The sequence below is a fragment of the Mastigoproctus giganteus genome, chromosome 2 (genome assembly GCF_048544385.1).
Source record: "Mastigoproctus giganteus isolate SK-2022 chromosome 2, ASM4854438v1, whole genome shotgun sequence".
NCBI lineage: Eukaryota > Metazoa > Arthropoda > Arachnida > Uropygi > Thelyphonidae > Mastigoproctus > Mastigoproctus giganteus.
The window spans coordinates 56006984-56295341 of NC_143576.1; the positions used below are offsets into that span (position 1 = coordinate 56006984).

The 288358-nt window shown below is 37.9% G+C and overlaps 1 protein-coding gene across 1 annotated transcript; it reads right to left on the minus strand.

Annotated features, from left to right (window-relative positions):
- Positions 1–12703: 12703 nt before the first annotated feature.
- LOC150089312 (ubiquilin-1-like) lies at positions 12704–214661 on the minus strand. The gene is made up of 14 exons (XM_090388991.1): positions 214471–214661; positions 155551–155653; positions 146452–146501; positions 129961–129987; positions 109795–109926; positions 102999–103124; positions 92925–93053; positions 86574–86694; positions 73748–74052; positions 69803–69886; positions 63468–63583; positions 33920–34220; positions 25865–25952; positions 12704–13752 (listed from the first exon to the last, which is right to left on the minus strand). The coding sequence occupies exons 1-14, from the start codon at positions 214567–214569 to the stop codon at positions 13688–13690; spliced, it is 1746 nt and encodes a 581-aa protein (XP_090245117.1). The 5' UTR covers positions 214570–214661; the 3' UTR covers positions 12704–13687.
- Between the last annotated feature and the right edge of the window lie 73697 nt (positions 214662–288358).

Consider the following 288358-nt stretch of genomic DNA (forward strand, 5'->3'; position numbering starts at 1 on the left):
TATGTCCAGTTTACGTACATTATCACGATTACTATAATTATTCCAGTTCTTTTCAGCTTTCCATCATTTAAACAGAAAACGATTTTTTCGTTCATTATTGATGTGAAGGGGGTTATGGAAGCAACTGCCTCCCAGATTTCTGAGGCGATGCTGCAATATATCATTAAATTGTTTCCGGCATGCTGTAGAAGTTATTTAGCAGGTTCATTTATTGGTATTCCTTTGGCAAGTCAACAAGCCATATTCCGGTAGGTATGCACAAATGTTGGACTTTGTAGAAGGTCTTGTATTTTGGTTTAATCAGTTGTTTGAACACTTTGTGTAGTATGGGTGATAATAATTATGTTCCCTCTTTGAATTTCTGTGTGTTGTGGTGGAGGGATGGTGCTTCTTGTCATTTTTTGATAAGTGGTTCTTGGTTTCGTTTCCAATATCTTGTCCAGTTCTGTCCTGTCTTTTACGTATTCGTTTCCTTTTATGATTTCACCATTGGTTCAGAACATTGAGGGAATTCTATTAATCTTTGCTTTTAGGGAATAGACAAATTTATGAGGTAACAGTTTTTGTAGGAATAATAATACATATGAACTCCACCATCCTTTTTCAGACATGTGGGCTTTCTCTGTAATCTACCGCCCATTCTACGGGATGTGGCCGATTGAAAACCAGTTTGGATGTTATGTACTGGTTGCACACTTTCTTTTTCTCTTACCGACAATTGGCTTCCTTTCCACGAATATCATTTTTGAGACTTTCGTACTTAGTGTTTACCACTGGTCAGTGTGGCTGTTTTGGTCACCCAAGAGTAGGAGACCGGCAGAATTACTTAACAAGTACGGGTCACTGTTGAACAAAAGCCGAGAATTAGGGTTGAATTTGAAAGTGTCTGCAATTCTGCCCAGACACGATAGGAGGGAGTATATGATGAGAGCCTTGTCGATTAATTCGGCTCTGGAAAGATTGTGCAAGGCTCAAGGGGTAGAATTTTTTTCAGCCTGGACTGTACTTGTTAACAGGAGAGATTGCTTCTACAGGAATGGGATCCACTTAAATAGAAACGGTGCAAGAATATTTGCTGATGCTATCGAGGCAGTGTTAGGTGGGTCGGAAAACTGCTAGCTTGGGGGGAGACAAAGACCAATAGATTGACAGTAGCCACTGACAGAGGTGAAAGAGATTCTTGCGCTGCTTCTATTAGAATGAGCAGAAGCCTGAAAAACAAGATGCATGATATTTCAGAGACTGCTGGGAGCCATTGCGGTACAAGTAAACACATGGGTTGTGTTAGGGTAGCTAAGAATAGAAACAGGTGCAGGTATACTTGCGTGTACACCAATGCTAGGAGTTTAGTAAATAAATTTGATGAATTTGAGGTATTGCTCAAAACATCAAAGGCAGATATTGTTGAGATATCAGAGACGTGGTGTCACACAGATATAAGGGATGCAGAACTGGAATTTGGGGAGTACAACGTCTACAGAAAGGATAGACAGGATAGGAAGGGGGGAGGGGTTATGCTATTAGTTAAGAAACACATAAAAACCAAGGAAGTGAAGCCAGTCGACATCGCTGGACAGTGCAGTGTTGAGTCAGTTTGGTGTGACATAAGCATTGGGAGATCAAAATTGAGAGTAGGAGTGTGCTATAGGCCTAATGACTCTGATGAGTATAATAAGAAACTGTACAGGGAAATAGAGTGGGCCAGTAAATCAGAGAGTCTTATAATGGGAGATTTTAATTTCCCAGATATTGACTGGAATTTGGGGGCTGGTCACTCACACACTAGCAGGGCTTTTGTGGATTTATTGGATGATTGTTTTCTACATCAGCATGTTCGGGAGGCAATTAGAGGGAGTAATACTCTTGATTTGATTATCAGCAGTGATTCTTCATGCATTAAGAATCTGCAGATAAATGAACCACTAGGTGGCAGTGATCACAGTGTGCTGAAGTGGGATTTACTCAAAGAGGTAACTACCATTAGGGGTAAAGGGAAGGGTTATTGCTTCCGTAAAGGCGACTACGATGGACTGAGACAGTATTTAAATTCTATACAGTGGGACCAACTGATGATGTTACCAACAGCAAATTCAAAATGGGAAGCATTCAAAGAACTTATCTTGGAAGCTACTAGGCTTTACATACCAACTAAGAAATATTGTTCAAGGTTTAGGCCTAAGTGGATGTCAGATGAACTAATGAGGCATATGGCAGAGAAGAAAAATGCATGGGATACTTACAAATTAACACATGACACAGAAGCCTATGATAGATACAAGTTGATATGCAACCAAGTTACAAAGGAGGTTAGGCAGGTGAAGGCAGATTACGAGAAATCCTTGGCAAGGGATGCAAAGAAAAACAGCAAAGAGTTCTTTACTTATGTAAACTCTAGAAGGAAGGGGATGAATCAGATTGGTCCACTTGATACTGATGGGTCAACTGTTGATGATCCTGCTCAGGTAGCTAACAAACTAAATGAATATTTTGCATCGACATTCACACATGAGGAGTTATTCAGCGAGGGGAAAGCCAGAGATGTATTCAACTCTAGCAGTAAGTTACAGAATCTTGAAATAACTGGGAGTAAATTGCAGGAGAAACTGTTGAAGATAAACACAAGAAAGGCACCCGAGGTGGATGGGATCTATCCAGTTATATTAAAGGAGGCAGCAAAGGAAGTAAGCAAACCCTTAGCCATAATTATGAGAGCTTCCTTGGACTCAGGGGAGGTACCCATAGACTGGAAATGTGCAAATGTGACCCCAATTCACAAAGGAGGATCAAAGGCTGACACAAGTAATTATAGACCTGTGAGCTTAACTTCTGTTCCAGGAAAATTAATGGAGGCACTGGTTAAAGAAGCACTGCAGGATCATTTAGACAAGACTTCAGTTATAGCTCGGAAACAGCATGGTTTTGTTAAGGGGAAGTCTTGCCTGACCAATTTGATTGGATACTATGATGCAGTCACAAAAGAACTGGATGCAGGGAATAACTTTGAGATTATATACTTGGATCTTAGAAAGGCTTTTGATACTGTTGCACATGGAAGACTGCTACACAAATTGGAGCAGTGTGACATTGGAGGCAAATTGCTGCTATGGATAAAGGGGTGGTTGAGGGGGAGAAGACAGAGAGTGGTAATCAATGGACACTGCTCATTTTGGACTAATGTTATTAGTGGAGTCCCTCAGGGCTCAGTGTTGGGTCCATTATTGTTTTCTGTATTTATAAATGATATTGATGATGGTATATCAAGCTTAATGTTCAAGTTTGCAGACGATACAAAGTTTGGCAGGGTTGTCAAGGACACTACTGACACTATGCTGCTGCAACAGGATCTGGAAAGGTTGAGCAGATGGGCTGAGAGGTGGCAAATGAAGTTTAACATTGACAAATGTAAAGTACTACACATGGGAAACAGCAACCCCAGAGCAACGTATCAACTCTGTGGTACTACACTGACAGTGGTAGAGAATGAAAGGGACTTGGGGGTGGTTGTGCAGGCAGATATGAAGTTCTCTGAGCAGTGCAGACAGGCTGCAAGAGTAGCTCATGGAGTATTGTCAATGATATACAGGAATTTTTCCAGCAGGGATAAGGAGGTGATTATTCCCTTGTATAAGGCAATGGTCAGGCCACACCTAGAGTACTGTATACAGGTCTGGAGGCCTCATTTCAAGAAGGATGTAGAGCTGCCGGAACGAGTACAGAGAAGGGCAACAAGATTAGTGAATGGAACAAAGGGGTGCTCTTACGAAGAAATGCTTAAGTTTTGCAAATTACAGTGTCTGGAGACTAGGCACCAGCAAGGTGATCTGATAGAGGTGTATAAAGCCCTGAATGGTTTGAGCTTGCACAATGCTGATGGGATTCTTCCTCTAGCTCAGAATAATCACCTGAGAGGACATAAATTCAAATTGAGGAAAGACAGATGTAGGATAGACGTGCGGAAATTTGCCTTTAGCCAGCGGGTGGTTGGTTGGTGGAACAGACTTCCATCCCTTGTAGTGGAGGTTGATAGCCTAAATAAGTTTAAGGCTCAGCTGGACAGGTATTTTGAACGAACAGAGGGGTGAAGTAGAAGTGGTTTTTTTTTTTTTTTTTTTTTTTGGCTGATGCTGCATAAGCTTGCTTTCTTGCATCAAATGCCTCTACTAATGCTAATGCTAATTACCCCTACGATTCTGGATTCATTTTTGATATTTATGCTTCCAGGGAGGTCAGGTGTTTCAGTCCATTTTACAATTAGTGTGACATTCGTTTAAAAAAAAATTACATTTGTTTTTAGGTCACTCGCCTTTTCGAATGTCCTGATGGTTTTCAGTACCCTTTTCACTGATTGTGCCGTAGTCGATGTCACATCGTCGGCATACGCTGGTACTTTTGTGTCTTTCTCGTCTCCTAGTTGCATTCTGCTGATGTTTTTATTAGCTTGGATTGACCTGATCAGTGGCTCAATAACCAGATCAAACAGGATCATTGACAAATTATCGCCTTGCCGAATAGAGTTCTGGATGTTAAGTGGGGCCGACAATTTTTTGTTATTAGCTTTGATTGCGCATTATGGTACATGGGTTTTATTCATGTTTGGAAACAGATTCCGAATCATGCAGCTGCTAACATTGCGTAGGAAGTCACGACTGATTGAGTCAAACAAAGGCTTTCTCTATCTAGCCATATTAGGATGCACGGTTTCTCAGCTGCTTTATAGAATAGAATAGAATCTTTAATTGCAGCATGATATACATACAATTAGTCCTGTCACGGCATAGTAGTGCCAGGGGTTTACAAAACATATTTATAAAAGAGATAGACATGAGAAAAACATATAAGTTACATCAGATTATTGGAAAGCAACAAAGCAGTTTTACATTTTCAGTTCGACGAGGATTCCCTTCCTGTATTTTTTATTGTTGACCACTTCTTGGAGGTCCCCGTCGATGGCTTGCAGTGAGGGCAGCATTTTCTTTGGTAGGAATCTGCCGGTTATGGTTTGCTAGCAGCTGTGCTGAAGACCAGAGATAAGGGGGAAGGAATGCGCCAAGAGCATTGATCCCAGAAGTTCGGCTCTGTAATTTTACCGGTGGCCATCTTGATGGTGAACAGCAGTCTTCTTTCTCCGATGTAGGATCAGAGCCTGTGTAGTTGAAGGGCTTCTGCTAACTGCGTTGATCTGAGAGCTGGGGGAAGGTGGAGTTTGCTGTTGGCCCATTTTAGAAGCCAGAATTCGGCAGAGAATATTCTTTTCATGTTGGATTCGGCAGGCCCATATCTCTGAAGCATACAGTATTGTTGGGTAAAGGATTGATACGATGTATCTTTTTACCAGGTATGGGTTGGTGGTGTGGAGCAGTGTTTGGCGACCCAGTGTAGTGAATTCAGCCTCGACTGTATGAGGTTTACGTGATCGCTGAATGATAGTTTGGAGTCGAAAACAACCCCCAGATCTTTGTGCATTTCAACACTTGGAACTGTGGAGCCATTAAGCACAGGCTCCAACGTTATTGGGCTGCCCTTTTGTGCCGCTTTTAGGGGGTTGAAAGTATTGAGGTAGTCAGCCATGTCCTGCAGTTTGCTATTGATTAGCTGAGTGGTTTCGGCTTCCGAGTTGGATAGCGATATCCTAGTAAAGAGCTCGACATCGTCAGCATGTTATCCAACTGCACTTGTTGGTCACAAACGGCACCATGATTGCTGAGAACGCCAGACAAGACCCCCCCCCCCAGGCACACTGGCAGTTATATGACGTGTGAAGGTCTTAGTAACAAGGGTCCTCTTGGATAGGAGAGATTCTAGGAACCAGAGAACATCGCCTCGAAAATTGAAGTAAAGTTTTCTAAGAGACGCAGATTAGGTATATAGATGGCATCAAATGCGGAATGGATGTCAAGATATATAACTGACAATTCCTGTCTTTCTTCAAAGGCTTCTAAGATTTGCAGTGTGGTTGTTGCAAGGTGTTATAGTTGACCTTCCTGATATTCCATAGTGTATTTGCTATCTAAAATTTCCAAATTCCCAACTATAAGTGTAATATGGTGAGGCGGGAAAGTTTTTTGCTCCACTAATTACTCCACCTCCTTTCGACTACTCAACACCCCCCACGCTTTTGAAATACGGCAATGGAACATGCCTAGGTTATAAAAGGCGACCTCAACACATTCACCCTCCTTTGAAGATGGTATTAACGAAAAGCCCCCACAGGCTTCAGGACATCTCTCTTTAGCATTAGCATTAGTAGAGGCATATGATGCAAGAAAGCAAGCTTATTCAGCATCAGCCAAAAAAAAAAAAAAAAAAAAACCCACTCCCATTTCACCCAAGTGATGGAAGTCGGTTCCACCAACCAACCACCCGCTGGCCAAAGGCAAATTTCCGCACATCTATCCGACATCCGTTCTTCCTCAATTTGAATTTATGCCCTCTGAGGTGATTATTCTGAGCAAGATGAAGAATCCCATTGGCATTGAGCATGCTCAAACCATTCAAAGCCTTATACACCTCTATCAGATCACCTCGCCGGTGCCTAGTCTCCAGACTCTGTAATTTGCAAAAATTAAGCCTTTCTTCGTAAGAGCAACCCTTTGTTCCATTCACTAATCTTGTTGCCCTTCTCTGTACCCATTCCAGCAGTTCTACATCCTTCTTGAAATGAGGCCTCCAGACCTGTATACAGTACTCAAGATGTGGCCTAACCATTGCCTTATACAAGGGAATAATCACCTCCTTATCCCTGCTAGAAAAATTCCTGTATATCATTGACAAGACACCATGAGCTACTCTTGCAGCTCGTCTGCACTGCTCAGAGAACTTCATATCTGCCTGCACAATTACCCCCAGTTCCTTTTCATTCTCCACCACTGTCAGTGTAGTACCGCAGAGTTGATACGTTGCTCTGGGGTTACTGTTTCCCATATGTAGTACTTTACATTTGTCAATGTTAAACTTCATTTGCCACCTCTCAGCCCATCTGTTCAACCTTTCCAGATCCTGTTGCAGCAGCATAGCGTCAGTAGTGTCCTTACGACCCTGCCAACCTTTGTATCATCTGCAAACTTGGACATTAAACTTGATATCCCATCATCAATATCATTCATAAACACCGAAAACAACAACGGACCCAACACTGAACCTTGAGGAACTCCACTAATAACATTAGTCCACATTGAGCAGTGTCCATTGATTACCACTCTCTGTCTTCTGCCACTCAACCAACCCCTTATCCATAGCAGCAATTTGCCTCCAATGCCACACTGCTCCAATTTGTGCAGCAGTCTTCCATGTGCAACAGTATCAAAAGCCTTTCTAAGATCCAAATATATAATATCAAAGTTATTCCCTGCATCCAGTTCTTTTGTGACTACATCATAGTATCCAATCAAATTGGTCAGGCAAGACCTGCCCTTAACAAAACCATGCTGCGTCTGAGCTATAACTGAATTCTTGTCTAGATGATCCTGCAGTGCTTCTTTAACCAGTGCCTCCATTAATTTACCTGGAACAGAAGTTAAACAGGTCTATAATTACTTGTGTCAGCCTTTGATCCTCCTTTGTGAATTGGGGTTACATTTGCACATCTCCAGTCTATGGGTACCTCCCCTGAGTCCAAAGCTCTCATAATTATGGCTAGGGGTTTGCATACTTCCTTTGCTGCCTCCTTTAATATAACTGGATAGATCCCATCCACCCCAGGTGCCTTTTTTATGTTTATCCTCAACAATCTCTCCTCCACTTTCCTCTCAGTTATTACAAAATCATACAGCTCACTGCCAATGTTTACTTTACCTACATCATTCTCCTTCCTGAATAACTCCTCATGCGTGAATGTAGATGCAAAATACTCGTTTAGATTGTTAGCCACCTGAGCAGGATCCTCAACTGTTGAACCATCAATATCCAGTGGACCAATCTGATTCATCCCTTTCCTTCTCGAGTTCAAATATGTAAAGAACTCTTTTCTGTTTTTCTTTGCATCCTTTGCCAAGGATTTTTCGTAGTCTGCCTTTGCCTGCCTAATCTCCTTTGTGACTTGGTTACAGACCAACTTATATCTATCATAGGCTTCCATGTCACCCATTAATTTGTATGTATCCCATGCATTTTTCTTCTCTGCCACATGTATCATTAATTCATCTGACAACCATTTAGGCCTAAACCTTGAACAATATTTCTTAGTTGGTATGTAAAGCCTGGTAGCCTCCAAGATTAGTTCCTTGAATGCTTCCCATTTTGAGTTTGCTGTTGGTAACATCATCAGTTGGTCCCACTGTATAGAATTTAAATACTGTCTCAGACCATCATAGTCACCTTTACGAAAACAAAAACCCTTCCCTTTACCTCTGATGGTAGTTACCTCCTTGAGTAAATCCCACTTCAACACACTGTGATCACTGCCACCTAGTGGTTCATTTATCTGCAGATTCTTAATGCATGAAGAATCACTACTGATAATCAGATCAAGAGTATTGTCATTACCCCTCCCTTTATCTTTCTTTATTCTGTTTCTTGTTACTAGCATTAGCTTTGGGGCATGTGCAATGGAGAAAGGGGTTAGGGAGGAAGAGTTCTTTGTGTTAATACAGGCAGCAATTGCACCTTTTTCCAGAAGGAATCTGTGTATTTGTTAATTTCTAATTTTAAGCATCTTAATTTAAGATGCTTAATTTAAGCATCTCCCTCTTGTTGCCTCACGAACATGCTGATGTAGAAAACAATCATCCAATAAATCCACAAAAGCCTTGCTAGTGTGCGAGTGACCAATCCACAAATTCCAGTCAATATCTGGGAAATTAAAATCCCCCATTATAAGACTCTCTGATTTACTGGCCCACTCTATTTCCCTGTACAATATCTTATTATACTCATCAGAGTCATTAGGCCTATAGCACACTCCTACTCTCAATTTTGATTTCCCTATGCTTATGTCACACCAAACTGACTCGACACTGCCCTGTCCATCGAAGTCGACTGGCTTCACTTCCTTGGACTTTGTGTTTCTTAATTAATAGCATAACTCCTCCTCCTCCCCTCCTGTCCTGTCTATCCTTTCTATACACATTGTATTCCCCAAATTCCAGTTCCGCATTACTTATATCTGTGTGACACCACGTCTCTGATATCCCAACAATATCTGCCTTTGATGTTTTGAGCAATACCTCAAATTCATCAAATTTATTTACCAAACTCCTAGCATTGGTGTACACGCAGGTATACATACACCTGTTTCTATTCTTAGCTACCCTAACACAACCCATGTGTTTACTTGTACCGCAATGACTACCAGCAGTCTCTGAAATATCCTGCATCTTGTTTTCCAGGCTTCTGCTCATTTCAATAGAAGCAGTGCAAGAATCACTTCCACCACATTTATGCCTACAATTACTCCCCATGCAAGGATTTAGACAAAGTTTACTTTTTTTTCTTTGTCCTCCTTCCATATAATTGCAATTTGAACACCTGAATTACACCTCACCTGGATGCAGCCATTCCCAAAGAAAACCCCAGGTAAGAGTATTCTTCTGCCTTAAAAATAAGATATATAATATTTCTTTAAAATTTCCAAAAACAGCCTTTAAAAAAAAAAAAAATTCCACAGTTTATTTTAAATCCATGAGATCACAGATCCTCTACAAGGAAAAATTACAATAAATTATTAGCATTTGTCCGATTTTACTAAAATTAGTTGGTCTCACGAAGATTTGAGCAGGAAGGACCTGAGGGGGGCATAGATTCAAATTGAGGAAAGACAGTCGTAGAATAGATGTGCAGAAGTTTGCCTTTAGCCAGCAGTAGTTGATTGCTGGAACAGACTTCCATCTTTTATTGTGGAAGTTGATAGCTTAAATAAATCTAAACAAACATTTGGAATGACCGAATGGGTGAAATGGGAAGGATTTTTTTGGCTGATGCTGGATAAGCTTGCTTTCTTGCATCGTATGCCTCAACCTTAATGTTAATACCCAGTGTTTTTATATTTTCTGATATTTGTCATTACCCCTCCCAATACCCGGTGAGCATGACTATTTAAACAAAAGACTTTCAATGAAATTCATTCTACAAGTATCCATCCAAATGCTAATACAGACAATTAATCAATAACATGCATGTCTTGTTACACTGACATTTGTTACATTTCCAACATATACTGTATGGTAATTACATGTTGGAGATATAACAAATATTATAGGAATACAGTACATACGTTCGTGGGATTGCGGTTACAACTCGCTTTTCCGACCAGCATATTTGTGTACCAACACAAAAAAGTGCCAAAATTGTTGGGAAGCTGTCAGGGCCAATATTTTCTGCATTATATTTGCTGGAACTATACTGAAGGAACATTTGAAAAAATTTCTCATGAAGTGTCCATAAAAGATAAGATATTTCCTCACACACTAAGTCAGGTGATTAAATTGTATTAATGAGATATGATATTAACAGAATTTAAGTATATATTGAATTTCTGTTTTATTGCATGCTGCATTTGTCATAGCAGTCAATAATGGAAATGCAACCTTTTGGAACTCAACAATGGCAGATGCCTTTCATTAAGGTTCACTTTGTTGTTCCTTTATCTTTCTTTATTCTGTTTCTTGTTACTAGCATTAGCTTTGGGGCATGTGCAATGGAGAAAGGGGTTAGGGAGGAAGAGTTCTTTGTGTTAATACAGGCAGCAATTGCACCTTTTTCCAGAAGGAATCTGTGTATTTGTTAATTTCTAATTTTAAGCATCTTAATTTATTATATTTCATCTATAGGGTACACACAACTTGGCATATAAGCTGCAACAGAAACTTCAAGCATAACCCAGCTGCTATTCATCAAGTCCATTTCACACAACTGAAACTCCCAATACCTTTGAACAAAAATATTTTCTTTGATTTCTCCATTTAAAATTCCACAAATCTCCATTAGTTATTGAGAAAACAGGAAAAATGTTGGATCAAGTATACAATGTTACCAGGCTTTAGTTTATTTCTAGTGTTATGGGAGTGGCCCATGATAAGCTAGCTTTGGAAAGAACTATCCCATTTTCTGGATTTTGAAGAATCTGTGGTTGATGTGCTAATCAAAATGAATCACCTACTGCTAGCACATGTTTAACAGGAAAAGAAACTATACTTTAATAGTTTCTTTGCATGTAAAGAAAAAATAAAAATTATTATACTTCCTTTTTCCAGCGTGTACTGCATCTACTAATAAAATTTCAAAGAAATTCACCTATTTGCAGCCTCATCATAAATTGCAAAAAATGGTAACAAACAAATACCATCACAATGACACTGAAGAAAAAATAATGTTGCTCACATAGATTTGTTTTTTGAAATGATATTACTATAGTGTCTTTCTGGAATGTGTATTAACAAAATTTTAACAAAAAAATCTATTGGCAGACATGTTATAAACATGTCTGCCAATAAATAAACCCCCAAAAGGAGCAGAGTCTAACCTGAAACCTCCACTGTACAACACAGAATGCATTGTTATTCAAAAGCCACACTGTTACAAAATCTTTTTATGATATTTATTTGACAATCACAATATTTCAAGGAAATATTCTCTATTATCACAGAAACACAAAGTAATGTTGCTAACTGTAACTGTTGGGAAGTCTGCATTTTATCTTCTGAGCAGCAAAGAAAGATATAATCAAATGAAAAATAGATTTTTTACTGTGATAACTGGCAGTGTGAGAAAATGTTTTACACAATGATTCCTCTCAAGGTGGTCTTGTACACATTGCACATTAGCTCTTAGATGACCCTGTGAATATTGTATCTCTCAGTTACCCAGCCACCAGTTGCCAAGTAATTCCCATTTATAGAAGTGGAAAACATTCTGTTTCCCAACAATAAGAACCACATTCTTGATTTGTGTACAAGGAAAACCAAAGCAGGTGCTACTCACAAGAAATTGTTTCTGAAAAAAATTGCTCGCATTTTCTTTCTTTGATGGTAGTGCATCTACTAATAGCAACTGATGTCAAACTGAAACATTAGTTTGTAACACTTACATCGTGAGAAAAAATAAATAATTTTGTATGGTTACAAAACCTTTATATTACATATATTTGATTTAATAGTTAGTTAAATTTTTAAGACAAATTTTCATTGGATGCTGCCTTATGAACTTCCAAAAGCTGGTATCAAATTGAAAAAAGAACGAACGAAATTGAATAAACATGTTTTTTAAAAAAAATAACTACTGTGAGCGACTATTAATACAAGAATCTGATTTTATGAACTAGATAGTAGCAGTAACCAGGAAAAAAAAAATTGTTAAATTTTCATAAATGCTGGCATGCTACTGAGTTTCCATCCGAGTCTTCTTTCGGGTCTTTGACCCAGATAATCTGTGTAACAATCACTGGAATGAGTATAAAAGGGTCAATCATTATGATACATCCAGGTATTGTCTTGTGCTGCATTAATTTTGTATTAATTCAGTTCTTGGAAATTTTCCAATTCAAAAAAGTAATGAGCAATGGGTTAAAGAACTCTTGTAAAAGAAACAAGAGATAAACATATTTGATACCTGAAATTGTGTGTGTATGTGTTTATAAAAATTCTACTTCTGATGGGGGTGAACAAACCTTTCACTCAGTACATAACTGCTAAGCAAAACATTTCCCTATTAACGCAAACATAACTAACAATCATTTATTTATACAGCAAATTACATGATACAGGAAATTCAAGCATCAGTATTATTCCCATACACAGTATGCATTATTTTGCATCTCAGTCTCACAATAAGTCCATATATTATATGACTGAAATAGTTCACATTGCTGTGACTTTAATTTAGTTACCTGTAGTGCAGTAAACACTCCACAAGCAGCCATATGTTTGCACTCTTTGGATAATTGTCTAAAAACTATTTTAAAATGTGGACAGCTTCAAATATCTGGATTGGTAATTTGAACAAGAAACAAGATGTATAAAGGATCCCTGTAAATAACCTAGAAGAAAGAATGCAGCAAAGAAGGACAAGGATAAATATCTGAATGAATAAAATATGGCACAACTCTGCAACTATACATATCCATTACTGTTATTTCTAATATACAATGTTACTGCACTACAGAAGAATATTCATTTTGAAACAAACCAGTTGTGAAAATTCAAAGGCATGCAGGAAGAAATGATGAAAGAACAACATTGTTATGCAGTACGGATTGTAGGATATGTCATTCTGTCAATGTACAATTGAAATCTGACCAAAAGGAAATACATTAGCTTTATTAATACATAAGAAGAAAGAGAGAGATGATGTTAGTGGGAGGTAAATAAAAAGTGCATCCCATCTCTACTTTTTCCAAAGTAAGTAACATACCAAAGTTACTTTAAAATAATTGATCAGTTCAGCAGCATTTATAGGAACTGTATAAGTGTGAAAATATATCCTCTTCCTTTAGTAATTTTTTTCTTAGCATCTTTGGAATAAAAAAAAAAAATCTGCCTTAGTAACAAATAGTAAATCCATTTGCTTCAAAGAGGAGAAAAAAGACAGAAAGAGAAAGAGAGTGAAGAAAAACTTAAAATATTCTGATAAGACTAATGCAACATTAGTAGAGAAATAATTTTCATAATAACAAATGTAATCGATTATTACATGAAGATAGGTATTGGTCCAAAATTGATTTCAAGCTGATATATTTATCTTTTATAGTCGAGTAATGTCACTGTTGGGACTGTAGAAGCCTTTCCACTGCTGCATTTATATCACCAAAAGTTGCAATTAAGGCTGGAAGAGAGGGGAAAACAATTAAAATCAAAATGTAAAACATTGTATGCATATAAACTAAAGAATTCAGATGTATATCTTATCACAACGTAAGACATACTTTAACAGATATTATAAAAGTATTTCTATCTCTATCCAACTTCTTTTTATTAAATTATATATGTATTCCTTGCAGATATTTCTATAAATTGTTTTCCACTCCTTTGCTAGGTTCAAAAAATATAAAATTGAGTAATTATTCCAATATTTCACATACTCATGTTCACATGGAAAAATACCACATACATGTTATGGTAAAAGCCTGAAATTAAGTAAATCAGAAACGTATTACCATTTCTGCTAGTAAAAGTTAACACTTTTCACTTATTTCAGACCTTTAAAGCTTTTTATATGGTAAACAGTACTATTTGCTGGTTTATTTTGGTAAAGGATATTGGTTTTTTAAAAACCGACAATTCAAAGTAAATTTTTTTTTTTTTTTTAAAACGAAAAGTTTTTTTTCAAATTTTAGTATATTATAGAAATATAAACCATGAACAGATGTAATTTAATACTTTATATGTTAATACTTTATTTCTTCTTACATAGTAAACTTCTGTGGCATTTTGAATTATATACAAACAAACATTTCTTTCTGAAATATTTTTTGTGAAATTTTATCATTAGAATCCTTGTCCTCTAGACAGACACATGTCTCACAATTCTCTCTTAAGCTGATTACTTTGGATACTACAGCCTCAAAAGATTGTTGGTAACAGCATGAAATGGAAAGCAGTGATAATTTCCGATTTATTCGCTTTTCCAATTTCTTAAAAAGGGCATGGGGAGATATATATATTATCCACCCAAGGTTGTCAATTGTTACATATTCACTATATCTGGAATATAGTGAATATATTATCAACCTTGTAAGTATAGTGATATATTGCCCCTTCCCTTGTTTAAAAATTGGAAAGAAAATGAAGCAGGAAATATCATTGCTTCCCTTTTTGCGCTGTGCAACAATCTTTTTTGATTTTTATATAAACAAGAGCATGGAGAGGGGGGGGGGATATTCACTATATTCGAAACATAGTCAATATGTTAACCAATCAACCTTGTGGGTAGCAGATATATTGGCCCATTCCCTTCTTTAAAAATTGTAAAAGAGATAACAGGACAATGCAGAATGGGAAGCAATGATAATTTCCTGTTTCATTAACACTTTTCTGATTTTTAAACAAGGACAGAGGTGGCTATATCTGCCATAAAAATATCCCCCTCCCCATATCTCACTCTCTCTCTCTGAACAGCTCATGCATATTTACTATACATATGAACCATTTGGGTTACTATCTAGATAACACACTATTTCACAAGAAAAGAAAGCCAATATCTTAACAAATACATCAATAATACATGGCTACAATGCATTAAACAAAAATTGTTTCCATTTTTATTTTCTCCAACATAAATAACACACCAAAGTTACTTTAAAATCATTGATCAGTTCAGATACATATGTATTCAGATATCAGTAGTATCTATGTATACATCCACTGCCCTCCAATTAATACCTGGACATCTGCATATCTACAAATAATCTTTATTTACACAAAAATTAACAACTGCTGAAACCCTTATCCTTTACTACAACCTCTAGTCTCTGTGGAACACTCCACAAGCTTTTTGTAAATATTTCCAATTTGGCCTTCAAAGTTGTTTGTTATTTGGTTTTTAGGAGCATTAGCAACTAAGGCCATATTGCTCCAGGATATGCAGTGGTCATTCCCCGACCTTTCTGCATCCTCTGTGGTGACGGGCTTGAACCCCGGTCTAATCAAGAAGCGTGTACTATGCACTGCTGCTCCTTCCCACCTGGCTACAGAGGCGCCTGGCCTTCAAAGTGGCAACCAGTTCAACTGTTTTTTTGGACATTCTCTCATCACATGTACCCAATAATTCAATTCATCCCAGAAGTTCTCTACAGGATTGAGGTCAGTGCTCAGGCTGGCCAGTCCAACTTTTCAATGAGCAGTATAATATGGGCATTGTCCTGCTGATAGCAGCATGGACATTCCTCAATGTGCTGGTAAAAAACAAGGCATCACTATCCGGGATGATCTGGGAGGTCTTCATGGTTTTCTCCAAAACCAATGGTGCCAGGCCAAACCACAAAAAACATCCCCAGACCATATGGTCTGGGGATGTTTTTTGTAGTTTGGCAGTCCAGCATAATCACCACGATAGTCTGGCAGGTAGTTTTCTCTGGGCATCCGCCACACCCAGCATGACCATCAGATTGGTATACTATGTACTAATGTGACTCATAACTATAAAGCACAGCTTTCTATTGGTCTATGGTCCAAGAATGGCACCAAGCCAGACAGAGTCTGACATTAGTTCAGGGCAATTAGTGGCTTGTAGGGTGTAACATTAGTCTGGGCAATTAGTGACATGTGGATGGCTGCATGACTGTGGTAATCCATATAATGCATTAGCACAATACAGTTTGGCAGGTATCCTTATCCCTGATAGCAAAATTCTTGATATACAGGAATTTTGATATAGAACTTTTGCTAGCAGAGATAAGGAGGCAATTGTCCCCTTGTATAAGGCAATGGTCAGGCCACAACTTGAGTACTGCATACAGGTCTGGAGGATGTAGAGCTGCCGGAATGAGTACAGAGAAGGGCAATGAGATTGGTGAGTGGAACAAAGGGTTGCTGTTACCAAGTAAAGCTTAAGTTCTGCAAACTGCAGCATCTGGAGACTAGGCACCTGCGAGATGATCTAAGTGAGGTGTATAAGGCCTTGAATGGTTTGAGCAAGCTCAATGCTGATGGGTTTCTTCCTTTTTTTTGGCTGATGCTATATAAGCTTGCTTTCTTGCATCATATGCCTCTACTAATGATAACTGTCATTCTGAAAAAACACTGCTTAGCAATGAGATAGCTTTCTTTGGGCATCTGCCACACTAGCATGACCACTAGACTGGTAGTCTATGTACTGCTGTGACTCAAAACTCCAAAGCACAGCTTTCTATTGGTCTACGGTTCAAAAATGGCACCATGTCAGCCAGACAGAGTCTGACATTAATTGGGGCAATTAGTGGCATGTGGATGGCTGCATGCCTCTGGTAATCCATATGATGCAGCATCCTGCACACACACACACACACACACTGTACTGGTGCTGACACATCCTAACTGTCTCATCGAGGGGCTTGTGAGTGTGCTTCTACAATGCTGACCTGCATTCTGAGCAGACAATTTTTACAGGGCTCTCCAGTCACATTCCATCAGCTTCAGTTTTCTGGGTAATTTCGTGGTTTCAGCCTGAGGAGCACCACTTCCATTTGCAGATCACATCACCAGTCATCAATGTAGGGATCTTCAGTGCATTAAAATGTCACATACAGACAGACTGCTTATGTGGCACCCTATTATCATTCCATGCCAGAAGTCTGTTAACTCTGTCGACCACGGCATCTTGCATTCACAATTGTACTACTCTCGCCTTGAAGGCCTATGAGCATATTTATAAGCCATGTCTGACATGATGATTGGGTAGGATGTGACCAACTATCTGGAAGGGGTGTCCCCTCCAGATCACATCACATCAGATATTAATGGTAGGGCAGTGTTCTTTTAAATACATACCTTTTTATTTTTTAATTTTCAAAACATTTGGCAATACAGTGGAACTTCTTTGTATAAACTTAATTTTCCCATGATGTATATCTTTGCATGCAAGTTTTACCTTAAATAAAGAATTGGAACTTGTTCTTCTTGCCTATTTTCTTTTTATAAAAAAGTCCATAATACATATATACAAACACCAAATAATTTCCCAACAACAACAATAATTTCACAAACCAAGAAAATAGAGCTGGCTATTATCTGGTGCTTTACTATTACAACTTTTTTAGAATATAAACTTCTATACATTCATTATCTTCTCTAAGAGAGATATTAATTATGTATCAACAAAATTAAATAGGCTGCATGAATTGCACATGCACTGATCTTATTACCATACTTAACTTTTAGAAATTGAAAAACTAAAGACTTTTAACAGAGATCCAGCTTTAGCTCTGGAAATATGTTCCCAGGCTTTTCTTACAAATTAATAGAATAATTAATGCATTTCTTATGTCAAACTTGTGCATTTCTTATGTAAATTTCATGGCAACATTTATGTTGCCATGAAATGCAATAAACTGTATCTTAAAGTTCTTTACTTTATTTATTTTTATTTTTTTAACTTTTTATTTTGTTCAATTATGCAGTACAGATGCAATATCCGAAATCCAACAACATTGGGACCTGATAACTACCAGTTTTTGGACAATAAACCTAACCAAACATGAGTTGTTAAAATAAATGAAAAAAATACAAGCACAGATAAACAGAGAATGCACCGGAAGCATACTTTTCACCAATTTCTCTATATGATCTATTTACTATTTATTAACTATATTATTTTATTGTTATTTATTCTTTTAGATCCTAATATTATTTATCCCCTTGGGCTAGTGATAAAATTTTGGAAATGGAAAACTCAGGCAGACTGAAGTTACCAAAGTGATTACAAAATCGTCTTGGTAATGCTCCATTTAAAAAAATAAAACAACAAAGAGAAAAAATTAAGCCGAAGCAAAACCAATGCATAGGTTATTTTCAATAACGGTCCAAAAGGATCTGTACACAGGAATAAAGGTGAAATATTTTAGATTTTCTTTTTTCCATGAATGACATTATCAGAACTTTTTTTGCTGTAGTAATCTGTAGTAATTAGAGCATTAATCACCCTAATTCAATGCAAAAAAACAGCCATGACAGAAAACAAAACACATGTCAAACAATTTATCTGGCACGTGCTGGATATGAAACAAGAGTTTTATAAACAATACATATACCTTGTACTGTCAGTCAACTGTGCTCTTGAAAATCAGTTAGAAGTGACAATCAGGAATAAAGTTTTCCTTCTGTTCATGTACCTCTAATGCAGTACATACCTTCCTGTTTTACTTAACAAAATATTAAATAGCTACAAAGCACATAAAAATGCAAAAGTAATGCATACAGCCACAATAAAATACCTGAGAAAAATTGCCCAAATTTTGAAATTAGCCATCAAACAAAATTTGTTCTGTCAATTTTTTTTTGTTACAGCACATACAATATGGCCCAGGGATAATACTCAATTTAGAAAAAAATAAATGTATGGCCAATGCAAACATTAAGAAAAATCTTAATAAAGATTAAAAGTTATATCAATAAATATTTCTTTCATGTATGGGATGGCTAACTGCTCTAGCTTGCATTATCAATAGTTAGAAATCTAGAAATAGTAGCCAAAACAAAACAGCCTTTCCTGTCAGTAAATTATTAAAATACTAACTGGCTCACCTATCAGTCACAGTTATTAAACACCAATGAGAAATGAATACAGAGGCATATCATAAATGTCAACCAAGTTAATGGATGACAAACTGATCAGAAGCATAATGCTGATGGCTTCACTATACAAAGTGTGCAAAGTGTTTATACAAGCTTACACAATCAAAAGTCTGTTGGCTGCAAAAGAGAATTAATAGACTGCAAAAGCTACTAACTGACTGCAAAAACTACTAACTGAGTTATATTTAAGTTAAATAGTATTTAACTTAAAAATATACATACATCTGGAGAACCAATTTGTCATACAAGTGTTACTCAAAAAAAACAAGTTTTGCATAAAACTGAACTATTGGTTTCACACATTCACATAAAAATGAGTGTTTTAATTTGGGATGTTGGACCTGTATAGGCTATTTCAAAAGTCACTCAACATCAGCTTTTAAATGTGTGCTGTTAAATTGGGAAAAAAAAAAAAAAAAAAAAACACAACACAAACTTGACTGAAAATTGAAAGAAAACCAAGGTTACTGGTAAACTAGAAGATACATAATTATTGGAAAACTTACAACTTAATTGGAAGAGTTGGAAGGTTGCATTACAGTTTGTTTGAAATCAGTGCAGCAATAACATGGAAGTTTTAATAGGGGTGGGGAGGAACACTCATCAGCAAAGGATATTTTTACAATTATAGTAAACACTCAATTTTACAGACTAATGGGGGAAGGGGATATACAAGTCTTTTCCCAAGACCATTTGTATCCCACATAATTGACTGTTTACATAAAAAATTACTCTGTATATGATGTATTAGAAGCTTCAAAATAAAGTTAAATAATAAAAAACGAGCTTCTATTTACTTTGACCAATACACATTATACAGTTAGAAGATAATTTACTGTAAATAATCTGTAAATAACTGTAAATTTAAATAATCAGTAATCATAAGTAATGCCTATAAAAATTTTATTCACAGTCAGACTCCTTAAAACTCCTTAATTTTGGCCTGAATTTTTATAACATTTGACATAATTTTATTTTTCACACTGTATTTGGTTGTTTCCCCCATCTATGATGTGAGAAACAAACAATAAAAGTATTAACTTCTCTAACAGCTTTAATTTCTGTGCATTAATTCAGATGAACATGCTTTCTCTTTCTACCAGTTTTCTTAGTGCCATGATAATGCACTCTAAGTGAAGGTATAATAAAAAAAAAGTATAATAATAAAGGCAGAGATACAACCACTTTGGTGCAAGTCAAATTTCTTTTTATATTAAATCTGAAGTACATGAAATTGAGGCTTTATTGTACTTTCTAATTATAAGGTACGAACATTTTTTGGTCTTATGTGTTTTTATAAGGTATTATGGAGGGAATCCAACTGAATGAAAAAAAAAAAAAAAAAAAAAGAAGAAGAAGAAGCACTTTTAACTATGTGTTAGTAATGCTGGTTTATTGCTGAAAAATTACATGGCAATTTAAGGATGTCATTTGGTTCTTCTAATTGCTGCAAAAGAATAACTGCATTAAAATAAATAATCAGACAACTTGTAAACTCAGAAATAATACTGATTTATTTTTAGTGACATGCTGAATTTCTATTTATCTGGTTTCAGTGACTCAAATTGTTTGATTTGATATTAAAACTGGATATAAAATTTCACAAAAATCCATCCACTGGAAGTTGAGTTATTAATAAATAAATAACAATTTCAGAATTTATATTAGTCCAATTTTATTGAAATTTGGAATAGCTTGACAAGTTTTTCTTAAAAAGCCAAATATAAAATTTTATGAAACTTTCCATTATGAGTTCAGTTATTAGAGATGAACAGATATGGCGAAGATGACGGGTACTTTACACACATATGCTACCTCAACAAAAAAATTAATAAAATTTTTATGACTGATAGCACTATACAAATGTTAAATTTGTGTCTCTTTGACGAGCACAACCTGCTTTGTAACTGGGTAATGAGTTAAAGGGAGTTTGGAGTAGATTTATAAATGCTTGTCTTCCTTTGATTACACTATGGATATGAATGTTAGTGTCTAGAATGGTGATCAATTACAGTTACGTGAATTATTTTTTTGAAAAACTTTAAGTGAGAACAACCAACTACAGCTAGCTTAAAATTTCAGAGCTCTTTTGAGGATTTAATTTTTTTTTAAATTTAGACTTCATAAAGTCTGAATAAAAAAAAAAAAAAAAAATCAGACTTAATGAAACGACAATAAGTGCCGATATGTCATTTTACTAAGAAAGAAAGAACCTAATTAAATTCTTGAAGTAAGCTTATACAGCATCAGCAAAAAAAAAAAAAGAAAAAAAAAGCCATTTCACCTATCCATTCTCTACAAAAGTTGATTCCAGCAATCAACCAGCTAAAGGCAAATTTCCAACATCTATTCTATAAATGTCTTTCCTCTATTTGAATTTGTGTCCTCTCAGATGTGTAATCTGAGCAAGAGGAAGAATCCCAGCACCTTGAATGGTCTGAGCAAGCTCAAATCATTCAAGGTCTTATACACATCAATCAGATCACCACGCAAGTGCCTAGTCTCCAGTGGCTGCAATTTCCAGAATTTAACTCTTTCTTGGTAAGGGCAAGCTTTTGTTCCCCCTCACCAATCTCGTTGCACTTCTCTGTACTCATTCCAGCAACTCTACTTCTTTCCTAAAATTCGGCCTCCAGACCTGTATGCAGTACTCAAGGGGTGGCCTGACCATTGCCTTATACACAGGGATAATCACCTCCATATCCCCGCTAGCAAAATTCTTGTATATCATTGACAAGACCCCATGAGTTACTCTAGCAGTCTGTCTGCACTGCTCAGAAAACTGAATGTCTGACTGCACAATTACCCCCAGGTCTTTTTCATTCTACACTACCTTGAGTGTAGTACCACATAGCTGGTACATTATTCTGGGGTTGCTGCTACCCATATGCAGTACTTTGCAATTGTCAATGTTAAACTTCATTTGATACCTCTCAGCCCTTCTGTCCAACGGTTCTAGATCGTGTTACAATAGCGTACTATCGTGTCTGTCATTAACAACCCTGTCGATCTTCATATTGTTTGCAAACTTGGACTTAAGCCTGATAGGCAAATGCCTATCAGGCTTAAGTCTTATATTTATCAATAGCATTGATAAATATAGAAAACAACAATGGGCCAACACGGAACCCTGGAGGACTCCACTAATAACATTAGTCCAAAAAGAGCAGTGTACACTGATTACCAAACTCTGTCTTCTCCCATTCAACCACCCTTTTGTCCATAGCAGAAACTTGCCCTTAATGCCATACTGCTCTAATTTGTACAGCAGTCTTCAAAATGGAACAGTATCAAAAGTTTTCTTGAAATCGAAGTATATAACATTAAAATTATTTTTTTTTGCATCCAGTTCCTTTGTGACCATATTGTAGAATCCAATCAAATTGGTCAGTCAGGACTTCACCCTTAACAGACCCATTCTGTGTCTGAACTATAACTGCAGCCTTGTGGTGATGATCCCACAATGTTATTTTAACCACTGACCATTATTTTCCCCGGAACAGAAGTAAAATTAACAGGTTTGTAATTACTCATGTCACCCTTTGTGAATAGGGGATGCATTTGCACATCTACAGCGCAAGAGAAATTTTCCTTAATCCAAGGATGCTCTCATATGGCTAAGGGTTTGCTTAATTCCTTTGCTTCCTCCTTTAATATAACTGGATAGATCCCATCCACCCCAGGTGCTCTTCTTATGTTTAACTTCAACAATTTATTCTCCACTTTACTCTGTATTACAAAATCATTTAGCTCCCTCTTAGAGTATGATAAACTTTTGGCCTGTAATTCTCCACAGAATTCCCCATGTGTGAATGTAGATGCAAAATACTCATTCGGTCTGTCTGCTACTTGCGAAGGATCATCAATAGTCGAACCATTAATATCAAGTGGACCAATTTGATTCATCCCCTTCCTAGAGTTTACATAAGTAAAGAAGCCTTTGTTGCTTTTCTTTGCATCCTTTGCCAAGGATTTATTTTAATCTGTTTTCAATTGCCTAACCTCCTTTGTGACTTGATTACAGACTAGTTTATATCTACCACAGTTTAGACTTCACACATTTTTATTTTCTGCCACGAGTCTCATTAGTTCATCTGACATCCATTTAGGCCTAAACCTTGAACAGTAATTCATAGTTGGTATGAAAAACCTAGTTGCTTTCAAGATTAATTCCTTGAATGCTACCTATTTAGAATTTGCTGTTGGTAACATTATCAGTTAGTCTAATTGTATAGAATTTAAAAACTGTCTAAGACCACTGTAGTTATCTTCAGCGTTAGCATTAGAAGAGGCATATGATCCAAAAAAGCAAACTTATAGAGCATCAGCAAAAAAAAAAAAAAAAAACTTCTCCATTTCACTCAATCATTTGCTCCAAAAGTTTGTCCACTTCTTCCTTGAATTTATTTAAGCTATCAACTTCCACAATGACAGACGGAAGTTTGTTCCAGCAATCAACTACCTGCTGGCTAAAGGCAAATTTCCATACATCTATTTGACAACTGTCTTTCCTCAATTTCAGTTTATGCCCCATCAGGTTTGTAATCTGAGCAAGAGGAAGAATCCCATCAGCACTGAGCCTGATCAATTCATTCAAGGCCAATGTAAGAGCACCCCATTGTTCCCCTCACCAGTCTTGTTGCCCTTCTCTGTACTTGTTCTAGCAAACTCTACATCTTTCTTAAAACGAGGCTTCCAGACCAGTACGTAGTACTCATGGTGCGGGCTATCTGTTGCCTTATTTGTCTGTGAATCCCCCAAGCTAGCAGTCAGACATGAAGTTTTCTTAGCAATGTCCACACTGCTAAGAAAACTTCATATCTGACTGCACAATTACCCCAGGTCTCTTTCATTCTCTACTACCCTGAGTGTAACACCACCCAGTTGGTACATTTCTCTGGGGTTACTGCTACCCCATATGCAGTACTTTGCATTTGTCAATGTTAAACTTCAGCTGCCACTTCTCAGCCTATTTGCCCAAGTTTTCTAGATCTTGTTGCAAACCACATCAGCACACCTTAACAGAAACAAAAACCCTTCCCTTTACCCCTGATGGTAGTTACATCCTTAAGTAAATCCCACATCAGTACACTGTGATCACTGCCACCATGTAGTTCCTTCATCTGCAGATTCTTAACATATGAATAATCACTGCTGATAATCAAATCAAGAGTATTACTTCTTGTTGCTTCTCGAACATGCTGCTGTAGGGAAAAAATCATCCAATAAATCCACAAAAGTCTTACTAGTGTGGGAGTGACCAACTCAAAATCAATCAATATCTAGGAAGTTAAAATTCCCCATTATAAGACATTCTGATTTACTGGCCCCACTCTATTAATCTGTATAGTCGTTCATTGTACTCATCAGCGTCATTAGGTCTATAACACACTCCTATCCTCATTTTTGCTTTCTCAGGGCTTATGTCACACTAAACTGACATAACATTGCACTGCTCACCAATATCAACTGGTTGTACTGCCTTAGATGTTGCATTTCTTAACTAATAGTATAGCCCCTTCTCCCTTCCTATCCTGTCTTTCCTTTCTGTGCACACCGTACTTCCCAAATTCCAATTCTGCATTCCTTATTTCTCTGTGACACCACATCTCTGATAGCCCAACAATATCTGCCTTTGATGTCTTGACCAGCACTATAAATTCATCAAATTTATTTACTATACTACTAGCATTGGTGTACATTCAAATATACATGCACCCATTCTTACGCTTAGTTACCCTGACAGCCCATGTATTTACCTGTTCCATGGTGACTCCCAGTAGTTCTTGATATCCCTAAAAACTTGCTTTCCAGGCTGCTGCTCATTTCAATAGAAGCAGTGGAAGAAACACTTTCACCTCTGCCTGCGGCTACTGTTAATATATTAGTCTGTGAATCCCCCCCAAGCTAGCAGTTTTCTGACCCACCTAAAAATGCCTCAATAGCATCAGCAAATATTTTTGTACCCCTTCTATTTAAGTTCCATCCCTGTAGAAGCAGTCTCTCCTTTAACGGCCACAGATCGAATTGATTGACAAGGCTGTCATTATATACTCCCTCCTATTGTGTCTGAGCAGAATTGCAGACACTTTCAATTTTGACCCTCATTCACGACTTTTTTTCAACATTGACCTGAACTTGTTAAGTATGTCCACAGATCTCCTACTCTTAATGCCATTAGTGGCAAGGTGTACAACAATATCACCTTTTGTGCATTTAATTGATATCTGCTCTACGATTTACATGACATTATTTATGACATTTGAATTAACTGGGGAAAATGTTTCAGTGATTTACTTTTCGGTAAACAATTTCTTCTCGGCAAACTGGCATACTGTCTCCTCAGTATTTACAGGTGATCCCCACTTAATGCTGATAATTTGTTAGAAAGTTAGTGGCCAAAATTTTATAGTCCATTCACTCATTAAATTGAATATATCTGAATACAAAAATGTACACAAATTTCATGTTAATTTATCCATTATTATATGCTGAATTTTGAAGGATATGTGCTTGTTTACTTATTTACCTCCAAAACACACCATTCCCACAAATTACCAAAAATGGAATTTACAAAAGTGATTCTACTGCAATAAAAAATGTAATCATAAGACAGATTGTATTTGGTGTGTACAAGATAAATCAATTAATTTACTCAATCCACTTACCCTGTAAATTTGCTTCTCTGTTCATAAAACCCATGCCTGCAAGTTGTTCTAGTTGAGTACGATACCTTTCTTCTGGTGGCAATTGCGTCTAAAAATTAAACACAATTTTAAAGTAATGCCAAAATACAATCTGCAGTATAGTACACAGCATGGCACACAAAAATGTATCACATTTAAAAATGAAAATGCCCAAAAAGACCAACTTATTCTCTTGATTTTGAACAGTTTCTGTTTGTGTTTTCAATGACCCTTCCTAAGGTTTCTGATGGTATCGCATCAATCTCCTGAATAATGACCTGCTTAAGATTTTCAAAAAGGCCATACTGGCAACCAAGTATGGCCTTTTTTAAAATGTCTTGTCCTTCAAAAAAACTCTGCAAGACGTAATCATGTGGTAACAGATCAGATGACATGAATTATCAGGAAAGGTCTCACAATCTAACGACACAGAGAAAATATGTCCATACCATGCATATGTTGGCAGAATGTGTTCCAGCCCAACCCTGTTGAAATCATATTTTTACATGACATATTCTCTATACCATGGGAAGGATGAAATATACATAAATTATAAAATACAAGATGATTGATTCAAAACTTGTGCAATCCAAAAATCAGCAATTAATTTCTTCTTTTACTATAAGATTTGAAATTAAACAATTATGAAAAATTATAATAAATGTGAAAATGTCCACCTTGGACACATGCATGGGCTGTGATAGCTTTCGTAATGTACAGATAGGAAATAAGTTAAAAACAAATCAGTATTGAATAAATAAGTATAAAATTACTGCTGTTCTGCAGGTAGAAGTATAATTTTTAAGAAAACAGTTTTACTATGTGGGTTTTCTGAGAATTACAAAATGAAAGGAATTGGCTCTTTCATTTTTACCTATGCAAATTTTGAATAACTCTGTAGTAAATTAAGAACTCATAAAATTAAAAAAAAAAGTGCTACAATTTGCACAAGAAACTTTTGAAGCAAAAAGCTTTTTCTGCTTCGAAAAATTTCAATTTCAAGTTGAAAAAGAAGTTTCTAGCCATAGAAATATGCCCAATCTCTGATGAGCAAATTCCACACCAAATAGTTATTTTTGGTGAATGCAAGAGTACTGTGCAATGTTTTTGTGGTCTTGTGTTCCAGAGAATATAAAGTAGGTATTGAGCAAACCACATATATAAACATGGCATTCATCTGTGAAGAGTACACAAAAGGCTACATCAACAGGAAGGCACCACCCATACTTTTCAGATACTGTTTTCAAAAGTCCATTTTTTTTTTAATCCTCACTGCTTAATGCTCGAAGGTTTGTACAGAGAGCACAAAAGGTAATGGTCAGTATATAGAATACTTTGGCCTGAGTTTCTCTTTATTCCTACTGCCATTATTAACTTCCTGATTGATTTTTCTGGGGTTCCCTGATGGCAATCCTCACTTTTTCAATTATTTCAGGTGTATGGTTTGTTGTTGGATGAAGAGCAACACTATTTCCTTTGTTTAGATTTAAGACAGTTCCCTTTTCTTGAAAATTTTTCGCCACCTTAACTGCTGTGTTATGGGTGGTGTTCTGTCCAGAAACCTACAAAATCATTCACATTGACCAGAGAGTTTCCTTTCTATGTACAATGAACAATCTCTGTTCTTATGTGAAACAGCAAGCCATTCCTCTATTTAGTGTTGATTTGATTTTTTGATTTTTTTGGTAGTTGTTGGCGCATCGGCTTCTGTGGCCATATTGCACCTCCCAAGGTTTTTGCAGTACTTTGATCCAAGCCCGAGGCGTGAATCGAACCCGCGACCATTGGGTTGCCGGGCAGGTACTTTACCCACTCGGCTAGCCCGGTCGGCCTCTATTTAGTGTAAGTAGTGGTAAATGATGCAAGGAAGGAAGCTCATACAGCATTAGCTGGAGGAAGTGGGGCATGGGGGAACTTCCTACATAACCTGTCCATCAGACCCTTCCTTAAATTTATTTTGACCATCCACTTCTACGACACCAAATGGAGATCTGTTCCAATGATCAGTTACTCTCCGGCTGTAAGCAAAGTTTTGCATATCCTGCAGCCACCCTTTCTTAATTTAAATTTATGTTCCCCTTTAGTGTTGTCTGAGAAAGAGCAAGAATGCCATCAGCATTTAGTTTACTCAAGCCAATGTCCTCACACGTGCTTAGTTTTCAGACTGCAATTCACCGAACTAAAGACTTTCTTGGTAAAAGTACCCTTTTGTGCCACTGACTAATCTTGTTGCTTTTCTCTGCACCCATTTCAACAGATCCAGTTCTTCCTAAACTGAGGTTTCAGACAAGAATGAAATACTTGAGATGCAGCCTAACCATGCCCATTTACAATGGGACAATCAACTCCTTGTCCCTGCTGGCACAATTTGTTTATACCAATGACAGAAACCTTGTGTTGTTCTAGCGGCTTTTCTGTGCTGCTCAGAGAAATTCATGTCTCTAGAATAACCGAGGTATGTTTCATTTTCCACTTCCCTGAGAGTGGTACCACAATGTTAATGTTTTTCTGGGATTACTGCTAATTATATGCAGTATCATGATCTACTGATTAGCATTAGCATTAGTAGAGGCATTTGATGCAAGAAAGCAAGCTTATGCAGCATCAGCCAAAAAAAAAAAAAAAAAAACCCCACTTCCACTTCACCCCTCTGTTCGTTCAAAATACCTGTCCAGCTGAGCCTTAAACTTATTTAGGCTATCAACCTCCACCACAAGGGATGGGAGTCTGTTCCACCAACCAACCACCCGCTGGCTAAAGGCAAATTTCCGCACGTCTATCCTACATCTGTTTTTCCTCAATTTGAATTTATGCCCTCTCAGGTGATTTTTCTGAGCTAGAGGAAGAATCCCATCAGCACTGAGCATGCTTAAACCATTCAAGGCTTTATACACCTCTATCAGATCACCTCGCTGGTGCCTAGTCTCCAGACACTGTAATTTGCAAAACTTAAGCCTTTCTTCGTAAGAGCACCCCTTTGTTCACTTCACTAATCTTGTTGCCCTTCTCTGTACTCGTTCCAGCAGCTCTACATCCTTCTTGAAATGAGGCCTCCAGACCTGTATACAGTACTCTAGGTGTGGCCTGACCACTGCCTTATACAATGGAATATCATCATCATCAGCCATTTTCAATCCACTGCAGGATGAAGGCCTCTCCAGCAACTTTCCAGTTCCTTCTGTTTTGAGCACTGGTCATCCATTTACTACTCAAAAACTCATGAATTTCATCTATCCATCTCCGCCTTTGTCTTCCAGGTTTTCTTCTAGCTCCTCTTGGGTACCATTCTGTTATTTTCTTAGTCCATCTGTCATCATGTCTTCGAGCTATGTGTCCTGCCCAAGACCATTTTAGTTCTTTAGTTTTGATAAGAATGTCCTTTACTTGAGTTTGCTGCCTAATCCATGTGTTTCTCTTCTTATCTAACAGTCTGATTCCCAATATAATTCGTTCCATTCTTCGCTGTGTAGTTCTCAGCTTCTCTTCCATTCTTTTGGTGAGTGCCCAAGTTTCAATGGAGTTACAAAGTTACAATGGAATAATCACCTCCTTATCCCTGCTGGAAAAATTCCTGTATATCATTGACAATACTCCATGAGCTACTCTTGCAGCCCGTCTGCACTGCTCAGAGAACTTCATATCTGCCTGCACAACCACCCCCAAGTCCCTTCCATTCTCTACCACTGTCAGTGTAGTACCACAGAGTTGATACGTTGCTCTGGGGTTGCTGTTTCCCATGTGTAGTACTTTACATTTGTCAATGTTAAACTTCATTTGCCACCTCTCAGCCCATCTGCTCAACCTTTCCAGATCCTGTTGCAGCAGCATAGTGTCAGTAGTGTCCTTGACAACCCTGCCAACCTTTGTATCATCTGCAAACTTGGACATTAAGCTTGATATACCATCATCAATATCATTCATAAATACAGAAAACAATAATGGACCCAACGCTGAGCCCTGAGGGACTCCACTAATAACATTAGTCCACGATGAGCAGTGTCCATTGACAGGACACAATGTGTCACAGCAGATTTCCAAAAATGCAGCTACCGTCAAAAGATTTTGGATAAACATATTTGGGAAGTTGAACATGGGTGAAGAGAGGTGCTCTCACCTGCTGCTACTGCATACATTCCCTACTATCCAGTTGTACACAGTCATGTCAAAAGTAAAAGATCACATAGCTTTCAATGGTACAAGTGGAAATATATATGAGGTCAAATGCCTGTATTGTGGAGAATATTATATTGGGGAGCCAGAATGTAGATATAAAGATCGTAAGGGGAAGCATACTAGAGATTATGGGAAATCTACTGTGACTGAGCACTTCTGGGAGGAGAACTATATTTCCCCAAGTAATGCTATCATTGTTGATCTTCTGTATAGATATTGGCACCAGAACTGGCCTGAGAGTTTGTGGATTTGTTCTTCGGAACATAATACCATCAAAATAGGGGGAGTCTGTATTCACCCCCTCTTTGAGACTGCAATTATTGGATGGGATGAACAGTTTTCCATGGCATTCTCTCCAACAATTTGTCTCCATGCACATGTGGTGGATAATTCCTATGCTCCTACAGTAAAAAGTGCCATGACCTGTGATCCTGATGATGTTATTTAAGACCATCTGTGACAGTAAAATTCCACTGTTGATAAAAGAGTTTATGAAACTAGGCAACTCAGGTGGAGATGCCTAGTTTCCAAATATGATTGAGGCAATGGTGGTGGTGTGTGTGTGTGCGTGTCATTTTTTTGTTTTGGTTTTTAGCACATCAGCAATAAAAGCTATTATGTGCCAAGATAAAGTCATTAAGTGTCAAAGTAAGTACAGGTAACCTTTAAAGGTTACCTTGTCAAAACGTTTTCAAGTTTAAAAAAGGGTAAAAATGTAATACACTGAGAAAAATAAATGCTCTATTTTACATATTAGCAGCATTAGTTGAGGCATATGATGCAAGAAAGCAAGCTTATACAGCATCAGCAAAAAAAAAAAAAACCTCATTCATATTTCACCCATCCGGTCAAATGTTTGTCTAGTTCAGCCTTAAATTTATTTAAGCTATCAACTTTCACTCTATGCCCCCTCAGGTTCTTAATCTGAGCAAGCGGAAGTATCCAGTCAGCATTGAGCCTGCTCACCATTCAAAGGCTTATACACTTCAATCAGATCACCTTGCAGGTGCCTAGTATCCAGATGCTGAAACTTGCAGAACTTAAGTCTTTCTTCGTAAGCACACACCCCTTTGTTCCTCTCACCAATCTCATTGCCAGTCTTGTTCCAGCAACTCTGCATCCTTCCTAAAATGAGGCCTCCAGACCTGTATACACAGTACTCAAAGTGTGGCCTGACCATTGCCTTATACAAAGGGATAATCACCTCCTTGTCTCCGCTAGCAAAATTCCTATATATTATTGACAAAACTCCATGACCTGCTCTGGCAGCCCATCTGCATTACTCATATGTGTACACAAGTTAATAATTTAACTTGTATAAAATATATAACACATATAAAAACTTAAAAACTGCTGCTACATTGTCATTGTTAGAAACCTGACTGTGTATATGGCTCAGTCATATGACTAAAAGTGGTAAAATGTGCATCACTAAAATTTGTGCATTTGATTAAAGCATGCCAGACATAAAATGGTGTCATAGAACTTACGGGTAAGAGGCTCAATCAGACCTCAAGTGTGTGTGTGTGTGTGGATAATACAACCTAAGTTTTCAAGGGATAAAACCATACAACCTTCAGCATAGCCAGACTAAACCTGGCCACATTTAAAAAAAAAAAAAAAAAAAGTCAATATAAGTTCTTTTATCCACAAGGGATTTGAGCTCAGGTTTTTTTCTACATGCTGGGGAAGGATGATGATCATAACTATTGTGCTAACTGTGAGGATTATATGTATAAAGCACTGAGGGGAAGAAACAAAATGAGTGAGAATATGATGTTTGTCAGCATGTTGTTGGCCATTAAAATGTCTCCTGGGTGGGTGAGGTTGTTCCAGAAGGTATCAATCCATTTTCCTGTCAAAATTTTAGAGGAAATTGGACTGGTACTTTGTGGTAGAGGGAAGGCTATGATAACAGTAGCTACAGATCAATTGTATAGGGCAGATCAATAAATAGACAGAAAGGAAGATTGATGAAAAACATAAATAAGTATCGCAATAAGCCAAATTATTTCAAATTAAAAGAATAATATAGTTTGAGACATTCGTACTTATGACAGTTTTCACATAATTTTTTTAAGGAAAGGCTTTTAGCTTAAAATTTTGTTTTTACGTATTTGAAATGTATAAAATGTATAACAAATAAAAATAATGAAGCATATGTCATGGTTTCGACGATAACATGATTTATATGACATCACATGGGTCAAGTATTTAACCTGTGTAATGTCATATAATACTTGAATTATTAACAAATCATTATATGAAATGTTTGGTGTTTCCTTAATAATTTAAAGTTTGTTACCTGCATGGTGTCAGAATTTTTTTAATTACCGTATCTACAGAGGCAAGACTGTACATCTTTTGAAGCAGTGGAAACCACAGGTATCAAGTAAATGAAGGTTAATGCTCACTTTGGATTTCTTATCAAATGTAGATAATTGGGAATGAGTTATTCAAACTCATTCCCAAAATGCCTACAAATAAATGATTCACAAGATAGGAGATCTAGGACCATCACTCAACAAATAGAAGTCAAACTCCTCACACAAGTAATTAAATCCTTGATTTCCTTAATAAACATAAATATACTGATTTATTTGAAAGCATGAGAAATATCCTGAGCACTGAATATTAACAAATTTTCCCATAGGTTAAAGACTAATACTTTAAAGTGTAGAGAATAAATAATCTTAATGATAAATTCAACAGAATTCAATAATACTCTGAAATTTCTATAAGCACCAGCCAAATCAGTTCTTCCTGACCATTTTGCAAAACAGGAGATTCCCCCACAATCCCACCAAAGGTAACAACATTCATAGTTGATTAAAACTCAGGTTCTATATGCTCTTTTCCAATGTCCTTAATCTTAGTAACGGAATACCAAGTTCCAATGGATACTAACTACTTGAAAGAGGGTTTAATTCCTCTTCCCAAATCAGTTTTTAATTTATAGATTTCCTACAACAGGTAGGAAAAAAGTGGTATGTTTAGTGTTTCCTTAATAATTCAGATATTTTTTAGTTTTAAGAGAACACCAAATTTTAGATAAACCAAAATGGATGTGTAATGCATGGATACTATATAACAGTTTTTTTTTTTTTTTTTTTTTAACAAGAATTATCACACACCTTTCACTACACTGCTCAGCCACCTGCTCCACATATAGTTTGTGAAAAAAATAAATTCAAATTGAAAATTAAATTGGTTACAAATACTATTCAGCTGTAGGTAAGGTAATATTTCCTAATTTGAGTTATTTTGATGGCCAGAGGTTTCATGAAGTAAACTTCATCTGTACAGGGTGAATGGTGAAAACATTTGCAATGTATGCTTAATTCTGTCCAACATAACCATTTCCAATTACTTAATGCTTGTGTTTGCAAAATTTTCAGAATATGGTGTTTAGATAACATCAGATTTCTTTATGTAAATTTTAAAAAATTACAAGGTAACCAAACTGATATGACCTTTCATAATATAAGTTCACCTGTTTCTCTTCTCTCTATTTTATATTAATATTGAAAATTTTAGCTTACAGTTTCTAATGTAATGTATCTCTGAGATTTAACCCTGATGAATCAGTTATATGCACATTCCTTTGGGAATTTATTTTATCCTAATTTATTTTATCCTAATTTAGGCACACAATTCTTCTGTTATTTTATTATTAATATTAAATCTTAATATTAATATTAATTATTATATTTAATAATTCCTTTCACCCTAAATTGATCAATTTTAACACTATGGGTTCCTAACCATCACAAGCTTTAAATGATATTCTCTAAGACACTCAGAGAGACAAAAATTTTTATCCAAAGAATGCTAAATCACAAAAAATAAAACAGATATACTTACATTATTTCCCCCCTGTGCCATTGCTGCAATCATACTAGCCATAAATTGACTAAAAGAATCTTGGGCATGTTCTGACTGTATACTTGGTATTGTACCAGTTATGCTGCTAGATGGAGTGGTAGTAGTGGCGGTTACAGTAGTGGTTGAAGTAGAACTAGCAGAATTTGCAGTGGTCATATCAGTTGTTGTAGACAGGGTGTTGCTGATATTAGTGTTAGCTATTCTGCTGGAAGAAGATGAAGTAGTTGAAGGAGGAGGTGGAGTGGTGCCTGTTGTAGAAGATAATGGACCTCTTCCTAACCTATAAAAAATATCCTTTGTAACTATGCTACAGATCAAAAGAACTTGGCTAATTCTATGCCATAATAATAATGCAAGCTCACACAAAACAATTTGCCAATATGTTCAGTTTTTAAAAACTAGGCACACAATTCTTCTGTTATTTTATTATTAATATTAAATCTTAATATTAATATTAATTATTATATTTAATAATTGATATTAAATAGATTGACAGTAGCCACTGGCAGAGGTGAAAGAGATTCTTGCACTGCTTCTATTAGAATGAGCAGAAGCCTGAAAAACAAGATGCATGGTATTTCAGAGACTGCTGGGAGCCATTGCGGTACAAGTAAACACATGGGTTGTGTTAGGGTAGCTAAGAATAGAAACAGGTGCAGGTATACTTGCGTGTACACCAATGCTAGGAGTTTAGTAAATAAATTTGATGAATTTGAGGTATTGCTCAAAACATCAAAGGCAGATATTGTTGGGATATCAGAGACGTGGTGTCACACAGATATAAGGGATACAGAACTGTAATTTGGGGAGTACGTCTACAGAAAGGATAGGAAGGAGGGTTGGTTGGTTGGTTGTTGTTGGGTTTTTTTGGCGCAAAAGCAACTTTGGCCATATTGCGCCCATCTATTAATGTTTAGTGACAAGGACGTTTCTATTTCTTAAATATGATTTATATCTGATCAAAATATCCTATTAATTTTAAATATGTAAATATATTTTCAATGTTGGAGTTATCGCCTAGGATTTGTGATAAGGTCAGAGAATCTTGGAAATTTATAGGGAGATGGAAGGCTGATTGTCGCGCCATGTGGTATTGTGGACATTCTATAAGGAAATGTTTTACAGTGAGTTGACAGGAACAGTGAAGGCATTCTGGAGGATTTGCTTTGGTGAGTAAATAATTGTGCGTAAGATGTGTATGTCCAATGCGTAATCTGGATATAATGACTTCTTCATGCCGATTCTTGCGAAGACTCGATTTCCATGGCTGTAGCTCATGTTTTATTTGAAACAGTTTATTGTTTAATTCATTTTGCCACATTTGTGACCACTGATTGTGGAGAGACTGTTTTATGATTGGTCTGTAATCGGTATATGGAACTTTGCAAAACCTTTGGTTTGTGTTTGTAGGATTCTTTGCTGCTTGATCAGCTCTTTCATTACCTTCAATGCCTGTATGTCCTGGGATCCAACAGAATTTTACTTGCCTCATTTTGCTTTTAAGTTTCACAAGGTGAGCTTGTATCTGATAGAGAATGGGATGTGATGGAGTCTGTCTTTGTTGGAGAGCTTGTATTGCACTCAATGAATCTGTGTAGATGAGATGTTTTAGAAGAGGGGGAAGAATCTATGTATTTCAAGGCCATTTCTAGGGCGAATAGTTCAGCGGAATAGCTACTGCATTGGTTTGGAAGTTGTTGTGAGAGAACAGTGTCTGGAGATACCACTGCAGCACCAACTTTGGTGTCTGTTTTAGAGCCGTCTGTGTATATATGAAGGTATTCCGAGAACTGTGATGCGTGGGCTGCATGCATCTGTTTTATGTTGACATTTGCCAGTGTGCTTTTTCCCCATTGTTGAAAATAAGTGTCACAGTTTGGCTTGAAAGTGTGCCATGGTGGAATACTTGTGCTATTTTCCTCATGTACATTTTCAAAGCTTAGGCCCCATTTTGAGATTGTTTCTTTCAGTCGTATTCCGGCTGGTTTGTTTACTGTGGGTTTATTGCTGTAGAGGATTTCCCACTGTGGATTGAAAAGATACTGCCAAGTAGGATGGTGAGGAAGACTTCGGATTTTAATTGCATAGTTTAATAGCAGCATTTGCCTCCGGAGATATAATGAGGGCTCATGAGTCTCTGCATATAAGCTTTGTACTGGTGATGTTCTGTATGCACCTAAAGAGATTCGTAGGGCACTATGATGTATGGAATCGAGCCATTTGATGACACTTGGTCTACACGAACTATACACAGGGGCTCCATAGTCTAGTCTTGATCTGATTATAGCATGGTATAGGTGAAGCAGTGTGAACCGATCGGCTCCCCACTTCATTGCAGAAAGAACTCGGAGAATATTTAGTTTTTTTTGACAGGTTGTTCGGAGGTATTTGATGTGTTCCAAAAAGTTAAGTTTTTTGTCAAGAATCAGGCCAAGGAAACGTATACTATTTGCTAGAGGTATCAGCTGATTTTCTAGTTTTATTTCTGGATCTAGATGCATTTTTCGTTTTCTACAGAAGTGTACAGCTATTGTTTTTTGTTCTGATAATCTGTAGCCATTGTTTTTAGTCCACAGTTCTATTTTGTTCACCGCGCTTTGTAATTGTCTTTCTATCATGTTCATGTTTTGTGAATGGCACGAGACAGTAACATCATCTGCATAAAGGAATGTTTCAACTGTTTTTGGCAGGTCTTTTATAATAGAGTTTATTTTGATGACAAATAAGGTTGCACTCAGCACTGAGCCTTGCGGTACTCCTTCTTCCTGTGTGTATATTTCTGACAGATTGTTTTGGTATTTTACCTGGAAGGTTCTAACTTTCAGAAAATTTTTTACCAAGAGTGGTAAGTTTCCTCGCAACCCGATATTGTGGAGATCTTTAAGAATGCCGTATCGCCAGGTAGTATCAAAGGCCTTTTCTATATCAAGACTGATCATTATTAGATGCTCATTCCTTAGAAAAGCATTGCGAATATTTGCTTCTGCTTTTAACATGGGGTCCAGAGATGATCTGTTTTTACGAAATCCATATTGAGTTATGTTAAGTACGTTATATGTTTCCAGAAACCAGGTTAATCTGTTGTTCACCATTTTCTCGAGGATTTTCCCAAGGCAACTTGTTAGCGCTATTGGTCGATAATTTGTAGGGATCGTGTGATCTTTGCCAGGTTTTGGTAAGGCAATTATAAGGGAGTGAAGCCAGGAATTTGGATAGTAGTTTTCCACATAAATTCTATTGTATAGCATAAGCAATGCCTTTAGAGATTTTTGATTAAGTTGTTGCATCATTTCATAGTGAACTCCATCAAGTCCTGCTGCACTTTTCCCAGACTTAGCCAGAGCTTTTTGTAATTCTTCTATGTTGAAAGGTTGGTTATATGGGAGTTGTTGGTTGGTTTTAAAATTTAGTCTGTATTTTTCAGCTACAGTTTTAGTATTCTGAAAAGATGGAGTATAGGCCGATACTGCTGATATATTTGCAAAAGTAGTTGCCAGTAAGTTTGCGATTTCCTTGGGGTTGGTTATCTCCTGTCCATTCCAGATTATTAGTGGAGTTGGAACTGAAAGAAATTTCCCATTTAGTTTTCTGATTTTGTTCCATATGACACGGGTATCTGTATTTTTGTTAGTTGTGGAGGCGAAACGTATCCATGATTCCTTTCTACTTTTACGCTGGAGATATCTAGCTTTGGCTCTGGCTTTTTTAAAATTTATGAGATTGGTGAAAATGGGATATTTTCGGAAGAGATTCCAAGCTTTGTTCTTCTCTCTTTTGGCCATACTGCATTCTTCAGTCCACCATACTGTGTTATGTTTATGGCATTTTCCAGATGACCGAGGAACTGTAGCTTCAACTGCTATTAAAATTTGGTTTGTGACATGAGCTGTAGCATTGTCTATGGGCTGAGTGGTGATTATTTGTTCATCTATTGCTGCAATTGTTTTATATTTAGTCCAGTCAGCTTTATGGAATCTCCATCTTTTTTGGCCATCGTGATGTGCAACATCATTTGTTAGTATTTTGCAGACCACAGGAAAATGGTCGCTATTCAGTGGATTCTTCAATATTGACCATTCAATTAATGGGTATAGGACAGGTGAACATATGGATATGTCAATTGCAGAGGCTGTTCCAGTGGACAAATGGATGTATGTCTCAGTACCAGTATTAAGGAGAGAGAGATTTTGCTCTTCCAGTAATTTCTCAATCAATTTACCACGTTTGTCTTGATGATGGGATCCCCACATGGGATGGTGACTATTTAAATCTCCCATGATACAGACCGGAGGTGGAAGCTGGGTTACTAACGCTTCCAAATCTGAAAATGAAAATTCTTGATTTGGGGGAAGGTAGAGTGAGACCAGTGAGAAAGTAAAATGTATTGAGACTCGAACTGCAACTGCTTCCAAGAGAGTTTGTAGTTGGAGGCGTTTACACGGAATTTTGGAATCAATTAAGATTGCAACTCCACCATGAGGTCCTCCGGAAAATCTTCGGTCTTGTCTATAGGTACCGTAGTGGTTTACTGCTGCATTTATTTGTGGTGTTAGGTTAGTTTCTTGAAGGCAGACGGCTACCGGGTGATATTTATCAACTAGGTTGCGAATGTCATTCAGGTTGCTGCGGAAACCTCGACAATTCCACTGTATTATTGTGCGCATTATATTGGCTTTGTATTTGTATTTGTCTCTGACTTTTTACGAGTGGGGGCCTGCTTGGATCTCTCAGGCTTTTTCTCTTTTCTGGGGAAGATTGGGCAAACTTCCATCTCTTCCTCAGCATGTATCTCTAAGATTGGTTCTTCTGGGACTTCTTTTTCACATGTATCCATATGATCATGGGCAGGGGGTTTGTCATCTTTATCTATATTTTTAGTATTCATGATTGGCCGTGACATAGACGGCATTGTTGGCGGAATTGTAACAGGTGTATTTATGGCTTGATTAGAAGTTGAGGTTGAAGATGATTTTGCTGATGGAGCTAGGATTGAGCGAGCCCAATCAGAAATAGAGATGTTTGGTGGGACTGTAACGTTGGTTTGAACTGAAGTGGTAGTGGTGGTAACAGCAGTTATTTGTTTATGGTGTTGGACAGTTGCTGCATATGAGCGTGTTATTGTAATTGGTGATATTTGTTTTTTTGCCTCAGGGTAGGAAACTTTGTGCTCGGTTTTATACTTCTGAATCATTTTTTCTTTTTTCCATGTTTCACAGTCTTTGGAGTAAGCGGAATGGTTGCCTCTGCAGTTTGGACACTGCAAGGTTTGTGCAGAACATTCGGTATGGATATGGTCTTTAGATCCACATGAAGCACAAATAGCAGTCCCCCGACATACTGTCTGTGAATGCCCAAATTTTTGACATTTATAACATCTGATTGGGTTCGGTATATACGGTCGGACATGACAGTTCAAGTATCCGGCCTTTACAGTAGTTGGTGGATTTAGCATTAGCATTAGCATTAGCATTAGCATTAGTAGAGGCATTTGATGCAAGAAAGCAAGCTTATGCAGCATCAGCCAAAAAAAAAAAAAAAAAAAAAAAAGTAACATAAATAAATAAAAATAACCACTTCCACTTCACCCCTCTGTTCGTTCGAAATACCTGTCCAGCTGAGCCTTAAACTTATTTAGGCTATCAACTTCCACGACAAGGGATGGAAGTCTGTTCCACCCACCAACCACCCGCTGGCTAAAGGCAAATTTCCGCACATCTATCCTACATCTGTCTTTCCTCAATTTGAATTTATGCCCTCTCAGGTGATTTTTCTGAGCTAGAGGAAGAATCCCATCAGCATTGATCATGCTCAAACCATTCAAGGCTTTGTACACCTCTATCAGATCACCCCGCTGGTGCCTAGTTTCCAGACACTGTAATTTGCAAAACTTAAGCCTTTCTTCGTAAGAGAACCCCTTTGTCCCATTCACCAATCTAGTTGCCCTTCTCTGTACTCGTTCCAGCAGCTCTACATCCTTCCTGAAATGAGGCCTCCAGGCCTGTATACAGTACTCTAGGTGTGGCCTGACCATTGCCTTATACAAGGGAATAATCACCTCCTTATCCCTGCTAGAAAAATTCCTATATATCATTGACAATACACCATGAGCTACTCTTGCAGCTCGTCTGCACTGCTCAGAGAACTTCATATCTGCCTGCACCACCACCCCCAGGTCCCTTTCATTCTCTACCACTGTCAGTGTAGTACCACAGAGTTGATACGTTGCTCTGGGGTTGCTGTTTCCCATGTGTAGTACTTTACATTTGTCAATGTTAAACTTCATTTGCCACCTCTCAGCCCATCTGCTCAACCTTTCCAGATCCTGTTGCAGCAGCATAGTGTCAGTAGTGTCCTTGACAACCCTGCCAACCTTCGTATCGTCTGCAAACTTGGACATTAAGCCTGATATACCATCATCAATATCATTTATAAATACAGAAAACAATAAAGGCCCCAATACTGAACCCTGAGGGACTCCACTAATAACATTAGTCCACGATGAGCAGTGTCCATTGATTACCACTCTCTGTCTTCTCCCCCTCAACCACCCCTTTATCCATAGCAGCAACTTGCCTCCAATGCCACACTGCTCCAATTTGTGCAGCAGTCTTCCATGTGCAACAGTATCAAAAGCCTTTCTAAGATCCAAGTATATAATATCAAAGTTATTCCCTGCATCCAGTTCTTTTGTGACTGCATCATAGTATCCAATCAAATTGGTCAGGCAAGACTTCCCCTTAACAAAACCATGCTGTGTCCTAGCTATAACTGAAGTCTTGTCTAGATGATCCTGCAGTGCTTCTTTCACCAGTGCCTCCATTAATTTTCCGGGAACAGAAGTTAAACTCACAGGTCTATAATTACTTGTGTCAGCCTTTGATCCCCCTTTGTGAATTGGGGTCACATTTGCACATCTCCAGTCAATGGGTACCTCCCCTGAGTCCAAGGAAGCTCTCATAATTATGGCTAAGGGTTTGCTTACCTCCTTTGCTGCCTCCTTTAATATAACTGGATAGATCCCATCCACCCCAGGTGCCTTTCTTGTGTTTATCTTCAACAATTTCTCCTCCACTTTGCTCTCAGTTATTACAAGATTCTCTAGCTTACTGCTAGAGTTGAATACACCTCTGGCATTCCCCTCGCTGAATAACTCCTCATGTGTGAATGTCGATGCAAAATATTCATTTAGTTTGTTAGCTACCCGAGCAGGGTCATCAACAGTTGACCCATCGATCTCAAGTGGACCAATCTGATTCATCCCCTTCCTTCTAGAGTTTACATAAGTAAAGAACTCTTTGCTGTTTTTCTTCGCATCCCTTGCCAAGGATCTCTCGTAATCTGCCTTCGCCTGCCTAACCTCCTTTGTAACTTGGTTACAGATCAACTTGTATCTATCATAGGCGTCCGTGTCACGTGTTAATTTGTATGTATCCCATGCATTTTTCTTCTCTGCCATATGCCTCATTAGTTCATCTGACAACCATTTAGGCCTAAACCTTGAACAATATTTCTTAGTTGGTATGTAAAGCCTAGTAGCTTCCACGATAAGTTCTTTGAATGCTTCCCATTTTGAATTTGCTGTTGGCAATATCATCAGTTGATCCCACTGTATAGAATTTAAATACTGTCTCAGTCCATTGTAGTCGCCTTTACGAAAGCAATACCCCTTCCCTTTACCCCTAATGGTAGTTACCTCTTTGAGTAACTCCCACTTCAGCACACTGTGATCACTGCCACCAAGTGGTTCATTTATCTGCAGATTCTTAATGCATGAAGAATCACTACTGATAATCAAATCAAGAGTATTACTCCCTCTAGTTGCCTCCCGAACATGCTGATGTAGAAAACAATCATCCAATAAATCCACAAAAGCCTTGCTACTGTGTGAGTGACCAGCCCCCAAATTCCAGTCAATATCTGGGAAATTAAAATCCCCCATTATAAGACTCTCTGATTTACTGGCCCACTCTATTTCTCCGAACAGTTTCTTATTATACTCATCAGAGTCATTAGGCCTATAGCACACTCCTACTCTCAATTTTGATCTCCCAATGCTTATGTCACACCAAACTGACTCGACACTGCACTGTCCAGCGATGTCGACTGGCTTCACTTCCTTGGATTTTATGTATTTTTTAACTAACAGCATAACCCCTCCTCCCTTCCTATCCTGTCTATCCTTTCTGTAGACATTGTACTCCCCAAATTCCAGTTCTGCATTTCTTATATCTGTGTGACACCACGTCTCTGAAATCCCCACAATATCTGCCTTTGATGTTTTGAGCAATACCTCAAATTCATCAAATTTATTTACTAAACTCCTAGCATTGGTGTACACACAAGTATACATGCACCTGTTCTTTTTCTTAGCTACCCTAACACCCTACCTTGAATGACATTTTGGTCTGAGAGTTCTTGTTTAATTTCTTCCTCGGATACGTGTAGAAGATCCCATTCTGTTACAACTCTTTTTGAGTAGTTTAGGGTGGCATGAGGTGACACTTCTATGGGAGTTCCTCCAAGTGTTTTCAATTTAAGTAGCTTGTCAGAATGCTTGGATTGTGTTGTTTCAACAAGCAGGTCACCTGATTTTAGTCTGCGAACCATTTTTGGTGAGCCAGCGACATTCTCTAAACTTTTCTGGATCAGAAAAGGAGAAAGCTTGCTGACTGGCTGGTCAGTCAAAGAATGTATTATGAGGAAATGAGGCCAGATATTCTGGTCTGTATCCTTCTTTTGTCTCTTAGCAAAGGAAGGGGTATAATCTTCCTGCTCTCTAGAATGTGATGGGGCATTGAGCCCGCAAGAGTCAGTGTTGGTATAGTCCATGTTTGCTCCTTTTAGCCCTTGGCAGAGAGACTTTTCTGCCAAGGTTTCCGGCCCCGCCACGGGGAGGCAGGAGCAGTGCCTGGTGTGACCAAGCGAAGATTAGTAGGGATTAATAATATACTATGAGAAAAAAGAAAGGTGGCTTTCCTTCCTTGCTCTGTACAGGGACTTTTGTTACGAGAGCTGTTATAAAATGAATAGATTTTTTAACGATAAGAACAAAAAGGAACTGTAAATCGCTTTCTGGAAATCGCACTGGAAGTACTGATAAATCGCTTTCTGGAAATCGCACTGGAAGTACTGATAAATCGCTTAGTCACAATCGCTTGGCACCCGGGGCCAGGAAGGAGGGAGGGGTTATGCTATTAGTTAAGAAACACATAAAAACCAAGGAAGTGAAGCCAGTCGACATCGCTGGACAGTGCAGTGTTGAGTCAGTTTGGTGTGACATAAGCATTGGGAGATTAAAATTGAGAATAGGAGTGTGCTATAGGCCTAATGACTCTGATGAGTATAATAAGAAACTGTACAGGGAAATAGAGTGGGCCAGTAAATCAGAGAGTCTTATAATGGGAGATTTTAATTTCCCAGATATTGACTGGAATTTGGGGGCTGGTCACTCACACACTAGCAGGGCTTTTGTGGAATTATTGGATGATTGTTTTCTACATCAGCATGTTCGGGAGGCAACTAGAGGGAGTAATACTCTTGATTTGATTATCAGCAGTGATTCTTCATGCATTAAGAATCTGCAGATAAATGAACCACTAGGTGGCAGTGATCACACTGTGCTGAAGTGGGATTTACTCAAAGAGGTAACTACCATTAGGGGTAAAGGGAAAAGTTATTGCTTCCGTAAAGGTGACTACGATGGACTGAGACAGTATTTAAATTCTATACAGTGGGACCAACTGATGATGTTACCAACAGCAAATTCAAAATGGGAAGCATTCAAAGAACTTATCTTGGAAGCTACTAGGCTTTACATACCAACTAAGAAATATTGTTCAAGGTTTAGGCCTAAGTGGATGTCAGATGAACTAATGAGACATATGGCAGAGACGAAAAATGCATGGGATACATAAAAATTAACACGTGACACAGAGGCCTAAGATAGATACAAGTTGATATGCAACCAAGTTACAAAGGAGGTTAGGCAGGTGAAGGCAGATTACGAGAAATCCTTGGCAAGGGATGCAAAGAAAAACAGCAAAGAGTTCTTTACTTATGTAAACTCTAGAAGGAAGGGGATGAATCAGATTGGTCCACTTGATATTGATGGGTCAAGTGTTGATGATCCTGCTCAGGTAGCTAACAAACTAAATGAATATTTTGCATCGACATTCACACATGAGGAGTTATTCAGCGAGGGGAATGCCAGAGGTGTGTTCAACTCTAGCAGTAAGCTACAGAATCTTGAAATAACTGGGAGTAAAGTGGAGGAGAAACTGTTGAAGATAAACACAAGAAAGGCACCCGCAGTGGATGGGATCTATCCAGTTATATTAAAGGAGGCAGCAAAAGAAGTAAGCAAACCCTTAGCCATAATTATGAGAGCTTCCTTGGACTCAGGGGAGGTACCCATAGACTGGAAATGTGCAAATGTGACCCCAATTCACAAAGGAGGATCAAAGGCTGACACAAGTAATTATAGACCTGTGAGCTTAACTTCTGTTCCAGGAAAATTAATGGAGGCACTGGTTAAAGAAGCACTGCAGGATCATTTAGACAAGACTTCAGTTATAGCTCGGACACAGCATGGTTTTGTTAAGGGGAAGCCTTGCCTGACCAATTTGATTGGATACTATGATGCAATCACAAAAGAACTGGATGCAGGGAATAGCTTTGATATTATATACTTGGATCTTAGAAAGGCTTTTGATACTGTTGCACATGGAAGACTGCTACACAAATTTGAGCAGTGTGACATTGGAGGCAAATTGCTGCTATGGATAAAGGGGTGGTTGAGGGGGAGAAGACAGAGTGGTAATCAATGGACACTGCTCATCGTGGACTAATGTTATTAGTGGAGTCCCTCAGGGCTCAGTGTTGGGTCCATTATTGTTTTCTGTATATATAAATGATATTGATGATGGTATATCAAGCTTAATGTTCAAGTTTGCAGATGATACAAAGGTTGGCTGGGTTGTCAAGGACACTACTGACACTATGCTGCTGCAACAGGATCTGGAAAGGTTGAGCAGATGGGCTGAGAGGTGGCAAATGAAGTTTAACATTGACAAATGTAAAGTACTACACATGGGAAACAGCAACCCCAGAGCAACGTATCAACTCTGTGGTACTACACTGACAGTGGTAGAGAATGAAAGGGACTTGGGGGTGGTTGTGCAGGCAGATATGAAGTTCTCTGAGCAGTGCAGACGGGTTGCAAGAGTAGCTCATGGAGTATTGTCAATGATATACAGGAATTTTTCCAGCAGGGATAAGGAGGTGATTATTCCCTTGTATAAGGCAATGGTCAGGCCACACCTGGAGTACTGTATACAGGTCTGGAGGCCTCATTTGAAGGATGTAGAGCTGCTGGAACGAGTACAGAGAAGGGCAACAAGATTAGTGAATGGAACAAAGGGGTGCTCTTACGAAGAAAGGCTTAAGTTTTGCAAATTACAGTGTCTGGAGACTAAGCACCAGCGAGGTGATCTGATAGAGGTGTATAAAGCCTTGAATGGTTTAAGCATGCTCAATGCTGATGGGATTCTTCCTCTAGCTCAGAAAAATCACCTGAGAGGGCATAAATTCAAATTGAGGAAAGACAGATGTAGGATAGACGTGCGGAAATTTGCCTTTAGCCAGCGGGTGGTTGGTTGGTGGAACAGACTTCCATCCCTTGTCGTGGAGGTTGATAGCCTAAATAAGTTTAAGGCTCAGCTGGACAGGTATTTTGAACGAACAGAGGGGTGAAGTGGAAGTGGGGGTTTTTTTTTTTTTTTGGCTGATGCTGCATAAGCTTGCTTTCTTGCATCAAATGCCTCTACTAATGTTAATGCTAATGCTAAAAAATCTGTTCACTGAACCCAGCTAGTTTTATCCCTAATATAGCAAATGACTAGTAGGGCACTTCTATCAGTTGCATTTATTACATTAGGATCTGACTTAGTTTAATAATTATATATACAAAAAATACTCTACCCTGGACTAGTTTTTTAATGACTTTCTCACTAATCACATTGTATAGTAACAAAAGTATGAGAGGCACGGAATGAAGATGAAATTTTAAAAAGTGCTATGCATGACGGTAGTGGTAAAGTGACAAAGGAAAACAATTTTATACAGACAGATTTTTTAAACGGAGTAATGATCTTCGACATACATGCACAAAATTATATATTGTACAATTGTGTATATAATTGTATATAACAGAATTATGTTATCCACTTTACTGGGAGAAAGATTTCAAAGGTAAAATTTGGCCATGGGAGATTTGAGTGAAATCCTAAGCAGCATTTTGGTGACATAGTTAAAGGTTTTGCTGTGCTCTATGCTACAAAATGTAGGTGTACAGGGATCATAAGCAGAGGAAGTTAAAAGAGGTGATGTAGTTTACTGAATCTTTATCGACGCAGGGAAGCCTGAGGCAACGGTTATTTCTCAATTTCTGGTTACATTTTTAGGAGAATGGGGAGGCTACAACTATGTTAGATTAATAAAATTAATTTTATACATATTTTCAAGCTTATTTCTCCTACACACAACGTCATTACAGAACCTCTCCAGATCAATGTCCATTTTTTTGATGCAATACAGCTAGGCCTCGCATAACGCGAGTTCGATTAACGCGATATTCAGTTAACGCTATTTGAAAAACGATACCACTTTTCACTTTACACGATGGAAATTTCCAGTTAACGCGATTTTTTTTTTTTTTTTATGCGATAGTTGAAAAAGATTTGAATTGCACGTTAAGCTTACCGCGAGTCGTACGGTCAATAAACAAATGTTTGCCTGCTGCCCGCCTCGGTGTGTTCCATCAACCATCGGAAGAAGACATGTTTGTCTCCTGCTAATAAAGTCAATGCAGACTTGCATTTAAAAATTCAAATTTTTAAATGAGCCAGATGAAAATGTTACTGTGAAGGAGATAATGGTAAAAGAATTAGATGAAATCTTTCGTATCGCAGAGAACCTCAAACAAAAGGTTTGATGTTCTCTGCGATATTTATTTCGCCGGGGGGGGGGCCCAGAGAAGATTGTTGTCAGCTATTGGAAATTGATTGATGAAAAGAGAAAGTCAACACTGTTCAAATATTTCCGCAACAGTAATTTCTTCATTGTGTATTTTATGTTAAGAGGTTCCCAAAGTTTCTCGGTTCACGGCGCCTTTAATGTCTCAGTAATTTTTTCAAGGCGCACCCAGACCAAAAGAAATACCTAACAGTTTCGTTTAGTAGTTAGGTTCAAACAACTTAATAAGAAATGCTTAAACTGTGAACTACCTCGAGCTAGTAGTTTGCGCGGTGTCCGACAGACGTCGAGTATCGCTGTGTTTCCCTTGAAAATTTAAAATATTCCGCGGCGCACAGTTTAAGAACCGCTGTTTTATGCAATATTATGCAATAAACATTTAATTCCATAATTATTTTCATTATCTTTTACATTATATACAGTTAAAAAGTTATTTAAAAGGTATTTTTAAAATTCTTTATGGACATTCCAGAAGGTCAAGGACCAATTATAATTTTTCCTATTGGTTATGATATTCGATTAACGCGGTTCCGTTTTGCACGATGCGCCTGCGGGACGAATTAATCGCGTTAATCGAGGCCCGCCTGTACATTGTTTTTAGGGGAATGTATGTGTAAGGCACTTAAGTTTAATGAGTGCCGCTCAAGAGTCTACAGCCTTAGTCTTCATGCTTAGAATATAGTCTGTCTCATTCTGGAGTTGAAGAGCAGCCATCCATCCGTTTAGTTAGTATTAAAGAGAATATGAAATTTTCTATGATCTGAAGCTTACATGATTTCAAGTGAGCTAATATGAGCTCACAATGCTGAAAGTTGTTTTGCAACCCTGTCAATCCATTTGGAAGCCACTCTATTTCCAAAAAATTATTATTAATTTGGGAAGTAGGAGCTGAGGACCACTTTGCTGCATAGATGGGGGAGATTGGAAAATAGACATCTCTTGATGCACTGGACCACGGTTTTGGTGTCTGATGCTAGTGAGCTTCTGCCTAATTGTCCACATTCCATGTTTTAGTTTTCACATTAGAGAAATGTTGCTAGAATGACAGTTTATCTATCCATTATATGCAGAATGGATGTCAAAGAAGCAGACAGCAATTTCTGATGGGCATTTAGGTGGATTTTTTTCTAATCTCACTGTATATAGGTGTTGAGGCCTGTTGCTGAAACAGTGGTTTATAGTTGAACTACTTTTGAACCACTTTTTGAAAAACTTTTAACATCAAGCAGCCAATGGTGGTGATCAGTTGGAAGTCTTTTCTTTCCTTAGGTCAAATGACCTAAGGAAATAAAATGCATATTTATTTCAATAATTTTTGTTGTAAAAGTTTTATTCTATACATAATTAATTTTTTGTTACTGATTCAGAAATAGAATAAGTTAAAGTTATTACTCATCTAATTAATTAATTGCTATCCTTGTGTTAATATTATGCTTTGATGTATGGTTTAATCCCTTTGTCAACTGACTTTCTCACCAATCACAATGTATAGAAACAAAAGCATGAGAAGCATGGAATGAACACGAAACTTTTAAAAAGTGCCATTGCATGATGGCAGTGGTAGAGTGAAAAAGGAAATTACAAATTTTTAGATAGGCAGATTTTTAATTGGAGTAACAAGGAGTACTTCAAAGTTAACATTAATGAAGAAAAAAAAGTTTGGCTTGTAATTTAACTGGTTTGTATGCATTATATATTTAATGTGAGTAGAATAATAAACTCTTTATAACTACAAATGATAATTCATCTGAGAGTGGATTTGGAGAGGGAAGGCAGGGGAGGAAGAGAAAGAGATAAATAGTCAAATATGGATTTTAAAAAGAATTCAGAATGATGTTAACAGGAAATCACAAATTTCAAAGTAAAGTTTACTGCTGATTCCCAGGCATGTCTGAGTACAAGCTATGTCCAGAATTATTAATACAGAATTATTAATATAATTAATATCCTTATGAATTCAATATTTGAGTATTCAAAATGTGATGTATTTCAAAGTGGCTATCATTTCCTGACATACAATATAGGGTTTCATATGAATTTTATAATGGATTATTCAAAATACATCTACAATGAAATTCAAAGTTTAAGTTGAGTCCTGCACTTGTAAAATTCGAAAATACTGCCAAATCCAAATAAAGGCAAACATTATTAAAAATAAAACTGAATGGATCTATAATGAAATTTTGCTAGAATACTGCAAATATAGTAATAATCCTATTCAGTACATGGCAGCTTTAAATTTTACATTTCTATTCACTTCTCCAAAAACTGTACATGGAATTACAGAGAATTAACCTAATTGTAATTCATGTTATTGGTGCACAAGTAATCCATTTTGTTTAAATCACTGGAATATATACAAAAGAGGTACAAATATTGGTAATTTACTCAATTGGTGTCTGTATGAACTGGTGACTACTTTGGCATTACTTCAGTGCATCTAAGAATGAAGAGTGCTTGGTGCGTGTGGAGAGCTGGAAAATGCTTGATTACATTTGTTTACCTTGACTGGATGGAACTACATCTATTTTTGCATATGAAGTAGGTCACTATTTCTGGAAGAGATCAACCATGATAGCTGCACTTCAGAAACTTATTACTGTTATCATGATTAATATTTTTCCAAGGCAAGTCAAAAGATGAAAAAAGATATAAACATTTTCCTACATATTTCAACGTTTGAATTGGACAGTTCATGTGACATACTGAAAAAGCAGTGTTTTTTTTTTTAAATTTATTTTAAGATATAGTTGCATGTAATTTCCTTGTTTAACTGAATAATTATTTCTGTAAATAGCAATTTAATTTTGAGAGAGAGAGAGAGAGAGAGAGAGAGAGAGAGAGAGAGAGAGAGAGAGAGAGAGAGAGAGAATCAATTTCACACAAGCAATTTAAAATCTGTCAACTGTAATCAAGCATATTTTAATAACCTGGAGGGAAAAAAACAAGACTTCCCCTTAACATACCTATGCAGTGTCCGAACTATAACTGAAGTCTTGTCTAGATGATTCTGCAGTGGTTCTTTAACCAGTGACTCCATTATTTTTCCTGGAACAGAAGTTTGTATTTTTGGGTTACTCATGTCACCTTTTGTGAATTGGGGATGCATTTGCACATCTCCAGTCCATGGGAATTTGTCCTGAGTCCAAGGATGCTCTCATAATTATGGCTAAGGTTTGCTTACTTCCTTTGCTGTCTCCTTTAATATAACTGGATAAATTCCATCCACACTAGGTGCCTTTTTTATGTTTAACTTCAACAACCCATTCAACCCTTGAATGGGTTGAGCACGCTGAATTCTGATGGGATCCTTCCACTTGTTCAGATTACGAACCTAAGGGAGCATAAATTCAAATTAAGAAAGGACAGATGTAGAATAGATGTGCGGAAATTTGCCTTTAGCCAGCGGGTGGTTAATTGTTGGAACAAACTTCCATCTGTCGTGGAAGTTGATAGGTTGAATAAATTTAAGGAGGAGCTAGACAGGCATTTGGAGGGAATGGTGTGATTTTTTTTTTTTTTTTTGGCTGATGCTGCATAAGCTTATACACTTGCTTTCTTGCATCACATGCCACTACTACTATTACTAATTTCTCCTCCACTTTGCTCTGTTATTACAAAATCATTTAGCTCCTTCTTAGAGTTTGATAAGTTTCTGGCCTCAACTTTCCTAGAGAATTCCTCACGTATGAATGTAGATGCAAAATACTCATTCAGTTTGTCAGCTGCCTGAGCAGGATCATCAACAGTAGAACCATCGATATCAAGTGGACCAATCTGATTCATTCCCTTCCTTCTAGAGTTTACATAAAGAAGTTTCCGCTGTTTTTCTTTGCATTTTTTGCCAAGGATTTCTCGTAATCTACCCTTGCTTGCCTAACTGCCTTTGTGACTTGATTACACACTAGCTTATATCTACCATAGGCTTCTGTGTTGCCTGATAATTTATGTGCATCCCATGCATTTTTTTTTTGCTGTGACACAAGTCTCATTAGTCCATCTGCGATTCATTTAGGCCTAAACCTTGAACAGTATTTCTTAGTTAGTATGAAAAGCCTAGTAGCTTCCAAGATTAATTCCTTGAATGCTTCCCATTTAGAATTTGCTGTTGATAACATCATCGGTTGGTCCCAATCTATAGAATTTAAAAATTGTCTGTAGTCACCTTTATGAAAGCAAAAACCCTTCCTTTTACCCCTGATGGTAGTTACATCTTTGAGTAAATCCCACATCAGTACACTGAGATGACTGCCACCTAGTGGAGCCTTTACTTGCTGATTCTTAATGTATGAATAATCACTGCTGATAACCAGTTCAAGGTTACCTGGATGTTAGGATGAAAATCATCTAAATCTTGTGGATGCCCAGGGGTAGTATCGAGAAAAAAGAGGATTTTAAAAGGCAGCTTGTACTGGTTGCAATTTTTTTAACCATGTGAATGAAATGGCGTAAAAAATAATCTTTAAACAAAGCAACTGTAATCCAGGCTTTGGTCATGTTTTTAAGAGCCCTTGGACTTTTTGAATGATAAAACAGGTTTGAGTTTTAAATCTCCTGAAGTATTTACACCAAACAGATTCAATCTCACCAAACAGATTCAAAAAGAGTGATTCAATCTCCTGAAGCCTTAAAACCAGGCATACTCTTCTCCTCCATGGTGTTATTTGTCTTTCAGGCATCTTCTTTCAAAATAAAAGTTTCATCTGCATTAAAAATTTGAGGTAGATAATCCTTTTCCTTGATAATCTCCACTAGTATTGCAGAAATCTCTTTTTCAGCCACAGTATCCACACTAGCTGTCACTCGCTTTGATGTTATTTGAACAAATATTGAATTTATGAAACCAAGTTGCTTGCAATATATATTTCATCATAAACATTTTTGCCTTTCTTGGCCCTCAAGTCTTCAAATGAATTCTTAGCCATCTCTTGAATTAGTAATAGACTAATAGGCATTCAGCGTTTATTCTGATCATCTAACCACATAACCAAAAGCTTTTCCATTTCATCCATGACTTTTGCCCACTTCATGATAATGATTTCTGATTGCATTGGCATAGCACTTTTTACACATTCCAAGATTCATTCTTTGTCCTTCAGAATCATTGACACCATTGATCAATCAAGCCATACATATGCACAACACATCTATCATTTTCTCATTGCCTTCACATTTCTTTATTATTTTTACTTTCTTTTCCATCATGATTGTACAACACTTCTTACTAGCAACTTCAGCATCATTACTCTTGAATTTATCAGACATAATATGGGTTCATACTGTTCAAATAAAAAATAATTGCAAAGAATTCTGATTACATATGTGCATCAAATGTGATATGCACTAACCTAACAAACTGTGATGATTGTGCATGCACTAACACTGATGAACCATCTTTGCAACTACCTAGCTTTTGTTTTAAGAATGGTATTGTACAGGACAAATTCTCATGCTGTGTTCATTTCAAATTACTTGTTTTTCTTGTCCCACTAGTTCAATAAGCACCTACAGTCTTAGCCTAGTTGTTTTTGAAATATTCATTGAAATAAATTTTGAAATTTGTAGTAACTTATATTATTAATACATGTTTTTTAATTTTTTAAATATTTATATGCATAATAACCAGAAAGACAAGCATGTCTGCATATTAGAAATTTCAGGCACTTCAAGGTCTTTTGAAGTGAAAAATGAAGGAAACTAAGGATTGCTATTTCCATTTTATGGGTAAAATATTTTTTAGGTTGCATATATATATATATATGCTAAGGGGTCTATTGTCTTCACCAATGTCTGTCCATCTGTCTGCAAGTAACAGAGGGACTCCCAGCAGATGGATTTTCATCAAATTTTGTATTTGGGTTTAAATGCTTCACACATATCGTTATGAAAGACTCATGAACACGATGTCACTTGTGAAAAGATATATATAGATACAGAGAGAGTAAAGAGGTAAAAAAAAATAATAATAATACGGAGGAGAATAATAAATATTATACAGTTGTAATTACACTAATTTTTTTTTTTTAGATCCCAAGCACAAGAGGTATTACAACCTATAGGAAGTAGTACTGTGCATGGGTTGAAGTGTAAAAGATGAAAAAAGATACTTGTTGACATTAGACTTGAATTTCTGTAGGTTAGGTTGCAATTTTCAGGAAATATGTATGAAGGGAGGGTTCAGAAAACAGAAGTTGAAGGAATGAAGTTAGACAGTAAAAAGACAGCAAAAAAAAAGACAGTAAAAATGAAGTTAGACAGTAAAAGAGCAGGAATTATAGAAGCCAATTCAGAAGAATAACCTATGGAAGTATCTACAGAAAAGGCATGCGACAGAAACAGAACATCTATGAGAGAGAGAGAGAGAGAGAGAGAGAGAGAGAGAGAGAGAGAGAGAGAGAGAGAGAGAGAGAGAGAGAGAGAGAGAGACTATGTTAAAGGTGAGTCATTAATTAACCTAACTGCTCTCCTCTGAATGGAATCCAGAAGCGCCATCCCAATGTGGAAAAAATATTCCATAGGGTGGATTTGCTATTCGTAGAGTGAGCAGATGTTTGGAAGAAAAGTAATGCCGAGAGCAAAACAGAGAATCTAGTTTTTTAGATGCAGGGAAAGCAATACTTGCGATGTGCTTGTACCAAGGCTGATTAGAAGTCAGGGTAAACTAACAGACATGTGACCTTGTCTAAAAATCTGAGTGACATCGAAGATAAGCATAGGAGAGCAGAAGAAACTTTTTTGTGAGATATACGACAGGATTGAGTTTTAGAAAGAGCTAAATCAACAATGTTATTTTTGCCCCACTGTAGAATTAACTCGAGATTAGCATTTAGGGAATTTGTAGTAGATATTCGAAAAGAAGAAGTTCAGGGTAAGGTTTCTCAAACTAGAAGGTAGAATGCAGCATGCTATCACCAGCAAAACTATGGATGGTATTTCTGGTCAATGGAATGAGATCATTAATATACAAGAGGAAAAGAGTGGGAGAGAGAGAAGTGAACCTTGGGGAACACCTGCATTACTGGGGAAGTTAGAACACAGAAAGCCATCTAAGTATTACCTGTAGCAAGTGGTTAGAGAGAAAAACTGGATACCAATTACAAAAAACAGTTGGCAAACCACAAGATGGAAGCTTATTTAGCAGACCTTTATGCCAAACATGATCAAAAACGTTTGAAATATCAAGAGCAATCAATGGCTTGAGTTTCACCAAAATTTTCCATTGAATTTTTACATAGATGGGTAACATGAGCCAGTATATTACCAGTGGATGAACACTGACAGAATCCACACTGGCAATCATTGATCAGATGGAAGGTTTCCAGACAGTTTAGGAGTTAGTGTTAATAGATTTCTCGATTACTTTGGAAAGAGGTGTGCAATGGGAAGATAATTGGATGGGAGGGATGTCACCAATTTTAGAAACTGGTTGGATATGAGCAAATTTCCAGGCAGAAGGGGAAACACTGGTGGAATAAGAAAGTGTAAAAAGGCAAAGCACAATAAGCTCAGGAGCATAGGTTTTGAGAATAAGTGAAGAAATACCATCAGGACCTGGTGCTTTCTTGGTATCATGTCTGTTCAAAATTCTTCTGACATCCTTTTGATGGAAGACCACAGGAGGCATTGAATGGAGTGTACTGGGAATGGTAAGAGGTTGTTTGCCAAGATCATCAATACACGAGTTAGAAGAAAAGTTGGATGCTAGCAGGTCAGCTTTATCTTTAATTGAGGTTGCAATAGAACCTTCCAATTTTGACAAAGGTGGGAAAAGAGATGGGCAAAAGTTGCACCCAACATTTTGGAAAGGGACCAGAATGCCCAACTACCATTTGGACAAGAAGCAAGTTTTCTACTCTTAGCCTATTTGAAATCTAGTTGGACTGATAAATAACTGCTTTGCAATTGTTGTGATCTTTGGTGTAGGCAGAAAATGAATCTTGAGATTTGCATACAAGCTAATTGTGATATGCAACATTCTTATCTTGAACAACATTAGCAAATTTATTGGAAAACCAAAGTTTAGATAAAGAACAAGATTTTAAGGTGGGGTGTGGAATAAAGGATTTCAGCCCTACAAGAATGATTTCAATGACACAATTTGAGAAAACATTGACATCAAAAGATTTGAAACAGTAATCTAACCAAGGATAACTTCAGGTTCGGCATTGCGTGCAGAGCTGACAACCCTGCTCTGTAAAAAATTTAACTGTTACATATAACTTGACGAATGAAACCGGACGGCCCTTAAGAAAACAGACCAGGCCTCAAAATAAGGACATGAGTTTGGTATTGAGATTTGGAACTTGGAATGTGCATACCCTGTTGCAGGCTGGAGCTATGAAAGGCATAGCGGAGGAAGTTAAAAAGTTTTAGATGGATATTGTTGCTCTCCAAGAAGTTAGATGGAAAGGTAAAGGTATGTTTAATAAGTTAAAATTTACAATGTATTACTCTGGAACTGATGACAGACAGGGAAAACAGTGTGTAGGATTTCTACAAGAATGTGCAGATCAGTGCTTGCCTTCACACCAGTGCCTGGGAGAATTTTCAGCCTTAGAATTAAAGGAAAATTCCATAATGTGACTTTTTTTTTTTGTTAGTTGTCGGCGCATCGGCTTCTGTGGCCATAATGCACCCCCCAAAGTTTTTGCATTTACTCTGATCCAAGCCCGAGGCAGGATTCGAACCTGTGACCAGGCAGGCACTTTACCCACCCAGCTAGCCCGGTTGGCGAATGTGACTTTTATTAATGTGTATGCTCCAACTGAAGGTGTGGATGATGATGTTGCAGATGGATTTTACGATGAACTCCATGCTGTGTGTGTGTGTGTGAAAGAATTCAAAGACATGATGCTATCATAACTCTCGGTAACTTGAACACTAAACTAGGCAGGGAAGAAGTTTTCATGGGTCTATTTGGGAGACACAGCTTCCATGAAGAAACAAACAGTAATGGTCTTAGAGTAACACAATTTGCTGCTGCCAACAACTTTAAGGTCATGAGTACCTGGTTTACAAGAAAGAATATTCATAAAGGTACATGGAAATTCCCTGGTACAAATCAGGCTAAGCAAATTAATCATGTATGGTCTCTAAGAGGTGGGCTACTGCAATTGAAAATGTCCATTCTTTGCAGGGTGCCAGCTCTGATTCTGATAATTTTCTATGGGAGCCAGACTGAAGTATAACATAGCCTTAATAGCAAGAGGAAAGGCTGAGAAAACAAAGTGGTGGTGGAATGTAGACAAAGTGAAAGATAGACTTGTTGAAATGAAGTACCAGGCAGAGTTGGCCTGAAGACTGAAGGAACAGGAAAACAGTGACAAGATTTAAGATGAATGGACTTGCATAAAGGAAGCAATTCTGGGTGCAGCACGCGTAACCTTGAGTGAGACGCGAAGAGAAAGGGTATGATGTCAAGTACCGAGTAGCAGTAGAATTGAAGAGATAAGCCAGGGTGAAATGTTTGCGGGTGAAATGGAATAGCTGAGCGAATACTGAATGCTACAAGGAAAAATGGATTGCTGCAGCTAAAATATGTAGAAAGAAAAAGAGAGAAACTTTCAGGAGGACAGTCAACAAAATGGTGGAACACAACAACAAGAAAGAAAGAAAGTTTAATAAGATTAAAGGATGTACACAGGAATTCAGATCAAAAGTTACTGCATGTAGAGATAGTGAAGGAAAGATACTGAGATAAAGGAGGTTCTGAAATGGTGGAAAGAGTATTTTGAGAGCATCTTGACAGAAGATAAGGCAAACAAAACAGCTACGTACTATACTTATTATTTTATTTTAGCTGGTGAGTTATAAATTACTGGAATAAGTTACCTACATGGGTGGTGGAGGCTGACAGTTTGGGGAAATCCAAAGGGCAGCTGGATAATTACCAACGGGAGGAGGGTAATGCATAGGTTGTCTATTTCCATTACTCCTATTAATTTTTTTAATTTTCTTCTACTCATTATTTAATTTTTATTCTTATTTTATTTTATTTTTTGGCTGGTGTAGCATAAGTCATAGGCTTTCTTGCACAACGTGGCCATTGTTAATACTATACAGCAGAACCGTGCATCGAACAGCCTAGCTTCAAAGAAATATGAAAAGTTAAGTGCTTAAATAATTTTAAAGCACCAGGAACTGATGGAATAACTGCAGCTGCTCAAGAACAGAGTGACACTATGAAGAAGAATACATAATCTGATACTATTAATATGGAATACGGACACTTGGAATCATACAGCCAATTCACAAGAAGGGTGATAAACTGCTTTGCTCTAACTATAGAGGTATTACATTGCTGAACATTACCTACAAGGTTTTGTTGAGAGTTATTTTATTTATTTTTTTGGCTGATGCTGTATAAGCTTGCTTTCTTGCATTGTATGCCTCTACTAATGCTAATGCTAATAAGTAGATTTCAAACAAGCTTTTGATTGACTCAACAGAGAGGAAATGATAAATGATCTCCTTCCCTTGGGTGTACCCGCAAAGACTGTTAGGCTCATAAAGGCACCCTGGCTGGCTCTAAAGCAGTGGTGAGAACTGATGAGTTGACGACTCCCTTTGACGTTAACAATAGTGTTAGACTAGGCTGTTTGTTTGTTTTTTTGGTTTTTAGGAGCATTAGCAACTAAGGCCATATTGCTCCGGGATATGCGGTGGTCATTCCTTACCTTTCCGCATCCTCCGTATTTGGTGTTGATGGGCTCGAACCCCAGTCTAATCAAGAAGCGTGTGCTACGCACTGCTGCTCCTTCCCACCTGGCTACGGAGGCACTGTTAGACAAGGCAATGCACTCTCTACTGTGTTATTTAACTTGGTTTTAGAGGTGGCTGTCAAAAAATTAGAAGTGACTGGACACAGGCACAAAGACAGCGCAGGTATATGCATATGCTGATGATGTCGCTATTATCAGTAGCACTGGAAGAAACAGTGGCCAGGCTGGATAGTAAAGCACAAAGAGGACTTAGGATAAATGAAGCAAAGACAAAATATATGGAAGTCCAGGGCAGATAACATGGAAGATTTAAGAACCAGAGGCGTCTCGTTTGAGCATATTCAGAATTTTACCTAACTAGGTTCACAGATAAACAAGTTCAACTCTTAATTTCATTAGTAATAACTAATGAAATTAAGTCCCTTATCCTGAGTGGAAACAGATGTTTCTATGCACATGAAAAACTAATGAAGTCCAGAGTACTGAACAGACATTTAAAATTAAGAATATACAAAAGCCTCATTAGACTAGTTGTGACGCTTGGACATTAACGAGTAAAGATGAGCAGTTCATGAGTGTTTGAGGCGTAGAATTTTAAAAAAAGTTTTTGGGTTCTTACAAGATGTTGATGGATCCTGGAGGATCAGAACGAACCATGAACTTGACAATTTTATTCAGGGTGTAGCCATCGTCAGGTTTGTGAAGAGCCAGAGACTTTCCTGATTAGGACACATTATGAGAATGGATGATATCAGAACAACTAAGAGTATAGTTACCTACAGGGAGAAGGGCGAGAGGAAGACCACGTATAAGGTGGATGCATGACGTAGAAGAGGACTTAAAGATCACTAGAATAAGAAGTTGGAAAAGTTTAACTTCTGGGAAGGCTTATTGATGGAACATCATCGAGAAGGCTAAGATCTACCCTGGGTTATAATGCAAGAAGAGAATCCAACAGAGGAAAAGAAATCTCACAGTTCATCCCACATACACACTACTTGGATGTGTGTATGTGGGATGCCCTCTAGTCACTATCTGGCAGAGTAGAGACAGCAAGATTATACACTAGCTGATTCAGAAGCCTCCTAGGGAGTTAACAATAGATTCAGTTTGGTGGAGTATCTAGTGGCCGGCCTGCAAACACTGTTTTAGAGCTGTACCCTTGAAATGTAAGGAAGTTTTGATCTTGCCATTATGTCCATATAACCTCAAAAGATATCAAATCATACTGTATGATGGAAGAGATGGGGGAGCAGCCGGAGCTTTTCTCTGGAGACTAAACATGAATTCCACCACTTCCAACCTCCAGTAAGCAAAGCGGTGGTATTGCACCAGTTGATGAGAGTCATCTGCCAGATAGCATTGCCTGGTAACACAGAGGGGTGAAAATCTTCCATGTGGTGTGGACGCCCACCTTGATCGCTGCTATTACATTAGTTCGCAATTGGGTTGTTATTTGGTTTTTAGGAGCATTAGCAACTAAGGCCACATTGCTCCGGGATATGCGGTGGTCATTCCCTGACCTTTCCGCATCCTCCGTATTTGGTGGAGACGGGCTCGAACCCCGGTCTAACGCAACTGGGTGGTCACCTCCAGTATACTAAGTGCCGTATTTCCATACTTGCACATAGGGGTTATATCCAGGGTTACTAACAGTCCCATCATCATGAAGGTGCAAGCAGAGAATTTGGTTGTCACAGAACGACTGTACTTCACTGAAATTCGGTCCAGTTGACTTGAGTGTCACCTGAATACCAGTTTTGTCAGCGGTTTAGATTTTTTTTTTTTTTTTTTTTTAAGGAGCATTAGCAACTAAGGCCATGTTGCTCCGGGAATATGCGGTGGTCATTCCCTGACCTTTCCGTATTTGGTGGTCACGGGCTCGAACCCCGGTCTAATCAAGAAGCATGTGCTACGCACTGCTGCTCCTTCCCACCTGGCTACGGAGGCGCCACCTAGCGGTTTAGACTACCCAGTAAGTAAGCTCATCTTGAGATAGCTGAATGTCTGTGACAGCCTCAAGGACAAAATGGCAAAGTAAATTAGAGAATGCACACCTACTGTTCTATAAAGTTAAAATCTCAATAATTAATTGATAAGAATATATCTATATTCTTATCAATTTTAAAATTAAAGTAAAATTAATTATTGAGATTTTAAGGACCACTATTATTCAAGTCTGTTGCAATGTCAGGTTGATTGGTGTATCTGTGAAGTCAGCAATGTTGTTTTTTTTTTTGTTTTTTTTTAACGTTTAACATGCAGATTCCACAACCATTGTTAGCTTTGTGCCCTTCTGACAAAATGGAGCTTTAATTTCTGTTAATCACAGAAAAAAAAAAAAAAAATCTAAAACCCGTGGAATGCAATGCACTGTAAAAGTTAATGTATGCAATGCATACACTAACTTTTTTTGAAATTTTCAGCACTTAATAATATTTTTTGTTTTTTGAAAATAAATGGTTTTAAAATTTTTAATATTTTATTAAAACTAAAAGTAAATACAATAAGTACTGCAACCGATTAAGAGATTCCATGATTCCATTCCAGCAGCTCTACATCCTTCTTTTAGGAAGGGTGTAGAGTTACTGGAATGGGTACAGAGAAGGGGCACAAGATTTGTAAGGGGAACAAAGGGATGCACTTACCAAGAAAGGCTTCAGTTCTGCAAATTGCAGTGTCTGAAGACTAGGCATCTGTGAAGTGAGCTGACTGAGGTGTTTACGGCTTTGAACAGATTGAGTGAACTCAATGCTGATGGGATGCTTCCTCTTGCTCAGACTATGCACATAAGGGGGCATACATTCAAATTGAGGTAGGATGGTTGCAGAACAGAGGTTCGGAAGATTGCCTCCAGTCAGCAAGTAGTTGATTGTTTTAAATGGTTTTAATAATTGTTTTAACAATGTTTTAATAATGATTGTTTTAACAAACTTCTAATTGTTGTTGTGGAAGTGGATAGTTTGAATAAATTCAAGGAAACTAGATAAACTATTGGAGGGGATGGAAAGGTGATGTGGGAAGGGATTTTTTTTTTTTTTTTTTTCTGATTTGCATAAGCTTGCTTTCTTGCACCATTTGCCACTACTAATATTAGTACTGTTCAACAGAATTTGAAAATAATGAAAACATTTTTTAAAAATAAAAAGAAAGTTTAAACCTGTCGGGTAACCCACCATTGGTTTTGTAGCACTTTAGGGTGCCATAATCACTGAGTTAAGAAAGTCACTTGGAACATTTCTGAAATGTTCGAAGTGACTTTCTTAACAATACATGTTGTCTATATTGTTTTATTCAAGTAGCTACATTGAAGGAATAATTAAAAAAAAATTGGATTAGCTTGGGCAAATACAGACAGTGGGAATTTTTGTGTATTTTCACCACAAGTTCAAGGCTAGAACTTGTGGTGAAAGAGGGGAATCCAACTGGATTAGATCTGTTTGTGACAAGTTTCTACTTTGTTTAACAAAAATTACACTACAGTATATACCTACAGTTGCTTTCAAATGTATTTACATTTTGCTGGTTGTAGCTTAAGTTCTAACTGCTTGTCTCATGATAGCCATGATTCCATGAGAAAAATTTCAGTCCTTGACCAATAGTATCATCTGCAGGCGCTGAATTTTGTGAAAAATCATATGTACAATTTTTTTGAAAATATTTTAATGGAGTTATCGTTTTCTAGACTTTGCTTACTCATATTTACTTGCTATTAATTCCTTCTACTTTTTTGTATAAGGAATGGTAAGTATCTCTTGATGAAGGGTTTCAGAAATGTTCCAAGTGGCCAGCTCTGTCAGTCAAGTAGGAAGTCACTAGTTGAACTGGGAAGATAACAATTTACAATATTGCATCTTGGTTTAATATCTCTAATTTCTACATTAAAGAGTGATGTGTAATAGAGAACATGTTCCTTATCTTCTCACTTGCCATGTGATATAAAAGTTTAGAAGGTTAGAAGAAAGATTTCTGGTTATGTCTGTACCATGGTGATGTTAAATTGTTATACAGATTCTGGGTCTGTGGTGATCAGTATCCTTCTATTCTTTGGTGGGACATTTGTTAGCATAGCCTCTGCGGGGGGGTGGGGGGGTGCAGATATGGTGGGTAGTGTGGGTGGTGCTAGTGCATAAATTAGAGTTGTGCCTTGCAATGTAAAAAAAAAAAAAAAAGCAAGACAACCTTGATCAAATGAGAATATCATGCTTATTGTACCTTTTGAGTCACAGGATACTATTTATTATAAATTTGTCTCATGCACTCAAACAATGAATATATGATGATGTAAATGGAGAGACAAAGAAATTAGGCAGATAGGCTGAAAAATGGAAATTGTGGTTTAATATTGATAAATGCAAGATACTGCATTTGGAAAGCAGTAATCTCACAACTACACACCATTTGGGTGGCCGATGATAAAAAAGACACAGGGGGAATTGTACAGTTGAACAAGTTCCCAAGTGGTTCTACTGGCATTGTTAAGTTTGGTATGTCTAACGTCACATAAGACATAAGAGTCGAGATCATTCAGGCAAAAATATATTCAATATTATGTGATCCCTAGGAATCAGATAAAAATTGAAGCTTACCATACCTGAAGCCAGTATTTCTTTAGAGATGTCCTCCACAATAGCTGTGATTTACCTCTAAATTCATTAGTGCATGTGGATTATTCCTGTAGACATTGCCCTTCAGGAATCTCCATAAAAAAGACCAGAAAGAGAAAGATCTGGTGAGCACAGTGAATAATCTGAATAAGCTGAATGATTGTTGATTATTTTCCATATAATGATGAAATGAATCACAAAAGGCAAATCATGTTCTTAATGTCCAATTCAGTCAGGGATTGTTGCATAAGCCTTATCAAACAATGCTTAAAGTGGATGTTTGCTTTAAACCCAGTTGTTGTGCCAATTATTTCGTAGATGATTTCCCTGGGCTATGAATAATACACAAGCAGTATTTTAGTGTGTCCTCGTATCATGAACTTCCTTCTCTAACAAAGCATTCTTATTGTCTATTACAGAACCAGACTCTTCAACTTCTTTACTGACTGTGAAAATTGTTGACCTTATTGAACCCTTTTTTGTAACCAGATCTCACTTTAAAAACTCAAGTTGCGCTATAACAAAAATGCTAGTTTGATAAAAACCATTTTAAATAAAAATCAGACTGCTGAGTATACTCCACCTGGTGTAGAGAATTTTCCTACTGTTTTGCTTAGAGAATTTTTTATTTGTTGGTGCATCACTAACCAATAAAAATAATTTCATGTGTTGTGTTTAATTACACTAAACTCACCATGTCAGCCCAATGAAAACCCAATACAAAAAATATGGATGTTCAAAACTGTTCCACTTTTCGTGACAACCCAATATCACTGAGGCTGATGGAATTTTAAACTAAGGTGAATATTTTAGAAAGGCACTACATACTTTTGTATACCTTATTGATGAAAATGGGATCATTAAAGTTCCTAAAAATTTTTTTTTAAGAATCCTAATTCTTTTCTGTCTTTTGAGATACTAAGGATATGATCACGGAAAGATGTAATATTAGCAAAGATAATGATTAGAACCATATTTGTTCACAATGCAAAAGACAAACAACGGCATGTTTAAAGTTAACAATGGAATTTGAAATTTTAATGTCATCTACAGGCTTTTAATATTTAAATAATATTTTAACATTACATTAAATTAAAAAAAAATAAACAAAATAACCTGAAAATGCCATCAGAGAGAGAGAGAGAGAGAGAGAGAGACTATACTTACGTGCCAAATACACTTGGCGCTATTTGCTGTAACTGCTGCATTCCTTGCTGAATCTGCATAATTGCTTGTATTGCTTGAGGGTTACCAACAAGACTCTGAAATTCTGGATTACGCATCTAGGATAAAAACAAAAAAAAATTAAGTTAAAATATCAACTATGAAAAAATAAGCATCCTTTATTTTTAATGAAGACTTATGGATGAGAATATTTTATTTATTTTCAAATATGTTTAAGTAATTAAACAGTAAATCCAGGAAAATATGGTATGTAAAATTTATGAATTTTTCTGTAATGGAGTTATTGGTACATCGATATGTACTACCCTACAAAAAGTATATGGAAACTCAGTCACAATGCCATCACTGCTCTGCCACTCACTTCAATAGTCAGTTCCTCTTTGGCTGCCATGACATACTCCATACTGGGTAGGCTTTCCACCAATAAATGTTGAAAAGCAACCAGCTGAGCTACCAATGTGGGACGTGTTGGCCTGACTCCTCACGCAATGTTTTGGTTTATCCCATATGTGTTCCATGGGGTTTGAATTGGGACTTTGGAGGCATTCCAACTTTTTATGTTCATGTCTATGAACCACTGTCAACAGCATTAATGGTATGGTATGGGACATCATCCTGTTGAAATAAAGAGGTCTGTACCAATTGTGAGGAGCATGGAATTGTCCAAAATGTTAAGGCAGGCATTGTGGTTCACAGTTCTCCACACAACCACTGAAGGCCCAAGGCCTCACCCCCACCTCATCTCATCTGAACTTTATTATAGGCATAATGCACTCTAGTAGCAAATGTTCTCTAGGGATCCTCCACACACTGATCAGAATAGTGTTGTGAGATTTGTCACTTCTACATAGCAATTATGGCATTTGTTGCATCGAGCAAGTTAAGACCACTGATTGTGATTGGTGATGTTTGGTTAATGCACTGCTGCTCTTCCATGAAAACTGAGACTGCAGAGCTCTATACATAGTGTGTTCATACAAATCTCAACTCCATTTGATGCCTTACACTCCTGGTTTTTGTAACAGCTAGTCGTGCGGCGTGAGCTTCTACAGTCTTCCTGTGCATTACTGGACATTTCCATTTCATGATACATCACTGATGGGTGGCTTTACAGGCTGTCAGCAATTGCACGAATTGACAAGTCAGTTACATGACATCCAGCAATAATACATGTCAAAATCAACTCTATGTGCTGTGATAAGAACAACTAATTTGTGTGGCTGGATAATTTATAAAAACAAAATTATCTATATAATTTCCTAAGACTTATGTAATGAATTTCAAGAAAATGTAAGCATGTATAATCCTTACTACTCAGTTTTTGATGTCACTTGTATTTCTGTAAAATCAAAAGAATTAAATAAACAGCTTTCATTTAGCACAGAGTGGGCGTTTATTCTACTGCACAGCATTTACTTATGTAATGAGTTACAGATAAATCATTTCTTAAACATCTCATAAATTATATCTAATAATAATATTACAATTTTGAACCTCCTAAATTTATCAATCCATTAAATGGCTATGCTTAGAAAAAATGGGTGAATCCAGCAAACCACCTGAGAAATTGCAAATTCAGTCTTTAAATTGACCTTCTGTCAAAGCAACTGAATATGCAGGGTGGATATTTTACTCAAATAACTTTTTTACCAAGTTCCAACAACATTGAGAAATGTGTTTGGTTATGGAATTATCTAATTTCTATTTGTGAACAAAATTAGCAACTCATTAATAATAAGAGATAGAGTACTCAGTTTCAGAGTTTCATAATTCAAGCATCAGACTGACGCAATGATTCACTAAACAAGTTTTCTATTTATTTTGAGATTTGACATTGACCCAGCAACTTTCATCTGTATTCTGCTTAAAAGAAAATTATCCAGCCCACAGGAATGAGGCTGTTCAAAGTGTACACATAAATCATTATTACTGTGGAAAAAGTCTCATTGCCAAAGATATGCAACACTATGACACAGTTGCGCATACCAAATGTTTGCAACTTTTCCACCTTTTCACTTTGTTTTACTCTATTAACCTGGTTCATTAATCATTCACTATCCTTTTTTGTGTTGCATTTCCTTAATGGTAGTGACTACCGATATTCTAGAATTCTTATGTATTCACCCTCCATGTGCTACTACTCCAGTTGATAGAGGCCGTGTGGTACCTTAAGCTGCTGTAAACTATTCTTTAAATTTATATTGCCAACTTTTAGAAATTGAAAAGTGTAAAAATTTTAATAGAGATCCAAATATAAATGGAATGCACTGGGACTGTTTTGGCACAGTATGACCAGCATCTTGATGTAAGGTAAATTATGCATGTAATCATGAAATGCAATAAAATGTATACTATAGTTCTCTGCTCTGCTTAGTTATTTTTATTATTTCTGTTCCGTTCAATTACAGTAGTGGCTACTCCAAAATCCTTGCATTCTATTACCTAGCTGACCATGGCAGACCACGCTAACTTATGCAAATTAATTATCACAGCACCGATTAGTAGTGGCAAATGATGCAAGAAAAAAAATTCATACAGCATCAAAAAAAAAAAAAAAATCATTCAATCCATCCCCTCTGATAATTATTTGTCTAAGTCATTCATAAATTTATTCTAACTTCCCCAACATCATCTAATGTTGTGGAAGTGAGTAATACGAATAAATTTTAAGCTAAATATAAAAGTGATTAGATTAAGCATAGCTTAATCTAATTAAAATTATATTATACAAATTTGTATATCTTAAAATTATATATATAACATTAACTTCCTAAAGCATAGGAGCCATGCTATAGGATGTTCACATTAGATGGCAGAATATGAGTTTGGAGAAGAATTTTTCGTGGTTTGGGCTGATTCTGATGGTTTGGACAGGAGGCTATTTTCTTACTGTTGCACAAAGACCCTTCTACATTAACAATTCAGACAATTCCAGGCTATTTATACTGTGGCAATTCTATGGTAATGAATCTTGCATAGCACTAAGCATGGTTGGGTTGGAAAGCTAGCCCAGGATATGGCCAGCATGCCATCTTCTTCAGATGCATAGTTGCATACAAATTTAAAAAAAGAACTGCAGTAAAATGTAAGCTACTTACCAATGTAAAATTGATGAAAATATACCTAGGAAGATTATAAAATCTGTCATTAATAAAAAAGATGGGCTATATACACTAGTAATGTATTCAATAAACAACCCAACCATTTTCATGAAAGCATTAGTGCCCATATACTTTTGAAAGTATGATATGTTATACAAATTTGGGGTTTATTAGCCAGTGGGGGATTTCTTTGTCATTATTCTATATATTTTCCTAAAATGTTTACTTAATTTAACAATTGTCTGGATCATTCCATCAATACTGATAACAATTCTTTATAATTTAATCAAATAAATTACAGTAAATTACTGTAATCAAATAAATTACAGTAGAACCCAGATAAGAAATTCCCACATAAGAAGTTTTCCCCTCTATTAGATTTGGTTTCTTAAGTCCCAATTTCAACTCTATATATTGCAATGTATTATTATCCAGCATAAGAAGTTTCCCCAGTAAAAAGTTTTCCCGCATAAAAAGTGTGTGATAAAGAATACACAGTGCATTATTATAATAACATTTTCTCACTTAATACATTTTTTACATATACAAATTCTTTATTTTTAATATTAAAAAATATGAACATTTTGGTAATTGAACAAGTTATTGCATAGCATTATGTTAGTTCATAGTAAAGCAATGAAGTAGGTGAAATGGCATCGTTTTTAATATACATGTATCTCATATTGTGAATGCCTTCACAATGTGCCCTGGTATTGAACTACCTCAAATAAGCAACGCTTTGACAGTGGATTCTCGAATGGGCAACACTTCGCCAGCGGATTCTTGGTGGATACCACCACTCAAGGGTGATGGTTTGATTTGATTTGATTTGGGTTTTATTGGCGCATCAGCAACCGAGGCTATAATGCGCCAAATACTGGTCATATATAAAAAGTTAAAACATTCAGTGACCTAAGTAGTTAGGCCACCATGTCGAGATATAAAAGGTGTAAAAGTACATGAAAAAAGGAATGACAGTTCAATTTTAAATATAAGTAAAAAGGTTTACTGATTTTAAAAGGCTAAAAACAGCAGACTCATTGTCAGATAAAATCTGACTGAGTGTATACGGCTCAGCCAGATGACTAAAAGCGGTAAAATAAAAATCACGTTCATGTCTAAAGCGTGGACACTCGGTTAAAATGTGGCGTATACTTAAACAGGTGTCACAGTTCTCATACATAGGACCAAGGGTGATGGTATCCACCAAGAATCCACTGGTGAAGTGTTGCCCATTCGAGAATCCACTGTCAAAGCGTTGCTTATTTGAGGTAGTTCAATACCAGGGCACGTTGTGAAGGTATTCACAATATGCGATATCACAAAAAAGACACCATTTCACCTACTTCAGTGATTTACTACGAATTAAAATGATGCTTGACACAAACTTGTTCGATTAGTGAATTTTCCGTAGTCTGAGGCTTTCAGTGATAAATCCTTTTTAGTATAAACATTTTGATATAATGGAACTGCCATATTGCAATTGTTTTCATCGATATCTATAACTGGATGGTGTTGACTACGTGAAGCACGGCATCTCCGTAGCCAGGTGGGCAGGAGCAGCAGTGTGTAGCACACGCTTCTTGATTAGACCGGGGTTCGAGCCCATGACCAGCAAATATGGAGGATGCGGAAAGGTCAGGGAATGACCACTGACCACAGCAATATGGCCTTAGTTGCTAATTCTCCTAAAAAACCAAATAACAAATAAATCACATGAAGCACGGTGATGCACATGCCATTAAGTTCTAATGTTCAACTGTCCAGTTCTGAATTACTTAGTGGATTGTTGCTCTCCAAATGTTGGAACTCCAAAGGAGCTCATCCTTCCAACTTGGTAATGAGTATTTGGTAAGGAGTTTAATGAACAGAATGTTAAGCAATTAGAAATCCTGAGTTAAAAATGGCTCCCATAGGCAGAAATATTTATAAATTCTGAAATAGTACTTAAAAATGGTCTTTAACTTATGCATGTGTTATCTTTTCATTTTTATTTGTGTATTTGTGTTTTATACCCTTAGGCCATTTTACCTTCTAAGAAGTTTTCCCACTTAAGAAGTTCTAAACTTTCGGTCCCTTGAAAAACTTCTTATCCAGGTTCTACTGTATCTGTTAAATAGCTATCAATAAATTCATCTTTATATGAGCAAAGTTATACTGCCTATTAAAAAGGACAAAATCCTTGATGTAGGATTTGACAAAATTATTGACAACTCAAGTTACAATGCTATTACAACAAACTATCCAGATGCTGCATTAAGCAGTATAAATAAGCAGTATTTCCTTTATGAGAGGTATTTTTGCTATTTATCTGTATATCATTCCACCTTCATTACCATCTCCATCGTCACTTAGATGGCTGCCTGACAGTTATAGCTTCTCAACTGGGTTGCAGTGAAGACCCGGTCAGGAAGGCATCAGACAACCAAGTGATGATTTAACTGAAAATGACATATGCTAAATGGTGTGCAGAAAATTTTGTGGTTCATGTCTCAACTTGTAATTTAAATCTTCACTGAGTTGCTTGGCATTAATGTGGGGCTCTTTGCTTTAAGGCCAGTGAGATTACAATAATCATCAAAAACAGCCAGCCTTTGCACTGTTTTACAAATAAATAGAAATTATACTTTTCATACAAGAGGGCTATTTAATGTAATAGTACCCCAACTAAGTATGGTATACTTCAGAACCCCCCCCCCTTTTTAACAGGCAGTCCCACTTTTATTTTTGTAAGGGCTTGAACTTTGTATTAAGATGAGTTTATGAATCACTATTACTACAGACTAAGAAAGCTTCTCTCCCAGTTTTATATGTGTGCCAATAACATCATCTTCCAACTTCATTTCTTTAAAAATCAGAGAAAACTCTAAATCTGTCATATATTTGTGAAAACTGTTTATTAAATCTGTAATAATGAAAAACTTAATATGGCAGCTATTGGTTATTAGCAACTTGTAACTGATCAACAGCATTTGAATAATAAGAGTGGCTAATTACCGTTTTTAAGAATATTTATACTGATAACAAAGCCACTCTTAATGTGCTATTAAAATCTTTAATTAGGTAAAATTAATTTAATCTCATTGGTTTGAACAGTGCCTATATAATTATATATTTCAATATAGAAATTTGCTTACAAATAAAAAAAAAAGTCATATTTTGAGTGCATGCCACTCAAAATATGAGTTCTCAGCATTCATAAAAACAAAATATTACTTGATTCAATATTGTAGGCATCATTTCTCTCATTTGGGCTTGTAGATTTGGATTTCCAGCAAACAGTGGATTAGAGTAAATAATCTGGAGAGAAGGAGAAAAAAAAAATAATAAAATAAATATATATATATATATATATATTATTTACTATGTAAATAATATATATACAGGGTTATTCAAAATGAAGGCCGGGGTTTCAAACAATTCCTGTACACACATGAGCAGACATAGGAAGAAAGAAATATTTCCAGAATGCAAGTATAATAATGAAGTTTTTTTTACATACCTCATAAATGTTCAATATGAGAGCCTTTAGTGAAATCGCACATTCTGTTTATTCACTTTCCCTGACAGCAAAGTGGCACTGCACAACGGTAACAGATTTACTTACATGAAACTCCAACACAGTAAAAGCTTTCTCATTACATTCCGAAGCCATGTCGCAACAGGGTAGAACTGGCATCACAGGGAAACGAACGACTGCACGGCGGTATGCATCCAATGCCATCTGGTGGTTAGCCGTGCAGCATACCGAACACCATGAGCGTGGGAACGAAACTTGAGATATTATGCGTTCTTTCGAGATGGCTACAAATGATTATGACACATGCGCTTTTCCAAAAAAAAATTCTGAAACCCTGGACTTCATTTTGAATAACCCTGTATATACAGGGTGTCTCAAAAATATCGGTACAAACGTTTAGGGGAGGTAGGTAACATCTAAAGGAATGTGAATCGCATAGGAACCCATAACCGGAAACGTCACCGTAAGTCGGTAGACAGCGTGGTAGCCGCTGCACGAAGAGCATGCATCGATATACGAACTGTGAGCTGGCAGACATGCACCTAGTGTATGGATTAGCAGAGGGCAATGGATGAGCTACTCAACGAATTTATGGAGAACGCTTCCAGGACAGACATGTACCGGACCACGGTTTGTTTGCACATGTACATCAAAATTTGTGTGATTATGGGTCATTTAGAGGTAACAGGAGTAGTGCGGGCAGACCACGTTCGACACGAACTCTCATGGAAGAAAGTGTGTTGAATGCCTTCCAGAATAATCCTACTACCAGCACATGTGCCGTTGCCTCCTCTGCCTTAGGAGTGTCTCGTTGCAGTGTACAGTGTGTCTGGCACAACGATTCCTTACACCCCTTTCATCTCCAAAGGGTTCAGTTACTGCTCACCCAAGATCATCCTGCATGTGTGGCTTTTGCGCAGTGATTTCTCCAAGAAAGTGTTCAAGACTTGAATTTTCCAGCCTATGTTTTGTTCACGGCTGAGGCTTATTTCACTCGGGAAGGCTTATTCAATCAGCACAATGCTCATGTGTGGGCTCACAACAACCCACACAGTGTGCGCCCCCATGCGGCACAACATCGCTTCGCAATAAATGTGTGGGCAGGTATGGTCGGTGACCGCTTAGTCGGCCCATACCTGTTACCATCCCGCATGAACTCCGCTAAATATCAGATCTTTCTTGAACAAGTTCTACCAGGGTTACTTGACGATGTTCCAGCAAATGTGAGATGCAACATTTGGTTTCAACATGATGGGGCACCTGCCCATTATGGAAGGTGTGTTCGTGACCATTTGAACAGAGGTTTTGGGCGTCGATGGATTGGCCATGGTGGACTCGTTGCCTGGCACCTATGTTCACCTGATTTATCGAGCCTTGATTTCTTTCTGTTGGGGGCCCTCAAATCTATCGTGTATGAATTGCCTGTGGAGACGGAAATGGATCTCGTGGCAAGACTCGTCTGCGCTGCTGCTGTCAAAGAAACTCCAGGTGTGTTTGACCATGTCCGCCAATCCATGCTGCATCGGTGTCACTCACGCATCGCTTCTCATGGTGGATCGAGCATCTGTTGTAACATCATGAAATGCATCCATCTCGTACTCCATTGTTAATATTATGTGAAATAAATGTTTGCCGCTAATTACTGTCTTGTGTCATTTCTGCTTCTTGTGCCTCTGCTACTACTTTCCAGTGACGTTTCCGGTTATGGGTTCCTATGCGATTCACATTCCTTTAGACGTTACCTACCTCTCCTAAACGTTTGTACCAATATTTTCGAGACATCCTGTATTATATATATATATATATATAAATGCACTTTTACACACAAGGTTATACACAATAGAAGAGCACAAACAAAAATAAATACCTTATTAAAACTAAATAAAGCTGGATTAAAACTGAAATTTCACCGAATTTCAACTTTCAAAAGCACCAGCAACAATTCAAAAATAAAAAAAACATTAATTATATGGAAACCTGTTAAAAATAATCTTCGAAAATAATAATTATACGTTCAACATGAATACAAAAAGTTTTTTTTTTAATTTCATTAAAATTTTTAATTTAATTAAAAATAACTGATCACGGCATCCATATTACATATGAAATGAGGTAAGTACAACTAAGTTCTGGAGCTTTAAGTAATTGATTTTTGATAATTCAATACAAAATTTATAACTTTATGCATTGCCATAATGTAATTATAATATTAGTTTTTTCAATTCCTGAATTTTATGGCATGGCCTTAAGTGAGCATAAATAAATAGTTGTTTATGCATAAAATATCAGTATTAACTATAAGTCTTCAAGATGTGCTGAGATATTAAAGTCATCAAAAACCTTCTTATTTAATGAAACATGAGGAAATTTCAGAGCAAAAGAAAGAAATTTAAATTTTGTATTGTAATAAGAGATTAAACAACACTACACTTCACAAATTTTTAAAACAAAAAATAACTGAATTTACTGAAACAAGCTGGAAAGAAAATATTCCAATAACTGAACCATTCAGAAGCCAATTCTGATGATATTTCAAAATCCTCTGGATATTGTTTTCAAGTCTAAAATATGGAGCAGACTGCCCATTAGCAGTGCCTGTGGTATCATCATAATTCAAGATATCCCAAGTATCCCAATGCAAAACTGTCCACTCCCAAGAAATAGCAGCTGAGGATTCCACCAGACACCATTACCATTTGTAAGTAACTGAATAAATATCTGCCATGAGCCAAGCATCACTAAAACTGCATGGGGAAGGGAGGGAGGGTGGGAGAGGGAGGGGGAGAGAGAGAGAGAGAGAGATAGAAATTGATTTAATGATTCCTAGTTTTAAATTTGGTAGAGAGCTATTAAGTGCTCGATAATTGCTATATTCTATTATATTATGAAATCAACAGGGATTACCTTTATTTTTGATATAGGATGCTTATTTTTCAACCGATTCTCCTAGTCCAACACATTAACATTTATTTGTAAAGGCAATATAAAATTTATGAAACTAGTTTTAAATGTACCATGCAGACTGCAGAACAGAGTATGAAAAAAAAAAAAAATTTCTTGTTTATATTCCGGCACAACCACCAGGTCAGTGGAGTTCACAATAAATCAATCAATACAAATGTTAATTGTATTTAGCAGTCACGGGCTCCAACCCCAGTCCACTCAAAGAGCGTGTGCTACTGCACTTGCACTCCTGACCACTTGGCTACGTCAGGTGGACCTATCAAGATTTATAAAAATATAAAGGTCTGGTGAGGACATGTTTTGTTGAGACATACTAGGACCACTGATATTCAACGGGACAAGTGTGCTGGTAATGACTACTTCCAGCATAATGTAACTACATTATATGTGGGTGTGGTTCCAGTATATAAATTTTAATTGAAGAGTAGTTCCAGATGCGCAAAACAGTAACTTCTTTCTACTTTGTTGGTCTACACAGCCCCAAGAAGTCAATTTAACAGAGAAACTGCATGATGAAGTGGAGAGGGCTACAGGCATATGGATCAGCTATCCATTCTTCAGGAATTGAAATACGCTCTCTTGTACTCAAGAAATATTTTTGTGAATTAACACTGGTTAGTTACCTACTTTCATATTAAAGATACTAATTATTAAAGTAAAGACACCAAAAAGTCTACCTGAGAAGCCATATCTGGATTTGAAACTAATGACTGAAGCATTGGTTGCATGTAAGGTGCACCCAACATATTTTGCATCAGCTGAGGATTATCACTGAGCTGTTGCATTAAGCTCTGCATTCCAGGTGAATTAAGCATACTGCTTCTTAAAGAACTTGCCATTGTGTTTAATGGAGATGTTGTAGTTGTAGAGGAGCCATTTCTATCGGAGGTGGTAGTAGCAGTTGTGGCTGTATGGGAAGCCCATGGATTAGGCAATGGTTCCCTGTTTTCTGTACCCTGTTGTGGAGAACTGCTACTTCCATCTAGAAACAAAGAAGAAAAATTACTCAATTTAGCAATTTCACTGAAATCAAAATATCACAATTGAACTCTGCAGTCAATCTCTGGTTATAAGCCCATTGTTTATGTTTTAATTCTTTTACACTTCAGCAGAAGGCTAAGAAAAAAAAAAATATATATAAAAAAAAAATACTTTTAATATTTTTGGAGAACAGATTATATCCATCTCTTATTCTTTGAATAGGCTTTTTTTCTTCTGTAATTTAAATTACTTTTCAATTCTCTGACAAAACTATATTTTGATGGTATTCACACCAAGAGAAGTTTTTTTCTTATTCAATTTTAATAAAAACTTTCTAAGTAGCATATAACATAATATTTTAATGTTTTCTGTAGAAAACACTCTGTAATTGACTTCTCTGAACACTAATTTTACATACAATGCAAACTCTGCAATTATATCAAATAAAGATTCACGAGTTGGATGTAATACTAACTGAGAATTTATGATGGAATTTACTAAATCTACTGACAGTAGTTTAATAATTCTGGTATTATATTCAAATCTTGAATCTTTTTCATAGGTTGCAGTGTATGTAAAATTCAAAATAAAGAATTCTGATACAGAATTTCAAAGTTAGTTCATCTTTTGAAGAGGCAAGAGGCTGTTTGTAAGAGAGTAGCCATTTTCTCCATGGCACTTAGCTAATGTTCCAGAGAGCAGGTAGCTTTTATTGCCAGTGCTGCTTCCTTCAGCCATAAGTGAATCTATAGTGAAGAGTGTATGCTCAATGACTGTTGCAGCCAGAAAAGGTATTCAACAGCGAAGAAAAGGATAAGAGCATATTTTCAATTTTGCAACACTGAATTCTTTCAGGGTGGTACCGAAAAATAAAAGACACAGTACCATACCTTATTTATGGATAGAATAACTTAGTTTAATGGCTTAAGTGTGCTTATCCAGCTATTCTAGCCTTTTACTTTGATTCAGTTAGGAAAGGGACATTTGAGAAATGAAGGATTTAACATCTTAGACATATCATATATATATAAAAAAAGCCTAATTAATTTTCACACATACTGGACATTTAAAAAGCATATAGAGAATTCCTATTCAAAAATCCTAGAGGGTTCATATTAAAAAAAAAAAAAAAAAAATCTAATTTTCATGAATACCAGACAATTACAAAGCAATTAAAATGGGTTTTCTCATCAGATAAATTAAGCTTTACTAATTCATTTAATGACATTTGAAGGTTACACCACAGCAAATTCCTCAAACTAAATACAAAGCAAACAGTGACCTCTTGGGTATGTTTTCAAGAAATAAACTAAAAAAAAAGAGTTTGATTAAAATTCCAGTAAGAATGGAATATAAATAAAAAAAGAAAAGAAAAGATTGTAATCAAAAAGTTACATGTAATACTTTAATAAAAAGGGAAAGCTCAAAACTGATTCATTTTAGCATGTGAAATAAAGCAGTTTTTTTTAAATTTTATTTCAGTTTTTACATTTTATTAAAAAGAGAAATTTTTTTAGATATCAGAATTTAAACCAACTTTTTTTTTTAAGTTATACAAATTAAATTATTTAGTTGAAGGAATTTGCCTTGTGTAGCCCTCGAATTTCATTAAATAGTTAATTATGCATAATTTACAACAATGAAAGATATTTATCATACAGGTGTAGAGAGGGCTGGGATTGACTACATCAGTTGGAAAAATCATAATGCAGTGTTTTTTTCTTCTCTTTTAGCTTTGAAAATCAGAGAAGAACACATCTATTGACCTCAGTTGTGTCTGACTGGGATGGCTTACAGAAGCCAAAACTGAAGAATTTCTGTGTTATTGAGATACAGAATTTGATCAAGCCAAATCAAGTGATACATAAACAGATGTAGATATTACTGTATCGAAAACAAGTAACAACAGGTTTTATTTAAATTTTTTTTTCTAAACTGATTTGATTTTTGACAATCTTATTTGTGTTGGACAGTAAAGTTAAAATAAGGACAAATTAATATTCTGGATAATTTTATGTACAAAGTTTAATTTTTACCACTGAGTGCATAACTACATATGCACTCAGTGCATATGTGGTTATTATTCTGTCTTTTGAATTATTTCTCCTGAATTAATTAGTGTTTTCTTAAATGCATGCACTTTGGTCTGTTCTTGGCTGGTCATGAATGTCAGTGACTCACCTCCTTTAAAACGTACAAGCCATCTTCAAACATTGCTTATATCAATAGTACTTGTGTATACTGTAAGATGAGTCCCCACTAGGGGCCTGTGACCAAATTCCAGAAGAACAACAGAACATAACACTACAGATAACCCTCGTATAACATAGAGTTTGGTTCCTACAAAATCTTGTGTAATGTGAAACCATGTTATACGGGACTAAGAACCAGTACAAAAAGGGTGGGTTACATTCCAAAAGCTAACAAAAATACACCATTTTTTTATAACTATCAGAAACTTAATTTTTAAAGTAGTGATAACTTAATATTTTAACTTTATTTTTATAATACAGTCGGTCCTCGTATAACACATGTTTATATTACACGAATTCGATCATACACAATTTATAAATAGGGGAACGATATCTTATATAACACGAACCGAATTCGCTTATGCACGATTCGCCTTTGTGTTTACAAGAAATGGCAGTCAAACGCGGAATCACCCCAACCGAACGCAACACGATGGGAATGAAGGGAAGATTCTGAAAATGTATTTATGTGTTTTATATCAGTGAAGGGGAAACACATTTCACCATAATAACGTAAAAACCAACACAATTCCAGCTATAGATATAATCGCAAACGCAATTAGATCGAGTTTACTACCAGTTTATAACAGATTCCACTAGCAGAAACGAAAGTGGAAATTGTTTTTATTGTTTTATGGTAGTAACCCCCAGAAATGTGCTTTAGTAAAATGTGGGGTGTTAATAGTGTATCTCGGCCTTTACGGTGTTTATTCAGTTACTACACCCAAAGGAACTAGTAGTTGTTGGTGACTCTATTGTCAGGGAAACGGGAAACATGCTTTGTAAAAAGGATAGGTGGAATAGGACCAGGGTATGTCTGCCAGGGGCAAAAGTTGATGACGTTGTAGAGCGGATATCATCTTTTAAGGGCACAAAAGGTGATATAGTTGTACACGTTGGCACTAATGACATTAAGAGTAGGAGACCGGCGGAATTACTTGACAAGTACAGGTCACTGATGAAAAAAAGCCGTGAATTAGGGTTGAAATTGAAAGTGTCTGCAATTCTGCCCAGACACGATAGGAGGGAGTATATGATGAGAGCCCTGTCAATCAATTCGGCCCTGGAAAGATTGTGCAGGGCTCAAGGGGTAGAATTTTTTTCAGCCTGGTCTGTACTTGTTAACAGGAGAGACTGCTTCTACAGGGATGGGATACACTTAAATAGAAAGGGTGCAAGAATGTTTGCTGATGCTATCGAGGCAATGTTAGGTGGGTCGGAAAACTGCTAGATTGGGGGGATACAAGGACAAATAGATTAACAGTAGCCACTGGCAGAGGTGAAAGTGATTCTTGCACTGCTTCTATTGGAATGAGCCGCAGCCTGGAAAATAAGATGCAGGATATTTCAGAGACTGCTGGGAATCATTGGGGTACAAGTAAACACATGGGTTGTGTTAGGGTAGCTAAGAAAAAGAACAGGTGCATGTATACTTGTGTGTACACCAATGCTAGGAGTTTAGTAAATAAATTTGATGAATTTGAGGTATTGCTCAAAACATCAAAGGCAGATATTGTGGGGATTTCAGAGACGTGGTGTCACACAGATATAAGAAATGCAGAACTGGAATTTGGGGAGTACAATGTCTACAGAAAGGATAGACAGGATAGGAAGGGAGGAGGGGTTATGCTATTAGTTAAAAAACACATAAAATCCAAGGAAGTGAAGCCAGTCGACATCGCTGGACAGTGCAGTGTCGAGTCAGTTTGGTGTGACATAAGCATTGGGAGATCAAAATTGAGAGTAGGAGTGTGCTATAGGCCTAATGACTCTGATGAGTATAATAAGAAACTGTTCGGAGAAATAGAGTGGGCCAGTAAATCAGAGAGTCTTATAATGGGGGATTTTAATTTCCCAGATATTGACTGGAATTTGGGGGCTGGTCACTCACACAGTAGCAAGGCTTTTGTGGATTTATTGGATGACTGTTTTCTACATCAGCATGTTCGGGAGGCAACTAGAGGGAGTAATACTCTTGATTTGATTATCAGTAGTGATTCTTCATGCATTAAGAATCTGCAGATAAATGAACCACTTGGTGGCAGTGATCACAGTGTGCTGAAGTGGGAGTTACTCAAAGAGGTAACTACCATTAGGGGTAAAGGGAAGGGGTATTGCTTTCGTAAAGGCGACTACAATGGACTGAGACAGTATTTAAATTCTATACAGTGGGATCAACTGATGATATTGCCAACAGCAAATTCAAAATGGGAAGCATTCAAAGAACTTATCGTGGAAGCTACTAGGCTTTACATACCAACTAAGAAATTTTGTTCAAGGTTTAGGCCTAAATGGTTGTCAGATGAACTAATGAGGCATATGGCAGAGAAGAAAAATGCATGGGATACATACAAATTAACACGTGACACGGACGCCTATGATAGATACAAGTTGATCTGTAACCAAGTTACAAAGGAGGTTAGGCAGGCGAAGGCAGATTACGAGAGATCCTTGGCAAGGGATGCGAAGAAAAACAGCAAAGAGTTCTTTACTTATGTAAACTCTAGAAGGAAGGGGATGAATCAGATTGGTCCACTTGAGATCGATGGGTCAACTGTTGACCCTGCTCGGGTAGCTAACAAACTAAATGAATATTTTGCATCGACATTCACACATGAGGAGTTATTCAGCGAGGGGAATGCCAGAGGTGTATTCAACTCTAGCAGTAAGCAAGAGAATCTTGTAATAACTGAGAGCAAAGTGGAGGAGAAATTGTTGAAGATAAACACAAGAAAGGCACCTGGGGTGGATGGGATCTATCCAGTTATATTAAAGGAGGCAGCAAAGGAGGTAAGCAAACCCTTAGCCATAATTATGAGAGCTTCCTTGGACTCAGGGGAGGTACCCATTGACTGGAGATGTGCAAATGTGACCCCAATTCACAAAGGGGGATCAAAGGCTGACACAAGTAATTATAGACCTGTGAGTTTAACTTCTGTTCCCGGAAAATTAATGGAGGCACTGGTGAAAGAAGCACTGCAGGATCATCTAGACAAGACTTCAGTTATAGCTAGGACACAGCATGGTTTTGTTAAGGGGAAGTCTTGCCTGACCAATTTGATTGGATACTATGATGCAGTCACAAAAGAACTGGATGCAGGGAATAACTTTGATATTATATACTTGGATCTTAGAAAGGCTTTTGATACTGTTGCACATGGAAGACTGCTGCACAAATTGGAGCAGTGTGGCATTGGAGGCAAGTTGCTGCTATGGATAAAGGGGTGGTTGAGGGGGAGAAGACAGAGAGTGGTAATCAATGGACACTGCTCATCGTGGACTAATGTTATTAGTGGAGTCCCTCAGGGTTCAGTATTGGGGCCTTTATTGTTTTCTGTATTTATAAATGATATTGATGATGGTATATCAGGCTTAATGTCCAAGTTTGCAGACGATACGAAGGTTGGCAGGGTTGTCAAGGACACTACTGACACTATGCTGCTGCAACAGGATTTGGAAAGGTTGAGCAGATGGGCTTCGAGGTGGCAAATGAAGTTTAACATTGACAAGTGTAAAGTACTACATATGGGAAACAGCAACCCCAGAGCAACGTATCAACTCTGTGGTACTACACTGACAGTGGTAGAGAATGAAAGGGACCTGGGGGTGGTGGTGCAGGCAGATATGAAGTTCTCTGAGCAGTGCAGACGAGCTGCAAGAGTAGCTCATGGTGTATTGTCAATGATATATAGGAATTTTTCTAGCAGGGATAAGGAGGTGATTATTCCCTTGTATAAGGCAATGGTCAGGCCACACCTGGAGTACTGTATACAGGCCTGGAGGCCTCATTTCAGGAAGGATGTAGAGCTGCTGGAACGAGTACAGAGAAGGGCAACTAGATTGGTGAATGGGACAAAGGGGTTCTCTTACGAAGCAAGGCTTAAGTTTTGCAAATTACAGTGTCTGGAAACTAGGCACCAGCGGGGTGATCTGATAGAGGTGTACAAAGCCTTGAATGGTTTGAGCATGCTCAATGCTGATGGGATTCTTCCTCTAGCTCAGAAAAATCACCTGAGAGGGCATAAATTCAAATTGAGGAAAGACAGATGTAGGATAGATGTGCGGAAATTTGCCTTTAGCCAGCGGGTGGTTGGTGGGTGGAACAGACTTCCATCCCTTGTCGTGGAAGTTGATAGCCTAAATAAGTTTAAGGCTCAGCTGGACAGGTATTTCGAACGAACAGAGGGGTGAAGTGGAAGTGGTTATTTTTATTTATTTATGTTACTTTTTTTTTTTTTTTTTTTTTTTTGGCTGATGCTGCATAAGCTTGCTTTCTTGCATCAAATGCCTCTACTAATGCTAATGCTACACGCGGGCAGCTTTGTTTATGTGTATCAAGCGTGCCTCCTCGTTTTGTAATTGCCCTTTATTCCCTAAAAATAGTAAAATACTTAAAAGGTGTGAAAATGAAGCTGAATCTGTAGTGTCCTGGCGAAGACACTGCAGATTCAGAGAGAGAGAGAGAGAGAGAAAAAAAAAAGCAATATCGATAAACAGAGGCGGACTGGATCAAAAATTCTTACCCGGGAAAATTTATAGTGGCCTCATACTATGGTTTATGGCCAAAATCACATCAGCCTCTGGCCCACCAGGGTTTCCCCGGTAAGGCTTATGGCTAGTCCGCCTCTGTCGATAGAGAAAAAAATAGGAAATTGTGAAACGCTTTGAGCGAAATGAAAGACCATGTGATATTGCACGTGCTATAGACCTAAATGAGGCAACGCCGAGAATTACAAAGAATGCGGAGAAAATAAAAACAACTTTCATAGTGGGAACAACTCAAAGTGTAATTAAAATCCATTACATTAAGATACAAGGAATTGGAAGAGATGGAACGGCTGTCATCTGTTTGGATAGAAAATCAAACAAAAAACAAGTTTGCTTACGATAGAAGCAAAAGCATTAGCAATATTTTATTACATAATAGTCGTAATAAAATACGTAAGCATTTTATTACGACTTACGTATTATAAAATACGTAAGTATTTTATTACCACTATTTTATTTAATATAATAAATTTTTTACGAATAAAATACGTATTTTATTCGTAAAAAATACTTTTTTAGTATTAAAAAATACTAAAAATACTTTATTATAATATAATAAATAATAAAAAATATATATTATATTTTTATTACGTATTTTAATCGTTATAAAATACTTACGTATTTTATAACGATTAAAATTACCCGATTATTTATTGTGTTTGGTAATGTTTTGGTTCCAAATGTGTGTTCAATCTTGGGTGGTCGGCACCTAACCCCACTTTTCCCATAGGGCCTGTTGTTTATATTGCACGAGGGTTTCTAGGAACACAATTATCGTGCTATACGAGGACAGACTGTAGTAGTAACGTAAATTGTAATAACTGAACAAACGTCTTATCTTACAAACTGTGATACTTATATGTCAGATAATGTACGTTCATTTAATCTCCTTCCTCTTCATCGCTGCTAAGTACAATCTCTTCTGCAGCATCTAGATTTCGTGTACCTTCTGCTCTCTTTAAAAGTCACAATTTTTTATGGTCTCAAACAAGCACAGAACCTAACCCAGGTATCTCCCAACAAAATACAGTGGACCCCTTCTTAGATAACAAGCACAAATTTAACTTTATTACATTACCTTACCAATTAATAATTAACAAAGTTAAATGATACGTGAAAATCAGAAGAAAATTTCCCAGTTAGTAAAATAAAAATAAATTTACACTTACGTACGTAGCTCAATTAATACATACTGTAATATGTACATACTAACTAATTGATATTTCTGTTCACTGACTTTTTTGTTGTAAAATTTAAAACAGTAAAAGTTATAAGCAATTAATAACAAAGAACATGGCGCACACAAGTTGCAACAAACAATATGCACAAGTGAGATACAGAATAATGAGTTTCTGAACATTTATTTATGTTTTTTATATGATTGAATATTTCATGGAAGGGGAAACACGTTTCACCATAATAAAGTGAAAATCCACAGGATTCCAGCTATCGGCACTATAGCAAATGCAAGAAGATCAAGTTTACCACCCGTTTACAAATGATTTTACTAGCAGAAGAGACCAATAAACCGGAAAGTGCACATTGTTTTTACTGTTTTATGGTAGTGACCCCCAGAAATGTGTTTTAGAAAAATATCACGAAAGCAATAATGACTATTGGGTCAACAACAGGGATTCACAAAAAGGAATGAAAACATTGAAAATTACATCTAACATAATAGCAGGGTTTTCTCAGCACAAAAGATCAAAAATGCCGTGTTATGCGAGATTTCCTATAATTCTCAAACCATGTTATATAAGTACCGTGTTGTGTGAGGATTGCCGCAATTCTCAAACAGTGTTGGAGCGAAACAGTGTTGTAGAAGTACTGTGTTATACAGAGGTTGCCTGTACTCTAACACAAAACAACATACTACTCACACTTCTGGCATTTACAGAGTTCTGTTTACTTCACATGAGTACAAATGGTTTAGGTGCGGGAAACCACCAGTGGCACCCGTCCCTAAACACTATGCTACTATGCCACTTTGTAAGATGAGTTAATCAGATGAAATTAGGTATCCTCTTAATAAATATATAAAGCTATTCCTTGATGTTACTTTGATATAGTGTTGAGCATAGTTTCAGCATGAAATTGTTAATAGAGTCATTCACTATCTGGTGAGGGTCCAGTAAAATCCAAAAAACAGTAATACTTGTGCCTCAAGTTTTCTTTAATAAATAACAGATTAGCCTTCTTGATGTTATTCAATTAAAATTGACTGGAAGGGGGGGGGAAGGTTTTCCCAAGACAGCAAAACAGAAAATATATAATGCAGTGAAGCATGTTTTTTCTTGAAATTATGTCAAAGAATATTTTTTGTATATACTTTTGATGTAACTCAATACTTAGAACAGGAAGTCCTTATTGTTCGCTGTAGTTGTGTTCCTAGAACTGCAACCAACAATGGGTCTGATCAGTATCTGCATTATTTATTTGCATGATACGTGTTGTATTGAACTATATGTTTCAGAGGAAAAAAAGATAAATTTTGTTTATACAGGGTGTCTCAAAAATATTGGTACAAATGTTTAGGGGAGGTAGATAACATCTAAAGGAATGTGAATCGCATAGGAACCCATAACTGGAAACGTCACGGGAAAGTAGTAGCAGAGGCACAAGGAGCAGAAATGACACAAGACAATAATTATTGGCAAACATTTATTTGACATAATATTAACAATGGAGTATGAGATGGATGCATTTCATGATGTTACAACAGATGCTCGAAGGTTCCACCATGAGATGCGGTGCATGCGTGACACTGACGCAACATGGATTGGCGGACATGGTCAAACACACCTGGAGTTTCTTTGACAGTAGCAGCAGTGCAGATGAGTCTCGCCACGAGATCCATTTTCGTCTCCACAGGTGATTCATACATGATAGATTTGAGGGCCCCTACAGAAAGAAATCAAGGCTCGATAAATCAGGTGAGCACGGGGGGCCAGACAATGGGTCCACCATGGGCAATCCATCGACGCCCGAAACGCCTGTTCAAATGGTCACGAACACACCTTCCATAATGGGCAGGTGCCCAGTCATGTTGAAACAAAATGTTGCATCTCATATTTGCTGGAACATCGTAAGTAACCTTGGTAGAACTTGTTCAAGAAAGATCCGATATTTAGCAGAGTTCATGTGGGATGGTAACAGGTATGGGCCGACTAAGCAGTCACCAACCATACCTGCCCACTTTATTGCAAAGTGATGTTGTGCCACATGGGGGGCGCACACCGTGTGGGCGCTCTGCTAATCCATACACTAGGTGCATGTCTGCCAGCTCACAGTTCGTATATTGATGCATGCTCTTCGTGCGGCAACTACTGCTTGAATGAGTAAATCATAAAATTTCCCTCTCCCGAACTGATGAACAGTGCCGTGTACCGACTTACGGTGACATTTCCGGTTATGGGTTCCTATGCGATTCACATTCCTTTAGATGTTACCTCCCCCCCCTAAATGTTTGTACCAATATTTTTGAGACACCCTGTATACATAAAAAGCAGATGTCCTTTAAGATTATGTTTATCATTTTTAATGAAGTGATAAACATCAGTGATAAACAGAAAAACAATTGGCAGATCAATCCCTTCTCACTCTGCATATGTCTTAACCTTTCTACATAATTTATGTTCTTAAGCAGCAACTGCTTTTCTCCTTGGCATAAATTTTATGTAATGTAAGCCATAAATAAATGAAAATGCCACCAGTTAATTTCTGTAGGGACTCAGATACAGTGGCTTGATATATTTTTTTGGGTGCAGTCTTAAATTGCCTTACATGGTTGGATTATGACCTTATATCTACAAGCAAATGTTCGATAAATCATCAGGACACCACGGGTCATGGGTCTTCACTTCCTGTCTACTTTACTCAGAGAATTTCATGTCCACTCATATTGCGACTCCCAATTCCCTTTCTTCCTCTACTGTTTTTAGTTTTTCACCAACAAGTGTTAAGTTGTTTTGGGGTTAACTATTCTGCAAGTGCATTTTGCAGCATTAAAACACAGTTGCTACTTTCCTGAAGGCTATCCATGTCATCTTGAAGGAGCAATGCCTGGTAATCATTAACCACTCTCTCAATTATTATATCATCTGCAAAATTTAAAATCATGCCCTCTATTTCTTTGTTGGTTACTGAAAATACAAAATAACAATGGTCCAAGAATATAACAATATAACAATGGTCCCCTCCATGATGGAGGGGAGGATACTTCTGACATTAGACCAGAGGTTCCCAAAGAGTGGCAGCATGCCTCAATGGAGCACACTTTTCGGGGGGGGGGGATGCATGAAGTTTGGGAACCTCTGCATTAAAAGAATCTGAAGAGTAACTATTAGTCACAACCTTAGACTTTTACCTATGATCCCAGGATCTTCAGATTTATACAGTAACTTCTCATGAGGAATGAGTCAAATACTTTGCTAAAATACAAATAATGTCAAAATTATTTCCTATATAAAACTCATGAGTAACTAGATCAAAATGGCTGACCAGGTTAGTTAAACAGGATTTTGCAAATAAAACAAAACCATTAAGTAGCTGTCAGAAAATTCAATTTCTATATAAATGACTCTGTATTGCACTCTTTATCAGTGTCACTATGATTTCTCTACCATGAAGTTAGACTGACCAGTCTGTATTTACTGGCATCATTCTTAGAACCATTTTTATTGGCAATACATTGGCTTCTTTAATCCAGAGGAATCTCTAATGAGTTTAATGATGCCCTCATAATTAACTTTAATGTACTCGCTCTCCACCTCCTTCAATATTCATCATCACCAGCCATTTTCAATCCACTGCAGGATGAAGGCCTCCCCTAGGAACTTTCCAGTTCCTTCTGTTTTCTGCAATGGCCATCCATTTACTACCCACAAACTCATGAATTTCATCTATCCATCTCTGCCGTTGTCTTCCAGGTTTTCTTCTAGCTCCTCTTGGGTACCTTCAATATTATTGGCCATCAACTCCAGGAGCTTTACTTGCTTTTAGAGGTATCATTATGCATAATGAAGATACATATGATATGGGTCAAATGTCACTTTGACCCATATCATATGTATCTTTATTATACCCATCTCCCCCTAAATAGCAGTTCCCCTGAACCCTTAGGTATCCTCAATGATACTTAAAATGTTTGCACTACCTTTGTTCAATGTATTGTCTTAAACAAAATACATTCCTTCTCTCTCACTCTCTACAAGTGCGGACCATGGCAGTAAAAAATTTTTCCCAAAAGCTTTGCAGAGTACTTCACATTATGAGTTAATCTACAAGACTTTTGGAATATATAGCACTTCTTATCGTGCCTGGGTAAAATTACAGAACAAGTATATTGTTGACACAATATACATCCAACAAATCACCAGTTTGTGCATTAGCATCATTAGTCCCCACATGAATAATAATGTTCATGTTCTCTCTCTATCTCTACTTCCAGTCCTCCTAAATGTGACAATCTGTTGATGACATCATCAATTGTTGCTCCTGACAGACACACCCTGGTTCCAGTTCACCTATTTTTATTACAAAATAATACAAATACTTTATGCCATCCATGGTTTTAGATAATATATGTGCTAAACCTAATAACCAATTATTTGTTTGTTGAAGATGACTCACACATAAAAATTATTTTTTTTCACAGTTTCTTCAAAAAATTTTATTTAGAGTTGGATTTTTATAATTAATTAACAATTTCATAATTACTTACCATCACTGCTTATTAGAGAAGCAAATGGATTTGCTCCAAACTGTTCTTGGGCAGCATTTAACATAGGTTCCTGTACTTCAGTATACATTCTTCGTAATGCATTATAACCACCAGGAATACTCTGAAACAAAAATGCCAGAGCTAGGAATATGACAAAATCTTTTCACTCAACCTTCAAATACATATTACAAGAAACTCTCAATCTGAGCAAAGATTTATAAGTTCAATAAAATGACACAATGCATTTCACCCCCCCCCCCCCCCACACACACACCTTCTCCAATTTCTAGGAGTATGATCATAGAACACAAGTAAAGCAACCCAATGAGAATCAGAAGAACAGTCCAGAAACAAATAACTGTACTTTAAGTACAAATGGCCTGTTGTACTGGGATCCATGGTGAAATGAAATAATGATAACGTATAAATCCAGTAACGTGCAAGCCTCCTCAACAATTCATGCTGAGGGAAAACAGACCATAATCTGCCACGCTGGTCTAGTGCGGGTTGGCAGATGGACCATATTCAGCAGTCAGGGGCTTGAATCCCGGTCTACTCCAAGAGAGTGTGCTATGGCACTCCCGCTCCTGACCACTCGGTTTACTGGATTTATACGTTATCATTACTGTATTTCATTTCAACTGTACTTCATTTTGTGTGTTTTGATTTTAATTATAAGTCTTTATATAGAGTTCTATTTAGGATCTAGAAAAGTTAGGCTGAGAAGAGGCAACTGAAATTTTAACACTGACATATGCAAAGTACTGCATATGGGTAGCAGTGATCCGAGAGTAATATACCAAATGTGCAGTACTACACTCAGTGTAGAGGAAAAAGGAAAAAGACCTAGGGGTAATTGTGCATTCAGATATGAAGTTTTCTGAGCAGTACAAACAGATTGCCAGATCAGTTCATGTGGTCTTGTCAATGATATACAAGAATTTTGCTAGCAGGGATAAGGAGGTGATTATTCCTTGTATATGGCAATGGTCATGCTACACCTTGAGTACTACGTACAGGTCTGGAGGCCTCATTTTAGGAAGGATGTAGTGCTGCTGGAACATGTACAGAGAATGGAAACAAGATTGGTGAGGAGAAAAAAGGGGTGCTCTTATCAAGTAAGGCTTAAGTTCTGCAATTTGCAGCATCTGGAGACTAGGCACCTGCAAAGTGATCTGTTTGAGGTGTATATGGTTTTGAACAGTGCAAGCTCAATGCTGATGGGATTCTTCCTCTAAGCACTTGAAAGGACATAAATTCAAACTTTTGGAGAGAATGGATAGACGAAATGGGAAGTTTTTTTTTTTTTTTTTTTTTTTTGCTGATGCTCTATAAGCTTGCTTTCTTGCATCACATGCCGTTACTAAAGCTAATGCTAAAGGCCTGTTGTGGTTAGGATCCATGATATATATATATATAATAAAGGAGAATGTGTGCATCAGCACCATAGTTCCGAGACTATAAATCCAAAAGACTTTGCACATATACTGAAGGAGGAATCGCAGCATGGAAAAATCTCATAAACCAAAAAAAAAAAAAAAAAAAAAAATTAGCTAAAATGTTAAATTGATATAATGAAGAATAAACAGAACATAATATTGGTAAAAGGTCACCAGTCACCAAAAATTCATGATCAATGAAAATAACTAGTATTTTATAATACAAATATCTGGCATTTCCGTTCAAGGTGACCTGTGAGGAAAAACACGATTCCACATGAGGGAAAAAAAAAAAAAAAAAAAAAAAAAACCCAAGGCTTCAAAAATTCTTCTTTCCCTTTAAAGAAAATTAAAACCTGTAAAGCCAACAGTGAAAAAGAATTAGCAACTTTTATGAACATGCAGCCTATGCTTAAATAAGAATCACCTGTTCAGGATACTATCAATAACACCCTCACCACATAGTTTGAAGCCATAAATCAAGGCACTCCAAGATTTGTCACAAATTTAAAAACTGAGATTCAATTAGTAGCATTAAAACTGTCATTAATCACAGAGTCATAGCTGACTACTTTGAGCTCTTTAACTCAATGCAAAATAGCAATTAACTAGGATTATGCTTAAGGTATTCATTATAAGGCTTATGCCAAAGTCTTATAATATGATTTCCAGCAAAACAATAAAATTGCTGTTTTCCAGTACACAATACTTCTCAAAGTGAAGTATTAGTTTTCTGCTTTACATTAGTAAGTATGACAAAATCATTTCAAGATTACTACCTTTTTCCAAGATTAATGCAAAAAAAAAAAAAAAAAGTGTTGGAAATCAGAGATTCTATCCCATCACACATGGGCATGCTAAAGGCCTTGCACTAAGCACTAAAGGGCTTGTACCAAAGGTATATAATCACATTCCCAGTGAAGCAATAAAATTGTTAATACTGTTATTAAAGGACACGGTCATATAGTTGGGCATAGTACATTGCAATATGTGGAAAATCTTTTGGCAGTAAACATGTAGTATGGCTTATGTTCATTACTGGGTTGTTATGGTAGGGTGCCTATCAGGCCAATGAGAATAAAATGACTGCATGGGTATTTTTTTTTTTTTTTTTTTTTTTTGTTAGTTTTTGGCGCATCAGCTTCTGTGGCCATAATGCACCTCCCAAAGTTTTTGCTTACTCTGATCCAAGCCCAAGGCGGAATTCGAACCCGAGACCTTTAGGTTGCCAGGCAGGCACTTTACCCACCTGGCTAGCCTGGTCAGTGCATGGGTATTGTGCGCCATACTACTAATCAGGATAGAGGAATTTCTGAAAAGTACTGGTTATTAGAATGCAGCAGAAGAGTCTTGTAATGAAAATAACATAACCATTATAGGATCCTGTCTTTAACAGTAGTATTGGAATTATCGTTGGTATTATTTTTTTTTGGTTCCCTGACAGAAACCCACATGAAAAAAGGCCACATGAAAATTCCGCACAGAAAAAACCCCACTGTCATAAATGCTCTCATTATTTTTAGTTTACAAAAGACAGATTATTTCATATTTCAAAATGCAACAAAATGTTGAATTTATATATTTTATTTCTACTTCTATATGATGTATTTTAATATAACTTTTGATTTTAATATAAAGTAGAATATTTGGATATATATGTTTGTAAGGGAAATTCCCGGAAATAAAATGCTCTGGGTTCATTGCAACTAAAGCCTTCTATTTTATTTACAACAATAAATAATTTTTTCACTGTCTTACAAAGTGAACAGGCAAAACGTTTTGGTTTTTTTTTTATCAACAAACAACTAATTCAGACATATTTCAGTGATTTATTTATTTGTCAAGGATTTGAATAGAATTTTCATTACTGTAAGTTAGCCAATTACTGCAAATATTTCAGTTTGTCTTCTACCTGCTCATGTTCCTACACAAAAGTGGCAACCAAGTCATGCAGCACTTCATATCTTCTCTTTTTCACCTCTAGATGGACCTGCCTGTGCATTAGCCAGTATCATTCTGTGGCAAGCCAGGTCCCTCTTCAGCCCATCAAAGAAAAACCCCATGCTGGGATGACTGCAGTGGAATAGGGAATTAAGTGCATTGTGAAATCTCTCACAGCAGTTTGTAGTTTTTAGGTGACCATTCAAGAACTGGGTCATGATGATCCATATTCTTATTGGAAACTGGGGATCTCTACCTGCTGCACCCTCAATGTATGTGGAAAGGGAAATACGTGAGCACTTCATTATAGCTATCTTCGTTTGGAAATGTGGCGGCAAGCTCATAAGAGACTCCTCACGTCACAAACCGTTCAAGAGCTGCAACATGATGATTCCATATTCTTATTGGAAACTGGGGATCTCTACCTGCTGCACCCTCAATTGTGATTCAGTTATGAAGACAAAAGATGGCAACATAGTACAACAACCAACTGTCATGATTCCTGTCCTCAAAAAGCAGAAGCCAATGTTACTAAAAGCAAAATGAGGCAATACATGAGAGTAGTTAGTTCTACTCCTCGCAATGTGATGGGGAATGTGTTGTCAGAGTTGAGTAAATATGCACTGGCCCATATGCCCAAACAATCAACCCTTGCGAGAAATCTTCTCAATCACAGAAAAGACGGTCATTTGCCTAATCCAACAACAACAAATTTTTACTTTACTGAGAAGTACCGTCAACTGATAATTCATGATTCAGGTATGGATGATCCAGATAGAATTCAGGTTTTAGGTGTTAAAGAACTCTTGGTTAAATTGAACAAAGATACAATTTATGGAGATGGCACCTTTCATAAAGTTCCGAACATGCTTTACCAACTGTATATGTGGCATTGCCAAGGTAGGTAACTCATATCCACCATGTATTTACATTTTGTTACAGAAAAAGAACTTGGATACTTATAATAGAATGTTTGAAATCATGAAGCTGTTGGTTCCAAATCTGGTGCTTCAAAAGGTTTTAGTGGATTTTGAGAAGGGCTTGCATGAATGCAGTGAGGATTACCTTTCCACACGCTGAGGTCAAAGGGTGCTATTTCCATCTGTGTCAGAGTCTCATCAGGAAACTCAGCAATGTTGGCTTGAAAACTGAATTTGAAACTGATAATAAATATAAAACTCAATCTGAAATCTTTTACTGCATTAACCTTTGTTCCAGCCCATGATGCAAGGTGTGTCTTTGATGAGCTTGCCGCCACATTTCCAGACGAAGATAGCTATAATGAGGTGCTCACATATTTCTTTTCCATATACATTGAGGGTGCAGTAGGTAGAGATCCCCAGTTTCCAATAAGAATATGGAATCGTCATGATGCAGCTCTTGAACGGTCGCCTAAAACTACAAACTGCTGTGAGGGATTTCACAATGCACTTAATTCCCTATTCCACTTCAGTCATCCTAACGTGTGGTTTTTGTTTAATGGACTGAAGAGGGACCTGGCTTGCCACAGATTGAGACTGGCTAATGCACAGGCAGGTCGTCGAGAAGTGAAAAAGAGAAGATATGATGCACTGCATGACTTGGTTGCCACTTTTGTGCAGGAATATGAGCAGGTAGAAGATTGAAATACTTGCAGAGTTTGGCTAACTTACAGTAATGAAAATTCTATTCAAATCCTTGAAAAATAAATAAATCACTGAATTAGTTGTTTGTTGATAAGAAACCAAAAACTGCTGACTGGTCACTTTGTAAGATGGAGAAAAAAATAATTTATTTTTATAAATAAAATAAAAGGCTTTAGTTGCAATAAAATCAGAGCATTTTATTTCCTGTAATTTCTCTTACAAACATTTACATCCAATTATTTTTTATATTAAAATCAAAAGTTTTATATCAAATGTTATATTAAAATACATCATATAGAAGCAGAAATAAAATATATAAATTCAACATTTTGCTGCATTTTGAAATATGAAATAATTTGTTTTTTGTAAACCAAAAATAATATGAGCATTCTTCTGTGTGAGAATTTTTCTATGTAATAGTAATCATGGCATGTGATGCAAGAAAGCAAGCGCATGAGAATACGTAACATCAGCCAAAAAAAAAAAAAAAAAAATTCGCACAACCATTCCCTCTAAATGTTTGTCCAGTTCCTTCTTAAATTTATTTAACCTATCAACTTCCACAATGACAGATGGAAGTTTGTTCCAGCAATTAAACACCTGCTGGTTAAAGGCAAATTCCCACACATCTATTCTACAGCTGTCTTTCCTCAATTTGAATTTATGCCCCCTTAGGTTCGTAACCTGAACAAGTGGAAGAATCCCATCAGAATTCAGCGTGCTCCCATTCAAGGCCTTATACACCTCAATCAGATCACCTCGCAGGTGCCTAGTCTGCAGCCGCTGCAATTTGCAGAACTTAAGCCTCTCTTGGTAAGAGGATTCCTTCATTCCCTTCACCAATCTTTTTGCCCTTCTCTGTGCATGCTCAAGCAAATCTACATCCTTCCTAAAATGAGGCCTCCAGACCTGTACGAGTACTCAAGGTATGGTCTTACCATTGCCTTATACAGAGGGTCAATCACCTCCTTTTCCCTGCTAGCAAAATTCCTGTATATCATTGACAAAACTCCATGACCTGCTCTTGCAGCCTGTTTGCATTGCTCAGAAAACTTCATATCTGACTACAAAATTACTCCCAGGTCTTTTTAATTTTCTACCACCCTAGGTGTAGTACCACACAGTTGGTACGTTCCTCTGGGGTTACTTCTACCCATATGCAGTACTTTGTCATTGTTAAACTTGAGTTGCATTTATCCGTGTGGGTATTTTTCTGTGCGGAATTTTTGTGTGGGCTTTTTTCATGTGTGCATTTATCTGGTTACCATTTTTTTATACTCTAAAAACAGGAAATAATTGAAGAATACTTGGGAGGTTAAAGCAAGATTCATTTAACCTTTACTTACCTCCAAGTTACTCAGAGCTCTGTCCTGAGTTCTCATCAATTCTTGAAGCATTGCAGGATTTCTTATAATTTCCATTGTCTGCCGTAGCACATCAGGATTGTTCAGTATGTGACCAACTTCTGGGCTTCTCTGGATTTAAAAATGAATACTATTGATGATTTTTAATTTTAATTTATATTTTATGAATTAAGAAAAACAAAAAAAAACAAAAACAAAACACTACTGTTCTGACTATTTCTACTTGCTAATGAAAGTGACATTTTTAAAAGGCAAGAAGAGAGATTGAATTACTACAGCTTCAAAGATTGAAACTACAAAGTAAAACAGTCGCAATATTTTCAAAACACTGAATTATAAGTAATAGAAAGCTATATTTTGTGGTGAATAGAAAACAAATAAATATAGTTATATTTGCTCATATTATGGACATAACAGATAATTTATGTTAAAATGATGATGATGCAGAAATGCATTTCTTTGGTAATCCAAAGAAATTTAAGAAATTAAAGAAATTTAAGCTTTTCAAGATCAACTGCTAAAATTTATTGTTGGGAAAAAGTTACAGCACTTTTTCAGAAAAAATAAAAATTATTTGTTTTATACAAATGCATGAGAGATGTTCACAAAAGAATAATGAAATAGATTTCAAATTTACATAAATTTCCTCATGGAATCCAGAGTGGTATTGGGTTTTACATACATGTTAAGACCTGATATAGCCGAGTGGTTTGAGGTGGGAGTGCAGTAACACGCACACACACGTTTGAGTTGGCTCTGGTTCAAGCTTTCAGGACTGCTAAAATACAGTAATTCTTGCTAAGATAGGTGGTTGTAAATAGACTTATATGGTGGCATAAGCAGAACTTTTGTTTTCCCCCCAGATGTCACTATTTTCTATCTAAAGGAAAGATAGCTACTATAATTGAGAAGGTTCAGTGTGATTGACAAAATTGCCTACCATAGTTTAATAACATTACAGATGTAAATATGGAAAGTCATCACTATCTACAAAGAGAGCAAAATACCGGTTAGTTACAAATATTTCTGAAATCTGCATCAGCAAACAAAAGACAGTTCCTAATATTTATGCATGTCAGCAGAAATTGTGACAGCAATCCAAACAGCATCTTGGTGATACCTATCAAAGTCAGAGAAACAAACTTCATGTGAACTGCTGATTCCAAAATTCAGCTATTCATAAGGTTTCATAAATATTTAAACTGCAGCTTTATCAAAGTTTAGAGTCAATTGATTGTCCATGCAAAGAAAACTATACTTGCTTCACAAGCGAGTAAACATTCCGTGTATCTAAGCATAATGTCTGTATTTGGAGTTCAGAAAATCGAATTCATTTCAATGGGAAATCACTGCAAAAGAAAGTACCAAAATGGATGCTAACAGACCTGGCAGGTTTAATTAAGCTAAAGGAAAAAAAAAGCATGGGAGAGTCAGAGAACATTGCAAGATACTGATTCATGTAATACATATGAGCACATGAGGAGTGATCAGAATTCCTAATAATTCCTGTGCTATGTTCTGAATAATTTCCTTGGTCAATGAAAATTTGTGACCTTTTAAGGGCGCTTTTAGATAACAAAAAATAATAATATAGATAACAAAAAATAATAATAAATAAATAAATAAAATAATAATAACAAAAAATTAAAAATAATAAGAGGCAAAATCTAGTGACTGCAGGTGGGGGACTATGGTGATGGAGTGCGTCACAAGAATTTCTTGAATGGAAAGCATTATGTGCGGGGCTACAATTATAATGCAAGCACACATTCCCTGAAGCCCACTTTTCTGGCTGTTTTCTCTGAACAGCATTGCACAATTGCTAAACAACTGTTTTGTAGTAATACCGGTTTACTACTGACCATGCAGTACAAGCTGATAATGAACAATGTCCTGTGATTCAAAAAGTACAATAAGCATTGTTGTTACATAAGATCAAGACTGTTGCATTTTTTCTGTTATGATGGGCAACACTTTCCACTGAGCAAACTGTGCATTTGTTTCTTGGTTGCAGCCATACACCTATGCTACTTCACAAGTACTGATCGAAGACACAAAGTATAGGTTAGCAGCAGCAGCAGCATGAAAATGTGGCGCACAAACTTGGCTGAAATGCATCACATTCCCAAATCATGTGTTAAAATTGACTGAAATGTCCTACAAGAAATACCAATTTCACTAGCAACTTTGCTGACAGTTAAATACTGATCACTTTTGATCAGATTACAAATATGAAGAGTGGCTGACTTACTGGTTTCTGAAATTGAAGGATGGCCAGAGTGAGGATCATCTTTAATGGGCAAATGGCCCTCTAAGTTTTGAAAACCACTTAAAAGTCATCAAGCAACATGCATCATCTCTGAAAGCTGTTTTTAACATTCTGTGGGTTTCTGTTGCACTTTCCTTAATTTGAAATGAAATTTGATGCAAATTCACTACTCAGTAAAATCACTCATCTTAAAATGCAACAAAACACAAAAAACATCCACTCAATGCACTAAATCAGTGACTTATATCTAGATGAGCCACTAAATATGCAACAAATTGGAACCTGTTAAAATGTTGCAATTTCAATGAGTTCCAGAATTTCTGATCACACTCTGTATATTAACAAAATTACTGATGGGATGAGACATGCAAAAGATGAGTACAAGAAAATACTGATGGGATACACTTAGTTCTGCTCTGGAAACTAGACACTTCAGAGGAGATTTGATTGAGGTGTATAAGTCTCTGAGAGGTAAAAGTAAATTGAACAAAGGTGAAACTTTCACTGTTATATATGATTCCAGAACTCGGGGTCATAAATTCAAATTGCAGTTAGAGAGTTTTAGACTAGATTGCAGGAAGTTTTCTTTTAGCTAGTGAGTTGTAGGTTATTGGAATAAGTTGCCTCTATGGGTCGCTGAGGCTGAGAGCTAGGGTAATTTCAAAACTCAACTGGATAGATGCCACTATGAAGAGGGAGTTAAAATAGCAGGTTTATTATATTAATTTTCTTTTGGTTAGTGCAGCATAAGCCCAGGGCTTTCTTGCACCATATACTAATACATAAATAAGAAGAGAATAAATCAGATAAGCTCCTTACAAGGTCAAATTTGTGGAATTTCACACACTCTAGCTAAAATAGTTGATAAACTAAACAGGTATTAAGAAGCAATCCTTACAACAGAAAGCACACTTAAACAAAAAGCTCAGGTAAATTTTTGCAAATGTCATGTATTGTGTTAGGTTGCAATAGTATCTGTACATCATGGGTTAAGTTATATATGCTTAGTGAAGTGATGGCTGTTCAGTATTTAATTTTAAATTCTAATCCTTTAATATTCAATCAAACAAAAAAATATATTTAGGTATAAATCGAGTTCACATAATGTAATATCAGTCTGTGTATTAACCTCTCTTTGTATATAATTTTGTAGAACGCAAAATAGAGCCAAAGAGGAATTTCAATGTAGAAATTCAAAATGTATAATTAGACCCAAATAGTACCAATAACTAAATAAACTGGGATTGTTTGGGTCTAATTATACCAATTTGTCCTTTTCATACCAATAAACTAATTTAAATACATCATGCAGTAAAGTGTCTGATTAAAAAAAGTATTCTGGTGACAGATGAATTTCTAATTTCAATCAGAAATGTTTTATATGTGTAAGTCAGAAATGCCTCACACCTATCATAGTATTAGCACAGTACTGACTGCTGTCATACCTGTGATCAGAGTTGATTCTCCTTCTGTGAATGTTATGGCCATGTTTCATGACAATTTCTGCTTACCAACGACAGCCATTTTCAAATTCTGATAAGTATACTCGTTTCTCACTTAAAAATTATTCTTTTTTTTTTTTGTTTCAAGTTTTATTATTTGCTTTTATTATTTTTACTTATATATATATATATATATATATATATATACACACACTTTTGTACATATTGTGTAATAAGTCATTGTCTGGCTGATTGGCTAACAGGAGGCAAAATTAGGAAGGTAATTAGCATAAAAATAGACACTCCTGCCCTCGTATTACACTAATAGCCCACAGTGTGAAAAATTTTGTTGTAGGAAAGTAAAAAGTACATGATTGAAGAATATAAAGTTGGTGCTCAGGTTATGCGGGAGTGCAATTTCCCGTCCATGTTAGTAATGGCCCCGGACATAGCAGATATATGCATTCTGAAGTGGTTGTCTGTATATCTATATGCAACAAAATCTTATAATTATAACTAAAATTATACTTAAAATTAAAATTCAATTAAACATTACTGTATACTCTTATACTTATATTGTTCTAGTTTTAAACTTAAATTAGTAGGTAACTGGCTGATATATGTGAAATAGTATCTCTTCATGATGCCACACCATTTCACTATTTCAGCAATATAAGCTGAAATAGTCCGTATATACAGCCTATATCGTTTCAATAGTTTCCAATAGTATACCTTAGTGTCGTAGCCAAAAATTTATTTAAGCGAAATGAATTTTTTGTGAGTTTATTTAAATATGTACAGGTAACTGTGGCATTTATGTTATGTTACCTTTACTTAAAAAAATAAAATAAATTAAAAGTTAATCCAGAATATTATTTAAAATTAATTAATAGTTACTAATTAAAAATTTGAAATAGCAAATATGTTAAAAAAAAACCCAAGGCCACAGCCAAGACACTGTGCCATACGTTGCCAGCTGAACCAAAAAAAGATTGAGTTACTTTGTTGTGTTAAATTTCGAGTTTCGCCATCTGTTGTGGGCTTAAGTTGCAAACTCGAATTAGGGTTGAATTTGAAAGTGTCTGCAATTCTGCCCAGACATGATAGGAGGGAGTATATGATGAGAGCCATGTCGATCAATTCGGCCCTGGAAAGATTGTGCAAGGCTAAAGGGGTAGAATTTTTTTCAGCCTGGTCTGTACTTGTTAACAGGAGAGACTGCTTCTACAGAGATGGGATACACTTAAATAGAAAGAGTGCAAGAACGTTTGCTGATGCTATTGAGGCAGCGTTAGGTGGGTCGGAAAACTGCTAGCTTGGGGGGAGACAAAGACCAATAGATTGACAGTAGCCACTGACAGAGGTGAAAGAGATTCTTGCACTGCTTCTATTAGAATGAGCAGAAGCCTGAAAAACAAGATGCATGATATTTCAGAGACTGCTGGGAATCATTGGGGTACAAATAAGTACATAGGTTGTGTTAGGGTAGCTAAGAAAAAGAACAGGTGCATGTATACTTGCATGTACACCAATGCTAGGAGTTTAGTAAATAAATTTGATGAATTTGAGGTATTGCTCAAAACATCAAAGGCAGATATTGTGGGGATTTCAGAGACGTGGTGTCACACAGATATAAAGAATGCAGAACTGGAATTTGGGGAGTACAATGTCTACAGAAAGGATAGACAGGATAGGAAGGGAGGAGGGGTTATGCTATTAGTTAAGAAATATATAAAATCCAAGGAAGTGAAGCCAGTCGATATTGCTGGACAGTGCAGTGTCGAGTCAGTTTGGTGTGACATAAGCATTGGGAGATCAAAATTGAGAGTAGGAGTGTACTATAGGCCTAATGACTCTGATGAGTATAATAAGAAACTGTACAGGAAAATAGAGTGGGCCAATAAATCAGAGAGTCTTATAATGGGGGATTTTAATTTCCAGATATTGACTGGAATTTGGGGACTGGTCACTCACACACTAGCAAGGCTTTTGTGGATTTATTGGATGATTGTTTTCTACATCAGCATGTTCGGGACGCAACTAGAGGAAGTAATACTCTTGATTTGATTATCAGTAGTGATTCTTCATGCATTAAGAATCTGCAGGTAAATGAACCACTAGGTGGCAGTGTTCACAGTGTGCTGAAGTGGGATTTACTCAAAGAGGTAACTACTATTAGGGGTAAAGGGAAGGGTTATTGCTTTCGTAAAGGCGACTACGATGGACTGAGACAGTATTTAAATTCTATACAGTGGGACCAACTGATGATGTTACCAACAGCAAATTCAAAATGGGAAGCATTCAAAGAACTTATCTTGGAAGCTACTAGGCTTTACATACCAACTAAGAAATATTGTTCAAGGTTTAGGCCTAAGTGGATGTCAGATGAACTAATGAGACATATGGCAGAGAAGAAAAATGCATGGGATACATAAAAATTAACACGTGACACAGAGGCCTAAGATAGATACAAGTTGATCTGTAACCAAGTTACAAAGGAGGTTAGGCAGGCGAAGGCAGATTACGAGAAATCTTTGGCAAGGGATGCAAAGAAAAACAGCAAAGAGTTCTTTACTTATGTAAACTCTAGAAGGAAGGGGATGAATCAGATTGGTCCACTTGATATCGATGGGTCAACTGTTGATGATCCTGCTCAGGTAGCTAACAAACTAAATGAATATTTTGCATCGACTTTCACACATGAGGAGTTATTCAGCGAGGGGAATGCCAGAGGTGTATTCAACTCTGGCAGTAAGCTAGAGAATCTTGTAATAACTGAGAGTAAAGTGGAGGAGAAATTGTTGAAGATAAATACAAGAAAGGCACCTGGGGTGGATGGGATCTATCCAGTTATATTAAAGGAGGCAGCAAAGGAAGTAAGCAAACCCTTAGCCATAATTATGAGAGCTTCCCTGGACTCAGGGGAAATACCCATGGACTGGAGATGTGCAAATGTGACCCCAATTCACAAAGAAGGATCAAAGGCGACACAAGTAATTATAGACCTGTTAGTTTAACTTCTGTTCTTTTACAGTAAATAAAATATTTACTATAAAATATGCTAAAATATAAAGATTAAAAGTGCTAAAAAACCTGAAGCTTTCGAGATTGTGAGCTCCCTTTCTCAACAGTAATAAGACTTCCTGCAACATCTTATATAACAGGCTCATGTGATTCCCTCGGCGCATGGGCAGAACCAGAAGCGGACATGGCTCGGGTACGTGGCAAACAAAATCGTTCATCCGTACTGCAGACAACTGCTTCAAAAATAGGATATATGCATATACCTCTGTCTCTATTCATGGTATTCTTACTGGATGAGCCAATCCATAAACCCTCTAGCCACTTACGCTCCCAGTACCCATGCGCATGGTGCATGATGATCGCGTCCTCTGGGGAGATTTGATGCTGCTTCTCCCAAAAATGTTCGGCCACAGCAGACTTATAATCGGCGGTTCTTATAGCATATAAATGCTCCCCCAGACGATTCCTGAGCTGTCGTTTTGTTTCCCCCACATAACACTCGCCACAATCCGGGCATTCTATTCTGTATACAACTCCACTACTGAGGTCTTTTGGTATATGGTCTTTCACCTGGGACACAGCTGTTCACAGCATGTCTTATAACTCCATAAAATTCTCGTTAAATGCTCAGTAAGGCCCGGATAGTAGGGGATGTATTCGATGGCTACTGGAACGAACAGCTCCCTACGTTCAGACACTCCTCTACTATATCTGTCCAGGATCCTCTGGGGGTATCCGCATTTTCTAAGGTCTGTCGTGACACGATTAATTTCCTTTTCTTTATCCTCAGAGGTGGTGCAGTGTGATCCTGCTCTATCAAATAGAGCTTTTACTGTTTCTTATATTGTCCAGCTTGTGCTGAGTTGTAGTGGGTGTACTGGCCTCTATACATGGGTTTCTTAAACACTAACGTCTTAAGTCTAGAACCCATCCTAGAGGTAGAAAGTAGGGTTTTTAGTGGGTGTTCGTTTCCTATTAGAAATTGGAAGAGATATGTTGATGATACTTTTGCCCTGGTCCAGAAGGGTAGGGAGGATGATGCAGTTTTCTGGCTTAATAGCTTCTCCCAATTTATACAATTTACCTCAGAGGTGGAAATAGGCGGTACCCTGTCATTTTTGGATGTATTGGTCTCTAGGATGGGTTCTAGACTTAAGACGTCGGTGTTTAAGAAACCCATGTGTAGAGGCCAATACACCCACTACAACTCAGCACAAGCTGGACAATATAAGAACACTATAGTAAAAGCTCTATTTGATAGAGCAGGATCACATTGCACCACCTCTGAGGATAAAGAAAGGAAATTAATCGTGTCACGGCAGACCTTAGAAAATGCGGATACCCCCAGAGGATCCTGGACAGATATAGTAGAGGAGTGTCTGAACGTAGGGAGCCGTTCGTTCCGGTAGCCACCACATACATCCCCTACTATCCGGGCCTTACTGAGCATTTAACGAGAATTTTACGGGTTTATAAGACATGCTGTGTACAGCTTCCCGGGCAGAGGCTGTGCACAACTGTGTCCCAGGTGAAAGACCATATACCAAAAGACCTCAGTAGTGGAGTTGTATACAGAATAGAATGCCCGGATTGTGGGGAGTGTTATGTGGGGGAAACAAAACGACGGCTCAGGGATCGTCTGGGGGAGCATTTAAATGCTATAAGAACCGCCGATTATAAGTCTGCTGTGGCCGAACATTTTTGGGAGAAGCAGCATCAAATCTCCCCAGAGGACGCGATCATCATGGACCATGCGCATGGGTACTGGGAGCGTAAGTGGCTAGAGGGTTTATGGATTGGCTCATCCAGTAAGAATACCATGAATAGAGACAGAGGTATATGCATACATCCTATTTTTGAAGCAGTTGTCTGCAGTACGGATGAACGATTTTGTTTGCCACGTACCCGAGCCATGTCCGCTTCCGGTTCTGCCCATGCGCCGAGGGAATCACGTGAGCCTGTTATATAAGGAGATGTTGCAGGAAGTCTTATTACTGTTGAGAAAGGGAGCTCATGCTCTCGAAAGCTTCAGGTTTTTTTAGCGCTTTTAATCTTTATATATTAGCATATTTTATGGTCAATATTTTATTATAGTTTTAGCATTCCGCAATATACAGCCATCAGTTTATTGTAAATTATAGAAAATTATATAAATTGTTTTTTGATATTTATTTGTAAAAACTTTAGTTACAGTAAAATTCATCTAATGGTTGGTGTATGAGTTCACTTATTTCCTAGACACAAACATCACTTTTACAGGTTGGAGTTTTATTTTCTCTTTCCCACAGCATTTTACCAGCAAAGAAGTCATTCACAGCGTGTTGTGCAGTTTTTATTAAAAAATAAGTAATCAATTTTGATTGAAAATGGCTGGCCATATGAATGCTGGTCAAAATCCTTCATCACAGTTGCCACATCAACTGAGGTCAAATTGCAGGTGGCTTTTGGATATATATATATATAAAAAAAAAAAAAACAGCTTCAGCTAGAATATCTCATGTATTACATGGAAATTCTTTCCAACTACTCAGGTACACTCATAAACAAAGACACAAAAGAAGATAGATATTAATATTAGCAGTGGCTAATGATGCAATGAACCAAGGTTATAACCGCATCGGCCAAAAAGAAAAAAAAAAAAAAAACTCTACCTGTATCATTCATCCATCCCATCCAATAAATTGTCCAGTTCTACCTTAAATTTATTCAACCTGCCTACTACCATAACACCAGATGAAAGTTTATACTAAAAATCAATTACTCTTTGGCTGAAAGCAGTTTCTGCTTTCGGCTAGAGTACCTGTAAGTGACAGATGCCAATCAACACATGCATATAAGTAAGTTTAACTTAATTCATGAATTTCCTTAACTGTATGATAATTAACAAAGATTTCTGGAATTATCAGTGGAGAACTCAAGAACACATTTTTAAAAACAGCTATTATGAGTTTCAGCAGAGTTGACAGAGTAGATGAAGCATAAATTGCTAAAATATTTAAATAATATTAATTAAATAAATTATTAAATTAATGAAATACTTAAAAACAGATATGTCACGCACGTGTGGTCGTTGTGACCCAGTGCACCTGATAGAAGCTAAATTATATGTATTGAAATGTTGATAACAGAAAAGATGTAGTGGTCACTAATCCATGTAATAATGTAACTGCTCTGTCTGTAAAAAACAGTTGCCAGAAGTCTCAAAGTAAACCATAAATTTGTACAATCACATAATAATTAAGATAAGTCATGTACAAACACATATATATATATATATATATATACACACACACACACATATATGTGTGTGTGTTTACTTACCTCCATCAGCTGTTGCATCTGTGGATTACTAAGAATTAACTGTCGCATTTGTTCTGGGTTGGAGAGTAATGACTGAACAATAGGACTATCCATTAACTGACGTAACATGTTAGGGTTGCTTAAAAACTGAAAATGTAAAGAAGATGAAAAATATTTTGTGAATTAACACCAAACAATAACATGAAGTGATGCTTTTTATTAATGTTTATTAAGTTTTTCGAATTATTTTTGAACTATTGTAATTATGAATATGATTACTTATTATTGAAGTAGTGATAATATTAATGATCAGAAAAAAATGATGAAGAAATGCTTTCAATTGCAAGTTAGCATTAGCATTAGTAGAGGCATTTGATGCAAGAAAGCAAGCTTATGCAGCATCAGCCAAAAAAAAAAAAAAAAAAAAAAAAAGTAACATAAATAAATAAAAATAACCACTTCCACTTCACCCCTCTGTTCGTTCGAAATACCTGTCCAGCTGAGCCTTAAACTTATTTAGGCTATCAACTTCCACGACAAGGGATGGAAGTCTGTTCCACCCACCAACCAAAGTTGCAAAACAAAAACATAAATCAGTAGTATATGAATTCATTACACTTCAGGCACTTTTGATCATCAGATAATGCACTGCAGAGATTAAAATTTCTATATCTACTTAAGAAGTGATGATCAAAAAACTTTTCCACAATGGGCTGTCATAAGGCTGGATTTCTGTAGCAGGCTTTTTTTTTTTTTTTTTTTTTTTTTTTTAGGATTGGGGCTACTGTTTCAAATAAGCCTATAATGTTTTTGAAGGAGGAAACTGGGGCAGGCTATGAAATTGGACTTATAGCCTCCCATAAGAACAACAAAACATGCTGGAAAATTGTTTCAATTTAGCTTTTCCTTCTTGAGATATTCAAATACATACGTTAGCAAATTCACCCACTACTGTCATGTGATATACTTACACCTATATTTGAAATAATTGAAAACTGAATCAAACATTATTCAAATATAGGTATAAGTATATCACATGACAGTAGAGGACAGATTTGCTAACACTGCACCTGTGCTGCCATCCATAGTTCATTATTAGTCTATATAATCTGGTTAAGATTACTTTTGTCAGTGGAGTGGCTTTGCATTGGAGTGCTTGTATCTGTCCTATTTTTAATTTTCGCTGCATCCGGACCACTGCTATTTAAGTCCTCTGCACTGGCAGGTCAATGTGGGGATTGGATGGCGGACTGATTTTTCGATTGACTCTCCTTTGCGGCGATTTGTCTAGCGATCGAAATGCAGCGATTCCCTGACCGTTATTGGCCTTGTGGTCCTCTGCTGAGATGGGGTGTAGTGGTCAGTCTATTTTTGGTTTATTTTTGTTTCATTTTATTGTAGTTGGTTTACATCTCTGCTGGTGATATTTCACATAAATATGGACTTGATGCCTGTCAGAGGGGGCGCTGTTAAATTTCTATTTAATTGGCATTTAAAATTTAATCGATTATTATCTTTGTATTTAGATCTTTAAAATTATCTTGGGGGAGTTTCTGCTGCAATATTTTACTCCTGTTACCCTTCTCTTCCCTCCCTGTTGGTTTGATCATTATTTTTAATTTTGACTATTTTCGTACTTGTCTTGCCAGGCTACTGGCATTATTTTTTTATCATTCTAATTTACTTTTATATTTTAGGCATCATGTAGATGAATATGCTTTTTGCTGCCTCTGATGTTTGCTTCACCTTTTTATTTTTATTATGAAAGATTCAGTTTTCAATTATTTCAAACATTATTCAAATATAGGTATAAGTATATATATATATATAATAGAGTGCAAACTGCCACTTTAAAGTCCAGTTAATTGAGGATGATTTAAGTATAAAATATAGAGAATTTAATTACATTTAAGATGCTATGCATGGAAATGTATATCATGTACAGACACCACCAAATATGACAACTTGAGCTATGTTAAATTATAATCCAATGTAATATAATATAATATATAAAGCCAGATTGAAAATAATAATAATAGTGGACAAAAACAGCAGTAAAGATTTCGTCTACGTGCGAAGGTAACTGGTTGTCCTTGTGGTGAGGGAGATATCAGGGAGGATGGCAAATTAGTTATCAAGCAAGTTTTTGCAATCTTATTTGGCAACATCTTGCTTGATACAACATCTGCCACTTGTTAATTTTCTTGTTCAGCAAGCACTGCAGTATCCACTATCAGTTGCAAGGGGTACAAACGACAAGCTCGTAAATACTAGCAAGCTTTTCAGGGGCTAAAGTCACAGTTTTACTGTATTTGTCTGGAAGGTCACAGTTGAAATATTAAATTTATCAGCATAATTTTTATCACAGCCCTTCTGCAAGTTTATGAAGTATGGCATACTATATGCGAGTCTGATGCCAAACCTATTCTTGAATGTTTTTAATGAAAACCCCAAACACGAGAAGTATTAGAACCTATAGTACTTAGTACCATGCTTGGGTTGGAGGTTGAAAAGATGAAAGAAGATATTTGTTGACATTAGACTTGAACTTCTGTAGACTGTAATTTTCAGGAAATACGTATGAAGGAAGGTTGTTCCAGAAAACGGCAGTTGAATGAATAAATCAGGAAGATCAAAAGTTGGTTCTGTGAGTTTGAAGTTGAACAGTAAATGGATGGTGGCAGCATGTGTTTGGACAGTTTTGAAAGAGAGAGTGGAAATTATAGAGACAATTCAGAAGAACAGTGCCCATGGAAGTATCTGTAGAAAAGGCATGCAGCAGAAACAGTATGTCTATGAGACAGCGAGTGGAGAGACTCTGTTAGAGATGAGTCATTAATTAACCTAACTGCCCTCTTCTGAATGGAATCTAGAAGCCTGAGAGAGGGTTTGGAGCACCGCCCCAGATGTGGGAGCAATATTCCGTGGTAGGGTGGATTTGCAATTTGTATAGAGTGAACAGCTGTTTGGAAAAAAAGTAATGCTGAGAGCTAATGAGAAAATCAAGTTTTTTAGATGCAGAGGAAGCAATATTTGTAATGTGCTTGTGCCAAGAGATTAGAAGTCAGGGTAATCCCCAAAAGAGATATATCATCTTGCCTAGAAATCAGAGTGTCACTAAAGATAAGCATAGGAACAGAAGAATCCTTTTTGCGAGATATAAGACAAAACTGAGTTTTAGAAGGGTTGAAATCAACTAGTTGTCTTTGCCCCACTGGAGAATTACCTGGAGATCAGCATTTAAGGAATTGGTAGCAGATATTCAAGAATTTGAAGCTGATTGAGCAGGGCAAGGTTTCTCAAACTGGAAAGTAGAATGCAATGTGCTATCATCAGCAAAACCGTGGATAGGATTTCCGGTCAATGGAAGAAGGTCATTAATATACAAGAGGAAAAGAGTGGGGGAAAGAACTGAACCCTGGGGGATGTGTTTGAAAACAAAAAAATCCTTGTTTTAAATTTCACACTCTGAGCTTGCTAGTTGGTTATGCTACTACATGGAAGTGCACATGCGTTTTTGAAATGAAATGATGTATTCATGACCATCCCTGATCATCAACATTAACATCAAAGGGGTTAGTTTTCATAGATACTTTAGAAAAGAGGTGTTCATTCATCAATACCACTTTCCCTTAAGTATTTCTCAATGTTACCAAAATCATAATCACAGAGAAAGTATGATTAACTTGCTGCCATAAATGCACATTCCATGGTTTTGAAATGCTCTCCTTGAATGTATTGAAGATATATCAGATTTAACTGTGTTTTAAGATTTTAATCTGTCTGGGACAGTTCTCACTGAAAACAAATATGGTCTTTACTTCAGGTTCAATCTTCTTTTAAATGTAATGCATAAAGTAACTTGCTATTTCAACTGAGACCATGTTTTCATCCGAAATCAAATGTACATTGAAGCCTTTCCATTTTTTATGTTGTGAATTGCAATTCTGAAATCCATAGTCTTATAATATTAAATGCCAGAAGTTACCCTCAGGGTTACCAATCTCAAGGATAAACTCTGGAATTTAGTAAGAAAACTTCTTATCATAGATCACTCAAAACTGAGTTTAGGTTGATTAATAAATGTTTTACCTTTATTAGTCAACCAAACCGTAATGTTGCAAGTGTAGACAGAAAACGAAGCTGGCAATTTGGATATAAGGCAACTATTATATGCTACTGTCTTGAATAGCCTTAACAAGTTTATTGAAAACTAAGGTTTAGATTAAAAAAAAAAAGGCAGGATTTTAAGGTGGAATGTAGAAAAAAGCATTTTCTTACAAGAATAATTTCACTGACAATCTGAACAAACATTAGGACTGGACGATTCAAAAGAGTAATCCAATCAAGGAAAAGAGAAATAGAAATCACACAGATGTGATCTGAGGTACCTAGAGGGCCATCAACATTAACTATGTACTTTGAGGTTGGTAAGGAAAAGATCAAGGGTAATGGCATGTGTGATTGGATTGTCTAGTATTCTGGCAGGTATATGAACAAGCTGTGTGAAGCTTGTTCATATGAAGGAATACTGGACCTTGCTATGATGCCATTATAACCTCAAAAAACTTCACTCTGGGGTATGAGCCCGAACCTCTATGTGCCCCCCCCCCCCAGGGCTATTGTCCAGCAGCCAATATAACACCCCTGGCATTGCTGCTATGAAGGATGTATTGTATATACCATTTTTTTTTTTTTTTTTTCAATAAAGATTATATATATGTTTTCCACCTAGTATACTAGAGGTGGTCACTTCTAGTATACTAGGTGCAGTGTTCCCAACTGTTCACATGGGAGGGGGTGCTCATGGTTACTAACTGTCCTACCATCGTGAAAGTGCAAATAGATAATTTGGTTGTTTCAGAACAACTGGATTTTCTCGAAATCCAGTCTACCTATCTCACAGTGGGACATGAAGAGCAGGTCCACCATCATTTTACTTGTAGATGCTAAAGCAGCAGCCCTAGATGTAAGGAAGAACACCTGGAAGAACATATATGGAAAGCTCAGGGAATCCAAGAAGCTTTCACATCAGTGAATCTCATTTCATTTCCAATGCGTGACACCCCCCATATCTTGTACTTCATCATAATCCTGTTCAGAAAGCTATTTCCTTTTTTAGTGTGATGAGTCAAAAGGTGACGGTTCACGTCAGTGCAAATTGCCTTGTGCTCTTTTGTCAATTGCTTGGTTACCCATCAATGAGCCTCATGGCCAATTGCTGGGTACACACCTGATGGAATTCAAGCAATTGTGTGAAAATTTCTTACATAACTCATCAGGTAAATCAGCCTGTGCTACTATTCCAATTTCCACACACCTATCCGACAAAACACACTGCTCTTTGATCCTAATGATGTCATCTGTTTGGCTTGTTGAAGGCCCGTATCTTTTAAGTTTATCAGAACTGTTCAAATGTTCCCCCTTGAATTGATCACAAAAAAAAAAAAAAAAAAAAACCTTGGTTTTTTAATAATCACATTCTCTCTACAGGCAGAAGTTCTCAATGAACTTCACATGGTTCAGTAATTACATTACTGGACACATTTCTACACACCAAACCATATCTGTAGTAGCACCGCCATCTCTTTGCAATTTTCAGAAACACTACAGGCTACCCCATATATAAATTTTATTACTACTTTTTAATTACTACTTAGTTTGACATTTTTTAAAGAAACTTGCACCAGCTGGTCAAAGTTTAATTTTTTTAAACTCATTTAAGGATTTATTATTACTTTAAAAAGGAATTTTGCAGAGATTAATACAACAAAATGAAGTAAACAATGCATACATATTCTATCATTTAAAGTGAAGTGTAACTGCATACACACATGGTATTACAAAAGTCTGTTGCCATAGAATAACAATTTTAATAATGATAATTTTATTATTTATAGAGTACTTAAAACACAAATTTCTTCCTTACAAATTATATATAGTACAATAATCACAAGGAGCTGACATAATAATTACAAAATGGTTAACTTCTGTGAATGGATATTGTCAATGCAGATACATAACCCTGATAATTCACTCAGATGGGTTTTAGAAAAGAAGCATGCTTCGATGTGAATGGGCCTGTTGACAAACATGATTATCAGTACAAGAATCATTATTTCATAAAAGATGCCCATTCTTGAACTGATCCACAGATAAAAGCATGGGCAGCCATTTGTAGACAAATAACTGGCTCATATATTTTTTTTTTTTTCATTAATCCATTAATGGTGATCATATCTGATAAATATTTTGCAAGGCATGCTTTTAAATTACATTAGCGAATTACCTTTAACAGCTAGAAAATGCTATTGGTTCCAACAAGATGGCACATCCCATTATTTCAACCATACAGTCAGACTGGTTGGATATGAACAGAGGTAGACAGATAAGCTTTTGTAGTGCTGTTCAGTGGCCACCCTGATTTGTCACTCCTCAATTTATTTATTTCTATGGGAATATTTGAAGTTATTTGCTTTTACCAAAACAGATTTCACACAATCAACCAAATGAAAGATAACATCACAACAGAATGCAGAAAAATTAGAAAATCACTTCAGAGTAATTCTTAGCTTAGACAAAAATTTGTGTAAAACGGCAACCGACTTTTCTAACACCTTGAATATTTAGAGATAGCTTAAATTTGTCAGATTATTAGCAGTTCTACTATAAAATAGCTTAACAATGCACAACTATGCTTCAATAACTACTAGTAAAAAAATCGGTATAGCATTCTGTATGGTTTGTAGTACATTATTTAAAGTAATAAAATGAAAGCATACTATTTTTGGAAACTACTGGTAATGTCAGCCATTACCTCACGCTGCATCTGCTGCATATCCCCAAAGTTAGGAGGAGGTATTCCCATGCTACCAAGACCAGGAAAACTTCCCAAATTTGCCCCTAAGCTTCCTAAGTTAAAAGGATTTCCTGTACCTGCAGATGTGTTCTGGAACAAAATGTCAAATAAACTTAAGTAAATGTATTAAGAAATACTGAATATTCAAAAGAATATAACATAAAATTATATGGTATACATGATATTTGCTAATCAAAAACTCTGAGCAGCTTTTTGGGAATCATTTTTCCCCTGTATATCAGAAAGAAAATGACAATGAAGAAATACTAAGGGCAGAAGTGTTTTAGGTATTTTAATTGTTAATTTAGCATTAAGTATTGGTGTCATTAAGTGCTATTAGTGTTAATAATGCAGCATTTTTTTTTTTCAGATAATGCCACTTGCTCAGTGTTGATAATTCTGATTCCTTCTGCTACAGCATTACCTTGTAATAAAGAGGGTTGGCCATTCCTCTGCATGATACATATCTTTACTTCTGTTTAAATTGCTTCATACTTGGGTGGTCACCTCTAGTATACTAGGTGAAGTGTTCCCAACTGTTCACATGAGAGGGGGTGCTCATATTTTTCTGTTCCTTATTTCATGGTGTGTTATTTACTGTGGAAAAATCACTGGCTTTAACAAGAAAATACATTACACTTATTTTGGTGTAACCAAGGCAAATCATGAGTTCACATTATGTCTGATATTTGCATCTATATGATATGCTTATTATGGCACTGAGTGAACCCAGAGAACATACATTGGATTGTTATTTTTGCATGTGCAATATTACAGGATATAGCATCAAAAATAAAACTTTCATACAATATTCAAATCTCCTATTCAGCTATTCATTCTGCCTCCAACAGTGATGATGTACCTATATCAGATGAAGGCATATGAGGCTTAATGTCTAAGTTTGCAGATGATACAAGGTCGGCAGAGTGGGTAATGACAGTTATCAGTGTATGGTACTGCAATAGGATCTAGAAAAATTAGACAGAAGTGGCAATTGAAGTTTAACACTGAAAAATGAAAGTGGCATGTATGGGTAGCAGCAATCCCAGAATAGTTCAGGTAGCTCAGAATAGCTTAGGTAGCTGATAAAACTGAATGAGTATTTTGCATCTACATTCACACATGAGCTATTCAATGAGGAGAATGCCAGAAGTTTATCAAACTCTAACAGGGAGCTAAGTGATTTTGTAATAACTGAGTGCAAACTGGAGGAGAAATTGTTGAGGTTAAACACAGAAAAGGTACCTGGGGTGGATGGGATCTATCCAGTTATATTAAAGGAGGCAGAAAAGGAAGTAAGCAAAACCTTAGCCATAATTATCAGAGCTTCCTAGGACTCAGAAGTCCCCATGGACTGGAGGTGTGAAAATGTATCACCGATTCACAAAGGGGTTCAAAAGGTGACACCGGTAACTACAGACCTGTTAGTTTAACTTGTGTTCCAGGGAAAATAATGGAGTCACTGGTTAAAGAAGCATTGCAGGATCATCTAGATAAGACTGCAGTAATAGTTAAGACACAGCATGGGTCTGTTAAAGGGAGGTCTTGTCTGACCAATTTGATTGGAAACTATGATGTGGGCACAAAGGAATTGAATGTCAAAAATAATTTTGATATCATATACTTGTATTTCAGGAAAGCTTTTGATACTGTTGCACATGGAAGACTGCTGTACAAATTGGAGAGGTATGGTATTAAGGGTAATTGCTACAATGGATAAAGGGAAGGTTGAGCGGGAGACGACAAAGAGTGGTAATCAATGGACACTGGTCTCCGCGGACAAATGTCATTAGTGGAGTCTCTCCCCAGAGTTCGGTGCTGGGCCTATTGTTGTTTTGTGTATTCATCAATGATATTGATGAAGGTATATCAGGATTAATGTCCAAGTTTTCAGATGATACAAAGGTTGGCAGGGTTGTTAACGATAATAAAGCCAGCGTGCTACTCCAACTGGATCTGGATGGGTTGGGCAAATGGGCTGAGAGGTGGCAACTGAAGTTTAACATTGACAAATGCAAAGTACTGCACATGGGTAGCAATAACCGAAGAGAAACATATCAACTGTGTGGTACTACACTCAGGGAAGTGGAAAGCGAAGAAGATCTGGGGGTTACTGTGCCGTCAAATATGAAGTTTGCTGAGCAGTGCAGACAGGCTGCCAGGGCAGGTCATGGAGCCTTGTCAATGATATATGGGAATTTTGCTAGAAGGGACAGGGAGGCGACTATCTGTTGTACAAGGTCAGGCCACATCTAGAGTACTTTGTACAGGTCTGGAGGCTTCATTTTAGGAAGGATGTAGAGTTGCTAGAATGAGTACAAAGAAGGACAACAAGGGGTGCTATTACCAAGAAAGGCTTAAGTTCTGCAAATTGCAGTGCCTGGAGAGCAGGCACCTGCGAGGTGATCTGACTGAGGTGTATAAGGCCTTGAATGGGTTGAGGAAGCTGAATGCTGATGGGATTCTTCCTCTTGCTCAGGTTAAGAACCTGAGAGGGCACAGATTCAAATTGAGGAAAGACAGTTGTAGAATGGATGAGCGGAACTTTGCCTTTAGCCAGCGCGTAGTTGATTGGTGGAACACACTTCCATCTTTTGTTGTGGAAGTTGATAGCCTAAATAAATTGGTTACCACTCTCTGTCTTCCATTGATTACCACTCTCTGTCTTCTCCCCCTCAACCACCCCTTTATCCATAGCAGCAACTTGCCTCCAATGCCACACTGCTCCAATTTGTGCAGCAGTCTTCCATGTGCAACAGTATCAAAAGCCTTTCTAAGATCCAAGTATATAATATCAAAGTTATTCCCTGCATCCTGTTCTTTTGTGACTGCATCATAGTATCCAATCAAGTTGGTCAGGCAAGACTTCCCCTTAACAAAACCATGCTGTGTCTGAGCTATAACTGAAGTCTTGTCTAAATGATCCTGCAGTGCTTCTTTAACCAGTGCCTCCATTAATTTTCCTGGAACAGAAGTTAAGCTCACAGGTCTATAATTACTTGTGTCAGCCTTTGATCCTCCTTTGTGAATTGGGGTCACATTTGCACATTTCCAGTCTATGGGTACCTCCCCTGAGTCCAAGGAAGCTCTCATAATTATGGCTAAGGGTTTGCTTACTTCCTTTAATATAACTGGATAGATCCCATCCACCCCAGGTGCCTTTCTTGTGTTTATCTTCAACAGTTTCTCCTCCACTTTACTCCCAGTTATTTCAAGATTCTGTAGCTTACTGCTAGAGTTGAATACACCTCTGGCATTCCCCTTGCTGAATAACTCCTCATGTGTGAATGTCAATGCAAAATATTCATTTAGTTTGTTAGCTACCTGAGCAGGATCATCAACAGTTGACCCATCAATATCAAGTGGACCAATCTGATTCATCCCCTTCCTTCTAGAGTTTACATAAGTAAAGAACTCTTTGCTGTTTTTCTTTGCATCCCTTGCCAAGGGTTTCTCGTAATCTGCCTTCGCCTGCCTAACCTCCTTTGTAACTTGGTTGCATATCAACTTGTATCTATCATAGGCTTCTGTGTCATGTGTTAATTTGTAAGTATCCCATGCATTTTTCTTCTCTGCCATATGCCTCATTAGTTCATCTGACATCCATTTTGGCCTAAACCTTGAACAATATTTCTTAGTTGGTATGTAAAGCCTAATAGCTTCCAAGATAAGTTCTTTGAATTATAAGTTATTTGAATTAGCTTCCAAGATAAGTTCAATCATCGTATCAAGGCTTGACTCGGTGTACCTTAGATTTATGCATGAAACAACACGCTGCTTTGGTCTGCACATCGTGCGCAGCCACATTGGAATTGGCTTTTCATGCCGTCAACGAAAGTCGTACTTTTCTATTTAATGAAGTGAAAATTTTGAACATACAACACAATTACATAAAATTATTAATCGCCGAAACCCTTCAAATGAATTTACGCAAATTCTATCAATATGCGCTGTCCTTATCTAATTTCGGATTTCTGGTCTTTTTTTATGCATGCGCCAGCACAAATAATCTCTTCATTTAAGAATTTAATATACACTTCATGTTATTTTCGACATGTGAACAAGATGATTAGTCAAAAAGCTTAGTCTGCTTAAGGAAGGAAAGTCCAGTAAAATTTTGTTTCATGTGTTCATCCAAATTTTATAGTCGTGTTTTATTTCAATAATCAATTTTCCATTCTGACACAATTTCTTCTCCCACTCATAGTTTTGTTGGGTTGGTTTGATGTGTTTCAGAGTCTGGTTGGGGCCCCTCGGCTTTCAATTCTGTTGTGTGTCGGATCATTCATGGCTCTGTAAGTGAAAGAATTCATTAAATTATTTTATTCATTTATCTTATTTGTTTACATTTGGAGAGCACTGACTAGAGGTATTCTATACAAAAGATTGAGGTAATCTCTTACTCTTTTTAAATATATTGTTCAACATAGAAGGTATTGAGCCCTGCAGCTCTGTTTTTTATCAATCTTAGTAACATATTAAATAAAAATAAAAAGAAATGCAAAGTAAAAAAGAACAAAAATGAAATGAAAAGAACTAAAAGAGGAAAAAACTTACATATATCTAAAGTATAAAAAAAAATATATATATAAATACAAAAATATCGCCATATAAGCCACACTACTTTTTACATCATAAGAGACACCATGATGGCAAGTGTATACTATGTACCTTAGTTAAACAATAAGAAAGATTAAGAAGGATCTAAATAACTGAAAATTTCAATTGTGTGTACATATTCTGGGAATAATATTTTAGATAAGTTTAGGAAATGCATTATTTATGAGTTTATTATATAAACCTTTGATATTGAAAATTCCTATTGCAGTATCATAAAGAAAGGCTATCCTCTTGCAATTTGGAAGAATAACATTTGGACTTGATTTAAAAATGTTGGTTAGCCACTGCAAAAAATTAACTTTAAAGTTAAACGTCTCTCTTTTGTTATAAAGATTAACAGTAGAATTACCGTGTACAATTTGTACTTCCAGGTTTAAATAGTTGCATCATGGTCATTATTACTGGTTACAAAGTGAGTTGTTGTTATTTGGTTTTTAGGAGCATTAGCAACTAAGGCCATATTGCTCCGTGAATATGCAGTGGTCATTCCCTGACCTTTCAGCATCCTCTGTATTTGGTAGTGACGGGCTCGAACCCCGGTCTAATCAAGAAAGCACGTGCTACGCATTGCTGCTCCATCCCACCTGGCTACGGAGGCGCCTACAAAGTGAGGTCATTATTACTAGTTACAAAATTATTACAAAGTGAGCTCACCCGATATATATGCAGCTGTATAACTGCATAAAATTTGGACAATTTAAAACATATTATATCACCCACAAACCTAAATATTATGAATGAATATTCAAAAGATAGTTCAGTTGGTAATATTAACTTTTCATTTTTGCACTGCATTTAAACTACCAGTGATTATTTTTGCACTAATCAAAAATTATATGTGATATGTGATAAATTAAATGCCTGGAGATCAGATCTGAGGAATGCATTTGTGTCAGGCTTGGAAACATTGGGAGTGAGGCATTTAGACAGGTGTCTGATGAGATTTGGTAAATTTACTGAATCTCTCTCTCTCTCTCTCTCTCTCTGTAAAAGAATTGTAAAAGTATCCCAGTTAAATAGTGTTCAGATGAGTTAAGTCAACTTCAGAGGCAGGTCCATGAAGTACAAAGGAGTTGGTGTAATTGCAGGGAGGAGGTTAATGTACTTTGATAGAATAACAGAGACTACAGAGTGCATGTGTGTATCATAGTAAAATCAAAATCAACTGCCTGGAGATCACTGGTCACATCAGTAGGTAATGAAAACCCATGGGGGATTGTCAGCTGTGTACTGTCAAGGCCCAAATATAATGGGACACTTAAATATTCCATTTGAATACAGTGGCCCCATTATATTTTTAAAGAGGAAAGTAAGACATGGAGGAGAAAGTATGTCTTCGATTTTGATTCATTTGATTGAGGATACTGGCTCTAATCAAGATGAAGAGGAACATGTTGATGAAAAGGCTGAATCATGCTTACAATGGCATACAAGATGAGGTTTGTTCAGTTTGGACGAGCTTGGTGATGCAGTGCAACATATAAAGAATAATAACTGCCCAGGAATGAATCTCATTGGCTGGTACCAGGATTCTTCTTGATATCTTTAATAGCTGGCATGGCAGGATGCATCACCTAAGCCAAAAGCATTAGCATTAGTAGAGGCATATGATGCAAGAAAGCAAGCTTATTCAGCATCAGCCAAAAAAAAAAAAAAAAAAACAACCACACACCACTCCCATTTCACCCCTCCGTTCGTTCGAAATACCTGTCCAGTTGAGCTTTAAATTTGTTTAGGCTATCAACTTCAACAACAAGTGATGGAAGTCGGTTCCACCAACCAACCACCTGCTGGCCAAAGGCAAATTTCCGCACATCTATCCGACATCCGTCCTTCCTCAATTTGAATTTATGCCCTCTGAGGTGATTATTCTGAGCAAGATCAAGAATCCCATTGGCATTGAGCATGCTCAAACCATTCAAAGCCTTATACACCTCTATCAGATCACCTCGCCGGTGCCTAGTCTCCAGACTCTGTAATTTGCAAAACTTAAGCCTTTCTTCTTAAGAGCAACCCTTTGTTCCATTCACTAATCTTGTTGCCCTTCTCTGTACCCGTTCCAGCAGCTCTACATCCTTCTTGAAATGAGGCCTCCAGACCTGTATACAGTACTCAAGATGTGGCCTAACCATTGCCTTATAGAAGGGAATAATCACCTCCTTATCCCTGCTAAAAAAATTCCTGTATATCATTGACAAGACACCATGAGCTACTCTTGCAGCTTGTCTGCACTGCTCAGAGAACTTCATATCTGCCTGCACAATTACCCCCAGGTCCTTTTCATTCTCCACCACTGTCAGTGTAGTACCCCAGAGTTCATACGTTGCTCTGGGGTTACTGTTTCCCATATGTAGTACTTTACATTTGTCAATGTTAAACTTCATTTGCCACCTCTCAGCCCATCTGTTCAACCTTTCCAGATCCTGTTGCAGCAGCATAGCGTCAGTAGTGTCCTTAACAACCCTGCCAACCTTTGTATCATCTGCAAACTTGGACATTAAACTTGATATCCCATCATCAATATCATTCATAAACACCGAAAACAACAACGGACCCAACACTGAACCCTGAGGAACTCCATTAATAACATTAGTCCACGTTGAGCAGTGTCCATTGATTACTACTCTCTGTCTTCTGCCACTCAACCATCCCCTTATCCATAGCAGCAATTTGCCTCCAATGCCACACTGCTCCAATTTGTGCAGCAGTCTTCCATGTGCAACAGTATCAAAAGCCTTTCTAAGATCCAAATATATAATATCAAAGTTATTCCCTGCATCCAGTTCTTTTGTGACTACATCATAGTATCCAATCAAATTGGTCAGGCAAGACCTGCCCTTAACAAAACCATGCTGCGTCTGAGCTATAACTGAATTCTTGTCTAGATGATCCTGCAGTGCTTCTTTAACCAGTGCCTCCTTTAATTTACCTGGAACAGAAGTTAAACTAACAGGTCTATAATTACTTGTGTCAGCCTTTGATCCTCCTTTGTGAATTGGGGTTACATTTGCACATCTCCAGTCTATGGGTACCTCCCCTGAGTCCAAAGAAGCTCTCATAATTATGGCTAGGGGTTTGCTTACTTCCTTTGCTGCCTCCTTTAACTGGATAGATCCCATCCACCCCAGGTGCCTTTTTTATGTTTATCCTCAACAATCTCTCCTCCACTTTCCTCTCAGTTATTACAAAATCATCCAGCTCACTGCAATGTTTACTTTACCTACATCATTCTCCTTTCTGAATAACTCCTCATGCGTGAATGTAGATGCAAAATACTCGTTTAGATTGTTAGCCACCTGAGCAGGATCCTCAACTGTTGAACCATCAATATCCAGTGGACCAATCTGATTCATCCCTTTCCTTCTTGAGTTTAAATATGTAAAGAACTCTTTTCTGTTTTTCTTTGCATCCTTTGCCAAGGATTTTTCGTAGTCTGCCTTTGCCTGCCTAATCTCCTTTGTGACTTGGTTACAGACCAACTTATATCTATCATAGGCTTCCATGTCACCCATTAATATATATGTATCCCATGCATTTTTCTTCTCTGCTGCCACATGTCTCATTAGTTCATCTGACAACCATTTAGGCCTAAACCTTGAACAATATTTCTTAGTTGGTATGTAAAGCCTGGTAGCCTCCAAGATTAGTTCCTTGAATGCTTCCCATTTTGAGTTTGCTGTTGGTAACATCATCAGTTGGCCCCACCGTATAGAATTTAAATACTGTCTCAGACCATCATAGTCGCCTTTACGAAAACAAAAACCCTTCCCTTTACCTCTGATGGTAGTTACCTCCTTGAGTAAATCCCACTTCAACACACTGTGATCACTGCCACCTAGTGGTTCATTTATCTGCAGATTCTTAATGCATGAAGAATCACTACTGATAATCAGATCAAGAGTATTGCTCACTCTTGTTGCCTCACGAACATGCTGATGTAGAAAACAATCATTCAATAAATCCACAAAAGCCTTGCTAGTGTGCGAGTGACCAATCCACAAATTCCAGTCAATATCTGGGAAATTAAAATCCCCCATTATAAGACTCTCTGATTTACTGGCCCACTCTATTTCCCTGTACAATATCTTTTTATACTCATCAGAGTCATTAGGCCTATAGCACACTCCTACTCTCAATTTTGATTTCCCTATGCTTATGTCACACCAAACTGACTCGACACTGCCCTGTCCATCGAAGTCGACTGGCTTCACTTCCTTGGACTTTGTGTTTCTTAATTAATAGCATAACTCCTCCTCCTGCCCTCCTGTCCTGTCTATCCTTTCTATACACATTGAATTCCCCAAATTCCAGTTCCGCATTACTTATATCTGTGTGACACCGTCTCTGATATCCCAACAATATCTGCCTTTGATGTTTTGAGCAATACCTCAAATTCATCAAATTTATTTACCAAACTCCTAGCATTGGTGTACACGCAGGTATACATGCACCTGTTTCTATTCTTAGCTACCCTAACACAACCCATGTGTTTACTTGTACCGCAATGACTCCCAGCAGTCTCTGATATATCCTGCATCTTGTTTTTCAGGCTTCTGCTCATTTCAATAGAAGCAGTGCAAGAATCACTTCCACCTCTGCCAGTGGCTACTGTTAATCTATTAGTCCTTGTATCCCCCCCAACTAGCAGTTTTCCGACCCACCTAACACTGCCTCGACAGCATCAGCAAAAATTCTTGCACCCTTTCTATTTAAGTGTATCCCATCCCTGTAGAAGCAATCTCTCCTGTTAACAAGTACAGTCCAGGCTGCAAAAAATTCTACCCCTTGAGCCTTGCACAATCCCTCCAGGGCCGAATTGATCGACAAGGCTCTCATCATATACTCCCTCCTATCGTGTCTGGGCAGAATTGCAGACACTTTCAAATTCAACCCTAATTCACGGCTTTTTTTCAACAAGAATGATCCTCGATCTCATCAACCTATTGTCCTCCTTCTTGGTTTAGGAAAGGTTTTTGAGGGAATGCTTGTGAGAAGGATCATAGATTGTACAGAATGAAATCCATCTGGTAAGCAATATGGGTTCACTCAAGGCCACAGGACATGTTTTTGACATTGCAAAGCCACATATTAGGGTCGAAATATGAAGGCTCGTTAACTAAGCTCTTTAGAATAGTGAAGGACTATTTTACACACCATAAGCTAACTGTCAAGCCATCAGTTGGTTTGACTGCACGAGAAAAGTGACCAGGGGATGCAAACTGAGTTGGGTTTTTGGATCGCTAATGTGGAACTCAGTTCAGGAGGACTGGTTGCGTAAAGCCTTTGAGCATACAGCAACAGTGGTGCAGGTTGATGACCTTGTGCTGCTTATTGAAGGAATTTCACAGATGCAACAAGAAACCAAGTCACAAAGGATCTTATGTGAGCTTAATAAGTGGTGTAGGTTAGACAAATTAATTGCGCCAGGTACTAAAACAAGAACAACAGTTTTCACGGGTCATTAGTCAAGTGGAAGATCTCCAGTTGCAAGGATGAATGGGTTGAGTGTACATTTGGCAATTAAAGTATCTGGGAGTTGGGCAATCCGTAGCCTGGTGGGCAGGAGCAGCAGTGCATAGCACACGCTTCTTGATTAGACCAGGGCTCAAGTCCGTGACCACCAAATATGGAGGATGTGGAAAGGTCAGGGAATGACCACCGCATATCCCCGGAGCAATATGGCCTTAGTTGCTAATGCTCCTAAAAACCAAATAACAATCAGGGAGTTATGCTTGGTGGTTCTTTAATATTCAACTTACATTAGTATTAGTAATGGCCGCATGGTGCAAGAAAGCCTATGGCTTATGCTGCACCATCCAAAAAAAAAAAAAAAAAAATCCAAACAAAACAACGATAAAAACAAAAAAAAAAAAAAATAATAATTAATAAAAAAATAAGGAAATTAAACCTATCATCTTATGTGTTTCCCTCACCCGAAGGTACTATCCAGATGACCTTTGAATTTCCCCAAACTATCAGCCTCTACCACCCATGTAGGCAACCTATTCCAGTAATTTATAACTCGCTGGCTAAAATAAAACTTCCTGCAATTCAATCTAAACATTTCTCCCCGTAACTTGAATTTATGTCCCCTAGTTCTAGCATCATTTATAATCTTGAAAATTTCATCCTCATTCATTTTACTGATGCCTCTCAGAGCCTTAAACACCTCAATCAAATCTCCTCCAACTCTGCAACCCACATATTTGAAGTCTTTTTAATAAGGATGCCCTTTTGCTGATCTCACCAGGCGAGTTACCCGTCTTTGCCCCCTTTCAAGAAGCTCGATGTCTTTCTTTAGGTGTGGTCTCCATACTTGAACACAGTATTCCAAGTGTGGTCTAACAAAAGTCTTATATAATGGGATTATCACGTCCCTATCTCTACTTGCAAAAGTTCAATAGATCATCAATAGGACACCATGGGCCTTCCTTGCAACCTGTTTACAATGCTCAGAGAATTTCATGTCTGACTGTATCGTAACACGTCCCTTTCCTCCAGTACTTTTAGCTGAACTCCACCAAGTGAATAAGTTATTTTAGGATTACTGTTTCCCAGGTGTAATACCTTACACTTTGTTGGATTAAAGCATAGCTGCCATTTTTCTGACCATTCCTGAAGTCTATCTAGGTCCTCTGAAGAAGCTTCGCTTGACAGTGATCATCAACTACTCTACCAATTTTAACATCTGCAAATTTAGACATCACACCCTCTATCCCTTCATCAATGTCGTTTATGAAAATTAAAAACAACAGTGGTCCTGATACTGATCCTTGGGGAAACCCCACTTCTTACATCAACCCAATCTGAGGAATAGCCATTTATCACAACCCTCTGACTCCTGCCCTGAAGCCATCCTGCAATCCATCTAAGGATTTTCCCAGTGAGTCCAACCTATTCCAGCATATAAAGCAACCACTCATGTGGGACTAGGTCAAAAGCTTTGCTGAAATCTAAATGAACAATGTCGAAATTATTGCCTAAATCCAGCTCATGAGTGACCCTTTCTAAATAGCGAACCAGATTTGTTAAACATGATTTTCCCTTTACAAAACCATGCTGAGTATCCTTGAGGATTTCAATTCTATCCAAATGATCCTGAATTCCACCCTTGATCGTTGCCTCCATGATTTTCCCTACCACTGAAGTCAGATTGATAGGTCGATAGTTTCCCACTTCACTCTTAGAGCCACCCTTATGTATTGGAGATACATTGGCACTTTTCCAATCCAATGGAATCTCCCCGGAGTCTAGTGATGCTCGCATAATTAGCCTCAATGGTTCGATGCACTCACTTGCCGTCTCCCTAAAGATTATAGGGTATATTCCATCAACTCCAGGAGCCTTACTGGCCTGTAGTCTCGAAAGGTTTTCATTAAATAATCTTGCGAAATTTCAATATCATTAATTACATATTTTTCAACTTCACTCCCACAATTTCCCATTGCCACAAAAGGTTTTTCATTTGTAAATATCGACAAAATAACTGTTGAGTTCATCTGCAGTGGCAGCTGGTGTATTTAATACTATCAACTTTTCTTGGCATTTATATATGTGAAGAATTCCTTATCACCCCCCCCCCCCTTTGCTCTGTTTGCTAGTGATTTCTCATAAACTGCCTTTACCTGTCGAACCTTTTCTGTGGCTCTATTACAGATCATCTTGTAGCTGTTATAGGCTTCAGTACTTTTTATTCCTCTGTAACCTTTCCATGCCACCTTTTTCTGCTCAAGTAATGTGGCAACTTCAACTATTCATCCAACTTGGAACCCTCCTCGTGGAGTATTTTTTTAATGGTAAATACGCATTCAAGGCATCTGTGATTAATGTTTTAAAAGCATACTAGTTCAATTGTATTCATTGTCTGTGTGATATTTACCCAGTTAATAGAGGCCATGTAGTACCTTAAGGCATTGTAATTTCCTTTTCTAAAATTAAAACCCATTCCTCTGCCTTTTACTACTACTACTACCACCTCTCTCATCATCATCATCCACCGTAGAACTCCGTGATCACTTCCTGCTACTGGTTCCTCTACTGTCAACCCTGTTATGTCATCAGATTCATGGGTGATGATGAGGTCTAGGATATTCTTTTCTCTAGTACTTTCCCTGACATGTTGGTACAAATAACAGTCATCTAGTTGATTTAAAAGCAGTCATCTAGTTGATTTTCAGATACATGTTGCATATGTATCTGAAAAGGTAAGAAAATTTATTGGGATGATTACTTGAATCACTAGGATTGGCTGGGGAATAAAAGATAAGGTGCTGAACTTACTATAAGAATGGACATTTATCCAAGTGGTAATGTAGTGCCTCAATTTGGTTTGAGTATGTAAATTGAAGTATTTGCTAGGAAGCTCAGTCCATTCAGTTCAAAGGGTAATGCTACTCAGGATGCGTATGGCATGTTTTAACCTCGACTTTACAAATTGTAACTGACAAATTACCTACTGATTTACATTTGGTGTACTGTGGGTTAGCTTATTCTTTTTTTTTTTTTTTTTTTTGTTAGTTGTTGGCACATCGGCTTCTGTGGCCATAATATTATGCACCTCCCAAAGTTTTTGCATTTTACTCTGATCAAAGCCCGAGGCGAGATTCGAACCCGCGACCTTTGGGTTGCCAGGCAGGTGCTTATTCTTTGTGTGTGGTATCCCAAGCTCTTTTTTTGAATACAGAAATACACATCTTGGCGGATCTGCAATGTGGCATTCTGTTTCTGGTTTCAGGTGGATTCCCACTCTCACAAGATTGATGTCTTCAGTTTGCCAGTGACAATCAGCACTGCGGATTGTCACTGGCAGCTCCAGTTCCATGTACTGGCAGTTCTGTCCCAGACAGCTACTTTTGGTACAGGCTTTTCTCAGTGGAGCACCTGGTGCCTACAGACTCTGAGATGTAGATCTTTGAAGAATTCCTTGACTTTCTGAGAATTTTATTATTCAGTGTCTGTAGAAAGCAGTTGCTCATGCTACGGAGATAAAAAGGCATAGATTGAGCCACATGCCAGCATTTGGTTTTCATTGTGGTTTGCTTTAGAATTATGGTCTGGTATGGTTTGCCATGGCCATCTTAATTGATGATGCTGTGGGCTTCAAAATGGGCTGAAAATTATTTATAACCTGGACTTGGATTTTGAACTGTTTTCTATATATATCTATTTTTGTGTTGTTTTTAATGTTGTTTTAGAGAGCCATCCCACCCTGTAATTGGACAAAAACAAGGGAGGGAGTTATGCTAATTATCTTTATATTAGACAGTGGTGTTGCCAAACTTTGGCAGGGACTGACTAATATAATAAATAAATAAAATATGACAGAGGCTATAAAGGTCTTAAAATGCCAAACTGAAAAGTCTGTTATATGCTTTATCCACATCAAAGAAGAGAGACAAGAGACACCAGGAGACCTCAATTTTATGAAGGCATCTCTCATATATATATATGTTTCCAATCAAAGTAAATGATCCAAAGTGGACAAGTTTCTTCATAAATTGTACTCTATTCTGGACAGGAGAGTATTTGCTACCAAAAACCATATAGGAACAGCAGGTGATCTATAGATTTTAATGAAAGGTGCACGATCACTTCATAATGGATGTCATTAGGTCCATCAGTGCTTGCCTATGTAAGAGTAAGGATCGTTTTCAACTCCTGTATAATAAATGAACTGTTTTAAAGGCAAAAATCCTTGTGATATGAAATTATGTGCCTGTTTTTAATTTTTCTGTTTTAGGACCAGCAACTTTGGAGAGCAAGACGATGCTGCAAATCATCATCATCATTCTACTCTTCTGTTGGCATGGGTTGAATCCCTATTTAGATATAAACCTCCATTGTTGTCAGTCTCATGAATCTTTCATCATTTGTTGATAGCTCTGAAAGCCTTTGTTTTTTTTTTTAGGCATTTGAGCCATTTTTTTTGAGTCTTCCTGGTTGCCTCTTTATCTCCAATTCTTCCTGTCAATTTAGATCTTTTCTTACTTGTTCATTAGTTTTATGTTCTCTCCAATTTGTTTTATTGATTTTCCTTAGACATCTCATTTCAAATGCCATTATTTTTTGCCTTTCTTTCTTATTTATTCTCCATGTCACTGATCCATAAGTTGCTGTGGGTATGATGACAGCTTCCTATAGTTTAATTTTTAGACTATTTGAGATTTCATTGATCTTTCATATGTTTTTCAATTTGTTCATGTTTATCCAACTGATGTTCAGTCTGTGATTAATTTGGTCAATATTACTTAGGTTTCTGGTTATTAGAGAGACCAGGTATATAAATTTTTGTACTTGTTCTATCTGTTGATTTTTGATGTTTATGTCTTATGTTTTTTCCGATTTGCATTACTTTAGTTTTATTTATAGTAATATTAATTACATAATTGTTACTTGCTTTATTGATGTTTGTTAATATTTCTTTTAGTTTTTCTTTGGTTTCTGTTAAAATCACAATATCACTGCATATTTTATGTGGTTTCTATTTTTTCCATTTATTATTGTGCCTCTTTCTTCAATTGATTTTATTAGTTCTTCTAGATAGATTTTAAAAAGATATGGGGATAAAGGGCATCTCTGCATGACTCCTTTCTCTCTCTTTTAAGGTTGTTGAATTTTACTATTGCTCTTGAATTTTTGTAGTTACCTCATAAAATTTTCTCTGTTTACAAATGCCTGCTTGAAATCGATGAAGCACAGATAAAGAGGTTTCTTCTGATTCCATTATTTTTCTGCAATGATGTTTAGTGTGAATATTTGGTCTATTGTTGATCTGTCTTTTCTAAATCCTGCTTGTTCTTCCCCTATTGTTTCTTCATATATTTTAAGTATCCTATTTTGTAATATCCTTATAAATATTTTATATATATATGGTTAAAAAGGAAATAGGTCTATAATTCTGGCAATTTTCTTTATCTCCTTTTTGTGTATAGGTACTATTATTCCACTTTTCCAGTCTTCTGGTATATCACCTGTAAATAAGATTAGACTAAAGAATTGTGCAAGGTGTTTTAACATTGCATTGCCTCCGAATTTCCATAGTTCTGCTTGGATACCATTATTTCCGGGTGCCTTGTCATTCTTCATTTGGCTAACTGCTTTCCGAACTTCTTTTGCTATCGAGGGTGCTTTATGTCTTCTATTATCTAAGGCAAGAGCGTTTTTTCTTTCCCCTTTGAACAGGGTTTGGTAATATTCTTTCCATATTTTTTTGATTTCTTGCACATTTCCTGCTTTTAATTAATTTTTTATTTTTCATCGTCAGTATTTTCAGGATGTATGTTTTAGAGAGTTCTTTTATAACTTGGTATTGTTGTTTTAGAGTCGTGGCATTTATTTGCCTCTTCGCACAGCTTTGCTTTATCTTCAAACCATTTCCTTTTAGCTTTACAGCAGCTCTACATAGATTGTCTATTTTATTTTTTAGGGTTTTATATTTTTCCCTTTTTTCTTGACTATTTTCTTTGTTTAGGAGGTTTTTCATTTGTCTTTTTTCCGTCCATACATCTAAAATTTCAGCTGTAATCCAAGGATTATTTAGTTTTGGTTTAGTTCCCAAGGTTTCTAAAGCTGCAGCTTTACTCATCTGTTTAGCTTTCTCCCATATATTTTCCACAGATGATGAATAGTTTATATCTTTTAATTTTTCTTGTAGTGTTTTCTCATAAATTTCCTTTATTTTGTCTTCTTCAAATCATAATGTATTTAGCATTGTTCTATTGTTCATTGGCTTTGTATTTTTAAATTTCCATTTAATTTTTGCTGCTAGCAGTTCATGGTCAGTGTCAAAATCTGTACTTTTAAGAGTTTTAACATTTTGAATGGATGAATTCCAGTTGTTATTTATTAAAATGTAGTTGATACAATTTTTTGTATTTCCATCTGGTGATGTCCATGTATATTTATGTTGAGATCTCCAACATGCTGTTGGTAGAACAGTGTGTTGGTGATGAATAGTTTGTTTTCTTTGCAGAAGTTCAAGAGTTCTCCTCCTCCTCGCTCATTTTATCTCCTATCCCGAATTTTCCTAATATGTCAATGAAGTCTGTCGAAAAGCCTCCAACTTTTGTGTTAAAATCTCCCATTATTATTAAAATATATTTTTTGTTTGTGTTATCGATGGTTTCTTGTATATCTGAATAGAAGGAAGCCATCTCTGTGTCATGTGAGGAGTCTGGGGCATATACCTGGATTACTTTTTATGAAGATTCCTTTTTCTTTACCTTTTATTCTTAAACTTATCATTCTTGAGCTGTGTGGGTGAATTTCTATTATTGAATTTAATAGATATCTCTTTACTATGAAAGCAACTCCTTCTCTATGTATGTTGTCTTTTCTCCCTGAGTAAAATATTCTTCCTTCTGTCATATCCAGTGTTCCTTCTTCTGTCCAATGTGTCTCTGACATTCCCACAATATCCCATTTGATCTTTTTTGATTCTTCTTCTACCAGTTTTATTTACCTGGGCTTGTAAAGCAATTGTATATTTAGTGTTGAAAGATACATTTAGGTTTTGGCTGACCACACAGCTTTCTTCAAAACTGTTCTCCATGTTCTAGGAACAGCAGCGTCGGTTGTCTTGGACATGGTGGCATGAATGTTTATCTGACAATGGCTGAGATCCATAGGGTTTAAGGCAGATAATGCAACCGGCTTGCCATTCCTCTGCTGCATAGTCCACAATTTAGATGGGGCCAGTATCTTGGAAGAGTGACAGACTTCCACTGTGGCTGAAGGTAGATCCTCCATCTTCACCTGTAACCCAGGCAGGGGCCCATCCCAGGTACTGTCGGCTGGAGCCAGCCAAGTAACCAGGTTTTTGTTTTACATGAGGTATGTTCCCTCCTCCTTTCTCATCTGGGCTTGGGACTGGCAATAGCTGAAGATGTTTCCCAAGAGCACTGGCTATTGCAGTTGAATCTGCAATACCACATCCATTATATTCCATGACTGATGAAGGGTGCTATATGTATTTTCTCTTCATTTTCCATATTTTATCTTAGACCAGCTTAGTGTTGGTCAACTGGGAAATACACTGTTCAGACTATTTGTTAAGCTCACAAAAACCCACACAAAAAGACCAGTCAGCTGCCACTTATAGAGTACCTCTCTGCACCCCCCCACCACCACCAAAGCTCAATGATAAAGGGAAATTACAAAAAAACTGAAGTGGTACAAGAAAAACTGGATGTTAAGGTGAAGGAGATACCAGATGATTCAGTGTTGGAACTGTTTGCACAGGAAAGAATGGGCAGCATCCATACTTACCCATAAAACACAAAACCAAGGCTGTGAAATACATGCCATCAGCACCTCGAAAGATGACTGATGGTTCCACATCAAGCCCAAATAATAGTAAATTTCCAAAGTAGAATTGCTGATTCCGATGAAATAGTATCAGAAAACTTCAAGGCCCACTTGCAAAATCACGAACAAATTTTTTCTTTCAAGAGATGCATCTGAAGGCAAATGATGACCCCCACCTTGCAACAATCTTATTATCATTTGTAAGTATAGAAGTGGGGTTGGTCTTGGTCACTGAAGGCATTGCTATCCATGTGGGCAACCAGACCCCATTACAGCCATTGGCACTGACAACCAACATATATGCAACAATCAGACTAGCACTTGGATTTCTAATAACAGTCTGATTTATCTATTTGCCACCTGGAACTGACAAGTCCCACACAAACCTTGATGATCGTATAATGTAATTGTCTCCTCCTGTTTTATTATGAGGGGATTTCAATGGACATAGCGCACTGTGGGATAGTGCTGACATTAATGGGAGAGGAGATACCATAGAGCATATGCCCACTGTGACCACTCTCCTAAATATGAGAACTAACACTTTTTTCTACATGTATAACCAGATGTTTTGTGCCATTAAACTTTCTGTCTACCTCCTCTGTTCTCCTCCCTTCACTCACTTGTGAGGTGGAGAACTCACATGGAAGAAATCACCTTCCTGTAATAACTTTGTTACTTAGTGAGAATATATTTCTTTTAGGTTATTCCAGTGGAAGGCTGATTAGAATGCCTATTTATAATGAATGGCAGAGTTTAAAGTCATTACAGTAAGTCATCAGGAGCCTATCAGTGATACAGCTACGTACATTATGTAAAAAATTGCCCATTCAGCTGCAACTGCTGTTCCTAGAACATCTACCTACTTTCCACCATTTCAAAAACCATTGGGGAATGCATAATACACAGTAGCAAAAAAAGGATAAACAAAGCTTGTGGAATATTTCCAAAGATATTCTAGCATTCCTAATCTCGTGGTTTTTAAACATGCATGCATGTTGCAAAATATAATATGTTCATTGTCAGAATCAAAAGGAACTGTGGATCTGCTTTACAATTCAGAGACAGCAGAACACATTCTAAGGAATCTGGTGGTGGAAACAAACACAGTTGTGCTTGTATGTTTCTTTCCATCAATATTTTCTGATAGTGATGAAATTGTGGTATCAGAAGAAATATTTAGATTATCAGGATTCACAATGTTTATAAGTTGGTTCAGTGCCTGGGCTCTCCCACTTACCACAGAGCCAAAAGGGATGCCCACTATCCAGCAAGCAATAAAGGCACTTAGGAGAGGGACAGTTGGGAAGCTGCCAGCCTCCTGTCCCTCAGACCATAAGAATAGGGGCATGGCATTGACCCTTGTCAGCAAACCCAATAACCAACTGACCTTGGGCAAGCCATCCCGCAATTTTCTGTCTTGTTAAAGCAGGGCCTCTCACCACCAGGATTCCCCTTTCTGAATTTACATGGGTTGTAGTGCACAGCAAACAAACCAATTCTCATGATGTTAGCTGCGAAATCAGGCTGTTGTTGTTATTTGGTTTTTAGGAGCATTAGCAACTAAGGCCATATTGCTCAGGGGATATGTGGTGGTCATTTCCTGACCTTTCCGCATCCTCCGTATTTGGTGGTCATGGGCTCGAACTCTGGTCTAATCAAGAAGCGTGTGCTACGCACTGCTGCTCCTGCCCACCTGGCTACAGAGGTGCCTAAAAAACTCAGGCTGTTGGTTCTTCCAGTGATGCCACTAGTCTTCCAGATTAGCATCACTGGAAAGTCTCTTCCCTTGTACAGGTAACCATGTCGAGGGAAAAGAAAGAGTGTAGCAAGCTGTTCACATTCCACAGATTGTACTGAAGGTCTTACTAATTTCTTTTCTGGTTATAAGAGTCTTCCCATTCCACCCAGTTTTTTTAGCATTTCCAATTCTTTTATACAGAACTGTGCAAAAAAAAAAGAAAATTTTTAATAATATATTCACTTTCATAGTGTGCATCAAAAATGAATTATAATAATTAATGTATACAGCTTACTTTGAATTTTGCTGAAAACAAGTGAAAAACAGGATGCAGTTAAGTATTGTGTAACTGTGTGTTAGTATCAACTGTATTGCCCAGTTATATGTTAGTGCTAAGATGAGCAGATAATTTTAGTTAGCATTTCAAAAAAAAGTTTGGTAATATACTTTTTACTTACTGATGATGTTCGATTTGATTCTTCATTCTGCAAGCAAAAATAAAATTTTAAGACATTTTTGATAACTTAAATTAAAATGAACTGACTATCATGCAGAATTTTGAAATCAAAAAGTTTTTAGATGTAATAAAGTAGTTTTAATCATTTAATAAATTTCAGAGAACAACAGAATTATTGGATTTATTAGACAGGTGAAGCATTGGTTCACAAGGCTGACAAATATTACTTTCTGGATGCTATACAGTCCACCGGACTGAACCTATTGGTAACTCTCTAAGGAAGCATTCGGATTGGCTAGTGTATAATCTCGCTACCTCTAATCTGCAAGATAGTGACTGGAGGGAGTCCGAGTAGTGTGTATACAGGGTGGGCATTGTCAAGGCCACATCATATCAAGGAGCCGAGTATTCTTACCATGTGTACGCCATATCCTAAAATTTCATTACTTCATACTGCATGTCCTCGCTTCCTTTTCGTACTTCTGATTACATCATGAATTGTCAAAATAATAGAACAAACTTATGTGCGAAAAGATATAAATCTCTCAAACACTTCCTTGTTCGTTTCACAAATATACATGGTCTCAGTTCTAATCTCGATATCCATTTCCACTTGCACTCTGCCAAACCCCATGTACCTTTTCTGACAGAATCCCAGTTATTGGCTGATTCAACCACTGCTCATTTCAGTGGTTGATTATTCTCTGTACAATGCCTTTTACTTCAAAGGTAGTACTTGTGCATACGTCTGTTCGATATTCCCTGTCAGAGACTTGGTAATTTGGAATCTCCTCTTTTCGATCTTCTCCGGTTTAAAGTCTCTCTCTACCACATTCTGCCAAATTCATCTGTTGCCTCTATCATTCTCCCAACTCCACTAATCACTTTGAACTCTTTGAAACTTGACTTTCTACAGTCTAACTTTCCTTGCTTATTTTAATGTTTGCAACTCCAGCTGGCTTCTGTTTTCTAGTCACACGGACCCAGATGGTCGATGTGCTGGAGCTTTTGCAATTACTAATGAGCTCGCACAGGTTGTACATTTAACTACAAGAATAACAGACAATCCCAACCATGCAGCCAACACGCTTGATCTTTTTTTCACAAACAACGCTTCTTTTTAAGCACACAGTTGAGTGAGTGGAACTCTAGGCACCTCGGATCACAAGTTGGTGATGGTCTCTTCTCCAGTGGAGCCTTTCTCTTGTGGCCATTCTCAACCTCGTGTTGTTTGGCATTACAAGAATGGGATGATCTGTGAGATTTATTTTCTTCCTTCGCCAGATTACTGTTTCAAATCTTCTGATGTCAACATTTGCTCAGATCGTGTCAGTGAATCCTTTATTCCACACTGAACCTAAAAATCTCATTCTTTATCTAAACCTTAGTTTTCCAATAAATATGCTGAGGCTGTTCAAGAGAAGAATTTTGCATATCATAATTGATTTGTATTCAAATCTCCAGGTTCATTTTCTGCCTAAACCAAAGCTTTTAATAATTGCAAAGCAGTTATTAATCAATCCAACTAGATTTCGAACAGGCTAAGGGTAGAAAACTTGCTTCTTGTCCAAATGGTAGTCAGGCATTCTGGTCTCTTGCTAAAGGTATTGGGTCCTACTTTTGTCCATCTCTTTTCCCACCTCTGTCAAAAGATGGTTTGTTGCAACCTCAGCTAAAGATAAAGATGACTTGCTAGCATCCTACTCTTCTTCTAACTTATGTATTAATGATCTTGGCAAACAACCGCCTGCCAATTCCCAGCACATTCCATTCAAGCCTCCTCTGGTCTTCTGTCAAAAGAATATCCGAAGAATTCTGAACAGTCTTGATAACAAGAAAGCACCAAGTCCTGATGGTATTTTCTCTCTTGTTCTAAAAACCTGTGCTCCTGATCTGACTCTTGATCTGTGTCGCATTTTTACACTTTCTTATTCCAGTGGTGTTTTTCCTTCTGCTTGGAAATTTGCTCATATGCAGCCAGTTTCTAAAAAGGGTAACAAATTCCTCCCATCCAATTATTGTCCCACTGCAACTCTACTCTTTCCAAAGTAATTGAGAAATCTATTAAACGCTAACTCCTAAACTATCTAGAAAACTTCCATCTAATAAACAATTGCCAATATGGATTACATCAGTGCTGATCCACTGGTAATATACTGGCTTATTTTACCCATCTTTGGACAAATTCAATGGAAATGTTTCATGAAACTCAAGCAGTTGCTTTGACATTTCAAAGGTTTTTGATTGTATTTGGCATAAAGGTTTTCTAAATAAATAAGCTACCATATTATGGTTTTCCAACTGTTTTTTTTTTTTTTTTGTAATTGGGCATCCAGTTTTCTCTCTGAGCACTCACTTCGGGTGATGGTAGATGGCACTCTGCCTTCTGACTTCATTAATGCTGGGTTTCTCCCAGCATTCCTAATGCTGGGAGAAACCCAGCATTAGGAAAACTGCTAGCTGGGGGGCCATAGGCAAAAGTGATTCTTGTATTGCTTCTATTAGAATGAGCAACAGCCTGGAAAGCAAGGCAATGCAGATTTCCAGGACTGCTGGGAGTCATAGTAGAACAAATAAATACATGGGCTATGTTAGAGTAACTAAGAGTAGAAACAGGTGCTTGTATACTTGTATGTACACCAATGCTAGGAGTATAGTTAATAAATATGATGAGCTTGAAGTGCTAGTCAAAGGCAGATATTGTTGGGATATCAGAGAAGTGGTGTCACACAGACATAAGCAAAGCAGAATTGGAATTTGGAGAGTACAATGTGTACAGAAAGGCAGATATTGTTGGGATATCAGAGAAGTGGTGTCACACAGACATAAGCAAAGCAGAATTGGAATTTGGAGAGTACAATGTGTACAGAAAGGATACACAGGACAGGAAGGGAGGAAGGATTATGCTGTTAGTTAAGAAACACATAAAATCTAAGGAAGTGCATCCAATTGATGTTGGTGGACAATGAAATGTTCAGTCTGTTTGGTGTGACATAATCACTGGGGAAGGAAAAATGAGTAGATATGGTTATAGGCCTAATGAATCTGATGAGTATAATGAACATTTGTGCAGAGAAAGAGAAGACCAGTATATCAGAATGTCTTATAATGGGGGATTTTAACTTTCCAGATATTGACTGGAACTTTTGGACTGGTAACTGGCATACTAGGAAGACTTTTGTGGATTTATTGGTTGACTGTTTTCTACAGTAACATGTTCGAGAGGCAACCATAGGGAGTAATACTCGTGATCTGATTATCAGCAGTGATTATTCATGCATTAAGAATTTGCAGATAAAGGAACCACTGGGTGACAGTATTCACAATGTATTTAAGTGGGAATTACATAAGGATGTAATTACCACCAAGGCTAAAGGGAAGGGCTTTTGCTTTTGTAAAGGTGACTACACGGGTCTTAGACAGTTTTTAAGTTCTGTACAATGGGATCAACTGTTGATGTTACAAACATTGAATTCTAAATGGGAAGATTTCAGGACTTAATTTTGGAAGCTACTAGGCTTTTCATTCCAACTAAGAAATACTGTTCAAGGTTTAGGCCTAAATGAATGTCAGATGAACTAATTAAGCTTGTGGCAGAGAAGAAAAATGTATGGAATGCATATAAAGTATTAGGCGATAGAGAAGCCTATGGCTGGTATAAACTAGTCTGTAATCAAGTCACAAAGGAGGTTAGGCAGGCGAAGGCAGATTATGAGACAATATTTGGCAAAGGATGCAAAGAAAAACAGCAAGGAGTTCTTTACTTATGTAAACTCTAGAAGAAAAGGGATGAATCAGCTTGGACCACTTAACATAGATGGGTTTGCTGTTGATGATCATGCTCAGGTAGCTGACAAACTGAATTAGTATTTTGCATCTACATTTACACACGAGGAGTTATTCAATGAGGGGAGTGCCACAAGTTTATCAAACTCTAACAGGGAGCTAAATGATTTTGTAATAACTGAGTGCAAACTGGAGAAGAAATTGTTGAAGTTAAACATAAAAAAGGTACCTGGGGTGGACGGGATCTATCCAGTTATATTAAAGGAAGCAGAAAAGGAAGTAAGCAAACCCTTAGCCATAATTATGAGAGCTTCCTTGGACTCATGGGAGTCCCCATGGACTGGAGGTGTGCAAATGTATCACGAATTCGCAAAGGAGGTTCAAAAGGGGACACAGGTAACTATAAACCTGTTAGTTTCACTTGTGCTCCAGGGAAAATAATGGAATCGCTGGTTAAAGAAGCATTGCAGGATTATCTAGACAAGACTGCAGTAATAGTTAAGACAGTATGGATTTGTTAAAGGGAGTTCTTTGTCTGACCAATTTGATTGGATACTATGATGTGGTCACAAGGGAACTGAATGCCAAAAATAATTTTGATATCATATACTTGGATTTCAGGAAAGCTTTTGATACTGTTGCACATGGAAGACTGCTGTACAAATTGGTGAGGTATGGCATTAAGAGTAAGTTGCTATAATGGATAAAGGGAGGGTTGAGTGAGAGATGACAGAGAATGGTAATCAATGGACACTGCTCTTCATGGACAAATATTATTAGTGGAATTCCCCAGGGTTAGGTGTTGAGCCCATCATTGTTTTGTATATTTATCAATGATATTAATGCAGGTATATCAGGTTTGATGTCCAAGTTTGCAGATGATACAAAGGTTGGCAGGGTTGCTAACGACAGTAAAGACAGTATGCAACTCCAACTGGATCTAAACAAGTTGGGCAAATTGGCTGAGAAGTGGCAACTGAAGTTTAACATTGACAAATGCGAAGTACTGCATATGGGTAGCAACAATCCAAGAAAAACGTACCAAATGTGTGGTACTACACTCAGGGAAGTGAAACGTGAAAAAGACTTGGGGGTAATTGTGCAGTCAAATATGAAGTTCGCTGAGCAGTGCAGAGGGGCTGCCAGGGCAGGTCATGGAGTCTTGTCAATGATATATAGGAATTTTGCTAGCAGGGACAGGGAGGTGATTATCCCATTATACAAGGCAATGGTCAGGCCACACCTAGAATGAGTTTGTTTGTTTGTTATTTGGAGCATTAGCAACTAAGGCCATATTGCTCGGGGAATATGCGGTGGTCACTCCCTGACCTTTCTGCATCCTCCGTATTTGGTGGTGATGGGCTCGAACCTCAGTCTAATCAAGAAGCGTGTGCTATGCACTGCTGCTCCTTCCCAGCTAGAACGAGTACAAAGAAGGGCAACAATATTGGTGAGGGGAACAAAGGAGTACTCTTACCAAGAAAGGCTTAAGTTCTGCAAGTTGCAGTGCCTAGAGAGTAGGCAACTGCGAGGTGATCTGATTGAGATGTATAAGGCCTTGAATGGGTTGAGCAAGCTGAATGCTGATGGGATTCTTCCTCTTGCTCAGGTTAAAAACCTGAGAGGGCACAGATTCAAATTGAGGAAAGACAGTTGTTGTTATTTGGTTTTCAGGAACATTAGCAACTAAGGCCATATTGCTCCGGGGATATGTGGAAAGGTCATTCCCTGACCTTTCTGCATCCTCCGTATTTGGTCACGGGCTTGAACTCTGGTCTAATCAAGAAGCGTGTGCTATGCACTGCTGCTCCTGCCCACCGAGATGCCAGGAAAGACAGGTGTAGAATATATGTGTGGAAATTTGCCTTTAGTCAGTGGGTAGTTGATTAGTGGAACAGACTTTTTGGGGAAGTTAATAGCCTAAATAAATTTAAGGCTGAGCTAGACAGGCATTTGTAACAAATGGAGGGGTGAAATGGGAGGGTTTTTTTTGGCTGATGCTGCATAAGCTTGCTTTTTGCATCGTATGCCTTGTTCTAATTGACTTTGCAGCACTTGAAGTTGTTCCAGCTATACGTGTAGCTTTTATTTTCACAGCATTGTTGACAAGCTTAAGTGAATGTGGATTTACTTAAGCTTGTTGCTCTAGAACAGGGGTCAGCAACTTCTTTTGAGTGAAGAGCCATTTTTGATTTAATTAAAAAAACAAAACAAATCCGAATAGCTGCACCTAAGCTCAAGCTGTGAGAAGGTGTTTTATTCAAAATATATATATTTTTTTGAAATATTATTTATTAATACTGAAAAAAGGTAACAAACATCCAATTAGATACAAATTAATGTAACTTTTGCTGCTGAACATCTTGAGCGAGTCTCTCAAGTTCAGCGAGTATTCTGTAATTTTCATTTTTAAACATGCTGAGAGACTCGCATTGTTCATATGGTTTCTTGATTTATTTTTAATACAGTTCATGTTCGAAAATGCTTTCACTGAAACTAATGCTATATTCTGTCTCTGCCCTTGCCTGCTGCACGTGGGCTAAAAGTTAGAGCCGCAGTTACATGTTCAAAGAGCTGCATGCGGTTTGTGAGCCGCAGGTTGCCAACCCCTGCTTTAGAGACATCCCATGTTTTCTCATTTCTTTCAAAACATTTTATTATTTCAAGTTTCTCTTTTATCCTTAATGCTTTCCTTTTGCACTTACTGCTTGGAACCAGGACGCTTACCCATGTCTGGAATGCTGTATGAATACTTTCTATAAAGAAAATTTAACAAATGCAGGAGAACAGGTCCAAGACACACTTTTAGGATGACTCAAATGAGTGAACTGAGGCAAGAGATACACGAGGTTCATGTGTGTTCGTTTTATGTATTGCTGCGTAGGTCACTACGTTCAGCTTGGTGCTGTGTTTTGCATTCACCTGGTATTACTTGCAGACAAAATCATGCATGAGCCAATGCAAAAATTGCGTTATACCCATATTGTTCCCCAATATATCAGTCACATTGGAGCAAATTCGTGTTGCTAAAATGCGTGTTATAGCAGAACTGACCGTACTTGTAAACTCTTCTAACTTATTCAGAAATTTTTTAATAATTAGGTGTACTATCCAGTTTCCCGATAAGGTTAGTTTTCTTATGATTTTTAAGTCAAGTTTGTTATTTTTCATTCATAGAGATGCTATTTTTATACTTAAGGACATAGTGAATTTAATGATATACGCTTAAAAGCCAATGTTAGGTTGCTATGCTTATATTTAGCCTAAGTACAGTGACTACATGATGGTATGCGTTTAGGACAGGTGAAAAAATATATGGAATTTGTATATTGTGTTTTGAAAAGCATGTTTACATATTTGATTTTTATAATAAATATTTAACATTTAATATCCTAATGCAAGTGGTATTGATGAATCAAGTCATGTTTAGAGCACTACCGTCAATGTTTGTTTGTTATTTAGTTTTTATGAGCATTAGCAACTAAGGCCATATTGCTCCGGGGATATGCGGTGGTCATTCCCTGACCTTTCCGCATCCTCCGTATTTGGTGGTCATGGGCTCGAACCCCGGTCTAATCAAGAAGCATGTGCTACGCACTGCTGCTCCTGCCCACCTGGATACGGACGCGTCACTACCGTCGATACTTGTTATCTGGTAGTTTGTTTTATGTTGTTATTAAAAGGTTAGGTCAGTTTAAATATGCATTTCAATTTTTTAAGAGGATCTGTTTGTGAAAGAAGCAAAGCTTACTTCAAATTTTCTGAGTGATTACTTGTGTATTACTTGACAGTCAACTTGTGTATACTATCATCAGCCTTCTACAAGGTCATGTAAGATAATGGAATAGCCAATACTATGCAACTGAATAAAATGAAAAAGTAATAATAAAAATAAATAAATTAAGCAAAGAACTTTAAAATAGAATTTACTGCATTTCATTGAGACATGCATTTAATTAGTTAACTTTAATATGGAAAATGGTGTCAGGAACACTGTTTAGACAGTACTAGAACGCATTTCCACACAGATCTTTATTAATGCCTTCCATTTTTTATTTATAAAAGTTGGCAAGTGTGCATAAAGGGGTAGAATTTTTTTCAGCCTGGACTGTACTTGTTAACAGGAGAGATTGCTTCTACAGGGATGGGATACACTTAAATAGAAAGGGTGCAAGAATATTTGCTGATGCTATCGAGGCAGTGTTAGGTGGGTCGGAAAACTGCTAGCTTGGGGGGGAGACAAAGACCAATAGATTGACAGTAGCCACTGGCAGAGGTGAAAGAGATTCTTGCACTGCTTCTATTAGAATGAGCAGAAGCCTGAAAAACAAGATGCATGGTATTTCAGAGACTGCTGGGAGCCATTGCGGTACAAGTAAACACATGGGTTGTGTTAGGGTAGCTAAGAATAGAAAACGGGTGCAGGTATACTTGCGTGTACACCAATGCTAGGAGTTTAGTAAATAAATTTGATGAATTTGAGGTATTGCTCAAAACATCGAAGGCAGATATTGTTGGGATATCAGAGACGTGGTGTCACACAGATATAAGGGATGCAGAACTGCAATTTGGGGAGTACAACGTCTACAGAAAGGATAGACAGGATAGGAAGGGGGGAGGGGTTATGCTATTAGTTAAGAAACACATAAAAACCAAGGAAGTGAAGCCAGTCGACATTGCTGGACAGTGCAGTGTGGAGTCAGTTTGGTGTGACATAAGCATTGGGAGATCAAAATTGAGAGTAGGAGTGTGCTATAGGCCTAATGATTCTGATGAGTATAATAAGGAACTGTACAGGGAAATAGAGTGGGCCAGTAAATCAGAGAGTCTTATAATGGGAGATTTTAATTTCCCAGATATTGACTGGAATTTGGGGGCTGGTTACTCACACACTAGCAGGGCTTTTGTGGATTTATTGGATGATTGTTTTCTGCATCAGCATGTTCGGGAGGCAACTAGAGGGAGTAATACTCTTGATTTGATTACCAGCAGTGATTCTTCATGCATTGGGAAGCTGCAGATAAATGAGCCACTGGGTGGCAGTGATCACAGTGTGCTGAAGTGGGATTTACTCAAAGAGGTAACTACCATTAGGGGTAAAGGGAAGGGTTATTGCTTCCGTAAAGGCGACTATGATGGACTGAGACAGTATTTAAATTCTATACAGTGGGACCAACTGATGATGTTACCAACAGCAAATTCAAAATGGGAAGCATTCAAAGAACTTATCTTGGAAGCTACTAGGCTTTACATACCAACTAAGAAATATTGTTCAAGGTTTAGGCCAAAATGGATGACAGATGAACTAATGAGGCATATGGCAGAGAAGAAAAATGCATGGGATACATACAAATTAACACGTGACACGGACGCCTATGATAGATACAAGTTGATCTGTAACCAAGTTACAAAGGAGGTTAGGCAGGCGAAGGCAGATTACGAGAGATCCTTGGCAAGGGATGCGAAGAAAAACAGCAAAGAGTTCTTTACTTATGTAAACTCTAGAAGGAAGGGGATGAATCAGATTGGTCCACTTGAGATCGATGGGTCAACTGTTGATGATCCTGCTCAGGTAGCTAACAAACTAAATGAATATTTTGCATCGACATTCACACATGAGGAGTTATTCAGCGAGGGGAATGCCAGAGGTGTATTCAACTCTAGCAGTAAGCTACAGAATCTTGAAATAACTGGGAGTAAAGTGGAGGAGAAACTGTTGAAGATAAACACAAGAAAGGCACCCGGGGTGGATGGGATCTATCCAGTTATATTAAAGGAGGCAGCAAAGGAAGTAAGCAATCCCTTAGCCATAATTATGAGAGCTTCCTTGGACTCAGGGGAGGTACCCATAGACTGGAAATGTGCAAATGTGACCCCAATTCACAAAGGAGGATCAAAGGCTGACACAAGTAATTATAGACCTGTGAGCCTAACTTCTGTTCCAGGAAAAGTAATGGAGGCACTGGTTAAAGAAGCACTGCAGGATCATTTAGACAAGACTTCAGTTATAGCTCAGACACAGCATGGTTTTGTTAAGGGGAAGTCTTGCCTGACCAACTTGATTGGATACTATGATGCAGTCACAAAAGAACAGGATGCAGGGAATAACTTTGATATTATATACTTGGATCTTAGAAAGGCTTTTGATACTGTTGCACATGGAAGCCTGCTACACAAATTGGAGCAGTGTGACATTGGAGGCAAATTGCTGCTATGGATAAAGGGGTGGTTGAGGGGGAGAAGACAGAGAGTGGTAATCAATGGACACTGCTCATCATGGACTGATGTTATTAGTGGAGTCCCTCAGGGCTCAGTGTTGGGTCCATTATTGTTTTCTGTATTTATAAATGATTGTTTGTTTGTTTTAGGGTTTTATGGCGCATTAGCATCTAAGGCTATAATGCGCCAAGTCAAGTATTTATAAATGATATTGATGATGGTATATCGGGCTTAATGTCCAAGTTTGCAGACGATACAAAGGTTGGCACGGTTATCAAGGACACTACTGACACTATGCTGCTGCAACAGGATCTGGAAAGGTTGAGCAGATGGGCTGAGAGGTGGCAAATGAAGTTTAAAGAAATGAAATGTAAAGTACTACACATGGGAAACAGCAACCCCAGAGCAATGTATCAACTCTGTGGTACTACACTGACAGTGGTAGAGAATGAAAGGGACTTGGGGGTGGTTGTGCAGGCAGATATGAAGTTCTCTGAGCAGTGCAGACGGGCTGCAAGAGTAGCTCATGGAGTATTGTCAATGATATACAGGAATTTTTCCAGCAGGGATAAGGAGGTGATTATTCCATTGTATAAGGCAATGGTCAGGCCACACCTAGAGTACTGTATACAGGTCTGGAGGCCTCATTTCAAGAAGGATGTAGAGCTGCTGGAACGAGTACAGAGAAGGGCAACAAGATTAGTGTATGGAACAAAGGGGTGCTCTTACAAAGAAAGGCTTAAGTTTTGCAAATTACAGTGTATGGAGACTAGGCACCAGCGAGGTGATCTGATAGAGGTGTATAAAGCCTTGAATGGTTTAAGCATGCTCAATGCTGATGGAATTCTTCCTCTAGCTCAGAAAAATCACCTGAGAGGGCATAAATTCAAATTGAGGAAAGACAGATGTAGGATAGACGTGCGGAAATTTGCCTTTAGCCAGCGGGTGGTTGGTTGGTGGAACAGACTTCCATCCCTTGTGGTGGAGGTTGATAGCCTAAATAAGTTTAAGGCTCAGCTGGACAGGTATTTTGAACGAACAGAGGGGTGAAGTGGAAGTGGTTTTTTTTTTTTTTTTTTTGGCTGATGCTGCATAAGCTTGCTTTCTTGCATCAAATGCCTCTACTAATGCTAATGCTAATAAAGCTTTGGCTATGAAAATATTTATAACTAATGTACCTATAGTAAGTTGGCATCAAAAGAGGCTTCTTTATACACCATCTCATACTGGGAATGAGATAGTATAGTGGCACTCTTATTTAGGGACATATACTTTCATTTATTCTCAGTTGAGTGCTATCTAGATGGCACTGTTTCAATGAAGTTTAATTCTGTAATTCATTAAAATCATAAAGCATTGAGCTACATAAATACTTATAGCTAATGTACAGGTAGTGCAACAGCATCAATTTGTAAGTAGGCATAAATAAAGATAAAGTTTACATAAAAAGAACATTCTCATGACATTCTTACAATAGGAGATGTTGCAAAAGGGCCTTTTCATGCATACTTTGCTTTATATATGGCTGCATATAAACTAATGGTACGGCACTATATATTAGTTAAAAATATTTTTAATTAATGAGGCTTGAAGTTTTATGTTCTTATTATATCACAGAATTATACTTCTTACCTTTCAGCATTTCTCATATTGTAGGATATGAGAAATGGTAATCAATGGACACTGCTCTTTGCAGAAAAATGTCATTAGTGGAGTTCCCCAGGATTTGGTGCTGGGCCCATTGTTGTTTTGTGTATTCATCAATGATATTGATGAAAGTATATCATGATTAATGTCCAAGTTTGCAGATAATACGAAGGTTGGCAGGGTTGTTAATGACACTAACGACAGTATGCTACTGCAACAGGAACTAGAAAAGTTGAGCAGATGAACTGAGAGGTGGCAACTGAAGTTTAACATATGGGTAGCAGTAACCCCAGAGTAACATATCAACTGTGTGGTACTACACTCAGGGTGGTAGAGAATGAAAAGGACCTGGGGTTAATTGTGCAGTCAGATATGAAGTTTTCTGACAGTGCAGACAGTCTGCAAGAGTAGCTCATGGTGTCTTGTCAATGATATACAGGAATTTTTCTAGCAGGAAAAAGGAAAAATTATCCTCTTGTATAAGGCAATGGTTAGGCTACACCTTGAGTACTGTATACAGGTCTGGTGGCCTCATTTTAGGAAATATGTACAGCTGCTGCAATGTGCTACAGAGAAGGGGACAAGATTAGTGAATGGAACAAAGGGTTGCTCTTACGAAGAAAGGCTTAAGTTATGCAAATTACAGTGTCTGGAGACTAGGCACCTGCGTGGTGATCTGATTGAGGTGTATAAGGCCTTGAATGGTTGGAGCAAGCTCAATGCTGATGGGATTCTTCCTCTTGCTCATTAATCACCAGAGAGGACATAAATTCAAATTGAGGAAAGACAGCTGTAGAATAGATGTGTGGAAATTTGTCTTTAGCCAGCGGGCAGTTGATTCTGGAACAAACTTCCAACTGTTGTTGTAGAAGCGGGAAGGTTAAATAAATTCCAGGCAGAACTAGATAAACATTTGGAGCGAATGGATAGGTGAAATGGGAATATATATATATATATTTTTTTTTTGGCTGATGTATAATCTTTCTTTCTTGCATGATATGCCTCTATTAATGCTAATATTAATGTATACAATGCCTTTCACGTTGAAAGCAGCGACAATTACATGTTTGCTGTGCAGACTTCACACACTGGACCCTTGTTTTTTTTTTGAAGGTGGAGATGTGTTGTGCTCCCAGAACTCATCTCTAGTGATTACTGTGTTTAAGAAATCAATTTTCTAACGTCGTTAGAAAATTGATTAATATGAAAATTAATATTGAATTGATATGAAAATTAATATTGAATTTACTGAAACCATAAGTTGAACTTTTCCATGAAATAGTTACTATTTTCTTAAAATAGTTAATCAACAGCCAAATACAAACATAGCAATTTGTTGATAGCCAGTATAAGTGATTTGAAAATTATAAATCATTTGATAAACTGACTTTTTGCCTCAAGATTTAAATTTATAGTCACATTACTGCTAATATCATTTGAATATAAATGGCACCACTACAAAAATTAATACACTATTCATTTAGATATTTTTTATATCTGTACCCTGAAAGGGAGTAGAGATAAAAAAAGCCAAAAAACTCTACCTCCTTTCAAAAAGAACGGGCTTTAAGGCTAGAAAAAATACTCAACTGAGTATTTTTTCTGCTGTTCCTAAAAGTGGACTTATATTCACTGGCTTCAAATTTTTAATCAATACAACTGTGTTATTTATCTTGAATTTATGGATATTAGAGGCTGCCAGTGGCATGAATTTTAACAGTTGGATGGGAATTATTTGTATAGGTGCCTATAAGTTACACACATCCAACGTATACTTTATTTCTTCTGCCTTCATTTAAAAATACTTTTCATACATTTTCAAAACTTATCAATTGCTTTCATATCATAAATTCTTGAAAATCCAATATCATGCTCATTCATAAGTACATTATATTTTTGCCTTTGTCTAAAAACAACCAGAATTGTCAAAGACATGAACATTGTTACTCAAAAGGTATGTGAATAATCTTTTGCCAATCTGCAATTTTAAAACAGTTCAGCTTGTGAATCTCCTAGATTTGTATCTTTTTACACATCTGTTTGTTTGTTTGTTATTTGGTTTTTAGGAGCATTAGCAACTAAGGCCATATTGCTCCGGGAATATGCGGTGGTCATTCCCTGACCTTTCCGCATCCTCCGTATTTGGTGGTGACGGGCTCGAACCCCGGTCTAATCAAGAAGCGTGTGCTACGCACTGCTGCTTCTTCCCACCTGGCTACGGAGGCGCCCATTTTTACACATCTAAAAATATGTTTATATATACATTGTGCAATATCAATGTTATTTAAAATTTCTTCTGTAAAAGTTTGATGATAAAGTCTACTAGGGTGTATGTTTAAATATTTGTGTTATATTTGCTTTTTGTATAATATACTGTAAAACTCTCCTAGAATATGAATGCTGTGCTGGGTAACACAACACATCTATGTTTATCACCAACTTGCTGGTCTTTTCTGAATGCTGTAGCAGATGGATGGACTATGAAAACAACAATATAAACACACTTGCCCAAGTAACCAATACTTTAAATAGCAGCTGCTGGATGAAGAACAGACTTCAGACAAACATCATTTTTATTTAATGCATTTTCTGTAATGCTTAATTATTTAATTAAAAGTCTCCTTGCTACTGGATAGGCAGGCAATGCAGCTATTTTTTTTGAAGTGAAACTTCTTTAGGCGTGCTCCAAGCAGTTTTCAGATAGGAGTAACTTCCATTCGTGGAATGTCAAAAAACACAATGAAAATGCAATAGTAGCCATAAGTAAATGCATTGCAGGCACTCTGAACACCAATTAACATGATAGGCTAAATGTCCCGGTTGTTGTAGATCACCAAAGTTAAGCATCGTTAAGCCCAGTTAGTTAATAGAATTCAAATTCAATTTGTAAAAGTCATTACTACATATTGTATAGTGAATGATATTTTGTTATGGAGTGTCCATCGTAAAGTGATTTGATCGTACACTGAACCAATCATAAAAGGGGGAGTCCACTATAGTGAGCGTTGTAAGGCTTATAGAACATGTACAAATGCAATGCTTCCATGGATTAAAAAAAATCACCAAGAAAATGCGACACAAAATGATTCATCCCCTTCCCACCATTGTACCGTACCAGGCACGAGCGACACATGACCCAATCAGTACCCCTACTCATTGCGTCATGTTATTTCTTTCGTCATTCTCCACTGTATTTAATAAAAAAAATTTCGACGGAAAAAAATTTCTAATTCAACATGTTGAAGACTAATAGTGAGTGTTGTAAGGCGTATAGAGCCAGTGCATGATCAATGTGACCACCGAAACCACCTCCATTGAGTACAAAGCAGAGAGGTATGCTATTTCGACAGCGGAACAAATTACAGTATGCAATGGAATTGAACAAAGAAGCTGGAGAAGGTCCATCCACACCTTCTGAGATTTACATCTCCCCAGAAGTGTTAGAAGTGAATTTGGAAGGAGTAATGGAAGTTGATACTGCAAATGAAAATGAGGAAGAATCCTCAAAGCCCAGTTGTAAATGAAAAGCGAAGAAGCCAAAACCGACTGCCAGAAGTACTCTATCAAATTGTTCAGCACATAGCAGGCATAATACACAGCAAGAGCAGCAACAGGATTTTAAGAAACACCGAAGCATCCACACACAGTTTAAATGTACATTCCTGGATAATGATTTCTGTTCAGTCTGTTCTGTGCTTTGGTTCAAGAACAATGTGAAGATTGTAGCAGCTCGAGATCACGCTCTTCTTCAAACAGCATTTCCAAATAAGGATGCAAGTCAAATGTCGGCCTGTAACAACTAACACTTTGTTCTCTCAAGAACAAAGTGATTCCAGCTCCATCGAAGTCAAATGGTTTTAAATATCATCTGATGCCACAGCACTTGCCAAAACTAGGTTTGGTAACGGAACATCTCATATCTCCGAAGCTCCCATTTACACAGATTCATTGTCTGTGGCATTCATGTGGTCAATACAGGATCCTCGGTCAAGTGATAAATGTTCACCTAAAGAAGTTTCACTTAACTTCTGCTTTGTGTGCTCAGCACACACAAGAATTTTTTTTGTAATATATGATTTATAAAATGTGCCAGTTGTAGGAGATTTCTGTATAGATGGATACTAGATAACTGATCTTTTAATATACTTACTAATAACAAAAATGATAATATGATTTATGTTCACAAAATGAAAACTATTGTCCATTTGAAGGGTTGTGGTCCATTTATTACTATAAAGTGTTTTAATTTTTATCATCAGAGTAATGTCATACTAACTGTTACTGCAGACCCCCCCCCACAAGGTCTGAGAGATGATTGACTCTGCTCATTATGTACACAGTAAAAAAAAAATACAAGCTCACCTGTCACACTAATTGTGAGAGGTAAGTTGTCAGACTTTTTTCCTCTTTATTGTTCCCGGAAGCTGAGTAAATAATTAAGCATTGAAAAACAGGCAAACAAGTGGATAATTTTTGAAATTCGCATAATCTGAAACACACAAGGGCAAAATTTTGATGTAGGTTAGAAAAATTTTATTTGTTGATCACAATGTTTTACTATTGAGAACAATAAATCAAAATCATATTTCATTTTCTGAATTGAAAGAGGTTTTTGGTTGCAAAAAAGTGTGTGTGACACTGATCTAAAGCCTCATTGTTTTAATAATTTAGTATTTTTAGATTTGTCTATGGTGTCATAAATGACCTAAGCCTGTCATATATTCAGACAATCTGTTAAATCTTTATAGTAAAAGTGAGTAAAGTAGATATAATCATTAGCAGGAAAATAAATTTTAGTATTGTCAGAATACATTTTTAAAAAATGAAATGATCAACTTACTCGTGATGTGTTCCTAACAACCAAATGCACTGTCAAGCCATCCTTGATTTCTGAAATAAAAATTGAAACCGATAAATATTTAAAGTATATATTTTGCACACAATACTCATAACACATCTTTCTATTGTGGTAAAATTTCCAACTATATAGGGTGAACTAAAAAGGTGAAAATGATAGTGAAACAAAATGAATCTGGCACACTGGAATGAAATGCACCAAATATTACTACCATTTTCAAAGGGTCTAATAAAAAATGGAATATTTTTCATACTTATTTATATAATAATAAAAGAAAAAAAAAAAATCAAAGATTCTCTTTAGTCTTCATAATTAACAAATAAAAACTGCATTCTTCAAGTACAGAGACACTACAAGACCATTTTTTTATTACTCATTCCTCTCTGGGCTAACAGCTGTAAAACTTGTCAATTTCCTCATCCACACTGTTCAAAACTTTTATACATGAGCATATGAATTAGAGGCAGACTACAACAAGCACACACAGAGAAATGTTTCTGAGCACACCATCCAGTGAATGCTCTTGCAAATAAGCCTATGGAATAGGTTTGTTTGTTTTGTTTTGTTTTTATTGGCGCATTAGCTACGGAGGCTATAATGCGCCAAGACCACATGGAATAGGCAACCTATTCATATGCCCATGTTGACCGATCATTATCGACACCTTCGCCTACAGTGGGTGTGCGAGCACCGTTCCTGGACACTGGATGAGAATCACATGGTCTGATGACTCAAGGTTCCGGCTCCATCATGCTGATGATTGAGTACATATTTGACACCAAGTAAGTGACCAAATGCAACTGGACTGCATGGTTGATGAAAACCGGCCAGTGGTGGTGGTATTTTGGTTTGCCTGGTGTTTTCATGGGCATCACTAGGCCCTCTCATCTCCACTAAACACACCCTCTCCACTAGGACCCTACCTCAGCATCGTTTTGGACCAAGTTTTGCTCTATATGGTGGCAGTGTATTCAAATGGCACTGGATTCTTTTAACAAGACAATGCGCTATGTCACAAGGTACTGAATGTTCAGGAATGGTTCAAAGATTGTGCTCAAGCATTTCATGTGCTTCCCTGGCTTCCAAATTCCCCCAACATCAATCCAATCAAATATTTGTGAGATGAGGTGTAAAGCAGCATTTGCAAGTCTATGCCAGTACCCTACTCCACTGCCAAACTCCAGGATGTCCTTCTGTCCAACTGATCCAGGATACCTGGGTCAATCTATCTTCCATGGTCTCATGGAGTTGATGCCACACGGCATGCAAGCAGTTATCATGGAAAAAGGTGCTCAACATGCTGTTAGGTTGGTGGTCATAATGTTTTGACCTGGGTCAACTTTTCAAGGTCTTGGAGTTGATGCCACACTGCATGCAAGCAGTTATGGCAAAATGTGCCCAACATGCTGTTAAGTAGGTGGTCCTAATGTTTTGGCTCATGACTGTAAGAATATAAACATTATTTAATATTCTTCTATATAATTCCATAGGAGTATAAATTACAGACTTGATATTATAAATGCTTTATAAATCAAATTTTTATAAATCAAAAATTTATAACAATATGAACATGAGTTTATAATGTAATTGTATAACATAATACATAACATCATTCTGTAGCATAAGCATGTACATACTGTCACATAAACTGGGAATAGTGTAGCATTATTATTATATTTACATAACTGTTAGATTAATGTGGTATTTTAAATTGCCACATTAATCTAAGAGGTTAAGTTATCATTTTAACTAAAATCATGACTCAGCCTTGAAGAGCAAAGCAAAAAGCTCAGAGAGGAAATATGCAAAAATTCAGCATTCTGATGTACAACTATGAGAGCATGAAGAAATAGGTTGATGCCCTTGAAGTAATTAAAGTAAGGGGCCTGTCAATTACTCACCTATCAATTTCAGCACTACACCTACACTCATGAATCAGACAGCACAGCAGAATCACCAAGGGCAACCAAGTGATGGTTCCACAGGAAATAGATAATGCTAGTAACTAACTACTATTAGAGAAACTGAAAATATACCGTGCAGAAAAAAAAAAGGATAAGTGAAATAGGACCAAGATATGTCTGCCTGGGACAAAACTGAAGGGTGCCATAGAACATTTTTATCTTTTAAGGATACAAAAGTAATATGATATGTTAATACAATGATATTAAGACTAGGTGATCTGGGGATTATTTAAGTCTGGAATTTTGCTCAGACATGATGTGAAGTACACAATGAGAGCCTTGTCAATGGATTTGGATATGGAGAGACTGTTCAAGATTAATGGGAGAGAATTTTCTAGCATGGTATTTACTTGTTAATAGGACAGTATTTTTACAGGGAAAGAATAGACTTAAATAAAGGGGGTGTAAGAATATTTGCAGATGCTCTATCGAGGCAGTGTTAGATTTGACTACTGCGACATCATTCTTCATCTTCTGGCAATTGCATGGCAAGTAGTAGTTGTATTTTAAGTCCTGTGATGTAATCTAATTTGTGAGTGTATCTACTATATATCAAGCTTTTTATTTAGCCAAATAAAGAATAAACGAAATTGAAAACAACATAAAAATCAACTAGCTCAAATTATACGGCAAGACAAAATTAATATACAATAATACCCCGAAGTTACGCGATAGGTGGGTCCGACGAAAATCGCGTAAGTCGAATTCGCGTAAGTCGGGGTAGAACTTTGCATATAAATACATATAAATTTTGCTTAATTGGGACCAAGGACTAACAAAAACACTACTTTAGAAGAAAAATATTAATAAAATTGCAGTTCTTTATACATATTAATACAAAATATGTATTAAAAAAAACAAATGACTTACGTTAAAAAGTTATTTCGATGTCGATGGCTTCATAAAATCTAACAAATTCGTCTGACGACACAGAGCGTTCTTTTTTTCACGCAGAATTTCTTCGTAGCAAGCTAATAATTTTTTTATTCCTTGCTTTGTAGCTATAACGCGTTCTTCGTTGGAGTCTATATTTTCTAAAATTTTTAAGCCCTTTACAATTGAGCCCTTTTCAATTTTCAACCTCTCAAGTTTGCAATTGTCATGTGCTTTTCGCCGTTGCTTCATTTAGGCCTGTAGCACGTGCAATATCGCATGGTCTTTCATTTCGCTCAAAGCGTTTCACAATTTCATATTTTTTCTCTATCGACAGAGGCGGACTGGCCATAAGCCTTACCGGAGAAACCCCGGTGGGCCAGTGTGATTTTGGCCATAAACCATAGTATGAGGCCACTATAAATTTTCCTGGGTAAGAATTTTTGATCCAGTCCGCCTCTGTTTATCAATAATTGCTTTTCTTTTTCTCTCTGAATCTGCAGTGTCTTCACCAGGACGCTTCCTTTTCACACCTTTTAATTAAGTATTTTACTCATTTTTAGGGAATAAAGCACAATTACAAAACGAGGAGGCATGCTTGATACGCATAAACAAAGCTGCGCGCATGTAGCAACTGAATAAACAACACCATAAAGGCAGAGATACACTATTAACACCTCACATTTCTAGGGGTTACTACCATAAAACAATAAAAATCCAGTTGCGTTTCTGCTAGTGAAATCTGTTATAAACTGGTAGTAAACTCGATCTAATTGCATTTGCGATTATACCGATAGCTGGAATTTGTTGGTTTTTACGTTATTATGGTGAAATGTGTTTCCCCTTCACTGATATAAAAAACATAAAAGCAGCAAAGTTGAATTTTGTTCATCTTTCGCTCTTATTCTCCGCCGTCGCACCGTATATCGATAACATATGAAAAACGACCTTGAAGATAGTGGGCGGCAGCGTTGCCAAACGAAAAAATCAAGAACCGCGTAACTCAGAGTTCGCGTAAGTCGGGGTAGCGTAAGTCGGGGTAGCGTAAGTCGGGGTATTACTGTACTTCAAATTATAAAACACATTTTAACAACTAAATATAAAGATAACTGAAATGATAGAAAAAAAGAAATTAAGTTAATGCTACTAGGGAGCTTTGCCCCTGCTTGCTGCAATTGCTTTTGATAAAATAAAAAAAAAAATACTTACAGAAGCTTTCAACTCTGGGTCTCTCTCTTCCTCAGGTATGAATACATAAATACGTTACTATAGCTATATAATATCGGTGTAGATACACAATAGACAACTCTTAAAGAAAAACTACGGTCGTAGTGTGAAAGGCATCATTTTATCTGTATCTCATATTGTGCTCATCCTTCACGAGTTAGCAAGTTTTGCACTACCTCGAATAAGTAAATTTTTTTTTTTTTTTTTTTTTGATTTGGTAGTTGTTGGCGCATCGGCTTCTGTGGCCATATTGCACCTCCCAAGGTTTTTGAAGTACTTTGATCCAAGCCCGAGGCGGGAATCGAACCCGCGACCTTTGGGTTACCGGGCAGGTACTTTACCCACTCGGCTCGAATAAGTAAAGCTTCACTAATAGAGAAGCCTATTGTCACTTGTTCTCGGTGGGCACCACTGCCCAGATGGCACCGTTTCAAAGCTAGTTGGTTTAGAATCGGTGGGTGCCTTTCACACTACTTTAAGAGTTGTCTATGTCTACACCGATATCATATAGAATCTTAAAATATTATGCCTTGTTGCATTAATTAGTTTATTTAAATAAATATGTTCCATATGGAAATCAAGAATGGTACCACGTGGTCATGTTAGATAAACATAGCGTGTGACCACACTTAAGCAGAAGCTTGTTTTGCCACAGTAAAACAAGCTTGTTAGTTATTTTAGTATTTGTTATGTATTTCCATGTAACCCGCATCCCTCTTCTCCCATTGGCTGAATAAATATTATTATGAGGAAAATTATTTTAATGTATAGAAAGAAAATAGAATAGACATGGAAATTTCAATTTTGCCTTTTTAGTTTCTTTGAGTTGTTTCTTGATTATTGGGTTAAATATTTTTAATGATTTTTTTCCCTCTGGAATCTATCTTCATTGCTTACGTAGGTGCATCACCAGTTATTTTGCTGTGCTGCAAGAAACTTTCTGTCTGCAACAGAAATACAAGTGTTTGGGAATTTCAACAGGCCTGATGCCTCTTCTTTTTAATGAAGTGGCCACTAACTACTGTTCCCCAAAACATTTTTCGTTTTTCTCTTCTTAGTGGGTATCTGTATTTATCTAACAGGCTAAGGCAGTGGGTGGGGTTCCTGCATTTTCACACAGAAGTTCTCCCAACGCAAATTGTAGGATACTGTACTGCTGTGTTTTCCTGGACAAATGCAGGATCTTAATTGTTTATTATTTATTTAGTAGTTTGTTAAGCAGCTGATATTTTATTTTTTATGCTTACAACCTGTTCAGCATTACTTGTTATGTAATGCATATATGCCATCATGGTTGCAAAGTTAATTCCATAATATGAGAGATGCCAAATGGTGAAGATAATGATAATATTTTGAAGATTAAATGCTCAAGGCATAATACGTTATGGGTTGAAATTAACTATATAATATCGGCGTAAATACACCATAGTTTATCCATAAATTTAACTACATACACTGCGTAACGACATCGTTTAGATTTTATCTCATATTGTGGCTAAATACAACATAGTTTACCCATAAGCTTAACTACATATGTAGCTAAACTTAAGGGTAAACTAATGTATCAGTGTATTTACACTGATATTATACAGTTAATTTCAACCCATAACGTATTATGCCTTGAGCATTCAGTCTTCAAAATATAATTTTAGTACACAACAATGATAAATTTCACTGATATGCCATAATTGTTGCTTACATAATCAGCAACACAATTATCCAAAGCTCATCCAAAATATGTTGCTTGTAGCATCTTTACACATTATTAAAAGAGGAGGCCAGTCATCAGTAGTAGCCCATGTGATATCTATATGAAAACTCCCTGCTACTTTCCTTAGAGGCAGTTTAAAGAGCTTAAAGTTAAAGAGTTCAGAATTAGTTTGCAAACAACAACAGGAAGGTCTGTTTAAATGTGCCCACATTTTCTAATGGAATTATGTGTAAACCAGAGGAAATGATGAACTTAGGAATGTTATTTGTGGGCTACTGCTTAGCGGTTTGGCTTCTGAGCAGAAAAAGAATCCTGGTAGGTTATCCCATGCTGTTCATAAAAAATTTCATTCAGGTCTTCAATACCAAAATAATTCTGCTGCATTACTGAATGCTGTCCATAAAAATTTTCCTCAAGCCTTCAATACCTGCTTAATGTTTTCTTAGATAATTATGCACTTGCTTTAACACCACTTCATAAAAATTAAAATTCTTTAGGCTAATTTCCTCACCTAACCATTACCGAAGCAGGATGGTTACTTTCCATTTTGTGAACTGAGCAGCTAGAACTTAGTAGAGTTGTGAGGTACTTGCAATGAAAGAATGGGGTGCTTGATGGCATTAGATACCTTCCCCAATGATGGCAAACTGTTATTTACAACCCAAGGAACTATACTCAAGATTTATAATTGTATTGGTTCAGATTTAATACAGTATGTCATTTTAGAACACCTGTGCTGAAATTATTGTATGTAATGGTGATTTATTTAATTTATACATTAAGCATACTTAACATACAAATCAAAGAAGGTTGGGATGACAGGGAAGATCCATTAGTGGAGTACAGATTACCTGAAAGACAGAGGGTGGCCATAAATAGGTATTCTTCAGAGTAGACTGCAGTAGCAAATGCAATCCCTCATGGATCAGTGTCATACCTCTCTTGTTTCTTATCTTTCTAAATGATTATATTGATGAGGGAATACAGGGGAAGTTATCAAAGTTTGCTGATAACTTAAAGGTTGAGTGGGTGGTTAACGTTCCAAACCAGGTCATGCTGCTTCAAAAGGATTTTGACTGACAGCTAAAGTTTAATTTAATACTAACAAATGCAAAATGGGGAACAGAAACCTAGCAGATGTTTATAAATTAAGGGGAGAATAATTAAGGAGTGTAATGGTTATATACACCTCTGCAGAATTTATTGTATATAATGGCGATTTATTTAATTTAATTTTTTTAATTTTGAGGACTTCGGGATTATGATACAGAAAGATGTGAAGTTGAACATGTAGTGTAAGCATGCAGCAAGTAGGGTGTATATTTTGTTCTGTGTGAAATTTATTGAAATTTTGCAAGAAGGGCGGTCATTCCCCCTCCCTCCCTCTCTCCCTCTCTCTCTCTCTCTCTCTCTCTCTCTAAAAGATGATAGTGTGGCCACACTTAGAATATTGTATCCAAGTCTAGAGGCTGCATCTAAAGAAAACAAGCAACTAAACTGGTGAAGAGTGTTATGCATTAACCCTATGAGGAATGGCTTAGATGTGGTTTGCAGAGCTTAGCAGCTAGACATCCTTGGGAGAAGTTGGCCAATGGTGCATAAGGCTCTGAGGAGGGGGGGATTGATAAAATGAATGAGGGAAAAATATTCTCACTGTAAGCGAGACAAAAATCAAAGGGCACAAATATAAAATCTTATGAAGTGAAATATGACAATGTGTTGTGGAACACTGAAATAAGCTTGGAATCTTCTTCTTTATCTTCTCCTTCTTCCCACATTTATATGGGGTCAGCATTTCCGTCCTTAATTCTTTTCCTCCATTCCTCCCTATCCTGGGCTTCCTCTCTTTTTTAAATCCTCTGCTGCCTTGTCCTTCCATCTCAGCTTAGGTCTCCCCCTCTTCCTCTATCACCTCCAACTTTACATACCTCTTCCCCACATACTCCTCACTTCTTCATTCCACATGTCCAAGCCACCTCAACCTAGATTCCTGCATTTTTTTACTGAGAGGCCCCACCTTAACCGTACCTCTGATGTAGTCATTTCTTATCCTGCCCTTCCTCATCACACATCCATCTTAGCATCCTCATCTCCGCCACTTCCATCTTCTGCTCCTGGGCCCTTGTAATTGCTCATGTCTCAGCACCATACATCAATGCGGGTCTAACCACAGTTTTATACACTCTTCCCTTCATTCTACAATTTACTTTCTTATCACACAGCACCCCACTCATCTTTCTCCAGTTCAACCATCCACATTGCACTCTATGCTGTATTTCTGCACTAAATCCTCCATCCCTCTCAACGTTCAATCCCAGATACTTAAATTTTGAAACTGATGGTAGCTTTTCCTCCTGCAGTTTTATAGAACTCTCATCTTCTCCATTCAATACCATATATTCTGTCTTTGTTCTACTTATCCTCATGCCTCTCTCTACCAACGCTTTCCTCCATTCCTCCAATTTCTTCTCTACCTTTCCTTGGGATGGTTCGCACAGTACGATATCATCTGCAAACAGCATACTCCATGGTGCTCTACTCTTCACTTCTTTCACCAACACATCCATTACCAGAAACAAGCTTGGAATAATAAATTTTTTTTTTTTTTTTTTCTTTTGGCAGATGTAGAATAAGTTTGCTTCCATGCATCATGCCATTTTAAACAAAATTTACAGGTAGTCTTATAACAGTCAGTACTTTAATAAACCAAACAAAGCATTTTAAAAATATCTCCCTGTGTCATACAGACTTTGTGTGGCGCCAGGTGGGCAGGAGCAGCAGTGCGTAGCACACACTTCTTGATTAGACCGGCGTTCGAGACCCTCACCACCAAATATGGAGGATGCGGAAAGGTCAGGGAATGACCACCGCATATCCCTGGAGCAATATGGCCTTAGTTGCTAATGCTCCTAAAAATCAAATAACAAACAACAACAGACTTTGTGCAGAAATGACAACAAAGTTTATTTTAGTTATCTTATTTAGAGTCAGGACTTACAATCAATACCATCGCCAGCATATTCAGTGTGCTTTAATTTCTCCAACAGTATTCATGGTATTATTAATGAATGTACATTTTTGAAAATATAACTTTAAAAAGTTATAGGTGATACATAGCATTTTTATCTGAATTATTATATAGTTCTGATGAAATATATAATACATAAAATAACTACTTATTCAAAAAATAACAGAGTACAGTGTATTTTCATCACTGTATGGCTTTAAAATTTCATATCAATTAAATTTGGAATAACTTTTACATATTAAACTGATATGAGTAATGGCATATATCAAATTACTTACTGAGAGATGTCAAGGCATCATGATCCTTCAAAATTTTTCCTGCAAATATCAAGCACAGCTGTTCCACAGGGGTACTGAACTTTTGGGAGACTTCTTCTTTAAGCTTGGGAAAAAAAAAAAAAAAAAATCTATCTTAGAATCTTAAAACCATTAAACACAGACTGTAGCAAATACTTTTTGGGTTTGAAGTCTTAAATCACTGATGTTAAAAATTAAGTAGGACATCCAAAAAGTAATAAGAAAGTGAAGGCATGCCAAAATAACTTAATTTTTCTAAAATATAAAAACTTTTTTGGAAAAAAATTATTTTACTCACTGATTGCAAAGGAATGCACATAAATTTTTCTGGTTTCCATATTGTATCATTGACCATTTGTTTTCTACTATGGATAATAAAACATTGATTGGAAAATGTAATACTCTCCCTGTAATTTCGGGAGAAGATATGGTTTTATCCAAGATTTAAGAATCTGATTGTTATTGCCTACAATTCTGTTCGTGGGGATTTTGAAGTAGTTTGATTATTTGAAGTACAAAAGTTATTTCTGTCACATTACTGACAAAAACGTATGGCAAAAATGTAACAAACTGACACAAAATAGACAAATTTAAAACTTGCTATTTTATTACTATGCAAACAATGCCATTTTATGGTGGCTACAATATCAGTGATCAGTTGCAGTTACTGTGCTGTGTTCAAAGAGTCTTTTGTTATAATGTTTTTGTGCCATTTTGAAAAAATTCTGATTGATAACTTGTGTCTTTAAAACGATTCAAAATCTGTCCACATTAAAGCTCCTCTATCAGTTACAATGACAGCACAAATGGAGAGAATTAAACCTCTAAATTAAATTGAAAATTATACAAAACTTTAACAGGAGAGAAGGTAAAATTGATATTACTGCAAAAGAATACAACATTCCTTTACCTAATTTGTCTACGATACTGAAAATTTTATGTGCACAACATTGGAGTAGTGATTAAAACAACAGAAAAAGGAAATGGTGCAAAATATGAAGAGCTTGAAATAAACCTTTGAGTGGTACCAACAAATGCATGCATCTAATTTTCCAGTATCAAGTCCAATTCTGCAATAAGAAACTGATTATGTAGCTCAACAACATGTAATTAGCAACTTCAAGTGCAATTGATCATTGAGCAATTGCACTTGAAGTTGCTAATTCATTGTGTTATCACCAGTGAATTGTCAATCCACTGGTGATATTCTGGCTTTGTTATGCATCTATGGACAAATTCAATGGAAAAGTTTGGTGGAACTCAAGCAGTTGCTCTTGACATTTCAAAGGCTTTTGATCGTGTTTGGCATAAAGGTCTTCTAAATAATATTCCATCTTATGGTTTGCCAACAGTTTTTTGCAATTGGGTATCCAGTTTTCTTTCTGACTGCTCACTGCAGGTGATGGTAGCTAGCTCTTTCTAACTTCTCTACTAATGCTGGTGTTCCCCAAGTTTCAATTCTTTTTCCCACTCTTTTACACTTGTATATTAGTGAACTTCTTCCATTGAATGGAAATCCTATCCATAGTTTTGCTGATGATAGCACATTGCATTTCACCTTCCAATTTGAGAAACCTTGCCCTGCTCAAACAGCTTCAACTTTTTGAATATCCACTACCAATTCCTTAAATGCTGATCTCCAGGTATTTTTCCAGTGGGGAAAGGATAACTTAGTTGATTATTTTAGCATTAGTAGAGGCATATGATGCAAGAAAGCAAGCTTATACAGTATCAGCTAAAAAAAAAAAAAAACCACCTTCCCATTTCACTGATCCATTCATTCCAAATGTTTGTCTAGTTCTGCCTTGAATTTATTTAAGCTATCAACTTCCACATCAACAGATGGAAGTTTGTTCCAGCAATCAACTACCCGCTGGCTAAAGACAAATTTCTGCACAACTATTCTATAACTGTCTTTCCTCAGTTTGAATCTATGCCCCCCTCAGGGTTGTAATCTGAGCAAGACGAAGAATCCTGTCAGCATTAAGTCAGCTCAATCCATTCAAGGCCTTATACACCTCAATCAGATCCCAAGAAGCTGCAATTTGCAGAACTTAAGCCTTTCTTCATAAGAGCACCCCTTTGTTCCCTTCACCAGTCTTGTTTCCCTTCTCTGCTCGTTCTAGCAACTCTACATCCTTCCTAAAATGAGGCTTCCAGACCTGTATGCAGTACTCAAGGTGTGGCCTGACCAGTGCTTTATACAAGTGGATAATCACCTTATCCCCACTCACAAAATTCCCGTATATCATTGACAAGACCCCCATGACCTACTCTGGCAGCCTGTCTGCACTGCTGAGAAAACTTCATATCTGCCTAAACAATTATCCCAAGGTCTCTTTCATTCTCCACTTTTTTTTTTTTTTTTTTTTTTTGTTAGTTGTTGGCGCATCGGCTTTGTGGCCATAATGCAAATCCCAAAGTTTTTGCATTTTACTCTGATCCAAGCTCGAGGTGGGATTTGAACGCGCAACCTTTGGGTTGCCAGGCAGGCACTTTACCCACCTGGCTAGCCCGGTCGGCTCATTCTCCACTATACCAAGTGTAACACCACATAGTTGATACTTTTCTCTGGAGTTACTGCTACCGATATGCAGTACTTTGCATTTGTCAATGTTAAACTTCAGTTGCCAACCTTATCAAACTCAGTCCTGCCTTATGTCTTGAAAAAGGATTCTTCTGTTTATATGCTTATCTTCGATGCCACTCCAATTTCTAAACAAAATCATATCTCTCTATTGGGGATTACCCGGACTTTCAATCTTACTTGGTATAAGCACGTTACTAATATTGCTTCCTCTGCACCACAAAAACTGGGTTTTCTCTTTAGCTCTCAGTGTTACTTTTCTTCCAAACAGCTGTTCACACTGTACAGAGTGCGAATCTGCCCTACCATGGAATATGGTTCCCACGTCTGGGGCCATGCCTCCTAAATCTCTCTCAGGCTTCTAGATTCCATTCAAAAGAGGGCATTTGGGTTAATTAATGACCCATCTCTAACAGAATCTCTCCGCTCTCTGTCTCACAGAAGTTCTGTTTCTGCTGCATGCCCTTTCTAAAGATACTTCCATGGGTACTGTTCTTCTGAATTTGCCTCTATAATACTCGCTCTCTCTCTTCCAAAGCAGTCCAAACACATGCTGCAACCAATCAACATCCTTTTACTGTCCAACTTTTCTTCTTCCTCATTTATTCATTCAATGTCTGTTTTCTAGAACTGCCTTCCTTCATATGTATTTCCTGAAAATTATAATCTAGAGAAGTTCAAGTCTATTGGAGGGCATAGGGATTGCAGAATAGTACAGACAGTGGATTTTTGGCTGCTGTAAAGGGATAAGTATTTTTTAATTTTTAACATATTCTTCGTTATTTAACACAGTACATTGTTTTACGGAGATATTAAATAGGTTTAGTAGCGTTCGTTAGCTTCTTATTTTGAATTTAGCCCGCGATTTTTGGAAGTTAAGACTCCTGGTGTTGGTGCCAATATTGTTGAACTAGCTGCCATATTGTAGTTGATAAGAAATAGCTTAAATGTATATATATCTCAATATCAAACTGATAGCAAAGGTAAAAAGTAAAACTAGATAGCGTAATATGAAGCACTGTATTAGGAATCTGTTAACTTATTATAGTATTATCAATTAATCAAAAATATTATTAATCTTATTAAATTTCATTTTTCACTAAATTGTATTTAAATGGAAATCATGACCAAGACTAGAGCTGCGAAGCAAAGATCACATACTAGCGAGAGTGCTGTGGTTCAGGGGAGAAACGAAGGGGGCGATTCTCCAACGCATCACAGACTCAAAAAATGTGCGAAATGTGTAATATTTGCCGACATTAATGTTTGTTTGCCTAAAACAGGACATGATCTAGCCAAGGAGGATGCCTTTGTGTGTGCTAGGTGTCTGGAGTGTCAAGAAATTAGGCGCCAACTCAGCGTGCTGATTTGCGTCTATGAGAGCTTGAGGTGTAGGGTAAATGGCCTCGAAGAAATTAAAACGAGGGGTCCATCAGGCTCTCAGCTGCCCAGCTCAACAACAGAGCCCACTCCTGTGCATCAGGCAACACAGAGGCAATCTCCAAGGCAGAATGCGCTGGTCCCAAAGGAACTAATTATTGTTGGTGACTCTATTGTCAGGGAGACGGAGAATATATTATGTAAGAAGGATAGGTGGACCAGGGTATGTTTGCCAGGGGCAAAAGTTGATGATGTTGTAGAGTGGATATCATCTTTTCGGGGCACAAAAGGTGATATTGTTGTACACGTTGGAGCTAATGACATTAAGAGTAAGAGATCTGCAGATTTACTCAACAAGTACAGGTCAATGTTAAAAAAAAGTTGCGAGTTAGGGTTGAATGTGAAAGTGTCTGCAATCCTGCCCAGACACGATAGGAGGGAGTATATGATGAGAGCCTTGTCAATCAATTCAGCCCTGGAGAGATTGTGCAAGGCTCAAGGGGTAGAATTTTTTTCAGCCTGGTCTGTGATTGTTGACAGGCCAGGCACTTCTACAGGGATGGGATACACTTAAATAGAAAGGGTGCAAGAATATTTGCTGATGCTATCCAGGCAGTGTTAGGTGGGTCAGAAAACTGCTAGCGTGGGGGTATTCACAGACTAAAAGGTTAACAGTGGCCGCAGGCAGAGGCAAAAGTGATTCTTGAACTGATTCTATTAGAATGGGCAGCAGACTGGAAAGCAAGGTAATGGAGATTTCCAGGATTGCTGGGAGTCATAGTGGAACAAGTAAATGGAGCAGGAACAAGTTAGGGTGGCTAGGAGCAGGAACATGTGCATGTATATTTGCATGTACACCAATGCTAGGAGTATAGTTAATAAATCTGATGAGCTTGAAGTGCTAGTTAAGACATCAAAGGCAGATATTGTTGGGATATCAGATGGTGTCACACAGATATAGGCAGGGCAGAGTTGGAATTTGGGGAATACAATGTGTATAAGAAGGATAGACAGGTAAAGAAGGGAGGAGGGATTATGCTGTTAGTTAAGAAACACAAAATCTAAGGAAGTGCATCCAATTGATGCTGGTGGACAATGCAGTGTTGAGTCTGTTTGGTGTGAAATAAGCACTAGGAAAGAAAAAATGAGAGTAGGTGTGTGTTTTTGGCCTAATGAATCTGATGAGTATAATGAGCAACTGTGCGCAGAGAAATAAAGTGGGCCAGCAAATCAGAATGTCTTATAAGGAAAGATTTTAACTTTCCAGATACTGACTGAAACTTGTGGATTGGTCACTCGTACACTAGCAAGACTTTTGTGGATTTATTGGTTGACTGTTTTCTACAGCAACATGTTCGAGAGGCAACCAGAGGAAGTAATACTCTTGATCTGATTATCAGTAGTGATTCTTCATACATTAAGAATCTGAAGATAAAGGAACCACAGGGTGACAGTGATCACAATTTGATGTGGGAATTAATTAAAGATGTAACTACCATCAAAGCTAAAGGGAAGGGCTTTTGCTTTCGTAAAGGTGACATTAAAGGTCTCAGACAGTTTTTAAATTCTGTATAGTGGGATCAACTGATGATGTTACCAACAGTGAATTCTAAATGGGGAACCTTCGGGGACTTAATTTTGGAGGCTACTAGACTTTCCATTCCAACTAAGAAATACTGTTCAGGCCTAAATGGATGTCAGATGTATTAATGAGTGGCAGAGAAGAAGAATGTATGGGATGCATATAAAGTATTAGGCGATACAGAAACCTATGGCCGGTATAAACTAGCCTGTAATCAAGTCACAAAGGAGGTTAGGCAGGCGAAGGCAGAATATGAGAAATCTTTGGCAAAGGATGCAAAGAAAAACAGCAAAGAGTTCTTTACTTATGTAAACTCTAGAAGGAAAGGGATGAATCAGCTTGGACCACTTAACATAGATGGGTTTGCTATTGATGATCATGCTCAGATAGCTGACAAACTGAATGACTATTTTGCATCTACATTCACACATGAGGAGTTATTCAATGAGGGGTGTGCCACAAGTTTATCAAACTCTAACAGGGAGCTAATTGATTTTGTAATAACTGAGTGCAAAGTGGAGGAAAAATTGTTGAAGTTAAACATAAAAAAGGTACCTCGGGTGGACGGGATCTATCCAGTTATATTAAAGGAGGCAGAAAAGGAAGTAAGCAAACCCTTAGCCATAATTATGAGAGCTTCCTTGGACTCAGGAAGGCCTGGAGGTGTGCAAATGTATCACCAATTCACAAAGGAGGTTCAAAATGTGACACAGGTAACTATTCATTTGTTAGTTTCACTTGTGTTCTGGAGAAAATAATGGAATCACTGGTGTTAACACTGACAAATGCAAAGTACTGCATATGGGTAGCAATAACCGAAGAGAAACATACCAACTGGGTGGTACTACACTCAGGGAAGTGGAAAGTGAAAAAGACCTGGGGGTTAATTGTGCAGCCAAATATGAAGTTCGCTGAGCAGTGCTGAGCAGGTGCCAGGACAGGTCATGGAGTCTTGTCAATAATATACAGTGAAACCCCCTCTATTCGCGGGGGTTACGTTCCTGAGAAATGCCACAAATACTGAAAAAGCGAATACTGAGTGTTACGGCTCCCACAGTAATAAAGGGGTTCCGTTCCAAAGTATGAAATATATAAAAAAAACTAGTCTAAAATTTTGCCTATGCATGTATTATATGTACCTTCATAATATGACTATGTACATAGACAGTGCATAGTGAAATGCAAGCATATGGCATCAAAATGAAAATAAGAAACAATTTAATATTAAATGTAATATTTATTAGAAATTTCAAACCAGCACCTTTGCTAGCTAAAAAACTTATCCCGCCAGTGCTATCGCCTATTTCGCTAAAGTGTTGATAAAGGAGTTTTGCCTTTTCACTCTTTGTCTTCTATCCAGAGATTTAAAGCCTTTTCCGTTTTTTCTAATTTAACATCACGAGTTACAGAGCAAATTTTGGAAGCGATTAACGCGTTTTCACGGACACTACGGCGGATTTTTTCTTCCGATTTTTTGATTGATTGTACCGTTGACTCATTGATTTTATAATGTTTTGCCACTGAGAAGACACTTTCACCATTAGAAATTTTATCTAATAACTCAATTTTATTCGCTAATGTCATCGCCTTCTTTGATATTTTCACATTCCCTTGTTATTCGTAGCCATATTTTTGTATGGGTTAGAAAGAACTTGTCCAAATAAAGACACTTTCTTCCGTTAACACACTCGAAAAAGTCTGTTTTACATTGCAAAACGGTAGATTTATCACTTTTGTAAGCATATCAATTTATAAATTGATAAGTACATCACCAAGTTCAAAAGTACATCACCAAGAGTGTCAAGACTAATACTCAAGATTTCTAAGAGATACAAGCTAAAGATTATAATGATTTATACAACAACATCGAGCCATGATGATGAAGAGGTTGAAGAAATATACACCGAAATTGAGAGTCTTCTAGATGGGCAGAAAACCCACTACACTATTATTATGGGAGACTTCGATGCTAAGTTGGGAAAAAGACAAAACAGCGCAGAAAGGGGAACTATAGGAAATTTTGGAATTAGTGAAAGAAATGAAAGACTTGTGGAATTTGCAGAATCTCAAGGACTGTCAGTAATGAACACTTTTTTCAAGAAAAGGGTGAACAGAAAGTGGACATGGAAGAGTCCAAATGGGTGAAATCGACTTCATCCTCACTAACAGAAGATATATTGTGAATGATGTTACCGTCCTGAATAACGTAAATGTTGGAAGTGATCACAGAATGGAAAGATGTACACTTGATATAGATGTAGGAAAGGAAAAAACTGACTCGAGTAAATAATACAAAGGTCTTTGAGATAACAGAAGAGGAGAAAAAGCAGTATGTACTGGAACTTAAGAACAAGTATGAGCTTCTGCAGACTGCTGAGGACCAAGATATCAACGAGGAATATTACAACTTCTTGAAAGTGATAAAGCCCAAGAAACCTATAGGGAAAAAGAAATCCAAACATGAAAAAATTAGTCAAGAAACACTTGTCATGATGAACCGAAGATGACAAATGAAAAGCAAGAAAAACACTGACAGGAAGAAAATTGAGTATACTGAGTTATGCAAAACCATTAGAAAGAGACTCAGGGAGGACATAAGAAGATTTAACATAAGAAAAGTAGAACAAGCATTAAGGGAAAACAAAGGATTTAAATCAGCAGCCAGGAGCAATAATACAGAAAGACAAATGATACTGAAACTGAAGAATAGCGATGGTTTACTTATAAACAGCAGAGAAGGCATAATTCAAATAGCAGAAGACTACTATAGAGAATTATACAAGGAGCGAGGGAATGATGCCAGCAGTGGGGAAGATGGATTGCAAAGTAGCAACACATACGACATACCCAATATTCTTCCTGATGAGGTAGAACATGCATTGAAGAAAATTAAGAATCAGAAAGCCCCGAGGGAAGATGAAGTTACTGTAGAGTTGTTAAAATTGGGAGGAAAAGACATAACACAAAAACTGGCAAGGCTCTTCACAAAGTACATTAGAAAAGGTGTGACACCTAAGCAGTGGAATACTGCAATCATAGTTTTGCTGCATAAGAAAGGAGATAAATCAGAAATTGGAAATTATAGACCAATTAGCTTGTTATCCCATATCTACAAGTTGTTCACAAGGGTCATTACTAACAGATTAGAAAGAATACTTGATGAGAATCAACCGAAAGAGCAAGCTGGCTTTAGGAGACAGGATTCTCAACTATGGATCACCTTCACGTAATATCACAGCTAATGGAGAAAGCAAATGAATATAAAACACCATTATGCCTGGCATTTGTGGATTATGAAAAGGCATTTGACTCCATACAGCATAAGGCAATGTTTCGGGCACTGGAAAGACAAGGCACTGATACCCCATATATTATGATTTTGAAGAAAATATATGAGAGTGCTACCTCCTTTATTAGACTAGACAAAGACAGTAGGAAATTTAAAATTGAGAAAGGAGTTCGACAAGGAGACACAATATCTCCGAAGCTGTTTACTGCTGCCCTTGAGGAAGCTTTCAGAAGATTAGACTGGTCGCAGAAAGGAATCAATGTGAACGGAGAGTACCTAAACCATTTACAATTTGCAGATGACATTGTGGTCATAAGCCATGATCCCAAAGAATTATAGGAAAATCTTAATCAGTTATGCACAGCTAGTAAGGATTTTGGACTAAAGATGAATATGGCTAAAACAAAAGTAATGATGAACAAGTATGCCACAGAAAGGGAAATAATGATTGAAGGAGCAGTAATTGAAAAGGTGGAGTCATATACTTATCTGGGACAAGTTATTAGCTGTAATAATGATAAATGGCTGGAAGTCAAGAGAAGAATAAATTTTGGATGGATAGCATTCAGGAAATATAGTCACATACTGAAGAGCAATATCCCAGTTTTTCTGAAACGGTAAAATAATGAACCGATGTATACTCCCCACCATGACTTATGGAAGTGAAACTTGGGCACTCACCAAAAGAATGGAAGAGAAGCTGAGAACTACACAGCGAAGAATGGAACGAATCATACTGGGAATCAGACTGTTAGATAAGAAGAGAAACACATGGATTAGGCAACAAACTCAAGTAAAGGACATTCTTATCAAAACTAAAGAACTAAAATGGTCTTGGGCAGGACACATAGTTCGAAGACATGACAGATGGACTAAGAAAATAACAGAATGGTATCCAAGAGGAGCTAGAAGAAAACCTGGAAGACAAAGGCGGAGATGGATAGATGAAATTCATGAGTTTGTGGGTAGTAAATGGATGGCCAGTGCTCAAAACAGAAGGAACTGGAAAGTTGCTGGAGAGGCCTTCATCCTGCAGTGGATTGAAAATGGCTGATGATGATGATGATGATGATGAAATTGATAAATTTATTCAATTTATAAGCATATAAATTAAAAACAAACGACGAAACCTTCCATGGCAAGCGCATAATATATATGCTAAACAAGGATTAGCAAGAAACATCCACACTCGCGATTTTGTCACCTGTCTCCCCCCACCCACTGAGCGCTGTTTTGATGAGGAAAGATAATTTTAGCCACGCCCATGTTTTTTTATGGCTGAAAATGTTCACGGCACTTTAAAATTCACATTTCTTTAGGTTTCATTTTATATTAAATCAGCGACCGCGAATACGCGAAACCGCAAATAGCGGGGGTTTACCGTATAGGAATTTTGCTAGCAGGGACAGGGACGTGATAATCCCGTTATATAAGGCAATGGTCAAGCCACACCTAGAGTGCTGTTTACAGGTCTGGAGGCCTCATTTTAGGAAGAATGAAGAGTTGCTAGAATGAGTACAAAGAAGGGCAACAAGATTGGTGAGGGGGAACATAGGGGTGCTCTTACCAAGAAAGGCTTAGGTTCTGCAAATTGCAGTGCCTGGAGAGTAGGCACCTGCGAGGTGATCCGTTTGAGGTGTATAAGGCCTTTAATGGGTTGAGCAATTTGAATGCTGATGGAATTCTTCGTCTTGCTCAGACTAAGAACCTGAGGGGGCATAGTTTCAAATTGAAGAAAGATAATTGTAGAATAGATGTGCAGAAATTTGCCTTTAGCCAGTGGGTAGTTGATTGGTGGAACAAGCTTCCATCTTTTGTTGTGGAAGCTAATAGCCTAAATAAATTTAAGGCTGAGCTGGACAGACATTTGGAACGAATGGAGGGATGAAATGGGAGGGGGTTTTTTTTTTTTTTTTTTTGGCTGATGCTGCATAAGCTTGCTTTCTTGCATCATATGCCTCTACTAAAGCTAATGTCAACAAATATCTTCGTTCATCTTCAATCTTCAACCCATGCATGGTACTAAGTACAATAGGTTCTAATAACTCTTGTGTTTGAAGTTTTTATAAAAAAAAAAAAAAAAAGACAACAATACTGTCTCCAAAGATTTAAAGACAGGAATAACTTTATTTTACAATATGCTTTAGACAAATCTGGATCAGTCAACAAAGCAACCACTACATACTGAATGAATTCTCTACAGTCCATTCTAGAAAAAAACAAAAAAAAAAAGTTTTAATCTTGACAAGACAGGTATATTTCGCAATTTGTTGCCAAACAAAACACTTGCTGTTCAAGGCAAGGCTACAAAACTGCACCCACTCAGGGGTGGTCAATTTTCAAAGCCAAGATGTTTACAGGAGTTAACCAACATTATGCAATTATGAGGACAATTTAACTGCTTGGCTTTTGGTTAAAATCTTTTCAATCTTGATTGAGGGTGGACAGAAGGGCTTCAAAAAAAGAGGAACATTTTTATTATTCTAGATCACTGCACAACATTATGCTGAGGAACTTGAGTTTTTTTTTTTTTTTTATGAAAACCCCAAACACGAGAGACATTAGAACCTATAGTATTTAATACAATGCATGGGTTGGAGGTTGAGAAGGCGAAAGAAGATATTTGTTGACATTAGACTTGAACTTCTGTAGACTGTAATTTTCAGGAAAAGAAGGAAGATTGTTCCAGAAAATGGCAGTTGAATGAATAAACGAGGAAGATGAAAAGTTTGTTCTGTGAGTTTGAAGTTGGACAGTATATGGATGTTGGCTGGTGGTGGCACATGTTCTGACTGTTCTGAAAGAGTGGGAATTATAGAAGCCAATTCAGAAGAATCTGCCCATGGAAGTATCTGTAGAAAAGGCATGCAGCCGAAACAGTATGTCTATGAGACAGAGAGTGGAGAGACTGTTAGAGATGAGTCATTAATTAACCTAACTGCACTCTTCTGAATGGAATCTAGAAGCCTGAGAGAGGTTTTGGGGGCACCACCCCAGATGTGGGAACAATATTCCATGGTAAGGCGGATTTGCAATTTGTACAGAGTGAACAGACATTGGGAAGAAAAGTAACGGCAAGAGCGAAGGAGGAAACCAAGTTTTTTAGATGCAGAGGAAGCAATATTTGTAATGTGCTTGTGCCAAGAGAGATTAGAAATCAGGGTAATCCTTAAAAGAGATATATCATCTTGCCTATAAATCAGAGTGTCAATAAAGATAAGCATAGGAGCAGAATAATCCTTTTTCAAGATATAAGACAGGACTGAATTTTAGAAGGATTGAAGTCAACTAAGTTGTCTTTGCCCCACTGGAGAATTACCTGGAGATCAGCATTTAAGGAATTGGTAGCAGATATTCAAGAAGTTGAAGCTGATTGAGCACGGCACGGTTTCTCAAACTGGAAAGTGGAATGCAATGTGCTATCATCAGCAAAACTGTGGATAGGATTTCCGGTCAATGGAAGAAGGTCATTAATATACAAGAGGAAAAGAGTGGGGGAAAGAACTGAACCCTGGGGGATGTGTTTGAAAACAAAAAATCCTTGTTTTAAATTTCACACTCTGAGCTTGCTAGTTGGTTATGCTACTAGCAAGAATGGCGGCATTCCTCCACGTCCTCGACCCCTGCTTACGTTGATTTACATCTGGATGGTCACGCACGGTGTGCTTGTGCATGGGGGTTATACCCAAAATTACTAAAAGTCCCATAATCGTGAAGGTGCAAGCTGACAAATATGCCTGTTGTTTACCCATTACTTATGCATCCACTGAATCAAGGCTTTACTTATAACCTCAACAGAGCATACAGAATGCCTATGATAAGGTTACTGAACCACAACACAGAAGAGAACAATTTGTAGGCACGTGGACTTGTATGCAATTTGAAATATTTTTATTGCGTGGGACACTATTACATCAAGTGTAATACTCAACTGCTGCAGAAAGTGCGGCTTTGGAGAAAATATCATCGAAAAACACAGTTCCAGAAAATAAATATGACAGTAATGTTCAGGAATGGGAGACTCTGGAGTAATTATTGGAAAATTTGAAGAGTTTGCTACCACAGCAATGCCAATCCCCTACTGAGTACCAAGAAATATAATGAAGTTTTATTACAAGTGTTGAAAATGTAAAGTATAAGTGTAAAGAAGCACACACACACTGATTTCTGAAAAAGATGCCCAAATTGAACATACAAGGGGCATTCAATAAATTATCTACTTACCTATGAAGGAACTGAGATAGACGCAAAAATATGTTTTAGTTTTTCAATGCAACTCCCTTGAACTTCAAATACACTTGTTCCATTTTGTTGGCAATGAGGATACCTGACAAATAAAATTCTTTGTCCTATCCATCAAAAAATGCAGCAACAGCAGACTTCAGTTCATTATCATCAGCAAAGCTATGTCCACGTTTTTTTTTTTTTTCTTGAGGTGTTAAAACAGGAAATAGTCACTGGGGGCCAGATCCTGGCTGTAAGGTGGATTTTACCATCCACCTTACTGCCAGGTTATAGTTCTGAAAAGTCAGTCTCTCAAAGCAGCAACAACAGCACATGACCTGTGCACTGGTGCATTTTCATGAATAAGCAGCACACCTCTGGAAAGTTTTCCTTGTTGATTTTCCTTTATGACTTCCCTTAGGTTGTACGGTGCAGATGCATATGACTCCCCAGTGGCTGTTTGCTTATGTTCCAAGTAGTGAATGTACAAAATTCCCCCAACATCCCAAAACTGGTATCCAAAATCTTGCCAGCTGAAGGTGGTATCTGAAATTTTTTGGGTGGGAAGAATCCTTCTGCTTCTATTGCATTAATTCTTGCTTGGTGTCAGGATCCCAGTAATGAACCCACTGGGATCAATGATACCTCATTGGTATCATTGACGACCCCCTAAAAACTGGGACTATCTTATGTATGATTGCGAAATCTACGAGGATATAAGATGCACTCTTCTCCAAATAACCTTGAGCACCAAGTACTGGAAAACAAAGAAGACTATATTGCCTTCACCTGCTTCGCTCAGGACCTGTTTGAAAAGTGGAAAACCCAGTCCAGGACAAACTTTTACCAATCAGATGACCACTGGATCTAAAAATCTAAACATCATGTGGACTTGATTCAAAGAAAAAAAACCAGGACTTGACTCTACCTGCCAAATGACGACCTATATAGTGCTCCCTTGCACTGTCGCTTTTGTTCCCCTTCTTTCCCCTCTTTCGCTTGATGGAGACGAACCGTAGGCACCCCAAACCCAAACACTATGCCATTATGATGAACCCATGTTTCATTACCCATAACAATTCTGGAGATAAGTTTCAGGATCCCTTCCATAAAGCTCTAAATTCTCCTCACAACACAAATGCATAAACAGCAGACTTCAGTTCATTATCAACAGCAAAGCGATATCCACGTACGTTTTATTTGAAGTGTCAAGACAGGAAATAGTCACTGGGTGCCAGATCCTGACTGTAAGGTGATTGGGAAAGTTCTGTACAGTCAAGAGAGTCTTTCTGAATTGCTTCTGCACACGGGTCAGAAATCTGGGGACCCACCTTGCACTAACATTAGTCATTCCCAAATGTTCATGGAGGATGATTATAACTGTCCTCTCAGATGTGTTACATTCCCTAGAGATTTGGGACACCTTTAAATCTCTGTCATTCAGCACAAGGGTTTCCACAGCTTGGCACATTTCTGAAGTGGTCGCTGTCACAGTCCTTCCTGGACACGGATCATCTTCAATGGACTCTCTACCCCCCCCCCACTTGAATTGTTTTGATCACAATTTCACCTCAAAGTCTGAAGGTGCACTGTTGCTATACACAGTGAACATCCTTTTGTGAATGGCCTTTGGCCCATTTCCTTCTTTGGTGAGAAACTTGATGACTGAAAGATGCTTGCTCCAACTTCAGCAAATCAATAATTTGATGGAGGTGTCTCCTCCTTTCTGTTACAACAGCACAACCTAAAAACATAGTGGGATCAAAATTAGTATGATTCAGGCTGAGATATGTAGGAACGTGACAAATCATGATTCATTGAAATATAACTATGGGAGGTACCCTAGGTTGATAACTTATTGAACACCCTTTGTAATAGAGAATGTGTTGGCCTACACTGTTAAACAACATTATGTATTACACTGATAACAGCAATGCTGTAGTTAAAAATTCATATAAGACAAACTGTCAAAAACAAAATTAGATTCTTCTTTTTTAATTAACAGTTAAAGGGCATAAATGTTTCTTTTAATATTAAGACTAATTCTTCTTTTACTACTTTGTGATACTAATTATATATACACCCACTCCCCGATTAACATAAGGGCTGCGTTCTGCGGAACTATACGTAAGTCGGAATTTCCCCTATGCTTGTGCAGCACTTGCAACTGTTCTTGCTGAATTAATTGAATCAAAAAAGAAATGTTCGACAAACATGTGAATAGCATTATTTACTGTATTTATTCAATTTTTTACCTCATGCGCAGGAAAAATTACAAAAGTGTGCAATTTAAAAAATTTTAAAATTACAAAAAAAGAGAGGAGACAGGCATAACGGCAGTAAGCTTTACCTCTTGAGCATCATTGCCAGAATAGACGTCTTCAGCTGATAAGTACTCCGCTGTGGAGGTTGAGGGCTGTGGAGATTTAGAAGGGGACGGTTGATCAACCTTACGAAATAACATATTAATGGATGACTGGATGGTGGCTTTTTTCTCTTCATCATAGATTTCTTTGTAGAGCAATCATATCATTCACCCCTCTGTTAACTTTTAAGAATCTTTTGCTGTCGGGATCCATCTTCTCAAACCTTGCCATTGCATCTCTCTGGTGATGAAGCATCTCGGCTCCTCATTTTATTCATCAGCATTTTCTTCTTTCACTATTGTTGCCTGCAAGTCAATAAGTTCTTCGTTAGATAATTCCTTCTGTTCTTCCTCTATTAACTCCTCCTCGTCTTTGGCAACAACCTCCAAATGAAAGTAGATCTGCAATCGTTACAATCTTACCTATAACCTCTTCATATGATTTGTCTTTTTTTAAACCCTGTGAAGCCTTTTACGTGCCATGGGCACATTTTCTTCCTTGTGCCATTTAAATAACTTTTAGTAATTTCTGCTCAGGCCTTAAATTAATGTTTAAGATAGTGTGGTAAATATTGTAAGATTTCCAAAAGTGTTTTAACATAAAATTTTCCTCAATATCTATTACAGACAATATTTGAGCAAATGCTGTGTGTGTAAATAGTATGCTTTTAAATTCGAAATAACACTGATCCATAGGTTGGATGAGTGAAGTCGTGTTTGGCGGTAGAAATATGACTCTCACGTTCGAATTGAAATCATCTAGAACTGTAGGATGTCCAGAAGCATTATCTAATAGAATCAAAATCTTGAAAGGAACATCATTGTTTTTACAATACTTTTCGACCTCAGGAATGAAGCAGCATTTAAATTTGAAAGTGTCTGCAATTCTGCTCAGATACAATAGGAGGGAGTACATGATGAGAGCCTTGTCAATCAATTTGACCATGGAGGGAATGCAAGGCTCAAGGGGTAGAATTTTTTTCAGCATGGTCTATGCTTGTTAACAGGAGAGACTGCTTCTACAGGGATGGGATACACTTAAATAGAAAGGGTGCAAGAATATTTGCTGATGCTATCGAGGCAGCGTTAGGTGGGTCGGAAAACTGCTAGCTTGGGGGGATTCACAGAATAAAAGGTTAAAAGTAAACGCAGGCAGAGGTGACGGTGATTCTTGCACAACTTCTATTAGAATAAGTAGCGACCTGGAGCGAGGGTGCTGGGGGTTTCAGGGGCTGATAGCAGTCATCGTGAAACAGGTGGGTATATGGGATGTGTCAGGGTAACTAGGAATAGGTGCATGTATACCAATGCTAGAAGTATAGTAAATAAATTTGATGAATTTGAAGTGTTGATCAAGACATCAAAGGCGGATATTGTTGGGATATCAGAGACATGGTGTCACACTGATATTAGGAATGCAGAATTGAAATTTGAGGAGTACAAAGTGTACAGAAAGGATAGACAGGATAGGAAGGGAGGAGGTGTCATGCTGTTAATTAAGAAAAACAAAATCAAAAGAAGTGAATCCAGTTGATATAGATGAACAGTGCACTGTTGAGTCAGTCTGGTGTGGCATAAGCACTACGAAAGCAAAAATAAGAGTAGGAGTGTGTTATAGGTCTAATGACTCGAATGAGTACAATAAACAATTGTACAGAGAAATAGAGTGGGCTAGTAAATCAGAATGTCTTATAATGGGGGATTTTAACTTTCCAGATATTGACTGGAACTTGTGGGTTGGTCCCTCATACACTAGTAAGACTTTTGTGGATTTATTGGATGATTGTTTTCTGCAGCAGCATGTTCGAGAGGCAACCAGAGAGGGTAATACTCTTGATCTGGTTATCAGCAGTGATCATTCGTGTATTAAGAATTCGCAGATAAAGGAACCACTAGGTGGCAGTGATCACTGTGTACTGATGTGGGATTTACATAAAGATATAATTACCATCGGGGTAAAGGAAAGGGTTTTTGCTTCCGTAAAGGTGAGTACAGTGGTCTCAGACAATTTTTAAATTCAATTTAAATACAGTGGGATCAACTGACGATGTTACCAACAGTAAATTCTAAGTGGGAAGCATTCAAAGAATTAATCGTGGAAGCTACTAAAAGTTTTATACCTATTAAGAAATATTGTTCAAGGTTTAGGCCTAAATGGTTATCAAATGAATTAATGAGATTCGTGACAGAGAAGAAAAATGCATAGGATGCATATAAATTATCAAGCGACTCAGAAGCCTATGGCAGATATAAGCTGGTCTATAATCAGGTCACAAAGGAGGTTAGGCAGGCGAAGGCAAATTATGAGAAATTTTTGGCAAAGGATGCTAAGAAAAACAGCAAGGATTTCTTTACTTATATAAACTCTAAAAGGAAAGGGATGAATCTGATTGGTCCGTTTGATATCGATGGTTTGACTGTTGATGATCCTGCTCAGATAGCAAACAAACTGAATGAGTATTTTGCATCTACATTCACACATGAGGAGTTATTAAGGTTTGAAAATAGCAGAAGGTTTATCAAATTGTAGTAGGATGCGTAATGATTTTGTAATAACTGAGAGCAAAGTGGAAGAGAACTTGTTGAAGTTAAACATAAGAAAGGCACCTGGGGTGGATGGGATCTATCCAGTTATATTAAAGGAGGCAGCAAAGCAATTATGAGAGCATCCTTGATAATAATGAGAGCATCCTTGAGATGTGCAAATGTATCCCCAATTCACAAAGGGGAATCGAAGGGTGATACAAGTAATTACAGACCAGTTAGTTTAACTTCTGTTCAGGGTAAAATAATGGAGTCACTGGTTAAAGTTGCATTGCAGGATCATTTAGACAAGACTGCAGCAATAATTCAGACATAGCATAGGTTTTTAAGGGAAAGTCTTGTTTGACAAATTTGATAGAATATTATGATGTGGTTACAAAGGAATTGGATGCAAAAAATAATTTTGATATCATATATTTGGATTTCAGGAAAGTTTTTAACACTGTTGCGCATGGAAGACTATTGTACAAATTGGAGCAGAATGGTATTAAGGGTAAGTTGCTACAATGGATAAAAGGATGGTTGAGTGGGAGAAGACAGAGGGTGGTAATCAATGGGTGCTGCTCTTCGTGGAATAATGTTATTAGTGGAGTCCCACAGGGTTCGGTGTTGGATCCACTGTTGTTTTGGATATTTATATTTATCAATGACACCGATGAAGGTATATCAGGTGTCGAAGTTTGCAGATGATACAAAGGTTGGCAGGGTTGTTAATGACAGTAATGGCAGTGTGCTACTGCAAAAGGATCTAGAAAATTTGGGCAGATGGGCTAAGAAGTGGCAACTGAAGTTTAACCTTAACAAATGCCAACTACTGTATATGGGTAGAAGTAACCCCAGAGAAATGTACCAAATGTGTGGTACTACACTTAAGGTGGTAGAAAATGAAAAAGACCTGGGAGTAATTGTGCAGTCAGATATGAAGTTTTCTGAGCAATGCAGACAGGCTGCCAGGACAGGTCATGGGGTTTTGTCAATGATATATAGGAATTTTGTTAGCAGGGAAAAAGGAGAGGATTGTCCCTCTGTATAAGGCAATGGTCAGGCCATGCCTTGAGTACTGCGTACAGGTCTGGAGGCCTTATTTTAGGAACAATGTAGATTTGTTAGAGCGTGTACAGAGAAGGGCAACGAGATTGGTAAGGGGAATGAAGGGATCCACTTACCAAGAGAGGCTTAAGTTCTGCAAATTGCAGTGGCTGGAGAATAGGCACCTGCGCAGTGATCTGATTGAGGTGTATAAAGCCTTGAATGGGTTGAGCACGCTGAATTCTGATGGGATCCTTCCACTTGTTCAGATTACGAACCTAAGGGGGCATAAATTCAAATTAAGAAAAGACAGATGTAGAATAGATGTGCGGAAATTTGCCTTTAGCTAGCGGGTGGTTAATTGCTGGAACAAACTTCCATCTGTTGTTGTGGAAGTTGATAGGTTAAATAAATTTAAGGAGGAACTGGACAGGCATTTGGAGGGAATGGTGTGATTTTTTTTTTTTTTTTTTGGCTGATGCTGCATAGGCTCATACACTAGCTTTCTTGCATCACATGCCACTACTACTACTACTACATTTAAACAAATCCTCAAAAAGAGATATTTTTATCCATGCTCTCTGGTTCGATCGGAAATACACGGGTAGGGTGGCTTTATGGATGCCCTTAAATGCACAAGGTTTTCCAGAATGGTACACAAGCAGTGGTATTAATCTGTAATCTCCCGCTGCATTAGCCCCAAGCAAGAGCGTGGCCCTATCTTTTGAAGCCTTGAAAACTGGCATTGTCTTGTTTTCTTTGGGAATGTACATTCAATCCGGCATATTTTTCTAATACTTTGTCTTTGTCAACAGTAAAAATTTGCTTCATTGAATAGTCGCCTTCATGAATAATTTTCTCAAACACATCACAAACTTTCTCTGCAGGTGCAGAATCAACATTGGTGATTTCACCGCATACTTTAATGTTTTGGAAACCAGCGCAATGCTTGAACCTGTTAAACCACCCATTGCTTGCCACGAACTTGGCCTGGGGTTTGCCTTACTTATCCTTAATACCTTCATAAATACTTCTTGCTTTTGCTTGAATGGCCATTGTACTCAGGGGCACTTGCTTCTGAATCTAATTTTCCATCCACCATTATTAATAGCTGTTCCATCTTTGATATAACACCTGAACACTGTTTTGTGATCACCGTTGATCTTAAGTGTGTTGATCTTTTAGCATTAGCATTAGTAGAGGCATATGATGCAAGAAAGCAAGCTTATTCAGCATCAGCCAAAAAAAAAAAAAAACAAAAAACTTTTGATGACATGTTCTTTTATATGTGCACTGTCCTTTAAAATAGTATTCACTGTTGAAACAGCCAGACCTAATTCTCTTGCAATAGATGACTAACTTTGTCCTGCTTCGTACTTCTTAATCATTTCATTTTTATTCCTAAATCAATTTTGTTTCGTTTCCTGGCACTGAAAGCACTTGCACTTTCCATTAGTCCCTTTCCCTTCAACATTATAATACGTTTGTTATGTTTGTTATTTGGTTTTTAGGAGCATTAGCAACCAAGGCCATATTGCTCCGGGATATGCAGTGGTCATTCCCTGACCTTTCCACATCCTCCGTATTTGGTGGTGATGGGCTCGAATCCCAGTCTAGTCAAGAAGCATGTGCTATGCACTGCTGCTCCTTCCCACCTGGCTATGGAGGCGCCATTGTAATACGTAAATAGGAATGAAGAGAAGTTTCTGAAAATTTGTTTTTTATATGATTGAAGATTTCAGTGAAGGGGAACACATTTCACCATAATACCGTAATGCAAAAACCCCACAGAATTCCAGTTATCGGGATTATCGCAAATGCAATATGATCAAGTTTACTACCCGTTTATAATAGATTGCGCTAACAGAAAAGCCCAATAAACCGGAAAGTGCAAATTGTTTTTATTGTTTTTTGGTCGTGACCTCCAGAAATGTGTTTTGAGAAATATCACAAATGCATTCAAAATTGATTCTTATAATGGGAACATATGATTATGATGAAAGTGTAGTGCAATTTACATTATAAATATGACCTTTTAGAGATAAATACCTTAGTAATATAGCAAAATTTAACTTCCAAGGACTTGGAAAGAATTACAAAAAAAAAAATTATTGGGTTCACATTACGACATTTTCACAATACCTCCATTTATCCCTACAGATCCAAAATACGTTTTCATATTTTTTTCAGTTTGCACTGGGCAGCACAAACGTACGTTAAGTCGAGTATTATGTAAGTCGGGGAGTTCCTGTATACCGTATTTTTATTTCAATTATGTTATTTCCTTTCTCTTAATTTATCTTACAAATAAAAGAAATTCTAAACAAAAAAAAAAATACATTATTTTTAGAAAAGGCTTTTGGTTTGTTTTTACTTTTAATGTTTCTAAACATTAAAATAATTTTCCTCCTAATGATATTTATTCAGCCAATGGGAGAAGAGAGATGTGGGTTATGTAGTAATACGTAACAAATACAAAAATAAGTAAGAGAAGCTTGTTTTACCATTGTAAAACAAACTTCTGTTTAATCGTAGTCACACGCTATGTTTATCTAACATGACCACGTAGTACTTCCACATGCAACATATTTATTTAAATAAACTAAATGCAACAAGGCATAATATTTTAACAGTTTAAGATTCTATATAATATTGGTGTAGATACACCACAGACAACACTTAAAGAAAAACTATGATCGTAGTGTGAAAGCCACCCACTGATGAAAAGCCAACTAGCTTTGAAATGGTGCCGTCTGGGCGGCAGTGCCCACCGAGAATAAGTGACAATAGTCTTCTCTACTAGTGAAGCGTTGCTTGTTCGGGGTAATGCAATGCATGGTAACTTGCTGTGAAGGATGAGCACAATATGAGATATAGATGAAATGATGCCTTTCACACTATGATTGTAGTTTTTCTTTTAAGAGTTGTCTATGGTACACCGATATTATATAGATACAGTAATGTATTTATGTATTCCTAGCTGAGGAAGAGACACACACATATTCGAAAGCTTCTGTAAGTATTTTATTTTATCAAAAGAAGCGAGTGCAGTGAGCAGGGGGTGAAGCCCCCTAGTATTATTATTTTATTTACTTGTGTCATTAATATAACAATGGGGATAAAAAATAAAGTGACACATTTGGCAAACCTTCATCACTTCCATATTCAAACTAATAAAATCATTAAACTTGTCAAGCGTAAAATTTCAAAACTGCATGAACATTACACCAATGCACTTTATATCACTCAAAATACTATGTGTATACTGTGAAAAAGAAGTCTACAAACTAACAGACTCAATGGAATTTAAAAAAATGTTGAATTGTTTGAGTAAAAGAGCACTGTTATATTTATTTTCTTCACAAAACTCAACACAAAATAATTACACAAAGCACTGAATAGAAGTACCCCATTGAGAGTTGTTGCATGTTTTCCAATTAGTAGTGGCAAATGATGTACAAGAAAGCAAGCTTATACAGCATCAGCAAAACCCTATATCACCTGTCCAACCCCTCTAAATTTGGGTATTGTCTGATTCCTCCTTAAATTTATTAAAACTACACACTTCCATAGCACCAGACAAAAGTTTGTTCAAACAAATGCCACTTACTAGGTGAAATCAAACTTCTACATATCTATCCTACAACCATCCTTCCTCAATTTAAATTTTGCTCCCTCATGAGTGTTATAAACACCTCAATCAGATGTCCTTGCAGGTGCTAGTTTCCAGACACTGCAATTTGCAGACCTGAAGCCTTTCTTGGTAAGGCTACACTTTTCTTCCCTTCGCTAATCTCATTGCCCTTCTCTATGTCTGCTCCAACCAATCAACATCTTTCCTTAAATGAAACTTCCAAAGCTGTATACAATATTCAAGATTGGTATAAGTAATGATTTATAAAATGGGTTCCCCTCGTGGAAAAATTCCTGTTTATCACTGACAAAACTCCATGAGTTGTCAAGGCAGCCTATGGGTTCCCCTCCTGGAAAAATTCCTGTTTATCACTGACAAAACTCCATGAGTTGTCGTGGCAGCCTATTTGCACTGTTCATAGAACTTCATACCTGACTACACAATTATCTACCAAGTCTGGTTTATTCTCCACTACCTTGGATGTCATACCACACAGTTGATACTTTAATATGATATTACTGCTACCCATATGAAGTACCTTGCATTTGTCAATGCAAAGCTTCAACTGCCACTTCTCAGCACATCTGCCAATTTTTTTTAGATCTTGTTGCAGTATTATACCTGGATTACAGTCATTAATAATCTGCCGACCTTTGCATCATATGTAAACTTATAATTAAGCCTAATATACCTTTATCAATATCATTATTAATTTGCCAGCAGTCACAAAAAGCAAATAAAGAAAATATTAAAATTAAGAATTAGAAAAGTGTTAATGACCAACACCCATACAAGCTGTATGAAGCAGTAACCAGACACTCAATGTGCTGAAGTTCAAGAACAAATTGGAACATTAATACAGGGTTTCTCAAAAATATTGGTACAAACGTTTAGGGGAGGTAGGTAACATCTAAAGAAATGTGAATCGCATAGGAACCCATAACTGGAAACGTCACGGGAAAGTAGTAGCAGAGGCACAAGAAACAGAAATGACACAAGACAGTAATTAGTAGCAAACATTTATTTGACATAACATTAACAATGGAGTACGAGATGGGTGCATTTCATGATGTTACAACAGATGCTCGAAGCTTCCACCATGAGACGCAATGCATGCGTGACCAACGCAGCATGGATTGGCGGACACGGTCGAACACACCTGGAGTTTCTTCGACAGTAGTAGCAGCAGCACAGACGAGTCTCGCCACGAGATCCATTTCCGTCTCCACAGGTGATTCATACATAATAGATTTGAGGGCCCCCACAGAAAGAAATCAAGGCTCGATAAATCATGTGAGCATGGGAGCCAGGCAACGGATCCACCATGGCCAATCCATCAACGCCAAAAATGCCTTTTCAAATGGTCACGAACACACCTTCCATAATGGGCAGGCACCCCGTCACGTTGAAACCAAATGTTGCGTCTCATATTTGCTGGAACATCGTCAAGTAATCCTGGTAGAACTTGTTCAAGAAAGATCCAATGTTTAGCGGAGTTCATGAGGGATGGTAACAGGTATGGGCCGACTAAGCAGTCACCAACCATACCTGCTCACACATTTATTGTGAAGCAATGTTGTGCCGCATGGGGGGGGGGGGGGTGTACACCGTGTGGGCCCTCTGCTAATGCATACACTAGGTGCCAGCTCACAGTTGTTATATCGATGCATGCTCTTCGTGCGGGGACTATTGCTTGAATGAGTAAACCTGAAATTTTCCCCCTCACAAACTGATGAACAGCGCCGTGTACTGACTTACGGTGACGTTTCCGGTTATGGGTTCCTATGCGATTCACATTCCTTTAGATGTTACCTACCTCCCCTAAACATTTGTACCAATATTTTTGAGACACCCCTGTATAACCACTTCCACTGCTCATGCATAAATTGTTAAGGCAAAAAAAAAGTGATAGCAAAAAGAAATAATGATTACAAGAAATGTTGTTTTTTACTATGTATCAATATCCATCCGATCAAACTTCACAAAACCAATAAGGCACCTCTGTAGCCAGGTGGGAAGAAGCAGCAGTGCGTAGCACATGCTTCTTGATTAGACCGGGGTTCGAGCCTGTCACCACCAAATATGGAGGATGCGGAAAGGTCAGGGACTGACCACCACATATTCCCGGAGCAATATTGGCCTTAGTTGCTAATGCTCCTAAAAACCAAACAACAACAACAAAAGCGATAAAATTACACAAATGATAATGTTATCATTATCACGGTCACAATAAGTAGTGAATATTTAACTGCATTCCTTTCTCAATGGTTCTGCATTTCTTCTTTAAGCCGTGACTCCGTCATTTTTCCTGAAACAGAAGTCAAGCTTACAGTTGTGTAATTACTCACTTCATCCTTTGATTCCCTCCCATTTGTGAAGGTTACATCTCCAGTCCATTGGGATCTCCTCTAAATCCAAGGATGTTTTCGAAATTATGGATAAGGTCTGCCAAAATTGGTTTAACTAATTACCCTGAAATGTTCCTTCCAAGGCCAAAACAATGTTATGTTGGAGAGAGAGAGAGAGAGAGAATTACTATGATTTTGAGCTAGAAAGGCAATTGTGCAATCAAATGTCTGTCGGGGGTAACCTATGAGGTGCTTGTGTGACTATGAAGCACAAAAGGTTGTAAAAACAGCTGTGCAGCATCTATCAGGTTCTTTGACACACTTTTTTTTTCACTCTGTAAAAAAAAATACTTCAAAGACAACTTGGGTAAAACTAGATCTATTTAGGACGTTCTAGAAAGTTTTATACATTAATCTTAACCCCACAGCAACAGCACTATACCTCTAAGGTCTAATTTGATAATAATGAGTCTGTATTAATTGTTAGTTGAATATAAAAATTTATGATTTTTATAACCTTCCTAAATCCAGATAAATGTTTACTTAGTAGGGTTTTTGATTTTTTTATTTTCCCAGAGTTATATAGTGTGAGAAGACCTGTGAGGTCTAATGGCAAAACATTTATTATAAGTTATTCTGCAATAGTGTGGGAATCACATTCATTCACTACGAAATATTTCTCACATTTGTTGCTAGCCGAAATATTTCTAACATCTGTTACTTTCTGCCTAGCTGAGAAATATTTAGTCCTGAATTGTTGATCCTGAAGTTATTACTTATTTCCGACTTTCAGTACATATGGAACAAACTACTGTCTGTTGTTGTGGAAGTGGGCAGTTGGAAAAAAATCAATGAAAAACTAAGCATCAACTTAACAATTGGAGGAGATGGGGAGGTGATGTGGGATTTTTTTTTTTTTTTTTTTTTTTGCTGATGCTTTCTAAGTTTTTTTTTTTTTTTTGCATCATATGGCACTAATAATAATAATAATAATTATTATTATTACTATATGTGCAAAACATGAAAACATGTGATTGGGGATTTGGGCAAAAGTTTTTTTTTTTTTTATAATCATTTTTGTTTCAGAGGAAGTTAAATGTACAGTCAGACCTCCATATAACAAAATTGATCGTTCAACTGAAAAAAATTCTTTATACATAAATTTTGTTATAAAGAAATATGACCTTTTCAACAATAAAAAATACTGTAAATTCAGAAATATAGTAAAAGATGGGAAATAAATCAGAAATAAGTGGGAATGAATCAAGTTTCTAACATTTTAAAACAATTTATTTATTTATACATACATATTAAGAAATGACTACTTACATGATGTGCAAAATGTATTAGTGCACTTTTAAGAATTATGTTGTAAAGTATTTGTTTATTTTTTGTTGTACACTAGATTTTACTATACATCGATCATAAAAATGTTTGCATTTGTTTAAACACTCAAATATATTTTCTGTTACATTTTCTTCCCACTGAAACTTGTTTCAAATGCTTTCAATGTTTCTTGTTTAGAAAGTTTAATACTGCCCTCATTTTCACCCAACTCCTCATTGATATTGTCACTAGTTCTTTAAATACAGTCTTTAAATGGAGTCACTCGGATATTCAGCTGCAGTGAGATCATTATCAACTCCTAAAAATTCATCAAGAACAATTTCTCCACTGATCAAACTTCACTTGGAACTCTTCTCAAGATTGCTCAATGTCTTGTTGTAGTTCATCCCTCACATCTCTGTTAACTGGAATTTTTTTTTTTTTTTTTTTTTACTGTATCTTTTTAATTTTGTGGTGATCTATAATTGACCTTGGAATTTAAGATCAAATATAGATCACCACAAAATTAAAAAGATACAGTACAATGGATACTGTATTATAATGAAATAAATGTATAAATTTAAAAAAAATAATAAAATAAATAAATAAAATAATAATTTTGGAATTCAAAAGTATATCACCAAGGGTGTCAAGGCTACTCCTCAGGATTTCTAAGAGGTACAAGCTAAAGGTTATAACGATTTATGCAACAACATCGAGCCATGATGATTAAGAGGTTGAAGAAATGTACACTGAAATTGAGTCTTCTATATGAGCAGAAAACCCACTACACTATCATTGTGGGGGACTTCAATGCTAAGGTTGGAAAGAGACAACACAGCACAGAAAGGGGAACTATAGGAAATTTTGGAATTGGTGAAAGAAATGAAAGAGTTTCTGAAAGACTTATAATACAATTTGCAGAATCTTGAGAATTGTCAGTAACGAACATTTTTTAAAGAAAAGGGTGAACAGAAAGTGGACACGGAAGAGCCCAAAATAGATTAACAACTAATAAAATCAACTTCATCCTCACTAACAGAAAATATATTGTGAACGATGTTACCGTACTCAACAAGGTAAATGTTGGAAGTGATCACAGAATGGTAAGATGTACACTTGATATAGATGTAGGAAAGGAAAGGAAAAAACTGACTCGAGTAAATAATACAAAGGTCTTCGAGATAACAGAAGAGGAGAAAAAGCAGTATATACTGGAATTTAAGAACAAATTTGAGCTTCTGCAGACGGCTCAGGACCACGGTATCTATGAGGAATATTACAACTTTCTGAAAGTGATAAAGCCCAAGAAATCTATAGGTAAAAAGAAATCCAAAGAAGAAAAAAAAATTAGTCATGAAACACTTGTCATGAAGAACTGAAGACAACAAATGAAGAGCAAGATAAATACTGACAAGGAGAAAATTGAGTATACTGAGTTATGCAAGGCCATAAGAAAGAGACTCAGAGAGGACATCAGATTTAACACAAGAAAAGTAGAACAAGCATTAAGGAAAACAAAGGACTTAAATCAGCAGCCATGAGCAGTAATATAGAAAGACAAATGATACTGAAACTGAAGAATAGCAAATGAGGCATAATTCAAATAGAAGAAGACGATTATAGAAGAATACTATTGGATGCAAAGAAAAACAGCAAAGAGTTCTTTACTTATGTAAACTCTAGAAGGAAGGGGATGAATCAGATTGGTCCACTTGATATCGATGGTTCAACTGATGATGATCCTGCTCAGGTAGCTAACAAACTAAATGAATATTTTTCATCTAAATTCACACATGAGGAGTTATTTAGGGAGGGGAATGCCACAGGTGTATTCAACTCTGGCAGTAAGCTAGATAATCTTGTAATAACTGAGAGTACAGTGGAGGAGAAACTGTTGAAGATAAACATAAGAAAGGCACCTGGGGTGGATGGAATCTATCCAGTTATATTAAAGGAGGTGGCAAAGGAAGTAAGCAAACCCTTAGCCATAATTATGACAGCTTTCCTGGACTCAGGGGAGGTACTCATGGACTGGAAATGTGCAAATGTGACCCTAATCAACAAAGGAGGATCGAAGGGAGACAGGTAATTACCTGTTAGTTTAACTTCTGTTCCAGGGAAATTAATGGAGGCACTGGTTAAAGAAGCATTGCAGGATCATCTAGACAAGACTTCAGTTATAGCTCGGACATAGCATGGGTTTGTTAAGGGGAAGTTTTGTCTGACTAATTTGATTGGATACTATGATATAGTCACAAAGGAACTGGATGCAAAGAATAACTTTGATATCATATATCTGGATCTTAGAAAGGCCTTTGATGCTGTTGCACATGGAAGACTGCTGCACAAATTGGAGCAGTGTGGCATTGGAGGCGTATTGCTGCTATGGATAAAGGGATGGTTGAGTGCGAGAAGACAGAGTGGTAATCAATGGACACTGCTCTTCGTGGACTATTAGTGGAGTCCCTCGGGGTTCAGTGTTGGGTCCATTGTTGTTTTCTGCATTTATAAATGATATTGATGATGGTATGTCAGGCTTAATGTCCAAGTTTGCAGACGATATGAAGGTTGGTAGGTTTGTTAATGACACTAATGACAGTACACTGCTGCAACAGGATCTAGAAAAGTTGAGCAGATAGGCTGAGAGGTGGCAAATGAAATTTAACATTGACAAATGTAAAGTACTACATATGGGAAGCAGTAATCCCAGAGTAATGTATCAACTCTGTGGCACCATACTTTTTTTTTATTTTTTTTTATGTGAACCCCAAACACGAGAGGTATTAGAACCTATAGTACTTAGAACCGTGCTTGGGTTGGACGTTGAGAAGACGAAAGAAGATATTTGTTGACATTGCACTTGAACTTCTGTAGATTGTAATTTTCAGGAAATACGTATGAAGGAAGGTTGTTCCAGAAAACAGCAGTTGAATGAATAAATGGGGAAGATGAAAAGTTGGTTCTGTGGGTTTGAAGTTGGACAGTAAATGGATGTTGGCTGGTGGCGGCACGTGTTCGGACTGTTTTGAAAGAGAGAGCAGGAATTATAGAAGCCAATTCAGAAGAACAGTGCCCATGGAAATATCTGTAGAAGAGGCATGCAGCAGAAACAGTACGTCTATGAGAAAGCGAGTGGAGAGACTCTGTTAGAGATGAATCATTAATTAACCTAACTGCCCTCTTCTGAATGGAATCAAGAAGCCTGAGAGAGGTTTTGGGGGCACCACCCCAAATGTGGGAACAATATTCCATGGCAGGGCGGATTTGCGATTTATAGAGAGTGAGCAGCTGTTTGGAAGAAAAGTAAAGCCGAGAGCGAAAGAGAAAACCAAGTTTTTTAGATGCAGAGGAAGCAATATTTGTAATGTGCTTGTGCCAAGAGAGATTAGAAGTCAGGGTAATCCCCAAAAGAGATATATCCTTTTGCCTAGAAATTGGAGTGTCACTAAAGATAACCATAGGAGCAGAAGAATCCTTTTTCCAAGATATAAGACAAGACTGAGTTTTAGAAGGGTTGAAATCAACTAAGTTGTCTTTGCCCCACTGGAGAATTACCTGAAGATCGGCATTTAAGGAATTGGTAGCAGATTTTCGAGAAGTTGAAGCTGATTGAGCAGGGCAAGGTTTCTCAAAATGGAAAGTTGAATGCAATGTGCTATCATCGGCAAAACTATGGATAGGATTTCCAGTCAATGGAAGAAGGTCATTGATATACAAGAGGAAAAGAGTGGGGGAAAGAACTGAACCTTGGGAGACACCGGCATTAGTGGAGAAGTTAGAAGACAGAGAGCCATCTACCATCACCCTCAGTGAGCGATCAGAGAGAAAACTGGATAACCAATTACTAAAAACAGTTGGCAAACCATAAGATGGAAGCTTGTTTAGAAGACCTTTATGCCAAACACGATCGAAAGCCTTTGAGATGTCAAGAGCAACTACTTGTGTTTCACCGAACCTTTCCATTGAAGTAGTCCATCAATGGGTAACATAAGCCAGAATATCACCAGTGGATCGACACTGACGGAATCCATACTGGCGATCGTTGATCAGACGGAAGGTTTCTAGGTAGTTTAAGAGTTGGCGGTTAATTGATTTCTCCATTACTTTAGAAAGAGTAGAAGTAACTGCAATGGGACGATAATTGGATGGGAGGGATTTGTCACCCTTTTTAGGAACTGGCTGGATATGAGCAAATTTCCAAGCAGAAGGAAAAACACCTTTGGAATAAGAAAGTGAAAAAAGGTGGCAAAGAATAGGAGTAAGTTCGGGAGCACAGATTGTGAGAACAAGTGGAGAAATACCATCAGGACCTGGAGCTTTCTTAGCATCAAGATTCATACTGACAGTGGTAGAGAATGAAGAGGACCTAGGGGTAATTGTGCAGGCAGATATGAAGTTTTCTGAGCAGTGTAGATGGTCTGCAAGAGTAGCTCATGGTGTCTTGTCAATGATATACAGGAATTTTTCTAGCAGGGATAAGGAGGTGATTATCCCCTTGTATAAGGCAAAGGTCAGGCCACAACTTGAGTACTGTATAGAGGCCTCATTTTAAGAAGGATGTACAGCTGTTGGAACGAGTAAAGAGAAGGGCAATAAGATTAGTGAACAGAACAAAAAGGGTTGCGCTTAAGAAGAAAGGCTTAAGTTTGGCAAATTACAGTATCTGGAGACTAGGCACCTGTGAGGTGATCTGATTGAGGTGTATAAACCCTTGAATAGTTTGAGCATGCTCAATGCTGATGGGATTCTTCCTCTTGCTCAGAATAATCACCTGAGAGGGCATAAATTCAAATTGAGGAAAGACGGTTGTAGGATAAATTTGCGGAAGTTTGCCTTTAGCCAGCGGGTGGTTGATTGCTGGAACAAACTTCCATTTGTCGTTGCAGAAGTTAATAGCTTAAATAGATTCAAGGCAGAACTTGACAAACATTTGGGGCGGCGAGCGAATGGGTGAAATAAGGTTTTTTTTTTTTTTTTTTTTTTTTTTTTGGCTGATGCTATATGAGCTTGTTTTCTTGCATCATGTGCCCTTGCTAATGCTAATTATACAAGGAGTGAGGGAATGATATCAGCAGTGGGGAAGATGGATCGCAAATTAGTAACACATACAACACATATCCGATATCCTTCCTGATGAGGTAGAACATGCGTTGAAGAAAATGAAGAATCAGAAAGCCCCAGAGTAAGATGAAGTTACTGTAGAGTTGTTAAAATTGGGAGGAACAGACATGGCATAAAAACTGGCAAGACTTTTCATAAAATGCATTAGAAAAGATGTGATGCCTAAGTAGTGGAATAATGGAACCATAGTTTTGCTGCATAAGAAAGAGATAAATCAGAAATAAGAAATTACAGATTAATTAGCTTGTTATTCCACATCTATAAGTTGTTCATAAGGGTCATTACTAACAGATTAGAAAGAATACAGTAAACCCCCGCTATTCGCTGGGGTTACGTTCCTGAGAAATAACGCGAATACCGAAAACGCGGATACTGAGTTATGGCTCCCATAGTAATAAAGGGGTTCCGTTCCAAAGTATGAAATATATAAGAAAAACTAGTCTAAAATTTTGTTTATGTATGTGTGTATGTATTATATGTATCTTCATAATATGACTATGTACATAGACAGTACATAGTGAAATGCAAGCATAAGGAATCGAAATGAAAATAAGAAACAATTTAATATTAAATGTAATATTTATTAGAAATTTCAAACAAATCTTTCAATCCAGCGCCATTGCTATAGCTAAAACCTTATCCTGACAGTTCTATCGCCAGTTTCGCTAAAGTGTTGATAAAGGAGTTTTGCCTTTTCACGAAAGATGAGTGAACTTAAGGGAATTTTATTTTGAGTTCGGTCTTCTATCCACAGATTTAAAGCCTTTTCCATTTTTTCTAATTTAACATCACGAGTTACAGAGCAAATTTTTGAAGCAATTAAAGCGTTTTCACAGACACTACGGCGGATTTTTTCTTCGATTTCTTGATTGAACGTAATTGACTTATTGATTTTACAATGTTTTGTCACTGACAAGACACTTTCACCATTAGAAATTTTGTCTAATAATTCAATTTTACTCTGTAATGTCATCACCTTCTTTGATCTTTTCACAATTCCCTTGTTATTCGTAGCCATATTTTTGTAGGTTAGAAAAGAACTTGTCCACAATAAAGTCACTTTCTTCCATTAACACACTCGAAAAAGTCTGTTTATACTAACACACTGCAAAACGGCAGATTTTTCATTTTTGTAAGCATATCAATTTATAAATTGATAAATTTATTCAATTTATAAGCATATAAATTAAAAGCAAACTACGAAACCTTCCATGACAAGCGCATAGCACATACTGAACAAGGATTAGCGAGAAACATTCACACTCGTGATTTTGTCACCCCCCACCCACTGAGCGCTGTTTTGACCGGGAAAGATGATTTTAGCCATGCCCACGTTTTTTTATGGTGGAAAATGTTCACGGCGATTTAAAATTCACATTTTTTTAGGTTTCATTTTATATTAAATCAGCGACCGCGAATACAGATACCGCGAATAGTGGGGGTTTACTGCTGTACTTGATGAGAATCAACCGAAACAGCAAGCTGGTTTTAGGACAGGATTCTCAACTATGGATCGCCTTCACATAATATCATAGATAATGAAGAAAGCAAATGAATAAAAAACACCATTATGCCTGGCATTTGTGGATTATGAAAAGGCATTTGACTCCATACAGCATAAGGCAATGTTGCGGGCACTGGAAAGACAAGGCATAGATATCGCATATATTATAATTTTGAAGAAAATATATGAGAATGCTACCTCCTTCATTAGACTAGACAAAGACAGTAGCAAATTTAAAATTGAGAAAGGAGTTCGACAAGGAGACACAATATCTCCAAAGTTGTTTACTGCTGCCCTTGAGGAAGCTTTCAGAAGAAAGGAGTCAATGTGAATGGAGAGTACCTAAACCATTTACGATTTGCAGATGACATTGTGGTCCCAAAGAATTAGAGGAAAATCTTAATCAGTTAATCAGAGTTAATAAGGATTTTGGAACAAAGATGAATATGGCTAAAACAAAAGTAATGATGAACAAGTATGCCATAGAAAGGGATACAATGTGATTGAAGGACCAGTAATTGAAAAGGTGGAGTCATATACTTATCTGGGACAAGTCATCAGCTGTTGGAAGTCAAGCTGTTGATAGCTGGAAGTCAAGAGAAGAATAAATTTTGGATGGATAGCATTCAGGAAATATAGTCACATACTGAGGAGCAATATCCAAATTTGCCTGAAACGTAAAATAATGAACCAATGTATACTACCCACCATGACTTACAGAAGTGAAACTTGGGCACTCACCAAAAGAATGGAAGAGAAGCGGAGAACGACATAGCGAAGAATGGAACAAATTATATTGGGAATGAGACGGTTAGATAAGAAGAGAAACACATGGATTAGGCAGCAAACTCAAGTAAAGGACATTCTTATCAAAACTAAAGAACTAAAATGGTCTTGGGCAGGACACATAGCTCAAAGACATGATGACAGATGGACTAAGAGAATAACAGAATGGCCGCCAAGAGGAGCTAGAAGAAAACCTGGAAGACAACGACGGAGATGGACAGATTAAATTCATGAGTTTGTGGGTAGTAAATGGATGGCCATTGCTATTGTTGTTATTTCGTTTTTAGGAGCATTAGCAACTAAGGCCATATTGCTCCGGGGGTATGCGGTGGTCATTCACTGACCTTTCAGCATCCTCCGTATTTGGTGGTCACGGGCTCGAACCCCGGTCTAATCAAGAAGTGTGTGCTATGCTGTTGCCCACCTGGCTATGGAGGCGCCGATGGCCATTGCACAAAACAGAAGGAATTGGAAAGTTTCTGGAGAGGCCTTCATCCTGTAGTGGATTGATAATGGCTGATGATGATGATAACTGATCTTTATTTAGTACCTCTATATAAAGAATAAAATTATTATATAGGTATATATTAAAAGGTCGAAAACTACTGTGTTAGGTATTTATTTTGGCCTAGGGGTGCTCTGAAAATATTTTGGGAGACTAAGGGCACCGTGAACCGAGAAAGTTTGGGAACCACTGCTCTACACTGTTGCCAAATCTAATATGTACATCTGCAAATCTATAACAGAATCTATAGGCTGGTTGTTTCTATACTCAGTATAATTTTTTTCAGTTAAGTGCCTTTTCAAATTCTTCACCCGTTGGCTGAAGTTTAGACGAGATATTTGGAGGGAAGAAAACAAGCTTCACACTTGTAAGTTTCAAAATTACTAAGTAAAGGTGGGCAGGGAAGTCATTGACAATCAACGCGATTTTTCTGTTTTCTTTCATCATCTTTCTATCAAGATTTAAAGTCCATTGCTCAAAAAATTTTACCTGTCATCCAAGATTTTTTGTTGTAGTCGTAGTTGTAGTCCAACTCTAATGACTTTACTCCTTTGAAACATTGGGGTGGATTACTTTTGCCTATTACTAAAAGCTTCAGTTTTTCATTACCAGCCATATTTGAACCAACCAAGACTGTAATTATCTCCTTACTATTTTTACCATTTAAGCATTTATCACCTTGAAAAGTCAGTGTCGTGTGCAGCAAACATTTAAAAAATAGACATGTTTCATCAACACTGAATATGTCTTTGGGCTCACAGTCCGCCATAATTTTTTTCAAAAGTTTCTTTTCAATGGATATAGTCTTCTTCAATTGCAACTCTGCTTTCATCAGAAATAACTTTTTCGAGTAAGCCCATGGCATTCTTTAAATTTGTTCAGCCAACCAGAACTGGCTTGGAATGTTTTATGCACCCAAAAAAGATGCGTACACCTTTTCTTTTATTAATGGCCCTGATATTGGCACGTTTTGGTCTTGAATCAACATCATCCACTTAAAAACTGCTTCATCTACATCTTCACAAAGGTATAATATTGCACGCTTCCGAATGGGTTCCGTTTCCTAAAACAGTTGAAAATCAAAAGTTTTTCAGAATAGCTGACACACTACTGGCAGGAACTAAATTTTAAACAATTTCTTTTTTTTTTTTAACGTCCTGATCTGCAGTATTAAGCACTTCCACTTTTTCACACTACAATCAAGGATTTCCTCTTAGACACTATAAGGTTACTTGCACAGCAGCTAAAACAAAACTGATTTAGGGACTACCTGTACCTACCATGTAAACAGAGACAGATGAAATTTAGTGAAAACAACAGATGAATTTCTGGGATAAAGTAAAATCACTCTCTCCCAATTCTCTAATAGGATGCTTTTATGTAGAAAACTGGTTTACCAGAGCCAATGTCCGCATTGGAAATATGCCTTAATCTTTACCAATGGCTGTGATGACACAGATAGCAGCTGACCAGCGCAACTTCTTGGTACAGTAGTGTATATGTTGTATATGTATGTATGCACTTGTATGTATATATGTTCCCTGTGAAGATCCACATACCTAGAGCATGTGCCTATCTCCACTTAATGTCTATGTGAAGGAAGAATCTCTGTAAAATGGGCTTGACATAGTATTAATGTATGTTTGTGTGTGTGTGTGTGTGTGTGTGTGTGTGTGTGTGTGTGTGTGTGTGTGTGTGTGTGTGTGTGTGTGTGTGTGTGTGTGTGTACTGTAGTATGTGTTATCTATATCAGGCCACTTTGTCACCATGGAGCAGCTGTCTCCTGGACAGCCAATTCCTGATGCCCATACGGCAGCATATGAAGCTGGGCCTGTTCCAATAGTCTGTGTTATAGTGCAAAGTCCCGCATCCACCGGTGGGTGTGCCATACCAGTGGATGCCAGCAAATTCCGTACTCAGGTTGCCCAATCCTGAGTACCAGCAAAAAAAATAAAAAATAAATAAATAAAAACAAATAAAAGAAAATATGTATAAGTTGTATAGGTTTTACTTCTTTTTAACCATTGCTAACTCACTGCTGGGCAAAGGCCTCTCCCAAAATCTCCCAACTTTTTCTATCCCACGACGTGGTTGGCCAGTTTTCCTGCAGGGTTTTATGGGCACCACTAAATTGTACAATGTTTTAGCTCTTAAAATTTGTGGAATTAATCCCTTTAGCTCTTAATTCGTGTTTTCTACAGTATTAGCTTTATTTCCTAAAGGCCGCAGGTGTGAACAATGCGTATCCAGGTCTCTCAAAATCAGTTTGTTGTATGGAAATATTTTTCGTTATACGTAAACTATTTTCAGTGTAATGACCACCAAGGGGAAATCAAAAAAGTTCACTAAATAGAAAAATTTGCTATATGAAAATTAATTAAAGAGAGGTCTGACTGTATATTGCTGTGCTTGTTTCAGTGGTTTCTATTCAAATGGCTAGATACTATGTTTTCTTCTCTCCTACGTTATTATTTCTTTTTATATATTTGAAAAAAAAAAAAAAAAGTAATTTTTAGATGATTGCTTAAAACCAATGTATGAACAGATATCATAGAACAATAAAAATAAAGGAAATGCATTTTGGATGATCAAAAAACAATAAATTAATATTTGCTCATTTATATTTGCAGCAACAATGAACGAAGTTTGATAATAAAATATAAGTTTCTAACAAAAGTGCACACTGCTTATTGTGATCATGAATACCATTTTCATTCATTTAATATTATCACTTCTATGAAGTCTTGATCAGGTGTATGCTAATGAATAGAAAAACCGTTTTAACCATACTTAGAGCTCTGGTTTATGTTATCACTTTTTTGCCTTATCACAGTTTATGCATGAGCAGTAGATGTGATTAAGCAATATCCTCATTTGTCCTTGAACTCCGACATGTTGCATATGTAGTTGCTGCTGTTGCTTCAAACAGGTCAGTGTGGTTACTCCATACTCCTACCAATCTGATTGTGTCACAGTAGAGCATTAACCCTTTTCTAATTTTTGATTTGTTTTTATTGTATATGTATTTCCAAACACTTTACAGCTGTTTCATTTTTATTGACGACTTTCTCAAAAAAATAGTGGACAGTCAAATTAAGTCCTTCACATTGCTCAAATTTAATGTTTTCTTTCTGTCCACTTTCACCGTTATACATATGCATACTTCACAATGCCCAATGTGCATGCAATAATTTTTTTCCTGCACTTTGAAAACACAAAAGGTGATATTCACTCCATATAGAGAGAGAGAGTTAAAACATTTTAATTCTGCATGCTACACACAGCATGCCAAATTTGAAATAATTCTGAAAAAAATAAAAAATGGAAGTAAATAACAGTATCTAATATATGTATTCAGTGATCGCCGAATTATGACCATAACATTCATAATGGTTGTTACTGTTTGGGTTTTATTGGCACATTAGCGACTAAAGCTATATAATGCGCCAAAACTACCATTCGTAACGGACTATGCTGCATAGTTCACGGTATAAAAAGCTGAACAGCTTCCTATGCTAGAGCAGTGGTAATCTACAACTGGTTGTGCAATTCAAATAGATAAAACAGCAGTTATGGGAAGTATTAAAGATATCACAGAGTTTCAAAAGTGCATGAGCCCATGCATTGGGTGCTTCCATGTCGGAAACTGCACATTCTGTTTGTTGCTCACAGCCTACTGTAGTTAAGGTACACAAAGAATTTTGCTGAATAGATCAAACCACCTCTCACCGACAGAACTGTAAACGACCACTCAAGGTGAATGCTTGTGGTGGGCAAAGGGTGCAAGCATGTTGTATGGGCTCAACAGCAGGTCACTGTGTGAAAGTTTATATTGAATACAATATGGGGAATACAAGAACAATATCCCAAATGACAATGCACCACATGCTCAGATGTATGAGTTTCCACAGCAAACAACCTAATACACATCATCTAACTACTGATCACTACCCATCGGTATCAATATAGGAGTTTGTGACATTGGCCAAAAAGGTGCTTCAAATTGACATTCGCGTCGGTTTGCATTATTATTTTTATAACAGGTAAAAGTATTTTACCTGTATTTTACTGTAAAAGTTTATGTTGCTGTAAATTTAAATAATCTGAAGCTTTCTCTATAGAACATGTTGCATAATGCATCTATCATTTGGATTGCTTCTTCCATCCCACCTTTTTCTTCTAATGGTGCAGAGGGTGCATTGTTCATCCATAATAATGTGTGTACATGTGGACTTCCTCAATGTTGAAATTCAATGCATTTAAAGAAATTCACAACATAATATTTCCCAAAAGGACTACAGGTTTTCGATTTTAAAATTTTGAGTATACTCAAAATTTTATTAAAGTGTATGGCACGCGTTACGGGGTCTTCATTTATTAATGTAGCTCTTTCCATGTAAGGTAGATCCATAACTTCATTAGTTCTAATTTCTCGTTTATATCTGAATTTGTATAACATACATAGTAATACGGGCCATGTTGGTTCACGCACACTCAACATCAAGAATATTGTAGGTTTTCCTAATTGACGAATCATGACAAACATCTCGTTTACACTGCCTCCAATAATATGCTGAATTGGGAATTGATTTTAGGAATGCCAAGTTAGACTCTAATGACTTGTTTATAAATTCTTTCGATTCCAACATAGAACAAGTAATGTTAGCTGTTATTCCTCCTAATTTAAATGCAATTTGCAAATTTTCTACGGTACGCATTTGCATAATTTTCATTGCCATATATAGCAAATGTTGGGGAGTTACTCCACGACGATTAGATCTATGAATTCCACTCAATGCTATCATAAAAGGAGTAACTTTCAATCCATTTTTAAATTTTCGTGCACGTCCCAAATATATAGCTGGAAAAGAAAGTTCTGCATGTATATCAAATGTGAAACTTGTTGGAGATGATTTCTGACCCAGTGCTATACATAAATATTTATCTTCAGACCATAATAACGTTTGTTGTTGAATTAACAATAGTTCATCATCATTGTTGACAGGTTCCACAATTTCATCTGAATGTTCCTGTTCACTATCATTATTTGTGCCCAAGAAATCGTCACTCACTTTTATGCCGTAGAATTTATACAAAGGTGAGTTTATCAAATGCCGTAACCATATTTTCACTATTTTCTTCTGCTTACATCCTTGTAGGTATGATGATTTATGTATGAGTCTTCGTTTTATATGTACATTAATGGCATAATAGTCATCTACTTCTCTAGGTCATGGGTCGGCAAACTACAGCCCCCCTGCCGAATCCCCCCCCTTTTTAATCTGGCCTGTGGGTTAATATTGTTTTTTACATGAAAAAAATTAAAAATAAATCAAATTACGCACTGCAATAGCCGATAGTAGAGTTGAGAATAATGACCGCACGTGGCGCTACTGGCGTCGCATATTCACATTCTGTCAGCTACCGCAGAACAAGTGTTGCCAGAATTTCTCTCAGTTTTGCTTTATTGGCACACGTGGTATTGTCTGTCACAGTGCCTGCGATCTTTGTTTTCCCTTTTATTTATTACCCACCGTTTCCATGTCACCCTCAAGACCAAATATGAAGATAAAAGTGGACTTCGAATGTCGTGCTTTTAAAGCTGAATGGAGAGTGAATTATTTTGTCATACAAATAAATGACAAAGTATCATGTTTATTACATAATGACACAATAGCTGTGCAAAAAAGACTACAATATACCGGTACGTCATCATTACCAAACTAAGCACGCGGCACAATATTCAAAACTCACAGAAAATCAACGGAAGCTAAAATTAGAAAGTTTAAAATGTAATGCATCATCACAACGCAATTTATTCGTTAAAATAAAAAATGATAATGAAGCAGTAACTAAAGTAAGCTTACGAATAGCTCATTTATTAGCCAAGAAAGGGAAACCATTTACCGATGGTGAATTAATTAAATCATGTTTGCTTGTGGCAGCCGAAGAAATGTGTCCAGAGAAAATGGATTTGTTTCGATCCGTCAGTCTTTCGGCGAGAACAACTGTTAGAAGAGTTGAGGACATCGGGAGCCACATCAAGAATCAATTAAAAGACAAGGCAAAAGATTAAGTGGTTTTCGTTGGCTCTTGATGAGTCTACAGACATTACTGATACTGCCCAATTGTTGCTGTTTATTCGAGGAGTCAATACTGAGTTTGAGGTTACTGAAGAATTAGCTTCTATGAATAGTCTGCACGGAACAACTACAGGTGAAGATATATTCAAGGAAGTCGAGAAAACGCTAACACAGTACAATTTGCAATGGAATCAGTTAAAATGTGTCACAACTGATGGTGGTAAAAATATGTGTGGAATGGGGAAAGGATTAGTTGGACAAATTTTTAAGACTTGTGAAGAAGCTAAATGTTTAAAACCTCTGGTAATTCACTGTATTATTCAACAGCAGTCTTTTTGTGGGAAACACCTCAATCTGTCATGTGTTATTGAACAGTTGCGTCAGCAGTTAACTTTATTCGCTCTCGTGGACTTAACCATCGTCAGTTTCTTGATTTTTTATTAGAGATTGAAGCCGAATATCCTGATTTTCCCTACCATATAGCAGTTCGATCGCTCAGCGATGGAAAAGTTTTATTGAGATTTTCTGAACTCAGAAAAGCAATAGAAATTTTTCTAAATGAGAAAAACTGCCCACAACCACTATTATCTAACAATGAATGGCTATGGAAATTAGCATTTGCTACAGACATCGTGGGATATCTTAACAAATTTAATTTAAAATTACAGAGGAAAACAGTGCTCATATGTGAAACGTATTCTATCGTAAAGTCATATCGTCAAAAATTCGCATTGTTTGAAACACAAATCACATTAACCAAGTTTGACCATTTTCCACGATTGTAAAAAATTTCAAATATTAGCGAAATCCCCATTCCCAAAAAAATTTGTATATTTTCTGAACTGAAACTACAGCTATAACAGCGTTTTTCGGATCTTGATGCAAGTGCAAAAGATATTTCCATATTTCAAAATCCATTTGGCTGTACAATTGAGGAGCTTCCATCAGACCTTCAATTGGAAATGATTGATCTGCAAAATGATGATATGCTAAAGGTTAGGTTTAAACCTTATGATGATATGCTAAAGATTAGGTTTAAAGAAATGGATATAACCCAATTCTATAAATATCTTTCGGAAGATAAATACGGTCAATTAAAATCATACGCACGGGGATTTATATCTGTATTTGGGAGTACTTACCAATGTGAAAAGACATTTTCGAAAATGAAATATGTAAAATCGGAATACAGATCATTATTAACGGATGACCATTGAATGAACCTTGCTTCTCTTTCTTCAATTGTCCGTCTTCGTAGTAGTAGTCTTGCTTTGGCCTCTTAGACCTCTTCTAATGTTTCATTAGCATATTTTCTACATTTTCCCAAAGTTCTTACACACTGTTTAGCTATTTTTACACTTCTTAAAACTTAGAACGGTTTATTAAAATTGAAGACAGATAAAATAAACATACATCGACAGCTTTCAGGCATAGGTTGCCTTTCTTCAGTCAAAAAACGTTAGTACAAAAATTAATAAAGAATGCCCACTATGGCAGTCATGCGAGGTAAACTGTGTGAAGAGGTGTGGAAACAATTAGCAGTTGGAAAATTTGGGTAGCATACCCAAGCATTTTATATACAGTATATAGATATGTTGAACAATGTAAGGTTAAGTAAAGTTTACTGAAGTTACACTAATTTTCCAGTTTTACGACTAAAGAGTGAATCCAGAGTTTTTTTTTTTTTGCCATATTTTTTCAGATATAACTGTGTCGTAGTATTTAGTTATGTCTAACATCGCACTTAACTTTTGCTGTGTGATCATAAAGAGGGTCATTCTCACAAAAATATTCAAGTGCTTGGTCAATTTTCTCAAGGGCTTCCTTTAATTCTCAAATCTTTATCCTTTGGTGTTTTCATCACATCATTTTCGGCTTAATCTTCTGTGGGTATTTGGTCTAATTCTGCTAGCTACTTATTTCTAAGTAATTTTGCACTTGATTCAAGCAACTGTGCAATATCCCCATCATCAACTTTATGGATCTCGCTTCTCTTGCAAGATTTACTAAATTTTGTAACCCGGTCACCTTGCATTCTTCGTATTCACAAACAGCATCTGGGTATAAATTTTTCAATGAGCTATTCATTGAATCTACTTGAAATTTATTTCCAGACTTCTGCAATCATTTTTATACTGTGCATTTTTATACTTTTCAAATAACCCTCCCGTAATTTTCACTGCTTTTATCAGTTTCAAAAATTAATCCTTGTAACTGTGGGGACTCGGATACTCGGGACCCCTGAAGTTACTAAAAGAGAAAGAGACAAATGCACAGATGAATGCAGCATTTAATTGTATATTAATTTCTGTACAAATGATTAAATACTATAATCAGTAGCAATGAATCTATTATTAATTCTCCTGCAGGTGTGATTGGTGTAATTTATAAACAAAAAATATATATATATATAGTTTTCTGTATGAATTACATTAGTATCAATTTTAGTATTCTCCTAAAATCATAATCAGATTGAAACTGATGATAATCAGTATCAATCTGAAGAACTGATTAATTCTTAATCTTCCATTGCTAGTATAGCAGATGACAGGTACCCCTCTTTAATTTCTGAATAAAATCAAATAAAATTGAGTGAATAAAATAAAATAATAATAAAATCAAATCCACCTGTAAACCCTCAATATTCTATAACTGGTTATACAATATTTTTTCTTTTTATTTCAGCATATAGACAACTCTCGGTTTACAAACGAGTTCAGTTCCACGACGTTCGTTTTACATTTTTGTTCGGTATGTGTATCTTGCATTCCTGAGCCTTTACGATAGGTATTGTATAAATTAGCAGCCATTTTAAAGCATTAAAACCATGAACTAAACATCGAATGGTCTATACAATACATTTTATTATAATGTATGTATGCGGTATGGTTTATCAAATTTTTTATTTTACGTAATGTAAAATAAAAAATATTGTACTTGTTAATTTTAATTAAAAACATAGTTACAAAATAGAAACAGAGAATTTCTAGAGAGTTACAAAACAGAAATAAAGAGTACTAACATAATATATGTACTGTACATACATATGTATTCAACTTTTATTCATCAATTTCTTCAATATTTTCCATATAAGTGACACTAGGTGCAGATGAGGTCGAAGTGTATCTGATAATGAAGAAACAGCTCGGTTTTCCACTTTTTTAAAATATGTTTTTATAGAAGATTGCACAGTTAGATTCTTTTTTTTTTTTCTTTCAAAAATCTCACTGTAGCATACTAGACAGTCATAAACGCCTCTTTTCACTTTTACAATTCTTTCCATATTTGTGTTGTCTTCTTCAATGATTGCCAACCCTTCAGAAATTGATTTAAAAGCTGCAGCCATTTTCTACCTTGTAAATGTTCTGGGAGGCTGTGGAATATCAGGTTCTTCTGTTACTTCAGAATTTAGACATGTCTTTATTGCAATTATCTCATCGGTTGTTAATTTCTCAAAATGTGAGTCCAAAAGCTCTCTCACAGCAGTCACATCAAGGTTGAGGTCCATTTTATTGCCCAGTTCAATAATTACCTGATAATTATTGTAATAAATACATTTTTTAAAAGTTTATTCATTTAAATCTTACAATTATGTTCACTATACGTTTGGCATTTCATTTTATAAGGAACTATCTATTGGCAACTTTAAGAAATTTTGAATGATTGTGACGTTCACTATAGCGAATGTTCGTAAATCGAACGTTCATAAACCTAGAGTTGCCTGTATTATGAATTAAGTGACATTAAGTAACTACAGACTGATTAGCCTAAATTCAGTGGTAGGGAAAATCTTGATTAAGAGTGAAATCCTTGGATACTGGTAAAATCATTAGTTGTGATTATGTTAATGAGAGGGTTGTGATTATGGGAATGTACATGCTGTGAAAGTTCCGTGCTGGATTGATTAGTCTTAAAGCTATTGTGGTGATAATATGCAAGTGTGTTAGAAGTTTTAGTTGTGCCATATATAGTGGTGGTACTCCCAATATAGCATGCATTACAATCAGATTGACATTTAATCAAGTAAACGATGCTGTTGATGTCACTTATCAAATATTCATGTGTTTCTTTGTATGTGTTAAATATAGTCCCCAGTTTGTTATATGATGAAAATGTTAATGTCGTATCTGTGATGGCGAACACTTGACGAAGTTGTTTGGAAAGTTGACTGTGATAGGGGAGGGTGATCCGTGTGTTTTGTTTGTTGTTTTTGTTGGTATTGTGATTTTGTGGGTTACTGATCTTATTTTCCACATTGGACATTGTGTGTCGAATCAATTGTGAAGGGTATTTCCTAGCTATAAACTTTTTTTGTGAGATACTGCAATTCTGTGGCTAAATCATCTTGTAAAGAGGTATATTTAATAATGTTATAAATCTGGTTATAAAGAATGGACTTTTTTGTGCTGAGTAGGTGATATGATTGAAAGTGTAAATACTTCCCTCTATGTGTTTCTTTCCTATAAATGTATCCATATCCCTGATGGATATGGAAACATTTAATAGGAAATCCCACTATTCCAGAATACTCATTAAATATTTCACAAGTAAACTTCATATTTCATTTTCACAAAAATGTCTTTCACACAACATTATTCTGAAATTAGCTTGAGTTTGTACTAGGAATAGATGTAAGAAGTACCAGCATATCATACATCAAACGTCCATTGCAATTATTTGGGAGGAATTACACAAAAGGTAAAGGGATAAATACCAATCTCTACACCAAATACACCACCCACCTCAGATTTGGATTAAAAAGAGATATGACAACAAAAACATGGTCCAACTTTGTCAAATTCAATAATATACGCATAAAAGCAGCGCTTAACAACATGACACAAAGACATTTAAAAAAGTGGACTTGTGCTTACATGGAAAACCCACGCTTCTCAAAAATCTTCTATCATTAACATTTCATCACAAACATTCTCCTCGGCCGAATTATCCGATCTAGAATACGGGTTTAATTTCGCAATAAATGATATTCATTACTCTATAAAGGATTGCATCATCGAGCTACAAACCAAATTAGAGAATTATCTGGATAAATACCGAATCATGCACGAGACAAATGCTATTATTAATTCACGGTTAGTATCTCAACCAAACATGAGTATTAGAAAAGTGGACTTGTGCTTACATGGAAAACCCACGCTTCTCAAAAATCTTCTATCATTAACATTTCATCACAAACATTCTCCTCGGCCGAATTATCCGATCTAGAATACGGGTTTAATTTCGCAATAAATGATATTCATTACTCTATAAAGGATTGCATCATCGAGCTACAAACCAAATTAGAGAATTATCTGGATAAATACCGAATCATGCACGAGACAAATGCTATTATTAATTCACGGTTAGTATCTCAACCAAACATGAGTATTAGTATTAGTAACAGCCGCATGGTGCAAGAAAGCCTATGGCTTATGCTGCACCAGCCAAAAAAAAAAAAAAATCCGAACAAAACAATGATAAAAAAAAAAATAAAAAATAAAAATAAATAAATAATAATAATTAAAAAAAAAAAAAAGGAAATTAAACCCATCATCCTATGCGCTTCCCTTACCCGAAAGTACTATCCAGATGACCTTTGAATTTCCCCAAACTGTCGGCCTCTACCACCCATGACGGCAACTCATTCCAGTAATTTATAACTCGCTGGCTAAAATAAAACTTCCTGCAGTCCAGTCTAAACATTTCCCCCCTTAACTTGAATTTATGTCCCCTAGTTCTACCATCATTTATAATCTTGAAAATTTTGTCCCCATTCATTTTACTGATGCCTCAAACACCTCAATCAAATCTCTAAGGTGTCTAGTTTCCAAACTCTGCAACCCACATATTCGAAGTCTTTCTTCATAAGGACGCACTTTAGCCGATCCCACGAGGCGAGTTACCCTTCTTTGAACCCTTTCAAGAAGCTCGATGTCTTTCTTTAGGTGCGGTCTCCATACTTGAACACAGTATTCCAATTGTGGTCTAACATAAGCCTTATATAATGGGATTATCATGTCCCTATCTCTACTTGCAAAAGTTCAATAGATCATCAATAGGACACCATGGGCCTTCCTTGCAACCTGTTTACAATGCTCAGAAAATTTCATGTCTGACTGTATCGTAACACCCAAGTCCCAAGTTCAACTAAACCCAAGTACTGGGTTTAGTTGAACTCCACCAAGTGAATAAGTTTTTTTGGGATTACTGTTTCCCAGGTGTAATACCTTACACTTTGTTGGATTAAAGCACAGCTGCCATTTTTCTGACCATTCCTGAAGTCTATCTAGGTCTCTCTGAAGAAGCTCAGCTTGACAGTGATCATTAACTACTCTACCAATTTTAACATCATCTGCAAATTTAGACATCACGCCCTCTATCCCTTCTTCAATGTTGTTTATAAAAATAAAAAACAACAGTGGTCCTAATACTGATCCTTGGGGAACCCCACTTCTTACATCAACCCAATCTGAGGAATAGCCATTTATCACAACCCTCTGCCTCCTGCCCCGAAGCCATCCTTCTATCCATCTAAGGATTTTTCCAGTGATTCCAACCTGTTCCAGCTTATAAAGCAACCGCTCATGTGGGACTGAGTCAAAAGCTTTGCTGAAATCTAAATAAACAATGTTGAAATTATTCCCTAAATCCAGCTCGTGAGTGACCGTTTCGAAATAGCGAATCAGATTTGTTAAACATGATTTTCCCTTTACAAAACCATGCTGAGTATCCTTCAGAATTTCAATTCGATCCAAATGATCCTTGATCATTTGGATCGAATTGAAATTCCACCCTTGATCATTGCCTCCATGATTTTCCCTACTACTGAAGTCAGACTGACAGGTCGATAATTTCCAACTTCACTTTTAGAGCCACCCTTATGTATGGGAGATACATTTGCACTTTTCCAATCCAAGGGAATCTCCCCAGAGTCTAGTGATGCTCGCATAATTAGCCTCAATGGTTCAATGCACTCGCTTGCCGCCTCTCTTAAGATTATAGGGTATATTCCATCAACTCCAGGAGCCTTACTGGTCTGTAGGCGCGAAAGTTTTTTCATTAAATAATCTTGCGAAATTTCAATATCATTAATTACATATTTTTTAACTTCGCTCCCACAATTTCCCATTGCCACAGAAGGTTTTTCATTAGTAAATATCGATGCAAAATAACTGTTGAGTTCATCTGCAACGGCAGCTGGTGTATTTATTACTATCCCCTTTCCCTTACGTAAAGGTCCGATCTGGTTTGTCCTGCTCTTTTTGGCATTTATATATGTGAAGAATTCTTTATCCCCCCCTCTTTGCTCTGTTTGCTAGTGATTTCTCATAAACTGCCTTTGCCTGTCGAACCTTTTCTGTGGCTCTATTACACATCACCTTGTAGCTGTTATAGGCTTCAGTACTTTTTATTGCTCTGTAACCTTTCCATGCCACCTTTTTCTGCTCAAGTAAATGTGGCAATGAGTAAACAATAGCTATCAAACATATGTAAACTAAGGGAAAATTGGAATATTATCGTACAAAAAGCTATAAGGGCTATAAAAATAAGCTATAAAAATTGTCACCCAGTGGTTCCTTTATCTGCAAATTCTTAACGCATGAATAATCACTGCTGATAATCAGATCAAGAGTATTACTCTCTATGGTTACCTCTCGAACATGTTACTGTAGGAACCAGTCATCCAATAAATCTACAAGTCTTGCTAGTATGCGAGTGACCAGTCCAAAAGTTCCAGTCAATATCTGGAAAGTTAAAATTCCCCATTATAACAAATTCTGATTTACTGGCCTACACTTTCTCTGCACAAATGTTCATTATACTCATCAGATTCATTAGGCCTATAACACATATCTACTCTCATTTTTCCTTTCCCAGTGATTATGTCACACCAAACAGACTGAACATTGCATTGTCCACCAGCATCAGTTGGATGCACTTCCTTAGATTTTGTGTTTCTTAACTAAAAGCATAATTCCTCCTTCCTTCCTTCCTGTACACATTGTACTCCCCAAATTCCAATTCTACACTGCTTATATCTGTGCCACACCACGTCTCTAATATCCCAACAATATCTGCCTTTGATGCCTTGACTAGCACTTCAAACTCATCAAATTTATTAACTATACTCCTAGCATTGGTGAAAATGCAAGTATATATGCATCTGTTTCTAGTCTTGGTTACCCCTAACACAGCTCATGTATTTAATTGTTCCATTGTGACTCCTGACAGTCCTGGAAATCTCCATCACCTTACTTTCCAGGCTGCTGCTCATTCTAATCGAAGCAGTGTAAGAATCACTTTTGCCTCTGCCTGCAGCCACTGTTAACCTTTTAGTCTGTGTATCTCCCCCAAGCTAGCAGTTTTCTGACATACCTAACACTGCCTCGATAGCATCAGCAAATATTCTTGCACTCTTTCTATTTAAGTGTATCTCATCCCTGTAGAAGCAGTCTCTCCTGTCAACAAGCACAGACCAGTGTGAAAAAAATTCTGCCCCTTGAGCCCTGCACAATCTTTCCAGGGCTGAATTGATCGACAAGGCTCTCATTATATACTCACTCCTATTGTGTCTGGGCAGAGTTACAGACACTTTCACATTCAACCCTAACTTACAACTTATTTTAAACACTGACCTGTACTTGTTGAGTAAATCTGCAGATCTCTTACTCTTAATGTTATTAGTTCCAACACCACCTTTGGTGCCCTTAAAAGATGATATCTGCTCCACAATGTTATCAACGTTGTCCCTGGCAGACATTCCCTGGTCCTGTTCCATCTATCCTTCTTGCATAGTATATTCCCCATCTCCCTGACAATAGTCACCAACAACAACTAGTTCTTTTGGGACCAGCGCATTCTGCCTTGGAGATTGCCTCTGTTTTGCCTGATGCACAGGAGTGAGCTCTGCTGTTGAGCTGGGCAGCTGAGAGCTTGATGGGGCCCTCATATTAATTTCTTTGAGGGCATTTTTTCTACACCTCAAGCTCTCATAGATGCCTATCAGAACGCTGAGTTGGCACCTAATTTCTTGACTCTAGACACCTAGCACACACATACAAAGGCATCCTCCTTGGCTAGATCATGTCTTGGTTTAGAAAGATCAGCAAACATTTTACACTTTGCAAATTTTTTGAGACTAATGCGTTGGAGAATTGATCCCTTCGTTTCTCCCCCCGAGTCACAGCACTCTCTCTAGTGTGTGATGTTGTTTCACAGCTCTAGTCTGGGTCATGATTTCCATTTAAATATAATTTAATTAACAATGAATTTTAATAAGATTAATATTATTTTTGATTAATTGATCATACTATAATAAGCTAACAGATTCCTAATACAGTGCTTCGTATTAAGCTATCTAGTTTTACTTTATACCTTACGCTATCAGTTCGAGATATATATATATGTTAAGCTATTTCTTATCTATATTAATATATGTTAAGCTATTTCATGAAATGGCTTGAAGACTTCAAGCCACTTCATATTTGATAATTGTTTTATTGGTTTCCCTTTTTTCTGTGTTGAAATATTTGGCAATGTTTCAACAGCCACATTAAGGCCAGGTGATCTTGTAAAATTTACAGTTGAAATAACCACATTCATAACGTATTGGAGATCCAATACTTTCCCATAAAGAGCTTCTTGATGCACAATGCAGTGAATTCCAATCAGAGTTTCAGGCTCCGATATCTATCATTTTCCTGGTTATTCTACCCATAAGCTCAATGTTTTTACCAATCATATTTTTTTGCACTGCCAGTTGTGACTCCTACCAAGTTTTTAATATTTAATCCTAACTTTTCGATAGATTGGCAAAAATTTTCGAAAAAATTTTCACTTGAATCAGCTAAACCTTCAACTGGTACAAAATTATAACTAATTCCACATATGAAGATGAGGAGTTGGGCTGTGTCATTTACATCAGTATAGTCATCCAGTGCCACACTAAAATATTTCATTTGTTTTATGTTTTCCAAAAGTTGTTCGAACAAATTGTTTCCAATATCTTCTACTCTTCACATAATTGTTTGTTGAGACAAACTAATGTCTTGTATCATTGTTCATTACTCCGGACGATTTCTTCCACAACTTTTAACAAATTCACCATCATTGAACGGTTTACTTTCAAAAGCGATCAAATGTGCAACTTGATAACTGGCACGTACAGCAGACAAATTTCTTGACTGATACGTTTTCAGTATGTTTTGTTGTTTTCTTAATTCGTTTTGTAACTTTGAACACTTTTCTTTTCGCAGCACTCCTTTATGTTGATCATAAGATTTACAATTGGAATCAGCGTTGTTTTAAATTATATTCTTTAAAAACTCACACGTCTCCTGACACACCAAACACATTCCTTTTTCGTGGTAATCAATGAAGAAATAGTCTTCGGTCCACCTTGGATCAAAAACATGACACTCCAAATCGATTTTCCCCTTTTGGAATATTTTTAAGAATGATTTTTTTTAATTCGATACAAATTAATAATTAATTCAATTCAATGAACAAGCTATATCAAAATACATAACTGTATTTAGTGTACATATGACTGCAGTGAACCACATGTACCTGTTGGATACAGTCGAGCTGGATGCTTACTGCAGGTACACGCCGTGGCGATCGATGCTTTTTTATTTCACTTTCCGTACGGGCCATAGGCTGGACACCACTACCCTAACTATACACCCATAATTCAACCTTTAATATTCTTCATGCATTTAAGTGCAGGTGCAAGATGGAAAATTTTTGTGGAAAATGCTCAACACTTTCAGAAGCTCTTTAATGTTAAGGACGCAATTTTGAGTAGAGCTGTGACATGTTAACTAAAAAATATTGATAAATGGGTAGCATAACTTATGGCCATTTCGTTTACATCTGGATAATGAATATGATGAACCTGATGTTCATGGCCAGATAGAGAGCACTAGTGAAGGGCTTGTCACATGCAAGAAGTTAGGTCATACACTACAGAAAGAGATTATACGAGATGCTACAGATGTAGTTTCACTCACTGATAGTGAAATTGTAAATATGGAAAGGAGTGTTAATAAAAAAAAAAAAAACAGATGACAGTGATGGTGATGAAAGGGCACAGGAGAAAGAGAAGATAATATCCATAGAGAGGTGCATCAGTACGAAAGAGGAAATGATTCAAGAAATAGAGCAAAAGAGCTTTACTAACGAGTAACATATTATGTGGGTGGACAAAATGCAAGAAGTTTTTATTAAAGAAAATCCCAAATATTGAAATTATAGGAAATGTTTCCACAGATCAACCAGAAAACTGACTGAATTTGCATAATATAAACAAACTCCAATATCCACAGCAAGTACTTTTACACCAATGATAACCACATATGATCAATCTTCAAATAATATTTATTAGTAGATCACACAGGCCCTGCTTTGAAAATTGAATTGCATACTTATGATTTGTTAAGTACAGGGCCATACTTATAAATAGGTGCATGGGGTGCTAGCTTCAGGCCTTATGATAGAGCGATTTTTTTTAACGCCCTGATCTAAACTAGGGCCCGCTTGTACCTACCATGTTTACGTTGTAAACATAGATAGGTGAATTACTCATTTCTCCGAAAGAACAGATTAATTTCCAAAATAAAGGAAAATCACTCTCTCCTAATTCTCTAATTAGATGTAACAGTAGAACACAGGCTTTTCCACTGGCTATGAACACAAGAAAGCAATGACAAGCGTGACTTCTCGGTATAGTATGTGGGAGGGGTGGTTGTAAATGTATTGTTTGTTGTTGTTTTGGTTTTTAGAAGCATTAGCAACTAAGGTCATATTGCTCTGGGGATATGCGGTGGTCATTCTCTGACCTTTCTGCATCCTCTGTATTTGGTGATCATGGGATGGAACCCCGGTCTAATCAAGAAGTGTGTGCTAAGCATTGCTGCTCCTGGCCACCTGGCTATGGAGGCACCCTGTAAATGTATTACGAACAGTAAATTGCGGACAGTTAATCCTTTTAGCTCTTAATTCGTGCTTTCTAGAGCAGCAGCTCTATTACATAAAGGCCAGAGGTGCAAACAATGCATACCCACCCTCTCTTGAAATCCGTTCGTTATATGGAAATTTTATTTGATCCGAGGAAACTGTTTTAATTGGACCACCCATGGATTTGAGAATTTATATAAGTTAATTGTTAATATACAAAGTTAAAGTGTGATACTTAGGAGTGCACACACTGAAGTAAATATAGCTATGTATCTATCTCTCTGAAAGTAGCGTTGTAGTTTAATAAATTTTGATTCTGTTGTAATAGAAAATTTAAATATCAAATCTATGCAACTTTTCGTTATCTATTATGACCATGGCAAATGTTTCCTTTATTGAAAGCTTTTTGTTTTCTCACTCTTAAAATATGAATTGATTCAAGTGTTAATTTTTTATACTGAATCATTATCAGTTATATTACTTTTAAGCTATTACTACTCTCATTTGAATTAAAAATCTGAAATTTTCAATAAACAACGAATTAAATGAAGCAGTAATTAAAACAATGATATATTAATATTTAAAAAAGGCATTAATCATAACGGCAGCAGCTATACAAAAAACAAAACGTCAAATATCGACTATAATATAAAATATTATTAAAAACTATAAGAGGAAACTTCATACCTTTAAGTATGACCGGAATTCTCTCAACCCTCACAGTCGAAGGATTATATGATTATAGTAATAAATGTCCGATGTTTAATTAAAAACTACATTAAAATTATATCAAATATTAAAAGACTGTCATGTATTCAATTCTCATTCCCAACATAACATATCGCATTGGGAATGAGAATTGAATATATAACAATCTTTTAATACGTATCTGTTGATATAATTTTAATGTAGTTTTTAATTAAATATGGGACATTTATTCCTATAATTATATAATCACATAATCCTTTGACTGTGAAGGTTAAGAGACTTCCGGTCCTATATAAAAGGTATGAGGTTTCCTCATAGTTTTTAATAATAACTTTAGTAGGACACTTAGTTGTATTGCTCTTACAACCTTAATATATAATATTATTAATGATGGATTCAGATCAACATTTCTGAATGTTGAAACAATTCTGAAAGTATTCCTCACAATGCCTATAATAAATGCAAGAGGGGGAATGGCCATTTTCTGTTCTCAAATGAATAAAAAATTATTTGAGGAATAGTTTAATTCAAGATAAATGAGTATTTTGTCATCGTTATTTATTGGTTTAATAGATAATGAAAAAATATCTAATAATGATTTAATAGATATTTTTTCCAAGGCAAGAAAAATTATTTATGCACATAAATTGTGTGAATTCATAATTTAGCTATTGCATTGCTATTATTTACTGCTAACAAACAACATGTACATGTTTTTATAACATTTTTGTAACAAAATTTTTGATACATTTGCATGGACTGGTATCCTAAAAAGGAACCCCGCAAGAGCTTAGTGCCTCGGGCCCCGAGAAGTATAAGTATAGCCCTAGTTAAGTAACAAAAATAATTTCACATCTAAACAATTTCAATTTGATTTTCTGACTTTATCTTGTATTTTAAGATTTCTGTCTCAATTCTTGTCCCAAAACTTCCCAGATCTAGTGTGTGTGTGTGTGTGTGTGTTATGTTTAAATCCTAAATTTTATGTGCCCACTGGAGCATTTACCCAGTGGCACATAAACCTGCTTGTACCACCTTATTTAAGGCTCTAACATAAACTATACCAGAGACAGCTGAAGAAATTCTAACAAACACAATAATATATGACTTGTTGTCTGACCTGTTCATGTAAATTCCAAGGATGCAATTTAAAAAATTTCAGTATTCAGCCACTAATCTTGAATCAATGATTAGCATTGGCATTAGCAAAGGCACATGATGCAAGAAAGCAAGCTTATATAGCATCAGCCAAAAAAAAAAAAAAAAAAAAAATAAATAAATAAAAAATCTAATTTCATCCATCCACTCGGTAAAGGCAAACTTCCGCACATTTATGCCCTCTCAGGCAAGAGGAAGAATCCCATTAGCATTCAGCATGCTCAAACCATTCAAGGCTTTATACACCTCAATCAGAACACTTCGCAGGTGCCTAGTCTCCAGACACTAATTTTTGAACTTAAGCCTTTCTTCATAAGAGCAACCCTTTGTTCCATTCATTAATCTTGTTGCCCTTCTCTGTACTCGTTCCAACAGCTCTACATTCTTCTTAAAATGAGGCCTCCAGACCTGTATACAGTACTCAAGGAGTGGCCTAACCATTGTCTTATACAAAGGGATAACACCCCCTTTATCCCTGCTAGAAAAATTCCTGTACATCATTGAGAAGACACCATGAGCTACTCTTTCAGACAGTCTGCACTGCTCAGAAAACTTCATATCTGCCTGCACAATTACCCCCAGGTTCTTTTCACTCTCTACCACTTTCAGTGTAGTACTATGTTACTCTGGGGTTACTGCTTCCCATATGCAGTACTTTAAATTTGTCAATGTTAAACTTCAGTTGCCACCTCTCAGCCCACCTGCTCAACTTTTATAGATCCTGTTGCAGCAGCATACTGTCGGTGTCATTAACAACCCTGCCAACCTTCGTATCGTCTGCAAGCTTGGACATTAAGCCCGAAATACCATCATCAATATCATTAATAAATACAGAAAATAACAATGGACCCAGTACTGAACCCTTGGGGCCTCCACTAATAACATTAGTCCACAAAGGGCAGCATCCATTGATTTCCACTCTCTGTCTTCTCCCACTCAACCATTCCTTTATCCATAGCAGCAATTTGCCTCCAATGCCACACTGCTCCAATTTATGCAGTAGTCTTCCATGTGCAACAGTATCAAAAACCTTTCTAAGATCCAAATATATGATATCAAAATGGTCAGACAAGACTTATCCTTAACAAACCCATGCTGTATCTGAACTATTACTGAAGTCTTGTCTAGATGATCCTGCAATGCATCTTTAACCAGAGCCTCCATTAATTTCCCTGGAACAGAAGTTAAACTAACATGTCTGTAATTACCTGTCTCCCTTTGTGGATTGGGGCCACATTTGCACATCTCCAGTCCATGGGTACCTCCCCTTAGTCCAAGGAAGCTCTCATAATTATGGCTAAGGGTTTGCTTACTTCCTTTGCTACCTCCTTTAATATAACTGGATAGATTCCATCCATCCCAGGTGCCTTTCTTATGTTCATTTTCAACAATTTCTCTTCCACTTTACTCTCAGTTACTCTTAGATTAATGGACAACATGTATTTCGTTCAGGAGGGGTCTATCAGACTAGGAGATTTGATGTTTAATCTAACTCTCAAGTTCATAATTGACCACAATGTCTGATATGCTATGCTTCTTTTACTTGACTACATTTGCTAATTGATATTTTTCAAATTTCTACTGATCATGTTTTAAATTAGAATTGAAGTTGTATTTGTTATTGTATTTTCAAATGGATTTATTAAAGAATTGTATTACTATATACAGGAGGACTTCACAGTAACTATTTGGCTCTGAGAAAACAATTAATTTCTCAAAATCAACAGTAAATTAAAACGAACACAAAAAAATCATACAGATAAGCTGAAAAGGAGAAGGAAGGACCCCTTCACATTCCAACTTACAAAAACAAGTGTCGAAATGCAGTATGGAAAAATACATGGAGGAGTATGATCCTACTTGCTGTAGTCACAAATGGAGAGAAATGGCTATTAAATTCCACATGTCATGATGTAGAATACTGTTGGTTTAAATTGTTTGTTTGTTTGTTATTTGGTTTTTAGGAGCATTAGCAACTAACACCATGTTGCTCCAAGAATATGAAGTGGTCATTCCCTGACCTTTCTGCATCCTCCATATTTGGTGGTGACGGGCTCGAACCCCAGTCTAATCAAGTTGGTTTAAATGTGTTATTGTCTAAAAATGATCCCTCTGATATTACCTAACTGGAACAAATGGAACTTCTCTCATAAAGGTACAAATTTACCATAGCTTACAAGTTAAGTCTGCTAAAATAGTCAATTTGACTATATGTTTTTTATAATTACATACATATTAACTCAGTAATAATGAGTTACAAAATGGTCATCATATAAGTATATTTGCACTAATTTTCATAAATAACCAGGTTACCTCATGCTGCATGGAAAATCTTGCTCTGTAAGATGTACTAATATTGTTTTAGAAAATACATATGATTTATTTCTTATAAGCAGGATGGTGTTTTTCATTTCTTAAGGTTAAAGAACTCAAAATAAGAAAGGAGAAAAGTCAATAAGGAAACTTACAGTTCTGACCTATGTGAAAAAAAGATAAGAGGTAATCCCAAAATGCCAATGGAGGATAACAAATAAATAAATACCTTTCTTTATAGTAAATTAAAATGTGAAACAGGGTGGTTATCCTTATAAGAGATATAAAAAATATATATATTATGATTGAAAGTGTAGGGTTGTTTGCAAAATAGTTTGATGTATAAAAGAGGACAGAAAACAACTATATACCAAAGAAAATAAACAACACACACACACAATGGAAGTTAATTTTAATGCAATTTGGGCAAATAAATGGAGAGAGAGAGAGAGAGAGAGAGAGAGAGAGAGAGAGAGAGAGAGAGAGAGAGAGAGAGAGAACTATAATTTATGACATATTTTGGAATTGTTAAAAACTGACTATTATTATATATGCATTTAAATTAGAGAATTCAAGTTACTCACACTTCTTCAAAATATAATACCAATATTAGTATTAATAAAGATATAATACAGAGAAGAAATCACTTATTTAACATCAGCCTCAAAAAAACAACCCCAAGGTTTAACTTACCAGAAAGAGCAGACTACACCAGATTTTCTGGAATAAAACAAATAGGGCAGTAACATTTTTTTACAAGGTTAATAGGTCTCAAAAGCACACCAGAACAAACTCCTAGTTTCTTTTAATAAAATACTCTCATTTAGTAGTGATACATAAGTGTTCGGCTTCCTTAATCAATTTGCTTTTATTAATGCTCACACTGCTAATTACCATAAACTATTGGCATTTGTTTTAAAGCCAATTTGGCATTAACACATTTGCTGCTTCCTCATGCACATATGCAGCATCAGATTTTTAATCCATTTGGTAGGTGGGTTCCCCACCCTACTTTTAAAAAACTTTTTCTTCTAATTTAACAGAAGAAAAACTAGATATTTCTGTCAAGCAACCTTCACTGGAGGCTGACTAATTCAGTCACAATGAGAAGTAACCCAAAAATATCTTTGCCCTCTGCAATCCTGATTGCCTCAATCTTGTGGTTTTATATCCTAGGTCAAAATGGTCATTGGAAAAGCCAGCAGTGAAAGGGTTAACGAGTTTCTTCTTTATAAGGTTGGTTAAGCATAATTTAGGCAAACAATGCTGATGCCATTTTTACTTTTTCTGAGATGTTTCAGTATATGTTTGTTTCCTCTTGTGGGAAACAAACATATATTGAAAACTGGCAGTTGAAGAACAGATGTGCAGAAATTGGAATTCAGCCAGGGAGCAACTGATAAAGAATAAACTTCCACCTAGTGTTGTGGAAAGGTATGGTTTGAATAAATTTAAAGAAAGCTGTACTAATTATTAGAAGGAATGGCAAATTAAATCTTTTTTTTTTATGGCTAATTACAAAAAAAAAACAAACAAACCTTTCATTATAAGCTTTGCTTCCCTGCCTCATGTTGCCTATATTAACACTAATATGCAGGTATATCATGATCCTTCCCTCCATTTCCTTTTTTCTCCCTCCTTCAGATCTTGGCCTCCAAAGTAGGTCTGGGCTAGGGGATCTAGGCCGTCTGTTTCTCCCTTCCAGTGTCCTTGCTAACAGTAATATTTACTTAAATACTAACTATATATCTAATAAGAAAGATACCCAAACTTACAGATCTGCTTGGATATGCTTATAAACATTAAAAAAAAATTAAAAGGCAAAAATGGAAACACGATAACGTCATTATATCATTGGTACAATAATAACAACTTTGATGTGGAAATGATAAAACGATTTCATGATTTTACCATTTATTTTTACCTTTTAATTTTTAACACGGATAGGTACATCTTGGCAGACTTCTAGTTTGGATATCTTACTTATCACATGATTTAAGTAAACGTTGCTGTTAATCATTTAACCCTCCTCAGGCAGACTTCTAGTTTGGATATCTTACTTATCACATGATTTAAGTAAACGTTGCTGTTAATCATTTAACCCTCCTCACGATTCATATGTAATCGGCTGAAGTAATGTCTGATTTCTATGCAACAGCATTTAGTCCAAAGGGTTAGAGTAAATGCTATTGTTAATAGTATGTATATATTATAAATAATACGGGTATATTATTTCTACTGTATGAATAATATATATTACTCATTAATATAAATATATAGGTACATTATTATATTTTTTTTAATGAATAATAAACATACGATAATTCGGGTAGATATAAAAAGCAATCTAACAGAACGGTTTTGTGGCGTAAAATGTAACGAATGTTACATGTCAGCAGCCTTAAATTAGAAAGATGTATATGTTACACATAGTAAGGAATATATGCACCCTCACCTCCTTTACGGTAGCACTTTCATCAATGTCAATAGTTTTCTTATCTTTAGCCGTTTTGATCACTATACTTATTTTCTTTCCAGACTCTTCGTCCGCCATGATCACCCTCGTGATTCACATCTTTCCGCTTCCTGTTAGATTACATTGAGGAAAATGTGAAACGTTACACTTACGAAATCCCTGAAGCACAAGTGACGTCTATGATGACATTTCTTACAATGGAGTAAATCAATATATATATATATATATATATATACTAATTAATTCAATTTTAGCACATGCCACTGAAAGGAATATTTCAATAAATTTTCCTGAAGGATCAGAGTGGCTACATTGGCATTCTTCCACGTAAAAAGAAGGAAAAGGTTGGCAGCAATTAAAACCTGGTAATCTGGTAAAAACACTGGAACAGAGAAGAATAACAATGAAATAACCATTTAATTAATAATATTATTCTTTCACTTTTGTGCTAACAACAGAGAATTCCTGCTCTAACCAGAGCATAACTCTTAGCAACCAACAAATTCATACTTGTTTAATCACCAAGTAATGAGGCAACCCCAGGCTTGGCACAACCAGGGTCCTGAGCTGGATATCATCATTCTTCTTTTTCTTGTTGATTCCCTTCTACTTCTCTCTCTCTCTCTCTCTCTCTCTCTCTCTCTCTCTCTCAGGGTAACTCGGAAAAATTTTTTTTAGCTGGTGCAGCATAAGCCTCAGGCTTCCTTGCACTATAATAATAATAATAATAATAATAATAATAACTCACAAATTACGTAATATACAAGTTGGCAGAGGAAATCGAAAGAATTCGATCAAAATAAATTCCAGAAATGTGCGAAAGAAAGGCGAAGTGCACGCTACATTCAAAAACCACCTTCATGTGGCGATTCTGAATTCAATTAATACAAGGTTCGATCAAATAGTTCGGGGAAATCTGCAAAAATGAATTTTATGGATATCAAAAATTTTATCAATAAAAATACCATTTGAATGAATGATATACATATGTTTCCATTGCATCGTGGAAGCCTCCTGGTCTCAATGCATTTAGGCAGACCATGTTTGAATGGATTTCGTGAATTGATTCGAATCGCTTAAATTCCAGCTTGAATTTTTGAAATAGCCAAAAATCACACTGTGCCAAATCAGCAAATAAAGTTGGTGAAGCATGAAGGAAATATTTTCGTAGGTTAAAAATTGCTGGAATTAATTATAGCTCATTGTTGTGATAAACGCACAGCCATTTCGCCAGTTTTATGGTCATTTATGGCTGATTGGATCACTCCATTAATGATGTCTCCGCTAGTAGCACCGTGTTTATAATCATCGTCCCCCCCATATCGGCTGGATAAGGCACCAGTTCGGATCTCCTCAATGATGGGAGGAAGTTTTAAGGGCTTTTTTTCACTCCGTTGCTGATACAGCCAGCCTCAGTCCAGGAGAGCAAAGCTTTTATTACCGAAAATTCGGGTTTTTTCTTTCTCACTATGTTTATACCCATCAGCTCGGGCAAACCGACATAAGTTAGTAGATATAATAGACGTAGGTAGATGAGGTACTTCTTGATTGCATTAGTATGACAGTTTTTTTTTCTCTAGTGGCGTAGTGAAACCAAAGATTTCTTTTATTTTATTATATTTCAGATTACAATTTATTTATTTTCCACGCTGAGATCTTATTCATCCTATGTGTTTTTATACACCACTGTGCAAAAATTAAGGATCACACTATTTCTAAAAGTTACACTCACAAAATCAAACGAAACAGCCTGTGGCGATTTGCATAACTATGGCCGTTCAGTAGAAAGCTGCTGCACATGCAAAAACGTGAATCGTGATTAGAGGCCTCACATAAACAGATAAAAACAGCAATTCAGCAGTTATGTGCCGAATGGTGAGCACGATTGTTACAGACGTTCGATTGTTTCATACAGTGCTACAGACAACGAAATGGCCAGTAGACAACGTCTGGATGCCTTTACTCGGGGTGGATTAATTGGGAAGCTCGAGGAAGGTCGAAGTGCGAGGAGTGTGGCTGCAGAGTTCGGTATCGCCCATAGCACCATCTCACCTATGTGGTCGGCCCTCGGAACGACAGGTACAGCTGTTCGAAGGACCTATGGTGGTCGTCCACGAAAAAACAACGCCCAATGATGACCGCTCTATATATATTTATTGTAGACCCCAAACACGAGAGGTTTAGAACCTATAGTACTTAGTACCGTGCGTGTGTTGGAGGATGGGAAGACGAAAGAAGATATTTTTTGACATTGGACTTGAACTTCTATAGACGGTAATTTTCAGGAAATACGTATGAAGGAAGGTTGTTCCAGAAAACGGCAGTTGAATGAATAAACGACGAAGATGAAAAGTTGGTTCTGTGAGTTTCAACTTGGACAGTAAATGGATGTTGGCTGGTGGCGGCACGCGTTCGGACTGTTTTGAAAGAGACAGCTGGAATTATAGAAGCCAATTCAGAAGAATAGCGCCCATGGAAATATCTCTAGAAGAGGTATGCAGCAGAAACAGTACGTCTATGAGACAGCGAGTGGAGAGACTTTGTTAGAGATGAATCATTAATTAACCTAACTGCCCTCTTCTGAATGGAATCAAGAAGCCTGAGAGAGATTTTGGGGGTACCACCCCAGATGTGGGAACAATATTCCCTGGTAGGGCGGATTTGCGATTTGTACAGAATGAGCAGCTGTTTGGAAGTAAAGTAACGCCGAGAGCGAAAGAGCAAATCAAATTTTTTCGATGCGGAGGAAGCAATATTTGTAATGTGCTTGTGCCAAGAAAGATTCGAAGTCAGAGTAATCCCCAAAAGAGATATATCATTTTTCCTAGAAATCGGAGTGTCACCAAAGATAGGAGCAGAAGAATCCTTTTTGCGAGATATAAGTCAAGGCTGAGTTTTATAAGGATTGAAATCAACTAAGTTGTCTCTACCCCACTGTAGAATTACCTGGAGATCGGCATTTAAGGAATTGATGGCGGATATTCGAGAAGTTGAAGCTGCTTGAGCAGGGCAACGTTTCTCAAAATGGAAAATGTAATGCAATGTGCTATCAACGGCAACACTATGGATAGGATTTCCAGTCAATGGAAGGAGGTCATTAATATACAAGAGGAAAAGAGTGGGGGAAAGAACTAAACTTTGGGGACACCGGCATTAGTGGAGAAGTTAGAAGACAGAGAGCCATCTACCATCGCCCTCAGTGAGCGATTAGAGAGAAAACTGGATAACCAATTACAAAAAAAACAGTTGACAAACCATAAGATGGAAGCTTATTTAGAAGACCTTTATGCCAAACTCGATCGAAAGCCTTTGAGATGTCCAGAGCAACTACTTGTGTTTTAAATCACAAGTAGTTGCTCTGGACTTTTCCCGTTGTTTTACTTTTCGAACCGAACTTTTCCGTTGAATTAGTCCATGAATGGGTAACATAAGCCAGAATATCACCAGTGGATTGACATTGACGGAATCCATACTGGCGATCGTTGATCAGACGGAATGTTCCTAGATAGTATAAGAGTTGGCAGTTAATTGATTTCTCCATTACTTTAGAAAGAGTAGAAGTAATTGCAATGGGACAATAATTGGATGCGAGGGATTTGTCACCCTTTTTAGGAACTGGCTGGATATGAACAAATTTCCAAGCAGAAGGGAAAACACCTTTGGAATAAGAAAGTGAAAAAAGGGAGCAAAAAACACAAGTAAGTTCAGGAGCACAGTTTTTGAGAACAAGTGGAGAAATACCATCGGAACCTGGAGCTTTCTTAGCATCAAGATTCGTCAAACTCCTTCTGACATTCTTTTGACGGAAGACCACAGGAGGCAATGAATGGAGCGTGTTGGGAATGGTGGGAGGTGTTTTACCAAGATCATTGATACAGGAGTTTGAAGAAAAATAGGATGCTAGCAGGTCAGATTTATCCTTGGCTGAAGTGACAACAGAACCATCGGGTTGTGACAGAGGTGGGTGCAGAGATGGGCAAAAATTGCGGCCAATAGCTTTGGCAAGAGACCAGAATGCTCAGCTACCATTAGGGAAAAAAGCAAGTTTTCTACTCTTAGCCTGTTCAAAATCTAGTTTCGACTGATTAATAACTGCTTTAAAATTGTTTCGAGCTTTGGTGTAGGGAGAAAATGAAACTGAATAATTAGAAACTTGCCAATTATGATATGCAACGTTCTTCTCAATACTTCTAATATACTCCTACAGGCCAACAGCGACTGACCCCAGACACTGGGATCCATTGAAAAACAGGAGCACAGGATGCAGGATATCGCAGTTTACTGTTGCCACAAAGGTGCACTGTTTGCCAGACGGCCAGTCTCTTTAACACCTGCCCATCGGAGATATTGTTTACAGTGGTGCATCGAACACGAGGACTGGAAAGCAGCGCAATGGGGTAAGGTACTCTTTTCTGATGAGAGTAGATTCAGTCTCAGCAGCGATTCTGGACGTCAGCGAATCTGGTGAGAGGTTGGCACACGGTATCACCCCGCAAACATCACTGAAAGGGATCGATATGGCGGTCGAGGTGTTCACGTCTTGGGAGGGGTAATCTTGGATGGACGTACACAACTCCCGATACAGGAAGGCGGTACTGTAATCGGTGCAAGCTACTGTACTGAGGTAATTCTTCCCCATGTGCGTCTGTTAGGAGGTGCCATTGGTCCCGGGTTCGTGTTTTGAATGATAACGCCATACTCCACCGCCCTGCAGTTGTTGATATGCTTTTGGAAAGTCAGGAAATTGGTCGTATGGATTGGCCTGCCCTTTTTCCGATCTAAGTCTCATCGAACACATATGGAACGTTCTTGGGGGGACGCCTAGTGGCACGTCCACGACCACCAGAAAGTGTTCACCAGCTGAAGATGGCTCTGACAGAGGAATGGACGATTTTACTGCAGGAACTTATCAACAACATTGTTCTAATATGGATAGGCAGTGCAAAGCCTGCATAGACATTAGGGGTGGCCATATCTCCTACTGAGGGCCACCTCTTCCCTTTGTGAATAAAGTCCCTCTGTACCCTTTTGTTTCCGTTGTTGTGTCGTCCTTCATTATTTCTGTACCTCATGTGGTTTTTTTGGTAAGCTTTTCCCCTGACCAGGCCGCTCTTATGAGAAGCTACAGGGGAAAACCTGACTGGTCCTTAGGTTTTGCACACCACTGTATTAGTCTCATGTGTGTACAAACATGGCATGCCTCCTCGTGGCATGCACAGATACTGAGACCAGTTTCTGGTGTTTGTTACTTCCTGGTTGCAAAGTTGCCATAAAAAAGACTAAATGACGCCACGCACTTTACAAACAGCATCTTACTCATTTCTTGCTGTTTCACAGAGTTGTCAATGAGTATCACTGCTGTGGTATTCACCAGTGTTTATACAGATATTTGGGAACTTCCGTACTTAAGATATAACATGTATCTTATCTTACATCAGTGGGAACCTGATGTAAGCAAAGGAGAGGAGGGTAATTTATGCTTCACTAATCCGGTGAATTAGTGAGGCCCTTTTCGGAGTAAATATTTCAATCAAATATGCCCTGGAGAGAGTGTGCAAAGCTCACGGGGTAGAATTTTTTTCAGCGTGGTCTGTGCTTACTAATAGGAGAGACTGCTTCTACAGGGATGCGATACACTTAAATAGAAAGGGTGCAAGAATATTTGCAGATGCTATCGAGGCAGTGTTAGGTGTGTCGGAAAACTGCTAGTTTGTGTGGATTAACAGGCTAAACGATTAATGGTAGCCGCAGGCAGAAGCAAAAATGATTTTTATAAAGGAATTTCCCTAAACTTGAATAAAAATATATAATAAAAATGTATAGCAAACAAACTCAAAGCATAACATCTCAAAAACATAATTATTCCAAAAAGAGCAGAAAATAGTGATGTTACTGAGGTTTTAAATAGTCCGATTACACAAGTAAAATCTTTTTTGAATGGCAATGGAACATATCAACAAACAGATGTACAATAAATTTAAGTTATGCAATTTCTCAAAGATGATAAAATGCAAAAAGCAAGTCACGGCTAAAACATTCTGCTGCTTCTTTTTGGCAAGGTAAAATTGGTAAATCTGGTTTACTTATAAAACTCATGGTATTATATCAAAATACATTGACTCTTGCAAAATTTATAAACTATTAGAACAAACTATTAATATTCATATTTAACTATTATTATCGCACTGCTTCTATTGTAATGAGCAGCAGCTTAGAGAGCAAGTTGCTGGGGGTTTCAAGAGTTACTGGGTGTCATCATGGAACAAGTAACTACATGGGATGTGTTACGGTAATTAAGAGTAAGAACAAGCGCACGTATACTTGCATGTACACTAATGCTAGAAGTATAGTAAATAAAATTGTTGAATTTGAAGTGCTGATCAAGACATCAAAGGCAGATATTGTTGGGATATCAGAGACATGGTGTAACACAGATAGAAGCAGTGCAGAATTTGAAATTGGGGAGTACAATGTGTACATAAAGGATAGACAGGTAGGAAGGGAGGAGGGGTTACGCTGTTAGTTAAGAAACACATGAAATCTAAGGAAGTGCATCCAGTTGACACGGGTGGACCGTGCAACATTGAGTCTCTTTGGTGTGACATAAACACTGGGAAAGGGAAAATGAGAGTAAGAGTATGTTATAGGCCTATTGACGCTGATGAGTACAATAAACAGTTGTGCAGAGAAATAGAATGAGCCAGTAAATCAGAATGTCTTGTAATGGGAGATTTTAACTTTCTAGATATTGACTGGAACTTGTGGGTTGGTCACACGCACGCTAGCAAGACTTTTGTGGATTTATTGGAGGATTGTTTTCTACAGCATGTTCGAGGGGCAACCAGACGGAGTAATACCCTTGATGTGATTATCAGCAGTGATGACGGATGGATTAGGAATTTGCAGATAAATGAACCACTTGGTGACAGTGATCATAGTGTACTGATATGAGATTTATTAAAGATGTAATTACGATCAAGGGTTAAGGGAAGGGTTTTTGCTTTCTTAAAGGTGACCACAGAGGTCTCAGACAGTTTTTAAATTCTATAGAGTGGGATCAACTGATGATGTTACCAACGGTGAATTCTAAATTGGAAGCCTTCAGGGACTTAATTTTGGAGGCTACTAGGCTTTTTCATACCAACTAAGAAATACTGTTCAAGGTTCAGGACTAAATGAATTTCGGATGAATTAATGAGGCTCGCGGCAGAGAAGAAAAATGCATTTGATTCATCTAAATTATCAGGAGACACAGAAGCCTACCACAGATGTAAGCTAGTCTGTAATCGAGTCACAAAGGAGGTTAGGCAGACGACGGCAGATTACGAGAAATATTTAGCAAAGGACGCAAAGGAACTTTACTAAAGATTTCAAAGGACACGAAGAGTTCTTTACTTATGGAAACTCTAGAAGGAATGGGATCAATCAGATTGGTCCACTTAACATAGATAATTCGACACTTGATAATCCTGCTCAAGTAGCTGATAAATTGAATGAGTATTTTGCATCTACATTCACACATAAGGAGCTATTCAAGGAAGGGAATTCTAGAAGTTTATCAAATTCTAACAGGGAGCTAAGTGATTTTGTGATAACGTAGAGCAAAGTGGAGGAGAAATTGTTGAAAGTAAACATAAAAAAGTAACCTGGGGCAGATGGAATCTATCCAGTTATAATGGAGGAGGCAGCAAGGAGGGAAGTAATCAAACCCTTGGCCATAATTATGAGAGCATCCTTAGAGTCAGGGGAGATCCCCATGGACTGGAGATGTGCAAATGCATCCCAAATTCACAAAGGGTGACACAAATAATTATAGACCTGTTAGTTTAACTTCTTGTTAAACTAACAGGTCTATAATTCTTAGTTCTTAGTTCCGAGGAAAATAATGAAGTCACTGGTTAAAGAGGTGATACAGGTTCACCTAGACAAGACAGCAGCAACAGTTCAGATACAATATGGGTTTGTTAAGGGGAAGTCTTGTCTGACCAATTTATTGGATATTACGATGTGGTTACAAAGGAGCTGGATGCTAAAAATATTTTTGTTATCATATACTTGGATTTCAGGAAAGCTTTTTATACTGTTGCACATGGAAGAGTGCTGTACAAATTGGAGCGGTATGGCATTAAGGGCAAGTTTCTGCAATGAATAAAGGGATGACTAAGTGGGAGACGGCAGAGAATAGTAATAATTTGACACTTCTCTACGTGGACTAATGTTATTAGCAGAATCTCCCAGGCCTCGGTGCTGGGCCCATTGTTGTTTTTTGTATTTATCAATGATATCGATGAAGGTATATCAGGCTTAATGTCCAAGTTTACATATGATGCAAAGGTCGGCAGCGTTGTTAATATGACAGTAAGGATAGTATGCTACTACAACAGGATCTAGGCAGATGGGCTGAGCAGTGGCAACTGAAGTTTAACATTCACAAATGCAACGTACTGTATAAGGGTAGCAGTAACCCCCCAGAGAAATGTACCAACTCTGTGGTACTAAACTCAGGGAGGTGGAGAATGAAAAAGACCTGGTGGGGGGGGGGTAATTGTGCAGTCAGATATGAAGATAAGACTAGCTGTCAGAGCAGGTCATGGAGTTTTGTCAATGGTTTATAGGAATTTTGCTAGCAGAGACAAGAAGATGATTATTCCTTTATATAAGGCAATGGTCAGACCACACCTTGATTACTGTATACAGTACTCAAGGTGTCTGGAGGTCTCATTTTAGGAAGGATGCCGAGTTGCTAGAACGAGTACAGAGAAGGGAAACGAGACTATTGTGAGGAAGAAAGGGGTGCGCTTTCGAAGAAAGGCTAAGTTTTGCAAGTTGCAGCATCTGGAGACTAGGCACCTTCGATGTGATCTGATTGAGCCGTATAAGGCCTTGAATGCTGGCGACCTTGAATGAGTGGGCATAGATTCAAATTGAGGCAAGTCAGTTGTAGAATAGATGTGCGAAAATTTGCCTTTAGCCAACGGGTAGTTGCCTTTAGCCAACAGGAAGTCTGTTCCAGTCCATCTGTCTTTGTGGAATTTGATAGCTTAAATAAATTTAAGGCTGGTCTAGGCAAACATTTGGAGTGACCGGATGGGTGAAATGGGAATGGGTTTTTTTTTTTTTTTTCTGGCTGATGCTTTATAAGCTTGCTTTCTTTCATCATATGCCTCAATTATTGCTAATAACACTTACGAAATTTTAAGGTACTTCAAGTCCTAAAATTTTAGCAATCTTAAAACAACAGTAAAAGTACAATAATCATGCTCTGACCAAGAAATCTAATAAATCGCAGTCTGAGTTGTTCAACAAACAAATTATTCTCTCTCTATCTCTCATTTTTCTGAATTATTGAAGATATCACTGCAGAAATTAAAATTACCGTGCTCAAACTTTGAAATGAACACAGTAATATACAATGGATACAGTTGTTTCAGAATTAAGGTGCTTTTGCATTCTATAATCAATTTTGTGAAGGGGGAAGGGTGCGTGGGGGGTTAGAAGGCTACAGAACAGAATTAGTGATTCATTGATAATTAGCAGCGGGAAACTCAAAAAAGCTTCTCATTTCAATAGTTCTTACACAAAGCATTACATTTACAAAATTCATTTCAATTGTAGTGTTTATAAAGAGCAGCGATACAGCAACTTCATCTGTTTTTAACAGAACACTGTCATGATTACAGACTGTCCTATCAAAAAAACTGTCATAATTACAGACTGTCATATTATTATTTGTGAACAACCTCATCTACCCATGTAGATGAAGTTGTAGATGTACCGTGAATTTCTTGTTATCTCAAGTCGGTTTTCCCATGTTTTACTAGACGGAAAGCCCGAATTTACGGGAGAATGAATCTTGCTGTCCTTACATAAGGCCTACTAAATTCAGCCAAAGAGTGAAAACAGCCTATAAAAGTTCCTCGCGTTAACGACTGGATTCCAGCCAGCATTGGGGAAGACGGTGACGATAACCAGAGTGATACCTGCGAGGATCATCTCCTCGCATATTGATCAAGAATAAAATAAATATTCAAAGATTATGCGTTCAAGAGAGCATTATGGCAATAATCGCGTGCTTTCACTCTAAGTGGCTTTGGGGCTTTAGAGAGCAGCAGCATAAGAGGATATTCCATCAGTTATCCGAGTGTCTGAGATGGAGAACACCCAAGAGCTGCCATACTGATAAGAAACACAAGTTTGATGGTTATCAAATGGTCTCTTTTGTCAAATGAGAATATAGTATGTTGTGAGATAATTGGTAGTCATGGAAAAATGTATTTTGTCTCGATGTATTGCCTGCCCGCAGAGGAGACTGAGCCATATGTGGATCAATTGGAAAGAATTTGTCACTTGTTGCTGCCTAATAATATTATTATTGCTCTTTATTCTAGCTCTAACTCCATGCTCTGGGGCAGTAGGGAGATTGATAATAGAGGTAAAATTTTTGAAGACTTCCTTTCTGCTACAGGGCTGGAGATATTGAATGTAAAGGGACATCAGCCTACGTATTCCACCACGCATGGTAAGGCCTTTATTTATTTTACAACGTGTACAGTTGCAATCCAAAGCAGGATAGAAAATTGGAAGATAGTTGAGGATTTCTGTACTAGTGATCACAATGCGATTCTCTTTAAATTGCGAAAAATTGACGTTATTTGAGAGGATGAAGAGTTGGAACTATTTGCAGTGCTGACTGCGAGTTGGGCCTATTTGCAGTGCTGACTGCGAGTTGGGCCTATTTGCAGTGCTGACTGCGAGTTGGGCTCGATTCGAATTGGCTTTTTGTGTCCAGGTTGATAATGTGAACTGGGACGTAATGAGTGATGTCCGACATGTAGAAAGATTGCAATATATTCTGTATGCAGCCTGGAGAGGTAGCGTGATGAGGAATAAATATAGAAGACCTGTCACCTGTGGAGTAATAATTTGACTCTACAGAGGTGTGAACTGAAGACTGTTAGGAAACAGTTGCAGTTTTGTCGTCGTGTCGGTAATGTGATAATGAGTGGTGTATATTGTGTAGAATATATAGCAGATTACGCAAGAAGTATGTTAAAGCCATTTGTTTGCCAAAGGAAGCCTCATGGAGGCAATATGTTAATGAGGATGGATCGAGATACCCGTGGGGTTCTATTTTTAAGTTACTTACTGATAAAGTTTGTTTTAATGAAGTTTGTTATACTATGAGCAACAGAAATGTTTATAAATTAAACTGGCACGAATCTACGGACATGATCCTGAGTGGGCTGTTTCCAGATTTCGAAATGAGTGAATATACTGAAGTGCAGTAAAGCATTGTCAGAGCTAATGTTTTATATTAGTAATGAAGTGTCAGAGGCGATTGCGCAGGCAAAGGACGACCGATCGCCGGGCCATGATTTAATAGAGGTTAAGTAATGAAAACAGTTTTTCAACTAAGACCTCATGTCCTAATACAGACGTATAATAAGTGTTTGGAACGAGGTTCCTTTCCCTGGTATGGAGAACTGCACTATTGAGATTGATTATTAAAAGTCCGAATAAGATGCCGGATGAACCTGGAGCATATTGTCCAATTGCTTTATTGTCGGTAATGACGAAGACATATGATCGACTATGTGTTAGCAGAGAAATGATTGTGTATATAGAAAAACATATGTCCTCTGATAACCAGTTTGGGTATAAAAAGGGTAAGTCCACAGAGGATGCCATTTACCAGATGGTTAAGTATAAACAGTCAGAGGGGCAGTACGTTCTAGGGATATTCGTTGACTTCCATGATGAGTTCGGCAGACTATGGTGAGAGGGAATCTTATCAGAATAAGGGTTACTGGATGTTCAAATAATATGTTTACACTGTTTAAGCACTATTTTTGTGAGAGAAAAGTTATTGTCAGAACAGTGTTTACAGAGATTGTGAGAAATGTAGTTAGATGTCCTCAGGGCTCTGTGATCGGTCCTTATGCTTAATGGATAACGCTAGAAGAGTTTTTGAAACAAAATTATGTTAGAGCTGATATAATAGCGTATGCCGATGACGTGCTAATACTGATTTATAGCAATGCACGATTGCAAATTGAAGAACTTTATGCACAAGTTCTAGGTGATTTTGTGGAATGGACTAAAGTAAATGGATTACAAATTTCAGAGACCAAGACGGTGCAAATAGGCCTCCACTTGTTAGGGCATCAGGAATGTCCATAACATATGAAGCTATTGTCAGGTATCTGAGTGTGAGTATAGGAGAGCGAATAAATTTTGTAGCGTATGTGAAGTACTTAAAAGGAAAAATTCGAACACAAATGCCAAGCTCAAGAGAGTAATAATGAGCCGAGCATTGAATTTATTGTATGAGTGCCTATTTGTCCCACATCATATCCTACCCCTCTGTAGCTTGGCTTCACAGGATGAAAAATTCGTAATTAAAACATATATAATGTAAGCTCAAAGATTCGTTCTTTTATCCATTATCAGAGTGTGCTGAACAGTTTCTACAGAGGCATTTACAAGTGGTCTCTGGCAGATTACCGACTGATTTGCAAATTATTTTATCAGCACTGTTGTACTGTACTATAAATAATTTCAGAAGGTCTATTTTGAAAATAAGTTCATATCCAGGCTCAGAACGGTTCTATAGAAGACAAGATGTCAAGGAAGAAAAGAAAAGAATTCATAGTGAATTAATACAAATTTGGCAAAGGAAATGGGAGATCTCAGATAAGGGGCGAGTGACGTATATATTCTTATCCCGAGTAGACGGCATCTTGGTAGGTGAGAAAGAAACCCTGGCAACAGTTCGGGGTAAATTCAGCCTTTCTAATAACAGTCCATTGGCTAGAAAGTGGCTATATTTTTTTTTTTTTTTATGTAAACCCCAAACACGAGAGGTATTAGAACCTATAGTACTTAGTACCGTGCGTGGGTTGGAGGATGGGAAGACGAAAGAAGATATTTGTTGACATTGGACTTGAACTTCTGTAGATTGTGATTTTCAGGAAATACATATGAAGGAAGGTTGTTCCAGAAAACGGCAGTTGAATGAATAAATGAGGAAGACGAAAAGTTGGTTCTCTGGGGTTGAAGTTGGACGGTAAATGGATGTTGCGGCACGTATTCGGACTGTTTTGAAAGAGAGAGCGGGAATTATAGAAGCCAATTCAGAAGAACAGTGCCCATGGAAGTATCTGTAGAAGAGGCATGCAGCAGAAACAGTACGTCTATGAGAAAGCGAGTGGAGAGACTCTGTTAGAGATGTATCATTAATTAACCTAACTGCCCTCTTCTGAATGGAATCAAGAAGCTTGAGAGAGGTTTTGGGGGTACCACCCCAGATGTGGGAACAATATTCCATTGCAGGGCGGATTTGCGATTTATACAGAGTGAGCAGCTGTTTGGAAGAAAAGTAGCGCCGAGAGCGAAAGAGAAAACCATGTTTTTTAGATGCAGAAGAAGCAATGTTTGTAATGTGCTTGTGCCAAGAGAGATTAGAAGTCAGGGTAATCCCCAAAAGAGATATATCATTTTGTCTAGAAATCGGAGTGTCGCTACAGATAAGCATAGGAGCAGAAGAATCCTTTTTGCGAGATATAAGACAAGACTGAGTTTTAGAAGAATTGAAATCAACTAAGTTGTCTTTGCCCCACTGGGGAATTACCTGAAGATCGGCATTTAAGGAATTGGTAATAGATTTTAGAGAAGTTCAAGCTGATTGAGCAGGACAAGGTTTCTCAAAATGGAAAGTGGAATGCAATGTGCTATCATCGGCAAACCTATGGATAGGATTTCCAGTTAATGGAAGAAGATCATTAATATACAAGAGGAAAAGAGTGGGGGAAAGAACTGAACCTTGGGGGACACCGGCATTAGTGGAGAGGTTAGAAGACAGAGAGCCATCTACTATCACCCTCAGTGAGCGATCAGGGAGAAAACTGGATAACCAATTACTAAAAACAGTTGGCAAACCATAAGACTGAAGCTTGTTTAGAAGACCTTTATACCAAACAGGATCAAAAGCCTTTGAGATGTCCAGAGCAACTACCTGGGTTTCATCGAACCTTTCCATTGAATTAGTCCATAAATGGGTAACATAAGCCAGAATATCACCAGTGGATCGACACTGACGGAATCCATACTGGCGATCGTTGATCAGACGGAAGGTATCCAGGTAGTTTAAGAGTTGGCGGTTAATTAATTTCTCCATTACTTTAGAAAGAGTAGAAGTAATTGCAATGGGACGATAATTGGATGGGAGGGATTTGTCACCCTTTTTAGGAACTGGCTGGATATGAGCAAATTTCCAAGCAGAAGGCAAAACACCTTTGGAATAAGAAAGTGAAAAAAGGCGGCAAAGAATAGGAGTAAGTTCAGGAGCACAGGTTTTGAGAACAAGTGGAGAAATACCATCAGGACCTGGAGCTTTCTTAGCGTCGAGATTCATCAAAATCCTACTGATATCCTTTTTACGGAAGACCACAGGAGGCATGGAATGGAGCGTGTTGGGAATGGTGGGAGGTGTCTTACCAAGATCATTAATACATGAATTGGAAAAAAAATGGGATGCTAGCAGGTCAGTTTTGTCCTTGGCTGAAGTGACAACAGAACCATCTGGTTTGGACAGAGGTGGGAGCAGAGATGGGAAAAAGTTGCGGCCAATAGCTTTGGCAAGAGACCAGAATGCTCGGCTACCGTTAGGGCAAGAAGCAAGTTTTCTACTCTTAGCCTGTTCAAACTCTAGTTTGGACTGATTAATAACTGCTTTACAATTGTTGCGAGCTTTGGTGTAGGCAGAAAATGAAACTGAAGAATTAGAACAAGCCAATTACGATATGCAACATTCTTCTCTTGAACAACCTTAGCACATTCATTGGAAAACCAAGGTTTAGATAAAGCACGAGATTTTAAAGTGGAGTGTGGGATAAAGGATTCCATTCCTGCACGAATAATTTCACTGACACGATCTGAACAAACGTTGACATCAGAAGTTTTGAAACAGTAATCCGACCAAGGAAAAGAAGAAAAGAAATCTCGCAGGTCATCCCATTTTGCATTCTTGTAATGCCAAACAACACGAGGTTGGGAATAGCCATGAGATAAAGGTTCCACTGGAGAAAAGACAATCAACAAGTTGTGATCTGAAGTGCCTAAAGGACCTCTCACTTCAACCGTGTACTTAAAGGGTTGTTTATGAGAAAAAGATCAAGCATATTGGCTGTATTATTAGGATTGTCTGGAATTCTTGTAGGTAAATGAACAATCTGTGCTAGGTCATTAGTAATTGCAAAAGCCTCAGCATCTCGACCTTCTGAGTCGGTGTGACTAGAAAACGGAAGCCAGCTGGAGTTGTGAACATTAAAATCACCAAGGAAAATTACCTCACTGTTAGGAAAGTTGGACTGGAGAAAGTCAAGTTGCAAAGAGAGGAAGTCAAAGAGCTCCAAGTGATTAGTGGAGTTGGGAGAACGGTAGAGATAACAGATGAATTTGACACAATGAGGTAGAGCGGTTTTAAGCCAGAGAAGATCAATGAGAGGAGATTCCAAATTTCCAAGTCTCTGACAGGGAATATCAGAACCGACATATGCACAAGTACCACCTTTGAGGCGAAACGAATCATACAGCGAATAATTTGGGCATCTGAGATGAGCAGTAGTTGAATCAACCGATAACTGAGATTCTGTCAGAAAAAGTACATGGGGTTTGGCAGACTGCAAGTGGAAATGGACATCGTTGAGATAAGAATTGAGACCACGTATATTTGTGAAATGAATTAGGAAGTGCTTGGGAGGTTTAGATCTTTTCGCAGATAAGCTTGCTCTATTATTTTGACAATTCATGGTGTATTCAATAGTAAGAAAAAGTGGCTGGGACATGCTATATGAAGTAATGAAATTTTTGGATATGGCGTACACATGGTAAGAATATACCCAGATCCTTGACATAACGTGGCCTCGACAATGCTCCCCGCGTACACACTACTCGGACTCTCTCCAGTCACTATCTGGCAGAGTAGAGGTAGCAAGATTATGCACTAGCTGATCCGGAAGCCTCCTAGAGAGTTACCAATAGGTTCGGTCCGGTGTACTAACTAGCGGCCGGCCTGCGAACACCGTTTTAGACCTGTACCCTCGAAATGTAAGGAATATTGGATCTCACCACGACGTTCATCATAACCTCAAAAGTCATCAATCATATTGCATGACGGAAGAGATAGGGAAGGGTTGACCGGAACTTAGCTCTAGAGACTAAACATGGGTTCCACCACTTCAAGCCTTCAATAAGCAAAGTGGTGGGATTTCACCGGTTGATGAGAGTCATCTACCACCTAGTACTGCCTGGTAATATAGAGGGGCGGCGTTCCTCCATGTGGTGTGGGCGCCACACCTCGACCCCTGCTTACGTTGGTTCACACCTGGGTGGTCACCCACCACGTACTTGTGCATGGAGGTTATACCCAGGATTACTAACAGTCCCACCATCGTGAAGGTGCAAGCAGAGGATTTGGCTGTCACAGACCGTCCGGACATCGCCGAAATTGAGCCCAGCTGGGTCTAGTAGATAGTGAGAACTGCACTTGTGGAGTAGAAGAAACATCAGTTCATATAATGTTTCAGTGCAGTAATTAGGTTGACATTAGGAGTCAACTAGAATTGTCTTTAGTAGGGTTGGAACATGTTCGTAGAAAGGTGCAAATGCACTTACTTTAATAATTTTGTCGTTTCTGTGTTTAAAAGTTGAAGTTGGATAGAGAGCTCGCCTCCCAGTGGCGGGGATGGAAACCTAGTCCATTGGGATGGGAAGTATGTTCCTGTTGACTGGGGACAAGTGGCATGAGCGCTCTCCGAAAATTGAGTTGTGTTAAAAATTTGAAATTTCTTTTATTGTTAAAATGTTGTAAACAGCTAAAAAACCAAATTGTTATATTAGGGTCACCCGTAATTGATTACATAGAACCATATATGTATTTTGTCTGTAAATTGCGAGTTTTCTCTGGTCGATTTGCCTTTTTTGCTGGACAAAAAAAATCCCAGTTTCTCGGGTAAAAAAAGCCTTTCTATTTACGCCTGAGACGGACTAACTAAGCCACCCAGTAAAAAAATCCCATTAAAATTCCTTGCGTCATTGACGGGATTCGCACAGGGGGCACTTCCACTTAGTGTCGGAAGGACAGTGATGATACCACTGGGCTATCCGCGCAGACTAAACACAGTTAAAGTTAGAATTCAGATAAGCTAATTGAGATTAAGATAATTCAGATATGTGATTCCTTGAGTGAGAAACTGTAGAATTGTCACTGGGTTCCTTATCATTCGGGTGAACTACTTTGTTAGGTGCGTTCGGGTGCAAATGAGCTTCTTGTACCAATAGTTGTGGACGTTTTCTATTACAGGTGTTCACCAGGTGTAGAGTTCCTGATCTACTGTTTTACTTCTTCCTCCCAAATCTTCCACTCTCTCCCCTCTTCTACTGCCTTGGTTTTCTTCCATTCTGGTTATTATTATCTCTCTATACATTAAAAACATTTTTCCTCCTAATGATATTTATTCGAGCCAATGGGAGAAGAGGGAGAGGCAATTACGTCACTACAAATGCGCAGGTAAATATTTACATAGGTCCTTTCGTATAATTACGTGGCCAACAATGGCGGTTACCTGTGATGATTGCTTTTATATGTGCTCTTGCTAAATAGTTTATACACATGGTTTTAAAGTGTTTATTTTAAATTCTTTGTGAAACTCGAGTTAGTGTGATAAGGTTCATCAGGTTTGACTATTTATAATCATGGAACGGTAATGTTTACGCTAAGTTTACGATAATTCTGTTTTGGCCGTTAAAGCATTCTTTGTTCTATTCCAGCTGCCTATGCTTTAGCGTAAGACTGGTATTTGAAAGTTGAGCTCCTTTTTAAATTCTACAAGTGATGAATGCAGAGGACTTTAATTAGGTGGAGGGGTTTGTCACATTGATTAGTTGTATCTAATTTGCGACAAAATATCATCTTATCGGAAAAGATATAGATTTTTAAAGACTTTGAGTTTTAATTAGTAAAGGCCTATACAGCCATATAATAGCGCCACCGCTGAAGAAATGGTGACCTACTCCAGTATTTTTCACCGAAAAATTTTATGAACGAGCTCAAGAATTTCAGAAACATCATGGGAAGTCAAGATCACCAAGCTAGCTACGATTGACGTATTTCGGTCACGTAATGAAATCCAATTCATTGGAAAAATCGATAATGCTTGGAAAGGTCAGTGGAACAAAGAGAAGACGACGGTAAAGAACACACTGGCACGATACCATCAGAGTGACACTGGTATACGCATGAAGGACTTGAAGACGCTGTTGAAGATCGACAGCATGGAGGCAGCTCACCCATAAGGTCTTCGAAAGTCGGCTGAGACTGAAATGATGAAAACAACATTGTTATTATTATACAAATGACAACAAAGTATACAAATATTTACAAAATACTAAACTATTTACAATCATGCCTATACTATATCGGAACGATGGGTTCCTTCATCAGCTGACATAATATACAAAAAAAAAAATTACAATTGAATATCAAATGATGCCGGTCATGTATTTGACAGTGAAGCACATGCACGAGGTTGGTGAACTTTAAATGGAAGTAACACAAATGGGTTACCGGGCAGAATCAGACATTTGCTGTTGACAATGTAGAGTGCATACGTGTGACGCATGCCAATGTTCATTGCATTGCAAGACAACTGCTTCCATGGCGTTCACCAACCTCAACCCAGTGCTTAACTGTCTAATACATTTTTTTTTTATGAAAACCCCAAACACGAAAGGTATCAAAACCTATAGTACTTAGTACCATGCATGGGTTGAAGGAGAAGTATGGGGGAAGGGGGATGCCAGAAACTTTGCTCTAGAGACTAAACATGGGTTTCACCACTTCAAGCCTCCAATAAGCAAAGTGGGGGTGTTTCACCGGTTGATGAAAGTCATCTACCACATGACAACGCCCAGCATCATTTGATATTCCCTTGTAACTTTTTTGTATATTAATGTCAGTTGACGAAGGGACCCATCATCGTGATATAGTTTGTATATTTGTAAATAGTTTAGTATTTTGTATCATCATCATCATCAGCCATTTTCAATCCACTGCAGGATGAAGGCCTCTCCAGCAACTTTCCAGTTCCTTCTGTTTTGAGCACTGGCCATCCATTTACTACCCAAAAACTCATGAATTTCATCTATCCATCTCCGCCTTTGTCTTCCAGGTTTTCTTCTAGCCCCTCTTGGGTACCATTCTGTTATTTTCTTAGTCCATCTGTCATCATGTCTTCGAGCTATGTGTCCTGCCCAAGACCATTTTAGTTCTTTAGTTTTGATAAGAATGTCCTTTACTTGAGTTTGCTGCCTAATCCATGTGTTTCTCTTCTTATCTAACAGTTCTGATTCCCAATATAATTCGTTCCATTCTTCGCTGTGTAGTTCTTAGCTTCTCTTCTATTCTTTTGGTGAGCGCCCAAGTTTCACTTCCATAAGTCATGGTGGGGAGTATACATTGATTCATTATTTTACGTTTCAGACAAACTGGGATATTGCTCTTCAGTATGTGGCTATATTTCCTGAATGCTATCCATCCAAAATTTATTCTTCTCTTGACTTTCAGCCATTTATCATTATTAGAGCTAATAACTTGTCCCAGATAAGTATATGACTCCACCTTTTCAATTACTGCTCCTTCAATCATTATTTCCCTTTCCGTGGCATACTTGTTCATCATTACTTTTGTTTTAGCCATATTCATCTTTAGTCCAAAATCCTTACTAACTGTGCATAACTGATTAAGATTTTCCTCTAATTCTTTGGGATCGTGGCTTATGACCACAATGTCATCTGCAAATCGTAAATGGTTTAGGTACTCTCCGTTCACATTGACTCCTTTCTGCGACCAGTCTAATCTTCTGAAAGCTTCCTCAAGGGCAGCAGTAAACAGCTTCGGAGATATTGTGTTTCCTTGTCGAACTCCTTTCTCGATTTTAAATTTGCTACTGTCTTTGTCTAGTCTAATAAAGGATGTAGCGCTCTCATATATTTTCTTCAAAATCATAATATATGGAGTATCTATGCCTTGTCTTTCCAGTGCCCGAAACATTGCCTTATGCTGTATGGAGTCAAATGCCTTTTCATAATCCACAAATGCCAGGCATAATGGTGTTTTATATTCATTTGCTTTCTCCATTAGCTGTGATATTACGTGAAGGTGATCCATAGTTGAGAATCCTGTCCTAAAGCCAGCTTGCTCTTTCGGTTGATTCTCATCAAGTATTCTTTCTAATCTGTTAGTAATGACCCTTGTAAACAACTTGTAGATATGGAATAACAAGCTAATTGGTCTATAATTTCCAATTTCTGATTTATCTCCTTTCTTATGCAGCAAAACTATGATTGCATTATTCCACTGCTTAGGCATCACACCTTTTCTAATGCACTTTGTGAAAGTGAAGAGTCTTGCCAGTTTTTGTGTTATGTCTCTTCCTCCCAACTTTAACAACTCTACAGTAACTTCATCTTCCCCGGGGGCTTTCCGATTCTTCATTTTCTTCAATGCATGTTCAACCTCATCAGGAAGAATATCGGGTATGTCGTATGTGTTGCTACTTTGCAATCCATGTTCCCAACTGCTGGTATCATTCCCTCGCTCCCTGTATAATTCTCTATAGTATTTTGTATAGTTTGTAAATATTTTCTTTTGGATGCAACAATATCCCTCATGCATTATGGAACCCGAAGCAAAAGGCCTTTTCCTAAGTGAACTATGTAAACCAAGGTAAATAATTACATACTGATATTTCTTCGAACTTGAGAATGCCGCGTGGTAGTAATGGGAGAAGAGGAATGCAGGTCATGTGGTACAAGTGGGTAGGGCAATTACGTCACTACAAATACCCAGGTCAATAATTACATAGGTCATTTCCTGATTAGATATCGACCAGTGCGTTTCGACAGGTGTGTGTTTTGCATAGAAAAGATTTGACTTACCCCGTCATACTTCTACATTTTACGTAAAAAGGTGTGTGCAGGGGTTGGCGAGCAAAGCGAGCAGGAGGCGAACCCCCTCCCCCCTAGTAATTATTATTATTACTCTTGTATTATAACTCCCTGATTGTGGACGCGGTACCACCCAGTGACGGGGTGACGACAAAATGGCTGCCGTTATGGAAGCACGTGTTGATTAACGTTCTGTTAATTTTGTGCTTAATTAGTAAGAAATTCTGCTACTACAGTCAGGATTAATTGCGTACCGAGGTTTTTAAGGACAAGGATCATCGTCGTGAGTTTTGTTTTATGCTTTTATGGGTCCTTTAGTGTGCTTCAAGTCGTCTTTTATTCAACGCCGGGGGTAATGTGTCTGCTTATCACAGCGGCATTATCCTGGAATTGAAGAGAGTGGCAAACAAAGAAAATTCCTGCTACCACGCTTGAACTGCACTCCTTGACTGGGGAGGGGTACCACCCTGTGAAGTAGGTACAATAATTTGATTATCATGACGCTGATTCTTGTGGGCTCTTTACCATTTATTAATATGCAAATAACTGGTTAGCGACTCTTCATTAAACATATACTTAGTGTATTATTATATTTAGGCCACCCGAATTTTTATTTTATTTTTTTGTTTTATTTTATTTTATTAATAAAAAGATACACAACAGGTAACCATTAACAGTGTATCTGAGATCAGATCAATAAACATAATAACAATAATGTGAAATCCTACAGGACGATAAACATTGATATAGATTCAAACAATAAAGCATATGTACAAAAGAGGATTGTATTAAGTTAAGTTACCGGTAAAACAAGTAATAATTAATCCGTTAGAGAATAGAAAAATAATATAACAAATAATAAGCTACAATAATTAGATGTGAGCTAGTCACTTTGCAGTTTAAGAGAAGAGGCAAACTTGTGGATGGAGTTCATCAGTGATTGGGAGTTGTCAAAGAAGTCAATGCGAGAGTCATTTGCTGATTTGCTGATTCTGTTCAGTGGACTGAACTTCATTAAGTCCGTGTTGGCAGAGTCAAGGCGAAACGGTGTAAGGTTCCTGACTTGTCTACAGGGAGCATTGAAGTTTATTTTACTCAGGATATCAGATGCTTCATAAATTCCAGTGATTACTTTGGCTAGGAGGGCGATGTCAGCAGTAACTCTTCTAGTGCACAGAGGCCTTAGATGAAAGTAATCACACAGTGATTCATAATACACTGAGTGATAGAATAGAGGATTGCGGTACGTAAGGTAACGGATAAAGTTTTTTTGGACTGCTTCAATTTTGTTAGTTAAAGTCTTTGTGTGAGGATTCCAGATGGGTGAACTGAATTCAAGGATTGGCAGAACAATAGTTTTATAAAGGATAACCGCATATCTGTAGTTTTTGAACTTGTATGTGTTCCGTTTGACGAATCCCAGTGTTTTGAATGCTTTGCTGGTGATTTTAAGGACATGGGCATCGAATTTAGCACTGCTGGAAAAGAGAATCCCTAAGTCGTTAACTTGGTCACACCTTTCGATGATCACAGAGTTAATACTATACTCCGTATTCATTAGTTGTGGAGATCTGCAAGATGAGAAAGAGATAACTTTGCACTTCGAGGGGTTAGCAGACAAGCCATTCAGAGATAGCCACAGAGAGAATTTACTGAGAGCACATTGAAGTTGTTGAGAATCGGTAGTCTCCTTCACTGCTGAGTAGATCTTAAGATCATCTGCATAGAGAGCAACTTGAACATTGGAGGTGTAGATGAAAGAAGGAAGATCATTTACGAAAACAATGAAGAGAAGAGGACCTAAGGGAGAGCCTTGTGGTACTCCGCTTAGTGGTATAAAACAGTCTGAGTTCACTTGATCGATGATAACGCTCAAGGAACGATGCGTAATATAGCTGCGTAGCCATGAGAGCAAAGGGTCACGGATGCCATACAGCTTAAGTTTTTCCAGAAGTTGTTCGTGCGGGACTTTATCAAATGCCTTAGATATGTCTGTGTAGACTGCATCAACTTGTAGGTGGTTATCAAGAGCCTCAGAGGTGTATTGCCAGAAAGGAAGTAAATTTGTGACTACTGACTTGCCACTGCAGAAACCATGTTGATTCTGATCGATAAAAGGCTTGAAGAATTCGAAGAAATGTTTGTGCACTGCTGTGTCGAAGAGTTTAGCCAGGCTGTTTTGCAAGGTTATGGGTCTGTAATCGCATACGTCATTTTTATCACCTTTTTTTGAAAATAGGAATAATTAATAGGAATAAAATAGGAATAAATAGAAATAGGAATAATAGGAATAATTAAATTCATCTGCCGTGCTGTGTCCTATGTTTGTTACTTAGTGTCGGGAACTATTTTTTACTGCGCCGTGCTACACTGGGACGGCCTGCGACATCACACATACTACTTCACCGTAGTGGACACTAGCTTCGCTGAGTAACATCTCCTCTCGCTCTCTCTCTCCGCTTCATGTCACCTTATTCCTTGCAGCAATACTCTACAGCAGGAGGTCCCGCACATACTTTGAGAAAAGTTTTCTTTGCATCAGTGACTAAGAGAATTAAGTTTTTGTGTAGCCACTACATACGAAGTGTTCACTTTCATTTTTTTTGTCAATTATGGAAGGGGCGACTCGTTCTAAAAATGTACATAACTGCAGATTATGCAAAAACGAAATCAACAAATAAAACAAAGGTGCATACATTAAATGCTCCAAATGCAAATTCCAAATTTGCCAGAGCTGTTCAGGTCTTTCCTACATAAGCCTGAAAAAATTATCAAGCGCAGCCCGCACGAAATTCGTTGCATACTGCTGCCGAAAAAAAGCCAGCGAATGGGCAAGGGAGCCCTTCCCACTCAACCTTGAGCCTCCCCTCCCAAACTGCTGCTTGACTCCCACCTGATGCCACCTTGCCCACTGCAAATTGGCGGCAAAACGTGGCGCACACAGACATCAGAGAAGAGGAGTTAAATCCTAGAAGAGACTCAATCCTAGTGGTCTATACCAAATGCCATTTGGTATAGACCACTAGGATAATTTTTTTTAAGGTCCTAGCTACTGAAATCTCAGGAATTAGGTGGCAGGACCTGCCAGAGTAAATCATAGTCTACTGGTGTTTCCTGGTCTGTCTCCACGGGGCGAAAGTGGGGCAACGTTGGGCCTCAGTAGGGGTCCAGCGGCTAAATGACCAGATGAACAACGGTACACGACCCTACATATGTACAATATCCATATACTTTTGAATCTCTGGCATTTCCAGTAAACTGGCATACCCATCACAATGCAAGCAACGCGGAGATGGATGAGGGGAACCACTGGTGCCGCTTGACACTAAACACACTTTACACTTTACTACAGCGTAGTACAATGTGGCACGTCTGTGTCAGCCAGGTGTATTTCACTCAGTTTGATAAACAAAGCCATGCTGAAGCTGTTACTAACTTAGGAGAGCTTACAGCCCATGTACAAGAAGAGTGCACAGCGGAAGCAAGAGAACAACCGGAACTAGCTGCGTCCCAAAGAGATATAAATGAGGATAAACAGCAGAAACAGCCCCTGGACCACATGCTGCTGGAGGGTACAGTCTATGAGAAAACCCTCGTATTGAAAACGGCCCTAGAACATATCTTTAAGGACAATCCCGATCGGGTATCCATAGGACTGAGGTCGCAAATAGTGACCATATTTCACAAAATGGAGACGATCCTCCATGACACGTATGTAGAAAGCCAGAAAGCCAACGCACGGCTACAAGCATATAAAGAATGCGGGGCAAAACAAACGCCACAGCGCGCCCCGACATATTCGGAAGCGCTGAGGATACCAATAGCAACGGAAACCCAACCCCCAACCAACCGCAGAGACGCACCAGAAGAGGAAAACACTGTTAGCAACACCAAACCTGGTGATACTCCGACCAAAGGAGACTGACAAGATGCCCTCTAGTGAGGAATTAAAAACAAAAGTAATTAGTAATATGAGGGAGGACTTTAAAAATACAAGAATAAAAGGAATACTGAAGATGAGAGACGTAGTGAAAATCGTTAAGCGCTGCTTTCTGCTTATTTTGTTATTCAGTCGATCTCTATCAAAAAACTGTGAATCTATTAATCTATTAAATCTGGTTCATAATCCAGTACGTTTTCTACTAAATCTTGTGACTGATATCCAAAAGTGTGTGAGGCATACTGATGTTTGTCGGCGCAAATTTTGATAGAATTATTAAAATTTTCAATATTCTCAACTGGATTCGTATATTTACTGTCAATATTTAAGTCCATTTCGATATTCCTGTTGACTTGTCTCATTTTTAAATCATTATCCTTAAATACCTCTACTTCATTTAATACATTAGTCAGAGTTTTCTTATGTTTATTGCTCCTCCTTGCGCTCCTTCTCAAACCAGGAGATTTACTCTTACCCGAAGTAAGAGTGCCCACAGAACTCTCTCCTTCGTCACGATAAAATCGTATACCACTTCTTGTCATAATATAATTCTCAGAGGTTTTGCTTCTTGAGGAGGCAGCGCTGTCGATATCCAAGTCACATTCCAAGGCCCTCCCAGAAACAGCCATAGCCCAGTCAACACTTCCTTGTTCAACAGAAAGAGGATCATGATACTTAATAACTGTCAAATTTGACCCCTTCTGTCTTTAGTTTATTACCTTGCTTTAAGACTTTCTTAAATATCTTATGGGAACCCTTACTATCCGAATTTGAAAACACGTCACTGTCTTCCACATATTCGTTAAAAATCCCATTCACTGTATTTACCTCATCATTACTTACAAAAGGCTCAATCTTGGGGAGCTCTTGAATTTTAACAGTGGATTTCCTATTTGTTTTGTTACCCTCCGCTGACACAGTATCTTTGTTAGCACTCATTTTATTCATTTATGCTTATTAATCAAAACTCTATCATAATACACAGTGCCACTATAATTTCCAAAAATCACTTCTTTTAAGCTTATAAATTTAATTATATTTTCTCAGATTCAAACCCTGACACACAGAACAGTAAGGTTGTTCTCATTAATTAAGGTCCCGCAGTCTCTAAGCATTAGGATTTTAAATTATAGCCAGATAAAATTTATTAACGCTATGTTGTAGCATAGGCAAACAATCAACTGACCGTTAAAACGAAGAACGTTCCAACTGACAAAATAAACCAGTGTCTGTAAGTACTTAAATACTACCTGATGTTGTTAAAAACACACTGAACCCCATCACAATCCAACTCCGTCAACAAGATGATTACAAAGAAAATCAAAGAACTCTACTTAATACCACATTTTCAACATAAAATTCAGGAGCACACATGGTCACACTTTGATCTTAGCCAAAAGGCCGAGAAGCGATAGCACATATGGTCATGTATGTGTACCCAGTCTATGGTGGCTCCCAGGCTAATGTCCATCTCCACCGGAAGCGCTGAGGATACCAATAGCAACGGAAACCCAACCCCCAACCAACCGCTGTGATGAAATACAGAAACTCTGTAAAACAGGCCTGATGCGGTTAACAAATTTATATTTAGTGTTAGTGAATGTTGTAGACAGGTGTGCAAACCTTAAGGACCATTCAGGTTTTCACCTGTAGCTTTTCGTAGGAGTGGCCTGGATATGGGAAAAACTTACTAAAGGAACCTCGTGAGGTACAGAAATGATGAAGGAAACAACACCGACACAACAACGGAAATAAAACGATAAAGAGGGACTTTATTCAAAAATGGCAACATAGCACCACTGGCTGCCATGATACAGATGCATCACTGCTAAAGATGGAACAAAGGAAAGAGGTGGTCCTCAGTAGGAGATATGGCCATCCCTAATGTCGATGCAGGCTTTGTACCGCCTGTCCATACTTAGAACAATGTTGTTGATAAGTTCTTGCGGTAACATCGTCCATGCCACGCCATATTCAGCTGGTGAACATTTTCTGGTGGGCGTGGACGTGTCGCTAGGCGTCTCCCCAGAACATCCCATATGTGTTCGATGGGATTTAGATCAATGGAACGGGCAGGCCAATCCATACGAACAATGTCCTTACTTTCCAAAAGCAAATCAACAGCTGCAGTGCGATGAGGTGTGGCGTTATCATCCATAAACACGAACTCGAGGCTAATGGCACCTCGGAACAGATGCACATGGGGAAGGATTACCTCAGTACAGTAGCGTGTGAGGAGTCTGCGCACGCGCAGGTAGGGTATAGTGTTCTTGATTTGTGCTCCTCTAAGAAAGTTCTCTAAAGTATGAATTATTAAAAGATTCCCCATAGTGTCATATACTGATGGACAGCTAAGAGGATGCCTGAATATATGATCGACTTTAAACATGCAAGAAATGAACAAGTAATTATTATTTTTACGTTTTAGGTTTACTACCACATGCAGTAGTTATCCAGTTACTTGCAAGACTAAAAATCATAAGAATGGTTTGATGTATACTAGCCAATAGCAAAGCTGTAAACTAGCAAGTACTCACGGCACTGAGTAGGGTTAATACCCGGGGGGGGGGCTTACCCTCCTGAAGCAAGTATCAAAGAACAAAGACAAGAGGATTAAGTGTAGGCCTTGAGTAGTATCTTTGTGAACTTCACAGACAGCGAAATTCTACTTAAAGTGAAATTTAACCGTAACATAGAGGCAGGTGTAGAAGCGAGTTAAAATTAAAGTATGCAATCTGAAAGGGATATCAGCTCTAAAATGACACAGAAATGCGTTATCTGTCACCAGAACCCTGAGGCCATCTTTAAATGATGCACATGTAGCCATAATTTTTGTACAGCCTGCCTAGGTCCATCATTTAAAAAGTTAAATAAAGAAAGACGACTAAAATGGTCTTGTGATTTTTGTCGTGGCAGCGCGAGAACTAACACAAAACCAGATCTGACAACTAAAGAACTGACATCTGGAGAAGAGACAGAAAGTTCAGTTACCCAGGAAAATCAGAAAAGTGTAGGAATTACACCCGCAGACATCTCTCAAAGGGAAAATCTGACCACAGAAGATAACTCTGTATTGAATCCTGATAAAGGCAATGACGATAAGAGTGGCCAAGTGAGCTATGGAGAGTTGATAAACGCGCTTACGGACGCCCTCGCTAATCACGTTACTCAACTGACACAGCAGTATTTTGGCTAAGTACTTTGGCTAAGGATCGGGTTAAACCTACCTCCACTTCTCAAGTTTGGAGTCAGGAGACAAAGACATCGAAGTTGAAAGTACGACTTCTTGTGTAAATACTGTACAAAGCGATTTTGAAATTAACGCGTCTACTTCTCAGGTTAAACTGGGTGTTCTTGAGGATAAGGGCATAAAAGACAAAGAATATCAGGATAAAATGAATACTGATAAGTCTAAGACAGACCCAGTTTTTACGATTGATGCAGAATGTCTTGCAGATAGTGCTAGTATGCAGGTGGCTTTGACGAAAATAAAGAAAAAACTTAAGTGATTTCGTGGCTGCTGAAACCAATAAAGTAACTAAGGCAGCCCCAAACATAATCCATAGTTTTTGGGTAGAGATGGAAACAATTACCACGTCATTGATAATTCCAAATGAGAAATTAAAAGTCAAGACAGAGGAATTACAAGTAAGAGCCAATATGTTTGACCAAATCATGAGTGGCAAGGCTGGTTTAATGCCACCTTTACAGATATCTTACACAGATAAAGTAAGGATCAGCTCGACGAAGCAGATTTATTCTGGAGGGGATAGAGTGGAACGAAAGCAGCATTATAATATAACTGACTCTAGAGATAGGATACTTATGGAAGTATCCTATCTCTAGAGTCAACATAAATCAGTGTCCCTCAGCATGTGGCGATCTTTAGACCAGTGGACGACTCCAAGCTGGCTTCGGGGTCGGAGGTTAAAGAAGTAATAGCCAAATCTCTGCGTTCTGAATAAAAAAATTAAAAATTAAAAACGTCAGAATTGTGAGAAATAATGGAGTGTTAGTTGAAACATCTAACAAGGAGGATTTAGAGCTGCTTAGACAATCATCTACATTTAAAGATGTTGGACTACAGTCGGACAAACCAAAAATGACATTTCCTACACTATTAGTTTAGGACGTTTCAAGAGATTTGACTAAGGAAGAAATAGTAGAGGACATCTTTATGAAAAATTTTAAAGATTATGGCTTTACTTTCGAAGAAATTCAGGAAGAGGTGATGTTACGTTTTAGCTCCGGTACAAAGACAAAAGTGATAAATTAGGTGATAGATTTCTCACGGAAATTATTTAGACATATTTTAGAAGACGATAGAATTTTCTTGGAATTCTCAGCCCATAAATATAGGAAATTTACAATAGTGACAAAATGCTTCCGTTGCTTTGGATTTGGCCATCTCAAGCAGTTTTGCACACACAAGACTGTATCTTGCGATCATTGTGCGGCTGGGGTACATATACAGGGTGTTTCAGTTAAACGTTTCAGAACTTCTAAGAGGGGTAGGGTACATACTGACAACTCGAAATCATATAGCAGTGTGGGGTCGGAAATGCTTTCCTGAAGCGGTGTTGTACACAGAAGCACCATAAAGAAAAGAGACCGTAAGTGAGAAATCGTTTTAATAATACATGAAAAGAAGCAAAAGGTACATGGATTAAAGTAAGTGTTCGAAGTTTCTTCCACGGGCTACAATGCACGCCTCACATCTCCGACGCATGGACATCCGAACATTCTGGAATACTCCAGGCGAATTTCGAATTTCTTCGGCAGCTACTGCGATTCTTGCAACCAGCTCCTCAGCATTGTCAACAGGGGTGTCATAAACTAGCGATTTCATATGACCCCAGAAATAAAAATCAAGACATGATAGGTCGGGTGACCGAGCAGGCCAACGCACGGGACCACCACGTCCGATCCACTGTTGACCAAATGTGACATCCAGGTAGTTACGAACATCTCCGCTATAATGGGCAGGGGCTCCATCGTGTTGGAACCACATTGTCTGTTGCGTCGATGCAGAAATCTGTTCATCTCTCAAAAGTTGTGGCAATACTTGCTGCAGAAAGATCAAGTAGATAGGTCCGGTTAGACGACACGGTAACAGGTAAGGTCCGATGAGGTGATCTCCCATAATACCGGCCCATACATTGACCGAAAATCGAATCTGTGTTGCACGACGTCGCACGACGACTTCTGTGTACAATACCGCTTCAGGAAAGCATTTCCGACCCCACATTGCTATATGATTTCGAGTTGTCAGGATGTACCCTACCCCTCTTAGAAGTTCTGAAACGTTTAACTGAAACACCCTGTATATACGCAGATTGCCCCCATAAAGAACAAAACCCCGAGATGTATAAACTGTACGAGGAGGAATAGGGACAATGCACATTCTGTAAGGGATCCACTCTGTCCAGAACATCAGAAGGCAGCTGAACTTGCAAGACTGAAAATTGCTAATGAATAATACACAAATAAACCATCTAAATTACGATAGAATACCCAACAAATACTTCCTAAAAATAATGCAGGTGAACGCGCAACGTTCACGTTGCGTTGCAGATGAACTAAGAGCTTCATGTTTGCAGGATAAAGTAGACAATTTGGCTATTCAAGAGCCCTACTCGATGTATAGGCAAACGGATAAGTTATATCACGTTGTTAGATACCCATTAGTAGTTAGATTTGTTGCATCCAGCAGCCAAAAACTGCCATTGTTGTATTTAATGGAGCTCTAACTGTAACAGTCATATCTCGTTTTTGTACATCCTTTTCTACCCTACCTGCATACATATTTCTACCCAATTTTTAGACTTCTACATGGTTTCTTTATATTGCGCTCCAAATGATAATACAGTATTGAGTTACCAATGCATGTTTTGGAAGAAATTTTAAGCATCTGTCCTAGTGCAAATATATTTATTTCAACTGACTACAATGCAAAATCTCAACTTTGGTTTAGCGAACGCGACGACGCTAGAGGTTCTGTTTGAAGAATTTATATTAACTAACCATTGGAATGTGCATAATCTTCAGAACATGCCAACAACATTTTGGAACGTTCACGGATGGTCTAACATAGACTTTACCCTTTCCTCTCCATGCTTGTCGCAGCATGTAAAAAACTGGATGGTCTGCCCGGATGTATGCAATAGCGATCGCCGTGCTATCACTTTTGATTTAGTATTAAATGTTAGGGTTGGAGGTTCTTCAGGTCACCTTCAGGATTTAAACCGTTTCTCTATCAGAACCACGAACTGGACCAAATTTAAGCAAGTCTTGCAACAAGAATTTTCAGACGATAAAATTCCACAATTGAAAAGTTTATCTGCAATAGAATATGCTTACTTTGTGCAAAACACTCTTTAGAGAGCTTTGACTGAATCCATTAAAGGAAAGTTAGGAGACTTGGCTCCACCCCATGGTGGAATCCCTAGTTATCTGTTTTGAGAAGATGAGTTATAGATGCAAGGAAGAATTTCCAGAGGCACAGATACTTAACAGAAACAGACGTTAGGGATATAAAAGAAGTCTATTGTCAATTACGTAAGGAATATTTCAAAGCTATTGCAGAAGCCAAAAGATTCTCATGGCAGAAATTAGTGTCCAATACAGGTAATTCTGATCCATAGAGATTAATATACAAAATTTGTCGTGACAAACTTGTAACTCCTGAGATATATAGTTCTGTTTACTCTAACGGAAGTCTGACTACTGATTGGCTCTCCACGGTTGAAGCTTTTATAGAGAGACTTTTCCCTGATGCCAGAGCAAGACACAACCGAACAAGCTCAGATAAGGTTCGTTAATGGATCTTACAAGAGATCAAATGACACAGAACTATTTAGCCTAGATGAACTTGCACTTGCAATTTCTAAAATCAATCTGTCAAAATGTCCTGGAATTGACTTAGTTGAAATGTGGCAATCAAAAGATTCCACCAACATTTTCCACATATATTGTTGAATGTATTCAACAAATGTCTATTAGAGGGGACTTTCCCAAATTTTTGGAAGATTGCGTTAGTAAATATGCTCAGAAAGCCTGGAAAATTGGCAACGGATCCCAAGGCATATCGCCCTATATCCCTTCTAGGAAATCTTGGAAAGCTTTATGAGAGATTATTAGCGCCTAAGATGCAGAAGGTTTTGGCTGCAAGTAATATGATTTCTAATTCAAAATTCGGCTTTAAGAAAGGCTTCTCCAGTGAAGATGCCATCAGAAATTTGGTGAATCTATGTAAAACTATAGACAAGAAATACATGATGGTTGTTTTTATCGACTTTGAGGGCGCTTTCGATACACTCTGGTGGGAGAGTGCTCTCAGGTCACTTCGAGAGGCATCACATTCTGCCTCTCACTTCGAGAGGCAGATTGTGATGATTTACTATATCAGGTTATTCGATCTTATTTTTCAAATAAACAAATAAAAGTCATCTCACAACATTTGGTATTTTCGAAATTTATTTCCAGAGGATGCCCACAATGTTCGGTCCTTGGGCCTGTCCTCTGGAATTCTGTTTTAGACCAATGGTGACTAAAAGAAAGTAAAATTTGGAATAAATAGCATATGCCGACGATTTAGTGCTTTGCATAGCAGGCAGGTAAAGACTTTTGCTAGAAACACATGGGAAAGAAATCCTGGATGATTTGCTGGAATGGTCTAGAATAAACAAATTAAAAATTTCTGAGACGAAAACTAAAATGATGATCTTCAACAATAAACTGGATTATAACAGACCTCCTAAACTTCATATCAGCAATGTCCAAATTCCTTATGTTTCTCAAAATGAATATCTTGGTCTCTTAATTGATGATAAATTTTCTTTTATCCCCCACGTAAAGAACTTAGCTGAAAAGATTAATAAGTTTACTGCCAATGTGATTAGGCTCTCAAAAGCTGAATGGGGTATAAAGCACAAAACTTGGGCATTATATTATAAGGCTATATTTTTGCCAATTGTAGTATATGTGGCTTCCATATGGTTTGCTAGGGTTACTCACTTCACAGTGAAGGCCAAACTTTTATAATTGCAGAGAAAGATGATATTGGCATCACACAGATGTTGCAGAACAACGTTGATCAATGCTTTACAAGTGATCTCAGGTTGTATCCCGATTGACCTTCATGTTTCATACCCAGGCATGATTTCTAACTTAAAGAAAAGTTTGCCAACTCAAATCCTCGACATTGCAAGTAATCCGGCCACGGACATTTGGCAGAAGAAAATTAATCTTTGGAAAAAAATTCACTAAGAAGTGGAAATACAGATGGAAATCCAGTGAAACAGGACTCGCTACCAGGAAGTTCATTGAAGATGCAATATTTGCTGTAAATAAGAAAGTTATGGGATGGTTTTATCCTTAAATGACAACGTCATATTTAATAACTGGACAAGGTTCACTGCTGGTAAATTGTGTAAATTTGGACTTGAACTTGACCCTTTGTGTTTTTGTGGGGCAGTAGAAGATTGGAGGCATGTTTTGCTTTATTGCCCGGATTTTGACGACTTCAGACAAGAACTATTTAACAGCACTCAACCTATTAGGACTGACAACCTCGATATTTTGATTCAAGGTGCCAAGAACTTTGCAGCATTCCAATCCTTTTCTGGCAAGGTGTTTAAAAGAAAACACACCTTGTTTACTAATTCTAGAAGTGGACAGTAGACTGATGTATTCATGAAATTATATTTCTACCTTACAACTGTAAACTTAGAAACTAAATGTTGTGTTCTTAAATTAATAATAATATAGAATGTATACAATGGTATTAACTATACATAAAACAAATTTTTACAAAGAATTTTTTAATTTTTTTTTCGTTTATTATTTTTTTACATAGAATTTTTTTATTATTTTTTTTGTTTATTATTGTTATTTATTATTATTTTTTTCTATTTAATTATTTATTTTCTTTTATTATTTTTTTCCCCTCGGGTTGAGCAGTCTGAGGGCTCCTATCCTTTGGTATTGCATTCCTTCCACTGGACGACAAATTGGTGCAGCAGCACTGGAATGATAGAAGCAGGCACAACTCGTCATGCTTAGAAATGAGCAGTGATTGAGCGGGTGTTGATCGCTATAGAGTGTAGACAGTTACTCTCTCTCTCTGAACACAGAGATTCCAAAGGTGGAGTTCGACTAAACGTCTAGGTGCCACCCAAAACAAGTACATCCACATATACAGGGTGATTCACTACCAGTGCGACAAACTTGCAGGAGGTGTAGGCGGCACAAAGACGAACCGGAATCACATAGCATTGCAGGTTCCAAAATGCCTACGTTATGCGGTAGAGGACATTGACCGGCAGGTCGCGTGAACAGCGATTACGCTGGAAGTCAGCATTTGCGAATCGTTTCTGTTGAAGAAACCAAGTAGCAAAAGTCCCCCGGAGTGGATAATCCGCAGGCTCCAATGATTGGACGCGTTGCAGATGGTATGAACTTATTTGGTTTGTTGACAGTATCCTCCATACAGTGGATTGGGAAATACCCAATCGTTGGCCTATCGCTCGAGTACTCTTACTCGGATTGCCTTCTGCAAGATGTAGGACATTCTCCTCATTGTCTGGCGTCCTCGTCGTTCGCTCTCGATTCATGGTACCTCTCGTGAAACAACTAGTCTCACCTAACCTTCTGTGCACACGTGCGAAAATCGTATGATGAGGAGCACGCCTGTGCGGGAACGTTCCTGGTACAAGTGCAGAGCGCCGCGCCCGTTACAGTCTGCAGCTCCATAGGCGAGGTGCATGTCGGCCAGTTCAACGTTTGAATACTCGTCCATCCTACTGCCTCGGGAACCGGTTCGCAAATGATGACTTCCAGCGGGACCGCTGTTCACGTGACCTCCCGTTCAACGTCCTCTACCGCATGACGAAGGCATTTCGGACGACCCTGCAATGCTATGTGATTCCGATTCGTCTTTGTGCCCTCTACACCTCCTGCAAGTTTGTCGCACTGGTAGTGAATCACCCTGTATACATACATAGTATATCTTTTATTGTGTTTTATTGCTTGCAAGTAAAGCTGTATAATTAAATTTGTTTCTTACGCAGAATGCGATGATTGTAAATAGAAAGTGATTGTATCTATGTATATTTGTATATATGTAATAAAAAAAAAAAGTACAGTAGCGTGCATCGGTTACAGTACCGCCTTCCAGTATCTGGAGTTGTGTACGTCCATCCAAGATAACGCCTCCACAGACGAGAACACCTCGACCGCCGTATCGATCCCTTTCAGTGATGTTTGCGGGGGTGATACCGTGTGTCAATCTCTCGCCAGATTAGCTGACATCCAGAATCGCTGCTGAGACTGAATCTACTCTCATCAGTAAAGAGTACTTTGCCCCATTGCCCTGCTTTCCAGTCCTCATGTTCGATGCACTGAACACCGGATCAAATCGTCTTAGGTTTGGGACTTAACATGCCCAAGATCTTGATTTTGGAACTCATCCAGGACTGTTTCAGAAAGTTGGTCCCAGGACCATGCCCTGTAGGCATCCCCTGTGGATCTTTCTGATCACCCTGGAGTAGGAAGTTTCTACACTGACAGATCTGTCACATAGATAACTTTTAATGCAAGAGTAGAGATTTTGAGGAATTTCTGCTTGCCTGAGCCTGCAAAGGACGGTCGGCATTCAAAGCGAGTCGAACGCCCTGGCGAAGTCAACTGCAATTACAAGTATTTTTCAGGTGTGGAATGAGAAGATGTTATCAGGTTATTTAGTGCGTCTACTGTCGAGTGCCCCTGACGGAATCCATACTGGTTGTCGGCCTATAGGTTTGTGTTTGTATAATACTTGTGAATTCTGAAGAAGATGAGTCTCTCAAAGAGTTTGCTCAGAACAGTTAGTAGGGCGATTGGTCTGTATGATGTTGGCTGTTGTTGCAGTTTATTCGAATTCTTGAGGAGAAGTCGAAGATTAGCTGTCTTCCAATCAAGTAGAAAGGATCCTTTCGCCAGATAGTGGTTGAAAAGGATCAGCAGTAAGTATGGCTTGTAGGCTGCTACTCTTCTGACAATCTCGGGCTCCAGAAGGTCAGGATCTGGGTATTTCCTGTCTTTGAGTTTTAATGTTGCTCGATGAAGTTCCTCCAGGGTGAAGGGCTCTTCGGTTTCCTGCGTGGTGTATCACACTTATTGGAAGCACATAGTTAGGCCTGTATTAGCCTAACTATGTGCAGGTCAGAGATTGGTGGCTGGAAAATGGTATTTAGTATATTATTAATTGACTGATCCCAGGTAGTGGTTATTGTGCCTTGTGGTGTGAGAGTGGTTGTCAGAACCTCTCCTCTGGGGAGTTTATTGGTGGTAATTTTATATACAACCTCACAAGGGTCGGTATTTCCAGTCGATGCCACCGATGCTCCCAAGGTATCCTTTTCCTTTGGCGAATTAGAGCCGTATAGGTTTTCCTGGCTATTCTATATTGTTGTCTCAAGACCACCTCTGGATGCGGCCATGATCTCCTTGCTCTTTGGAAAGCTTTCCTTTTACTATTTACCTCTCTGCGGGGCGATGAAACTCTGGGACCACCATTTTTTCGTTTAAAGGTTGTGTACAGGCGTTTATAATGACCATGATAACAGTTCTCTGGTGCACTTCTGGATCCAGCAAGTTACAGTCCCCCGCCGGGAGTTGCATGATAGAGATGTCCAGAGCTGCTATGAAGTTGTCCCAGATAGCATTTTCTATTTTAACCCTGTTCTGTATGAGTTTGGGATTCAATGTTTGCTGTTGGATTCTAGACATTTGGAAGGTCATTTTGCGTATTAACATACTGCTACTGTCATTTTTGTATTAACATACTGCTACTGTCATTTTTGTATTAACATACTTCTACTGTCATTTGTGTATTCCCAGAGCTTATGTCCCACCATACTGACTCAGCATTATACTAGCCACTACCTTCAACTTGGTGCACTACCTTGGATCCAATGCACTCTTTCTCAAAAGCCTCACACTTCTCTCTCCTTCCTTCTGTCCTGCTTGTACTTTCTGTACACACTGCTTTCCCTGTATTCAAATTTCGCATTCCCTAAGTCCGAGTTGCACCATATTTCTGATGTCCCGGCATTGTTCACATTTCATAACTTACGTTCAAATTTATTTACTGTACTCGTAGCATTAGTGTACAAAAAGTGTACGAGTACGTATCCATATTCCTGCTCTTAGTAACCGAACACGCTCCAGAGTTTAAAAGGTTTGCAGCCTGAAAAACAGACTCATTTAGTAATTTTTAAAAACGTGTATCTTTGAAACTATATAGTTTCTAGTTTCTCAGAATATACCCATTACTTCTTGGAAATTGAAAACGAAAATAAACAAAGGTTAATAATACCTATTATTTTCAAGATTTAACGGTAAAAATTATTTTGTCCATCGGTAATATCTAAAAAAATGTATATCTTTTAAACTACAATTTCTCAAAATAGAATTAACATCTCATGTTGATTCTACTTCATCATTCCCATAAGTTTTTGTTTTATTTCTAAGCTGTAATGTAATGTAAATACTGTACATTACATTACAGCTTAGATATTAAACAAAAACTAATGGGGATGAACTATAAAGAGTGACACTAATCTACCACGTATAAATATTTTAAGAAAACATGTTTGTTTCCTTCAAACTACTCTACGAAGAAATCAGCTAATTAACATTTCATTAATGTCACCTTACACTCTAATAGATAATTTTCGTTACTCAAACTAAATTCTGTGTTCTGTGCTGGATGAAAAATTTGAGTTTCTTGTGGGGGAATATCCGCGCAACTCTTGTCCGAGGCTGTGGTGTGGGAAAAAGCTCAAATTCCTTCAGTCTTGATGAGATTCGAGTCTTTTCCACACAGTTGGAGAAACAGCGATCGTAATTATTGGGCCAACTTCATTGATTCATTGGATAAATAGTGAAATATTTTAGATAGCTGGCCAAATGCAGTTTGACTATGACATAAGTGATATTTGATAACCAGTACAGTATATTACTAGTGTTGTAATGCTTTTATTGCATTTTTTGCAATCATTTTTGCAATGGCAAGAGAATTCAGGAAAAAAAAAAAAAAATTCAAACAAACTTGGACTAAATAAGACAAGCATTCATCGATTATACAGCAATTTTTCCAAACAGAAAGTATGAGTGACCTTAAGCATAATGGCAAGTCAATGGTTCTAACAGAAGACAAATTTCACGAAGCTGAAAAAGCACTTTTTGAAATCTCCTTGATAGTATGAAACATCGGCAACACTGAATTGTCATACAGTGTACAAAGAGCCACAACAGGAGTTCAAGATGCACATGGCAAAATGCTGTGCAGATTTAAGACGAAGTGATCGCTCCCCCATAGAGCTTGAGTAAACTGGAACAAATTCTTGTTTTTTCGTATTAAGTTGTTGTATGGCTTATATGCATATTGAAAATTCGATGTTAATTCAAGCTAAATTCGGGTTTCGAATATTCATATATCACAATCATTGTATTCCGCGCTTCCTTTTTCCCAGAAGTATATTTGCTTTTTATTGTATGCCCCCCCCTACACCCCGGGAAGAAGTCTATATCCTCTCTTGGCATAATAAGTTCATATCTGATCTCATATGAAGTTCAGGTTGTGCACGAACACAAAAAGAGCCGTTTTGTTCGTCCAGAGACAAATATTTTGGACAACTTATTTTTTTTCTCGATAAAGACTTTTAAAAATATTTAATGTACTCTCAACTTAGTTACAAATTAATTGGATTATTGCAAAATGGGTTGCATTTTAATTCGATAACCCAAAAAGTGGTGTCCGGAACTCTGCCCTTAAAATTGACCAGTCAGCTGAAAGTCGATTAAAAGTACGGCTAAAGTAGACTGAATACAGGAAAATAAACGAAATTTGGTGAATATAGGAAAAATAAATGCATTTTTTATAAATTTTTATAATCTTTAAATGTGCACATTCTTGTGTTTATGTACATGTGAAGAGCACGTTTTATGAGTTTAATGTAATCGATAAACTATAAAAGAATATAAAATATTTTGATTCCGCATCTGAAGCTCTTAATAAAAAAATGATGCAGCTGGATAAAACAATGATAAAAGAAAGCAAATAAAGCAAATGCGACTGTGTGCGATATGGTATGGCTTAATCACTGAACATTCCTTTTGCTAGACTAGTTGTATATATTGGAATTTGGCCTCGGTAAAAACAGCGTTCCTTCCTCAACGTGTAGCTTCGATTTCTTTAAGATGGTGGCCGTTATTCCTGAGATAACAGTCAAGCAATCGCCTTGTGAAAATCAGAATCGTTGTTTACAACAGTGTCTTTGGTGACCAAAAAAAGAATTCTTCGTAAACTGGAAGTCAGCTGTATTTCTTCATTCCTTTCGCTGTCCTCCTCTTAATTGCCGATGTATTTTCAATCTGAGTTATTTGTAGCGACCTGTAATTTTCCTGTTGTCGTTTCATTTGTCCTTTTTGCTTCTATGGAATGCAGCTGAGTTCTTGCAACTCTATTCAGCTTTGAAATGTCCTTAAGGTTTCCTCGCATTAAAAATCAGAGAAATGGAATGTACAGTGATAATTATTGTTGTTTAAATTTATAATAATCATGGATATGCAAAAACAGGTTTTTACTTTCTGACTCTTTTCTGCAACTTTGTATTTTTTTTTTTCAGAAACAGAAAAATTTATTTATTTGAATTTTCATTTATTTGAAATACAATAATGAATCATCCACAAGGATGATTCATTATAGTATTTTTGAGTTTATATTGTCTCATTTCGCAGATGAGAGCACTATTTGTATGGAATAATTCAATATCAATAATACGTAAATAAACATATATTTAATGTTTTGCTGATTAAACCCTGATTTGCTGATTTCATAATAACAGCATTTTTATATTATTTAAAAATTCCGGAGGAAATCGGAAAGTATCTAGTTTTCTTAAAAAAAAGAAGTTTCATTGTATATTCCAATGCGGTTGCAAGGTAGTCAAAGTAGTTTACAGCTTCATTGTAACTGTTTTTGACAGCCAACTTCTAGTGCCGCAGTTATCTATAAGTTCGGCACTTTTTGTGGAGGCGCATGGGCTCGATCTCACGATGTATTAATTTGTATGCGCAATATAAATCCCTAGAATTTAAAAATTTGGATTTGGTGCAGAAATTCAAATTTTAACATTTATAGAAAGCTAATGTAAAAATTATATGGAACTTAATTGACTGGCTTTCTTTCAGATGCGACTGTGACGTGATGTATTAGAAATGGCCAATTCCAGTGCCACCCTCTAGCACTGCTTAAAAGTAGTGCGAGCAGTTGACTGTTTCTTACAGCCTGAAGTCCACAAGCCAATAGTAATCCTCAGAGAACCGTGCTTGTGTATAGTGATGTAAAAATGATCGAAAGTGTTTTTGGTTTTTTGAGGTAATGTTGTTGTTGTTGTTGTGGGTTTTAGGTGGATCTGCGATTTAGATAAAAGATTAAAACATTTAGATTAAATAAAAGTGTGTGTTTATTATGTCAATACACGTTGTGCGGGCTGAACAACCAGAATAACTCACTGGAGAAACCTTATTCTCTCAGCCTGAGAGCAGCTACCCTTCAGCCTTGATTGGAAATGTTAGAAATTCCTCAAGCCATAGACATAAATCGAACCCAGACCCCTCCAAACGAGTGAAGAGACGACTATACTATCACAGAGCATTAGCAACTAAAGCTATATTGCTCCGGGGATATGCGGTGGTCATTCCCTGACCTTTCCGCATCCTCCATATTTGGTGGTCACAGGCTCGAACCCCGGTCTAATCAAGATGCGTGTGCTACGCACTACTGCTCCTGCTCACCTGGCTACGGAAGCGCCAACGTTTAAAGTAAGGGAAGCAAACTGCACAACGAAGAACTGCACAACTTTAAGGGAAGAAAACTGCACAACGAAGAACGGCTTGGTTGCCCAAAACATCAATTACTTCTGTTGATGTCGTTCAAACTGAACATACCATTAAAGCGAATTATTCTCATGCAACCGCAAAAGCCATTAGTTAAATGACGTTTCTTATGGTACAACTTGGGATATCAGCTACGAGGAAGAGAATTTCAAGTGTAAAACAAGTGGGTTCCAAATGATTAAAACTATACGTTCTTTGGGAAATTGTCATGTTATGACCCAGCGGAGAATTTTCTGTCAATAATGAACCGAACTGTTACCGGCGATGGAACGGCAACTGAGTCGAAATGAGACTTCCTAATTCAAGCAGAAAACCAGCATTAGCGTTATGGGAGGAGTGTGGAGCAAAGTCCAGTCTTCGCATATCAAAAATTTGTAGAAATTGTTTCCCCCCAGGTGTTTGTTGATGTTATTAAAGAGTGTTGGGTTGACAGTCAATATCAAATTATCTTTTTTCTAACCAGATATATATATTTTGTTTTCATTCAGTATTCTGGTCCATATTGGGGCATAGAGTATTTAGCTACAACTTAATAAACTACTGCAACTTGATAATTTTTACCCTCACAAAAAGTAAGCCTTCTCAACGACTTATGAAAAGAAAACAAATAACGAAACACCCTTAAAGTTACAAGGTCGGGATAATCATCCTCATCATCATCATCAGCCATTTTCAATCCATTGCAGGATGAAGGCCTCTCCAGCAACTTTCCAGTTCCTTCTGTTTTGAGCACTAGCCATCCATTTACTACCCACAAACTCATGAATTTCATCTATCCATCTCCGCCTTTGTCTTCCAGGTTTTCTTCTAGCTCCTCTTGGATACCATTCTGTTATTTTCTTAGTCCATCTGTCATCATGTCTTCGGGCTATGTGTCCTGTCTAAGACCATTTTAGTTCTTTAGTTTTGATAAGAATGTCCTTTACTTGAGTTTGTTGCCATGTGTTTCTCTTCTTATCTAACAGTCTGATTCCCAATATGATTCGTTCCATTCTTCGCTGTGTAGTTCTCAGTTTCTCTTCCATTCTTTTGGTGAGTGCCCAAGTTTCACTTCCATAAGTCATGGTGGGGAGTATACATTGGTTCATTATTTTACGTTTCAGACAAACTGGGATATTGTTCTTCAGTATGTGACTATATTTCCTGAATGCTATCCATCCAAAATTTATTCTTCTCTTGACTTCCAGCCATTTATCATTATTACAGCTAATAACTTGTCCCAGATAAGTATATGACTCCACCTTTTCAATTACTGCTCCTTCAATCATTATTTCCCTTTCTGTGGCATACTTGTTCATCATTACTTTTGTTTTAGCCATATTCATCTTTAGTCCAAAATTCTTACTAGTTGTGCATAACTGATTAAGATTTTCCTCTAATTCTTTGGGATCATGGCTTATGACCACAATATCATCTGCAAAACTTAAATGGTTTAGGTACTCTCCGTTCACATTGACTCCTTTCTGCGACCAGTCTAATCTTCTGAAAGCTTCCTCAAGGGCAGCTGTAAACAGCTTCGGAGATATTGTGTCTCCTTGTCGAACTCCTTTCTCAATTTTAAATTTCCTACTGTCTTTGCCTAGCCTAATAAAGGAGGTAGCACTCTCATATATTTTCTTCAAAATCATAATATATGGGGTATCAATGCCTTGTCTTTCCAGTGCCCGAAACATTTCCTTATGCTGTATGGAGTCGAATGCCTTTTTATAATACACAAATGCCAGGCATAATGGTGTTTTATATTCATTTGCTTTCTCCATTAGCTGTGATATTACGTGAAGGTGATCCATAGTTGAGAATCCTGTCCTAAAGCCAGCTTGCTCTTTCGGTTGATTCTCATCAAGTATTCTTTCTAATCTGTTAGTAATGGCCCTTGTGAACAACTTGTAGATGTGGGATAACAAGCTAATTGGTCTGTAATTTCCAATTTCTGATTTATCTCCTTTCTTATGCAGCAAAACTATGATTGCATTGTTCCACTGCTTAGGCGTCACACCTTTTCTAATGCACTTTGTGAAGAGCCTTGCCAGTTTTTGTGTTAAGTCTCTTCCTCCCAATTTTAACAACTCTACAGTAACTTCATCTTCCCCTGGGGCTTTCTGATTCTTCATTTTCTTCAATGCATGTTCTACCTCATCAGGAAGAATATTGGGTATGTCGTAAGTTTTTTCTACTTCGCAATCCATCTTCCCCACTGCTGGCATCATTCCCCTGCTCCTTGTATAATTCTCTATAGTAGTCTTCTGCTATTTGAATTATGCCTTCTCTGCTGTTTATAAGTACACCATCGCTATTCTTCAGTTTCAGTATCATTTGTCTTTCTGTATTACTGCTCATGGCTGCTGATTTAAATCCTTTGTTTTCCCTTAATGCTTGTTCTACTTTTCTTGTGTTAAATCTTCTTATGTCCTCTCTGAGTCTCTTTCTAATGGCTTTGCATAACTCAGTATACTCAATTTTCTCCCTGACAGTGTTTTTCTTGCTTTTCATTTGTCGTCTTCGGTTCATCATGACAAGTGTTTCTTGACTAATTTTTTCTTCTTTGGATTTCTTTTTCCCTATAGGTTTCTTGGGCTTTATCACTTTCAAAAAGTTGTAATATTCCTCGTCGATATCTTGGTCCTCAGCGGTCTGCAGAAGCTCATACTTGTTCTTAAGTTCCAGTACATACTGCTTTTTCTCCTCTTCTGTTATCTCAAAGACCTTTGTATTATTTACTCGAGTCAGTTTTTTCCTTTCCTTTCCTACATCTATATCAAGTGTACATCTTACCATTCTGTGATCACTTCCAACATTTACCTTATTCAGGACGGTAACATCATTCACAATATATCTTCTGTTAGTGAGGATGAAGTCGATTTCATTAGTAGTTAATCCATTTGGACTCTTCCATGTCCACTTTCTGTTCACCCTTTTCTTGAAAAAAGTGCTCATTACTGACAGTCCTTGAGATTCTGCAAATTCCACAAGTCTTTCACCTCTTTCATTTCTTTCACCAATTCCAAAATTTCCTATAGTTCCCCTTTCTGCGCTGTTTTGTTGGGATAATAACGAAGTCTATATGCTTGATTGCCCATCCGTTTCATGAAGGTAGCAGCAATTCATAATGAAAGTGCCTTCTGTAACTGTAGCACGATACATGTTGCACATGAATTACAGTTATTAGCTGGCAACAAATGTTGCCATCTACAGTTACAAATGGCAACAAATATTTCACGGTTTGCCCGCGATCGAAAATGCAAAGGAAGTAATTAAAAAATACTTTGGCTTCTTTCCCTTTGTACGAATGGAGAAAAAAAAATATATATTTATTTTTTTTACCACATATTGAAGTGCAATAATTAACTTGAATTACTATGAATAAAAAAGGTTTATTCATTCTCCTCAAAATTTACATACTCGTTCTCAAATGGAGAACTCATTACCTCTCAGCGTTATGCTCTATATAGTCTATAACATATATTAAAATGAACTGTCCAAGTGATTATTATACACAAATATTTTAATAACGCGCAATACACAGCGTCGACTTTCCTGGTGCACAGACCATCGTAATAGATTCCTTGAACGTTGGAAAGTTGTTTTTATGGGGTGAAACCCCGTACACATTTTCGGATCTAATGGCCGTGTCTAAGTTTGGCGAATGACCGGAGACATTGCTTACCAGCGCGTCTTTCCAAATGCGAAATTAATCGGAGTTGCCGTCGCCGGTTGGGGTTTTTTTTGCGGTTTGGACTGGGACCATTGCTCATCGTTCCTCGAACTGTGATATTCTGGAGTTCCACTCCTCTTATACTGCAGGAACAGAATGGATAGGGCCCTTTTCTGTTTTAGCATCACAATTCACAATGTCATACTGCATAGCCTGCAGTGAATTGGTTTGATACGAGCATGCTTCATTGGCCTGTACAGAGCACCCACCTTAATCCTATTAAACACTTTTGGGATAAAATGGAAACAGTTTCCAGAGTATGCTCCATTCCCTCTTCAAGGGGCTGGTCAGTTAAACTAAAATACTGATAATGGACGTATTGGTTAACTGAAATATTGCCTTCCTGTTATCAAAATTTGATTCAATGCCTGCAGCAATGATACAGTGCTTAATTAAAACCAAGGGTGAATCGACACGTTAATAATCACTGTATCAATAAAAGTTAATTTTAAAGACACAGGTGTCCGGTTAGTTTTGGCAATATAGCCTCTAAGTTAATAATACAATACAAAACGACAGCAGTCCAGAAGAACACAATGAAGTTTTATTATCGCTGGGTTCTTTTATTATTTTTACACGAACAAAGAGACTTGTGAGATATTAAAATAGTATAAAATAACTCGATGTACCTGAAAAGACTATCAACACCTTAAACGGTTTGAAACCTCAAAACACCTTAAATGGCTTCGAATCATAAATTTAATTTTCGATGATTTCTGGATCACCGAAAATGTAAACAACAAAACAAAAAATATTGCAAACAAAAAAAATGTGGCATGTCAAATAACATATATTTTTTAATTTGTCGTTCGTTTGTAATTATTACAACACTACGCCGCAGTATACATGTCCAACTCGTTAAAATTAGTGAAATTTTTAAGTTTTACATGCGTTGAACTATCCAGTACACTCGGATAGTCTTTGCAATCATGGGATGACATACTGAAGATTTTCTTTGGTAAAAATAAGATTGAGAATAGCGATATTATTTTAGGGAATTTTATGAATTCAGACTATAATTTCTCTGAGCTTATAAAACTCAAACAGCGACACGTTAGTGTACAAAATTTCCGTTTAGCGTTACAACGCCGTTCCACTGTTTCCATTTTTAATTGCTAAAACAACTTTACGTAATTTACAAAGTAGTTCATCCTCCTTTCTTTTTTTTTTTTTTCTTGAAATCTGTAAAAGACGAACTTCCCGGATTTCTGTTAACCACGGAACCTGATCCGATACCCTACTAGAGGACATTAAGTGTGTTTGTGTTTCAGTAGATCTCGCTAACCTGGCGAACTGCTAACCGCGCAGGGTTACAATGGATGGTATTACAAATTCGTATTACTCATCACGATGTAGTAGTAGTAGTAGTGGCATGTGATGCAAGAAAGCAAATGTATGAGCTTATGCAGCATCAGCCAAAAAAAAAAATCACACCATTCCCTCCAAATGCCTGTCCAGTTCCTCCTCAAATTTATTTAACCTATCAACTTCCACAGTGACAGATGGAAGTTTGTTCCAGCAATTAACCACCCTCCTTAAATTCAGTTCCTCCTTAAATTTATTTAACCTATCAACTTCCACAACAACAGATGGAAGCCAAAAAAAAAAAAAAAAAAATCACACCATTCCCTCCAAATGCCTGTCCAGTTCCTCCTTAAATTTATTCAACCTATCAACTTCCACAACGACAGATGGCAGTTTGTTCAGCAATTAACCACCCGCTGGCTAAAGGCAAATTTCCGCACATCTATTCTACATCTGTCTTTTCTTAATTTGAATTCATGCCTCCTTAGGTTCGTAATCTGAACAAGTGGAAGGATCCCATCACAATTCAGCGTGCTGAACCCATTCAAGGCCTTATACACCTCAATCAGATCACCGCGCAGGTGCCTAGTCTCCAGCCACTGCAATTTGCAGAACTTAAGCCTCTCTTGATAAGAGGATCCCTTCATTCCCTCACCAATCTTGTTGCCCTTCTCTGTACACGCTCAGGTAAATCTACATCCTTCCTAAAATGAGGCCTCCAGACCTGTACGCAGTACTCAAGGCGTGGCCTGACTCAAGGCGTGCCTTATACAGAGGGATAATCACCTCCTTTTCCCTGCTAGCAAAATTCCTATATATCATTGACAAAACCCCATGACCTGCCCTGGCAGCCTGTCTGCATTGCTCAGAAAACTTCATATCTGCCTGCACAATTACTCCCAGGTCTTTTTCCTTTTCTACCACCTTAAGTATAGTACCACACAGTTGGTACGTTTCTCTGGGGTTACTTCTACCCATATGCAGTACTTTGCATTTGTCAAGGTTAAACTTCAGTTGCCACTTCTTAGCCCATCTGCCCAAATTATCTAGATCCTGTTGCAGCAGCACACTGCCATTACTGTCATTAACAACCCTGCCAACCTTTGTATCATCTGCAAACTCCGACACTAAGCCTGATATACCTTCATCAATATCATTGATAAATATACAAAACAACAGTGGACCCAACACCGAACCCTGTGGGACTCCACTAATAACATTAGTCCAAGAAGAGCAGCACCCATTGATTACCACCCTCTGTCTTCTCCCACTTAACCATCCTTTTATCCATTGTAGCAACTTACCCTTAATAACATTCTGCTCCAATTTGTACAATAGTCTTCAATGCGCAACAGTGTCAAAAGCTTTCCTGAAATCCAAATATATGATATCAAAATTATTTTTTGCATCCAGTTCCTTTGTAACCACATCATAATATCCTATCAAATTTGTCAGACAAGACTTTCCCTTAACAAACCCATGCTGTGTCTGAATTATTGCTGCAGTCTGAATTATCTAGATGATCCTGCAATGCATCTTTAACCAGCGACTCCATTATTTTCCCCGGAACAGAAGTTAAACTAACTGGTCTGTAATTACTCGTGTCACCCTTCGATCCCCCTTTGTGAATTGGGGATACATTTGCACTTCTCCAGTCCGTGGGAACCTCCCCTGAGTCCAAGGATGCTCTCATAATTATGGCTAAGGGTTTGGTTAGTTGCTTTGCCGCCTCCTTTAATATAACTGGATAACCATCCACCCCAGGTGCTTTTCTTACGTTTAACTTCAACAGTTTCTCTTCCACTTTGCTCTCAGTTATTACAAAATAATTAAGTATCCTGTTACAATTTGATAACCTTCTGCCATTTTCAAACCTTAATAACTCCTCATGTGTGAATGTGGATGCAAAATACTCATTCAGTTTGTTTGCTATCTGAGCAGGATCATCAACAGTCGAACCATCGATGTTAAGTGGACCAATCAGATTAATCCCCTTCCTTTTAGAGTTTATATAAGTAAAGAAATCCTTGCTGTTTTTCTTAGCATCTTTTGCCAAGGATTTCTCGTAATCTGCCTTCGCCTGCCTAACCTCCTTTGTAACTTGGTTACAGATCAACTTGTAGCTATCATAGGCTTCTGTGTCACGTGTTAATTTGTATGTATCCCATGCATTTTTCTTCTCTGTTACGGGTCTCATTAGTTCATTTGACAACCATTTAGGATTAAACCTTGAACAATATTTCTTAATAGGTATGAAACTTTTAGTAGCATCCACGATTAATTCCTTGAATGCTTCCCACTTAGAATTTACTGTTGGTAACATCATCAGTTGATTCTACTGTACAGAATTTAAAAACTGTCGGAGACCACTGTACTCGCCTTTACGGAAGCAAAAACCCTTTCCTTTACCCCTGATGGTAATTAAATCTTTAAGTAAATCCCACTCCCACGTCAGTACACTGTGATCACTGCCACCTAGTGGTTCTTTTATCTGCAAATTCCTAATACATGAATGATCACTGCTGATAACCAGATGAAGAGTATTACTTTCTCTGGTTGCCTCTTGAACATGCTGCTGCAGAAAACAATCATCCAATAAATCCACAAATGTCTGACTAGTGTGTGAGTGCCCAACCCACAAGTTCCAGTCAATATCTGGGAAGTTAAAATCCCCCATTATAAGACATTCCGATTTACTAGCCCACTCTATTTCTCTGTACAATTGTTCATTGTACTCATTCGAGTCATGTGTCGTAAGAAGACCGACACTCGTCCTAACCTCTTGACTACAGATCGGTGACGTAAGGAATATTATTTCTTGGCTCTTAAGCAATTGAATTAGTTAGGCTCCGGGCATGATTTGGGATTTTCAGTCATTTTCCTTTGTCCTTTCAAATGATATCCTAACTGACTTAAAACACAGATAGGCAACAAAGCAAAATATATACTACGGTACAGTAAAATATTGGTACTGGGATCTTAAAAATCTCAGTACCCAATGTCCCTAAGAGCAGGAATAAATAATGTAATATTACTTACCACTATTGCTAATAAATAATTGTGTTACTCAGCGGATCTGATAGATATGAATTTTAGTTTGTAAACGAACAAAAGCACCAGCAATTTGATGATTGAATGTGTTACTCTTATTTAGTAAGGAAGAAGAGGGGAAGCTATCATTATTCAAAACATGTTTGGAAGAATGATAATAATAATAATAATAAAACGAAACATCCGTTTTTATAAAGCCAAAACTTTCCGGTTAGTGAGTCGCGTTCTATACCCTCAAAACCGTACCCTTTCGAAATCCACCTGTCGTCCTCTACCTGTAGGGAGTTGTTTATGCATCGCATAGGGAACCAATGTCTCTCGTCGCTTCTGTGAAATATTTATGACTGTGTTGCGAGACTAACGTCAGGAGGTTGCAAGAGTCACGAGCGGCAATCAATTTCAGAGGGCAACGTGTCCCGATGTATTGTTTGCGGCAAACGACGGCAGAACAAGCGTGACAAGCGGAACGCTAACAACATGGTTTTCAGACAGAGGAATTCATTCGTCACCGGACAGGTTACGGACGACAGAAATGCCATACTAACGCCATGATGTGCGCGCCCTCTCTTGCCGAACTGTTTGCAACATTTTCCGTTCCACGAGCCATAAATATGAAAAATACTGGAAGATGGATTAATCTTGTGCTTCTGCCCCGTTCCGCTTGACGGAAAATACGGAATTAAATTGATTTTGAAATCGAGAAATACGAGCGAGGCCCGACGTAAACATATGAGGACACGTTAACTATTTAAATGAACGGTATACTGTTTTGTGGCTTGTTATTGCAATCGTTGGCCTCACGCAGCTGTTGTAGAATTTGAAATACATCAAGCATATTTTTAACTGGCGGGCAGATATTTCTTTCAGTTACAGAAAAATAATATCATCGGTGTGCTTTACATTACTTTTACTTAAGTAAGGTTTTAACGATTTATTTATCCATAAATCTTTGGCTCTAATTACTGAAAAATCGAAAATTTTAAAATATTTCATAAGATTTAGCAGCATTGTCGTCTGTTTATAGGACATGGATTCAGAAAACTAACTCCGTCAAAGAAAAAGTGATTTTGTTTTCTTTTCTTTCAATACTCTGAATTACATTGCTCACTCATATTTGACGTTTTATATATGACTGCGAGTTTAGGCATTGCACAAGTCCAGGATCCCTAACTACTAAAAATTTTAGGCTACATTTTGAGTCGTTTGTGGTACTCTTTTAACCTTGAGCAATAACCTACACACGAGATGCAGAATCAAGGGTTTTAAACAAGAGTGGATAGTGCACAAGCTAAACTGGTCACTTTTCCTCAACTGCTTTTATAGCAGCCAACATACCAATACCACAGTTAACATTATGATGCCAGTGACCATATACTTTATCTTACGACAACGGCGAGCCTAAACTTGAATCGACATCAAATTTTGTTCAAGAAATTAGTAAAATTCTTGACAGAGTATGGTTTATTAAGGACAAAAAAAAAAAGCTTTCCCATTTCTCCCATCATTCGCTGCAAATATTTGTCTAGTTCTGCCATTTATTTAAGTTATCAACATCTACAACGACAGATGGAAGTTTGTTCCAGCAATCAACCACACTCTGGCTGAAGGCAAACTTCCGCACGTCCGTTCTACAACTATCTTTCCTCAATTTGAATTTATGTCCCATCAGGCGACTAATCTGGGCAGGAGGAAGAATCCCACCAGCATTGAGCTTGCTCAAAACATTCAAGGCCTTATACACCTCAATCAAAGATCACCTCGCAGGTGCCTTGTCACCAGACACTGTAATTTGCAAATCTTGAGCCTTTCTTTGTAAGAGCAACCCTTTGGTCCATTCACTAATCCTGTTGCCCTTCTCTGTACTCGTTCCAACAGCTCTACATCCTTCCTAAAATGAGGCTTCCAGACCTGTATACAATACTCAAATACGCATACCATACTACAATACTGTATACAATACTCAAATACGCATACCATACTACAATACTGTATACAATACTCAATACCCACCGGGCTAGCCGGGTGGGTAAAGTGCCTGCCTGCCTGGCAACCCAAAGGTCGCGGGTTCTAATCCCGCCTCGGGCTTGGATCAGAGTACTGCAAAAACCTTGGGAGGTGCGTTATGACCACAGAAGCCGATGGGCCAACACCTACCAAAAAAAAAAAATAAATAAATAAACAATACTCAAGGTGAGGCCTGATCATTGCCTTATACAAGGCGTTGACCACATCCTAATTCCTGCTAGAAAAATTCTGTATATCATTGACAAGACACCATGAGCTATTCTTGCAGACTGTCTGCACTGCTCAGAAACTTCATATCTGGCTGCACATTTACTCCCAAGAGTTACTCTGGGGTTACTGCTTCCCATATGTAGTATTTTACATTTGTCAATGTTAAACTTCATTTGCCACCTCTGCTCAACTTTTCTAGATCCTGTTGCAGCAGCGTACTGTCATTATTGTCTTTAACAACCTTGCCAACCTTCGTATCGTCTGCAAACTTGGACATTAAGCTTGATATACCATCATCAATATCATTTATAAATACAGAAAACAACAATGGACTCAACACTGAACCCTGAGGGACTCCACTAATAACATTAGTCCACGATGAGCAATGTCCATTAATTACCACTCTCTGTCTTCTCCCATTCAACCATCCCTTTATCCATAGCAGCATTTTGCCCTTAATGCCATACTGCTCCATTTTGTACAGTAGTGTTCCATGTGCAACAGTATCAAAAGCTTTTCTTAGATCCAAGTATACGATATCAAAATTACTTTTTGCACCCAGTTCCTTTGTGATCCAATATATCCATAGTATCCATGCGATCCATAGTATCCAATCACATTTGTCAGACAAGACTTCCCCTTAACAAACCCGTGCTGTGTCCGAACTATAACCGAAGTGTTGTCTAGATGATCCGGCAGTGCTTATTTAACCAGTGCCTCCATTAATTTCCTCGGGACAGAAGCTAATTAGGTAAACTAACAGGTCTGTAATTACTTTGTCACCCTTTGATCCTCCTTTGTGAATTGGAGTCACATTTGCCCATCTCCAGTCCATGGGTACCTCCCCTGAGTCCAAGGAAGCTCTCATAATTATGGCTAAGGGTTTGCTTACTTTCTTTTCCGCCTCCTTTAATATAACTGGATAGAACTCCGCCATGGACGGTCCCAAGCCCGGCTGCGAAAGGAGGAGGGTGGTCATCCTGCCGAAATGACCAGAACCGGGAAACCGGGGAAACTAGGCAAGAAACCGCATGAAATTCGGAACAAGCTCTTACAACAATGTTACCGCATCCGGGGTAGCTGATACGCCAGCACTGGTGACCCAGGGTACTGGTGTGAAGTGGACCACTGGCCACAGAACAAGCTCTTATAACAATGTTACCGCATCCGGGGTAGCCGATGCGCCAACACTGGGGACCCAGGGTGCTGGTGTCAAGTGGATCACTGGCCACAGCAATAAGCTTACTACGCCGAAAAGGACAATTAACATTGGCGAATGGAATGTTCGAACGGGGCACCACGTTGGACAAAAGGAAATAATTGCCCAAGAACTACTTAGGTGCAAGATATCAATCGTGGCATTATCCGAATTAAGGCTCACCGGGTCTGGAACGATGATCATCCAACCACCAGCACCTAACGAAGCGGTTATGCTATTCTACTCTGGTGGTGAGAAACGAGAAGCAGGAGTGGGCTTTATGGTCGATGCTCAGGCCCGACGTCGAACGCAACCATGGATATCAGACGAGTGCCTCGACCTCGTGGACAAACGGAAACAGGCAAAGTTGGTCGACTTTGAACGGTACCGGCAGCTAAACCGAGAAGTCCGACAAAGAATGACAGCAGAAAGAGAAGCATACTGGAACCAAGTGGCAGACGATCTTGAAGTGGCGGCATCCAAGAACGAGTACCGCACTCTCTACCGCACCCTCAGATGTCTGAGTGGAAAGACCAAATTGACTAGTGACAACATCAAGAATGCTGATGGGACCTTCGTGCGATCACCATCCGAACGCCTGCAACGGTGGAGTGAATTCTTCAAAGCTTTGTATAATCACGACCCACCTCAGGGACCGCCAGCAACAGCACTCTCGATCGACCCCCCTGAGGTCTCCATGGTCGATGTTGAGCCTACGGTAGAAGAAGTGAAAGCAGCCATACAATCCCTGAAGAATGACAGGGCACAAGGAGTGGACCAAGTCACCACAGAAGCGATCAAAGCCGGGGGAGATGTACTGCTTCGCCGACTACACTCGCTCCTCAAAAACCATCTGGTGCACTGAACAAATTCCGCTAACATGGAGGAAAGCCATTATCGTACCGATCCACAAGAAAGGTGATAACCGGGACTACAAGAACTACCGTGGCATCAGCCTCCTTTCCATCATTGGAAAGGTCTTTATGAAGATCATCCAGTCAAGACTGCAAAAACATCGGGAGCAAACCAGTCGAGAAGAACAGGCAGGATTTAGACCCGGGCGAGGATGCTGTGATCAAATCTTTGCCATTCGTCAGCTGATGGAGGAGAGGATCCGGTGTGGACAGCGAACCGTCATTGTTTTCATTGACTTTAAGTCTGCTTTCGACTGTGTCCACCGGCCTGCCTTATGGAAACTACTAGAGGTTGAACATGTACCTCGAAAAGTCATCACACTCCTCCAAACTGCATACAACGGTTTAACCAGCCAGGTGCGCATCCAGAACGATTTATCTGAGGAATTTACCATCCAAACTGGAGTCCGCCAAGGGGATGTAGCCTCCGCGTTGCTTTTCAACATCGTGGTCGACGCCATTATGAGGCAAGCATTCAGAAACAGACAGGGCATACAATATGACAAGGATCACTATGTGACTGACCTGATGTTTGCTGATGATAGTGCTATCCTTGCCAGTAACGACGCTGAAGCCACGGACATCCTCTACGACATTGCCCGCATTGCCCGGCCATACGGTTTGAAGATCAATGCTGGTAAGACAAAGGCCCTGACAACAGATGGGTTGCAAGCCACCATCTATCTCGAAGGCGTCCAGATCAAGCAAGTGCAGGACTTTAAATACCTTGGGTCGCTGGTCCAGGAGAAGAAAGTTGCATCCACCATGGAAAACTACAGCAGAATTGGACAGGCGGCCACTGCGTTTGCCTCGCTCAAATGGTGTCTGTGGAAGAGGACCAACATTTCCACAAAGACTAAAATCCGACTCTTCCGGACTTTGATCCTGCCCATTCTTCTTTACGGATCGGAAACATGGATTTGTCTCAAGTTAGATTTGAACAAACTTGAGGTATTCCAAATGCGATGCCTGCGGCAGATCTTGGGCATCTCTCTTCGCGACCGCATCACTAATGATAACATCCGCGCCCGATGCCAACAGCAACCAACCATTGCCGACCAAATCCAGAAGCGAAGGCTTAGATGGTTTGGCCACGTATGTAGAATAGGCACGAACAGAATACCATCCAGACTCCTTTGGAGACAACGACCCACCCAATGGAGCATCCAACGGACCGCGCCTAGGAAAACGTGGGCCAAGCAAGTGGAAAATGACTTGAAGAGCCGACGTCTCGACCTTAACCAGGCCAGGACTGACGCCATTGATCGTAAGGTATGGAAGAACATCACAGAGCAAGTCCGAAACCCTGCGGCACCTACAGCAGCATACTGGTTGCGTGGCCAACCGCCTCCCCCAGCTGCCAGCTAAGGACCAAAGAAGAAGAAGAAGAAGAACTGGATAGATCCCATCCATCTCACCTGCCTTTTTTTATGTTTATCTTTAACAATTTCTCCTCCACTTTGTTCTGAGTTATTAAAAAATCATTTAGCTCACTGTCATAGTTTAATGCACCTGTGGTATTTCCCATCCTGAATAACTCCTCATATGTAAATGTAGATGCAAAATACTTATTCAGTTTGTTAGCTACCTGAGCAGGATCATCAACGGTTGAACCATTGATATCAAGTGGACCAATCTGATTCATCTCCTTCCTTCTAGAGTTTACAAAGAACTTTTTTCTGTTTTTCTTTGCATCCTTTGCCAAAGATTTCTCGTAATCTGCCTTTGGCTGCCTAACCTCCTTTGTGACGATTACAGACCAGCTTATATGTTCCATAGGCTTCTGTGTCTCCTGTTAGTTTATATGTATCCCATGCATTTTTCTTCTCTGCCAAATGTCTCATTAGTTCATGTGACATCCATTTAGGACTAAAACTTGAACAATATGGGAACATAACGCCTAAAGTTCTCTACGTCCTTAAAATTAAGAAAAAAACAACAACAGGGAATTTGAAATTAATATCGATTATTGCCTACAAGAGTAGAGAGAGAGAGAGAGAGAGAGAGAGTGCAGAATTTAAGCTGTGATAACATCAGATCAAATCCATCCACTATACAGGGTGTCTCAAAAATACACGGCATAACTTCAGGAATGAGTTCCTCATATGTAGACAATAAAAATATTTTATATCAACATAGTTCCGGAAATGCTTGGTTCCCGAGTTTTGAAGGTCTGTCTATGCACTTAACTGTTCACATCACCTTATAGTAATTGTTCAAAATGTCCACCTTTTGCCTGAATACAGGCCTCACATCGACGTCTTATGGACTCGCGAAGACGAGGCCAAATTCCTGCCATATTTCGTATTGTCTCGCAACCTTCCACAATTCGATTGCGGAGAGTTTCCACATCAGCTACCGGAGTCGAATATACCAATGACTTTAAATGGCCCCACAAGAAGAAATCTAGTGGGTTTAAATTAGTGAGCGTGGAGGATAAGCGCAGGGTAATCTGCTGGTGGCAAGGCCTGTACCTGTTGCAGATGGTAAGGATACAGTTTGTGTTCTCGCAACACTCTCCAAATAGTCGCACGTTGAACATCCAGTTGCATTGCTATTCTGTGTTTGCTGATTCCAGGATTGGCATGCACAACATCCAAAATCTCCTCCTCTACTTGAGGAATCGTAGATCTTGGTCTTCCTCTGTCGGCAGCATCAGGTGTAAAGGTCCCATGTTCACAAAGGTGGCGATGGATACCTTCAAACGTTTTCCTCTCTGGACATCTTCGTTCTAGGAACCTTTCGTGGTACAAACGACGAGCCTCCAGAGCATTGCCATCTACCAAACCGTAAATAAAGGGTATATCCGCTTGCTCCTGATTTGAGTACATGGTCGGAATGGAAAACCACCAGATTCTGTCAGTACCTTGTGATGAAGGAAATCACCTGCGGGATAAGACATTGCGGTTAATAACTCGGGAACCAAGCATTTCCGGAACTATGTTGATATAAAATATTTTTATTGTCTACATATGAGGAACACATTCCTGAAGTTATGGCGTGTATTTTTGAGACACCTATATATATTTTTTCTTAACTTTTGTTTTCGATTTCATAATCCAGTGATTTCCATGATCAATTATTGAAATACTCAATTAGAGAAATCATTAGATTTTCTTGCTTTATACTGCATGGAAAATTTCATGAATTTAAATCATAACGCTTGAGTATTTTTAGCGTTGAACGAATTTTAGCTTCTCTCATTCTAACTTATACGTGAGTCCAGGATTTCTGTTCCTAAATGCACCTTACATTCAGAAGCCATAAACTTCATTTGCCATTTATTGGGCCATATATGCAATCGACCCAAGTCTTTTTGAAGCTCCATGACCTTTCATAAATTGTTAACAACCCTTCCGACCTTTAAATCATCTGCAACTTTCCCTTAACAAATTTCCCTTAAATCATCTGTAAATTTCCCTTGGATGCCCTCGTCAGTATCATTTAGGATGATTAGAAGTAGGAGAGGACACAAATCCGAACCCTGAAGAACTGCACTTCTTACACCGTTCCGTTCTGAAGACTGACTATTTATATCAACTATTTGTCTCTGATCTTTTAGAAAGCTTGTGATCCAGAGTAGTATCTTACAAGTAACTCCGTTTTTTTCTAGTTTATATAGTAGCCTTCCATGAGGAACCATATTAAAAACTTTGGTGAAGTTTAAATATATACTATCAAAATTGTTACCTGCATCCACTGTTTAGTGACTACATCATAATCATTTATCAAATTAGCCAAACATCCATGACCACCCCTTATCGAATCCAAGCTGGGATCTATGCAAGATACTATTTTTGTCGAGATGATCCTGAATACCTTAACCATAGGCTCTATGGTTAAGGTATACAGAAGTCAAACTCAATTGCTTATAGATACCCAACCCTCTTGCACCATCTTTGTGAACCGGGGGACATTAGTACTTCTCCAATTCGAGGGCATATTCTCGGAGTCTAAAGACGCTTTCATTAACTGTATATACATGTATATGGTTTGATACGTTCATATCTGCCTTTTTAATTACAACTGAATATATCCACAACTACTGGAGCCTTGCCTTCTTTTAACCTCCGTTGCTTTTATAACAAACGCTTATCTGAAATCAATATATTACTTATTTTACAGAGGTCTGACTTCTTAATTTTCCCAAAAGATTACTCAAAGAATGTCGCAGTCTGAACAACAGTAAACATCAAGTTTTGTGCTTGTCTTGCAAGAAAGTTTTCTCAGATGTTTGCTGGTTGTTCGAACTGCAGCAAAAAAATTAATCCCTCCAAAGAAATGAAAAGAATGCGCGCACACACACACACACACACACACACACACACACACACACACACACACACACACACACACACACACCCTTACTATACCTCTTCTGACCTCCACAAACTCAGAGCAAGCATACAAAAACTAATCATTAACTACACTGTTCTGCCAGTTTATGAGGAACACCCCTGATTTGCACACAAATGGTTTGTCCCACAACGTTGCAAGTCACATGATCACAGTTGTGGATATAAATGCAGCAGAACAACCTTTCTAGTATCTGTTAAGCGTACAAACCGCAGCAAGAATGGGAAAAGGAGTGATTTAACGGACTTCGAACGTGGCATGGTAGTATGTGAAAGACATGCTCAACAAAGCATTTCTGAAACGGCAGTTCTCCTGAACTTTTCACGCACCACAGTTTCAAGGGTGTATCGAGAATGGTGCAACGAACAGAAAACATCCTCTCAACGGCACTCCTTTGGAAGAAAATCGCTTGTTGATGAGAGATCAGAGGAGAATGGCTAGAATTGTGGAAGCAAACAGACGACCACAATGTCGCACATCACGTCAGAATACAACCTTGGTGCGCAGAACAAAATATCGCAACGGACCACTAGTTGCACTTTGTCGCGAATGGGCTACAACAGCCGACGGCCACATCGCGTACCTTTGTTATTAATGAAGAACTAGAGAGCATGCCTCCTGTGGGCACAGCAACACCAGCACTGGACTATCGAGGATTGGAAAACAGTTGCTTGGTCTGACGAGTCGAAGTTCCTAGTGCATCATGTTGATGGAAGGCTCAGAATTCGGCGAAAACAACATGAATCCATGGACTCGTCATGTCTAACGACTACTGTGCAAGGTGGTGGGGGCAGTGTTATGGTGTGGGGAAATGTTTTCTTGGCACACGTTGGGTCTATTGATATGTCTGAATGCCACATCGTACCTAAACATCGTTGCTGACCAAGTGCATCCGTTCATGTTGACAGTTTATCCTCAGTGAGATGGTTACTTCCAGCAGGATAATGCGCCGGTGCACAAAGCCCGAATCACTATGGAATGGTTCCAGGAATATTACAATGAGTTTTCTTTGCTGCAGTGGCCGGCTCGGCTGCGGATCTCAATCCTATTGAACATCTTTGGGATGAGCTGGAAAGGGCTGTTCGCTGCAGGCCTACACCCCCGTCGAATCTCAAGGAACTACGCGACACACTCATATCTGCATGGTACTCCATTCCTGCACATGTTTTCAGCCTCTTGTTCCATGCCTTGTTCCATTCGTCCATGCCTAGACGAAATCAGGCTGTTTTGAAGGCTAAAGGAGGCTCAACACGCTACCAGGTTGGTGTACTTAATAAAGTGGCAGCACAGTGTAAGTACAGTATAGTATATTCTTATGATTCGTCATAAGATTCGTCATGTGCAGTCATCTGCATATGATTCGTCATGTGCAGACGCGATAATTCACATAAGTACTGCGTCCTCTGTTGGCTATTTGAAAAGTTCAGAATCTTTTTACTGCGCTGTCTAAATGTGAGTTTGTTTTACGTTTATCTTTAGTACTACTAGTAGTATTAGCTTCGTCCATTATCATTACTTGACAATGGGCAAAGTGCACAGTTTTTTAATGCCATTTTAAAGGTCAATATAATAATCTGAATTTGCGTTTTTCAAACTTTTTTTTTTGTTTGGAACCTTTTTGAAAATCTAAATCTTTCACGGAATCATTATATATTTTAAAAGTAACAATTATCAATAAATTAAAAACGATAATACAGGTATATAAATCAAACAAAAATCACTGGACTATGTATATAAAGTGCTTAGCATCATAATACACAGCCATTTCTGAACAAACAGAAAATTTTTAAGGTGGCATCGTTTTAGGTTATATCTCATATTGTGAATACCTTCACAATGAGTTGCCATGATATTGCACTACTTCGAATAAGTAACGCTTCACCTAAGGAGAAGACTAATGTTACTTATTCTCAGATAGGTACCACCACCCAGACAGCACCGTTTCAGGGCTATTTGGCCCTTCTTCAGTGAGTGGGTACCCAAGTGATGCAATGATGGCGCCTTAGTCTAAAACAAAAATCACTGGTAAAAAAATTAATCCAACATTTGCAGTCTCTCTGGGATTCTGAAAACCACTTTAAACAAGCCTGAATCTTGGATTTTTTTTAAATTAAATATTTTTAAATTTCTCGTATATCTCAAAAAATCGACACCACACTTTTTCCTACGATATTTGCTCTTCTTTCTCTCACCTTCGTGAAAAATCTGATGGAACCTCAACGAGCTCTCAGAGAACTCTAGGATTCGCACATTTTATATTTTTATTTATTTCGGCTCATATAAAATGTTGAAATTTTGCATATAATATGTTATTTCGAGTTGCAGGGCCTCCGTAGCCGAGTGGTCAGAAGCGGGAAGGCAGTAGCACATGCTCTTTGAGTAGGCTGGGGTTCAAGCCCCTGACTGTTAAATACGATCGAACTGCCAACCCGCAGTGGACCGGCGTGGAAGATTACGGTCCATTTACCTCAACACGAATCGTTGAGGACGCTTCTATCCTGCAGTGGATTGATAATGGCTGAAGTTTTAATGTACTTGCCTCAGTCTCTTTATCCTGGAATTAAAAACAAGAATGGAATGTATTCGTCATGTTTACGTTTTTATTTCCTACAAAAAAGAAACATAAACATAAGTACGTCTAATAAAAACACCATCACAGTTCTTATCAAAAACACCAGCGTGAAACTGCCATTATTTTTTTGCTGAATGATGCGGCGCAGGGTTCGATGATTCACTAAGTGCGTCACTAGGATTTATTGTTTAGTGATTCACTAAGCACGTCATTGGATTTATGATTGTTCAGTGATACACTAAGTGACTTTTGAGGACGGCACTATTTCTTGTTTGCTTTTGTAAGATCTAGACTATTCTGCGTTCAATTAATACAATATATTGAGGTTAGATATAGCAATGGAAAATCTTCCTAATCCTCTTCCAGTCAGTTTTGGTTAGAGAAACGTCATTCATGTTTTCGGCGACTTCAAATGTACCGTAGAGTTACCTCATAACGATGTGCCATTTCCTGCATTATCAGTGCGGGCCCAAACTTGTTGTTTGTTTGTTTGTTATTTGGTTTTTAGGAGAATTGGCAACTAAGGCCATATTGCTGCGGGATATGCGGTGGTCATTCCCTGACCTTTCCACATCCTCCGTATTTGGTGGTGAGGGGCTCGAACCCCGGTCTAATCAAGAAGCGTGCGCTACGCACTGCTGCTCCTTCCCACCTGGCTACGGAGGCGCCTGCGAGCCCAAACTTGTTGTTTGTTTGTTTGTTATTTGGTTTTTAGGAGAATTGGCAACTAAGGCCATATTGCTGCGGGATATGCGGTGGTCATTCCCTGACCTTTCCACATCCTCCGTATTTGGTGGTGAGGGGCTCGAACCCCGGTCTAATCAAGAAGCGTGTGCTACGCACTGCTGCTCCTTCCCACCTGGCTACGGAGGCGCCTGGGGGCCCAAACTTGATAAGCCCAATCTTGAGGCGCGTGTACTTGTCGGTGTTATTGGCAATCGCTCAACAGATGCAATGATTTGTTTTCTTTTATTGTTTTGAGTTCGTAGTCATACCTTATATGGAGTATCTTTCACGCTGTCTGTTTGAAATATTTTCTTCTTCATGGAAAAGCTGGCGACAAGCTTGGATGACTTAGGGGAACCAATATAAAAATCTGAGAACCGGTCTTTCAAAGATTTTGTAAAATTTCAAATACTTAAATATTCATTATGAAGCTTTTTTTTCTGATTGATTTCCGATGAATATGAGCGTGGAATATGGCATTATATAGTACCATTTCCATAATAAAAAAGAAACACAGTAACAATAAACCGTATTGTAATCCCGTTATACATAGAAGATAGATCGCATTTACGTATCACATGACTTGAATAAGATTCATTTAACTACGAAATATTTTATTTTATTATTATTTTTTTAAATCTTTTTATTTTTCATATCGATCCGCACTTGATGTATTTGCAATATATCGTCACAATTAGCATAGCAATGGGACCGACAGAGTGAAATTTGGATCACAGCCAAATGCTATGAAATAACTAGTACAAGGAAATACTTAAAAAAAAAAAAAAAAAAAAGGCAAAAATACTGGGAATAAAATGCATTCCCAGTATTTTTGAAATAATGGCATCATTATAAGTGAAAGAGCTTTGGAATGACATCATTAATTATACTTTTCCGCTACCTTTTAGATTTATGGCTGAATAGGATTTAAATGAATTTTACTGAACTGCATGAAAGTTTAGCTAACTTGAGAAAGAGAGAACACAGTAAGGTCTGAAAATAGTTTAACTATAAATTACATCCAAAAGTTTCAGAAATTTTATGACTGCATGGTGCTTTTAGCACAATGAAGTCTATACATCCGAACATCCAAAGTTGCGTACAGTAGCGAAGATTTACTGGAGAAATTCGCTTCGGATCGCAATTACAGGCGAATTTGCTCCGCTTTTGTTTGTCCCCCGATGTCGACTCATACTGATATCTCCACCTGCTATCTGCTATATGTATGTATGTATGTATGCGTATGCACTTGTTTTGGGTGGCTCCTAGACGTTTATCTGCTATAAGTCGCAGAACGGCACGTCGCAGGTACACCGACAAACTGTTTCAGAAGAAACTGCGAAACCGTATACCGAATAACTTAATGCACGCCTGTGAAATATTCTGACTTCTGTGAATATTCTGAAATAGTGTACATAGCTTGGTGTACTGTCTGCCTCAAACTATGTAGTATACTCATATCTATAGCATGGTTAATGCCACGTTTTTAAGTTAATTTCAGGAAAGCGAAACAACACTTACTTCATTCCAACGATGCCGCAACCACTACCAGATATCTTCAAGCCACTGTTTATCCGGCTATTTTATACGCTGCTGAAATTTGGGCATCTGCGTCGCCTTCACTTCAAAAACCGGTGTTCTCGTGTGAATACTGGACCCTGAAATGGGCCACAAATAAGCATCGCCGACCCCCTCAATTGAGAACAACTGACATGGCTGAGCAGCTAAATGTACCCAGGATCCCGAGGTTAATTGACAGCAGGCGTTTAATGACTTCAGTAAAAATGTACACAGGAGTAATAAACGCCCCAAACATCTGGGATTTCTGTCAGTGGCACAATCCTACGCCATCCTTGAGGTCAGAGCCCACACTAATCCTCAAATACAACCGGTTGAAACTGTGTAGTCGGTTCCTACCTGCCCAGGCACTCCCCAAAATTCAGGCACTGCTCCGTCTTGGAGTCGACCTTCAGAAATTAGTTATCTACTACAAATACCGTCACATGTTCCTCGAGTAGATTCCATCTGTGGAACTGGGATAATTTCCTCCATATGACGTTTAGTCCTCATTTTTCATTATTATAATTTACATGTTTGTAACTCATAATGTCCATGTAACGGTATTTTTTTTTTCCTTTTTGCCAATTAATTTCATTTATAATATAAAACTCCTGGCCATGTCGCCGTGTTGAGTATTATTGTCTCTAGTACATGTCCTGTACTTATTAGCAATAAAGAATTTATTTATTTATGTTGTCTTTTTGTTATACTGTACATGTTTTTATATTACCCCATAACCTGGCCTCCTGGCTGTGACGGGCACATTATTGTATCTTTACTGTACAATAAACATTTCTTCTAAGGTCATGCAATGCAAAAAAACTCCACAAAAAAAAAAAAAATGCCAACTTGTGGCACAAAAATCCAAATTGGAAGCAAAATGATTCTCTTCCATAGTTCACCAATATGCTGCAGATAAGAATCTATTCAGTTATTATCATATCAAAACATGTTTAATTTATTTCTTTTTATAACTCAGACATCTCTTAGCCTCTCTAGCAAACGGGAAGAACATGAAGCGTCACATTCATCTTACAGTTTATGCTGGTTTCTACTGTGTGTCAATGTCATAATTCTACTCATGCTGCTGATGCAACATGTGTAGAATTATGACATTCTTCTTCTTCTTTGGTCCTTAGCTGGCAGCTGGGGGAGGCGGTTGGCCACGCAACCAGTATGCTGCTGTAGGTGCCGCAGGGTTTCGGACTTGCTCTGTGATGTTCTTCCATACCTTACGATCCATGGCTTCAGTCCTGGCCTGGTTAAGGTCGAGACGTCGGCTCTTCAAGTCATCTTCCACTTGCTTGGCCCACGTTTTCCTAGGCGCAGTCCGTTGGATGCTCCATTGGGTGGGTCGTTGTCTCCAAAGGAGTGTGGATGGTATTCTGTTCGTGCCCATTCTACATACGTGGCCAAACCATCTGAGCCTTCGCTTCTGGATTTGGTCAGCAATGGTTGGTTGCTGTTGGCATCTGGCACGGATGGTATCATTAGTGATGCGGTCGCGAAGAGAGATGCCCAAGATCTGCCGCAGGCATCGCATTTGGAATACCTCAAGTTTGTTCAAATCTAATTTGAGACAAATCCATGTTTCCGATCCGTAAAGAAGAATGGGCAGAATCAAAGTCCGGAAGAGTCGGATTTTAGTCTTTGTGGAAATGTTGGTCCTCTTCCACAGACACCATTTGAGCGAGGCGAACGCAGTGGCCGCCTGTCCAATTCTGCTGTGGATTTCCATGGTGGATGCAACTTTCTTCTCCTGGACCAGCGACCCAAGGTATTTAAAGTCCTGCACTTGCTCGATCTGGACGCCTTCGAGATAGATGGTGGCTTGCGACCCATCTGTTGTCAGGGCCTTTGTCTTACCAGCATTGATCTTCAAACCGTATGGCCGGGCAATGCGGGCAATGTCGTAGAGGATGTCCGTGGCTTCAGCGTCGTTACCGGCAAGGATAGCACTATCATCAGCAAACATCAGGTCAGTCACATAGTGATCCTTGTCATATTGTATGCCCTGTCTGTTTGTGAATGCTTGCCTCATAATGGCGTCGACCACGATGTTGAAAAGCAACGGGGAGGCTACATCCCCTTGGCGGACTCCAGTTTGGATGGTAAATTCCTCAGATAAATCGTTCTGGATGCGCACCTGGCTGGTTAAACCGTTGTATGCAGTTTGGAGGAGTGTGATGACTTTTCGAGGTACATGTTCAACCTCTAGTAGTTTCCATAAGGCAGGCCGGTGGACACAGTCGAAAGCAGACTTAAAGTCAATGAAAACAATGACGGTTCGCTGTCCACACCGGATCCTCTCCTCCATCAGCTGACGAATGGCAAAGATTTGATCACAGCATCCTCGCCCAGGTCTAAATCCTGCCTGTTCTTCTCGACTGGTTTGCTCCCGATGTTTTTGCAGTCTTGACTGGATGATCTTTATAAAGACCTTTCCGATGATGGAAAGGAGGCTGATGCCACGGTAGTTCTTGCAGTCCCGGTTATCTACACACAACGGCCAGATACTTTCAGACTATATAGCCACCTCACCCTTTCAAGTGCTAAACCAACCAAATAACCTCCCAACTTTTAGCAGTACCATGTGGGAGAGTGACATTGATATCACTCTTGCCACCAATTCAATAGCTTATAAAATCACAGACTGGTGTGTCCAGCCAGCCTGGACCACATCAGATCACAGAGCCATTTCCTTCAAACTAAACAGGCAATTACAAACAACCCAACACTCTCTGTTGGATATCAAAAGGTATAACCTTAAAAAGGCAAACTGGCAGATTTTTGCAGAACATACAGCAGCTGAGCTGCAAAAACAGGAAAATGAGTGGTCTAGATCAGGCAACTGTAGCCCGGACGAGCAAGCACTGACTATGACAAACATTTTAACAAAAACAGCAACCCTGTCTATCCCACGGAAAAAACCGAGGAAGCAGACAGTTCCCTGGTGGTGTCCCGAACTGACTATACTCAGAAGTAGGGTACACCAGGCACGGAGACATTTTCAAAGAGCCAGAACATCTTGGTCACAAAATGAGGTGGATGCACTGAGAGATTCTTATAAAACTCTCAGGAATCAGTATACAGCCCTCATAAGAGATAAGAAAAAGGAATGCTGGAAGCACTTGGTGGGAACTACTGGAAACAATAACCCTTGGGGAGTTGTCTACAGAATAGTGACCAACAAGCTGCCAAGAGGAGATGTCTTAGAAACTACTGTCAAACCAGATGGAACCCCAACCCTGTGTTGGGTGGATTCTGTAAATAACATCCTAGACAGTATCATTCAGACTGAAACTGGAAATCATTCCCCCACCCAACTCGACATTATAAAAGAAAACACTGAATATGACAATGCCAATATTGAACCTCTGTTCACTATACAAGACTTAGAAATAGCACTATCTAAAACCAAAAACAATAAATGCCCAGGTTTTGACCTCTTAGAGGTTGAGATTATCAAAAAATTAGCAGAAATAGCACCAGATAAATTAATAGCACTATATAATAACTGTATGACAGAAGGTATATTCCCAAAAATATGGAAACAAGCTGTGTTAAGGTTAATCCTGAAAAACCCTGAAAAACTCCCTACTGATCCCAAATCATATAGACCAATAGCCCTACTCCCTGTACTAGGGAAAATATACGAAAGATTAATATACAGCAGATTAGCTCAATATTACACAGAAGCAGGCTTGCATTCCAACAATCAGTATGGTTTTAAGCAGGGCAATTCTACGGAGGATGCCATGCACCACCTACTGACAGCAGTTAAAAACACAGAGGAGAAATATATGCTGGCAATCTCCATTGACTTTGCTGGGGCATTTGACTCACTGTGGTGGCCTAGTGTCCTTAGGAGACTTCGCCAGGCAAATGCCCCACAAAACCTCTATAAGGTAATAAACAGCTACCTTACAGACAGAAGTGTCTCAGTACGCACAAGGTTCCAGGAATTGACACGCCCTGTGAATAAAGGCTGCCCGCAGGGATCAATCCTTGGCCCTTTCTTTTGGAACATTGTTCTGGATGAATTTCTGGCCTTGGATCTGGGCCCCGTGGAAAGCCTGGCCTTTGCAGATGACATGATTTTCCTTGTAAAAGGCAACTCACGAGTGGTTGTAGAGCAAAGATCAAATGCCGCTCTCTTGCAGCTGCAGGAATGGGCACAAATGCACATGCTCAAAATATCGCCTGAAAAAACCAAACAAATACTTCTAAAAGGTAATTTGGACATAAGAAGACGTCCACAAATCAAAATTAACACAATCACTATAAAAATGGTAACAGAACTAAAATATCTTGGAGTGGTCTTTGATTCAAAATTAACTTTTTACCCCCATTTGATCTACTTGGCGAAGAAAGTGCGAAATTATGCAGGTATGATTGCCAGGATCAGTCGAGCAGACTGGGGACTCAAAAGAAAGACCTTGGCAATCATATACCGTGCAATGTTCCTACCTGTTATCACCTATGGAGCCGGTGCGTGGTTCATCCGCTCGGCCATAGTAAGAAATAGGAATAAATTAGAATCGATACAAAGGACAATACTACTCACTATTACCAGAGCATGTCGCACAGTAAGCACACCTGCACTACAGTTGCTGGCCGGAACTCTCCCACTTTACCTGGAAGTAGCCAAAAGAGGCTTATATTATAGATTTAAAAAGGGCATACCCACAGAATTTCTGGGGATAGCCCTTGATACAACCAATACCTTCAATGATGAAAGAAAAAGAATAGCCACAAAGCTCCACGAGCTATGGCAAACAAAGTGGGAGCAGGAAACCAGAGGTCTGGTCACCAAACGGTTTCTGCCACTGGTGTCAATGGTCAGCCCAAAGCCACCTAAGTGGTATGCCCCTGGACTTTTTACATCATTTATATTGACAGGGCACGGCTCCCTAAAGGCGAAACTAACCTCCTTAGGCCTGACCGATGACCCAAACTGCACCTGTGGCGAAAGTGAAGACTGGGCACACATTCTCTATGAATGTATAATATATGACATCCCCAGAACAGAGCTAATAGCACAGATTGGTCCCCTTCCCAGGGGAGAAGAACATCTCTTCATCATAGAAGAGCAAAATTATAAAGCTTTTACATCTTTCACACAGAAAGTTTTCGAAATGCGCAGAGCAATGCAAAGAATGGCAATTCAGCCCCCCAGCAATTAAACAATAATCAATAGTAAAATTGCCCAAGTTTCCCACCACGCCCAGATGATGACTTAAAAACTGTTAGGGTAGCAGAATTCTGCACCCTGACAGAAACTTGACATAACAAAACTCCCCATGACTACCATGCCATGTGTAGGAACCTGGGGGCCCCAAACCAGTGTAGGGGAGGGGGATGGGAATGCATGCAGAGAAAGTGAATGGGAATGAGCAGAAGAGCAAATGTAATTGGCCAAAAGAATACAAAGTTAAAAATAACTTACATTACTTTATATATATTGTACCAACAAACATTTACAAACCACATAAACACTATCACTGCATTCTCCCCTGGCCTGCAAAAAAAAAAAAAAAAAACCTTGCAGCTAGGCCTGCACCACAACTGAAGAATAACAGTAAGTTGCGGTGCCCAGAGAATGCAGTGCAGAAAGAAAGAGTCGAATAAATGAGATGAGAGCTAGAAGAATGAATAAAAGTGCAAGCGTGAGAGAAAAGAACACAAACCACAAATGCTAAGTTAAGTACACACTAACCCTGGTTTTAATTAGTATTTAAATTTACGCTACCCATCATTGCATCCCCTCCTGGTGTGTGAGAAAAAGATGAATGAGTTGAGTGAAATAATAAAAAAAAAAAAATAAAATAAAATAAATAAATAAATAAAAAAAAAAAAAAATATATATATATATATATATATATAAAAAAAAAATAAGAAAAAAGTATAAAAAAAAAAATAAAAAATAAATAAATAATTATAAAATAAGAAAAAAGTATAAAAAAAAAAAAAAAAAAAAATTATAAAATAAGAAAAAAGTATAAAAAAAAAAAAAAAAAAGAATGCAAGTAGAGTGAGAATGCACATTACGAATGAAGTAAATGTGTGTGTCCCCCCCCCCCCCCCCTTCACCTGGTAGGTTCCCCACTGCCAGCTAACATATCCCACCCCCAGAGCGGGATGGGCAGCTGGACCTTCATACCGGATTCGACACTCCTTGGACATGACACCGACGAAGACATTCTGCGGCTTTGCTGCCAACACGCCATTGGCGATCCGAACTGGGTACTCTAACCTGGTTCCCTTTAAAACCCCATCCCCAGGCAGGGAATGGAGGGGACGGATCTCTGTCTCCTCTCCTCCCTGCCTACCTCCCATATTTCGCCTGGTGGGGCTCGTCTCCACTGACCTCTTTGGGGATGCCTACTCTATCATCCCTATTCTTCTATCTGTTTCCTCCCCAGTCTTCAATCTCCCCCCCCCCTCTCTCTCTCTCACTAAATCGACCTAGTACACCCCTTAACAATGCCGCCAAATTATAACCAACGTCTAAATTCTACCGGTTTTGTGCAAATCTCTAAGATATCTAACACTATCAGCTTTTATCTAGCGTTACATGTCTAAATTTAATAACATCAAAATTTTGCCCGACCTATTTGGCCTTTAACACATCTCTTTAGTGTTCAACCCTAACCAGCGATTTCCTAACAGCAATCCCATTAAGCATTAATGTCAAATGCATAAAATTTTTTTTTTTTTTTTTTTTTAAATAGGCCCTAGCCACTGAAATCCCAGGAAACTAGGTGGCAGGACCTGCCAGAGCAAATTGTTGTGATACTGGATACACCCGGCTAGCCTCCACGTGACAGGGTATGGGCAACGTCGGGCCCCACTAGGGGCCTGGCGGCCAATTAGCAGGATAAACAATGGGCACAACATATCACACTGCACAGACACGACCCACACACTTTCAAGTCTCTGGCTTGACAGTGTACTGTCCTCGATACAGTGCAACACACGCGGAGATGGGAGAAATCCCAGGTGCCGTCTGACACGAACATACCTTATACCTTATACCTTATACCTTATAGTCCCGGTTATCACCTTTCTTGTGGATCGGTACGATAATGGCTTTCCTCCATGTTAACGGAATTTGTTCAGTGCACCAGATGGTTTTGAGGAGTGAGTGTAGTCGGCGAAGCAGTACATCTCCCCCGGCTTTGATCGCTTCTGTGGTGACTTGGTCCACTCCTGGTGCCCTGCCATTCTTCAGGGATTGTATGGCTGCTTTCACTTCTTCTACTGTAGGCTCAACATCGACCATGGAGACCTCAGGGGGGTCGATCGAGAGTGCTGTTGCTGGCGGTCCCTGAGGTGGGTCGTGATTATACAAAGCTTTGAAGAATTCACTCCACCGTTGCAGGCGTTCGGATGGTGATCGCACGAAGGTCCCATCAGCATTCTTGATGTTGTCACTAGTCAATTTGGTCTTTCCACTCAGACATCTGAGGGTGCGGTAGAGAGTGCGATACTCGTTTTTGGATGCCGCCACTTCAAGATCGTCTGCCACTTGGTTCCAGTATGCTTCTCTTTCTGCTGTCATTCTTTGTCGGACTTCTCGGTTTAGCTGCCGGTACCGTTCAAAGTCGACCAACTTTGCCTGTTTCCGTTTGTCCACGAGGTCGAGGCACTCGTCTGATATCCATGGTTGCGTTCGACGTCGGGCAGGTGGACATAGGGGCTTGGCACATTCCAGGATGGCATCAGAGATCTGCTTTTCTTCTTCATTTATATCCTCGGGCACGGCCAGCATCTCGAAGCGGTTGGATAGGGCGATCTGATATGCCTGTTTGTTGGCAGCATTCATTAGCTGCCTCCAGTCCAGCTTGGCTGACCGAGATGATCTTTTTGCATGCCGTAATTTGAGCTGCACCTTAGCCCGGATGAGGTAGTGATCAGATCCGCAATCAGGTCCCCTCATGGCACGAACGTCCATGAGTGATGAGCGAAATCTGGCATTGATCAAAATGTAGTCCAGGATTGCTGAGTCCTTGCCAGATGGATTTCGCCATGTAAGTTGATGTTTTTGAGGGTGCTGGAAATGGCTGTTTCCAATGATCAGGTTGTTAGATGCGGCAAAGGACAACAAACGTAAGCCGTTGTCATTGATCTTCCCATGGCCAAACTTGCCCATTGTTGTTTCCCAACTAGATCTGTCCACGCCAATATGGGCATGGCCTAATGCGCATGACATTAGTATATATGCTGTTGCCTGTAGAATTATTCTACAGGCAAAAGCATATACTTCCTACAAAAACCAAGATTAAAAGTAATAATTTTTATTACTCTCTCTTCTATAGAGACAAGTTTTGACAGTTCTCCTCTCTCTTCTATAGAGAGAGAAGAAGTGTCGAAACTGTATTATACAAACGTTATATACACTTAGACAAAATTTTGATTTCCTGGTAGTTTGTTTTTTCCTGTCCGATTTCTTTCATTTTCTATTTTTTGACATTTTCTGCATATATTACCTTTTTATACATTTTTGTACAATTTTATATATGGACGCACGTATGGATATGCATATGCGCATTACCTATGCGCGTACGCATGTCCGTTTACGTATGCGCATGACAGTTTACGCATACGTAAATGGAAAAATTTCACGTATGCGCATGAAATTTTTATGTAATTTTTGTCAGTTTATGTATTACATAAAATAAAGTACTGACATGTGCACGTGCAAATACTGACATGCGTGCGCATGTCAGTATTTTATTTTATTTTTTAAAATAAAATGTTCATTTGCATGCGCATTTACGCGTGCGCATGTCCATTTGCGTGTGCGCATGCCAGTTTACGCATACGTAAATGGGAAATTTTCACGTATGCATGTGAAATTTTTAACGTCATTTTTATGTCAGTTTATGTATTACATAAAATAAAATAAAATAAAATAAAATACATGTGCATGTGCAAATACTGACATGCGTGCGCATGTCAGTATTTGTCAGTATTATTTTATTTTATTTTATTTTTTAAAATAAAATGGCCATTTCATTTGCGTTTACGCGTACGCATGTCCGTTTACGTGTGCGCATGTCCTTTTATGTATGTGCATGCGCATGTCCGTTTACGTATGCGCATGCGCATGTCCGTTTACGTATGCGCGTGCGCATGTTCGTATACGTATGCGCGTGCGCATGTCCATTCACGTATGCGTGTCTCACACAGTGTACTATGTATGTTCGTTTCAAACGGCACCTGGGATTTCTTCCATCCTCCGATTCATAGTACACACAGTGTACTATGAATCGCTATGTGATTACTTTCACCTGAGTCATCTATGTACTAGAAGAGTTATTGCTGACATCCCTTCTAGCCAGGGACGCCTCCGTAGCCAGGTGGGAAGGAGGAGCAGTGCATAGCACACGCTTCTTGATTAGACCGGGGTTCGAGCCCGTCACCTCCAAATACGGAGGATGCGGAAAGGTCAGGGAATGACCACCGTATATTCCGGAGCAATATGGCCTTAGTTGCTAATGCTCCTAAAAACCAAATAACAACAACCTTCTAGCCAAAGCGTGAGCATGTTCGTTTATGTATGCGCGTGACGCGTATTTATGCGTGACAAACGGACGTATCCATTTACGTAGTTCAATCCGTTTACGAAGTTCAGTCCACTGTATACGTAAATGGAAATGCGTGTGCATGTCCATTTATGCAATTCTGAATTTCTTCACAAATACCATGGCGCCTTCCACAGAACGCTGTACCACTATGTCCATTTACGCGTGCACATGTCACATTTGCGTATGCGTGTGCACACACCACTAAATGGAGTACCTGAAGGTTTCGCACTGCTGGAGAACCACTAAGAAGAAAATCTTTATTGTACAGTAAAGATAGAGATACAATAATGTGCCCGCCACAGCCAGGAGGCCAGGGGCTTGACAATGATATGGGGTGATATAAAAATTTGCACAGTATAAAAGATAACATAACAATTAAAAACGTAGTATTAGCCATTCAATAGATATGAGTATGTACATAGTTGTGAAGCAGACAGTACACCAAGGTATGTACACGTTCATATGTACAAAGCACATATTTAAGCATATTCACACAAGTCAGAATATTTCACAGTGCCAAATTGATGTTCGGTATTGCATTTTCTTGTGAAACAGTTCGTCGATTTGCCTGCGACGTGCTGTTCTGCGCCTCATAGTAGATAGCAGGTGGAGGTATCGGTATGAGTTGACATCAGGGGCCAAACAAAAGGGGAACAAGTTCGGCCAACGAGCGCCTGTAATTGCGATCAGAAGCAAATTTCTGGAGGTCAACTCCGATCATTAGCAGGGCTTGTACTGTAGGAAGTACTTGTCCAGGTAGGAATCTGTCACTGATCTTCAGCCTGTTCCGTTGTAGCTGAAGAAGAGGGGTGGCTCGTAAGGACGGAAGTGGAACATGCCACTGGCATATATCCCAGAAGTCAGGGGAGTTGATTTTGCCAACCAGCATTTCGACTGTGGTCGCAGTATTCATCATGCTGATTATTTGAGGCAGCCGCGGGATTTGGAGTTGGTCGACCATGCTGGTGGTCCTCTGCTGAGGGGGGAGTCGATGTTTGTGGGTTGCCCACTTCAATATCCAATATTCACTGGCGAAGATGGGCTTCATGAGAGAGGGTACTGCGGATGCCCATATTTCAGAGGCATACAGAAAGGTAGGATACACAACGGTTTGCAGATAACTGATTGCGGTTCTTGCGTCCGTGTTATGAAGAAGATGTTTACGGGAAATCCAGCGCATTCGGCTGATCTTGCGTAGAACACATTCGATGTGATAGTTGAACCTAAGGTTTGGGTCGAAGGTTACACCAAGATCTTTGTGTTTAGTAACACTTGGAATAACTGCACCCTGCAGTGAGGATTGTATGGATGTGGGACACTTCTTCAGAGAAAAAAACCATAATAACGGATTTTTGGGGGTTCAGTTTAAGACCGAAATGGTTGAGATGGCTAGAGAAAGCTGAGATCTTATTACAGATTTCCGATGTGATCATTCCCCTGTCGGCTGATGGTGGTATTTCCGTTAGGAACTTTATATCGTCAGCGTAGGTAATAACATCATCTCTGTTACACGCAAACGGAATAAGGAGGGCGGTAAAAAGTAACCCCGATAAAACGCCACCTTGCGGCACACCAGCATTGATGGATCGGGTATAGCAGAGGTTGCGATGATTGAGGTACACTGTTCTATTCCAGAGGAGCGAGTGCAGAAAAGCGAAAACATCGCCTTTGATCCGAAAGAAATCGGTTAGGAGATTCAGAAGGGCTGAGATGTTGAGGCTATCAAAAGCAGCTTCGATATCGGCATAAACAAC

Bases quoted from the DNA above. Each gene is read 5' to 3' on its own strand.
- LOC150089312 (XM_090388991.1), bottom strand. From the start codon at position 214,569: ATGGCGGACGAAGAGTCTGGAAAGAAAATAAGTATAGTGATCAAAACG. The intron at 155,654-214,470 runs GTGAGGGTGCAT...TTTTTTCCCAAG, and splicing joins AAAGTGCTACCGTAAAGGAG to CTTAAAGAAGAAGTCTCCCA. The intron at 34,221-63,467 runs GTAAGTATAGTC...TATTTTTTATAG, and splicing joins GCGCCAAGTGTATTTGGCAC to GTTAGGAAGAGGTCCATTAT.